The following is a 271210-nucleotide window of genomic DNA, read 5'->3' on the forward strand; positions in this document are numbered from 1 at the left end:
AGAAAGAAGTGTCTGCAGGGCAGCGGCCTTTCAGTGCACATCAGGGCCTGCCCACAAGAGAGAAACACCTCAGGCTATACAGCACATTCAAACTGTAGCCAAACAGATACATCAAGTTTAAACTGACTTTCTACACTAAGGCTGATACAATTAAGACATTTACTTACAAACTTTGCAGGATATCTACCTATCTATCTATCTATCTATCTATCTATCTTCTATCTATCTATCTATCTATCTATCTATCTATCTATCTATCTATCTATCTATCTTCTATCTATCTATCTATCTATCTATCTATCTATCTATCTATCTTCTATCTATCTACCTATAAAAGCAAGGGAGGTCCGTGTGTGTGTGTGTGTGTGTGTGTGTGTGTGTGTGTGTGTGTGTGTGTGTGTGTGTGTGTGGAGCAAATATCTCCCCGACGCCGTGCGAGTTCGACCTGAAACTCGGTCAACGGTTTCCAAATACCCCGAGTGTGTGTATCTGTTATTTTGGAGTAAAACACACAAAATTACTCCAAAAAACATACATTACAGAAAAATACACCAAACAACAAACATATGAAAATGACTCAAAATACACAAAACTAAATATTTATACAAAAATACAGAAAATAACAACAGAAATGCACAAAACTACACTAAAAAAGATACAAAAATACACAAAAATATTCCAGAATCACACTGCAATGGCAACAAAAAACAATTATACAAAAAGACAACAGAAAGATACAAAAATACACATAATGACTCCAAAAACATACATTACAGAAAAATACATAAAAAAAATATAAAAATGAGTAACAAAAACAATATTTATACAAAAAAATGTACAAAAACACAACAGAAAGATACAAAAATACGCAATTATACCCCTTATGCTCCCACATGAATGCATACTTCCGACGGGCACTGTACTAGTCTATACTATAATTCAAGGGAGGTCTGTGTGGATGTGTGTGTGTGTGTGTGTGTGTGTGTGTGTGTGTGTGTGTGTGTGTGTGTGTGTGTGTGTGTGTGTGTGTGTGTGGAGCAAATATCTCCCCGACGCGGTGCGAGTTCGACCTGAAACTCAGTCAACAGCTTCCAAATACCCCGAGTGTGTGTATCTGTTATTTTGGAGTAATTTGGTCATTTCAAAATGTTTATTTTATTTCACTTCTGGACGGCCCCAAAATGAAACCTATTCAACTTTTGACCTCAGGGTGTGAGGGGGCGCTAGCGCACCATCTATATCTATTTCACAGTACAGCTCACTTCCGGTGCGTGCGTGAGCTCCCGTGGACTTCTCTTTTTTCTTTTGAGAAAAAATACTTTTTTACTGTTTTTTATTTGGTGATGACATTTCGAAACGTTTATTTTCATGTTAGTTTGACCGTTCGCTATTTAGACCGGACGAACCTCACCCGGAGGTTATTGACGGCAATGGCTGCTACTTGAAAGCTGCACATTTCTCAGCAGTGCGTGTGTGAGAGAGAACCAACGGAGGAGATTTGTGTCCAAGGTAGAGTCTCACACACACACACACCGATCAGGTGCGCTTCACTATCGATCACCGTCTACGTGTGTAACGGACCACCATTTAGTCCGGTTATAGTCTGTGTCACGACACCCGTCCATTGGGTGGTCGTGACTGAAGTGTTGAGTCAGATCAGTAAACGGTGCTACATAGTGAAGCCCGCCTGATGATTACTGCAGCTTCACTCACAACACACCTGCCACTACACTAAACTACTGAAAATAGATAAGTTTAGTGAAAGTTAGGCACGCACACACACACTAAACAACAACAAAAAATATGAAAATGGCTCAAAATACACAAAACTAAATATTTATACAAAAATTACACAAAAGACAACAGAAATGCAAAGAACTACACTAAAAAAAGATACAAAATGACTCCAGAATCACACTACTTAAGGCAACAAAAAATAATTGTACAAAAAATGCACAAATGACGTAAAACAAAAAACTAAACAATATTTATACAGGAAGTACACAAAACGACAACAGAAATGCAGGAAAAATGTACAAAATGACTCCAAAAAACATATATTACAGAAAAATACACCAAACGACAACAAAAACATGAAAATTACTCAAAATACACTAAACTAAATACTTATAATCCCACATGAATGCATATTTTCGACGGGCACTGTACGTTACAGAAAAATACACCAAAGGAAAAAAATATACAAATGACACAAAATTACTCCTGAATCATACTACAATTGCAACAAAAACAATAATTATACAAAAATACACAACTCCAAAAAAACATACTTTACAAAAAAAATTAAAATAAAAAAACAGCAAACATTTATGCACAAAAAGACAACAGAAAGATACACAAATACACATGACTACAAAAAACATACGTTACAGAAAAATACACCATGCAAAAAAATGTGATGATGAAGTCATGCACATGTCTTATAGAATTAAAGCAGGAAAATTGCACCCACATTTTGCACCCGCAAATATACCCCTTATGCTCCCACATGAATACATACTTCCGACGGGCACTGCACTAGTTATTCTAAGTCAGAGATGGGCAACTTCTATCACAGTGGGGGCCACAATAATATGATTCTCTGATCCGAGGGCTAGATTATCAACATTCATGTCAGCATTTAGAAAAATGATCTATCTGGGCATTAATATGGGAAAGAACCAAGGGTTTGTCTGCTTTTGTTGTTGTTTGTTGGCTTTTTGGAGAAATGTTGTATATGCTTGTTTTTGTTTTGTATATTTTTTCTGTCATTCTGTATCTATTTGTTGTTTCATGTGTCTTTTTTGGTATTTTTTTGTTGTTATTTCTAATATATCTTTTAATTATTTATTTGTAGTCGTCTCGTGTTTAGAGTAACTTTGTGTATTGTTGCTGTCTTTGTGTATTTGTTCAGTTTTTTGTGTTTTTCTGTAATATTGTGTGCTTTTGGAGTCATTTTGTAAATTTAGTTTGGGGACTGCACGTAAAAATTGCTGTAATTTCAAGTATTATTGTTGTCCTTTTGATAGCCTAGGGTTAGGGTTGTTTGGCTAATGCTATCGCTAAGATAATGCTAAGTTGATTCTAAGGCTAGGTCAATGCTCTGGTATTCCTTTTGCTAGGCTAATGTTAATGCTAATGCTAGGTAATGTTAAATCTAGGCTAATAATAATGCAATTTTAATGTTAATGCTAATGTTATCTAATGTAATGTTAATTCTAGCTAATTTCAGCGAATGCTGATGTTATTAGGGTTAACCCTAACCCGAATCCAAGCACTTTTGTAAAACCGATGGGAGAAACAGTATTAAAGCGACAGACGTCTGTTTTCACACTCCTCTCCCATTGATGGGAACGACAAGCGGATTCTACATGCTACACCATTTTACATGCTTATAGCCCTATTTGGCAGCTTACCAACAGTGTTTGAATGGTTGAAATCGGACTAACGGTTGAATTTCTATGAATATTTTACTAAACATAAGTCCTCTGTGATCAATTCCTGTCTTCTTAAGCAGGGCTAACACGCATCTAATCTCCTCATTGGTTTGTTAAATTGATATGAATTCTTAAAATGTTAATTATAGGTACTAGAATCTAATATGGAAAAGTTTGGTCAAAATATTCCCAGCGGTTATGCTTTTATGCTATATACTTTCAAAGGTAATGCATGTGTGAGTGATCATTCACTCACCCAGAGTCCTGGGTGTGAGGTTACACACACAGAGCTACACAGAGACTTAAAGCTGCAGTATGTAGAATCATGAGACACTCCCCCCTCCTCCCCTCCCAATTTTGATTCCTATCGTCCCTTACCGCAACTTTTTTTTAATGGAGACTAGTGACAAATGTTGAGACTTATCTTGTATCATTGGAGAGTTTTCTGATGTTTTAAAGACATGAAAGCACGTATCACTTGCTGCCGTGAGAACAGTAAGAGGCTCAGAGCTCCTCCTCCGCCTTCTGATTCCAGCTGCAGACAGACAGACACTCCACATCCAGACTGTACATGAATTCCACCTTGGATTTGTTTCTCTTAGTTTACAAGCGATTCATCCCATCTGTTATCGCTCTCTCTCTCTCTAATTTTTTTAGTAATATTTTCATTTGGTTTTGAAACAAAATAACCAAAGAACAAACAGTACATGGATTGGTGTTGTATGTGGTCGTCCATCAAGTCATCATCTAGTATCATAGAGACTCCTTGGTCACTTGGTATCAGCAACAACTGCTGGTTCCCTGCAGTATGGCACAAGATTACAGATCGCATTTACCAAAAAGTGTGTGTTCCAAAAGTCCCGTGCACAGAGACAACCAATAGTGTGTCCCGGTTCAATGACACACGCAAACGGATGTTCATACAAATATAGTAACTCAAACTTAACGTCCCTGTGGAGCTCTAAGATACTTTTTTCTCAGTAGAGTGTAGTGGCGCTTCTGATGTTGGAGTAACGCGTGCTGTGGTTAGAGTGAATACTATTATAGAAGAAAAAGTGAAATACCAAAGGCTTTGAAGTCCGGTCAGATATGCCAATCCATTTAATGTAGATAAGCAGATAAATAAAATTAAATAGCACAATGTAGCATATATACATGTTTTTGGCCAGATTGATTTCCTAGTCTCAGGTACGAGACTATACAATAGCAAACTACTGCTGGCGTCTGCAAAATTATGAAGTTCAGCATTAATAGGAGGACCAAAGCTACGTGGTTTGATGATTCTACTTGCTTGAAATGCTGGTAAGTGTTTCAATACCACCAACCAGTTTAACCACTGTCGTTTTAATTAATCCGGAATTGCCTCGTCCCAACCATGACTTTTTCTGCAAAGTTCTTGTGAGATGAGCTTGTCAGGCAGTTTTGCATGTGCCAGATAACCAAGAGGATCGTAGACCAATGTGAGGGTTGATAGAATTCTACGTCGAGTAAATAGTTTAATTTTTGCTTTTTCTTTCATTGAGAATATTAACTTGTCTTTTACCAAACACCATTGTAGCCCAAGGGCCTTTTTTGTTGGGAGTTGGTCTTTGTCCAGATTCGATACCGTGGCATGTTTGGAGTGATCCTTTTTGGGAATTAATTGAAGAATTGTTCTATTATTGCTGATCCACTGTGTGAGATGGTATCTTCCTTTATGACATAAAGGAGTTCAATAGTTTCCGAGATCTTCAAGCAGTCATCATCGTAGAAATTTTTCTTTACGTTTCAACAATTTTATCAGAGTAATCTTGACCGTGATCCTCGCCAGTTTTTCTCAGAGCATAACACCAACAACTAGGAGATGAAACTGCAACAAACAGATGCACGGTTATTCTGTATTCAGTCTCTTCTTTAGATAAATCTCCCTTAGGCCACCATAGAAAACAGAGAAAGTCCTTGTGTTCTTCAGCAACCTTGACTTGTTAGAACATTGATTTTATGTCTGACATAAAAGAAAGTGGTTCTTGTCGGAATTTCAATAAAACAGCAATTAAGAACTTGTAAGGTTCGGACCTTGGAGAAGTTCGTCATTTAACAAAGTGCCTTAAAACTTTGTGCCGCAATCAAACACCACACGTAACTTGCCTTTACGAGGGTGATAAACTCATGATGTGGAATGTAGTAGACATTGTTTTTGGAAAGTTTGAGCTCATTTTTTGACACTGGTTCTGCAAATCCATTATCTAGTACATCTTTCATCAATGCCTTGTATTCCATCTGAGACTTTTCATACCTTTTCATTCTTCTTTTAAAACCAATTAGACGCTGTTATGCTACACATTTATTGTTCAGTAGATTCATGTTTGTGGTTTTAAATGGCAACTTAAGATTGTAGTGCTCATCTTCAAACTTTGCTGACTGCTCCATAATTTCCATGAACCTTTTGTCATTCTGAGACAGTTCCTCCTTGTCAGCAGGTGCTCCAGAGTATACACTGAAGTGTGATTGACACCCAGACAATTCACATCTGTTGTGTCCTGAATATTTTTGCCTTAGCTACTAACGACCCATCCCAGAAGAGTCTTTATGGCAAACGGCCCATCTCCCTTACTGTTCATTACCCTCCAGGGTTTGTGCAACTTTGCAACGTCTGTGCCTATCAGTAAAAAATAAGAAAATGGAACATTAGATTACCTGTCTAGAAGGAAAACAGCCACTTGCGCGTCCAAAGTTGGTTCAAGGCTGAAAACAAGTTTGCATCGTGCACGCGCTTCACTGTACAGGTATATCGCGGCAGCCAATGAGGAGGCTCTGTCATGGGCTTTGCGCACCCCTCCTTTCTCTAAATCTTGTGATTGGAGCTGGAGGGGTTGACCGCTAAGACTTTGTCTTCCCGGGATTTTATTGACTAAAATAATTCATTATAAGGCACTGACAGCACGCAGGCATACTATTTTTTTCAGAAATTATTACTTTTACGATATACTATATGACGCTAATAAGATTTTTTTTTTAATTAAAGAAAATAAATTGAGTGTCTCAGCTTTAATAAAGTTTCATTTTTTTTTCAGCTTGAGTTGTTGTTTGGATGTTGGCAGTAGCATTTCTGTTTTTACTTATGTCTTGTGTATTGGTGAGAGCAGCCGATTGTATGTTGGGAAATGTAGTTTGTATAGTTTTTGTATTTGTAGTAGAAACATTGTTTTTATCTTGAGGCCTTTGAGCTCGTTTTTGATGCTTTCAATACACACATCAACAGGCACATTACCATCTTCATTTACGCTACTCATTTTTTATTTCAAACACAAATCTTTCAGTTGAACGAAAATAGGACACCTTTAAACAATATTTGCAAACAAAAAATATCTACCTTTTCTTAAACTTTAAATTTTCTTTTTAATAAGATGTCTTTTCAGTTCATCTCTCCTCACCAATATTTTGGCCTTTATCTAGTCCTCGGCTTCTTTCAGCTTTTAGCTTTTAAGCTTAAATTGCACTTTAACTGTGTTATGCGTGCGTACCTTTAAGCTGGTTTTCTTATATGCATTTGGGCCAGACAAGCCCGCTGGTTCCTCGTGGCCACCCCAAGCACCCGCAAATTCCGGCCTCGGTCACGACCACTCTGGTTCGAGGGTGAGACGCAGTCTACCTGCCCCCGCTGCTGCTGTTCTGAAGGTGCAGGTGAAACCCAGTCTCCCAACCTCCACTTGCTGCTGCTGCTCCTGAAGGACCACTCCCTGCTGCTGCTCCTGAAGACCTGCTCGCTACTGTCACGCTGTGCTCTGGAGGACACAGTCGCTCCAAGCTTCCTGGCTGCTACTGCTCCAAACCTCCGTTTGCTGCTGCCGTTCTGAAGGCACAGGTGAGACCCAGGCTCCCAACCTCCATTTGCCTTTGTCACACTAAGCTCAGCCCGTCAGTCAGACCCAGTCTGTCCCAGTGCTTCTGCTGCGCCAATCCCGCCTCCGTCTTATACGCTCCGTGGCTCTGGTAAGACCCAGTCCACCTCCATTTCACAATAAACTCCTTACAAACATGCCTGGTCACTTCCGGGTTGTCACACCCAATGCGAATGATTGACAGGATACTGCCCTCAATCATAGCAGGTAGCAAGTGAGTCAAAGTCCGTACCTTTCCTCCAACAATGAGAGTGGGTTTTTACTTAATGTAATGGCACTTCTGATGTTGGAGTGAGTAACGCATGCTGTGGTTAGAGTGAATGCTATTGTGGAAAAATGTAAAAAGTGAAATTCCAAAGGCTTTGAAGTCCGGTCGGATATGCCAATTCATTTAATGTAGATGAGCAGATGAAAAATGACAAAAATAGCACAAAATAGTATATATTGCAGAAGTATGAAGACAGCAAACACTCCACCCGTTCAACACGGTAAAAACCGTTTGTCCTCAGCACCACAACTGAAGCTGATTAGAGCTTCCCCTTTTAACGGATTAGGCAGAGCCACTCCTAGAGCACCCTCTGCTGTAATATGGCACCACCAAGACACTAGTGTTATGGTCAATTATTATATTCATCATCATATCGTCAAATGTATGTTCATGTGTACAATTTGTCATGTTTTAATACATGACGACTCCATTACTCATTACACTTTTGAACATCTGATTAAACAGTACAGATCGTATTATTCTCAGTGCAGCACAGTCTCTGCCAAGGCCAGAATCTCTGCTCACATGCAGACATACACTGACGCACACACTTATCAAGACAGATAAAGACTGGAGCCAAACCTTCTCATAACATCTTCATCATCCTCCAACAATTCCACTATGGGCATCTGACTCCCTCCCTTTTGTCTCTCACTGTTGGGACCTTTTCTTATCTGTATAAAAAGCTTAAGCTTTGAAACTGTTGGAGCGGGGCGCGGCACTTCCTTCGGACGTCCGCCTGGACGGACGCTAATTTTGTTTCACTTTGTTCCATCTTGTACCTTTTTACTTAGCAATAGAATAAACTTTTTATATAAAATCATCAATGCTTCTCCTGGATTCCATCATTCAACCAGAGCAATGAATCATGTCACTAAATGAGGTCAACCGTAAATTCTGCCGTAACACTAGTAACAAATGTCTTTATCTGGTGTTATTGTACAGTTTTCTGGTGTTTTAGAAATTGTAACATGAATGCGCGTATCATTCTGTAGTTACTGCCCTGAACAGTGGCTGCTGCCACCATCTGCATCCAGACTGTAAATTCATTGTGTTCCTTCTCACCAGCTTTGGTAAGCTTCTCTAAGGTTTACAAACGATGTATCCCATTCCCATGTGCTCTCATTTTCTCTCTGACACTAGTACGTGGGGCAGACCCTGCACAGTCACGGCGATCCGCGAGGACGCAAAGCAGTCTGTTCTTCCCTAGTATATTTGTGCCTTTATTCTGTTGCTTTTACACATCAGTCTTCCTTTTTCCTCTTCATTTGCTGTGTAACTGTTTAGTTTAACGCTGCAATGGAGACTTCTGCTGGAAAGTCCGCCATTACACTTTCACTATTGATGGTACATTAATGCGGTTGACTTCATTCGAGAAGCCAATAGTAATGCCCAAAACAGCTCATGGAGCACACATTTTGTTCGTAGAAAGATCTCTGATTGGCTGAAATCCAGCTTCACGCTCGTAAATTTCTAAACAATATTGACAGGGCCAAGAGAAGAAGAAGAGATTCACTGTCTACTCAGAACACTTTGGATTACAGTATGCTCAAAGATGACTATATGTTTTTGACCAAATGATTCCAAAACTAACGTACATACTGCGGCTTTAAGCATTGTGTCTTTATAAGGGTAAAAACTACAATTTAATCAGGTGGAGAGAGAGGACCACAAGAAGGGAGTCACAACATCTGACCAGCAGCAGACATGTAGGGAGAGTTCCTTCTGCTCCCCAGTCGATGTTCATACCTTTGTTACCTTAGGTTGGGCTGGAATTTACTTTTAGTCCTGCTTTCGTAAAATAAATCTTTTAATCTTTGTTGATGTGTGGCGTCATTTAGGCTGTGGCCCCTCAAGCCTTTAGACAAGACATCCTAGAGGGGGCCGTAACAGTCCTGATTATAAAATTTTGACTCGAACCCAATCCATATTTGCTGCCTATGATGTTAGAAACTATTGAGTTAACTGCAAAAGAAGCAAAACTCAAATGACATGATGGCAAAACTGTGTCATTCTTTGAGTGTCTGCAAGGAAAAAAACAAAAACAAAGAAAACACCAGCATTCAGTGTATGAAAACTGGATAAAGTTGGTGTGATTGCATGTTGTGACCATAAAATGTCATCAGCCAGCAGCCTGAGTCCATATCAGGCAGTCTGCTGCACAGAGCACTCTCCTCTAGCCTGGGGCTGTGGCCACATGAGCAGGAGCCCTTCCCCCTATCGCCTGTCTCTCTTTCTCTCCTTCACAGACTGCAGTGACCCACCCTTCCCTTGCCATCCCTCCCACCCTCCCCTTGTCACCCCTAGGCGCTTTGCTTCCATAGTGTCAGTGCACAGGCCTCAGTGTTGACAAAGCAGCAGGCCTTCAGAAGAAACATCAAACCCGGCCCGTCCTCTGTGCTGTTAGGGAGTTCAGCGCACAACAAAAGGACAGAAACTCCTGTTTCAGTTTCAGGCCATTACTACTCTCAACACTATAGCTATAGACAGAAAAAAAAGAAAGGGCCCGGAGGAAGTTGTACATACATGGATTTACAAACAAGAGCCTTTGCAGCTCAAATACTTTGAGATAAACTTGTGTTTGGTTGTGAGTGATGACAATGTTGTGATGGATGATTGTAAATGTAAAGCAGAAGTCAAGGCTGTGGTTTGATGCCATCATGACACATGCAGTCTAATGAGGACTGTGGGTGCTCCGCAGTGCCAGGGACTTTTACCCAAGGCACATTGCGGCAAGGGAGAATTGTATGTGATGCATACCAGATGTGATTGGAGACGTCACACTGACTGTTCACGTTGTTACTGCTAAACAAACAGGGGCTGCAACAAAAGCATGGGATCGTTTTTCCTCTGTTCATAGATCCAAGGCGTAATATAATGTTTGTGTGTAAGCATTGTTTGAGCCAAAAGTGGAGGAACACTCTTCAGATGGCAGAACAGGATTTTCTCAGCTCACATTGAATAGAAGGCAAGAACAAATCTGTACAGGACCGATCTATCACAGGGCTAACATAAAGACAGGTTAATGTAATTATTACATCTAATCACTCTCTGTTGCAAACTGTTTTACCTATGTAAGCATTGGGGTAAATATGCAAACTCAACAGAGAAAGGTCCCAGGTTTCCATTCAAGGTCAGGGCCTTCTTTCTGCTCACCGTGCAGCTCCAGCCCAGGATCAAATTACTGATGATGAATATTGTCTGTGATTAGAGCCTCAGACCACATGATGGCAGCAAAAGAGATTCTTAAGCCAAACCTCAAACATTGTCTGCATATCTGACATTCCCTGAGACCAGGAATGGAAAGAAATGTCAACCAGATTGTTGGTTATGAGTGATTATTACATCTGAAGGAATTGGAGTTATATTTTTCAGCAGTAATAAGGCAAAGTAAAAGGAGACAAATGTCTTTACAATGAAACAAAGCAAACCCATTTTACTTTCACATATTTTATTTTACTTCCAAATACACATCACATTAACAACACCATAAATCACATTGTTTTTGAAAGTGTTTTATGTTTGCCTGAACACTCAGAATTTAAAGTTCATAGACCCTAAAGTGTGCATAAGTATAAATGTGTTTGATGTGTATTTTATCTGTCTCTGTATGTTAACCTGTAATGGACTCTTTGGATGAGTTTCAGAATGATCATTTTAGTGCCTAACCATATATGACATCATTGATATGATGGTGACTTTACTTGGCCTTCACTTGAACTTCTATTTGTAACTTTGCAGAATTTTTTTTAACTGTCAAGTCGGATGGATGGATGAATCAATGTTATGAAATACATATTTATTACAGTAAAACACTGCAATCTGTTGCATTACATTTTGTGGGCGCCACAAAAACATTTCTGATTTGAGGGGCCACATTATCAACATTTCTCATTTTGTATGCACTTATTATTGTTTTGTGTTTTTAGGGTCATTTTGTGATTTATTTATTACCTCTGCCAAGGAGGTCATAATTTAACTTGCGTTTATTTATTTGTTTGACTGTTACATCAAAAGAACTAAACAGATTTTGAGAACATTTGTAACCAAAGATGGACCTCAGGCCATGGAAGATTCCATTAAATTTTGGAGGATCAATATAATGATTCTGGATCAGTTTCCCTAGAAGAAAAAATTCTCAAAAACCTTACCTAGGTTTGTAACTGACCGATCTTATTGAAATTTAGGGTCGGTTTCTCAATTAACCCACCAAGTTTCATCCAGAGCAGATCTGGAATGTGCATTTCATCATGATTTTCTCCCAAAAATACGGCTGCCTGTACTCATACATTCAGACCTATACTGTATCATCATTCTCCCAAGCCTTTAAAGTGTGAATTATCCTGCTACCATGATCAGAACCACTGATCCAGATAACTGACAATATTTTACAAAGAGGATATTTGGTGTTTGGCAGAGATTTGCACTCCCAGAGTGCTCTTGTTTTGTCTGTTTTTGGAGTAATTTCAAACAAATTTCAACCATTTGTGTATTTTTTATGTAATTTTGTATATTTTTTTGTTGCTTCATATTTTTTCTGTCATTTTGCGTATTTTTGTAGTCCTGTGTGTTTGTGAGTAATTGTGTGCATTTTGTTGTCATATTGTGTTTATGAAGTCATTTATTTCTATTTTTGTAGATATGTATATATTTCTATCATTGTCTGTGAATGTATTTATCATAATGTGTGTAAATGGAGAAATATTGTGAATTTCTGTTGTCATTTTGTATATTTTAGATTTTTTTTGTTTATTTTTCAATTTTTTTATCTCAATTACACTTAGGGCCGCATGTGGCCCCAGAGCCGCTTTCCCAAGTCTGCTCTGCTGTATTTACAGTGGGTTTTTTTTCAGAGAGCTCTGCTTTCTTACTCTTTGTAATATTTACTGTCATGTCAGCATTGAGATTCTTTGTGAGATGACTTCAGAGCATTGGTGTCATTTGATTTTCACCTGAAAATGGGCTTTGACTCATAAAAGCCAAGCATTCACAGACAGCACGCCCTCCTTTTGTGCTCAGCATTTTCAGAAACTTAATTGCTGGCATTAGGCACTTGAGGGAATTCTGCACTGTGCTTGTTAGGTGTTTGTGTGCAACACAACCCCATCCATTCTAATAATAAACTGACACTCTTTCACTCCCTCTCTTCCTCTTTCTCTCTGAAATAATAAACAGTAAGTGTCGCTGCTGTGCCTCAGACACACATCAACATCAAGTAGAATGTCAAATGGCTGGAAGAACGAAGCGATTGACAGCAACCGGGTTCCACAAGGCATGCACTTCACTAAAAGCAAGTTCTGGATGTTCTTTTCAAACTTTCTCCACACACCCGAGGGGAAAGAAGGAGTGATAGGAAACACTTTGAAGAGAGTCTTGCAAATGTTCGCTTTTACAGGGGCTGACGTTGTAATAGCAACATTTGTCCACAAGCAATATTGTAAGCATTACAATTACAGTATGAGGCTCTTAGAACCTATGATGCTTACAGCTTCTTCCACCGAGTCTTTTCCACGAGCTGACGTCAGGTCACATGACTGCTGACTCCGCCCCTGCCTGCAATGAAAAACATGTGACAAATTGCCTTATTTCAAGATACAATGTGGCTTTAGAATTGTTTTGATGGCATTTCTAGTGAGAAATGTACCCTTAACTTACAAAGTATCCATTCAGTTTATGTATAGGATCTGTAGTTTGTTAGTTTCAATGTACATTCTGTTGCCATGCTATGGTTGCTAGCACGCTTAGAACGTACCGAAAGTAAAAAAAAAAAAATTTGTACCAGAAGTGATGTTAAATTACGTTAAGACCCTGAAATACGTGAATTAATAATTTTTTTACTATCATTATTATTATTACTTGCCCGTAGGAAGTATGTATAGCTATAGAAAAGATCTCTATAGCTAGTGGACAGAGCTATTGAGATCTGAGCCGCACCGAATCAAGTTCCTCATACAGTTGGTGTATGATGTACTTCCAAGTACGTCCACTCTCTTCAGCTGGAGCTTGGCCGAGACCCCACTTTGCCTTCTCTGCCAGAAAGCTGGATCGCTGGAGCACATTCTGAACTGCTGCCCGCAGGCACTTGGAGATGGACGTTACCGCTGGCGCCATGACCAAGTGCTACGGGTTATTGCAGAGGTCATCAGCCCAGGGATCTCCACCAGCAAACACCAACAACCAACAAGGCAATCCATCGCCTTTGTTAGGACTGGGGAGAAGCCATAACAGCATCAGAGTCAAGCAGGGGGGCTGCTGGCAACAGCTCGGGACTGGCAGCTAAAGGTCGACCTAGAGAAACAGCTCAAGTTCCCAGAGAAGATTGTGGTGACCACACTCAGGCCAGACATAATCCTGGTGTCTGAAACAACAAGCTGACTGTTCCCTGGGAAGACCGGATGGAAGAGAACTTCAAGAGGAAGAGGGCCAAGTATGAGGAGCTGGCAGGAGAATGCCGAAGCACGGGATGGAGGACCCGATGCAACCCCATTGGGGTCGGGTGCAGGGGTTTGTTGGCCAGTCTCTCATAAGGGCACTTAAAATGTTGGTAGTAAAGGGACTGCAGAACAGAAAAGCCATCAGATCCATCACTGATGTGGCAGAAAAGGCATCATGATGCCTGTGGATCATGCTGTAAGACCTAAAACACCCAATGAATGTGTTTGTTAGAACTAAGTTAAGACTACATTTCTCACTAGAAATGTCATCAAAACTATTCTAAAGCCACAATGTATCTTGAAATAGGCATATTGCCACATGGGTTTCATTGCAGGCAAGGGCGGAGTCAGCAGTCACGTGACCTGATGTCAGCCCGTTGAAAAGACTGGGTGGAAGAAACTGTAAGCATCTTACGTTCTAAGAGCCTCATACGTAAAATACTTACAATATTGCTTATAGACATACTGTATGTTGCTATTACACATTTTGCTGTGAGATATCGGCACCGATATTGCACCCTTGTGTATTGACCGATACTACTATCGATCTGCGACGATGTTAGCATAAATTATACATACTTTTATTATCTTATTTTTTAGTTGAATAGATATTACTCAAAGAACCATAGTCAGCAACAGTCGTTAAAAGAGAAACTGACCCATTTATTAACTAATAAATTACATTAATTGTATTCCTGAACATGAGAATATTCTACAATTGAATAAAATGTATAAACTATTAATTAAAAATAACCTCAATAAATCCAATGAAAATAATGTATCATATGAAAATTGTAGATGCAGGCTTATAAAATCCTATACTTGTTTTTTGTAGTTGTTTTGTTTGATTTTTTGCTGATATCGGACCAATGTCCGATTATAATATCGAATAGGGACACCCTTATTACATAATGTGGACTTTATTTTATTTTATTTTATTTTGTTTACAACTTATATGTGAGGCTCTCAGTCAATACAGTTATGGTAACTACATTAGATTTAACTTTTAGAAAAAACACCTTTTGGATTAAAGGGGAAACATCAAGCACATTTATAATAATAAAAAAGGCGAAAGCGTTATGATGTCCTCTCAGAGATATTCAGAGTCTACAGTATACATGATATTGTTACACAAATTCATAATGCAAGCCAATTCAACATTATGGATCACTTAAGATTCTATTTTCTTCTTCGTCTAATCCAGTGAACAGAAATAGCAAGCAGATACACCGCCTAACTAAAACTCAACCATTTGCTGAGTCATGATGGGCTTGCTGGGACTCTGTGTTTGTTATTTTAGAAAAGCAGCGTATGAGTGGACAATGATCATGTAGTCTTCTGTATCTTTAAAGAATCCATAGCTTTCTTCTCTAAATGTTACATGTTATTATTGTACTTGTGTAATACATCAGGAATTAAGCAAAATGTCAATCCGTTCACCATTTGAATAGATGGATACACTTCAACTTTAGTGTTTAGTTGTTCACTCCAACAATATAGCATAACAAATACTATGTAACACACCTTGTAGATTTTAGAAAATCCTGAAATACCTCAAATGAGCTTTGATATAATACTGAAGGGGCCTCAATACTGTGAAACCTATTGAAGACAGTAGTCAGGTCTCAGCTGCAAAGTCTGAATTTCATAAGTCTGTATTGTGGGTGGGTAAGTTTTATTGTTTTGACTGTATTTCACTGTAGTGTAGAAAGGCCTAACCAGCGATGGGAGTTGTAAACTATAGCATTAGCTACAAACTACATGTGCATCACATCAGCTGCAAACTTTTGTATCTATGTGGAAGTGCACTGTCCCTGTCAAATAAATACATAAATGAAATAGATACAACTCACATGACAGACAGTCCATTTACCGGTACCATAAGACATATTATTAGAGGTTTTGAAATAAACCCCCAACTATTAATTGGCCCAATTATAGCATATCAGTGATTAATCGTCATTGGCCAAGAAATGTTGTTTATGTACCGTATGTATCCCAATGTTTTTATTTCATATATAGGACATCGATTGTTTAGGCCCACCAGTATCGGTATCAACCAAGCTCTAGTTTGAAACAGGGAAATGTTTATTTGTATGAAAGTGCAATATAAGCAGATATTTGAAAGCAGTGGTGAACAGGGTAATTCAGAGGGGTGGGACTAAGTTCACATTATGATATTGATAATGGGCTAGTGATAATGATACAATATCATTTGTGGGGGGGCTAAAAAAATTAACTTTGACTCTTGACACTTACTCTGAGTGTGACCTTTTCAACTTAATAGAAATATAAAGAAATAACGCAAACCATAAAAATCTGGTGTGTAGTAGACTGTGTGGAACAAAAAATCAAACGCGCTCTCTCGCAATACCACTCGTGCCCTTGATGATGCATCTTGTGAGGTTTTAATTCCACAATGTGTTGTTGCACAATGTATCATTCCACCTTTAAAATTTACCATCATATTGTTCTTATTTCATTCACCAGCACTAACAGCATCATGATGAACCCTGGAGCCACAGTTATCATTATTATAGGGTCATCCATACCCCTAGTAATTAGGGATGCACCGAAATGAAAATTTGTGGCCAAAGCCGAAGCCAAATAAAATATAAATGCTTGGCCGAATATCGAATGCGGTTAAGTTTTTCACAATTTTTTTTTAATAGTGCATTAATAGCCTAGAGTACATGTTTTTTAAAGAAAGTAAATGTTGATTGACTATTCTGACATTTTTTAAATATTCCGGTAGCCTTTGCTTTTTTTTTTTAAAAAAAAAAAAAGTACAACAAAGTTTTTAATTTATATTAACCCTTCAATTAAAACAATTGCTTGTAACTCACTAAACCGAAGGTCGAATGTGGCTTTTTTTTTTTTTTGCAATATTCGGTGCATTCCTACTAGTAATAACAACACATGAAAACGGAAGCGGAACATTTAACCTCTGACATCTGAGTTCAGCAAATAAAACTATCAGACTGGATATATGTTACGGTAAACATTCAAATAAAGTAATTAGAATAAACAAATGTGTCATTATAAGCCTTAAAACAAACATACACAGTTAATATATTTGTGTTGCAGAATCTCTCAGATTAAACGTGAATAATCTAATCAATTTGTGGGGTTTTGGGGTCACATCAATGGTGTTTACTCTCAGAGAAATGAAATATGTGCCATTAATAGACATTTTAGCTGTTGGTATTAAAACCAAAATCTCTGACCTCTTTTGGCCAGATGTTTGAATTTGGTGTGACGTCTCAAAACTGGAATTCAAATTGATGACCTACTTCTTCCCCCATAGACACCAGTGATAAAATCCATAAATTAAGGAAATTAACTGATGGGGCCTGGGGCCACTTTGTAAGCTATTTAAATCTTTAAATTTACAACATCCCTGCATACTTCATGTAATTGAACTAACTCCGGGCTTGTTTCCTTTAATGAGAAAAAAAACTCTATTTTCCCCTCCAGTTTCATACCTCTGGAAACAACAAATCTGTGCCAGAGGGGGAAGAGAGGAGCGCTGAGAGGCGCACTGAGGTCTCTCTAATTATGAAGACTTGGCCTGCTTCAAGGAAAGACGCTTTTTCACACTCCCATCAGTCCCGCTGTCAAATACCACCAGCACAACTATCTGATTTTATATTTAAATACCTCTCATTAAAAAGGCCATTCTATGCAAAAAAGCAATACTGCCATCATGTAACCCAAGGCCAAAGAGGATGCTTTAGAAGTAGGAGTTTGTAATGATGAATTGAGCAGAAAAAGCTCAACTTGACATTAAATCTGCCAGGCGTCTTTTTTCAGGGCCGCAAACAGCTCAGCAAAAATACCTTATTTATCAAATACATTGTTTTCCACTTAATTAAAGGAATACATTTAGAAATACAGCTCATAAATACAAATAACGAATTATTTTCTTTTTAATGTAAAAGTTAAACTGAATGATTTTTATTGAGTTTATATAATATTTTTTGTTCAGAGAACAATATCAATATTAATAATGAAATAATTGTTATGTAATGTTATTTTGAAAGAGCTTTTAAAGGTGCTCAAATACACTTTACAAAGATGAAACATCAGAGACATCAAATATGAGACATGAGTAGAATAAACATAATAATAGATAAAAGAAAAATGTTAAAAGCAATTACAAACAACATTGGTTAATGAATAATTTTACAATAAATGATTTTAAATGTGGGGGCGTTTTTTGTTTGATTTTTTTTTCATGGAGGCATTCAGTTTTGTGATAACTGCCTTCTCTCTAATTTAGCTTTACATTGAAACATCAACCCCAACTCTAACAGGAGTTAGTCCTGCAGCTTCTTCACATTGTGCATCAGTAACACGTCTACACTGGTTGGCGCCAAATATCAAGAAACCAATGGCTTCTCTGCCAGCGAGTCTGAGCTCAAGGTTGCACCAATCATTCACAGTTATTTACCAACAAATAAACAAACATGCAACTAAATAAATAAATATCTGTCAGACTGAGCACCTGCCCGACCCCTCCCCCCTCCTCTCTGCTTGGTGCCAACACTTTGCGCTCTCTCGTTGCGCTTTTTCTTGGGTTGGAAATTAAATAAAAAAAAATCGGTTTGAATCTTATTTTCCAAAAAGTCTGGAGGCTATCCGCCTCCATTGGAGAGTTTGTTGGGGGAGGGGGGGTTGGGTGCTGAGGGCAGATATCTCCATCTAAACCGTGCGCTATAATTGAAATGGCGCATTTGGCTGCAGGCAGGTTGTGAGGGCGCTTTTCTGCAGCAGCGTGCATGCATATGTCCGTAAACGTCATTTGGTTTTAATGGCCTGAAGGAAAATGTGGCGTTCCAACTCCAGACATTAAGGAAGAAGAGAAAGGAGAGGGACGGGGGGAAATCACCGCATGAAAGATATTGGTTCATGGATATCTCTTCATTTTAACCCGATTTTTCTGGTGAGACTTTATCAACAAGTTCCTGTGTGTTGCCAAAGTGGAGGATTCTGGCAGCCCGCCTGGTTTTAAACTTTATATTCATGCTGGAGATGTGGATGGAGATGTATTCCTACTCGCAGGACTGCCTGGGGAGCTATTACATCAGACGGCATGACAATGATTAAAATCAGCTTTTTGCTGCTCTGAATCTCCTGAGCGACTGGCAGATGCCTGTTAGGTTTAAAACAAAACTTCACACCGCCACAGACTTAGCCAGAGAAAAAATAGATATCATATCTGGGTAGTCATAATTTCAGGAATAGGGGCTATCACGTTTTCTTCCTTGAGAAAATTGCCTGGGCGAGAGAGTGAAGTTGAGCTAATTGTAGCCTAATCCCTGGCCCAGAGGCACTCGGGCACCCGGAGCGAGATTTTTCTTTTTTAGCTCTGCTCTGTGATTTAGAGAAGGATTATTGGCTTTCTTCTTCTTCTTCTTCTCATAACAAACCACGGGGGCAGTTTGATTTAGGAGAAAAGGCAAACAAGAAGCTGAAATACGAAGTCGGAGTCCGTCAAGATATTTTACGCATTTTCAAATAAGAGCAGAGAAGAGGAAGGAGATCGGCTCATCTATGTACAAGGTAAGGACGCTTCCTGTGCGCTTTGCTACAAGGCTCGGTGAGGACAGGTCGAGGCAGCCTTTAAAGCCACACACACACTGAGTACAACAGTCGATCCGGGCTCAGCCTGCTCACTTCCACCTCACTGTTCACTGTGAGACCGGAGGAACCGAGCGGCTCCAGGACGGCTGTCGTCTGCGCTCTAACTCAGGGGCGCTTGGAGAGATAGCCGTGATCATTTTTTTTTTTTAAGTTTACGCGGACAGAAGCTCGGACTGAATTCCTCTGGACTCACTACAATGTTTGAAACGGTAGGGTGACATTTTATTCAGTCCGGAACCAGCTCGAGTGTGTTTTTACGCACAGGAGTGGAATGAGGAGGGGACACTTGGACCGTGTGTGTGTGTGTGTGAAAGGCTTGTTTCTCATCCACAGACTGCACGTTGCTTTACTCTGATGGGTCGAATATGATCAATATTCTAATCGTACAGCATGAATCTGACGCCATATTGAGAATTTGCCACATTAAAGAGAGCACAGCGGGCTGGTGGTCGAGTGGTAGATGGGCTTTTCCTTTGAATTTCCTTGTGATTCGAGGTGTGTGTGTGTGTGTGTGTGTGTGTGTGTGTGTGTGTGTGTGTGTGTGTGTGTGTGTGTGTGTGTGTGTGTGTGTGTGTGTGTGTGTGTGTGTGTGTGTGTGTGATTGGGGTCAGTGGAGGCAGGCTGGGACGCGGAGGATACAGGAAAATGAGGATGTCCTCAGAGCGGCTTTGATTTCATTTTAGTGGGAATTTCACAGTCAGTGTCTACATGGATGCGCGTCACTGCTTCTCTGTGTGGAATTGTCAGTGTGTGAGCATGGAGGATGATAGAAACCGTACAATTTGTAGGTATACCTTTCTTTTGTCTAATCTTACGCGCACGCCGCACTACGTCCAATAGGTAAAACAAATGGGTGGGAATCGGACTGGGACAGATGATGATGATGATGATGATGATGATGATGATGGGACAGTGACTTACATCAAGTTTTCCTATCTTTTCTTTGGATCTTAAATGTAATCCGTTCTTTCTTTAATCAAATTAGACAAACATGATATTGTTTTAAGTAGGAGAACACGTTTGGAGTTTAGGGAAACTAAACGTCGTTGGTAAATTATGACACATTTCTGTTAATGTTACAACCAATGGGATGCTTAAACAGTAATATGTATTATTGTTGTTTGCCTTGTTTAAATCTTCAACTATGGTATATGAACTTAATTCATCTATTTCAATCTACTTAAAGATATACTCCGTTACTAAACATGGTGACTTGATGGTGAGGCGCTAACATTACGCACCAGTAGCTCCAACACACGTCCTCCCATGCACGCCAGTATAATACCTTAGCAACATTTGACAGGTTTATCTAATAAAATCCTTCCTCTGCTCTGACCTTGGCGCGTTCTCCTGTTCCCACAATAAACAAGACACGTCTCTGCATTGTTAAAAAGATGGAACACTGTGAGTGTGATAATAAACAGTCATTTTTGGTGACTTCGTGGTGCTTTTCCTGATTTTACGTTTAACTTTGGTGCGTTTTTACGCACAGGTAGGAGGGAGACCACGTGACGTGACCGACAATCACCTGTACTTGTGTTTATGTGGCATTCTCTGTGTGCGTGTTTGTGTCCGATTAGTGCGTGTTACACAGGGCGACCTTTAATTAGAATATTGCGGCAGTTGATTTTCTCCCCCTGTAGGCTGACACCTGCCCCCCCCCCCTTATATCTTTTTTTTTTCTCCCCTAATAAGCACCCACACCACCACCCCCACCCCTTCCCATCCAACCCTGCGGTGCTGCATAAAAAAATGCAAACGTACTTAATAAGAGCCGTGGCAACAACATCCCATCCAGGCTGAATATGCGAGCAGACAGACATGGAGGTGTGATGGTCCACCAGTCAGAGATGCTAACCCTAAACCAGTAGGACCAGTGCGCTGTGTGTACAACTTGTGCTGGATTCCCATGGCTTTCCTCTACACTTGCTTTCAGGAGGGAAGAAGCATGTCACGGCTGTCTCTCACACGGTCCCCGGTCTCTCCTCTGGCCGCTCAGGGCATCCCTCTGCCGGCTCAGCTCACCAAGGCGAACGCCCCGGTGCACATCGATGTGGGGGGCCACATGTACACCAGCAGCCTGGCGACCCTCACCAAGTACCCGGATTCAAGGTAAAGCCTCCTCACCTATAACTAATATTCCAGTCATCGAAAGATTCAGTTTTATGTATAGCACTGATAGATGTTGAATTTGTTTTTATGATCATTTTATTGAAAACAACAGGTTTTTAATTTAACTTGACACTGCTCAATTTTTCCACAATACAGTATTACACATGCCTACAATATCTTCCCACATAAGGGAACTTGATCATTTAGTTTTTAGTGATTGAACTGACAGTCATTTGAAACAACCACGTGAACTATTTTTCTACGCTCCTTATTACCTCTAAACTTCCCTCAGCTTTAAAGTGTTAACTATGATAGTTTTATATGGTGATTATATTCATTGTTTATGAAATCCCTTCAGGCTTTTTTTCTTTTTAACTCAGCTATTTTAAAGAAACAGTTTATATGTTTAACTTCTGACCAAAACAATAGTGTTTGGGTGAGCGTGTCTCCTGCCTGCATTTTAAAATTTTGCATTACCTAATTATGTATATTTAGCCTCATGTCTCAAGCCCAAAAAGAGATTGCGTAGCAGTCAAACTTCACTCTGTGAATTTGTTTAGGGATCATGTAAATTATGTTTATTATTACTATCATCACATTTTGCATTCAATTTTTGTGTTGATCTTCACTCATGTCCATCTTACAGCTCATATTAATTCACATTATGCAAATGTTATATAGATTTTTTGAGCCTCCTAACATATAAGATTGAGTCATGATGATTCAGGTTGTGTAGTGTAATTCACCCTCCCACTGTATTCACATTTTTAGCTCCATCCATAAACAAAGGCTGTAGCAAAAACAAATGCTGATTTAAATATTTTTTTCAGCTCTGTTCAGGAGCCCTCTACCTTTTCCCTTCTAACGCAGCGTGGCATTCATTATTCTTCCCTACCTTTAAATTCATGCATCAGCTGAGTCCCATGTGGGCCAAGGTAAACATGCACCAGGTTGTTAGAGAATCTGCTAAATTGGCTACAGGAAACAACTCATGTAATCCCCTGATAATAAAGTCTTGATATTCATGGAGTCCGCTGACAAGAAATCCCAGAGAAAACTCTCCTTTTATCCCTTTTCCTACGTGTCACTGGAAACATAAAGCTAAACTCAGCACAGAGCGTTTATTTCGATACTGTTTTCTCTGCACTTTGTGTTTTATGTCAGATTTATGCAGGGAAGTTTATTTTCCTCTGTTGTGCCTCTTCTTTTTTTTCTACACATATTATGTAGCTTTACTCTTCACAAAGAAGTTTTTCTTTAGGAGGGCACACATAGGGCAGTGTGGAAATGTAGCACTCTCACGTCAAAGCATTGAAATGGTGTTGTTCTAATACGAATGTAGAGCGGATATCAGTGAGTGTTGGTTAGAGCGCTCCCTCCCCTTTCACACATGCTTCTTTGCTCCTTCTTTGTGACTCTCTCTCCCAATCTAACTCTCTCGTTCTCACTCTGACACACACACTCTGTGTCTCTCTACCAGCCTCCTCAGCATACACTTGGCCTCGGGCCTCAACTTTCCACTGGAGCCAGTTGAAGGAGGGGCCCTTTTGTGTGAATTAGGATAATAGCTGACAGCAGCAAGCTAAACAATTACACTGCATAACCCGTGTACGCGGCTATCAAGCTATGTCCAGTCGCACTGGAGCAAAAACTCCTTCTGAACCAGTGACTGCAAAAATGAGCCGAGGGTTAAAGAGTTTGAAGTTGCTGATTACTTTTAATAGATTGACCCTTAAATAATGCAGCGTGCCAAGGGAAAGTTAGTCTAGTAACTAATGTGAGGTTATACATCTTCCTCTGTGTGGGCCATATTAAGGGACAGGTCATGAAACATTGATGCTGCTCATATGAAAGACAGCCTCAGCAGTCACTTGAGCAGAAGCTGAGGAAATTAGGGGAAATGTTCCAGCGATGAGGAGACTATTTTGGAGGGACAAGTGGACATTTTTCTCAGTAATGATGAGTCTTCTGTGTCTAAAGATGATAAATTGACGCTGGTTTTATACTCAGCACTATATTCAGCTTAATATGTGTAAATATAACACACACGATGAAAAAGCCATCCAAATAGTTTAAAAATAAGTCATTTTGAAGTTTTTTTTTTTAAATGCATTTGGTTTAAAACTAGAGGTTATAGCTAAAAAATAGATTTATTCTGTAATGGGAATGTTTTCTAACCTGATTGTTATGGTATTGTTTTATTTCTCATAATACTTGTGCAATAGGAGACAAATATCTTGTTAAAGTGAAGCGGTGCAATGCACTCTATCTTATCTGAAGCTACAGATCGCTTATCTCAACTGGCCATTTGCCAATCTTGCATCTAAAATTTGAAAGTTGTTTCTATTTATTTATACCACAGTTGTATATATTTTTGAGTGCAGAAAATTGGCTCCTATTTTATTCAAGCCGTGGTTTGTTTTGATTTATATTTTTGCTACATTTATTAGTATTTGATGTGGCTAATTTTAATTCATGGCCATTGGAGGACTGGAAGTTTAAAAGAGCTTTTTTCCAAGCATCACATTATTCAGATCTAAAGAAAAACAAGTGACATTTTTACATTTTGTTAAAATGCTAAGACCTGCAGAGCAGTCTGGTATAGTGAAGTTTTGTAAACTAAAAATAAGTGTTCAATTAATAATATAAATTTGATTAGGCACATATATTTCTTTGAAACATTTAATAAATATACATACATTTATATTTTTTTTCTCTTGGCACAATTTATGAAGACATGTTAGAATCAGTTATTCAACACGATCTCACACAAAAATAATAATTTCACTTTTTGTGCACTTCCACATTTTCCACTTTTGGTTCATACATGACTTTCATACTCAGCGTGTTTCGATTGGAAGTTATTTTGTGCATTTGCGTGTTATAAGAACACTTCATTCAGGGTTTGGGTTATGTTTAGAGTTAAGATGATAAATTCCATTAAAACGTATTGCTTTGCATCCAAACCCAGGCAGCGGCACAACATTTTGTGATGCAAGCACGAATAAACAAAACAAATAAATATCATGCCCCGCAGCACATAAAATATGAGGATAATGTGTTGCCGTACAAAAAAATTAATCAAAGCCCATTTTGTGTCATTGTCACAAACTTCGTGGGACTGCGCTGCTTTATTACTCATCTAAACAGAGCTCAGCCAAACTTTAGGCCTGTGTCACAGAAATCCAACTATCTTGTGTTGAGTTGTTTTGTGGTGTTTGCATCCATATCTCCAGACAATGTTGTTTGTTTTGAATTTATCAGATCTTCCATCTGTTTTATTATAAGATAAGATAACCTTTATTCTTCCCACAAGGGGACATTTGCACAGTTCCAGCAGCAGATAAATAAAATAAAATAAATGAAGAAAAGAAAAAAGAAAAACAGCATAATATAAAATAGAATATACTGTATATACACACATGGGCCTGTACACAGTACAGAGAGAAAGAGGGGAAAAAAGGACATTGCCCAATAAAAAACAGAATATACACTAAACTAGGGGACTGTTATCATGAATGAAACCTGTGTCAGATCCCATTCCCCAAACTCATTGACACCTTTCAGGAAGTTGAGCCCAGCTCAGATGATCTCCTACATCCTCCACCACCCACATCTTCATCTTTATCTAAGTTTTCTACTTCTGTCAAACCACCTCCTCTCCATCTCTTCTTCTACTTCCACTTGTTTATGATTTTTTTTCCATTTATCTCTGTGTTATTTCTTTCTTTTTGGTTATCTTCTTTTTTAATTTCTCCCCACAAGTGCACACACACACACGCACGCACGCACGCACGCACACACACACACACACACACACACACAAGAGTTATTTTTTAACCTACCTGTGAAAAACACCACCCTCAAATTCTGGGATTGAATTGAAAAAGGAAAAATGAGAAGACCAACAGAGAAGAAATAGAGAGAGAAGGGAGAGAGGAGTGGGGGAAAGGGAGAAAGAAAAAGAAAAACAGGCAGCATTTTAATTGCTTTTTAAAAAAGTGGAGATGAAAAACAGAGTTAGCCTGGAGGCGTATGGTGAAATTCTAGCTGGAAGAATTGCAAGACCATATGAGAAAGGAACACCTCGGGCTAAACAGGGAGATGAGTATTGGTTTTTTATAAAGCATTTTGCATCGATTTCCAGAGAGAAAACGGGAGAGGGATGGAGACAGAGACAGAAAGAAAAGAAAGGGTTGGTAGCATGGTATGCGGCGGGAGCGAGAACTATCTTTACTTTGCACACAGTGAAATCAAAGAACAGAGACACAGATGAATTTCAATATATGTCTTTGGTGGTAGAGTCGCTGGGGTCAGAATGCACCTGATTTCATGTTGAATACAGTTCTTAACAAGGATTGTGAGTTCAGTCAAATTATTAAGTGTGTAGAGCCAGTCCTGCTGTTTGTTCATTGACATTGCTAACGCGTCTCAGAATTATGAAAGACAACATTTGCATCAAGCTACTGTATTAGTGTGTGTGTGTGCGCACGCGTGTGTGTTTACCAACCTAGAAGCCGTGGCTGTGATTAAAGTGCTTATTATTTCAAAAATGATGAGCAGCACTATCCTCTGCCAAGAGCTGTCTTCTAGTAAAACAATGTACTGTACAATATGCTGCTTTATGAGCAGCAGTTACTTACTTGTGTAAAAAAAATACTGCCGCATGATCCTTTTGCACAGGCACTCCAGGTTCCTCTGTGGATAGTTTCTCTCTAAAGATTGGCTAATATCATTGAATTTACACACAAGTGGCACATTTTTACAAACTCTATTATACATTTGATCAAGGCTAACAACTCATTTTAATGGATAAAGGAAGTATTCAGGTTAGAAACAGAAAGAGAAGTCATGGAATTATTTGGCTGATGGAGACCAGGACCTCGAAGTAAAAACCAGCAGAAATTGACATCTGTCAAAGGTTGTCTGAAGGTATGACAAATCAAAGTGTAAAAATAACAGCAATTTCAACTCTTTGCCTTGATGAGCGCCTGTAGCCAATGTAAAACCAAAGCCTTATTCTAGCAGGTTACACCAGCAGAAAGGGCTAACAGTGGAACGCAACAGGTTCCCTATTAGAGCGTTCCCAGAGTAGAGCAAATATTTAGTGAAAGCTTAAAAGCAGATTTCTAATTAAGGCCTTTTGGTAGATATTGCAGTTCCTAACACAAAAATCTCATTAATGCAATGAAAGGAGGCTAAGGTTGTATTCTTAAGTACAGTAAAGTACTTTGTGTGAGACAAGGCACTTTTATCAACAAATCTATAATGTACACATTCATTTCCCATTCATAAGCCATCTACACAACCTGTACACAAAGGATATTGTCATGTTTTTTTTCTAAAACACATCTATATCAACAATAGCGATGTCCCGATCCAACTTTTTTACTTCCGATACGATACCGATATTGCAGCTCTTGATATTAGCCGATACCAATATCAATCCAATCTGATATCAGCATGAATCATACATACTTTTATTTCTTATTTTATAGTGTGGAATGTTGGAAAAAGCTTGATCAATTGATGTTACTCAAACAGAAAACAATAGTCAGCAACAGTAGGTCTAAGAAAATGTCACCTATATATTAACAATGGGTGAGAAAAATAATGTGAAAAACAACATAAATAAATCCAATAATAACAAAAAATAATATTTTAAATGTGTAAAAAAACAAAAAAACACCCTGAGTAATAACATCAATAGATCCAATAATATCAAATAAATATATATATATATATATATAAGTTCCTTACAACAGGAATATTGTAAACTCAAATGTGGAGAAAATCTGAACATCTATCAATCAACGTAAGAGCAAACTGAAAGGGGACTGCACTGGCCAAATATAGCAAGATGTCTACATTAAATTCTATACATACATTATACTAACAACATATGACAGATAACTTGGGTACATGGTTGGTCAAACTACCTGCAGATCCTCTGATAAACTATTCAGCATCTTTGTTTTTGTCCTAAATGAGTTTGCACTATAAGACCCAGAAAAAAAATCCACAAATCCCTTCCATCTTCATTACACACAAACAGCATTTTTACTCGGAGTGCTGCTGCTAGCGTAACTCTTATGATGAACTGAAGCTACGTGAGCAAAATATCTTTTCCAACATGTTCTTCTCATATTACCATGTGACCGCTCACTGTTTCATTTCAACCCTGCTGACAGACGGAATAATAGAGCTGTAATGCTACATTCATGCCATTAATTTCTGTAAGTATAAGCAGCAAGAGTGTGTGTGTTTGTAATCTCTCTGCTGAAGGGACACTTCAAACAAGTCTGGAATGGAAGAACGGTGCCTTAAGCCCCTTGTTTCAACCTGGGCTGCTAATGCATTTCAAGCTTAGTGCTAATAAAATTGAAAAATAAATGGAGGGTAATTGTTTCATGCATCTGAAGGTAGCTGGCTCATTCCATTATGTGTTTTGTGTTCTTGTGTGTGTGGGTGTGTGTGTGTGCGTGTATTTCAATTTTCAGAATCAGTCGTCTGTTCAATGGCACCGAGCCCATCGTGTTGGACAGCTTGAAGCAGCACTACTTCATAGATCGTGACGGAGAGATATTCCGCTACATTCTCAGTTTCCTGAGGACCAGCAAATTACTCCTTCCAGAGGACTTTAAGGTACACACTTGCACTGCAGCACACTGTATCGTCTCAGTTGATTAAAAATGATAAATAACTTTAGAGTATGTCCCTCAAAGGTCCCCTTTTAAACACTTTTCTTATTTTGTTGCTAAAAACACCTCTAAAAAGCCAATATATTTGCATGTATCTGTCATTAACTGTCCTCTTTTAATTTGCTATGTTACTCCCTATTCATCATTTACGCAATAACGTTAGCTTCCTGTAAACAGTCATCAGGCGCATTTGGGGAGAGAAACAACACACACATCCTGAAGGTGTGTCTGAAAGCCCTTTAGTGAGCCAAGGTGAAACAGTGGCTTTGGTTCATTTAGGAACTTAAGTTGAATATAAGTATGGAGTAGCACCCATTTTCTATAAATTCCCGTCTTTCTGTACTGTTGTGTTTATATATTTTTATACTTAGAATTAGAGGACAGCCATACGTCCTGCTTTGAGCCGAACAGTAGAGTTTTTTGAAAGCCTGTTCGTCAGGCCTTATGCAGGACACTCATTTGTCCTCCTTTAGAGACAATCACATTTAATTGTATATAATGAATACACAAAAGGCAGTATTAAATAAACATATGTTAAAACCCCTTTAGGGAGGAAATAATGTCAGAAAAGGAGACAGGAGAATGAAGCGCTGCTTAAGGTGTGTTGCCAGGTTGGATTTAAAGTCTACGAAGGCTGTCGGCTACATTTTGGTGGTGTTTTGATGGTTTATGAGTAGAATTACTCATTTTATCTGGCAACGCAGATATAAAAGGAAACCATTGTTGAACTGGAAAGGTAAATAATCAGATGTCAGAAGCTGTTCATTCACAGATTTTTTTTTTGTACCCTGGTAAATGTTTGAAATGCTAAATGAGCTTTCTGTTTGGATAGCTTTAGTAGCACAGGCTACACACCTAAGCTAACGTGAGTAAATTATTCTAAAAACAATCTATACATAATGAGTGTTAATAGATGAAGATGTTACTTTAAGGCTTATCTGTCTGAAAAGTGCTGTTGGTTTAAAAAGTGAATGTGTGGAGAAAATTAGAAAATATTTTGTATGTATAAAGTATTAAATACTCTAAAAAAGATTATATTTTGCAGATCAATTTTTTCAGCAAAACTGATTATATTGTAACTTAAAGGATACCTCTCTTAGTGTGTATATAACACAAAATGTGTTTAATGTATTACCATAAGCAATATATGTGCACATTTATTTGAAAGAAAATAGATTTAATGTTCTTTTTTTGAGAGATTTTATACTTTGTATTCTTCAATGTGAAGTCAAGTCATTTATTTTTATTTAGGTTTTTCTAGTGCTTCTTTACACATTTTCTTTATTATAGTTGTATTTATTGGTAAGGACGACACAAGGATGTGGACGTGTCTGAAGCTGTTATTGTGAGCTCATGTGCATTGATGTTGGCTGTACTATTTACATACGAGACACAACAGAGATCGTGCTGCGTGATACGTGTGAGTAGGAGAGAGAATGGACTTTTTGAGAGGACATAGAAGCGATTTAGAAAAGTGTGCATTGGCAGAGATGTCGACAGCGCTAATGTAACGTAATAGTGTCACGACTGGCGTAGTTGAGCAAAATGGTGGTGATCGTGTTTCCCTAATGACCAGGTTTATTTCTACTCCTGGCTGCTTTACAAGGATTTTTATAGAAAGTTAAATGACTAAAACTTTAGTATAATATATGATGCTGTGACACAGCTTTGAGTTAACCTACTGAAAATAACTTTTACTACTTTTGAAAAATGTATACTTTGTTTTAGTATTTATTTTTGCCTTTTTTTGCAATTCAACTAATATTTACCTGACTTAGTAATAATTTATTTAAGAAAAAGCTGAAATTAAAGAATACAAGCATCCTTAGCATGAGCATTTATCTGAAGTTGTGTCTCTGGCCACCTGCCAAATATATTTAGTATACACTAAAACAAATGTCTTTAACTGCTAAATGCTTCAACATGTTCATCAGCTTGTAGCTAACTTAGCCTGCCTGCTGTTTGCTTCTGGCCAGATTGCAGTAAGTTGGTGTATCAGGGTTATTTACTGAAAATAGCAGCCTGCCACAGAAGATAAAGAAGGAAGTAAAGTCAACCAAGGAAAACTAAAATAAAGCACTAAACCAATCTTAAAGGCCTGATGGATCCCTGGGAACAGCAAACAATCATTACATTTCTTGTGGGATCATCACCCTTTACATCCCACTCAGCCTAGTTTGCAAAAGTATTGTTGCAAAAATGTAATTTTCACTCATCACAAGCACCTACACAAGCGTATGTGTAGCAACAGTTAACATTCTGTTCACAGCTGCGTCTTTCACAAGGTTTTAATTTAGTCACAGTGTTTCCTAGGAAAACGCTACTCTCCTCCTTCTCTCCATGCATGACCTTTTTTTCCCAGGCTGGCACTTGTTCTTCGTTCTTTACAAGAAAACAAGGCGAGGTCGACCTGCTCAGTGCCTCAGGCAATCATTCTGGGTCCCACGGATAGACGGACTAGAGCCAAACCCCAGACAACAGAACATGAAATAAAACCCCAACATAATTTGGCAAATGATGGCCTTAGTCACTCATTTGTTTTTTGGGTTTTTTTTTTTTTTTCAAACTTCCCATCCCTCCTTCCTTACTCATCCCTTCTTTTCTGGGAAGTCTTGAAAGTCCAATCAAGGTTGAAAAGATTTTATTGTTTCAGCTCATTGTGATCCCTTCACGTAAGCTTGTGTTGAGCTGCATAGCCTTCATTTTGCAAAATGCAAATATTGTGAGGCAGAATTGAGCATGTCCTTATCTGAACACAATCAGGCTTGCCGTCGCCCAAGGGCTGGGTCTGTTCTGCTGCTGGCAGCCATGGCGCTGTGTGTTTTGTTAAATCAATGTGAAAGTCTGAGCAGAAAGGGAAATAACATTTTCAGCCTACATCGCTGGAACAAAGTGCTCACTATTAATATCTTTCCTCATCTCATTATTCAAACTACAATTAATCACAGGAGTGTAAGCAATGCTCACTTGTATTTAGGGCACAGTTATCCCCTAGTAGGAGTTTCAAAGGTTTCTGATTGTCAGAATCTGCTGTTGTGTTTTGACATTTTGAATTACATATGTCTTCAGAATTAAGGGTTATTTAAGTTTACTTTGTCAACATGAGTATTACTCACCAACTTTTTTGATTTTAGATCAACAATCTGCACAACTCTACTTGTGTTTTTGTGTTTAGTCATTTTTGTCCGAGACGTGTTGTAACTCATTATCCTCCCTATGACTCTCTTAGTGGCATTTTGCTTCATTTGTTCTTCCTTCGTTTATCTGTTGCTGTCCTTCCATGAGATGTTGCCTTGCCAACGGGTTTTTAGGTCAGATCATTATTTTGAAGCTCAAACAGGCTGTCTGGACACAAGATCGGGGAATGAATTGTCTGGCAGGGCTTGCAGCAGCTGCAGCATCGGCAACCAGGACGAAGCCATTCGCCGTGTCTCATCTTATTCTCACCTCAGTGCTAAGGAGTATTCTGTTGTTTTTTGTGCTATACTCAGTATGACTAAATTGCCTTGGAGTCACACCCCTGTTAAAAACATATCCATCCATGGCTTCAGACCTGTGAAGGATGAGGAGCTACACTTTGATACAGAGAGTCGCCTGAAGGGGAGCGTCTCAGTATGAGTTTTGTCAGCTGCAGCAAGAAGGCCAAGAGAGAGGAGGAAAAGAGGAGGAATGGAGAGAAAAAGAAAGCAAAAGGACCTCCGTCGTCCCTTTCACATGCTGAAATCTTAAATATGAGAATTCCATCTTAAGATGTGTTGCGTCAACGCGGTGCCTCGATGTAGTTGTGTGTGGTGTGTCGTTCATACGCCTTGGATCAAGGCTTGGTTTAGATGTGAGGCTTAAACAGTCAGGGAGGTTTTTCAAGGCTAAGGACTCTGACTAAAGCAGTGGTGTTAATGAATATGCTGTTTGTTTCTCTGCCCAGCAGTGGTCTGTAGAAAGGAAAAGGGAAAGGCAGTCTTTAGATCAGGGGCTCCCTGGAAGCCCAAGCACTCCCAGTCACCAATGATACAGGCGATATGAAACATATGTTTTACCAGCGCTAAAATATACCATCTTTGTTTACAAAGGGATTGAGATGTTACTCACACTTACTATCGTCTCTCTGTATATTATAGAACTGAATAGAGAAATATGTTGCTTTAGTTTTACAGTGTCAAGCAGTACAACTATCCTAGCCTGGAGCTTAACATGTGCATTGTTTCAGTATTGTGACACTTTAGACAACAGAGGATAGATTAAGCTGTCATTCTCTCACACCGTGCTACACTAATCACCACACAGATTTATTAATATCTAATTGTTCAACTAAGGATTTGTAGCATTGGGGTTTAACCTGATTTAATATGGCTTAACACAAGGCTTCAAGCCTCATTAACATAAAACTCCTTCATATAAGGAATACATTAAAAAAAAAAAAGCTCCATGAGTGATGATTGTCCTCATGTTCACTTGCTCATATCTTTTTTTCAACCTCCCGCCATCCTCAAAAGCTAAAGCTCCCCCTTACCCTTGCTGTATTTTGTGTGGTAGTGGTGAATGATGGTGCCATCTGGTCTAGTGGGAAATTAGAGGCAAGAGCGTGGGGGCAAATGGCCTCCAGCAAGCCCTGCCCAGGAGAGAGAGGCAGGCAATCTGCTGCAGACTGTCTGCACACAGGAATGCACCATCCCACTTCACTGGAGCCCTACTGACGGCCTTTCTGCAGTCAGCTCGCTAAAACATGCTAAAGGCTAGTGCTGCTCTGCCAAAAGCAACTGTGGTGGAGAGCAACGCCGTAGCTGTTCTTTGTTATAAGTGTTTTCCTGCTGGTTGGAGGCTATCACTAAATTTAGCTTATTGTTCCTTATTGCAGAAAATGTGTTATATTGAAAGAAATTGTCGCAAGTACTAGATATTTGTTTTCCCAGGGCTTAACATTAAAAACGAATGTTTTAATACAGATTTAAATTGTCCATTTATACTATATACATTCATAAATTAAGTTAAAAACCACCAAGTAATTAGTGGTAGCATGTTAGAGTAAAGCCAACTTTATCTTTAAATAACAGTCAAACCAGGGAGCCTCATTTTTTACCCTTGAGGAAAAAGCAGGATTGATATCAGAAGGACATACAAGTGTTAACTTCAAAGGCACAGGCAAGGGTCATAGTTTAATATTTGTTCAATATTCATTAGCTTTCTATTGAGTCTTTGCACGCTGAAGGAGAAAAACCCTAAAATTCAGGCTTTTGTCTCTAGCGTGAGAATCCAAACAGAAACAAAATGACTGCAAGCATTTTTCCACAGTAGAGCATGAGATAGGAAGTCTAAAGCCATGTATAGTTAAGTGTTCATTAATTCAATTTCATTCATTAATTCAATGAATTGTGGTTTAAAACCTCTTTAACGCTACTACACACCTCACTACAAAAGACATGCTTAATTTAACCAATAGGATTTTTTTTAATGTATCCTCCCTTAGTCTAGAAAAGAAAAACCTTCTGGATCCATATTAATGGAGCGCTAACACAAACCCCCAAAAGGTCTACAGTTGTTGTTAACAGGTGCCTAACTGGGAGGAATGAAGAATAGAATAGACGTGTTTTTCAACATAAACCTCACAAAAAAAAAAACAGCTTTTCACAAATTATGAAATTACAAAGAAAGGTTTATTTTAACATTAAGCAGACATTGCTGTTGGTGGGTCAAAGAAAGGTAGAAAAGACACACACGTACACAATAAAGGATTGATAGTTAAGTCTCCTACTTCAGAGATTCTCAATTGGTGGGTCGGGACCCAAAAGTGGGTCGCGGACTTGTACTGGGTGAGTCACGGCCAGCTGGTCAAAAATGCATAAATAAATACCTGTCTTTTATTTTGAAAGAAACTGGCTCAGTGGTAGAGTGGGTCATCCAGTAACCGAAGGGCTGGGGGTTCGAATCCCGCTCTATCTAAGTCATTATCGTTGTGTCCTTGAGCAAGGCACTATATCCACATTGCCTCGTATAATTATGTATGATTTGTGCATGAATGACGGTGGTGGTCAGAGGGGGTGTAGGTGCGAAATGGCAGCCACGCTTCTATCAGTATTCCCCAGGGCAGCTGTGGCTACATTGTAGCTTACTGCTGCTGGTATGACTGATGTGAGTGACTGGTGTAAATGAATAATGGTTTCTGTGTGCGCTTTGAGTCTATATACAGTATATTCAAGCCATTATTATTATGTTGCACAGGATAATATATAGATTTATGTTTAAAAAAAGATTATTATTATTGTTATTATTATATATTATTATTATTTCAACCACTAAAAACTAAATTTGGTTGAAATTTTTTAAAAAGTGGGTCGCGATTTAATGACCGTAGCAAAATGTAGGTCCCAGGGTGAGACCAGTTGAGAACCTCTGTCCTACTTAATAAGGACATGTTCTCATTCTTTTCAGGACAGAAGCTGTCGGCTGCTACCTACGATCATTTTGATTAGATACATTTATAGTGTAGGGCCGATTGATCAATATATCCAACATCCTACATACTATACATACAGGAGGAGTGTAACTCACACACAAGATCTCTGCTCCTGTCTCCTTTTGCAGGACTTCCACCTTCTGTATGAAGAAGCACGCTACTACCAGCTGATGCCCATGATCAAGGAACTGGAGCGCTGGAAACAAGAGCGTGAGCAGCGGAGGATGGCACAACCCTGCGACTGCCTCGTAGTGCGGGTTACGCCTGACCTCGGTGAGAGGATCGCTCTCAGCGGAGAAAAGGTCCTCATAGAGGAGATCTTCCCTGAGACGGGGGATGTTATGTGCAACTCAGTCAACGCTGGCTGGAACCAGGACCCAACGCACGTCATCCGGTTTCCCCTGAATGGCTACTGCAGGCTCAACTCAGTCCAGGTAACACAACTGAACACTCATAATGACACATTGTGGTTGACTGACTCACTGCTAATGTGGTACTAATGTGAACATTAAGTTAGTTATTCTGTTTCATTCAAACTTTATAATTTGATAGACCAAAACTTTCCACAGAGTGGAAGAGGACAAAATGAATCATAGTCATCAGTCAAGTGTGATTGTTTTAGTTTTTTAACTGTAGATCAAACTTTAGGACAAAAGTAACATTTTGGCTTATTTGACTGAATAAACCCACATAGCTGATTCGTCCCTGAGCAGTGTCCTCCTGACTGTGTCTTTCAGTTTGTGCCATGATCTAGTGATTAATGGTGAATATCTGAATTCTCTCTGTAGTTTGAAGGTGGAAAGGACCAGTTCAACCCCAGGCACATGGACTTGTCCTGAGTGCAGAGATGAGATCATTTGAATAAAACTAAACTCAGAAAGGAGAAAATAGTTGGTTTATGAGCCACTAGCCCATGACCTTCTTTAGGAGTTTGTGTTTTCTTCCTGACAGTGCATGGGTGTTCAAAGTGAACGAAGGTGACCTAAAGAGGGATCATTTACATTTACACTGTTGTCTTACCAGGCACAGTGGTGTAGTGGTTAGCACATTCACCTCACAGCAAGAAGGTCCTGGGTCCAAGTGGACACCTGGGTCCTTTCTGTGTGGATTTTGCATGTTCTCCCCGTGATTTCATGGTGATTCTCCTTCCACAATCCAAAAACATGACTTTTAGGATGATTGGAGTCTTTACATTGCCTATAGGAATGAGTGGAAGTATGAGTGGTTGTGTAGTGCCTGATGACAGCTGGAGATAGACACCCAGTGACTCTGAGAAGGAGCAAGCAGGTTGGAAAGTGGACAGATGGTTGTTGTCTTACCTGAAGTAACATTTAAAACCAGAGCACTCAGAGATTGCATTCCTCAGCCTGCACCAAGGATCCTCTTTGCCAGATATTCACAGTTATCTGGATCACTGATCCTGATCATGGTACCATGAGCGATCATTAATACTTTAAAGGCTTGGAAGAAATGTCTATCCAGTAGGTTCATATGGGCACCACCATTTTTTTTGAAAAATCAAGACAAAATGCGCAATCCTGATATGATCCAGATGAAACTCAGTGGGGTTATTGAGGAACCAACCTGACATAACTGAGTCAAATTTCACTAACATCTGCAATTTACCAACAGATATGTGAATTGATGAGAGAGAGGTTTTTTTTTTTAATTTTTCAAACTGATCCACAATCAGTATATTTATCTAGATCCCCTCCAAAAATGTAATGGAATTTTCCCTTGCCTAGGATATATCTTTGGTTACACATTTGTGAAAATCACTTGAGTACTTTTGATGTAATCCTGCTAACAGTCAAACAAATTAAGATTAAGATAATCCCTGCATGCTTTGCAGAGGTAACAATATTCCATGTGCTACGACACACAAATCATTCCCTCATTGCAGGATTGTAGACATTGTATGCATCAACAAACTGTTTGGACTCTGATGTGTTGACACACACACATACACTGAAACACCTGCATTGCATTTTTTACATGTATAACTGACATGCAGCAGCTTTATCAGAGCACCTGGAGCTTGGTTATGTGTGAATCAGATATGTTTGCTGTGATAAATTGTGCATTATTGTACACTTGTGCTATGATTGTAAATATCAATGTTAACCCTCTGGGACATTATCAACTGTGGAACAACAGGACAGAGTGAGATTTCTGGTTAAAAATACACAGAACCTTTTTAAAACGAGTGATTTGTAGTGTTACCGTTTGATGATTAGGTACCTGTTTGAAACCTTGCCCAGTATCACAAAGCAGTGATGGTCACTTAAAAAAAAGGCATTAACACTTGTGTAAACCATTGAGGACTAAGAGAGACAGAATAGATGAGGGGCGGGTGAGTTGTGAAGAAACACAACTGTCTCACACCAAGGGCTCTATATAACACATACTCCAACGGCCATAAGCCATGAACAGACCAGCGCATAAAGGAGGGCATGTCTCCTCCAGCACCTGCACAAATCCTCTCCCAGGCAAGGTTTGCGTACTCTGACACTTCCACCTCCCTCCTGCCTGTGTGAGAGACCGACTCCATGGAGCGGAGCTCAGAGTGGGACAAAGCACGTGTATGTAGACTGCGGCCATGTTTTCTCGCAAAAAAAAAAAAAAAAGAGGAGAAATGGAAAGGGGGGTAAAATGATATGCATAATTTACACTTTACTCTTTTTTAAGACACAGCTCCTTTTTAAAAAAGACTCCAATATAACACTGCCCCAGGCAATTGAAATACACGTATTGCATTTTTTAATACCATACTTAGAATTTCTCAAACAGCCTAAACCAGTTTATACTTCTTTTATAGATTTTTAAATGACTTACAATATAATTAATTGGCCGCATCAACTAACACAACACTTTCTCCCTCTGTTTACCAGTGAGACGGGTTATGGGATGTGAACACATCTGACTGAAACAATGGGAAATGAGTTTTTATTGCTATGGTTTTAATAGTCTCTGCCTTGGAAGGCAGAGTGACTTTAAATCCTGCATTTATGAAAACTGCTAACAGTAAGAATTAGGACTGGGACGGTAATCATTTGCCCCGATTCGATTTTAATCCCGATTATTGGGTGCCCATTCAATTTAAATTGTGATTCTGATTGTACAAGTATTGCGATTCTACAGTGACGATTATCATGATTTTTTTTCCTTATCCAAACACATAAGTTGAATCCTAAACGTCTAGAAATATGTATCAGTTCCGAAAAACAATGCACATCACATTACATTCAGTCAATCACTGATTTATTATTATTTATTATTATTTAGACTGAAATAAATCAAATAAATCCTCCATCAGAAAAGAGGTAAACAACATGAAACAAAACAACAAAATTGTACCTAACTTTTAGTTAGTCAACTGAAACTTTTAATGTTCATCAACTTAGTGCTTTGGACTGTTTAGGTTTTAGTGGAGGAACAGGAGCTGGTCAACATGCTGGTAGTTAGGATGCTCCAAATGAAAAGTCACAATGTAATGCAGTGTGAGGATCAGCCTCATTTTTCTGTCTGAGCCACATTTAAAATCTCTCTTTCTCCCCTCATACTAACGACAGAATAACGTTTGTTTGTGAGGAAAGCCTGATTTTGTCCTGTTTAAAACTTTTAAATTTGAACTTATTAGAAATGCTGATGCTCAGTCTTTTGGTGTGCTTGTGTAGCTTGAAGGAGGTGTGCGTGTAGCGGTGCTATGATGGACAGGGTTGGATCCGCCTCATCTGACATAACGCACATAGCCACCTTGACTGGCTTCATTACCTGGATAAGTTTATTCAGTATCCCATCCAGGGTCCGTTGGTCTGCTGCTGGGTGTCTTATCTTGCTCTAGCTTTTTGTCCGGTTGGTGACGGACAAGATTAGCAGTGATGTTTGTTGTGTTACACAATGCGCTACTTGTCCGGAGCAGAGTTTTGGTCATGTCATGGAATTGATCAAAAGTATGTCCATACTTTTGATTTCAATCGTACAGCTGCAGGTTTAATCACGGTTGTTGGTTTGTCCGCCTTAGGGGAATCCTGCAAGTCTTCCTCGTGTTTGCAATCACTTGTTGGTGCATTACTGCCACCCAGTGGTCGGCCACAAAAACGTGCAAAATACAATTAAAAAAAGTCAATACTGGGAAGCAGAATCAATTATTAAAATTGGCACCCAAAAAAAACACAATAAATCGTAAAAATATTGACCCCCCCCCCCCCCCCCCCCCCCACACACACTCTTAGTAAGAATAGTGAAGTTTAGTCTAATTTCATATCAATGGCTGCTCTCTCCAGGTGAAGGCAGAGTTTCATACCCTGAAATAGGACAAAGCGGCTCTGAAGATGGATGGGTATATCAGGGTGTTGTTAAGTCGCGTACAGCACAACTCATTCAGTCAATGAAAAGATGAGAAGCAGAGGGAAAAGGTTTCAGTGAGATGTTTCCAAACAGCTTAGCTGTTCTGTCTTCTCATTGTTGTGTTAAAGTATGAGAAGGTTTGAGATGTAAGCTTCATGTTACCAAGCAGACAATGAGTCTGTGATCTGATTTCAGACCTGGACCCCAACCCAGGAAAACACACAGCCACACCCTTCCCTTAGAGGACCAGTGAACACTGGGATGAATACTGGGCATGTTTCTGAGATGTCAGTGCTGCAGAGTTTATCTATGTGATAGAAGTGCCCAATTTAAGGATTTAGATTTCATTTTGGTTTTAGAGAGGGAAATGTTGTCTCTAGTTCTTAAAAACAGAGGTCATTCATTCCTGGCCCAGTCCTGGACTACTGGACAGTTACACTAACAAACACACACAGTGAATAAGCCACACCTTCTTAATGATACTGTTGGCCTCAGTGTGTGGTGATGATCCCTGATGAGGCGTGTGCTTGGAGATAAGATGAGATGAAAGGCAGTTATTTGTCCTCAGTGGGGGAAATGTGGTGTTATGTTACAATAGAATAACATGACAATCATTCCTTCCATAATGCAGCATTTTATTTATTGTAATTTATAGTGTTCTAGTTTAAGATAATTGAGTACATTGTACTTAATGCTGATATGTATGTTATAAGCTAAAGGAGGAGATTTTATATGGTAATGAGCATTTCATATTTAAGTGTCACTAGCAAACTCCACCATGGCGAGTTATTCTCCATGACATCATACGCTGAATGTTTAGAATAACTCACACAATCTGCTTTGTGATGTAGATCCAAACTCAAAGGTCGAGAACAGACTGAAAAAATGTAGCCAAAGAGCCACTAAGGTGCGGGTTAAGGAAGCAAAAGGGTCACCGGTTCAAATCCACTGGGTCATCACTGTGGGATGTTGATCAGTCCCTTAACCCTGACTGCTCGTGTTGTACGTCGCATTGGATAAAAGCGTCTGATAAATGAAATTGTAGAATTGTTGTAGAATCGTGCACACGTGCACACACACACACACACACACACACACACACACACACACACACACAGTCCCAGTGCTGGTGCATGGCCTGCTGCTCCTCAATACATCACCATGATAAAGCACTCACATCAGACCCGGCCCAATCCGTCCTTCATCAATGTGACAAGCAGAGGCAGTGGCAGAGAAGGGCCTTGTGTCCTAAACTCGTTGCAACACTCTCTGTCACATGTCACACCACCACTCCATCAATTGTGCACTGTACTAAGACAGAGAAGCACAGCTCACCAGAGCAGACAAGGCCACACAAACACCTCCTCATTGCTGCTCTGTTGCATCTGCTGGGCTCAGGGCCGGAGTGGGACATCAACACCCAAATCCCCCCCTTGTGTGGCATTGTGGGTCCAACATGACAGGAAGCAGATTAATCTGCAGTGTGAGGAGGATAAACAGTGGACAAGTCGACCAGCTGACAGGTTCAGCAGAGAAACCCAGAAAAATCAGTCTCCTTTGGTCCCTGGTTGGTATATGCAGACTGACGGCAGTGGCTTACATAATGTTAAATAGGGGTGGGACGATTAACGGAGTCACAATATGATACGATAACGGGCTTGCAATACAGATACAATGTTTTTGTAAAGGAGAAAAAGGCAAATACCACTCATACCCTTGACGATGTGTATTTAAAATAATTTTGAGATCAGACACTTTGATGCTACAGACAACAGACTCTAAGAGAGACAAAACTGCATTAGGGAGACCCACCTACAAGCTGATCATATGACAATAATAGATTTTATGTTTCATAAAACAGAAAGTTTACATCTGACCTAATTATTTTATAGCACCTGACTTGGTTACGGAGAGTTGACATTGGCCACGTTTACATGGGAGTTTTAATTCCTCTTTAAAGCGGAATAAAAGTTAATTCCTTTTTAACCTGACCTTGTAAACACTTAATTCCTAATGCTAATTTAATTCTGAATTTAACTGAATTCCAAATTAGGTGGCTGGTTTATTCCGTTTTTAATTCTGAATTAAATAATTCCTCTTTCTTGTAAACAGTGAACAACACTTAAAGCCGTTCTAAGTTACTAACATAATCCAACACAGCCACACGGACTAGAGCCGACAGAATAATAATAAGAGCCTTAAAAGACATGGATCTATTGAAAAGAGTGGATGGACGGAGCTGGCTTCACCGGACGGTTGATACTAAAACCCGGTGACGGAGTAAATGCGTCCCCATACTGCTGCACAGGCTGTAATATCACCAAGTTTATCATTGTAATGGTTGTTAGAGCTGCTATCTTTACCAGAGAGCAAATATTTATTCCTGGTTATTGTTTTCCGGAGTTTTACTGGGTGATTAGTTCCTATCTCTTCCGTGTGTTATTGTTGAGCTGCCGCTTCAAAACTACAATCAAAATAAAGGTGAAAACAGTTCTCATGTGTGGTGTTCTGTGTTATAGCTGACAATAAAAGGTTTATTGCGTGTTTCTCTCGATCAACGTGATACGTCTGTCCAATCCAAGCCTTCCCAACTCCAGACCTAAAGCAGAATTAACTAAAGCTGAATTAACCGGTTTTTCGTGAATTGCTATTTCCATGTAAACACAAATCAGAACACTTTAATTCCAAATGACTTCATTTGGAACAACTAATTTCAAATTTAAAAACATAACGTAACTGTGGCCATTGACAGCATGATGTGCTAAACCGTGTCCAAGCTGCTCTGAAGTATCTCAGGTACTATCCAGTGAACCACAGCACCTTAAGGTATTTCAAAAGGCTCATTTGTAAGGTTTAGCTCAAAACAAATGATGTACTTTATGTACAATAAAGGCATACTGCTCCATCAAAGAGATTTTGTCAATTGTGACTTCAAAAACAAATGCTGGCAGATGGCTGTGAGATTTAGAAAGAGTCGAAGCATCACGGCTGTTTTATGCCAGATGCTTGTGATGAGCTGAGGATGCAATACAGAGACTCCTTGTCACATATTACAGACTGTGCATAGTTAAACAAAAGCGACCCCCTGTGTGTGGAGCCCATTGCATGCTCCATGGAGGGTGTGTCAATCATCCCCAAACCTGGGGTCCTACTGCTTCTCCTGAGAGGCGTTACAGAGCATGTGCACTCCGGTGACCATCAATATTGCATTGTGCTCCGTTTGCTTTGATTCACTGCCTCACCATCTTTGCTACGATGCTGGGAGGTTGGTGACAGTTTTAGCCCCTCCTCAACCCTTGGCGACCACAGATTGACTGGCAGCTGGTTTAAGTGATGCCTGATTGTGTTTGAAGTTTTAGATCCCCATGCAGCCACGTCGACCCAACTGTGAGAATGGTTTATTACGTTTCAAATGCTCTCAGATCACTTCAGAGACCAGAGGGAGCATCGATCACAGGGGTTCTGCAATAGACACAAACTTTTCTCTTCTATGTAATTCCTTCCCACTTCCAGTTTAGCTGTGTTAAAGGCTTGTAAAGTGTATAGTCATGTGAAGGGTGTCTGAGGTTGGATGTGGTACTAAAAACCAACTCCTGAATATATTGTTTCCCTCTTTTAGTGTCTCATATGAAACAAACACAGGTTTAGTTTAAGGTCTGTGTATCCTTCCACCTTCCTAAAAAACAGCTAAAGTAGCTCCTCTGTTGGATCAGCCAGTCATGTTTTACTTCTTGTTCTTTCCAGGCTGACTTTACTGGAAATAAAGTCAGCTGCACCTCATCACAGTTCAACCATTATTTGCTCATTTCTTCTTCATCTACAACACGTGTCAAACTCAAATCCAGCCCTTTAGAACATTCAACTGGGCCGCAGAAGAAAGTACAAATGAGAGCGAAAGCATCAATCACTGAAGTACAAAATAATCCAGTTGTACATATCCCAGTCTTGTCAAATGAATGAATTCATTGAAACTCTAGAATATTTACCAGTGCTTTCTATAACTCACAATTCTTCTAAAATCCTGCAATTCCCAGCCATGTTAGAAGTACACGTCCTTCTTCAGGAAATTAAATAAACTAAACTAAACTTAATTAACTAAATTGTTTTATTTGCATTGATCCAAGTTTGCAGATTTATTTTTCACATAAATTTATGTCATCAATAAAATAGCTCAGATTCTGAAGAATCAGCATTTCACACTCATTTTACAGATTAATTAATAAAAATTAGCCTTCTTACCCTGGATTAAACCACACAGAGTCCATTTTGAATAAAAGCAGCTACTTCACAAACAAACTGGTTGAAAGCTTCCAGTCCAACAAAACTTTTCACGTGGTCCATTGTGTATGAGCTAGATGTAAAGACGAGGTAGTTCACGATGTCAGGAGAAGTCACTCCTGGGAATTAAGAAACATCTTCATTCCATTTGTCAACAGGAACATTGTAGGGTCATTCCCGCTCATCAGACCCACTTTCTTCTTGTACCGGCTTCTCTCAGCTTCTAGTAGAGTGTCCACATAATCCGTGGCCTCCGACATATTGAGGCCAAACCTTCAACAATCGTTTTGCACATGGGCTGCTTTCAATAAGTCAAAAAAATAACACTGTTATTTAAGTAAACACACCTACGCATCCAAGATGGCGCTGCGTCAATGTGTCGTGACGTCAGTCGCAAGGGTTTATAATCAGTATTATTCACATCACAGTGTAATAAAAACAGTGTCTTTCTCCAAAGTGAGCATGTTCAGGGATTAAAGTGACTGTGTTACTCTTTGTCAGCAGGGATTGATCAGAGGACATTGTCCCGTGGACATTAAAGCCTTTTGTTTGGGTGTTTGCTAATTATTTATCATACTGTTTATTTCCCCATGGCCAGTCGCGATGTCAAATAAAATGTAATGTTTTTAGGCCTCCTAGTGATTACAGTATCCTTGAATCAGTTAAATCTATCTGTAATAATATCCTTAAGTGTTTTTTGTTGCAGTAGGTTACTGATAAAAGCTGTTTTCAGTCTATCTTTATTGATCAGACCATTCTCCTCTGTGACCAAATTCAGCGCTGAACATGACAGTCCCACATGCTTTCAGAGATGATAGGGGGGGGGGATGCAATGTGATGCAATGATCAAAGAAGGCAATGTAATATCATTTCCATAATCGTTAGGCTTCTCTTTCGTCTGTCATGGATTTGGGAGTGCTTGATGCTTCGGCAGGTCTCTTAATTAGCCATCCTCACCATCAGCTGTCTGCCGCCCCTTCTGTCTCACAAATTAGAGTTTTTGCTGTTGTATGGCCAGGGGACGAGTGGAGGGGGAGGTGTGTGTGTGTGTGTGTGTGTGTGTGTGTGTGGGGAGGGTACTTTAGTGGTCCCTTCAGCTTACAAGTAGTGTGTCGCTTCTCATTTGAGTTTTAATCAGGACATGGATGGGTTGGTGGGCGGGTGGGTTGGTTTTTGGGTTGCAATTTCAAGTGGATTAGTTCGGTTTTAAACTTGAAGTTTGCATCAAGATATATATATATATATATATATATACTGTATATATATATATATATACAGTATATATATATATATATATATACACACATACAGAAACCCCAGTATTAGTTAGGTTTAGCCTTATGCTACGTTCAGTCTGCAGGCAAAAGCGACGCAATTCCAATTTTCTGCCCATATAAGACCTGTATCCGATCTATTAGAAAAAACATTTTTAAATCCGACTCATGTTCTCCTAAATCCGATACATATCTGATAATTTGCAATGCGACTGCTGCCATTTACCCGACCTTTACATCATGAAATGTAATAAATGTTACAATTCTGTGTCACAGGCGGAGCGGCATGAGGATAACAGTGAACACCTTTTTAAACTAGTTGACTGTTATGGTGCTGATTTCATCTGTACAGAAGCTTTCTTAGTGCCACACATGCCGAGACGCCCACATACTTACTTTGGTGAACACAGCGCGAGCCTGTGTGGTCACGTATTAATTCATTTAGTACATGCAGGTCACTTTAGGATCACATTTAGTTTGACTGAAGTCACATTTAATGTTATATATGAACAAGCACACAAAATGTAAATTGTGCTATAAGAACTTTTCATTCCCAGTCTTCCACATTTCATTCCCAGCTGAAGGAAAATACCTAAAGATAAGTGCTCTTCCTCAGATTTAAATATAATTATCCAGTGATAAGTTATTATTATTATTTTTTAAGTAATGATTTAATAAGGGCAGTAATGTATTGTTGGAGTTCACTTGTTTGTGCCATAGCTTTTGAACCATATCCTCACCCTGAGGGCTAACATGGACCCCACATTCCATTCTTTTTTCCTCTCTTTATCGCCTTCTCAACACTTTGTCCACACACGGCTAGCCCGTACCATCCCATCATCCTCATTCCCCGCACGTCGCTCTCTCTTTTGCTCACGGACCTCACTTCTCCTCTCACCCTAGCCTCATTACTTAAATTAGGAGCTCAAGTAATCACCACGCTGAGCCGCTCTCAGCCCCTTTAACACACCTCACTCACACTCTGCTCTCTCCATCCCTTTGAGCTCATGCCCTCAGTTCAGTAGCCAATCCAGCACAAGCGGCATGAATATTGCAGAAGTGGTGTGATGTCGGGAGTGCCCTCTGGTTTGGTTCCATCACTGTGTGTGATGGAGGGGGGGGGATGGTTAATGACACATGGTGCATGTTGTGACTGCAAGAAGATCAGTGGTTGATGTTGGACGAATAGAGGCATTGATGTCAGAGAATCGTCTTTATTCAAATATCCTACATATGAAACATAACTGGAACAAAAAGACACGCAAGTTGACTACACAAGTAACACAACAACTTACAAAGCAACTACAAAAATACACAAAAGGAAAATATACACAAAAGTATTTCAATAAATACCAAAAACAACAATGTGACTCCAAAGACACTCTAGAGGACAACAAAGATACACAAAAAAAACACACAACGACTACAAAAATACAAAATTAACAACAAAAATACCTGTATTAATGCTCAGATTGGTCATTATTCTTAATGTTGACATAAATATTGATAATATGGTCCTTTGATGAGACAATTACATTTTTTGCCCCCGCTGTGATAAAAGTTGCCCATCTCTGCTTTAAAGTGCACAATGTTCTTACTCCTTATCACCTTATCACGGCCTACTAAAATATGATCCTTCCTGTGGTGGACTAACACCATCCACTGTGTGTCTGCCCTCTGCATAGGTTCTGGAGCGTCTTTTCCAAAAAGGCTTTAGCGTGGCAGCTTCATGTGGAGGTGGCGTGGACTCTTCTCAGTTCAGCGAGTACGTGATGTGTCGTGAGGACCGGCGAAGTCTCTCAATGAACACACCCATCAGGATAAAACAGGAGCCCCTGGACTAAGGCTGACAACACAAACAACCTCCCTCCACCTTATAGGTATTTGATTTTTCTAGCACCACCTCACCCCACCTTTCCTTCCACCTTTGTCTCCTCCTGGCATTATTGGGACCACAACCGCCCTTGCATAACAAAGCATTAAGCAGAACTTTGCAGCCTTTCCAGCTCTGCTGAACTTTTAGAGGAATGTACACCAAACTACAGAAAACAGGATCAGCAACAGAAGTTTGAATATTCTCCTATGAAGAAACCAGGACTTTGAGGAGCGGATGTGACACAGTTCATTATCTGAGCACATTGACAACATGGCATTGCCCTGCCCTCATCTTCTAAAAAATAATGTATGTATGAACCTTTTGGAGGGACAAAAGTTTCCTGTGAACTAAAGTTCACCTCCAAAGTGTTCCTCTTCTATCGGGGGGGCACATCATCGAGTCCCTGGTGTGCACGAGACCTGCACCTTTTCTGACTGGTGACAGGCAGCTCCAGCTTCGACAGTCGAGGCATTTTTGAGTGGCAAGAAAATAACATAAAGATGTTAGTTCATCAAAAAGACAACCCCCCCACCCCCACCCCCCAATCCAGACAGACACAGCATCATCTGCCAACCTGATTGTTTATTACAGATTTTCATTGTTGTTCCTAAAGTATCTTCTTACTCCATCTGCTGTTCTTATCATGACATGTTGTAAACAATTATTAATAGGATTATTTTTATTGTCTGTTTTCCTGTCTGCAATATGAAGGATGTATGAACATTGTATTCATTAGGCACAAGAGCTTGTGAGGGAGGCTTTCTTGGCAGTAACTGCAGAAACTCAGATGTCTGCAGGCTATGTGGCTAAAGTAATCCGACTGGCAGAAAAAGTCCCATTGTTTAAACGGGAATGGCTGAAAACCTGGATGTTTGACGATGCTAATAGTCAAATCTGTAGCACATGAAAACAGGAAAAAGAATGCTTATTAAATAAAAACATATCTAGTATTGGATTTTCTTTTAGATGACAAAACCATTTTTATTTACTATGCATTTGTTTATTATTGAAATCAACAATACGATTGCACAAGCTCTTGGTCTACTGTAGTTGTGGTGAGTAATAATATTAAAGACTTGAGGACCGATTGGAGCAAAACAGATGATTCCTTTGCACTGCCATGTTACCTGTTTCCTCCACATGTCCTTTGTTTTTCCAGAGTTGTGCAATTATGACACCGTTATAAGGAAAAAACAACAACAAGCACTCAAAGTACAAAAGCAGACGAAGATCTGTTGGTTTGATTGTACAAAACTGCAGCAGCTTCTCTTGCTGTCCATGGCAAATTATGACAATGCACTATTCAAAACAGCATGAAGGGAACAATTGTTGAACTCATCAAAGACATAGTTTGGCTAAGCATAGCTCCAATATTAAAAGTGTCTTTTGTGTTTCTTTGGTTTTTCACACGCATGCATGGCAGGTTCCAAAGTGAACTGTACGTCTGTGTGGTTCTTTAAACGAGTGGTCGGTATTTACTCTAGCCTGCTTTTTTCCTTTTGGTTCATCCTCAACATTTCTAGTTAACATTTCTAGTTCTTTATTTGTGTGTGACTTACTGATGCCACTTCTTTTATTCCAAAGGCTGAGAGAAACATAAGTCTCCGTCTGAACGTAGTGGGGGCAGGCAGCTCTTTCACTCAGTTGTCCATTATACCCTAACTGGTGCTTTACTTTGACTTTGCTGCTCTAATAGAGTATGAGATCTCCTGAGACACTGCTGATTAAACAAGGCCAATGAGTGGGTAAAAATGGGTGTGGTCTAAGTTTTGCTCAGTCTAGCATTCTCTTCCCCTCAGGACTGTTTCTCACAGTCAAGCCCATCTTTGTTCTGACCTGCGCCTTTGCATCCAGTCACCTCAAAGGGAATGGTCAACCAGGCTTTTCATGTGCCGAGGCATGTTGGGCTCTTCACAGCACTTCACACCCCCCTCTGCCTCCCTGAAGGCTTCCAGCTCAGTGGGGCCAGTAGAAACTTAAGGTTTCGCCCCCTGCTGCTGTGTCATCCCCACTCCTATGTCCTGTTTTATTTTCTTTCTACCAGTGCGCACTCCTACGCGTCAGCCCACCACACCACACACTCCAAACTGATGAGTCAAAACACAAGCAGAAAGCCCCCACCATTGACATTTTACAGTTAAGGTTGAAAACTAAATAGTTGTGTTACAAAAAAATAATACATTATTATTTGTGTGTCGTGAGATTTATGACACACAATAACAATGAACATCTATCAATTGGACAGCAACCATATAAAAAAGAAAACAGATATTTGTATCTGTGGCACAATAACTGAAACCTGAGACGCCATCTTTGATGACTCGGCAGAAAACAACAGGTGAAACACAGACCTCGACAAACCTAAAGGGCTGTGCACTTTTAGGACAGATGAAGTACTGGGCAGGGTTTCAAGCTTCACATTTCAATCACTACTCGTGAGTTGTACAGTTACTGTGTATAGATCTATCAAGACTTTTACAGAAACCTCATGTTTTTATCAAGAACCTCAAAATAAAAAATGAAAAGAATTCAAAGCGTTACATTGTGTAATTATAGATTAAGCATTTCAAAGGGTATAATAAGGTGCAAATGTATATTATTTAAAGTGTTTAAAACAGTTAGACTGTGGTATTAAAGGGCATGTGTTCATTTACAGTGTCTACATTTGACTTTTCTTGCATATTTGCAATAATAAAAGGATGTACTGTATATCTGATGTGTGCCTGATTGCTTTTATATCGTGTGTTTGAGGAGTTTCCATGCAACACTAAGTGTTTCAATCTGATTTTGATATCTGTTATCATCTGATATCAGTTTGATAACAGCGAAAAAGAAAGAAAAGAGTATCTCATTATACCAGCCTATAGTTTTCTTTGGATTTATTGAGGTTATTTTACAGGGTCTTCTCATTTTTTTGTTTATTTTATTCAACTGTAGAATATTCTTATGTGTAAGGTTAAAATTTCACGGCATGGTAAGGTCTATCTTTGGTTAGAATGTTGTAAAAATCCATCATTAATGAACGGCGGAAAAATTTTTACCTCCTTGGCAGTGGTGATAAAAGTATTTGTGATTCACGCTGACATTGTATCGGATCAATATTGCTATTGGCCAATAAGCAAGGATTCAAAATTGTTATCATATTAGAGGTGAAAAAGTTTTTATTGGGACACCCCTAGCCCTAACACATTTAAACCAAATAATATTCAAATGAAATCATTCGGCTCTGCAGACGGCCTGATAATGAACATTGGAGTGAATGAGCTTTGTTGATGCATTATGACAAACAACGTGAACTAGTTGGTGTAGTACGGTGAGCTCCTGATTGTAATAATGAAACCTGATGAATCTCACTAGCCTTCTGTAATACGTGTGTGTATGATAGCTGATTATGATAACTGTGCTTCATGCTAAACCCAGATGGGCTGGATTTAGGGCTGAAGAGAGAGCGAGACAGAAGGAAGAAGAGAGAAAACACAATATGTTCCCAAACTCCAATATTTTGCACATAGTTAAATGGTTTGGTCTTTTCAAAAATGCTTTAGCTTAATTAGCAGCAGAAACCTAAGGGGCCTTTTCATAGCTGAGCAGCAGCACTTGTCTCAGTTAGTACTTAACATGTGCAACGTTAGAAATGGAAATGAAGCGGGTGGAATGAGAAGTTGACTTTGTTTTTTTTTAAGTCTTGCAAAAACATACCACGGCATAATTCCCTCTTTAAGAAGGAACAAGGAAAGCACCCTGCTTTCTTTTCCAATGAACATATATTACGTTCCTGCTTCAGACTCATTAATGCTGTTAGGAAGATAAAGTCTGCATTGGTTTAGTAAACATTTCATTTATTCCTTTACAAAATAGGTACAAATACATAAGTATCAGGGTTTTTTGTTTCACACAAACAGGAGATTTTCAAGATATATACAAGAGTTTACCAAAAATAAGGTGGTTCTAATAAACACATAGTCTTGTAAACAATATTTACAAATCACTCATACATTGAAATGTTATTTCTCCATCTGTTTACATTTGTTATATTGTCCTAAAAAGCTGGAGTGATAGTAGTAGAAATGTCCTCCTGTGAAACCACCATAAAATTAAAAGAAATTGTATAAAAATCATTGAGAATAACCACAATAGTTCATTTTTTGTTGTGCTTGCTATTAAAACATAGTCTTTTAAGGATAAAATTTACCAAAATTGTGTCCAGCATAAAAGCCTATACCAAGTAAAACAAAAGGGAAAATTCATAAAATATAATAAACAAGTATTTTAACCTGTATTGACAAACCCTACTCAAAAGTCCATACAGTGACAGCTGAGAGTTGTCAGAGAAAATAGTCGTAAAAAGTGCGGTCGCAAAAAATGCACAACTTTTCTTTCTCCAAAGGTCACCCATTGTTAAATAAACATCAGTATGAGAGGAAAAGCTGCATAGAGACCAATATATTTTGTTAAATAGTAAAAAAATATAAAACAAAAATTGAAAAAAATTTAAATAAACACTGAATAAAATATTGTGGAGTACAAGAAGTGGAAGAAAAAGCAAGACAACATGCAACAAGCAGGTGTTTTGTTCCGTCTTCAGTCAGTAATGTAATGAAAGCTTTAAAAATGTGGACAGTGAAAATAATACTCAAGTTTTAGGCTGGAAACATTTAACCATTTTTTTTTCCTTTTCTTCCAAACAACGTTACCCTACAGCTGTGATGGCTGCTGAAGTGCCAAGCATTAAAATGTGGCGTGATTTGCTTTTGTCTTTCAGTCATTATCAAAGTGTGGCTGGGGTTCCCCCCCGAGGAGCTGTTTTTCAAACACCAGGGATGTGCAGAGACAAAAAAACGTCAATGACTCTTTCAGTTCTACATCACAGTGTTGGACACTGCTTTGAATAAATGTTTACATTACACACAGTTTAAATAAAATCCAGACTTGGTTTGAACCAGGAAGTGAGGTAAACTGTGCACGTGGAGGTTGTGGTAAAACGAGGGTTAGGGGAATTCAGCCTTACAACAACACTCACTAGAATATGAAGCCACGCTTTCAAAGCACATGGCTTCACAAAAACATCAGCTTTTATAATATTGACTTTTACAAAGATTACATGTGATGAAAATATACATGCTGTAAAACAATTCAAAAATAATTATTTACACAAAAGTTGGAGACAATGCTGTTATTTGGAATCTGAATGGTTTAAAAGTGATGTCTAAAAATCTGTTTAATTCACTTATTTCCTTTAGGCTACATTCATTTTACTAGGTAAGAGAATTAGCTCATGGAGATGCTGTAGGCTGTATCGAAGCATGGACATTAAATATTGTCACTTTCACAGGCTCCTTCAAACTTCTGCCCAAAATGCCAAAAAAGGCTCCAGATCACTGACCAGGGTTAATGATGACTTCTTAATATAAACACAGCCTCAACTCTAAGATCCTGATATGCTCCTTAAACTGAATGATCTGACCACACACGTTGAAGCTAAACAGAAAACACACCAAACAAGTGTTTTATTTTTGGACATTTTCTCTTTCTTGTTATCAGGAGCTACATTAAATATCACTACAGTACATATGGAAACACAGAGCTCAAACATTAGACCTGATCTGAAGGCACGTGGCTGAAGAGGAGGAAGAGGTGGAGGCTGAGGATCTGAGCGGAGCAGAGGCTACTTTAGCAGGGCACGGTAAAGTACAAGGGAGTGGGCGGCCTCTCTTTCCTGCTCCATGTAGAAAATTAAGTCCCTGAGGTTGACGCGGGTAATGCGATGCCGCGTGTACTGGCGCGACGAGGTGGACGGGGACGAGGAGCTGGCTTGGGAGCCCATCGTGCTGCTGGAAACCTGAAGAGAAAGAACACGTCAGTATTACCGAAGAGGTGTATCACAAATACAAATTACAAAGATGGAGGAAAATATTATAAAAACAAGAACAGTTTACAATATTGAAGTATTATAGCATTTTAGGGTGAGTCATTTTGCAAAACTCACATGAAACTACATGAAGAATCAACCATCACAGAATCCATTGGAAATACTGACTTTATTCCACATACCACATATGGACAGCATTCTCCATCCTGGACAGCCCTGTCCAGGATGGAGAATGCTGTCCATATGTGTCAGCGAATCACAAAGCAAACACATTTTCCCAACTTCAATAAACCCATGTTTTTGTACTCACCCAGAACAGTTAAGGATTTGTAATTGTCATTCATGGTCGTGAACATGAACAGAACAAAATTATTTACCCAAGTCCCTCCTTAAGCTCTTTCAAAAATATATGAATACAGAAGAAAAATACCTGTATATAAAAGCAAGTATTACAGCAGCAGAATGAAAACATGCTAACTCTATAAACCATAGTCTTCCTGTTATAGGCCAGAGACACAAAAAGGAGCATCAATGACTAAATTTGAAGAAACGTTGTGGAGAATGTGGGCAAAAGTGATAGGAATGTACGACTGATTTACTCTCTGCGTTTGAGGCTCATGAATGTAACAGAAGGTGTTTTATCAACAGAACACACCTATTAATAACTACTGGGACCAATTGACACACGCACACGCACACGCCTTTTGTTTTCTATGTATATATTATTATAAAACTGTATAGCTAATCTGCATTCATCCTATCCTGTTTCCCTAAACAATTGCAGTGACTTTCTGGCTGAACCATGTACGTTATTTTCACATTCACCAGATACATAAAGTGACTATATTTCAGCTTGTGATCCACTTTTCAAATTGCATATGAAGATCAACAGGATTAAGAGCAGTGGCAGTGCTATCTTTGACCTTTGACAGCATGTGCAGAAAAGGTAAAAAAAAAAATATATATATATACAATATAAGGATGAGATGCATGACTGCAGTGATGTTTGGTTGACTAGGATACATATTTACCTTTATAGTTGGTGTTAAATAAATCAAATATATGAAATAATAAAAAAAATGTGTCAGCTTTCCAGGCAGACAAACCTAAAATCTGCCACAGGACTTTATGTAAACTCCCATCTTGTCACAGATTGCTTTGGATTCCCAGTTTGCTTATTTGGTGGCGTTACTACGACATGCTATCAAGCTTAAGTGTAGAAAGAAGATGCTATATAAACGTCTCTATCCTAGTTAATAATAAGCTACAGCCTTACAGAGAAAAAAGTGGAGATAACTTGTCTTTCTAATGTCTGCTTCCAAAGCTCCTGCAGTTATGGAGACGATCAAACTGACTTTCCATACTTTTCCAAAGCCTGTGTAGGAATCCTACACTAACGAGAGACAGAACGGTTCACTTTCCTCTGCTTTCAGTTGGCAATAATGCTTGATTAAATCAACAGTGGTTATCAATCATTTTTAATCGACCTTGCAGCATCTTACCCACTTCTTTTTGTCCTCAGGCCTTTGATGGAAAACCAAGTTTGACTTAATTCTATTTGCAATAATGTGTTTATATGTAATTTGTGGTTTTATGCATATAAACTGTTCTTTGGATCTTTCTGGAAATGTGTTCTTTTTTGGTGTCATAGTTGAAAATGACTGGGTGTAGAACAAAACTAACACCTCGTTTCTCTTTCACTGAGTGACCTAACTTGTAACCAGTGATAGTAAGTATAATCAAGAAGGCAAACTAATATAACCCAGAAGTTCCGCAGCAGACAAGCTTTTTGAAAACTTATGAAATCAAAGGTCAACAGGAACAATTACAGTTTGCCTTTTCTCAGTCACCGATAGCATTGTTTTCACTGTGATGTCTTTCAGAACTCATTACACTGTGGAATATGGAGTATTTCTCGCCAAAACAAATGCGCTGCTGACATCGATCTGAGTTGACGTCCCTTTCTGAAATGAAGCCGTTGCTGGTTGTATTTGATCCAGGAAAAATGAGAATGATCAAACGAGGGAGTGTGTACAGAGGCTGAGACAAATCACGGAATGCATTTATATTTGGAAATGAGAAACTCTGTGAAACAGATCCAGCAATTGCTCACTTGAACCCAAGCAGAGAGAAATAAGGCAGACATTTTAGTCAGGAACACCCTCCCACAATTACATTGATTGCACCACTGTGTAAACACAGTACAGACAGAGCTAAATTGCAAACATATGGTGGGTATGAATTTAAAAAAAGTCCCCAAAGCGCCTGCTCCCTATGCTGTGGGTTAGAGTGCTCGGTATGTTGATGCCTGTCTCAAATTTTCCTCCGTACACTCTTTGACCCGCAGGATGACGAGTGAAGCTTTCCAGGCCACTCTTCCTGCCAACTTACCTCAGCCGAATCTATCGTCATCTGGCCTCTGGGTTGAAGGCCGAGTGGGCAGAGCCAGCTACTCAAAGCCCTCAGGCATGCCAGACCCTCACTTTGTGGAGCAACCTCCTCCTATCAGGTCAATCAAACCTGACCACATGTGAAAGATGGGCCTGCCTACTGCCATGCCAATTAGTGCCACTCAAGAGCAAGGCTGGTGACAGGGCCACAGATTTTACCAATCAAATCTATCCATCCACCTGGACGGATGGGCAGAAGTCGCCACAGGCCAACAGTTGGCTGCAAGGTGGTGCCATGACCACTGTGGCTGATAGTGGAAAGGGGGAAAAAAGCAGCAGCAGACAAAACAAATATTTCATTTTGCCCCTTCAGGCAACAAGGTGCTGCCTAAAGTCATTGAAAAACAGGTATAAAGGTCAGAGCTTGTCGAGGCATCCGTATATCTCATCCATGCCAGAGATTGATTCCCATTGCTTGTGCACACTTAGGAAATATCGTTGTTGAGGAAAGAAAGGCATCAGGCAGGGAACCTCTAACACTAAAACAAGCAGATTGCTGAATGCTATTTAAATAGGAAAGTAAGACTTACAACCATGCTTTTCTTTTCCTAAGCAATTACACAGTAATTATACTTAACATTTTGGCATCTCGGGTCATCGTAGAGGAAAAGAAAGCAAAGAAAAAGCAGGAAGACACAAAAGGAGGGATGGGGCAAAGCAAGAGGGAATGTCTCAAAATCAGCACGGCCAAGAAAGATACACGAGGCAAAAAACTGCATCTGTCATTTTATCTGTGATGGGCGCTCCGAGGCATTATGTCATTTGACATATCCATCGTACAGAACAGGCACAGATACTTTGATACATCTCTTTAGACATTTGACTTGTTTGGTGCTGGGAACAAAGACAAAAACAGAAAGTAGTGGATACATTTTGAGGAGAGTAAAAAGGAGCAAAAGGTATTGAAAGCTCAGGCCTCTATGCTGACTTGGACAATGACATTAATGTGGCCATGCATGGTTATGCAACAGTAGGTTGAACACAACATTTCAATCCTTACACTTTCTGATTGATGACTGTGTGACAGCAAAATTGTGTAAGTTTCTGTACGACTAAAAACAATTCATTTTAGGATGAACATTTAGTTAGGTTGTTTGAGAATGAGATCTGGATTAGGACAGTCTTGAACAAATGGTGGCCCAAAGCCACAAACTGCCCTTGTCTTCCAAGTTTTGTTGTTCCCAAAATTTTAAAAATAAATACACAATTAAAGGTTAGTTACTTCCAGGAATTAAGCAAAGTTGAGCTTGCTCAAATTCAGGCAAATGAAATGAGATCTCTGGGGTTTTTCCACCATCCTCAAATTGTAATGTCTGACTCTTCTCAAGCATGTCACCAGGGTCACTTTTTTCATCTGGTAGCGCAAAGGGTGCAGCTTTAATAAGAAATATGTGGCAAAAAAGTGACTAAGCAAGGATGTTTCTTCTGTAAAAAGGATTAATAGTAGGACTAGCAATGGAGCGACACTAAGGCCTCACATTAAAACGAGAGCTAAAAACATTCTTTACTCCACTGAGGAGGTTGAAGCTCTAAACTCCATCGGTGCAAAAACCCTTTCAAGGAGAAATTTCTACCTTTAAAATCAGTTTGTGAGTAAATCTCAATCAGAGGCATTATGAAAACAACTTTGGGCTGACAAAAAGGGAACATTTTTCTAAAATGTCAGTTATGTGGTTATGCCACTTTTTTCAAGTTTTTTTTTCTTCTATCGTGGTTGTTTTAATGTTAAAATGATTTCAAATTATTTTGAGCTAAAATATGATTATGACGACACAATTACTAACTTGCAATAGTGAGTTTTGGATATTTTATTGTGAACAGTGCAGCATCTGTTCTGAACTTGTTTTAGCATTTAATTGTAACTAGCACAATAGATGATTGTTTATTATAATTTATATAGTTTTGCTAATTGAGAAATACCTCAAATTTGTGCCGTAAATAAAAAAAAAAAACAAACTTTGTTATACACACTACATTCTTTGGGGTAAGTTTTTACAAAAAAAGAATGACTCATTAGCCATTTTCTATGATGATTTTGAGACAATGGAAACGCATTTTAAAAAATTAAATTTGACACATCTTGTCATGTCAGTTAAATGTTGAATGACCTCATTTCAATCAAACTGAATTTACATTTCCACTCCTTCTGTCCTTGAGTTTTACAAACTTTTTTCTCCATCATTGAACGTTTGTGCACTGGCAGTAGCCATGCCTGAATTCACATTCAGTCTTTTATTGTTTAAAAAGGAGGGGGAAAGGTGGGGTAGCAGCGCTGGTGGGTCTTTTGCTGATCTGTGGCTTTGAACCCTGAGTGGCACCTGTGCCTTGATGCTGGAGCCAATATTGGATTTAGCCCAGGTCATACCTCAGGGCGGTGGGTTAATGGCCCACTTTGCCAGGCACACAGAGCTGCTCAGGCCTGCACAGTCCAAGCTGCTGTCTCAGCACTCCTTAAAGAACAAGTTAAAGAAAAGGGCTGTACAGTGAGCGAGGCTCTGCTGCATGTGTCTGTATGTGACAATACAACACTTGACATACTGTGTAAAATCAAACTGAAACACGAGAGGGAGAACTGTGCCTTGCGCTCACCTCGAAGGACTCAAAATAATTATTACTCTGTCGGAATGAAACACGTTTATAATGCAACATTATTCAAATGTGCTAGAAAAAATATTGAAATGGTTGTAGGTAAAATGTCAACATATCAAAGATTCAGCCTCTCTGAGGTTGTAGAGCAGAATGGGGATAGTATTATATGTTGAAATTCAAAGTTCTTATAAATTCTCTTTTTTTTTAATTCAAGTAATCAAAACTGTCCGTGATGGCGCCCTGTCCAGAGTGCACCCCTTGCCTAGCGCCTTTTGAGAGCTGTAGATAGATCCATGTGACCCTGAACAGGAAGAAACTGGTCAGAAGATGAAGGAATGAATCAATAAAAACTGTACTATAGCACTAACTCATAAGATGTCACAGTCATTCCTAACATTTGAAGGCAAGCTTCATAATTATTTTCTGCTACTGTAACTTATAGAGGTGGAACAATACAATAATTTGACAATACAATACGGTACACAATAATGTGTTCCCAGTAACGATATGATATTTTTAGAAAGCAAAAAAGACAAAACAAGTTTATGTTGGAAAAATAGCCAACTCTGGACATACATTTTTTAACTCAATAGGAATATAAAAAGTATCAACGAACCATAATAATCTGGTGTGCAGCAGATCATGTGGAATTTTTTTAATCTGGCTTCCCTACCAATATCACTCATACCCATGATGAAACTTCTTATGACGTGTTTATGTTGGATTTTGGAAGCAGACCAGTCTGGGATTCAGAGGTTTTAGTGTGTGTGAGTCTGCTGTTGTTCTGTGCTCTCAGGGTTTTGTATGTTGCTGATAGTGGTAGTCATAACAATGACAGAGTCTCCGAGAAGAGACCTTGGTAAATGCTATCAGTGTACGATGGTATCTGGCCTGCTTAGGGCAGTCTGGCCAGAACTGACCAGGAAAGGTTCTGTAATCACATAGTTTATATCATGGAATTTGTCACATGATATACTGTATCATCATAGTAACTTAGCAACCTGCTCACGCTCAAATATCTTCCACTTAGCACATTTCACAAACTCTTTATGTCCCAATTTCCCCCTTCGCCAGATAATTTTTATCATCTTGTAAGAATATACAAATAAATGCATCCTATAAGACCAAAACTCCTCGTGTGTAGTGAAAGCAGATGACTCCTGACTCATGACCCCGTGTTTTATTGTGATGTGAAACCCAATGTAGCTAATCAAGCATTATGTGTTTCTCAGACTGAGAAACACATAATGCTGTGTTCAGGGCAACTCGGAACTCATCCGAGTTCAGCGGTAGCATGTCAAAGTGTCTCAAACATGGCTGACCAGTATAAATGATTTTTGTTCCGAACTTTACTGAGTAGGAGCTCCTACTTAAGGTAGTGTTTCAGCTCACATTTTCACTTGAGTTGAAACTCACTTGAAAATGAGTTTTCAAGTGAAAACTTAAAAACTAATTTTCAAGATCAGGTGAGATCTCACCTGATTTCAAGGGATCAGGTGAGATCAAATGGGATATCACCTATCACCGTTTGATCAGGTGAGATTTCTGGCTTGGTGGAAGATCGGTGGTGGGACAGAATTGTTATGTGTGTGTTGTGGTGTGTTGAGGTTATAGAAGCAAATCGCATACAGTACGATCAAAACCTTTCTAAGCTTAACTTTTTTATTTGTAACAGATGAAAAAAACCTCTTCAGATTTAAAAAATTCTTATGAGTGAATCCCACTTAAAGTAAGATTTATCAAAGCCTATCAAAAACCATTAATACTTCTATTGGCATAACCATACATAAAACTGTGTGTAATGAACACATGACCTAAAACGGTGAAAGAATCGCCTTTTGGAATGAAGGCATTTATAAATCGAAAACCATCTACAGCTGTTGCTGTCCTAGTTTACATGTTAACATAAAGTTAGTAGTTTGCAGGTTTTTCCGATGCCATTTATTTTTAGAACAAACCCACATGACTGAAGAATTGATGGACTTTCTGACTGTCAGTGGAACTAAGGAAATGTCTGGTTTGGGTGGCTGGCTGGCCAAAGTACGGACTGACTTAAGCCCTGACTGACTGACAGACTGCCTGGTTGACTGGCTTCATCCCAGCAAGCAAAACTTTCCCACATGTTCTCCATGCTGCATTTCAGTCAGGGAATGCTGCCTTGTTCCTTCTAAGTGTTTACAGTATGTAGCCCAGGCGTGGGAGTGCAGCCCTGCTTCATCTCCACACTCGCCCTGAAACGCCTCTTCTACGGCCCTCTCTCTTCTCTTGCTCCTCTACGCCCACAGACATGCTGGATGAAGCCATTTTGAAAGAGTTAACAGATGTCGGCTGATTTGCCCCAGGCTCTCTCACATAGCCTGAGTGATGTATTTGATGTGGAGTTTATTCAGCTCTAATAAACGTATAAAGAATTAGAATAATAATTCGCAGATGTACATCGCCAGATTATAAGACGGGGTCCTTCTTTGAAGCCCATAAGGCACTGAAAATGAACAGTACGAGAAAGAGGATGAAAAGAAGAGTTGGGCTTGGTCCATCTTTAATTAAAGGGGTCAGGATGGACTAATGCTGCATCTTCTGTGCACACATTCACAATAATATAGATGCCCTTTGTTCATTTCACAACCCTGCTTACTGTAAAAAATCCTAAAACAGTGGATGTGTTGGGTATTTTCTTGCTTCATGTAACCTTTAGTCTGTGATGCTGTGTGCAGCATATAGGAAAAACTAAAAGAATAGGAGAAAAGTAAAGAATAAAGGGAGTGAGATTCAGAATTCTGATCATAGTGGGAAAAAATTGAAAAAGGTTACTCCTAAAACATACAGCTTCCATTTGCTCCACAACTAAACCACAACAAATCTCAAAAATGGCCAGTTGCAGAGCATCTTAATACCCACATAAACCATAAAAACAGCTACACAGCTCCATGGCGATGCATAGCAACCGTGCAGAATTTCAGTCAAGGAGAAAGAAGGCAAAAAAACACCTTATTACTTCTAACTCCTGCAAGCCATTTTGGTCTCCAAAGGTTTTAGAGCGCCGCAGGCCATGTGTCTGCAGTGTTTCGGGAAATGACTTGCCTTCGCACGAACACTGCTATGTTCTGCAGCGCTGCTGCCCCCAGCATCCCCGCTCAATTTCTGTTTAACCCCTTCCTGCCATCCCTCGCACTGACTCACTGCAACATAGAGCTCACACCCAGTTTAATACTGTGACATTGTTCAGCCTTCCACAAACCAAGGCAAATCAGACCAGCTTTTACACGAGCTAACACATTAACTCCACGTCTAATTTGGCTAGTTAGGCATGTGACGACTCCTAGCAAACCCAGCACACAAAAAAAGAAGAAAAAATGAAGGAAAAAAAGGCCCTACTCCATTCCACTTGATCTAATACAATGTGCAACAACGTTTGCACACTTGAGTGTGTATCAACGGTGGATTAAATCTGCAAACTCGTTGACACAACACATAATTAAAACATCTTGCTCGAGGTCAGGAATTTTCTAATTAGTAGTGTACTGACAAAGCTGCAATTCCATCGCCCTGAGTTTCAAAGTCCACAGGTTACTGCTAAGATGAAAGCTGACCCTGGAGCACTCTTCTGCAGGGCTGCTCATACAATTCCTCAGAAGACAGTCACAGGGTCACTGAGCTAAACAGTCGGCTGCACCCGGAACCACGCTTCCAAACAAAGGACTTCAAACTTTCCTGCCTGGAAACACAAGCTTGCTTTTGTTTTCCCAGCTCTTTCTCATTTGTTCTTTCCAACCTGAGAGAAACTAAAGCCTATTTGAGGTCGATGAGAAAAAGAAACCCTAACATTGTTTTTAATCAGTTTAATTAAAACGCTCTAAGTCTGGCTAGCTCAACAACTTGTTAAATACTACAAAGGAATTATTAGGTAGGTCATTGTAACTGGTGCTGGTAATATCATTTAGCAGGGAATGCAGGAATAATTTGTTCATGCTTAGTATAAATATACATTTTATGAATAGAAAGCCATTTTGTTCTCAAACAAACCAATAGAAAACCTAGAATCACAGCTATATAGTTGATAATGTGTTGCCATGATCGGAAAGTCATCTTTATATGTCTATTATCCTTTTCAAAATGTTAAATGTTTTCCCTCTCTTAGAAAACTGATTGTTTTCTTCACATTGTACCCTAAGATCTAGAAGATAGACCAAGTATCTTGGCCACATAAAGTATCAGAAGTAGAACTTTTTCCACATTAAATATTCAAGGCGTTTCATATATAAAATGAACCCAATTAGAGTTAAAATAGGAGAAGTGTAATGAGTCTCTAGTCAGAATGCTTGTCTTCAGAACTACTCACTAATGAGCCCTTGTTGGTTTTACACACTTTACTTTCAATGGTGTGGCAGTGTCATTTCTGCCGCTTTTTAATTTTTAATTCAAGTTGAATGAGAGGGTGGTGACTAAGTTAATAATCAAGGCACCAGGGTGTTTTGCCGCCAATGGATCGCTGGGAGAAGTTGCCAAATGAGGCTGGCGGTGCGCCCTTTGAAGTATTTTGCAAATCGTTGTAAATAGGAACAACCAGTTCATAAAAGCGTATTAGTTCAGTGTGGGTATCAAACATAAATGACCACACTAAAGAGAATGCATCCAGCAAATGGCATCATTACGGAAGGGAGTAGGACAGCAAAACGGCACAAGCAGTAACTAACTGACGTGACACCAAAAGGAACAGATATAAGCTGCAAGCCGAAGTCAGTTCTCACATAAATACTCATATGAGCAGTGACACATTTCTCTTACAAGAAGGGGCACACACCAAGGGGGCCCACTGTGGATCTGCAGATGGAAGAGATTAGGAAGCTCATTTATCGTAGAGCCCAGCACTCTCAAAATTGCGCCTTGATCATAAATTGACACTAATGGGGCCATTTTTGACATCATTTAGCCATCATAGGCTTCGTTCAAGTGCTGCTGACACTGGTCCCCTTGCACCTGATGTGGAGCTGCTAAAGTGTGAGAGACGGGAATAAAAGGCTGTAAGAGTAAGTCTGATTAGAAACCACGCTCTTCTGGGGAAAGAAAGTAAGGAGTTTCATGTTTAATATAGACGCCCCAGAAAAATGAACCAAAACTTGAATAGATTGTCTCTGAACATTCATGACCCCCTGTGTCATTGTTTTTTCTCCTTGATGCAGCATTGGAAAGTGGAGTTTTAGAGCTTTCACAAAGTTAATCCACCATTTTAGACATTCAAACCTTCACCAAGGCTGCTTCAAGGCTGCTGTCATATCTGAATTCACTAGGCAAATGGGATGAATGCTGAAAATAAAATCATGAATTCAACTGTCAAATAGAATTTTTAATTGGCTCGGACAGGAATTAAAATCTCAGTCAGTATTGACAAAAGTAATTCAGGTAAAAGGAGTTCTTTTTACAGTAATGCTGGCACTTTCCTGGAAGCCCAGGCCCAGAAGGCTTCCTTCTTACCTGCACAGTATTTTGGTAAACTCTTTTATTATTCCACACACAACAGCATCATTTTCCAAGCAGCTGTCTCCATGAGTGTGTGTACAGAGCTTATCTACATATTGACTTGCTTTAAATCCACACTCTTGTCTGCCATAATAATTACACATCTTCTAAAAGGAAGTGCTCAATTCTTCCTGCACCTGAGGCGGGCGGCTGCAGGAGTTGCCCACTGGCGCCCAGCAAACACACCTCCGGCACAGCCTCGTATCCAAACAGCTTCAGCACACACCTAGGGCCATTGCCTTCCATGGCATAATGGCTGCTTTCTATTCAACTTTAACCGAGTAAGCAACCATTGGTAAATGTGTGTCTATGTAGCAGACGTACAAAGTAGTAGGGCAATGGTCAGAGAGGTTAGTTCAAAAGTTGTCAAAGATTCAGACCACAGACGTGTACATCTTTGCAAATAATCCATTAGTAAATAGAGCAGCAAATCTGTTTGCATTCTGTGGTTTTAAAAAGCTTGTATGAACCTGACATACTGTAGCTGTTTTTGAACTGGGAGAGAACCAGTAAAAACTCCGAGAAGCAAGAAGACTCGATGCTAAACAGTGCTGGGCAAGTTACTTTCAAAATGTAATACATTACATATTAGTAGTTACTGTCACTTAAAAGTAACTAGTTACATTACAATATTACTGTCTCTGAATTGTAATGCGTTACACTACTTTTGAGTTACTTTCACCAAGATAACCGCAGAAGTATGACTAGCATTCTAAAATGCTAAAATATAGTTTATTGTAGGTGATTATATATCCAGTGGAGCGTGATGTGGTATAGCATAATGACTGTCTAGGCTACTAACAACTTAATATAATAGGCACAGTGAACTCGGCTGTGCCTATTATAACAATGTAACAATGCAAGTCAGAATCAGAAAAGCAGACCAAGTTAAAGTCTGATAAGTTATGATAAAGATATCATAAATATTTAAAGCCTAGGCCTATTCATATGAAACACAATAGAGCTAAAAACAACTATAATGTAACCTATAGCCTTATGACATGACAAGACGCACAATCACTTTCTTTTTGTTTCTATTCTTATATTCTCTTTTAATTAAAGCTCACAGCACAAAGCTAGCATGCACTGGGATTAGTAACCTTTAAAATGTCACATGTTAATTTACAACATCTGTTGGCTTTTTTAGTGCACTTTTTTACTGCTGCTAGCATGGTGAACAGTAAAATGTAACAGTGTTTTCTATGAGCGTGCCCAATACAAACCAGTTATGAGATGACATGACCACCAGTCAAAATGTAACACTATTTTATGAGCCCTCAATACAAACCACTCATGAAGTCTATGAATAGAAACAATAACTAAGAAGACAAGAAAACAATCCAGGGAATCATGTATCATTTTCAAGTGTCAGCTCTGCTTTTGTTTTTCGCTGCCAGACAGCGGCATTTCTACTGTAAATGTCTCTACAATAAACACTTCTAAACCAAAAACTTCTACACTGCACATTTAAGAGCAGGAATCTGATCTGTATAAGCCTCAGTCTCAGCCATACGCTGGTGTCTTGTACTGAGTTTGTGTCGCTGTATACTGTATGGTAGTGTTGTGTTCAAGACCACACTACCGAGACCAAGACTTGCCCGAGACCAGAATGCACCGAGACCAAGACAAGACCAAGACTTCTGGGAGCCGAGACCGAGTCAAGACCAAGACCGAGACAAGCCGAGACCAAGACCAAGACCAAGACCAAGACCAAGACCATAAACATTTTTTCTCTTTTTAGTTTTAGTTTCTTTTAAATACATTTGACGGAGAAAAAAGGTGCCTGCAAAAAATTTACTAAAATATTAAAACTACTACTGCTACTGATAAATTCACAATTATTCCACATAATATTTGAAAACAAGATTTTTATGTCAGCTGAATGTACAGCAAGTGTTTAAAAGTATTTATGCCAAGAAATAACATGGCTGGTCACCTACACACCGCAGAGTGTTTCCTCTTTGCTGTGCTTTTACAAATGTATTCTTTGTGATTGTTGAAACCGAATTTCACAACCAACAAGTTAACGGACATGTTTAGCTCCCCTTGGTTCAAGTAGCACGGCAGACAGTGAGAAACTTCATTTCTGTTGCTTTGTCTGATTTTTTTCCGCACTTTGGTCATCTGCTCTCTTTCACTTCACCACGCCTGCATCTCTTTCTGTCAACTGGTGCTGTTTTTCACATCTCAGGTTAAAATGCATTGCAATGCGCATTACTGAGATTTGTAATAGGTATAATACCACCAAAATTGTATTAGTAATGAGTTTCATTGCTGCGTTATAGCTAAAAGGAATACATTAGTGTAATTGCGTTACTTTTGTAACAAAATATGTGCTTCAAAACAGAAAAATAATCATGACTCGTCAACTATACAAAAAAATTATTAATAGCTTAGTCTACTACAAAAATAAGCGTTGGTTGCTAGGGTTGGGCATTGTTTGGATTTTAACGATTCCAATTCTGAATTTCAATTCATTTTCTAAACGATTCGCAATTCAGATTCTTTGAGTTGTGCAGGTCAACAGGTCACAGGAAATTTTATTCATTTGAAAAAGCATTTAAACAGGCCATTTTTATTAATTCACTTAGTTGATATAGTTTAATTTGGTTGCTGTACTGTAACCAAGGTATTAAATTACAAGGATCGCCAACTGTAACTGTAAAACTGAAAAAACAAAGAGCTGCAGCTCAGGTAGATGTACAGTATATAAAACAAACTCAAACCCTGGAGCAGTCATGTGGAAAATCAATCAACAGTTCTTGTTGAGAAAAATTATTATTATTCTGGCAACTAGGTCCTGCGCAACCTAGTTGCTCAAAGTTGAAAATGTTGAACTTTTTAAGCAACAACTCCCCCGGCCGTCACTGTCTGTAGAGCCGAGGCAGTAGCCCCTCCCTCCCGCTACAGTGAGATGGCTACAGTGGAGGTCTGCAGCCTGGACTTCTTGAATTTACCGGAGCACGATGAAAGCGGTTAACTTCTTAAATAAGCCTACATTCTGGGTGAACTGATCCTTTAGTAATCCTGTAAGTTGATCATTTAAACCGTAAAAGTGGCGCTGTCTATGTTAAGTGCTATAAACGTATGTCCGGAGAAGAAGTGATCAGCCCTTTCTCTTCCCTGTCACCGGCAGACACACACACACACACACACACACACACACACACACACACTGTTCCCTGTTCATTACATCACTGGAGCGATGAAGTGATAGAGTGACCATCAGGACTCATCATGGGTGATTGAAGTGACCGCAGTTGCGTCAGTCGCGTTTGGTGTGAACGCACCTTTATACAGGGTGGAGTAATACAAACCGCGAAAACAAACTAGTGTGGGCATTTAGGAACCAAAAAAAAAATCAGAATTCAAACATCTTTGTAACGGTTCCGGAACCGGACTTTGGAACCAGTTCCTATTTGTAACCGGATCTCGGCGCCCCAACCCTATTGGGTGCAGCTCTAAACCACACCGCTGCTCCTTTAAAATGCATGCTACTGTTGTGCAATGCATTTATGGGCTGTTTTTTGATGACCAAACAAAGTGCAGATCTGCTAATGCTTCTGAATAAGTAGTATGTGAGTATTAGTAGAAACAAAAACCACTAATTAATTTAATACAATTGCCCATGTCCAAATATACTTAATAAAGATGCTGCCTTTCAGTAAAGCATCAATGAATTTCCCAGCAACACCAGTCTTTTTCTTCTGAATTCATGACCCGGAGAATCCAGGAGTAGAGCAGTGCCTGGAATTTGCTGAGATTATTTGTCAAAAATGCCTGAATTTCACAGTTAATTGGCCTCCCTAATTAGCACAAGATGTCTAATTCCCATTGCAGTCAGTGTGCTAAATGGTAGAGCTTTACCAGGCGGATGCCATGCCTTTTTATTTTAGCAGAGAGACTCCCTGTACAAGCCTGGCTACACTGTACATTACACACTCAATGATCGATTCTACATCTTAATTAGGGAAACAACAAACAAGCATAGAGAGCTAATGAACTGCATACCTTGTCAAACAGCTGGCTGACTGTGTTTATTAAAATATACAATAAATTCAATGATTTGGGCAATTAACTGTAATCTCAGAGGGACACAAAAAGGCCATGGAGCCCAGCACCAGGGCCACAGTCCTAATGGAAGGCAGCTGACAAATATTTGTCATCCCCAGAGTGCTGAGACAGCACACCAGAGGCTCAGAGAACCTTGTGCTCAAAAATAAAGATGTCAGACAAGTTTTACTCCCATGAGAGCTTCAATCCCAGTCAGCAGGGCTCATGGTGAATACAGCTCTCTTGGTGTAATAATGTGCTCTCAGCTTTGATGGGGGCTAATTTCATTTAATGATCTGAGATGTTCTGCAAAAACAATACAGAATCATAACAAAGGATATCTAAAAGTGAGCACAGTCTCTATAATCAGTGTCTTTCTTTTCTTGGCCGTTCATTTCTAACTTCTTTTTTCTAAATTGGTCAAATGGAAAGCAGTGAAAAGCGAGGGGGGAAAAAAATTAAGCTGCGCTGAAAAGTGCGACTTGGATTTAATATTTTATAATTGCCAAGGGACATTCTAAGATCAATGAATTTTTGCCCGGGACGCACATCAGAAAGAGATGTACTTCAGTCTTTTTAGGGAACATTGGTCTATTTAATTCCAGTGTCTGATGCATGTGAAATACGCCTTCCACGGCCTCCTTCTTTTTCCTCAGGCAGTGCTGCAGGCAGACATTACCACTTTTAATGGGCCGCCATGAGAAGAGGCAAGCCAGCCAATAACCCATCCATGCTAATGGATCGCCTTGTTTGTTCTCTTTCACAATTTTCTGAAGCTATTTTTAGATGTTCTGTTTTTCCCAATAAAAGACAACTCAGAGGATACTGTACCAGAACTATGTTTTAACAAAAGCAACGAGATTACCCTCAGAATTAGGGCTGGAAGGGGAACTCTAATGGAAGTGGTACTTTTACTTTTCTATGCGGTGCTCTGATGTAAAGTAGCCGTTGGTTGGTTCTGGTTAAGAAGGATCTTATACGTAATTGGAAGCCAAAATCAGAAGTGAATCTCTAGGGACTCGGGAGACAAGGTGTGTCTGCCCTGAAGTAAAAACCTAGTTGAATAATTGGGTTTGCTTACAGCTCTAGCTTTTTTGTAGTGGCAATGATCAAATCTTTGATTGAATTATCAACAGTCAGCAGTCTATAAAGTACAGTACTCACTTATTATTCTCTCGACTCTAGCATAAAAAGAGTTTGTTGTGGTTTGAGTTGGCTGCAGGACAAACCAAGGATGAAGGCTCGGTCACAGGAGGACCTTAAACCTTCCATGTGACATTTATATTCCTAAATGAACTCATTTTTAGAGAATATTCTAGGTTTCTTAAACTAAAAATCGCTAAAACAACTGCTTGCATCGTAGGAAGTTTTTCACATATACTGGTACACTGTAAATTACCCACATGATACATTTGTATATCACAAACCACAAACTGAATTTAATGACTAAGATATTGTACAATTAATTAAAAAGAACAATTTGAATGAACCGTACAATTCAATAAGTCCTATTTTAAAAATATTCACTTACCATTTATCTAATATATACAACTATTACTAATTACTGTCTGTATCATTGCAACAATAAATATTTTTTGTACATAAAGACTAAACATACTAACCAGAGAGATTCTGATACTAAATAATTTAACAGTGACTTTTAAGATGGGACAGTTGCTTCCAGGATTTCCAGTAAAACTCATTTTGGGTCACTCAAATGCTTCCTTATGCCTTTCATTGGCATTTCGTCTACTCCATACAGAACATACTTGACTGCTCCGCCCTCTCATGAAAAGCCTTTTCCAGCATTTTCTTTCTTCCTTCAGGATCAAACCTTGAAAGCTGACAATGGAGCTTGCATCAAATTCATTTAAAGGAAGAAAACCCTAAAAACAAACAAAGACAACAACATCTACAGTTTATTTTGTTATGCCATTTATGTGCTGCACAGAGCAATCAGGTTTGACTCTAACAGCTCTGCAGGAGGTCCTACAAAAATGGCACACAAAGGCACAGGAGTTTCTTAAGTGAGCCATTACAAAAAGAAATCTGGGGTCTCTCCAGGGCTGTACAATGTGAGTTTCAAAGATGCAGTATTGACAAATTCATTAACAGCGCCTGCAGTTTAGGTTTTTTTTTTTTGTTTTATTGCACACAACAAATTAGAAACTAGAGGCCATGAGTGTCCATCTCCTCTAGGAAGAAGAAGGCAAAGGCACTCACAGAATGGCAACTGATTGAGGGGGTTTCACTGTCTAGTCCTCGGAGTGGTGAAGGCGTAGGATGAGTAGAGTGGGTCTGCACAAAGCTACATATCACAGCATGGGCCCATGACGGGAGACTGTCTCCACGTCCCTGACCAGCAGACTAGCTAGAGAGCCAACCATTGATAGTTCGTCTCCAGAGCAGCAAAGCATAAGAGGAGGGAAAAAATAGAGCAATTTTCAATCTCCAGAAATTTAATTATATCAAGATTAACAAGGGAGGTAATTAATTTCTTTAAGATTGTTATCTTTCAAGTGCCCAGGGCTCCACTTTGTTGTCAAAACTGTATATTTAAACATTTCAGGGCAAAGTTTTAAAGGCAGCAAAGAGGGGCATACACTACTTTGGCGTAAACGTTGGTGCCGTGAGTTTAACTGTGTGGACTCTTTTAAAAAGCATTTGAAGACTTTGCTTCTCAGAAAAGCTTTCTGTTAATGGATGTTTAACTTCTGTTATCCTTGTTATGATGTTGCTGCTGTTGTTTTAAATTCACCCTTGTTTTGTACAGCACTTTGTGATTTTTATCTGAACATCTACTTACTACATACAAATATATTACAGTGTTAACATTACATTGCATGACATTTATTATTTAGCATTTATGTTAAAATGCAATTACTGAATTAAAAATATTTTTGAGATTACAAAATGGTAGTACAACTAACCCTGAAAAAAGCAGCAAGCAGGTCTGAAAATGAATGGATGGATAGTATTACTAATCAAATGACTGTTTTTACCTTTGAATGAATGGCTTTTGTTCAATAAAACTGAATGAATGAAACAGGTATAAACCACAAGTTGAATGAACATTATAAATGTGACCGAGACATTTGTTCATTTATGTTCTATTTTGGGGTAATATACAAAATGGGACTTAAAACAATTTTAAAGATTAAAACTAAAGAATTCAAAAAACCCACCCACTCACTCAGTTAATATTCTTTAGAGGCGAAAAACTTTAAACCAACGGAACACTAACTGTAATTTGACTGTATACTGCACATAAAGAGGCGGATTCAGTAAGATCTGAAATAAAGGGTGGTGAATCAGGTGCGTCCTTATATCTTTTGGTGGCGCTGTTTGCTCACCTGCTGTGGGGAATTCACTAACATTGCTGCACTTACAGGTGCGTGTATAGATGTGGTTGAGACCGCCCTAAATAAATGAACATTTTGCTTGTTTAACGTGGAGAGGTGAGTGCACAGAGGCACAAAATGACATTTGAAGAACTTCAATTGGAGGCAGGTGGACTTCTCTGTCTGCTGCACAAGCATTTAATACTGTAGAAAACAAATAAAAATGTTTTTTAAAAAACTAAAAACAAAAAAACAACAACTTTAAAACCTAATTTCCCCCCTAATTGAACGTAGGTGCTCCGTCAGGTCCTGTAACTTTGCTCTTATCAGTCCATGAAAAACAGGTAGATTTGGACAGAAACCATCCTATTGATCTGTTGATGCTATTGATCTGAGTTAATGCAGCAACAGTCTGTCAATCAGTCGATCAGCACCATTTGAAGATGATCTACTGACCATCATCCAGCAGGTCTGAGCTCCTGAGTAGTGCTTGTCATGCATATGTGACCATTGTTCCATTGCTGCGTAAATTACACAGCTGCTCTGCTGATTCTGGCCTGACGCTCCTGCCATCAATGCGACACGAAAGCTTTACAGTAAAAACATGGAGAGAAAGACACAGGAGCTTCTTGGAGCGGTGCGTCCGCAGCGACATCCATGGAGGTCCGCGCACAGCGACTCTCTGCACCGCAGCCATACCAGACTCCACATGCTCCATCTCGGGTGTCCAGTTTTTTCTCTCCCTCACACACTTTACTCTGCATTTTCTTATTTAGTGGCTGTTAATATTGACTATTGTTTTATTGAAATTATTTTCTTATACTAGAAAGGTTAACTGGATTTTTTTCCATCTCTGCTATGTTTTATGTCAACATTCAGAGCAGCGATGATCTGTGTGTTTGCACACCATTTTCAGCGCATAAAAAAATAACCGCAAATGGTGCCTGGTTTGATGAATTGCATTGCGTCTGCACTGCATTCATTCATTTGCATTCCCCCTCTCAGTTTTTTGCCCCCCTTACTTTATATATTCATCAGAGGTAAACGCACTAAATGGATTGTGGGCGCATTGTGAAACGCAGAAGACGAACAGTCGTGATTCCCTGGAGTTTGTACCCCTTATTAGTGTGTGGAGTGACATTTGCACACATTTTAATACCCCTAAACCTTTAGTGAATCTGCCCCAAAAACTGAAAAACTCATAGTCTATTTATTCAATATATGATACAGACCTCCTGACCCAGTGAGGGGCATGCATTCTTTATTTGAATTTCTAAAAATTTAGACAGTAGCATTGTTTGAGAATCCAGCTTCAAATCCGCATGCTAACATTAGCATTCCACGTATATTTTTACTCTATAGCAGGGGTCACCGACCTTTCTAAAATGTGAGCTACTTCATAGGTACTGCATAGTCCAAAAGGCTACCAGTTAGAAGAGCACTTCTTAAATACTAAATGTTCACAGTTAAATTAATACTAAAACTTTATTGTACCGTACATTTGTCATCTGTATTTATCTTTGTGAGTTTGAATACTGAAAAGTAAATCAGATTTTAGATGGAACTCATTGCTGACTAGAACTCCTGAGGGCACCTCACGAGGTCCACAAGGGCTACCTGGTGCCTGCGGGCACCGTGTTGGTGACCCCTGATCTAGATCCACAATTTTCTTAAAACTATCACTCAACCTATTCAGAGATAACTTGATCTGTATACAGTTTGCTTTTGAGTTAGAAACCGTTCGATGGGAGAGAGATGAGGCTTGTTGATGTTTTAAACCTGCTTACAATATTTAGATGGAATGTAATACATAATTTGACCATATTGCAAACGTCATCTTAAAATAAAACAACCTATTTAAAACATGTTTTAATGATACTGTTTTTTTGCAATCCACATAATTGAAATAAAAAACCATACAGGTTTTGTTAGTAATTCAATGGCCTCATTTAAAATCCCTAACCCATATGTACAAAGAACAAAAGGTCTTAGTGGGTATTTCAGTGCTCAGCGTTGTGAAGGGGAGGGAAAAGTTGGCTAAGTGCATTGTCTTAATGCTCTACCAACACATGGATTCTGGCCAAAAAACCACTGTAACCATTGTGAAGACTAAACTCTGTCTCCTTTGTGTCTTCACTCGAGATACTAGGTTGCCTTTAAATGTGAAGTCAACATTACAATCTCCTTGACATTATGAAACCAAAGTGCCCTCTTTAATCATATTTACGTACTACGCTGAGAAAGAGAATCCACACTGGAATTCCTATGCTTCATGTCATCCTGATTTCAGGTTGAACAGCTGTAAGTCAGAGCTCACCCTGAAAAATGTTAATAGTGAAAAATAAATAAATGCAACAGCTAATCAGGGGGTTAATGTCAATGCACTCAGAGGCTTTAACAGAAGCCTCACAGCAGTTGAGGGCAAAAGACAAGATCCACATGTTTGAGGAAAATATGAAAAGGTTAAACTGCTCTCCTAAAATAACCACTGTGCTTGGTTTGTAAAGCAACAGTGTTGTGCTCGTGTTTCGCTAAAATAGTCTGCAGTGAACACTAACTTGCTCATTATTCCGCCACCACCAAGCATATATGACTTTTAACCAAATACTAACCCAAGGAAACTTTAAGAAGCTAAAGGGGAAATATGGAGGAGGAGCAAGTTTTAGAGCACTACTGGTCTGTCTTCTCCTTAACCAAACAGCCTGGTTGGTCTTAGTCCTTTGAGTCCTCACACCCCCCTCCAGCTCCGGAAGCCGTGTACTCTTCGAGTTTCCTGTTTGTCTGGTTGAAAACCTGGCTGTTTCACTCCCAGGCGGCACGTTGGGAGGGACGTAAGAGAAGGAGGAGTCGGAAAAAAGCACAAGAGAGGACAGAGGGGAGGTTGGCGGGGAGAAAGCAAGAGGAGAGACATTGAACACTCCGAGTTGGGATTGATTTACTTCATTAACCGAGATTACAAGTTTAACTTACAAACCAGAGGTCAAAATTTCTCATTAACAAGGGGACCGTGGAGAACCTCAGGGCGTGGAGACCACTCTTATTACTGACTACACATTTCAATCTGTCTTTGATGTTCCATGTCTGCCTTTTTACCCCTTCTATCCCCCCCTCCTATTTTTTGGCAGCGAGGTTGATTTTAATTGTAGCTATAGAACAGAGCATAGTTTGCCTGTAAGCCAGCCTCCACATCTGTAGTGAGTGCAGCTTTAGTGATATTGGGTGCAGTCCATAGCTCGAGGCTAATTTTAATGGTCCCCCTCCTCTCCCTCCTTCATTGGAGACTCAGATTGTTTTCCACGTGATTCCTGTTAATTTCGCTGGAGGAAAGGGCATCACTTTTCCTTGTGCTTTTCCCCCCTTTCTTTCAATGCCTCTCACTCTATTGCCTCACTCCTTTTTTCTGATCTACAGCAACAAAGGAAGGAAGTGAAATGAATTAAAATAGAAAAATAGACTGTGCTCACTATTTAAACCGATTGCCTACCTTTTGTCCCTCATACTGCGTCCAGTTCGAGGCAGAATCGAAGGAGCCATGTGGCTGAACAAACAGGATACAGTTCATCTGCTGTTGTCACTTTTCCCATTAACAAACAAATGCTTAAATGTAACAAATAACCTATGTGCTTGGAAATTGTGACAAGGATATTCCAGAGCCGAGAGCATGTTTGACACGGCAGGATGTTGTGCATCCAGGCGCGGTTTTACACCACAGATCCTTTAATGTAAACCATGGACATACTGATGCTCTCATCTTAGCAGTGAAGTCACAACAAACAAAGTCAATGAAGGTATTGGAAACTGTAAAAATAATTTTGAATGTGTGAAATAATAAACTGTAGAATCTGTGATAGAACTGACTCTAGTAATCTTCCATAACAATGTACAAATTTATTTCAGAACTATCCATCTCATTTCTGGGGTCACTACTTCCTAAATATGGGTGCAACATTTTGCAGGATAAATACATGATCATTAAAGTAAACTTTAAATAAAGTGTCTATTTGTACATTTGCCGTACGGACAACACCCAGTACTATTGGTATGGTTAACGAAATACACGTACATAGCATCTTAGGGTTAGGGTTAGGTTATAACCCAATATCGCAACAATTTTTAGAGTTAGGGTTAGGTTTAGTCCTAGTCACGCAACCTAAGCTGACCAATGACTGACCTATTACGTGACTTAAACTTTCCAAATAGGGGCGCTGCATACGGATAGAATGTCAGAATATTGAAATGGCAACCGTACGGATAGCCACTGCCAATTTTATTTATAGCCTCACACAAAAAAGTGCAGCAAATACAGAACACAAAATTCCTAACAAAAGATGATGTAACTAAATTCCTGTTTACAATAAATATTAATATGCTTCAATTTGTTTGAAAAAAGAAGGCATTTCCAGCAAAACATTGATCTATAATGATCCTTGTTATCAGTTAGCCATAAACTTGTTCTCCTATCACACAGCTAATTGTGCCTAAAATCATTTCATTTACAGGAACAAGGTGAATGGGAAAAACCATGACATGTCTATTTAATACTCTATAATGATCCAAATATCTGATAATTTCCACTTAATACTTTTGGGTTCCTATAGCATTCCATATATCTGTGCAGTACATGTCAACCAAAAGCAGTTCACATTTTTAATTAAATGTACTTTATTCATACTCCTCTTTTATCCTTTGATTTTACAAACCCAACAAAATAGTTCCTTTCAGAAATTTAGGCATTCATTTTAAGGAGAAAACAAGTCATATTCTGTGTGCCTGTGCGGCTCGTACCTGTGTCTCAGTGGACCCTCTTCTAGTGAGCCAACCAGCAGCCACTGCCATTGGCTCCTCAGACATGATCCACCCCGAGGAGTCCTGTAAGACCTCCTTTGTTTCCTCCTGCAGACTAGATCAGGCTGGAGACAGGCACTCCAGTCTTGACTGGCTATCAGTTTCACAGCCTGTGGCAAGTCACATCATGGCATAGGCCCAAGTGTGGCCAAGAAATCCTCAAAATAAAGGTATCTGTGTATAGTGGCCTGGGGTTGGAACTCCAACTTCATGTCACCTGCATTCGCTAACAGTTGCAAGAAAGTTGAAAGCTGGTCGGATGTGGAAAGGAACCGGCAGGTGAGATGTAATATTGAAGAGAAGCATTTCAACAGGAGCCATGGCTCGAAAAGAACAGGATCTCAACAAGGCCATTATCTGGCTCCTAATTTCAGCTCTGGCACAGCACTGAAGGGCTGCCTTTGTCTGGGATTAATGCGGAAAGCTCAGGATGCGATGTCAGAGGGAAATAATCAGCGTGGGCCCTTCATAACGTTGGCTGCTTGTGCTCCTGGCCAAGGCCTGCGGCTCATTTCTGTGGAGATGAAATCTATGACAAGCCCCTCAGTGAAGCTAAGAGCAGGCAACAGTCCAGTAACACCCACAGGCCTCCAGGCATCCTGTGACCCCCTTAGAAAAGTCACATTCACTTTGCTCTGGAGAAGGGAAAGAGAACGCCGCCGGCGCTTGCAGCCCATGTGAAATGAAGAAATGTGAGGAGGTGAAAACGAAGTGAAAATAAGTTAAGAATTCTTCTACACCCTCTTCTAGACTCACACTAAAGGAGGGATGTACTGTGACTTCACTAATGCCTTGTAATTAAACATATACACAACATTACAAGGAAAGAAAAAAGACAGAAAACAGGCAACCACTCCGACATAATGTAAATTCATGTTTATGTTGTGTAACTGCATTTGGGAGAGCAGCTTGAGACTGTAGCTTTTTCTAGTGCAGCAGAAGGTCGCAGGCTAATACCCATCAGGGTAAAACATTCTGAAAGAGGTTGGCACTGTACTCAAGGACCAGAAGTAATGCTTTTATTTTGTTATTTATGCTTTTTTACCGGGTGCATAACTATGCTCCTCTGCAGCATACTGCTGCTAAGCCAAGGATGTGAAGATGCAACTCGATAAGCAGGTCACTAAAATGACCAATTGACATTCAAAATTCAGCCTTTTTTTAGATTCATCATACTTACAGAAAAATATGTGAAATTTAAATGTGGCCTCTCCTGCCTAAAGGGAAACATGACTCGTTACAGCACTGTGCATGACTTCACGTAGAACGCTTTGTTGGAGAAATGTGATACTGGAGTCTCTTCCTATGAAAAACTTGGTTAGATATTATTTCCTTATAACAGAATAGCCTAGTTAATCTAAAACCAGTGATATTTCACATCACTGGTATGATGATGTCTAATCCCAGCTCATGTTCTATGTTAGTGAAAGAACAACCCAACGCTTGGTCAAATCTGCTTATAAGGATAGAATTAGCCAACACATTTGCAGACTTAAAAAGTCAAATTGGGACTAGCTAAAGCAAAACTAAACGCTAAAAGCTACACACTATTTTGGCTCCCGTAAGAAGTATGATGGGTGATATGGACCAAAATTCATATCAGTATTTTTTTTCAAAACTGTGATTTACGATATAAACCACAACATATTTTTTTCAATAAAGTCCTTCCAGTGGATGAATTTCCCTTGTACAAAATGCACTTATCATAATAACAGCATGTTGTGCCACTATTGGCTTTTTCTCTCATAATAGTAAAACATGTGTGAGTAAGTTCTGTAGTGTGGCTTGTTTCAGAGTAAGTCTGTGTTGTTAAATACAATTCTGAGAGCGCACTTAACAATCCATTAAACTGTGCTTCTCATGATGTTGTAAGAGTATGTGGCCTAAATCATGCTACTGCATCACAAGCTACGGCGTGACGCAGTGGTTGACCAACAAGAGTTTTGCGTTGAGGGAACGCGTCACTATGTAATTTACTGCCATGCCGTTGGAGAGTTGTGGCTGTGTGTGTCTGTGTGTGCGTGCGCGTATGTGTAATTGTGTGTGTGCGTACATGTGCGTGTATGTGTAATTGTGTGTGCTTACATGTGCATGTATGTGTAATTGTGTGTGTGCGTACGCTTGCGTGTATGTGTAATTGTGTGTGTGCGTACGTGTGCGTGTATGTGTAATTGTGTGTGCTTACATGTGCATGTATGTGTAATTGTGTGTGTGAGTACGCTTGCGTGTATGTGTAATTGTGTGTGTGCGTACGTGTGCGTGTATGTGTAATTGTGTGTGTGCGTACATGTGCGTGTATGTGTAATTGTGTGTGTGCGTACGTGTACGTGTGCGTGTATGTGTAATCGTGTGTGTGCGTACATGTGCGTGTATGTGTAATTGTGTGTGTGCGTACATGTGCGTGTATGTGTAATTGTGTGTGTGCGTACATGTGCGTGTATGTGTAATTGTGTGTTGTCCATCTTGGTTCTCATTGTAGAAAAAACACCGCTCTGCAAAAAGTTGAAAATGGTGGTGGTGTCGACCGGAAAAGGAAATGACCATGAGGTTTGGTGTGGACCAATAACAGCGCTTGCTGTCTGCATCGCTTGTCAGGAATTTAGGGAGGCGCGCGTCAGGTTACAATGTAGGGGTCTGCATTGACACAGAGGGCTACGCAACGCTGTCAACGTGACGCAGTAGTATGATTTAGACTTGAGAGGAGGAGCCACCCTACCATGTGAGTGAGAAAGAGCGAGAGAGATAGAGCTGTTTGTGTATGTTGGTAACACAATTCCAGAAACTGTATAAATGTTATCAATGTGTGTCTGTGTGGCTCAAAAGGTTCATTCAGAAATAGTAAAGACCAGGCATTATAGGCTGGGAAACATTGACATTTTAAGTGAAATAAAAGATTGTGTATCACCCAACTCTGCTAATGTCATTCTCAAAATGTGTTACAAGTATAACATTTTAGGATTGCTGTAATCCTTGTACTGTGGAAAGTGAACAGGCTGCATAAATAAGTGGTTTTTGCAAACATGAAAAGAAAAAAAAAATTGCACACATTCAAATAATCATATTTGCTAATTAGCAAATGGCCAATTATGAAACCTAACCACAGTCAGGAATGACATACCCATGAATGTTTACAATAAAAGCTACCTACACAGCATTATGAGTTTGAAAATATATATATATTTTTTTTTTACAGTTTTTTGTACTGATGTAAAAAGCTTCAGCTGGTAAGTTGTCATAGTTACCTCCTTGTCTATCATCAGCAGAGAAAAGCGGGAGGGAATAATGATAAATGAATCCTGCTTTAATTGTTCTCTCACCTATCTAAATATGCTAGTATATAGAGCAATGTTTTTAAGCATCATTTTATGAAGTCGCCACACACCATATATGCAAATTTCCTTCAGCAAACTGAGTCTTGTTGTGCCATGTACTGCCAGCTATTGGCTTAGAAATTTTTTTAAAATACTGTAAATTAAAAAAATTTAAAATAAATAAACTTTCATTACCTCGGCTCCTGATGACGTGGCCCCCGGCGAATCCACTTTACGCTTTTTTCTAGGTCCGATGGCAGCTAATGCAGTCAGGTTTGCATCTCGCTGCCTCATCTGGGCTAACTCCTGTTGTTGCATCTGTTAAAAAAAAAATACAAGGATTAAAAAAATATTTCTTTAAGTATCAGTGAAGTTTTACACATATTGGCGTACATATGTAGTTTGTTTAGAAAAATGGTCCCAATACAAACATGATTTTTCTCTTACATACAGGCCTTTTATTGGTGAAACAATGCTAACAACCCAACTAAACAAACTGTATTGTTTATCTAAAGCCAAAGAGTTCACTCCATATCATCAAGATTCATTATTATAAAAATGCCAACTTCAAATAGTCTTGATACAAATGATCAAATGGTAAGAAAGGCATCACATGAGCAAAAGATAATCTCATAAATATATACCCATTAACTTGAAAACTCTTTGTGGCATAAACAAAATGGAAGGCGCCTGACAGCCATTAGTTGATCTTAAAAAAAAACTGCTAGTTTGTGTGTATGTGTGTGTGGTCACATGTTCCTGTTGTGATTTTAGCCGTTTGTGGTGTATGAGGGGAGGGAGGGGATGTGCACAGCCTACAGTAATGTCATGTCAGGCCGCAGGGCTGTGGGGGAATCAAGCGTTGCTAGGAGCTGCCCTTTCTACTGGGTGGAGGTGTGATGGCCTGGGGCCATGGCACAGAGGGTGTCAGCACTCCCTCCAACACGCAAACGCAATGCACATACATGCACGCGCGCACACACGTGTGTCTATCAATCTTGGCCACAGCAGAGGGAATGGCAACCCACCAGCTTGTCTGTGTGCATGCCCGCTGGGGGGAAGAGAGGCCTGGGTTGCAGCGAACAGGGACAATCAATGTGCGCCTTGATGTCTTTCATGTTCTTTTATGTTATCTCTCAGCATGTGCTCGGTGGGCCCTGGTGTTTGTGTGAGGCATGTATGTTGTCTGATCAGGGGAAAATTCCATGTTACTTTCAGACAGCACTGTGTAAAAGGTTGCTTTGGTGTACTCTGCCTGATCTAAAATGCGCATGCAGTTTTCTCTGATATTTTTTTCTACCTAAAATCCCGCTGGCAAGGCATGCCCTTTAGGGTGTTGCCACTTCACATTTAGCATGGAGGAACTGCTGAAAGACTCAAAACACACTGACAAACACAAAGTAGAGGAAATAATGGCAGTGGTACAGCAGTCTGAACACATACTCTATATTTACCTCTTTTTGACAATGAAAGCAAGTGTAAACACAATAATGTAGCATCAACAATCATTTAGGAGAAGAATGGTGACATATAAGTAAAGTAAGGGACTTAGGGGTTGCTTAATGCCAGCCTTAGTAGAAGTCATACAGAAAACAGTGAGAAGACAATGAATGTTGCTGTCTAGTGTCCACATGGAAAAATAGCATTAAGCTATCAATGCTAACCATGCTACACTTTGCCATGAACAACCCAACAGATCACTGCGACCTGACCTCAAAGAATCCCACTCCAACTGCACTGTGGTGGAACGATAGAGGAGCACGGGGAGTAGGGGTTCAGCTATCTCTCTGATGGCACCAGGATGCCGGCATATCTGCTGCCTGGCAGTTGGCACCAGGCATGGGCTGAAAATGCCCACAGCAACTGCCTGCATTTTCAGATTTACGACTGTACAGCAAATGAAGACTTCATTTTGCCATCTGCAACCCTCCAGTCTGCTTTCCCTATCAGGGAAGTGGTCGCAATGACACTGGGAGACTGACTCCTGATTTCAATCTGGTGCTTCTACATTTATTCGGCTTTGGCTGTTGATTACTGCTACAAGACACAAGTAAGGTTTTAGCCAATCTTTACCATTTTCTTTGTTTATGAAACTTTGCATGTTTAGGTAGTTGGTCATGGCTGTAGCAGCCAAGAATTAAACATCCACTCTGATCTGGAAGTTTGTTGTTCAGTTCGAGCAGCATCGACACAAAAAGCTTATATCCAGAGTTTCTGAAAAATCTGTGTTTGTGTATCATTCTTTTGAAATGCGTAAAAATACCTAACTAGTCTTTTACTATGGTCTACTGCCGGTGGTCATTCATATACATTCATGTATATAAGTCCTGCATTCATCCATAGACCCTTATACAAATGCAAGAAAGCACCGACTTTGCCCAGCCAATAGGCTTCGACTTCCTGGAGCGAGCCACTGTCAATCAAATTGAATGCGCATGCAGCGTCACAACAGCAAATAGGTATCACTCTGAGCAGTATGGCATCATGGAGGAGCGCTCCGAAACTCGTTACCCATTCCACGATTGCCAACGTATAAAGCTTTTACTAAAAAAGAAAAGAAAAGTCCGGGTATAAAGCTTGTGGATAAACGTCTTTGTGACCACAACAGGAGTTATCTCGGAGCTGCTTTTCAAAGGTGGACAGACTTGCTGCTTTTAAAAGGATTCCAAACGGACCTGGATTTGGCGACATTTCAGGTAAAACATGTTTTAATCAAAAGTTATGGCACTTTAACAATAAATGTGTTGTTATTGTAGTTAAGCGACTTTGTTATGTTTTGCAATGCGTGTGCACAAACGTAGAGGTGTAACTTCTGGTAGATTGGCAGAGGCAGGGGAGGAAATAGAGCTGTTGAGGGCTGGACATTGAGACGTTCTCTCAAAAACTCTGAATAGCAACTTTAAGGATCAAACATACTCGTAAGTGCAAAGCTCAGCTTTTACAACCGTGCAGACTTGTCCGCGTATCTGGTGTCGCACAAAATATTGCTAGGCTTTGTATCAACCCACATTAAATCTAACACTGACCTGTATTTCACCGCCTGGTAAAACAGGGCAGGAGAGATAAACACGTCCCAGGATTTTACTGGAAACCACTATGCAGCGGTGCGCTTGAGTACGTAAGCTCTGAGGAGAGCAGACAGTCCGCCATGAGTCCGCTGTGCAGATGTCCGCCTGAATATGTTTGAGCATTTAAGTCCCTTGAGGATGTTAATCCAGACCAGGGGCCTCATTTATAAAAGTGTGCCTAGGTAAGCACACTTCAGCTGGCGTACGCTAAAAACCAGGAAGTGCGTACAAATCTTTTTTTTTACGATTTATAAACGAGGGGGCACGTACGTCCCACGCCTGTTTCCGTTTATAAATCACAATCAACGCAAAGGTTGGCGCACGTGAAGAAACACCTTGCTCTACCCATTTGGTGCCCATAAAAGGTCAGGTGAACGCCCAGAATGAATATTCAATAATACAAATTTCAAGGCGGACTGAGAGGGAAAACGTTCACTCAATGTGAGGTGGAGAGCATATTTTGAGCATATTTTGGTGACAGTGCGCATTACGAATGAAAAAAAAAAGTCAGATCAGGTTGCGTTGCCTCATCGACTGTGACAGGTGAAAAATAAACGATCACACATAAAAGTGGAGGAAGAAATGTGGATCACTCTCAGCATCTGTTCAACAGGTGGAGGAAAGAGCACCGGACTTCAGCCTGACAAAAAGCTGGAGGATTAGTGGGGATCCCCTCTGTGTAACGGAGGTGAGGGACACACAGATGCACTATATATGCGTCAAAAACATGGAATTAAACTCTGCAGCAGCTCGATCGTCTTCCTCCCACTTCAGTCTCTTCCTCCCTCCCGCAGCACCTTGTCCTCAAGGGGGGTCCTGCCGACAGATCTCGCTGGTCTTTGAAGATTCTCTCCCTCCGGTGTATCCCGTGCACCTCGTCCTCAAGCAGTGCCAGATAAGCCACTGTGCGTCTTTACGCATTAGAGTGTGTTCCTTTTTATAACATCTACAAGTGTTGCAGCCAATTGATCGGCAGTTTTGCGCAATGATCATGTGATTTTGGTTACTATTATTATTATTACTATTTTTATTATTGTTAATATAAATTTGTATTTGTAGGTGCGCGTACGTCACTCACTCCCTGGGGCGTCAGTATAATTTTTTCCTTCTCCGTTTTTGCATATGCATCCTTCAAATAATATGTGTTGTGAAATGTTCAATGTGTTTGATTATTTCGCACAAATTCTATTAATTTCACAGAGCTGTCTTTAATTTAATCCTTCTCCTGTTGGCGTCAGAGTTTTCCGTTTCTCATGATTTTGTGGTCAGAGCTGCATTGGAGGTGCGCACATTATCTCGTCAGGTTTTTTTTTTATAAATCCCAAACTTTACTTTCTTTTGTACGTACGCAGCGTTTATAAACGAGGCTCCTGGGGTCCTCAACAACAACTATATAGTTTCTTGGAAACACAAATTTGTCATGTTCTGTTTAGTTTAGTTATTCTGTGTCTTTGTTTTATTCTGAGTCTTGTCTGTGTTTCAGGTGTTCCTGTTTGTGGCTCCACCTCCCAGTGATGTCTGTGTGCTTGGTGGGTGATTGAGTAGCTCCCTCGTGTTTTCACCCAGGTGTGGCCCATTCCCAATCAGGCCTCCTCCACTATTTAGCTGAGTGTTTGGACACAGTATGACTGCTGGATCATTGTTTGTGTGTCTGTGTGATGTCAGGGTTGTTATCTGCTTCCTCGTGTCTGGTCTTGCTCCCTGTTCCAACTCCCCTAAGTTGGATTTGAGTTTTGATTTTGGATTTTGGATTTTTGAATTAAACATGGACTGGTTCCGAGAACGCTATTCCTGCATCCTGCCTCCTTCTTCCCCTGCATTTGGGTCCACACCAACACCCAATCATGACAGAATGATCCAGCCACAAGTGGATCCAGCGGAGATAGATTTGGCAGAGATGGACCTGGCTGAAAGGACTGCCTACTGGCAGAGCTACCTACTGGAGGCCAGGGAAGATCTTTGGTATGGATGGGAGAACGAGCCTGTTAGGGATCCCTACAGGGGAACTCGACTGGCTTTGGGAGGACCCCGGAGCCTACAACGAGGTAAAGGTCGGTCGAGAAGGAAGGGTCAGCCCCGCCAGTCTCCTAGCTCCCAGGCTAGCGTCCCTGTCTTACCTAGCTCCCAGGCTAGCGTCCCTGTTTTACCTAGCTCTCAGGCTAGCGTCCCTGTTTCACCTAGCTCTCAGGCTAGCGTCCCTGTTTCACTTAGCTCTCAGGCTAGCGTCCCTGTTTCTCCTAGCTCTCAGGCTAGCGTCCCTGTTTCTCCTAGCTCTCAGGCTAGCGTCCCTGTTTCTCCTAGCTCTCAGGCTAGCGTCCCTGTTTCTCCTAGCTCTCAGGCTAGCGTCCCTGTTTCTCCTAGCTCTCATGCTAGCGTCCCTGTTTCTCCTAGCTCTCATGCTAGGGTCCCTGTTTCTCCTAGCTCTCATGCTAGCGTCCCTGTTTCTCCTAGCTCTCATGCTAGCGTCCCTGTTTCTCCTAGCTCTCAGGCTAGCGTCCCTGTTTCTCCTAGCTCTCAGGCTAGCGTCCCTGTTTCTCCTAGCTCTCAGGCTAGCGTCCCTGTTTCTCGTAGCTCTCAGGCTAGCGTCCCTGTTTCTCCTAGCTCTCAGGCTAGCGTCCCTGTTTCTCCTAGCTCTCAGGCTAGCGTCCCTGTTTCTCCTAGCTCTCAGGCTAGCGTCCCTGTTTCTCCTAGCTCTCAGGCTAGCGTTCCTGTGTCTCCTAGCTCCCAGGCTAGCGTTCCTGTGTCCCCTAGCTGTCAGGCTAGCGTTCCTGTGTCCCCTAGCTGTCAGGCTAGCGGCCCAGTGCCGGCTCCCCGCACCAGGCCGCCAGTGCCGGCTCCCCGCGCCCTGCCGCCAGTCCCGGCTCCACGCACCCGGCCGCCGCCTGCCCTGCCGCCAGTCCCGGCTCCACGCACCCGGCCGCCGCCTGCCCTGCCGCCAGTCCCGGCTCCACGCACCCGGCCGCCGCCTGCCCTGCCGCCAGTCCCGGCTCCACGCACCCGGCCGCCGCCTGCCCTGCCGCCAGTCCCGGCTCCACGCACCCGGCCGCCGCCTGCCCTGCCGCCAGTCCCGGCTCCACGCACCCGGCCGCCGCCTGCCCTGCCGCCAGTCCCGGCTCCACGCACCCGGCCGCCGCCTGCCCTGCCGCCAGTCCCGGCTCCACGCACCCGGCCGCCGCCTGCCCTGCCGCCAGTCCCGGCTCCACGCACCCGGCCGCCGCCTGCCCTGCCGCCAGTCCCGGCTCCACGCACCCGGCCGCCGCCTGCCCTGCCGCCAGTCCCGGCTCCACGCACCCGGCCGCCGCCTGCCCGCACCAGGCCGCCAACGTCGCCGCCAGTGCCGCCTGCCCGCACCAGGCCGCCAACGTCGCCGCCAGTGCCGCCTGCCCGCACCAGGCCGCCAACGTCGCCGCCAGTGCCGCCTGCCCGCACCAGGCCGCCAACGTCGCCGCCAGTGCCGGCTCCCCGCACCAGGCCGCCAACGTCGCCGCCAGTGCCGGCTCCCCGCACCAGGCCGCCAACGTCGCCGCCAGTGCCGGCTCCCCGCACCAGGCCGCCAACGTCGCCGCCAGTGCCGGCTCCCCGCACCAGGCCGCCAACGTCGCCGCCAGTGCCGGCTCCCCGCACCCCTGTCCCGTCTGAGCCCGGCCCGCCGGAGGTCTTCCCGCCTGTCCCGTCTGAGCCCGGCCCGCCGGAGGTCTTCCCGTCTGAGCCCGGCCCGCCGGAGGTCTTCCCGTCTGAGCCCGGCCCGCCGGAGGTCTTCCCGTCTGAGCCCGGCCCGCCGGAGGTCTCCCCGCCCGGCCCGTCTGAGCCCTCTTCGCCCGGCCCGCCGGAGGTCTCCCCGCCCGTCCCGTCTGAGCCCTCTTCGCCCGGCCCGCCGGAGGTCTCCCCGCCCGTCCCGTCTGAGCCCTCTTCGCCCGGCCCGCCGGAGGTCTCCCCGCCTGCCTCGTCTGAGCCCTCTTCGCCCGGCCCGCCGGAGGTCTCCCCGCCTGCCTCGTCTGAGCCCTCTTCGCCCGGCCCGCCGGAGGTCTCCCCGCCTGCCTCGTCTGAGCCCTCTTCGCCCGGCCCGCCGGAGGTCTCCCCGCCTGCCTCGTCGGCTCCGCCTCATGGGAGGCCGCCGGACTCTTGGTCCCCTGCTTCGCCGGCTCCGCCTCATGGGAGGCCGCCGGACTCTTGGTCCCCTGCTTCGCCGGCTCCGCCTCATGGGAGGCCGCCGGACTCTTGGTCCCCTGCTTCGCCGGCTCCGCCTCATGGGAGGCCGCCGGACTCTTGGTCCCCTGCTTCGCCGGCTCCGCCTCATGGGAGGCCGCCGGACTCTTGGTCCCCTGCTTCGCCGGCTCCGCCTCATGGGAGGCCGCCGGACTCTTGGTCCCCTGCTTCGCCGGCTCCGCCTCATGGGAGGCCGCCGGACTCTTGGTCCCCTGCTGCGCCGGCTCCGCCTCATGGGAGGCCGCCGGACTCCTGGTCCCCTGCTTCGCCGGCTCCGCCTCATGGGAGGCTGCCTAACTTGGTTTCGTCCCTCCTCCGGGCCCCCGTCCACCCACCCTGGTTTGGTGTTTGGGTGGATAGATTTTTGTTTTGAGCGTTTGGAACCCGCTCCTTAAAGGGGGGGTTCTGTCATGTTCTGTTTAGTTTAGTTATTCTGTGTCTTTGTTTTATTCTGAGTCTTGTCTGTGTTTCAGGTGTTCCTGTTTGTGGCTCCACCTCCCAGTGATGTCTGTGTGCTTGGTGGGTGATTGAGTAGCTCCCTCGTGTTTTCACCCAGGTGTGGCCCATTCCCAATCAGGCCTCCTCCACTATTTAGCTGAGTGTTTGGACACAGTATGACTGCTGGATCATTGTTTGTGTGTCTGTGTGATGTCAGGGTTGTTATCTGCTTCCTCGTGTCTGGTCTTGCTCCCTGTTCCAACTCCCCTAAGTTGGATTTGAGTTTTGATTTTGGATTTTGGATTTTTGAATTAAACATGGACTGGTTCCGAGAACGCTATTCCTGCATCCTGCCTCCTTCTTCCCCTGCATTTGGGTCCACACCAACACCCAATCATGACAAAATTACAGTATGAGACAATCAGTAAACTAAGAAAACATTTAAAACATGAAAATTACAGATTCATAATAAAGTGAGTGCGCAGATGACATAAAAATCAAACTCAAATAAACATTAATAAACATTTTTATTGTACACTTTTACAATGTCAAGAATATTGTAGGATTATAGTGTGCTGTCCGATCGAACATTTATACCAAACGGGTGCTAGCGATGATTAATTTCATATGTACGTTAAACAATCAAAAACCAGTGTAAGAAGCTCCAAAATAACTGAGGAACTAACAAGGTCTGGGTGCAAGTCCAGATATTCCCAGAAAAAAAATACAAAGCTAAGATTCTAACTGCACCTCAAGCGCTTTCGCAAAAACATAAGGAAATGATCAACTTTGAGGACCACAGACACACTGGTCAGCCAAGAAAACTTCAGTGCAGCAGTCGACCAACATATCAAGCTAACGCAACCGACTCAGAACTCAGTAACCAGTAGAACAAAGACACCTATATACTATTTGGTTTGGTCAAAAGTGGTCTTCATGAATATTTGCAGCCAAAGGCCTTGACCACTACTTGGTAACAGCAGGTGCTCTGGACATACAAGTCTTACAATGATTGTTTACAGCAAACGAAAGGAGGATAGAGAAGGTAGAAGCAAGTAGAAGCTGCATTTCTGCAAACAGAATGGAAGAATGGGAGGTTTAAATTTGTTTTCAGCACTGATACAAACAAGCTAATACTTTATATTGATCATCTCTTCATCAACTGTATTTTGTCAATTGATTAACATGAACAATACTTAAAATCATTTATTTTACACCTGCATGAAAACATTTTGTCTGCGCTAAACGTATGTATGTTAATAACTTTTCTGTTAGATGTTAGCATTCTGTTTTAGATTCCTATATCATCCTTGTCAAACAAACAAAAATATTTTTATCATTTTAAAAATTTCATTTTTAAGTTAACTTTCATCTTGAAAGACTAATTATTTGTGATTTAACATATGACAGTATTTCATTTGCACTGAAACCGCAAACAAGACATGCGTGTGCCAAATTCAAGACCTTAAACAAACGTGAAAAACAGAAACCTTCGACTCATGAAGTCATTAGCTGTACCTAATAGTTACAATATTTACCACAAAATTCTACAAAGGTCACAACTAGGTTCTTTCTAAGACTGAGAAAATAACCAGGCAGGAGAATGAATACAATTGCCAGATCCGATCAATAACACTGAATAAATATGTGCCATTCCGTCACTTAAATACCAGAGATTTCAGTCTGGCTGTTTGCCCTTTGGAGGAAGAAAACAGGATCTTGTAATGTCAAATTATATTTGCAAAGGTCAGAGGATGTAGAACAATTTCTGAGTTACCAACAAAACCAATCCATAGCTTTAATATTAGTATAAGTGATTTAGGGTACTATTGTGGGTGACATTTTTAGTGTGTCCTTCTAAGATAGACACAATATGTAAGTCTAGCCAGATGGTTAATACCATGTTAACCTGGTTAGAGTAAAGAATAAAACATCCGCCAGGGAAATTTATCAAAGAGACTGTAAAACTGTTTTCAACAAACCTATGCATGTCATATGTCCACTAAAATTCAACAAAAGACTTGAGTGAAAAAAATAGTTTTTAATGTAAATTTGAAAGTACTTTTAAAGATGCGTTTCAATGAAAGATTGGACATATCTAATATCCCACAGAGGAAAAGGATTCTTCTAAAAACAAATATTTTCAAATATGTAAATAGTTTTGTTCAGTTCAACAGTTGAATATGGCCCATACATAATAGCCATGATGCGGCAGGTGCTCTTAGTTATAAAAGTTTAACATTCCTTATAACAGATGACATTAAAATGCTTGTATCTGAATGAGGCTAAAAACACTATTTTGGGAGAATGTGATGTTCACATTGGTAGACTGTCACACAGTTTGATCGTGATGACATTGTCCTGCTGGTGAAAAAGTAAAGCTAATATTACAAGCTAAACAATAGCAGTGTATCTATTACATTACAACAATGTTGACTTTGAGCAAATGTTAATGACATGCTTAGCTAAATCTGATTTACAATTGGAATGACCCATCAGAAAAGTCTAAACTAGTGTTGAATCACTTAAAAGCTGCTGCATAGAGAGGGATGATCACTTCTTCTACGACTGGACGTTTACAGCACTAATCATAGACGGCGTCGCTTGTACATACGGTTGAAATGATTAACTTACAAAGTTACCAAAGGATAAGTTCACTCAAAATATAATTAGAATTTAAAAGGCTTATTCAAGGTGTAGCATTTGGCCCCAGTAAGTACAGCCCTGCAGAGCTGGGGGAATTGTCGCTTGAAAAATTTTTCAACTTTGAGCCACTTTGCGTTGCTTGAAGGAAGGTCGCTTGACGTTGCGTCATTTACATTGATTTTGAATGTAATCTAGTCGCCAGAGTCGCTTCAGTCGGGTTGGGTGTCAACGCACCTTAACAAATAGAATTTGAATAAACAACAACCAAAAAATACCTAAAAACTACATCAAATATCTTCTTAATTTACTACGACCTACTTGGCTTTCTAATAGATTTTGTTTTGCTGTTCTTATTCTAAACACTTTACTTTTAACTAAACTTTCTTTTTTCTAGCTTTAAACACATTTTCACTACTGGAGTGGAAAAAAAACATTTATTTGAACCTTTTTTATGAACTGTAAAATTAATGAATTGCTATCAAAAACTGAAAAAAGATATTTGTCCAAAAAAAAAAAAAAAAAAAAAAACTATTTTGCCTGACGGTGCTAAAATGCCTCTAATCCTTAAAAGGCTTGAAGTGTTCTGATAGGTTTAAAGTGGAGGGGGGTTAGCTGCAGGTTCCTTGATGCCTTTATAACCCAACCTGCCAATCTCTATCTCTGCTGTTTTCAACAAAAGCTCCCCTCCCCACCCCTCTCCTTCTGGCCTGAGGTGCTGCTTGCGGCCCTCCAGACGCTTACAGACAGATGTCCTTGGTGCAGCACAGCACTTTCTGCATGACGTCATAAGCAGCTATGGGGCAGTGGAGAAAGCGAAAGGGCTGATTGCCCTGCTAAGATCCCACTGGAGCACGTTGGACCCTGGGTTTTAGAATTGTCAGCTTTCATGAGTGAAGATCAGGTCCAGCAGTTCATAGCATGAAGGACTTGAGCTCATAGCGCATATGCAGAATGCTTTCTTTTTGCTCAGAAACTCAATAGACCGTATCCATTTTGTTTGCAGGGGGATCGCTCTAACTTATATTTTGCTCTCCTACAAGCAACGCCTCTGGATTTATTGATAAAGTGAAATAGACTCAATTGAATTATAACAGAGGTTATTGCACACATGCACATAATTGTCTACAACTGTAGCAACAAAAATCTAAAAGTTTGAGTGTGAAGAAGGACTAATGTTTTAACCGGAGTGGGGTTTTTTTTCTGGGAGGAATTTGCTGAAGGCTCATTGGATTCTTTAAATAGACCGTCCGTAAGAGCAAATGGGTGAGCCCTGCGGACAATACATACGGACATATGCCTAAAGTCATTCTTAAAATCAAGTAACAATAGATTCATGCCACAAGTAGCATTGAATTGAAAGTAAAATCCTACAATGTAGTCATTTTTATTTTGATAGATCACCATCTTCTTTATTCCATTGTGACTTTGTCTTGTACAGGGTGTGGGGTAAACTAAACCTATCACAGCTAACACATGATACAAAGCTGGATGAAACCTAGATGACGTCATTAATTACTAGTTAGTTTTATGCTACTGATATTGTGTTTTTGCAATCTATCCATCTATCTATCTATCTATCTATCTATCTATCTATCTATCTATCTATCTATCTATCTATCTATCTATCTATCTACCTATTTATCTATAACAAACTGCATGTTACATCATTTTGTTATCATTTATTTGATTGTGACTAGGGCTGGGCGTTTTTGCCTTTAAAAAAAAATCTCAGCTTTTTTCAAAGAAATATTTGAGTTTCCATTCGAGTTTCGATTTTTTTTCAATGCACTTAAAAATGACTGCAGACATCAGATATATTGCCGAAAGTGCACATTTATTGCTGTGTTTGTCTTTAAGAGTTAAAATGCATAGAACAATCCCCCCAAAAAGTAAATGAGGCTCTTTCTAGCTTTAAACCAGGTTTAATTAAAAGTGCAACAGCAACTTCACAGTAGCTTCAATTTTCTGATTAAGAAATCAGATTACAGATTTTATAACATATAACATTACAATTTAAAAAAAATAAAATAAACTCTTTCCTTAGCATTTCAGCATAGTGCGAATAAAAAATTAAACATGCCTGTGGCACACATATAGCCTACTCAAAGGGTAAACAAAGAGGGGGCTGGCGCACATCGCGCTACGGTAACCCACAAGGACGGAACGTGAAAAAGTCCAGAAAACTGTAATGGGGAAAAAAAATAACAAACAAAAAAAATAATGAAAACATTTTAAAAAAAAAGCTAAAATTTTTTGATAAATCAATAAATTTCTTTTTTTGCCCAGCCCAAATTGTGACTGCAAACCCAGTATTTAAGGAATCCAAATACGAGTGCGTCACTAAATAATAAGATACCCCATCCATGTTCCTTTATGTACACTTCCCTCTACTTAACACCCTGTGTGTGTGTGTGTGTGTGTGTGTGTGTGTGTGTGTGTGTGTGTGTGTGCGTGTGTGTGTGTGTGTGTGTGTGTGTGTGTGTGCGCGTGTGTGTGTGTGTGTGTTTTAATTTTATGTATGTTTTATGTGCGTCTCTAATCCATGCATCTCATTCACCTGACACCCACATGGCCGACATTACGCGAACATCTGTGAGCTGCATCTTGAGGCCTTTCTTCATGTGAAGTGCCTGGCAGTTAGTTTGCTGCAGGCAGAGACGCCATTTGCAGTAACCAATCAACTTTCACTTCTCCATCTGCACACATAGACTACAAAGAGAGGAGATGAGCACGGACCCAGGGAAAGATGGTTCGCAAAAAACTAGATGTAGAAGTCCATGCTTGATCATTGAACCCTGTGCTTGCAGGAATAATGTTAAACTACACTGTGTGCACTTCTAACCATCTGCTTAAAACTCCCTATTTGGAGTTTGAATTTGATACTGTTTACTTGTTATAAGACTATATTGTCAACAACACTAGTAATTAGTATAAGAGATGAAAACCCTTAACATATACTTATATTATCACCTAAAGTTTTACATTTTGGAATAAAAAATACAAAAGTATGCTGGTAATTTACTTTAGGAATATTGTAATTTCACCTATGGAGATTAATTTAAAATACATGCATGGGCTAGTAGCCTCAGCACAGCATGTTCCAGTTCCTCTGAAGCTGAGTATGTCAGGAGTGCTTCCAGGGCCAGGCCCCAATTACAAAAATCCCTCAGTCGTCCCTGAAGCTAATGTCATTATGCAACTGTCACTGTCAGGAGTCAGGACCCATTGGTTTTCCTTCTTCTGCAACTTTTTTTTGGAAGAAATAATCATCGTAAAAGGTTCCAAGGTAAAACTAACTTGAGCTTGGTGTCTTTACTTCTGTGCAAATATAACATTTATAAATAAAGAAAATTTGCACTTAAACAGTTCTGCCATAAAACATGTCTTTAATAAAAGAGTCAGAAATCAGTGTTAAACAGATTCTGACGGTGTTACACTGGAGCAACTGGGGTAGAGAGGTGATCATTAAAAATACTGCTTGTCTCAGGGAAAATTTCCTACTTTAAATGTTCTCTTGCTTTGTCTCATTCCATGCTGTCGTGCTTCGTCTAGCAGTCTTCTCACTCCCTCTTTCTTCTCACCTTCTTTTTTTTAACATTTAGATTTGCAGCTCGTCACCTTCTATTGATCACGCCAAATTTGCATCCAGGAAAAAGATGAGAACTAAGATATTCACACTCCGAAGAGAGGACGATCTCAATGATTTATTCATTTCCAAATCAAAAAAGGAGTGAAAGAAAGGTAGATGAGAAGGGGAATCTTCACAGGCAGGAGGCAACTAGCTGGCTCTAAGGCTGGGCTCTTCTTCTCCACACAGCCCGCAGGCACATGGTGTGCAAGTCCTCCTAATTAACAAGGTGAATCATGCTGCCGCTCTCTAATTAGCCAACATGACAATCTAATGGAAACATGCAGGCCGAGCTGGCACACTTAGCATCACCTCACAAAGACCTCCACTATTGTCCTTCCCAGAAGAATTCCACAATAATGACACCTTCCACTTTTGATGAACAGGTAGGAGAATACGTGGCTTGCATTGATTCAGGGAATTATTTTTTTATTTTTTTTGTAAAGGTCAGATTGGACATGTTGTCTAAGGTAAGGTGTTTTTTATTCCTACTGTCTTTTATGATCTTCTGTGCAGGCTGTTTGTTGCCAAACTCAAACATGTCCTGCTTCCCTCTCACTTAAATCCCAGGCTCAGGCGGCGGGTGCCTCGCCACCAGCATAGCTCAGCATGCCCAATTCCCTTGTCGCTCGAGTCCCAAGGAGTGCAACGGCGCACAAAGAGAAAAGTGAACCTACAGGCTTGTAAAGCAAGAAGACGAGTGTGCCATCTTCCTCTGAGGCAAAAAAACCTCCTTTTTGTTGTTTTCCTTCTCATTACAGCACTATGTAATATTAGAAAACACACTGGAACACCAAAGGTACTTTAAACGCCTGCTTCTGTTTTTTCCCTTGTAATATGACTTGAGGTAAAGAAAAAAGTTGAGACTACAGACAACAAAGCAACAAATAAAAATAGGGTTCCTGTGTACCCTTCATATCTTGAGGACCTATAAAACCAACTTCTTTTTTGTGATAATTAGATTAAACACCTCAAACCTGTTATGACATGCCCAAAAAATCTCCAACTCTCTCCAACTTTAAAAAGAAAGTAAAAACTTTTTAAAGTTTTAATTTCTTATAACATGTATATGTTCTTCAGCTAAAGCATATCCATCATGCTGAAGCCTAAGTCAGATGACTATATGATGTATCAAAAAGGCCAGAGGGCAGCCTATAACAAATATGAATTGGGACACGCAGAACAGCAGGATTTCTCTTTGAAAACCAGCACACAGAGGGGGGGAATGTGGAGGAGGGGAGCAGGCTTTTGCCCTCAGGCCTACCCAACAGGGGAGAGCGACTCTTTGAGCTTAGCAGTTTGAGTACGGCCAGAGTCTGAAAGCCTATGAACTCACAGATATAGCTGGCCTAATAAAGAAAAAAGACAAGGGGGGCGAGATTGTCCTCTTACATGACTGGGTCTTCTCTCTGGAGGTGGGTAAGACAGGATGTGGCTTACAAGTGTGGGTGGATTTCAATTTCTCCATGACCTGGTCAATTGTGGAGGATGCCGGATCAAATAAAATGTGTGTGAACACGATGAGTTCTTGTGCATACATGTCAAATGAAGGCACGAGATCATAATACATGAATGTGAATTTATCATTGTGTGGGCAACAAGGATAACGTGATTATTATGCAGAAAGGTTTGAATGTGTAAAATAACAGGAAAGCCAAATTGAATCCAGACATTATGACAAATATGTTTGCACAGATGACTGAAAGGGTTTTTTGGAGCCGTGAAAAGTTCGAAGTTAAACCAGGGCAGAATTAATTCAGAAAAAGTTCAATACATTTCAAGCTATTCTCTGGGTAAAAAAAAATCTCTCAATGGCCAAAGAAGAAAACTGTTTGAGGCAAATTATTCTAACAAAAACCTTTGAGATTTCTAATGGAAAGCTCTCACTTTCACCTAACTCTTGTGGAATCACTCTAAGCTAGAAGTGGAGTGTTGCTGCAAGGGCATAGTAATGTTAAGGAATTGGAAAAAGTAGAGGAGAAGAAAGGAGAGGAGAGATCATCCTTCCACCAACGTGATTTTAAAGGCCTACCAAAGATTGGGCTGTCAGAGAGAGACGTACCGGTACTTGATTCACACTGGTAAGCTTGACCAAGCTCTGTGCAGCTTTCATTGAACGACCGGTTACAATTACACACACCACCAGGGTCTGCAGTGAAACAAGCTGATAGAATTTGCATGTTCATGTCACGGTCACTTTCTGTATAATAGCTGTCACTATGGGCTCTCTTTTGAAGAATAAGGCCAAGAGAGTCAAAGCAGAGGGCACAAACCAATGTTCAACACTTCAATGTGTGGGGAGATCCAGCCTTTCTATTATGACATGAAGGGAAAAATACAGCTTTGTGTTCTTCACCAAGCATGAATGATGTGCTTCCCACTGCATGGTGTGCTAATCATTTGAATAATCTATTAATGTGTTTTGGGTAAATATGGGACAATATAAAATAAACCAATTAGAATCAAAGCTTGCAATCTTTTTTGGAAAGTTGTTAAAGCAGTTCTTGGTGTGTGCTGCTTGGTATGCTCGAAGTTGAGCATTATCTACCTGAAGAAAAACTGGTAGTAAAGCTAAGAAAATGACACAACACACTAACACTGACCCAATATGACAAATGATCAGCTGTTTCTTATGTGTGTCTGTTTTCTATTAATGTAATATTTGGTGACACTTTACATGAAGTTTAATCCATAAGGCTGACATTATGCTGTCATTATTATGACATGACAGCTATCATTAGCATGAATAAGGTGTCATGAAGGCTGTCATTAAGTGTTGTCTATCTATCTAACCCCACTGGATCCCTCCACCAAAAAAACCCAAAAAAAGCCAACATAGCTCCAAAGGTGTCATCATTTAGCAAACAACATTAAATGACAGCCTTCATTAAACCTTTTTTGTGCTAATGACAGACAATGAGAGCGAAATGTCAGCCTTATGTATAAAACTTCTACCAAAGTGTTTGATAAAGCTCCTTCTAAGTGATGGCATTGTTATGACTAAAGCTTTGGCCTTTTTTTTTTTTTTTTTTTTTTTTTACAGGCATTTATTATTGTTATGTTATTCGTTAAAATAAATAAAATGCAAAACCAATCCCAGCTAAACCAGTCCCATTCCACAAATTTTGCTCAATTGACAACAAACTTGCTACAACATCTCCAGCCAAAAATTTTATCTCAAAAACAGAATTTTTGACAGCATTTAGAATTTTTCTCTCAAGCTAACAATTGGAATTCATGCAAAAATAGTATTTTAAAAGATCACTTATTTACTTATGGAGCCTATAAATTATTGTTAAGAATAAATCACCAACATCCCCATGCTGTGTAGAAGCAATTTGTGCATTTTCAGATTATTGTCTTGATAACTGAATTTCTGACAGCTGTTTGGAATCTACCTTTTTTTTATCGTTCCACATTCTGTTTTTTGCTCAGAATTGCCTAATTTTGTCTAAAATGGCCTGGCCCAGTTATTGCTGTGCAGCAGCTATAATGTAGGCTTTGGTCTTAAATCCTCCCTTGAAATCCTTTGAATTTCTGATCTCTCTCTTGACAATAACTAATTAAAATAACATTTGAGTTTTTTCCCAATGTATCAACTAATGGTTGTGTATTATACTTAATCAGAATCAGAATTAAACTTATTTGGCCATGTAATGTATGTTATACACACGAGGAATTTGACTTGGTGAACTGTGCTCTCTCTAATAATGTAAACATTAAATAATAACAATCAACTAGATAAGATAATAATAATAATAATAATAATAATAATAATAATAATAATGCGAATAGTGCAGTGATGAGTAGTGCAGGTGAACATTTAAATTAAATAGACTAATACAAAACTAAACACAAAAGTTGTTGGTCATTTAAAATATTTAGTGAAATCATATCATCGAGATGAGGGTCAAAACAATAACTGTTTGTTTATCATTTTTTGTCTTGAGTTTCAGTAAATCTGAAGGTTTATAAGTTTTAGCGATTGCCATGTACCATATTGCTGCAGAAATGGCTGCTACGTGGGGCTCGAGCAACAGTTTGTGAATGTAGCTCACACAGAGCCGAAATATAAAAGCTCCTGTCAAGACACTGTTCTCCCTGTTTGCACATGAGCTTTTGCCAGACTTTGGCCAGCTGTAGTGGCCAATTTCTCTTTCTCCTCTTTCATCATTTCTCTTCTCTTGTCCTTTATAAACTCCTCTTCCAGACTTCACCTGTTTCCTGCATCCAGTTGTGCCTGCAGACGTGGCTACAATGATGAATCTGTGGCTGCAGTGCGTCTGTGTGTCTGACATGGTGATGTATCTCTACTGGCCTTAACACCATCTCTATCTCTCCCTGCCTCCCCCTCTAACCCTTACCCCCATACTCCTCTTCCGTCCATCTCTTTGTCTCTGTCTCCCTGTCGTCTGCCCTCCTTCTTCCTTTTTCATTTTCTAACTCTCTATGATTAGGCATTGCCCGTTCCCCCATCCCCGCCACAGTGATGGAACAGACACACCACACAGACCCAACAACAACAAACGGGAACTGAGCTCCACAATTTGCCCATTGATTTTCACTGGGGGCATTTCTGAAATAGCCCATCTGACCTTTCGGCCAATTGGTGGTGAATGAAAGAAACGAGAGGCGCTAGACCGCTCGACCTATCTCTCACGTAAAGTGTCTGCCAGCAGCGATCTGACCATCCCGCCGAGGCTGGTGACAAGTTGTGTTACAGGTGGCGATGCAAAGGCTGCAAATGAGTGAGACAATAGATCAAAAACAAAAAATAATCAAGATCTGATTAAGATTCCTAGTGTCACTCTTATTAATTTGATTCTAATTCTCAAGTTTATTTTGAACATGTACAATTAGCACAATAAAGTAAACAAACAAACAACAAATCAACAAGAATAGTCAAATTAACAATATTGATAAGACCCAACATGTCTGAAAAGGAGTAGGATGAAACATAAGCTTATTTAAACCTACCCCTTCTCAACTACTTAATTAAAAACTCCTGTATACATATTTACATATACAAAAAAAAAGGGAAATAAATAGAGTAAATAAACAAATATAAATAATTTATGAAAACACCTCATTGTTAAAGACCCTCTTCCTTCCTGTACCTCGTGAAAACCATGTGTTTGTACAGCTTTTTAAACTGGGTCATGCTTGGACGTTGCTTGAGCTCCACACCCAAACGGTTCCACAACCTCACTCCACAAACAGAAACAAAAACTCCTTAACGTTGTTCGTGCTCGCTGGTGTTTTAAGTTTAACTACCCCCTCAGCCTATAACCTCAATCTCTGTTAAAAAATATATTTTTTTTTTAATATTTCTAGGAAGTAAATTGTTATTGCTTTGTACATAATTTGTGCTGTTTGCAAAATAACCAGGTCAATGAATTTAAATGTTTTTGATTTTAAGAATAGTGAATTTGTGTGTAACTTGTGTCTATAACCAGTAATATGAATTATTCTTATGGCTCTTTTCTGCAGTATGGATAGTGATTGTATTGTACATTTGTAAGTATTGCCCCAAACCTCTGCACAGTAGTGTAAATATAATGAAATCAGTGAACAGTGAAGAATTTGCAGTGATTTATGGTCCAGATAGAACAGGGCTCTACACTAACTTTTCCAGTGGTGGCACTGGTGCAACTAACTTTCTCAGTTGGTCGCACCAGCACATAATTTGGTCGCACCTTTTTTTGCTCTTTTTTGAGCGTGGGTGGGGGGTGAACAGCATATCCATGCATGCTAAATGAATAAAATTGACTTAACTGGCATACCGTAGTTTTGTATGAAGTAAAGATTGACAATGACTTGAGATATATTTGCTAAATGTTTTAATGTTTTAGTGTCAATATTAAATTTTTCTGCAACAATCAGTGGCTGAAATAACAGGTCATTTCTTTTATATAATTTTAAAAGAAGACGTAACTAATACATTTTAAATAACAGTAAAGCATCACAACAGGTTACATGTATTCTGCTTTTTTATTTTGCAGAAATGCTGTACTTGATTAACTTAACAGTAGCATAACCAACTTAGCATCTGCATTGCTTCACCTCATGGAATTAAATTCAGAGGGTCCAGCTCTGATAGTGGGGTCTCCTAACCCTCTTCCCCTGGTCAGGGGTCTGCAACCTTTACTTTATAAGGAACCATTTAACCTCATCTCACCTGGATTAAAGTCCTCCTGGAGCCAAAAAAAACCTTCTCAATGAAGACAATACAGTGTATTAAATTATATACAGTTAAAATTATATAGAATAATGTTTGATTTAATTTGATGTTATTTATATTGATCATGTAAATGAAAACTTAAAAACAGTTTAAAATAAAATAAATTGACATAAGAAATAAAACAGTATCTTGCATCTTCAAATTCTTAAGTATCTTAGTTTACATGAACACAATGTTATATAGAAGATTTTTAGTTAATGTATTTGAAAGGCTACATAAAGTAACTTGAATTTGAATCATGTGATCAACACATGCTAATTACTCATTTCTTGCCACACATAAAACATGCATATTTAACCTGCACATTGGTGGTTAAATTAATCTGTTCCCACACAATTAAAATCTCGTTTTCTTCCAGAATAGTGTTTTTGTTGGTTTAGTTATTTTACCAGGGATTTAAAACTTAAGGTTAGCCACAGGTGTAAGAAAAGTTGATGGTCTGTAGATGTTGCAGGAGGTGAAGTAGGAAGGTGCTGAGTCAGTTATTTATTTTAGGTTAACAAATTGTTATATCTTGATTTTATTTGTCATTAATCATTAATAGCCTCTGTAAAAAAAAAAAAAAAAACTATTATTTCAATATTTTTTTCAAAGCTATAGGGAGCCATTGCATGAGAGTCAAAGGACCAAATTAGGCCCCAGAGCCGCAGGTTGCAGACCCCTGCCCTAGGAGAACCACAGCTGAACATCTGTGCTGGCATCATAGTCCATCAGTTCTGGTCCCTCCATGCTGGTTCTGATGAGTGTGTACATTGTATCACTGAGCTCTGCACGATCTTCCTTTTCACTGCTGTCCTCAATGTGAGCGTGCTCTCAGTGAAGAACTCATTATGTCTGGCTCTGTTCACGGACCGTGCGCACTCCAAAGGAGCACATTGGTGTTTATACTCAGCACATTTACCGTTGCATCACCCGCAGCACTGCGGTCAAGCCAGCCTCCACTCCAAAATCCTCGGTCAACCAAGCCACCAGCCAATTTGCAGTGCCTGTTTATAGACGGTTTTACGGTAATCCAGCAACGCGGAGAAATAGAGAGAGAGAAAGAGAAGAGCACCCTGTGGGACGTGACAAAGCGCTCAGCCGCTCTGTATAAAAAAAAACGTCACCCTATCGCACGGATGCAACCAGATCATATTTTCACTCGCACACACTGAAAATATACTCGCATATGCGACCATTTTGGTCGCAGTCTCGAGCCCTGTAGAATATGTTTTGCTTTGCTCAGAACTGAAATGCTTATTGACAGTTTGCTTTGTACATGTTTTACATGAGACTTCCAGTTTATTTTATCATCAATTATTACCCCAAGAAACTTGTTCTCATATACTCACTATCCACCCCATCTACTTGTATCTGTACTTGTGTATTCTGATTGCTGTTGCCGAATAATATGAATTTGGTTTTACTTAGGTTTAATGATAATTTGTTTCTGCCAGAGTCCAGTGATATCAACAGCTGCCAACAACTTCCGGTAACTATTTGAAACTTCCGGGAACTCTTCCGTTGTCACAACTCTCTCTCTAAACAGCTCTGTGTGCGTTCAGCATTTACATCTAAGGTGCGCATTTGGATTTATAGCACGTGGTGAAAATATCAGTGGTTTCCGGTCGAACAAACACCGCGTCGGGAAGAAATTTGCTCCACAAACACACACGCAGACCTTTCTTGCATTATAGATAGAAAGTATGAACAGTTTTGACCTAATACTGACCCCTGGAGGACGCCACAAGCAATGTACAAGCATGACGATGAATATTCCCCCAATTTCACAATTGTTTTCTGTTCCTTAAATAACTTCTCACCCAGTGCAACACTATCCCATTTATCCCATACCGTTCAAGTTTATTGATTAATATGTTACAATTGATTGATTGATTGACTGATGATTGCCTGTGATCTTTAGCGTTTGTGATCTCCTCAATTGATTCTGTTAATGCCCGAGAAAAAAAACTCATCGAGATAATTAATTAATCCTTAAATTGTGTTGTCTTAAAATATGTTGACTATAAAATTAAAATAACAGAGGAAACAAGAGCACTCCGCCAACCTCCGCCAAGCACCAAATATCCTCTTTGCCAGATATTCTCAGTTATCTGGATCAAAACTTTCATAGTAATACAGTAGAAGAAGTACTATGTTTTTGAAAAATCGCAATAGAATGCACAATCCGGATCTGATCCGGATTAAATTCAGAGGGGTAATTGAAAAACCAACCCAACATAACAGTGTAATTTCATATTTCATCAGTCAATTACAAACTAAGATATTAATTTTTGTAATTTCGCCTGGACCCCCTGTAGTTCACCTACAGATCCAACAGGTCTGTAGACGATGCTGTAAACCTGGCTCTCCACTTCATCCTCCAGCACCTGGACTCCCCAGGCTCCTACGCCAGGATCCTGTTTGTGGACTTCAGCTCTGCTTTTAACACAATAACCCCAGCTCTCCTTCAGGACAAGCTTTCCCAGCTGAACGTGCCAGACTCCACCTGCAGTTGGATCACAGACTTCCTGTCTGACAGGAAGCAGCACGTGAAGCTGGGAAAAACCATCTCTGCTCCCCGGACCATCAGCACTGGATCTCCTCAGGGCTGTGTTCTTTCTCCTCTGCTCTTCTCCCTGTACACCAACAGCTGCACCTCCTCTCACCAGTCGGTCAAACTCCTGAAGTTTGCAGACGACACGACCATCATCGGTCTCATCTCTGATGGAGACGAGTCTGACTACAGGTGGGAGACAGACCGTCTGGTGTCCTGGTGTAGCCAGAACAACCTGGAGCTCAACGCTTTAAAGACAGTGGAGATGATAGCAGACTTCAGGAAGAACCCAGCCCCCCTCACCCTGGGAGACTCTACAGTGAGCTCTGTGGAGTACTTCTGCTTCCTGGGGACCATCATCACCCAGGACCTCAAGTGGGAGCTGAACATCAGCTCCCTCATCAAAAAAGCTCAGCAGAGGATGTACTTCCTGCGGCAGCTGAAGAAGTTCAGTCTGCCAACAAAGATGATGGTGAACTTCTACAGCTCCATCATCCAGTCCATCCTCTGCTCCTCCATCACCATCTGGTACACTGCAGCTACTGCCAAGGACAAGGCCAGACTGCAGCGTATCATCCACTCTGCAGAGAAGGTCATCGGCTGCAATCTGCCCTCCCTCCAGGAACTATACGCCTCCAGGATTTTGAGGCGTGCAGGAAAGATTGTGGTCGACCCCTCCCACCCCGGTCATAAACTGTTTCAATCTCTCCCTTCTGGAAGGAGGTTTCAGTCCATCAGGACCAGAACCTCCAGACACAAAAACAGCTTCTTTCCCTCTGCCACCATCCACATGAACACATGGGTTGTTTCTTTGTTTTGTGCACCAACTACCAAGACAAATTCCTTATACTGTCCTAAAAACTGTACTTGGCAATTAAAACATTTCTGATTCTGATGAGTGATAGGAGTTTTTCAAACTGATCCAGAATATTTATATGGATCTGGATCCTCTGCAAAATTTAATGGAATCTTCCATGGTGTAACATTGATCCTTATTTAATTTTTTTTTGTACATAATCCTGCCGACAGTGAATATGCCCAATACAAAAATGCCATTTTTTTGTGTTTTGTTAAAAAAAAAAAGACATTTATTTCTTAGGCCACGAGGATCTGTGGTGATAACACTTTGAAAATAAAAACATTTTGGTTTCGTCTTTTTGCAATAAAAAAAAAACCGTAGAGGGAGTAGCTAAAACGTTATTTGCCCTTTGAAGTTAACATGTTGCTGCTACAGTTTAAGCAGCTTTTTTTTCTTTTTCAAAGCTTTTCTTTTCATTGTCTGTAGGCAAAATGTGTTTGCAGGTGAGTCATTAATTACTTCAACTCAATCAAACTACATGTATTTGAATGACTGCAGCTAAGGTCATGTTAAGGTCTGGTTTCGTTCTCACACATTTGCAGATCTGTGTCTTTAACCTAGTCTTTGCTGAGGAATTTAGAATAAATCAGGCAAAAAGTGCTGTACTGTGTCCTCAGCTTAAGGCCAAAAAGGCATGAGTAACCACAATTGACCATTTGGGCATTTCAATAGCTGTTTATTGGGGACACAGCTGCTGTTGTGCCCTCAGACCCAACTTGTGTCTCCGATAGCCATTTCATACCCCACTGTACCAGGCTCTTTAAAAACAAATCATGGACTAGCTCTTTTTTCAAAGCCAGCACTTGGTTTAGTGTATAACTTAGCATAATTCACTTTCTCAAAAATGAAAATTGTTTTGTTGGTGGCTTTTATGCGTGAGAGTGCATGATCAGGACGAGTGGCTTAAAGAGAGGAGGGCTTCTCTGCCCGTCGCCAAGAAGTGTAGCTCGTGCTCATTATCCTGATGAAATTTGCGCAGATGTGTGAGCTGCCGACAGACTCTGCAGTGACACAAACAGCCAGCAATGTCCCCTGGGGCCAGTCAGGTGATGAAAACTGGAGAGGCACGGGGGCTGAGAAACGACGGCCATTAAGCAAAAAAGGAAGAGGTGAGAGGATGGAAAAGAGATGTTGTGGTTAAACGTGTGAGTGTGTGTGTGTGTGTGTGTGTGTGTGTGTGTGTGTGTGTGTGTGTGCGTGCGTGCGTGCGTGCGTGCGTGTGTGTGTGCGTCTCTACCTAGCAAGAGAGAGCATTACATGAAGAATTTTCAAACCACCTTCTTAAAATTCCAGACGAAAATGAAAACGCTGCATCTCCTCACGAGGCACTAATCTGGCCGTATCCAGATGACGAGCGGACTGCCACTTAACAAGGAGGAGATCCACTTTGATCACATGGCCCCTGGGGCAAACCTATCGCACTGCCTATTACGCTGCTGCATTTGCATATGTGGGGCTTATGGGTAGGCAGAAATCTAGTGTGAATGTTCTAAATGGCAGCAGGGCTTGCGTTGCTGTAAAGAAATGTCCAGGATAGACACAAGGATGAAACGACAGTAGCCAGAAGAGAGCCTTGTTGGCTTTTCAATGCAAGGTTAACAGTTCAATGGCACAAACTGGTTGAGAAAATCATCCATTGTCCAATTGTAACAACACTCGGAAGTCGCCGTTGAGCAATTGATTTACAGCTACCTCCACATACAGTATTTAGGGGGTGACTTAAAAAAAAAACCACGAGAAATTAAGTGGAAAAGTACAAACCCTGTGAGTCTGACTGAGAAAAGTTTTTACACACAAGAATAAACTTTAGCTGTATGGGAAAACAGGTTTTTAAAAGATAACCAACTTAGTGGAAAAGCAAACCTCGTCATAAAGTTCCACATGAACAACAACAACAACAGGTGAATGCAACTTCTTTTATCCTCCTGCCTATTTCGATAACATCTCGGAAGTGCCTCTTGATCCCCGTTCGCAAGCGCAGCAGTAAAAGCACCAAGTAAACTTGTAATGGTGCAAACTAAAGAACAAACAAACGGCAGCACATGCTACAAAAGACCTATTTTGTTTGAACAAACAACAATAACTATCCACTTACAAACAAGGTAGTCTATTTTTTGCGACCCAATGGGAATTAGTGCTGCACAAGACAAGAAAAAGGATCTCGCACTGTGCACGTGAAAAGAAGCGCAGTTCAACACTTCAAATGGTTTGCGATGCGTGTTTCACATCAATCTTGGTTTTCTTCCAGTGGTAAAAATGCAAGGCATTCTTCTGAACTGCTCATTCACTACACTACTATTGCTTTTAGTACGCACAGCCAAGACTCATTTTTCATGGAAAAAGAATTAAACTCAATGTTGTTGCATAAATATTGGACCAAATTAGAACTTCAACTTCTTAACAATCCTGACAAAGTTAAAATTGATAAAGTACTGATAAGGTAACTAAATATACAATAATTACCTCACCCTACTCATTATATAATTCTCTTTCCACAGCTCCTCCAACCGCCCCCTCACCAGAAGCAGCAAGATTTTGTGAACAGAAGTTAGTCAAAATTCCAACTGGTGGAAAATGATGAGGTTGATGCAGATGAAGAGATGGGAAATGAGGAGGGGTGGAAGGAGAAAGGCTTCTTTTGATTCACCAAAAAAAATACATTTTCACACACAGGCATCAATCGCCTTGAATAATTTCTCAAACTTTTTTAAGTCCGACTTTAAATGGCATTACATATGTAGCGAGGAATGAAAAATTAATACACCAGAGTCAGGAAAATGTCAAGGGTAATGATCTCTGTGGCAGCTCACCTCCTTAGCTTTCTGTTTTAGCCGAGCTTGCTCTGGGTCCTCTTGCCTGGAGCGACTCTGTGGAATAGTGAAAAAAGGGGGATGGGGGGGTAACACAGGTTAACAGCTGGATTAAATAGACCCCCGCCCAAACTTTACCCCCCACACACAGACACACACACATACACGCACACTTTTGCGACTCATCTGTTGCTGCTGCAGCAAAAAAAAGTGCAAAAAGGAACAGGATACAGAGGTGTCAAGGACATTGTATATGAATTCAGAGAAGTGCAATGCAGTGCCCCCCGGGGGCTAGTGGCCTTTAAACCCACTCCAAATCCAGTTCTAAATAAGATGCTGGAGGGGGTTTCTAATCAAAAGAGGTTATTAAAAATTCTGCAGGAGCCAGCACACACGCACACAGGGAAAGGATGTTAGAAACTATCATTGGCAATAAGCTGTCCCTGTGCCAATGTGAGCCTATTATGTGTTTATGTGAGCGCGTGCATTCGTGTGTCTGGTGTGGTGTGTGTGTGTGTGTGTGTGTGTGTGTGTGTGTGTGTGTGTGTGTGTGTGTGTGTGTGTGTGTGTGTGTGTGTGTGTGTGTGTGCATAACAACACTGCACTTCTATTTTAATCAGCGGGCAAGATCTGCTCCAGTATGTTATTGTGCCTGGGAATCCTTACCCATACAACCAAATTCACACATACTGCTGACCACTGGAGGCCATGCAGCCATATTATGATAAGACACATGAAACACATTTCCTGCACTACGTTTTTAACCCTTGTTTGTTTAAAAAATTATGCGTTTTAGATTTTAACCAATAAGCATTCTAACAAATATTAAGCATTTTATGGGGGCATTGATTCTTCATTTGTTTCCATCTTTCAGTATTTCTTAATCTAGGCAGAATGTTTCTCAGTGTTTCATCTACCGTAAAATAGGTAAATGCTCATCCCAGGCTTGTTACTAACTGGCCTTAAATATATCAGGCAGTTCACGACCGGGTTTGGTATCTTAACTAACACTAATGCATTTGCCCTCCAGACTGTGAAAGCATTCTTCAAGACTTGAGTCATATTTCAAATGACCGGCACAAGATGTAGAGAGTACAGAGGTTGGAGCATGTCATCAAAGAGGGAAGACTGCATTTGAAGGGATTACTTGGTGTGGTTTCTCATTAACAGGAGGCAAATTAGCAGGAACATAAATAGGAAAAACCATCAGCAAAGAATCGCTGAAGGTAGCAGGGAGAAAGAGGAGAGAGGGGAAGGGAGGGGTGTTGAAAATGGCAGTGCAGATGGACTGTTTACAAAGGGCAGCAGTGCCACTGGCATGCTATACATCTCCTTGGTCAGCTGGCCTGCTTTTCTCACTTACAGGAGAGAGCAGGAAGGGGAGAGGAAGAGAAGAGCAATGTACCAAGACCTTACAAGCTTTGTTGGGTAAGGTGTAACAGAGTGTGTGCTTAAATCCCACTGTCTCATACGGTCTATTCTCAAATTGTGATGTCAATAACGTAAAAGATTGTGTAGATTTTTCACATTACAAGGCTCCAACTGCTAGCTCAATTATCCATTCAAGAAAATCCAAAAACTCTCCTTGTTTCATTAGAGTTGGTGTGCAATGGCTAACTATGATTCCATATAGTGTTACAATTGGGATAGACAAGACCAGTAACCTGTGGCAGGTGTATGCTGCTTTGCTACTAAGGATGACTTTACCTTTGGATACTATACCAATATTGCATTCTTGAGTATTTGCAAACAACTTGATTGATCCGATACGATATCAGCACAAATAGTGTGTAGAGTGAGATGTTAGAAAGGCTTGATCAAGAGACATTACTCAGGAAACAATATCTGGAAACAATAGGTATGAAAAAAACTGACCCCTTTATTTTTAACCAATTGGTTACATACATACATACATACATACATACATACATAATAGTATGCTACAACTGAATAAAACAAATTAGCGAAGACCCCAAAAAATAACCTCAACAAATCCAATAAAAGCATTTTACAGTAACACTTTACTTGAAGTTTTATACATAAGGCTGACATCACACTGTCATTATTATGACATGACACCTGTCATTAGCATTAATAAGGTGTCATGAAGGGTGTCATTAAGTGTTGTTTGTTACCCTAACCCCCAACCTTAACCCAAAAAATGCCAACATAGCTCCAAAGGTGTCATAATTTAGCAAATGAAACTTAATGACAGCCTTGTTGCTCTATAAATAAAGAAAACTATAACACTCTGGTCTGTTTACAATGAACCAAAAATGGTTTGGCTAAAATAGCACTAATCTAATCTCCTCTCAGAAGGGTGAGGCCCTGTAAGCAGTCTGCCAGCAAAGAAAACTCACTTTCTGTCTCACACAAACAAAAGATTTTAGTCATTGTTCAAAGTTTAAGACCACAGGGGAAGGTATAAAACACACAAAACTAAAACAGAACAAAATGCTGATTGAATGTCATTGAATTGACAAGGTTACTTGTAATATTAAGCAGCAGTGTCTCAAAGATAATAACATGTTAAATCTAATTTCCTTGATGTAAACTTAGTTTTTCACAAGATTCCAACATACATGGCCTAATGGTAATACAAGCCAGGATAATGTCAGGCATTGTTTGTGTAATGTTTTCAAATCATTAGGCAAAGATCTGCTTTCCAAACTTCTCCTTGAACTGAAATGCCATGGCAACGAGAGCCAAAAAGCCACAGACATGGCTCTGAGGTGAAGTCAAACTTTCCTCACAGAGGCTCATACCATCCAAATAGCCCCTGGAGTGAGGCCTCCCAACAACAACTTGGCTACATCTGCAAAAGTTCTTCACTAATCCTGGTAGTAAAAACAACTTTCCACTGCACAAAAATAAGTTAAACATTACTGGAGTTTACAGCTGTAAAACTGGGCACTGGGAACAAGGATCCTAAAGCTGCACTTCATTTTTTTCTTAGCAGATACTCTTTGGAGTTATCTTTCCTACAAGGGCAAAACTTGTTTACAACCAACCTCCAAAAAGCAAGCTCTCTGTTCATCAGCTTGAAAACTTTCTAATGACCTTCATGTCAGAACGCTGGTCCAAAACTCCACCGAGGCAGTGGCTTGTAAGTGAAATTGACCTATATTTACAATTCATTCACTTGGAGTAAATTCTAACTATGACAACAGTGTATTATCATTGGGAACTGAGAACATTTCCTTTACATGGATAACCAGGCTGCTCATAGTAAAGATTAATACAGTGGACAGTGGACAATACTATCGCATTCACGTCACCCTCTAAAACATCCCAAGTATACATATTTTAGGGATAAATAAATTCATTTTTAAACTGTCATAAAAACAACTTTTTTTTTCATCTTTTTATGTCTTGAAATATTTGATCTGATAAAACTCATTATCATTTGTCCTTGAAAAAAAAGTTGTTCTGTAATAATGCAATTCTTGTAATTTTCCATTACATATTAAACTCAGAAACTGTAGTAAACAGAATATAATTATTTTACAAAAATTGTGTTCATTCAAATAGTTCTAGATATTTTTTTCTCATGGCTTTATCCTTTTTTTTCTATTTCATTGTTGAATTTGTTTGTAGCTCCAGTTTTTTTTAAAAACAACTGTGATAATATCAATATGTTTCAATAAGTTAGTTTTTTAGTACTTGAATAACAATCCCTTCATTTGATACTTTGATCACATTAGTCCATTAATTGAACTACAGTAACATTGCAACTTAAACAAAAAAAGGATTTTACAGGACAAAATCTAATTCACAGATTGAATACATTTAGAGCATTTTTTTCTTTAAGCGTTTCTAATTAATGACAGAAACAATTACTTTAGTTATTTTCAAACGTGCAAATGTTTTTGAGAGGATAAGAATAAAAAAATATTCATTTTAATAACTTTTCACCCACAAACTTGTGTCTGTAAACATGTACAGTATGGTTGTTTTTTGAGGAAAGCAATGACTGGATTCAAACTGGAGTTTCTTTCTCACAGCACAAGCCACACTAAATCAAATATGCTTTTATTTTTTTAGGCGAACAAGAGTACAGAATAGAACTCATCATTGTAAGGGGTCGGAAACAGCATTTTCCCTGATTTTGAGTCTAAATCAATGAACAGGTGTGTCTTACTTACCTGTTCTTTGATTTAGACTCAAAATCAGGAAAAAACACATTAATGCTTGAGCACAATTGAAAGTAAGAGAAAATAACTCTAGAGTGTCCTGACACGTAGTCCTTTTCCTCTAACCTGTTTACTTCACTTTAAATATCAATACAATCTATTTTATTGATATCTATAATTTCATCTCAGGGGCAGAGCCAAACATGAGATTTTGACCTTGAAAATTGATTTCGTTTTAAATCACAAAGAAGCCAAACCAATCCGTTGTTCATGCACCGTTTGCTGATTCACACTTGTTAACAAAGTGTGTGTGGAATGTGTCTCTATCAATAGATCCAGGAGTTCTTCACCTGCTCTTTTTCTTCTTCACCTGAGCTGCCATCACTTGCTTTTGAGGCATGTGCTGTGGGTGAGGAGATGTATGTGTTTGTGGAGTATGTGGGTTGTGAAGTGTACAGTTCAGCCCCTCCTACCTCCCAGCCTCCTCACTGTGTCTGGGGAGAAAGAGCCAGGACGGAGGAGCCCTGGAGCCAGGAGCCTGGGAGGACACCAGGAGGTCACTACATCCTCTGGTGTCACACTCTAATTCGTCCGTGGAGGTTGGCCTCTGAGCATCCTCACACTCGCACACATCCGTACACAAGCCCACACTGTAGCATGCGGACATGACACTTTTCACCAGCACCCACACATCACAGGAGAATAACTTACTTTAGCAGCTCTCAGAAGGATCTCTCTCTCCTGCTCGTCCTTCCTCTGCTTCTCCATTCTCTCCAGCTGCTCGAAGAAGCGAAGCTGAGAGCGAACGTCTGCCGACTGCTCGTAGCACTCGTCGTCCTGAAAGGCAGATGGTGAGAAAATGTTAACAAAGGTTAACCATGGAATGAAGCTCTGAGGCCCCGTTTAGTGACTTCTGAATGTTTGTACATACAGTTCAGATGTTTACAGGCAAACTGAAACAGCTATATAATTGTTGAAGAGTTTTTGTCGTATAAAAGAGAAACCCTTAGTGCATCAGCTCCAACTTTTAATAGATATTCTTTTCTGCTTTTGGAACTGATCCTCCTCCCTGCTTATTTGTCATTCCATGACAGTAGGACTGGGCAAAAAATCGATTTAATCAATTAATCAAATTTGTAGATAAAAACCATTTTTATTTTGCAAATTCGAGTTTAATTATTTTTTTTTATGTGAGCCAGCGTTTACATGTGTTTACCCTTTGAGTATAGGCTATATGTGTGCAACAGGATGTTTAATTTCTTATTCGCACAATGCTGAGATGCTAAGGGAAGAGTTTATTATTTTTTAATTTTAATGTTATATGTTATAAAATATGTAGTTAACTGATTTCTTAATCAGAAAATTTAAGCTACTGTGAAGTTGCTGTTGCACTTTTACTTAAACGTGTGTTAAAGCTTGAATTTGTTGAATGACAGAGTCTCATTTACTTTTTTATTTTTGGGATTGTTTTATGCATTTTAACTCTTGAGGACAATCACAGCAATGAAGTTGCACTTCTGTCAATATATCAGATGTCTACAGTCATTTTAAGAGCATTAAAAAAAAAATATTAAAAACGAATCAAAACTCGAAATGTTTCTTTAAAAAAATCAGAGATTTGTTTTTAGGCTAAATCGCCCAGCCCTACATGACGGTCATATGGATATTTTACTTTTAGACTCTTCTATAATCTATTTTGTCACATTTTATTTTTATGCTTCACATGAAATGGTAATTGTTTGTTTTATAAAAACTGTTGTAACATTGCATGTAATAATTAGTGATGGCATTTATCAGGAAAGGTGAATATTTCAAATTAACCTTTTTTAATTTCTTTAATGTATAATTGCTCAAAAAGTTTTGTTCAGGTTGCTTATTTGAAACACATTTCTCTGTCTGTCAAGGGGGGCAAAAACATGTCTATTAAAAGTGATTTACATGTATGATACTTATTTATGTTGACTTTCATTTATAATAAAAGCAACAATTTGAAAGAGCAAGCAGATGGTGTTTGAATTATGGAAAAACCAAACAGATGTTTAAACAGGAAGCTGAAACAATTTATCAAGATTTTTAATTCAAAGAAATATATGGGATTTAGAACATATCAAAAAAGAAGAAATGAAAAGAATAATAATAAAAAACTTTTTTTTTTATTAAAAAGCTAACGAGGCTACAGAAGTTGAAATGTACTTTTTATTTATATATAATGTTAAACTACAATAATATGTAAATCCTCAACATGATGTTGTTGATGTTTATGAAAAGGTAAAGCTTTTTGTTTGTTTCTTATTTTTAACAGAGAAAGTCTAAGGAAGAATGTCATGTTTTATGTTTGAGAAAGGAAACAGCCTTAGATTGTATAGAGGTCATATGTTGAGATGTTTAAAAAATAAAAATAAAAATGACCGTGAAGATAAGATGAGATAAAACTTTATTGATCAATGGGGAGAATTTAGGTGTTGCAGCAGCTCCAAAAAAACAGGGAAACAGGAAATATAACAGCATCAAACAATAATTAAATAAAGGAAGAAAAAAATACAATAGAATTAAATAATACAAGGCATAAGCACAATACACTTTCACTAGTGGATCACACACATACTAGACATAAACATAAATACTATGTACACGTTGTACAGTTTCACTTACAGAAGATTAAAATAAAATAAAATAAATAAAAGTGCTTTATAAAGCATGAAAATCATCGATGGCAGTCGCCACACATTGGGTTTATCCAACTTTGAGACACAGTTGAACTGGAGCATCACCAGTCTGAACAAATGAACAGACCTCAACACTGAAACTTTTACTATTTACAGACGTCGCCTCCCCCTCACATACGCCACAGCACTTCTCACTTGGGAACAGGAACCAGCAGGCGTGGAAACAACTTTAGTAGGTCATCAAAAGTTAATAGGATAATTGCTTATTTCTTGTGTTTGTGTGACTGTGAGTCTGTCACATCTCATGTTGCACTTGATTTCTCTGTCACTCTCCTTTCTGAGTGACTGTGTGTGTGTGTGTGTGTGTGTGTGTGTGTGTGTGTGTGTGTGTGTGTGTGTGTGTGTGTGTGTGTGTGTGTGTGTGTGTGTGTGTGTGTGTGTGTGTGTGTGTGTGCGTGTGTGGATAAGAGGAGCCGAGTGGCACCGAGCACAAAGACACATCAGAGACGGCTCCTCACCAGCACCCCGTCACCCTCCCCTCCCCCCCACGTTCCTCTTCCCCTATCTCTCGCTCTCTCATCCAGCCTCGCTCCTCTTTGTTACAGCGCTGAGCCGGCACTCCTCCCGTAGCCGGAGCCACCGCTGCCGCTCCTGCAGAGGCCCGGCTGCTCTTAAAGGCCGCTTTGTCTTTTGGTGTTTTCCTTCTTCGTCTCTCTGTCTTCCTTTTTTCCGCTGATGTCAACAGAGTGGCTTCACAGAATTTTGTGCCTCACACACACACCCACACACACACACACCTCATTTAGAAAACCACAAAAAAGGGAGAAGGAGCACTGGAAAGAAGTGCAAAACAAGATGAGGACAGCTGCACATTGCTCTTCCTCGCTCCTCCTCCTCCTCCTCACTTTCCCGTCTCGGCATCAAGAGACAATTTTCAAAGTTATCCTCAGTATTCATAACTGTGCAAAGATTTGGCCTTACAGTGGAGGTGGCTTTATGCTTTAATGTGCACCAATTAAATGTGGTTACATGCTTGTTGTTTTTTTTTAGGTATTTAGAGGCTACGAGAGTTAAAATCACCAGAGATGAGAAAAACAGGTATGGTGTACACAAATGCAAACTTAAAAGTCATTCAAACCACACAGTCATTGTTGCCTTTCTTTCATAGCCTTTTTACGCGTTAGTTTTACTTTTAGTTTGTGAAGTAATGTGTATGAGAGCCACCGTTTGTGCACAAAGTTTTGTAACTAACTTCAGTCCTTTACTGTAAATGCGGTCAGACTGATTCATCTCAATATTTATTGCACTTTCCATCCATAAAGTTGTACTTTTTTTATGCAAACACATTTCTGGAGACATGGAAAACTTTACATTTCCAAAAATTTTAGTTTGTAGAAAGTTTATTCTTGTCAATTTCATATAGACACTGTAATAGTGTACCTGTATATGAAAGGCCCAACCAGGTACAAGAGCTGTGAACTAGCATTAGCTAAACAACTTTTGTATCTATGTTGAAATGCACTATCCCTGTCAAACAGAAAAATTAATAAAATAAATAATGTTACATTTACTAAATTATTTTCCTAATTGTGCAGTTATGATGTATTTTATTACAAGAAAATCTATGATTACACTTTTTTTAATACAGTTTCCTTTAGTTTTGAGAATAGACAAATGTAGCCAGCTCCCCTGAATGACTCACGTGCACCGTCAGATGATGACTCAGAGTCAGCAGACGTGTTCAGAAAGTTTAGTGCAGCATTAAGATGCGCTGCAATCATTTCAGTGGCTCTTCTCTTCTACATGTGGGCAACCATATGGTGGTACTTCAGCAACGCAGCACGCACGGCGCACCGAGAGGAGGAATTTTTTAATTATTCAAGCCAGGTGTTGTCAATTCAGCTGGTTCAAACTCCCTCATTATTCAGGGGCATGGTTCAATAAGATAAAAATTGACCTGAACTTTCACTGTCTTATTTTTATTTTTTATTTTGCCAACATTATCATTTCAGCGCTGATTGAGGCAGAGGATGTAACGATGTCATAGCTCACTGAAGTCCTCGCGGGAATGTGTTGGGTGAAGGAAACGGTCTGTACAGGGTTAGACACTGTTAAAGTCCACCTTGCAATAATTCCCTCAAACCAGCAGCGCTGCACAGTTTTAGAGCTCAGGGTAAAAATCAGGGGTGCACACACACTTTTTTGGCTCGCGAGCTACTTCTACCACGGACAGCTCTTCACGATCTACTGTGTTTGGGGGTTATAATTATAAATAATTAGATTTTAATATTTACACTATTACACTTATTATTATTATTATTATTATTATTATAACTATCACAATTGTTCAATAATTATTCAATATTTGGATAATATTAAGGCAAGGCAGGCAAGGCAAATTAATTTGTACTGTATAGCGTATTTCATACACAAGGCAATTCAATGTGCTTTACATGATTAAAAAGTGCATCAGAAAACATTCAACAGTTTAAAAATAAATTAGGACATTAAATCAGCAGTAAAAACATTTACAATCTCCCTCTCAATCATATGCAGTAGAAAAAAAAAAAATGCTTTTAACTTGGATTTAAAAATGTTAACATGTGATGTTGACTTCAGCTCTGCTGCGGTTTGTTCCACTTCTTTGCATTAAAATACAAAAGTATTATTCAAACAGAAACATTTAAAAACTGAGTTTGATTAAAATATATATATTAAAAAATACAATGAAGAAAAATATGTAGAAAATGCAAAGCACCAAACACAGCTGCTCACGTCATCAAAAACCAGCAATAAAAAGCACAATTAGCAGTGCCAGTCAGTAGCTTCATAGCTTCCACACACATAGGTTTTCTGATGATGCTGATAATAAATGTATCTGGTTGAGTTGGTGTGAGCGGGTTTGGGACTGGAGGAGGGTCTTCTTCTACTGATTATTAGAGGTTATAAATGAACGATTGGTACACTAGCGCCCCCTCAAATTGAGGTCAGAAGCTGAATTGTTAGGTTTCATTTCTGGTATATGTGACTATGACGTTTTCATTCATTTATGGGGTCTGGAGGCTCTTATGCGCGATAGACCGGTAGATCGCGATCAACGTGTTGTGTACCCCTGGTATAAATGATGATGGTGAATGATGTGTTTATCATTTCTGAATGTAGGAAGTTCCTTCAGTAGCTTAATAAAATCAGGCTTTCCACACAAACAAACGTAAATGTGTCGTTAGTATGAGGAAAGAAGAGAGATTTTTACTGTGGCTCAGACAGATACATGTGGCCGATAAGCACACTGCAATAATCTGATCAAATAAACCTGACACATTGTTTCTGAACGAATAATGCCCTTCAAAATAAACATGTGCTTTATCATTTTCACAGTGATATGTACAATTGTTAAGAAAAGTCTGTGTTCCATCACATCATGGCCCAGTCCTCCTCTTTGTAAATGAACCACATCAGACCACTTTCATTCACAGCCTTACACGCATTGGGTATATTTAGGTGCGGTGGGCGTGTCAGGTGTCTGGATGGGAGAAGAGATAAGCGCGTAAAAAAAAAACACTTACGCGCAAACTTGTGAATAGGGCCCATAGTGCGTCGTGTCTTCAGCTATACTCCTGATCTCTAGGGACACGCCTGCAACAGTGCAGGGGTCAAAAAGCTCATTTGAGCACATAAGCTCTGATGACGGACATAGCCCCCCATAGTCTATCTTCCACATTGGTCTCTATTTATCTTCTCCTACAAAAAGGAACCCACATTTAAGAGGCAGATGCAGCTGATTTAGAGACCTGACTCATGGGATAAAAAGTGCATTATTCCTACCTTACAGGAGTCCAGTCGGTGCTGTGCAATAGTGGAAACCTTCTCTATCACTGTCCGAAGTCGGGACTGTGTTGCATGAGAGATGAATGTGACTGCTTCCATTGGAACCTCCATAACTCCAAATTTCTTTGCTGTAAAAGACATAAGTAATCAATATAAATACAAAAGTAAAATGTATTCCAAAATTAACATACATTACTAACATACGGGATTTTAGGGTTGTAAGTACAAACTGATCTTGGGTACTATGCAACTGATTTATGATGATTTTGTGTCCTGACAACAGGGAAAAAAAGACAAACCAAAAAATAATTAACAACATTAATACACAACTTTCCTCAAGCTCCAATTTGCACATTGGTCCACATTTACTGTACTCTATCACACACACATTAACACAGAAATACACTCTGATTTAATCAGGGCAATATAATCCTGAAAAAAAGTTTTCACATGAAAAATATCATTTGTTTCACAGTCATAAAGCAAATCCCAAAGCTACATGAAGTGTAAACGACATTGACCATCTCTTTCAGTACAGGGATAATTTAGCTTTCTTGGAGCAAAAACCATCTTAAATCCTAACAAAAGAGAGCGGGACAGACTTTGGTAGGGTTACTATCGGTTTCCAACTTTCTTTTAAATCATACCATTAACATAATTTTCTCTATGGCACCCTTTTAAGTAAACCACACCAATTATTTAAATCAGCTGAACAATACATACATTCCTCCACAGCTCTGGATTTGAAACTTATGGAGAGAACAACTAGCATTAAAATTACAGAGAAAATGCATGCAGCGGTGTCACGAGGTCAGAGAAAAACCTTAATAGGCCTCAGCTACTCTAAAATACCATCTTTCATTGATGTTAATAATTCAGAGGAAGTTAGAGAAACTCGGCCTCAGAGAGTAAAAACATGTTCTCCACTTTGTACTGATAAAAGCCATTATTGTTCACATGGGAAAAGCAGCAAGAAAAAGACAAATAGCAGATTTTCGTATTTTACATAAACCCCATTAGACGAGCAAAATAAAAAAATAATGTATACCACAGCATCAAACAAATCAATTTACATTGTCATTTAAGCTATCTAGCTCTACTGGCCTATATTTACCTCTTTACAGTAACATCATGTATTAAAGTTATGAGATTTTAACACATTTGCCCTCTTGTTACTTATGCCTCGTCACTATTAACTCATAATACAGGACAAAATGCATTTCCTTGTGGAGGCTCCGCTATGGTCAATTATAATTGTAATCACGTAATTGATCATTTGTTACAATTATGGCATAAACATAAAAATATTAAAATCTATATTTTCATTGATTAGGAAGCCTAACAAGATAACTAATAGATAGGAAAGACATTAGATGATAGATTTTGTTTTTAGTGTATTTTACAGCTGATTTAGGGCCCATTATCATAAGAGATGCTAACAGAAAGCTAACACTTCATCTTTATGAGATTATTTATTTCAGGCTCTGTAATTGTGATTCATTTTAATTGAATTTTAGTAATTGTAACTGACTTTTTGGCAATAAAAAAAATAATTGCAATTTAATTGTAAATGTGATTGACCCCAACCCTGGTGCGCACACATCAATAACTGTTTGTAAATAAAACTGTAAGTATTTAGACCAAATACAGACACAAATTCTTGTGTTATTTCATTATAATTACTTACTATACAATGCATAGAGAGCATTTGCTCTCTATGCATTGTATAGTGCAAAGAGAGCAAATCTAAAAGATTTAAAAGACAAATCTAAAAGAAAACTATATTTAAAATTGCTTGTTAACCAGGGAAAAAGCTGCTTCTACACTATAGCAGCATACATTTGTTACATTTTATTCAGGGGTGTGATCAGCCAATTACACCAAACAGGTGCTAAAGATTATCGTTTCAAGTCTAGGTTGTACCACAGTCATTAAATTAAACTGAAGCAGCTGCTGCATTTTAGTTTAACGTAGGAACAGAATAAGGAAAGGCTGGAGATGGAGAAGACAATGTTATGTCTAAGGGTGTTGAAAAAATCGTTTTGGCGATATTACGTGGCGCTATTCTCTGATGGATTCAACATGCAATAACAATTTGTTTACTTAAATATAAATCACGTTGTGCAATGACTCAGCACCTTCCTACTTCACCTCCTGCAACATCTACAGACTATCAACTTTTCTTACACCTGTGTCTGTGTTTGAAATCACTTATAAAACACTATTCTGGAAGAAAATAGAGATTTTAATTGTGTGGGAACAGATTAATTTAACCACCAATGTGCAGGTTAAATATGCATGTTTTATATGTGGCAAGAAATGAGTAATTAGCATGTGTTGATCACATGATCATGTGTTATCAAATTCAAGTTACTTTTTGTAGCCTTTCAAATACATTAACTAAAAATATCTTCTTCATATAACATTGTGTTCATGTAAACTGATGCGAGACACTGTTTTATTTCTTGATGTCAATTTATTTTATTTTATTATAAACAGTTTCTAAGTTTCCATTTACATAATCAATAAAAATCAAGGCAATTTAAATCAAACATTATTCTATATAATTTTAACTGTAATGAATTTAATACACTATTGTCTTCATTGAGAAGGTATTTTTTGGGCTCTAGGAGGACTTTACTCCAGGTGAGATGAGGTTTTAAAGCCACAGGCAGATGGTATGTTTTTTTTTTTTTATTATTTATTTTAAGTTGTTGGCACATGGCATGTTAAAGCCAATGTTTTGAGTGTAAAATATGCCAATAAAATATATTTCATAAACAATGTTCTCATGAAGGTATACAAATTAACAAATCAGTTGTTTTTTAAGTCATATATTAAAAATAAAATCACAATAATCACATAATACTTTAGTATCGGAATATTCCATATCGTATCGTATCGTGACCTATGTATCGGGATACAAATTGTATCACCAGATGCCAGGCAATACACACCCCATGTAATGTCACAGATCATTCTTCACCACTGCAAAACAACAGTGCCCGTATTCATAAAGCATCCTAAGGCTAAAAGTAGCTCTTGGTGATCTTAAAATTCCCAGAATTTTAGAATTTTTCTTAGAATTTTCCCTTCGTAAGATAAAAATAATTCACAAACCATCTTAGCCCTTAAGAGAGCTGCTAAGATGAAAAGCTGTTAGGAGGAGTGAGGAGGTCTTTTAAGAAGCCTCAAAGTGTCTTAAACAGACAGAAAGACAGAAACGACAGTGATTTAATAAGACACTACCGGCTTGATCGTGCAGAGATAATGTTTGTGGCTGACTTTATCAGGGATGAGTACGCGTGCTTTTCTGCGTAATGTAATAACAGAGTGCTCAGTCAGTCTATTACAGTGCTTTCATAGCCTTGTATTGTAATGCGATACGTTTGCTCACAGAGACACTGAAAAGGAGCAAGCTGGTCAGAAAATGGATGGATGGATTTGTTCGCTTCCCGCTGGATTCTCACTTGTTTCATGCCAACAAACGTACATCCATGGGCATAGTGGGTTTCCCTGGGGTTGTTGGTGTTATTGTGCTTACAGAACTGCATCATCACAAGATGAGGCCTTTATGTTAAACAGAAAGCTGGGGATCCACCCCCTAAACAGTTGAGCATATATAATTCTAAAACATTCATACAATTATTATCAGAGTAACCAATGTCAGCAGCCATAGCCCTAGTATAATACAACATTCATCTGTTGGAGAAGAACTTTGCTTGAGGGCTACAATTTCCGCTCTGGTTTGCCACACGTAGCTTCTCACACTCGTATCGTGTGCACACAGAGGGACAACGACGCATTGATTTGTTGGGCAATGATCTCCTAGATCTGCTGATTCCTTTGTGCAGTGATCCCACGACCCAGTTTTCCTCTTAATACTCTTTTAATTTGCTTTTTAAAAGAGCTCCAGCAATCACAGAAATCACTGGCAGCTGTGTCTGCTCCACCACTAATATCAAATAAATAGGGATGTAACGATTCACTCAACTCCCGATACGATTCGATTCAAGATACTGGGTTCACGATACGATTCTCTCGCGATTTATTTTACAAAATGGGACTGTAGACAAATAATGATTGAAAAATATTCCTTTATTTTTTTGGGGAAAAAAACTAGAAAATACTGTACTATTTTCCTTTTATTTTCATTGTCAAAAGAATCCCTTGATAAACTATTCAAAACAATGCAATTTAACTAAAAAAAACTGCATAATAGTCCTTTTTCTTTTTAAAAGTGCAACTGAAAATGTATTTTGTGCCTTAACAATTGGACTTTAGAAAAACGTGACTTTTACAGATATTCACGTAATAATACATATATTCTTCCGGTGCTAAAGGGGTAAGGAATCATTTATGAACATATTCAAGAGTAGAAGGCGGCCAGAAAGGAAAGTAGTAGCAGATTCCGCCCGCCGCTAACACCTCTGGACAAAAGAAGGATATATAGCGCCATCTGCTATTTAAAAAAAGTACTGCGATTCAATGTCCACAGTATCGATGTGAACCGTGATGCCTATGAATCGATTTTTAACTGCCTTACGATTAATCGTTACATCCCTACAAATAAATAAAACGGCAAAATTACCAGCGTGGATAGTTAACAACAAGTAAATCAATATAATAATCGGCATGTAAACGAGTGAAAATATATTAATTTTTGCTGAATTAAAATAATGTCATGATTACACAATTGTTACTGCAGTCCAAGTATGATCAGTTGATTTTACTGTCCATTCATTATGAGGAGCACATAGCGCTTTCCCCCCTTTCTATAACAACCAATCACAGCTCTTATAAGACTGCGTCATACCCAGCAACAGGGTCAATTACACCTCCTCAGTAACATACAAGTTTCTGTCCCTCCTTGCTCAGAGTTGATCTCAGAAACTTTGTGAATCACTTTTAAGATGAGATTCCTTGCTAGGAATTTTTAGGCTTAGTTAGGAACTCTCTGATAGGACTCTGAGAAGCTTTGTATATACAGGCACATGTAGCTATACTGCATCTACAAGGTCTCTCTCAGAAAAGATTAAAAGAAAACATTAATTAATTTAAAAGAAACTGGCCTTTAAGCTAGTCTGCACAGAAGTTAGGTTAATGGAATAGTAGTGATCTAAAAAAAACTGTCATACCTCCAACATGCAAAACAAAGCGCACCAACTCAAATGTTCATGTAATCAAAAAAACAGAGGTGCAGAAAAATGGTGGCTTTTACCTGATGAGTCAAATGGTGAAATATTTGTGTCTACAGACCAAAGTGAGGCATTGTTAAAGTGTAAGTACATCCTAAAACCACTTTATTCTGTTAAATACAATACATATATGATTATGAAACAATGTAGTTTATTGATACTAGCACTAGTGCTGTCAAGAGATTAAAAAAACTGTGCGATTAATTAATCATGCTCTGCAGTTAATTAATGCAATGCAGGGCTCGAGACTGCGACCAAATTGGTCGCATATGCGAGTATTTTTTCAGCCTGTGCGAGTGAAAATTTTATCTGGTCGCATCCGTGCGCGTTCATATAGGGTGACGTTATTTCATACGGAGCGGCTGAACGCTTTGTCACATCCCACAGAGTGCACTTCTCTCTCTCTCTCTCTCACCGCGGGATTACCGCAAAACTGTCTATAAACAGGCACTGCAAATTGGCTGGCGGCTAGGTTGACCGAGGATTTCGGAGTGGAGGCTGTCTTAACCGCAGTGCTGCGGGTGAAGAGACGATGCACATTTTTTTTTTTTTTACAGAGGCTATTAATGATTTAATGACGAATAAAATCAAGATATAACAATTTGTTAACCTAAAATAAATCACGTTGTGCATTGACTCAGCACCTTCCTCCTTCACCTCCTGCAACATCTACAGACTATCAACTTTGTTTAAAGTTTAAATCCCTGGTAAAATAACTAAACCAACAAAAACAATATTCTGGAAGAAAATAGAGATTTTAATTGTGTGGGAACAGATTCATTTAACACTAAAACTTTAAAACATTTAGCAAATATATCTCAAGTCATTGTCAATCTTTACTTCATACAAAACTATGGTACGCCAGTTAAGTGAATTATTCATCAGCATGCATGGATATGCTTACACTCCCCACCCCCGCTCAAAAAAAGGGTGCGACCAAATTCTGTGCTGGTGCGACCAGCTGAAAAAGTTAGTTGCACCAGTGCCACCACTGGAAAAGTTAGTGTAGAGCCCTGCAATTAATCACTTTTTTAATCGCACCTAAAAATTGCTGAGAAACGACCTCAACTTGAGGTATTGTTAATTAAATTACATGATTGTGTTTTCCATCCGGTGTTCTCAAAAGCCAAAATTAACACACACGAAGCTGAGCAGCTCAGCAGTCTCCTGTCTTGTATTGCAGACTGTCCATCAGCATTATGGGTATACCAGGAACTCCTAAAATAGGAAAGGTTCCGCGCTGTTTGGAGTTCCTGGAATAAATTAATCGCAATTAATGCGTTAAAGTGACAGCCCTACCTAGCACCACTCTTCAGATTTTTGACAAACTATTTAAATTTAGTGTTTTTAGTTGTAAAATGTCAGAGATTAGATCAGTGACGTCTTTTTGGATCAATGACGTCACTAAACATCACTGTTGGCCCCGCCCCTCCTATAAAAGCTGGGAGGAGGGACTAGTTTCCTCCCATCACAGCCTTCAGTGAGCATTGATTGACATTGATGTTTGTGACTCTGTGTTTCTATAAAGATCAGATTCTGGTCTAATCAGAGGGTTCATAAAGTGTATCTTCACCTATCGCTGCGTGTGCTCAGACATGGGTGTACTTCTTGTCATTATCTGTCTTCCTAAATTGTGTGTGTGCGTGTACATGTGTGTGTAGTACTAGTAGCTCAGCTGTTGGCTGTGCAGCGCTGTGGGGGCGGGGCTGCTGTGACTGGGAGTGACAGGTCAGCAAACCTGGGAGTGTACTTACACTTTAAAGTCCCTTCAAACCATCAGAGTTCTTTTTTGCACTTGTGATAATACTGATAAACTCTTAATCACACTATCTGAAGTGTATGTTAGACAGCAAGTAAACCTTTTTGTCTTCTTTATATGAATGAATTTATTATGGATATGTTTTAAAGGTCATGTTCAAATACTGATGGTTAGATTTTACAGGTGCTAAATAAACACAGCTCAGTATTTAGACAAAACCTAATTTAATTTTACAATGACTTTAAAAATTTCTTATTTTTATTTCTCTTTTTAGTGTTATTATTACCTTGTCACTGGAACATGTTTTTTTTTTTTACTTTTCTTGTATCTTGGATATAGGAGTCCTCCTTTGTATTGCATTTATTCTTAGGGTTGTCCCAATCCGATACTGATATTGATATTGGTCCAATATCAGCCAAAAAAAAATTATTTTATCAGACTACATCTAAAATCTCCGATATACGTAAGCGCGCCGATAAGTTTTTGTTGTTTTTGTCCCCGCCCTCAGTTGTTCGTGCTTATATCGTATCGGATCAATATCGGTATCGGTCAATACCCAAAGCTGCAATAACGGTATCATATATGGGAGTTAAAAAATTGAATCAAGACATCCCTATTTATTCTCCCTGTACATTTATGTAAAAAGGCCAAACAAACAAATGTTTGTGCATGTGTGCCTTCAATGGACTATCTTAACTTTGAGGCGCTTTTCTGGAGAACTCCAGCTGTGTCTGTGTTCTGTTGGGCTCTGTAAGATTGGGGTGGCTGCAACACCCCCACTTTAAAAAGCTCACCCTAAAGCTGCAGCCTGGAGAGAAATGTAGGGAGGGAGAGCAGCAAAATAGAACTGAAAAAAAGCAGACCCTGAAGAAAATAGGGTTGAGAAAATTTTGAAAAGTGTTATTAAGAATGAAAAATATATGATGAAGAAACAAAGAACAATTGCGCAGCATGTGATTGAAGTTGCTAAAAAAAAATCTTTGGTTTTAGAAAGGGCTACCACAGGTTAAGAAAGGTTGCACAGAACGTAAAGGGGGAAATGATTAAGAGTAAAGTAGATTTGAAGTGGGAGCATGGAGTAAAGAGGAGCAGAGGAGGCTCTGATTGAGTGGAGCTGGCAGGCCAGAGGAGCCTCCCTCGGACTGCTGTCAGCTGGAAGTCCTGAGAGGCCAATCACTGACACAACAAAGCTGCGCAAGTGCCACTTGCCCAACAGGGGGCGTTTTAGCCTCTGCCCTACATCATGCTGTTTGCCCCCCCTCCCCTTAGGAAAAATTTGTATTTTTAAGCAAACCATCTTCCCCAAGGTGACGGCATAACAACCCCACCATGAGTCCACGTAGTCAAACATGGCCTACAGGCCTTTGCGCTACACTAAGATACTTTAATTGAGATCAAAAGAGATAAGGGCGCTAGACTCCCCGTCACGTGGAATTACGTTCTGTGTTTTATGATCTGATACACACGCGCAAGATGCTCGGCACAGATTTATTTTGAGGAATAGCGCTCATTACACAACTTCACAGGTTTCAGTGGGAAGCAAGACGCTGTAAGCATATTTCAAGCAATGAAATACATGTCCACAAGCTAAAAGAGGTACAGTAATAAAAAACACATTCATTCTCATGTGATACTGCAAACAAACCCTTACCTCACTGCTGCTATTGATTAGCACGTGCAAAACAATGAGCTATCACAGTGTACAGGACCTCTAAAAGGAGAGAAAGTATCTTAATTTTACTGCCATGTTTTATTCTTCTAAACTAAACCTTTAGTCCAGAGGACAATCTGACAGCCAGCCTTCAAAAGACAAACCCATAAAGTATTTATGTTTGTGCCTGAGGTCCAGTGAGTTCAGACAGCCACTGAAGAATTCATTAAAGGAGGTGAAAGAATTGTTAAGTGTATCAAATTTAAACCAAGGCCAAACAAGAAGGGAGTCCGTCTGAAGCAAAGAAGAAAAGAAAATCCAAACTATTTTTAGTGATGACACAATAAAAACACAAACAAGTTGCTGCAGACACAAAATAAAACAAAAAAGTGATTTCGTCATCACTGTAACTCAGTTTTTTACACATAGCTTGAAGAAAAAAATACATAATGTAACAATAAAATAGTTTCAGCTTCACTAGAAAAAGCCATGAAAGGCTGGGTGGACATTGCTATCCAAACGTACCAGTTTCCAGAATCCGTCGGTGGAGTAACCCTGGGTGGAGAAAGGCCTCGTCTTTACACGATCTGATTTGCGTTCCCACCAGGTCAGAATTGGTGGCGAGTATTCTTGCGCTCTCCTCATTCAGATTCACCCCGGCCATGGAGGCAACATCATTGATGTCATCATCGTCCCTGGAACACAAAAGATATAGAGCACATTAGCCAGTATTTAAAGGTAGGAATTCAATTGATGACTGATCCAGTGAAAATATAACACTGATCAATATAATGGGTGCAAACACAGCAATCTTACATGTATTTATTACAATATTACAAATATTACTATTGTTGTAACTTCAAACTTCCACAGCAATCATGCAGTCAAAAGTTTCTCTAAAAACTGCTGACGACAGCTAAGGTCAAAGAACGTCTCACCTGTGGGATATTGCAAAGGAAAAAAGTACACAGACGATATAAATACTGTGAGTCTCAGACAACTACAGACATTATAACATGTCTATATTGTTACCTGATGTTAAAGACTAAGCACACAGCAGAAAATAAAGACATGTCATTATTTGTTTCATTTAGTACAACTAATCACGGAATGTTGCTACACATGTTTTGTTGATTGGTAATACATTAAACACATTTTTTGTTGTATACATTTTCACTACAGGTACCATTGAAGACTAGATGGTTGTATAGACAACTAAATCTGACTGTTTGCTTTTTCTCTGGCTGTGAAGGGAACGTTCGTACTGTTATGGTGTCTAACTAAAGGAGAACATGGACACCTGAGTAAAAACTTTTTACCACCACTGCAAATTACAATTTTTTGTCTCCTTCAGTGAGTTCATCTTGTTTTAATCACACTTTAATAATCCTAATTAAACTTTCAGGTTTCATTGTAATTCTAATTAAATGAATACAATTGAAGAAAAGAATAACAAACAGAAAAACTAAATTGTTCAATATTTCCTTTGCAGATATAGTTGACTCGAATTAGTTCTAGTTAAATTTAATATTGATTAAAAACCTCTTTAATCAGGAAGACCTGCCCTGAATGGTTGCACCAATTCAAAAACACAGATACAATAACACATAAAAATCAACACACACGTTTGATCATTAGAGATATGAACATAATCAGTGTCTAAGAGCTAAAACTAAATGATAATAAACTATGTACTAAAATCTGACATATTCTCCTTTTGTCTTTTAAAAGCCTCAGTAAGGTAAGCTGTAGGTTTCCAGTCATTCTAAAATGTATTCTATGGAGAAGGTGCAGAATGAACAAAAGCTAAATACTGCTATTGGTATGGCTTTACTTACCATACCGATATTGTTTATGGTTAATATTGGGCCCCACCCATTCACCGACATCTTCCCCTTCTTTAAAATTAGCAGCTCATTCTCACACTTGTAGTTCGTAATTGACCGATCTTTATGAAATTTTACTTGGTTATGTCGATTTGGTTCCTCAATTACTCCATCAACTTTCACCTGGATCAGACCTGGATTTCGCATTTCATTGAGATTTTTCCCAAAAAATAGGGGTGCCCAGTCACTTGGACAACTGTATCATTATTATTGGGGAAAGACATTTCTTCCGAGTGTGAATGATCATAGTACCAATGATCAGGATCACTGATTCAGATAACTGCCATTATCTGGAAAAGACAATATTTGTTGCTTTTGGTGGAGGTTTATGCTCTCTGAGTGCTGTTGTTTGAGAACGTTTTTATTTTTTGGCACAAATGTCACATGTTTTAGTCATGCATTGTTAACCTTTAGCCCTACAGTGTAGTTTTACTGTAAAAAGTCAAATCTCAAAAGGATGAAATATAAATTAAGGAATGATAAGAAAAATTCTGAATAGAAAATCAAAAAAGTTAAATCATGGAAATTAAAAAAAGCTAAATTATCTGATAAAAAGAACAGGAAGTATGGTTTACCAAAATGTTTTAAAACAAGTAAAAAGATCATGAAATCACCTTACACAAAAACTAACTGGTAAGAAGAAATGTAAGAAGAATAGATAATGTCTTATCAAGCAAATATTTCCTTAATTTAAAGATTCTTCGTTTTGCTGCAGTTGAAAACCATAAAGAAAATTATTAAGTCAATAATTGATGAGTCCAGCCTTTTGTGAAAAATGTTGTTCTTGCATGTATGAATGACAATAAAACTATTTAACTATCTATTTATCTATCTATCTATCTATCAATGAGTCGACAGTACAGTGAATGGCATTCCTGAAGTATAAAGTAATTTGAATCCAATTAGTTTGAATCAAACCAAACTTTTAATCTACTTCTAAAAGTATTAGTAACACTTTAGTTGCTTATTAGCAAGCAAATTGCATATTTGAGTTTTCCCTCAATAACCTCAGAATTATTACTTATGAGTAGTAAATCAGGAAGTTGTTGTATATGAATTACGATCTCAACATGCTAGGCTCGGGTTAGGGTTAGGGTTAGGGTTATCCCTAATCCTAACCCTAATCCTAACCCTAACCCAGTTTGGACTGTGAGACTGCCATTAAGTGTATAACAAGGCATTAATAATGACTTAATGATGACTAATTAAGAGCCAATATGCTACTAATGCTAATAAGCAACTAATTAATGATTCATAGGCGTTCCCTAAACTTAAGTGTCACCAATGTATTTACTAAACCTCTTCTCTTCCTGTCAGTATTGGCATCTTAATCCTAACAACATATACAGTTTGTCTAAAATATTATTTGGTCATTTCTGTTAACAAACAAACAGGGCATTTGAGCCTTGGTTGTACTGTAACAGCAGAGAAATATAATTCCAAGGTCTGTTCTTTTTTTTTTTGGGGGGGGGAGAGCCAGGGAGATGAAGAGGGTGTATGAGGGGCTTTACTAAGATGCTCCTGAGGATTGGCACAGAGCTCTGATGAAAATGGCTGCACACTAATGTCACTAAAGTCCATTGACATTGTGCATTACAAAACATTATATTGTATTCACTTGTACATCGGTCCCTTCTCAAGGGCATAAAACTGTGTCTACATGTTAATACATATGGCATATTAGCAAGGAAAGGAAAACATTCAAGAATGTATGTTTGGGCCATGGCATCTAAGCTTCACACTGTGTGAGGGCACTGAGTTTCTTTGTGAGTTACAACTTTAAAAAGTTCCTCTACAATCATTGTACTTGGCAAGTAATGATTGTGATTGTGGCCAAAACGAGCTGTGCAGTGACATGTTGTGCTTACAGGACTGGCCCAGAGCAAGCAGTGGATTTGCTGAGTGGCTTTGACAGAGAGAACAAAGAAGCACAGAACACACCCAGGGTGGCCACTCACCGGCTCACCTCCATAGTCATTTACATCCTTTGCCTCTGTTGTCGGTTGCGACACAGTGCGCGTTTGTTATATATGTATGTGGCATGTTGGTTTTTTTCAGCAAGCTACACCCCACAGTGGCCTTCCTGTGACTCAGCGTGGCCGCAATGAGCCGATATGAAACTTGACACCATAGCAGGAGGTTGACAAAGACAATTAGAAATATCACACAACGCTAGCTCTACTCGACTAACACTGGAGTCTAACCATACCTTCATAGAGAGAATCAACACAACACATGGATGGAAACATGGGATAATACCATGTGCTGCGCCTCAGGGTACCAACCTTTCTTCCATGTCGTCACGGCCACAAAATCAAAGGTTTTGGCTCTTGTGAATTTCCATTGAACAAAACAAAGACATGCTAATTAGCTTACTACATCTTATGGTTTTTAATACATGTAATGTGCCTAATGCTCATTTAAAAACACAGCTAACTAAAAGTTTTGAGCCCAAAAGAGCCACGCCAACTAATCTGTCTGATTTTAGCTATCACCGATTAATCAACATTGGTCAATAGACTGACCGATTAATCAGTCAGGCTTTACTATGTAACTGATGTGTTAACTTTTTAGCTGCTGGGAGATTCTGTTGCTCTGTGCATTCTATGTTAAAGCTGCCACTTTTAAATCAGCAGTAATTACAACACTGGGAAAAGTACACTTGTGTAAAACTAACCTACATTGTTTTTTTTTTTTGTATTTGCATTTTATTGTGTTTTCAAAAAAAGTACAACAAATATTCCCTTACAATACAAGCACATTTCTTCCAAACTCAGTGTCCTTTATAATGTCCATACTTGTATACAAAAGAATACGTACAAAAAAAGGAAAAGAAAATCATCAGACAAGAAAAAACAGAAAAAGAAAACAAAGCAAAAAAAGGGTTGTAGCTCAGAACCAGTGGTGTAATTGAGAAAATTTAAAAATGAGGGGATTTTTTTTTGGCCTCTGTAGAGTGGAGATCCGTTCTCAAACCTGAGGGACACAGATAGACATAATCCACACAATCATACATACATTTCAGTAGGTCCTACACAAAGTCAGGTCTATGTTGTCAAACATATAGTTTGTGACGCTGTCAATTTCTTTTATTTATGTATCCATGTTTACTGTTTGCAATTTGAGCAACTATTTATGAATATTAATTTACATGGTATTCTGAAAATTTTGAACAAATTCACCTTTTCCTATTCATCAGTGGCTTTATAGCCCTTATGTTGACGCTAGTGTTACTAATTAAAGTTCTTTATTTTAACTTAAGATAAAGATAACTTTTACTATTTCCACAAAGGGGAAATGTGTAGCGTTCCAGCAGCAGATAAATAAAACAGCGAAATAAAAATGGAAAATGAAATATACTGTATATACACATGGGCCTGTACACAGTACAGAGACAAAGAGGGAAGACCTGTATACAGTGTATATTAATATATTGTTACCATGTTTTTGTAAACAGACCTGACTAAGAAAGTTCATCTAATAAAAAAATAAAAATAGAGTGAATCAAATCATACAACCTCTATTTCATATTAACACAATGTGGAAAAGTCTTTATTATCTTTACCACCACTAATATTTTAAAAGGCTTATCATTTTTTACACATTTATTCTGAATCTGTTGTACATACATACATTTTATAGTTTGTCAATCTGCCTTTATTCACTATGAATATACAATATATAAACATATATACACCAAAGCAGTGAACACTACAAGGGAATGCCACAGTTGGAACCTAATATGATGTCCAATCAAGTATTCCTAGCCCAGGGGAATCCCCAATAAATATACTGTAGATGTACTGAGTGAAAGAAGAACTGCCAGCATGAAAGGTGAACTATAAATTTTGTCCCATGCAAATTTCAAAAACATCAGTCATTACTTCAAAGCACTCGTGTTGTCATATGGTAATATCAAGTCAAACAGGAATGCCGAAGACAAGCCTGACATTAAAAGGAGGGAATGAGATATATGAAATGCTAAATCTTCCTGAGTATACCTTTGCAGCACTAATAAAGCAGGGATGTAATTAGGTTTTGCAGACGCAAAGTGCTGCCTCTCAGTTATTGGCTTGGGTTGGCTCAGGGATAAAAAGCCCACGGCCTTGAAAATATATCTGCATGCTGACTCCATATCAAGCTTGTGTTTCTGTAAGGGCATGCCACGGGTGGTGGAGAAGATTGCACTTGCCATTTAAAGCTTTGTTCTTTGTGTGTGTGTGCATGAGTTCCTGTGCACGAGTGTGCGAGTTAACCTCCAACAATCCACCTTAGCACCAATTCACTCTCTCTCCTTTTACACATCTCTATGGATGAAGGGCCTGGTGCCCAGGCAGGGGGTCCTGATTGATTTCTGTGACTAACTCAGAGGCCTTGTGAGTTGTTCGCCCACACTGAGGGGGAAGCAGCACTGGAAAAAGCAGCCTGAGGTTAACTGGACAGCTGATGACCCAAATGTGGTTCAACAAAGTGGCTCAAGAACTAAAAAAGTAAAAACACAAAAAAAAAGCCAAGTATCAGTAAATATACCAGAAAACTAATAAATTTTATTCACAAATAAATTATTATATTTATTTTATTTCCATTTTCTTTTAAATAAAATACTTGTTTAGGTACAGCAACCAAGCCTAAACATAATTTAATAATGGTTTGCTAATTCCAACAATTATTTTCAACAATCAATAGTTTTATATTATTAGTCATCTACAGTATATGTCTCCTTTTATTTATTTTAAAGCCTTTAAAGATAAAAATCCAACAGCAAATTTAAAACCACAAATACATACTGTAAGCTGGTAAATGATGGAGCAGAAGAAAACTAACTGTCCACTCCCACTTGTTTCCTTCATATGTGCACGTACAGGTTTTACTACACACTTACACCATGTGTGAGCCTGTTAGAAGGTTGAAGGTTTTGGGGTTGGGGCTGAGTTTGGAGGTTGGCAGAGGACTGAGGCCGACTCGCCAGTGATTACAGCGGATGTGGAGTGTTTACAGAGAGATGGGGAGGGGGGAGGAGGGGGAGACAGCTGCTTTTACTCTGAACAGCAAACTACACACACACACACACTTCATCGAGTGCAATATTGGAAACCCCACAAGCCATCCAGTTTGTATGTTTGTGCTGCAGCTGGCCCGCTGGGACCGGCTATTTAGTGTGACAGTCCTAACACACATCAGTCCCAGTCTGGTGCAAGCAGAGTGGGCTGAAGCAGAATGAACAACAGATATAACTCATAATAGTCAACATGTAGCTGCGTTTACAACTGTATTATAGAGCCGCTAACACTGCTTGTGCACCTGTGGTTCCCCTATCAATATGCTTTGGGGGATTGGAGTCCTTCCCTGATACATGTGTTAGCGCCATTTATAAGAGCCACTTATGCCACAGATCAATCAGGATTAATTAATAATAAAACACACCAAGAACATACACACACAATGGCCCTCATTTATCAACTTTGCGTGAAAACAGGTGCAAATCTGAGTGCACATTTAGTCAAACGACAGGACCAACGTGTGATTTATGAAACATTTGTATTTGATCAATCCCAACGTAACAATGATCGGGTGTTGATAAATGCGGCGGCTGAATTTGATCGTCATTAACATGTTATGCCTTTAAATCTTCTTGGTACAGAGGCCCCACCCCCTGTGCGCGCTGCGTACAACTTCACAGCAGAGATCCAGGAGACACACGGAAGTATACCATTTATATGGACCTCAGTTGTCCGCACACTTTAGGCAATAAATAACATGTTAAAAGGAATTAACGAAACCCTTTAAAGAAAGCCACCATTGAACCGATCCTGCTTGGACAATAACAGAGTTTACCTGCGTGGTTATACAGTATTCCGTGGAAGGAAAACCAACAAAGTCGCATCAGTAATAAAATAAATAAATAAAATAAAAAATAAAATTAATTTTATTAGGGTCCGAAGGCCAGAAGGACTCTATTGTAATTGCTATTATTATTATTATTATTATTATTATTATTATTATTATTATTATTATTATTATTATTATACCATGATGCGTTTGATCGCAAATTTGACCCCCTGACCATGCCCAAAGTCTCATCAAAATCTGCATACACCTCAGGCCTGGTGAAAAATTAGATAATTTGGCGCAATGAAAAAAATCTGTAAAAAATGCGTGCACAGGGCACATCACTAACGCAAAAACTGCGATGGAACCGCACAACTGGCAGGTCTGTGCGAATCATACAAAATTCGGCCAGAACACTTAGGACCCCACTGAAGATTCAAATTCTTCAAAGGAATTTGTGTATTTCTAACGGTTTGGTCGTGGCGCTGCCACAAAGTTGCAACCCCTATAACTCTGACACACAAAGGTCAATTAGCCACAACTTTCACACAAACTTTCACACAAATGACACTTGCTCAAGCCTATTCATGACTGCCTTGAAACATTTTCCATCAAGCTTTGCATTTTCGACTGGCGCCATTTACGGTCATGTTCACTGTTCACTAATATACAAAGTAGGGATGTTCCAATAGAACTTTTTTAATTTCCAATATCGATATTGCAGCCTTGCGTATCGGCCGATACCGATATTGATCAGATATCAGCATGAATCATACAATCATAATTTTTTTCCCTTTTTTCCCTTAAATAAAATAATAATTACTTATTTTGTAGTGTGGAATGTTCGAAAAGGGTTGATCAAGTGATGTCACTCAAACAGGGAACGATAGTCAGCAACAGTAGGTATGAGAAAAACTGACCCATTTATTATTAACTAATTGGTTGCATACATTCTAACCTTCAACATAATATCTACAGTATTCTACAATTGAATAAAATAAATAAAAAATGAATTATGTTTTTTTTTTTTTTTTTTTTAATTTAAAGAAAATCAGAGAATCCGAAAATTTCAATCCAATATCCGATATTTGTTTTCAGGCTAATATCGGACCGATATCCGATATCAATATCGGATCGAGAGACCCTAATACAAAGTTCAAACTGATTCATATTTGATACACATGATGACTGTCCAGTCCTAAACAAGACTCAATGTGAAAATTACCCATCATGCCTTGTGTTCTCGACCGGCGCCATTTAGCACGCCATAATAAATAAACCACTATAATTCTCATATACAAAGTTCAAACTGCATCATATTTGTTACACACGATGACTGTCCAGCCCTAAACAAGAATCAATGTGAAAATTACCCATCATGCTTTGCATTCTCAGATAGCGCCACTTTTAGTGGCGTCCGACGCTAACCCCTTTAGCAAAAAAAGTCGATATGTCGTGTTGACCTCAAAAAAACGTTAGATGAACCTAGACAGATGGGAGCAGGTCGCTGATGAAGAAAAAACAGACTGCGATCAGTGGGAGGGGCCTATAATGTCACCAGAAAATCCTTCGCTATTTTCCTTGCCTTCACATTCAAAATACTGTATCTAGTATCTTTCAATGGATTCACATCAAATTCACTCAGATTGATTTTTAGCTGGTTATACTAGTTTTCCCTTTATACTGGGTTTTCAACACATACCGCTATGGAAATCGGCCTTCAAACTGGTTTTACTGGTTTTTCCTTTCATACTTGTTTTTTTTTTTATCAAATACTACTATGGAAATTGGCCTTCTAACAGGTTTTACTGGTTTTACTGCTTTTTCATGTTCTACTGCAATATAATTGATGTTGTGAGGTTAATGGTAGGTTATTGTTATGTTAATGCTATTGCTAGGTTAATGCTAATATTTGCCTGATGCTAATGCTAGGTAAGTGCTATTGCTAGGTTAAAGCTAATGCTAGGTTAATGCTATTACTAGGCTAATGTTAATGCTAATGCCAGGTTATTGCTAATGTTAGGCGAATGCTAATATTAACCCAATGCTAATGCTAGGATGTTATTGTTAGGCTCATGTAAATGCTGCATTAAGGTTTATGCTGATGGTAATGCCAGGTTATTGCTAATGTTTGGCGAATGCTAATATCAACCCAATGCTAATGCTAGGATGTTATTGTTAGGCTAATGTTACATAAATGGTGGTTTAGTGGTTAGCACGTCCGCCCCACAGCAAGAAGGTCCTGGGTTCAAGCCCTGGGGTGGACTTGGGTCCTTTCTGTGTGGAGTTTGCATGTTCTCCCCGTGCTGCATGGGTTTCCTCCGGGTCCTCCGGCTTCCTCCCACAATCCAAAAACATGACTGTAAGGTTTATTGGAGTCTCTAAATTGCCCATAGGAGTGAATGAGAGAGTGAATGGTTGTCTGTGTCTGTGTTGCCCTGTGATGGACTGGCGCACTGTCCAGGGTGTACCCCCGCCCAGCGCCCTATGAGAGCCGGAGATTGGCACCGGCAGACCCCCGCGACCCTGTTAAACGGGAATAAGCGGGTATGAAAATGGATGGATGGATGCTAATGCCAGGTTATCGCTAATGCTAAGCTAATGCTAATGTTAGCCCAATGCTAATGCTAGGTTAGTGTTAATGCTAGGCTAATGCTAATGCTACACTAATATTAATGCTAGGTTTGTGTTAATGCTAAGCTATTGCTAGCTAATGCTAATATCAGGTTAATGCTATTGTTAAGTTGTGGCTTTCATTTTGTTTTGTTTTAATAATCAGTTTTGATCTGTTCTGAATGTGTGTCTGCTTATTGCTTAAATAACAGCGGAGGTTACTTTATTAATTTACTTTTAATCTCAGTCACATTTTGCTGTGCTACACCACAAATCCACACACTCTGATTTGCGTACATAAAGTCAGACCAAACTTGAGATCTGATCGTAGGGTACGCACATGTCAAAATTGATAAATACAGAAGTTTGCGTGAATATGGTCCAACGCACGTCGTACATTTAGATCTGAGCGTATGAATAAATCCTTCAATGTGTGAGCGTCTATATGTCAGCGCAAAAGGCTCCAATTATTTTAATAATATTTTACATTAAAGGATATGAACCAGTTTGGAATTGGTGGACAAAATTTGATGTAAAACACAAAGAACTAAGAAACTGGTCTCCTTTCTAACTAATGACTGCTGGGCACAACTGTTGACCCAGGCTGGTCTCAGACCACCAATGTCCCATTTCTGGAGTGACCGAGAAGTGTCTGAACATGCAACTTTTTATTGGACATAACAGGGAGTTCAAGGTTGGCTTCAGCAACAAGCACGATACGGAACACTGGGTAGATGGGTGGAAGGACAGTGGGTGCCCTGGTAAATTGAGATTATTATATTCTATTTCATTTTATATTCTATCAGGCAAAACTACAACAGAAGATACCTAAATTTGCTTTAGCCTTTAACTTGTCATTTTAATGATTATACTAATAGATTTGTTTTGAAGATGACAAGTTAAACTAATTTCTGTCTTGCACTGCTACACATTTACAATTGTACCTTCTCAATGGAAAACATGCTTTTGAAGCGTATATGCTGGGTAGTATACAGAATATTACCCATGTTTATGTTATTCACCTTAGTATTCCTGGAGCAGTTACTTCCAAGTTATTAGTGCAGATTTCTGTGTGATAAATAGATAAAAATGGACAACCTCAATCCTTCAAAGTGCTAATGTTAAAGGTCATTGCTCATGCATGTCAAATCAATATAAATGAATATATATATATATACAGTATATATATATATATATATATATATATATATATATATATATATATATATATATATATATATATATATATAATCAATATAAACAATATAAAGTCTAATTTCATCATAAAGAAAAGGCAATGTATTAGTTAAATACCTTCATGTTGGAATAATTATTTTTAGAAGAAAGACCGAGATAAGACTCACTAATCTTTCACGTTGGAAAAGTTCAACACAGTTATGGAATCAATTGGAGGTAAGTGATGCTCTAAAGTAAAGCTAACCACAAGACAACATGGTTATGGTAACTTCTTCTAACACTCAAAAAACTGTCTCTAAGGCCTTGAGGTGTTTTGGGGATTTTTGTTTCTATTTAGCCCATCTCTAAATTAAGAAATGCCTCACTAGCCTTTCTAAACTTTCAGCAATGCTCCCAAGCAACCACAGCAAGTGTGTTTCCAGTGGTTTTCCCAGCATCACAGGTGATGACAGAAGAAAGAAGAAAAGGAAACAATCTTTGCTGGCTTTTTTTCAACCTCTTGGAGTCTGGGAGTCACGTTTCCTATCTTCATGTATTTGGCCTGTAGGGCCTCTGTTTGTCTCTTTTTGAGCAATGCCTGAAAATGTTTGCTTTTTTTGGCACAAGAGCATCAGAAAGGGGTCAGGAGCTGTTTTTTTTTTTTCTTTTCTTTGGGTGATCATTCAAGTTTGGGCATACTTTTTTGATGTGTGATCTACTTTGGAAATTACATGATTATCATTAAATGTTAAATAATAAATAATACAATTATTATTCAGCCAATACAATGGTTCCTACAGGGTGATTAGAGACCCATCTAGTGAATGAGTAGTAATGCTCCAATTGCTGTCCATACTTGTAGTCAATTTACTGGCCCAAAATTTGTCTAATAACAAAGCTGAGCAGATTAAAGAAAATAACACAGAGTATCAACAGCATTGCATCTATTGCACATAATTCAGATTTCCTACCATTCATTATGAAAATAAATCCCAGCTAGAAATAGAGCAGGCAGCTGCTAAACTCAGCAAAATAGGAATCAGCTGCATCTTTGTTTGTGCTGTCTGATGGTACCTAAGGAGTTCCAAATACATAAGAGCTGTGCATGTGCAGACACAAAACATTCATTACCAATGCTCATATATATTACTATACTGTGTATACCATGGGAACCGCCAATACTACTCAGTCCTACAGCAATCAGTAAATTAATTACATATTTACCCATATATTATTATACATTCTTTTTTCTCTTTGGTAACAATCTGAAAACGTGGTCTCGTCTAATCTCTGGGTTCTAAACTCTTTACTTTGATAAACATTCCCAACAGCAGGTGGAAGATGTAAAAAGCATCATCAATCCTGGTGACTCCTGATCACAAAGTGATTATCTCTAACAAAGTGGCATTAAAGTTTGAGTAGTTGAAAGCCACAACATAGAGACATTTTAGGCAGATGTACATATCCACAACATAAGATAAATACTGTAAATAACAGGGGTAGACTTTGTTTGTCCTCTCACTCAAATGACAGACTAAGATTGAACCAAGAGACACATACAAGCAGAGGTTTAAAGAGTACTGATATATTCTACTCAAGGAGAAGTACTGATACATGCCTGAAATTGTACTCAAGTACACATACATAAAATACTTAAGTACAAGTAAATGTCAATTAAATAGTACTCAAAATAGAAGTTACTAGTTACTTTCACCCCCCCACATTTATTTTTGGTAATAAATCTTTCCATGGTTCCCTTGCATACAGTAAACATCTCATGTATAAACGTAAAAAGGAATAGACCAAATCGTGCACAACTGGAACTTCATTTATTTTCCACAAATGCATCTGTATAAAATAATAGGTTTGTCAGTCATGTATAATTATTTTTTAAAAACAATAATACCAATGAATTCAATATAATTAAAAATGATCAGGCTCCAAGTATAGATGCATTAATGAACTCTGACATGGTGCCATGTCATAGCCCGATCTCGTAAGATCTCAGAAACTAAGCAGGTCTGGTAGGATGGGAGACCACTGAGAATTCCAGGTGCCACAGTGGGGGACAGTCGATCCAGTGGTATCTGTCATTGTGTCCTTGGGCAAGGCACTTCACCCACATTGCGTAGTATGAATGTAGTGTGTTGGTGGTGGTCAGAGGGGCCGATGGCGCACTATGGCAGCCTTGCTTCTGTCAGTCTGCCCCAGGGCAGCTACAATAGTAGCTTACCACCACTAAGTGTGGAGTGAAAGAATAATGCCTTAATTCTGTAAAGTGCTTTGAGTGTCTATGATAAATTGCTATATAAAATCCAATGCATTATTATTTATTATTATGTGGGTAACAACATAATAGGTAGAAACCCCAACCTGAACCATAGAAAGTGGATGAGCGTTGATCAGAAATGGCATAACTAAGAACATATGAAACGAAAATAAAAAAAAATAATAATCACAAAAATAACTAGAACTGCAAGCAGTTAAGAAAGGGGGCCAAGCCTTCCCGCGCGACTCGACCCACAGGTTTTGCAGAACCCGTGGAAGTACGTCACGAAGGATGACGAGCTCGTGGCGAGCGTCAGGACACAGGCCAACGTGCTATTTGCTGTGAACAGGTGGATATGAAGTTTTGGAAGATGTGATTTAAAGTGTGAAAGTTACAGGCCATAATGCGTTTGTACCCATTATAGTGCACTTTTTGGTATGGGTGATCTCTGTGCTCTTCTATAGTTACCCTGTAAATTTCACAGCCATCAACATAATACTTCAGCTGAAATAAAGGTTTGTTTATATATATATTATGTAGTAATAAGCTACGCCCACTTTGACCAATCGCGATTAACTTTGAGATACGGTCCCAGGAGCGACCCAAGGTCATACCCACCTAATTTAGTAAAAATTGGTCTTGCCATTCATGAGATATACATTTCCCATATTTGCAGCGCCCCCTAGTGGTGTAATTTATTAAAATTTTGCTTATACCCTTACAGTCACATGCCAACCAAAGATCTCAGATTTGGTGTTGTTAGCATTTATTTTGACCGAGATATGCAACAGTTATGCATTTTTATAGCTGGCTAGAAAAATTTACTCAGTAATTATTCACGCATATTTTGAGCCAATAAATGTATTTTATCAACTTTAGATCAGGTCCAACTGAAGACTCTACGTGCCAAGTTTCATGCCGATTAGACAAAACCCCAAGGAGGAATTTGAAAAAGATAGTTTTTTAAATGTAATGACTTACAAAAAGCAAAATGCCATGAGAGTGGGCGTGGCCTATGTCAGAAGATGCGACTTTATATCGGGAACTATGGGATATGAAGTTTTTGAAGATGTGAATTAAAATGTGAATGTTAGAGGCCAAAATGTGTTTTCAATTATAACGCCACCTAGTGGTGCAATTTTTGGTATGGGTGGTCTGTGTTGTCTTCTATATCTACCCTGTAAATTTTACAGCCCTCAACATAATAATTCAGCTGAAATAAATGTTTGTTTATTTATATGTTATGATGTAATAAGCCACGCCCACAGTCACATGCCAACAAAGGATCTCAGATTTGGTGTTGTTAGCATTTATTTTGACCGAGATATGCGCCAGTTCGCGTTTTTATAGCTCGCTAGAAAATTTTACTCAATAATTTGCGCAAATTATACCCGAACAAAATTATTTTGTCAACTTTAGATCAAGTCCAACTGAAGACTCTACGTGCCAAGTTTCATGCTGATTGGACAAAACCCCAAGGAGGAGTTCGAAAAAGTAGGTTTTCCAGTTTTTGCAATTTTGCTCCGAGAAAAGTTTACGTGGAAATGGGCATGGCCTAGCCTGGGTGATTCAGTGCTATTCAAGGAATCTGTGGATATGAAGTTTTTGAATGTGCAACAAACAATGTGGGAGTTATTGGCCAAAACGTGTTGACTATGGTTTTAGCGCCACCTGTTGACGGAGATATGTGAATTTTTGCGTCCAAGGTACGTGGGGTGGTCTGGACCCAACCCCCAAAGGGCATCCCAGGAGAGACCCAAGGTCATACCCACCAAATTTGGTAAAAATGGTCGTGCCATTTAGGAGATAAAAACTTCTCATAATTGCAGTGCCCCCTAGAGGCCTAATTTCTTCAAATCTGGCTCATACCCCCAGAGTCACACGCCAACCAAGGATCTCAGATTTGGTGTTGTTAGCAATTATTTTGACAGAGATATGCAACAGTTTGCGTTGCTAAAAAACTTTACTCGTTATTTTTTGCGCATATTTTGCCCGAACAAATTTTTTTGCTGAACTTTAGATCAGGTCCAAATAAAGACTCTACGTGCCAAGTTTCACACTGATTGGACAAAACCCCAAAGATGAATTTGAAAAAGTAGGTTTTTGATATGTAGTGACTTACAAAGAGCAATGTGCTGTGGGAGTGGGCGTGGCCTATGTCAGAAGATGCGAATCTATGTAGGAAACACCTAGTGGTGCAATTTTTGGTATGGGTGGTCTGTGTGGTCTTCTATATCTACCCTGTAAATTTCACTGCCCTCAACATAATTCAGCAGAAATAAATGTTTATTTATTTATGTGATATGATGTAACATGCCACACCCACTTTGACCAATCGCGAATACCTTTGAGATATCGCCTCAGGAGGGACCCAAGATCATACCCTCCAAATTTGGTAAATATTGCCATTTAAGAGATATAAATATTCATTATTTGTAGCGCCTCCTAGTGGCCTATATTATTCAAATTTGGCGCATACCCTCACAGTAACATGCCAACTAAGGATCTCAGATTTGGTGTTGTTAGCTTTTAATTTGACTGAGATATACGCCAGTTCGCATTTTTATTGCTTGCCAGAAAACTTTACTCGTTAATAATTTGCGCATATTTTACCCGACCACATTTTTTTCGTCAACTTTAGATCAAGTCCAACTGAAGACTCTACGTGCCAAGTTTTAGCGCCACCTGCTGGCGAACATATGTGAATTTTTGCATCCAAGGTCCCCTGGGTTTTGGACCCAACCACCAAAGGGCACCGCCCTACCTTACACGGTTTATTCTGCTGCACCACTTTTACCCAAGGAAAAATAAAAGTTAACAATTATAATCGGAACAATTACAATAGGGTTCCTAGCACCGCTGGTCCTAGGGCTTGGCCCCCTAATAATGAGTTACTCAGTAAGGTTTGGGTGTAGAAATGTAATGAATTACTTTACTTCTTTTAAAATGTACTTAAGTACAAGTAAAATTACTGATTTATAAATGTACTCAAGAAAGTACCCATAAAAGCAACTCAATTACAGTAATGTGAGTATTTGTAATCAGTTACTTTCACCTCTGTATACAACACACTGAATTATAAAGACTAACTTGTGAAAATTTGAATAAGCTCAGCAAACTTCCATGTAGCCTAAGTACAAAACTGATATGAAAACTATATTAACTAAATGCTGAGAGTGACCTGATCAGATATCGGATACCGTTCTGATATCAGATATTGGTCTGATATCAGGAAAAAATTAATATCAGATTATATTGGCCTACATCTAAAATCTCCAATATAAGCAGTGTATTTGTTAGGTTTATTGTGCTTATTTTTCAGGGTCTTCTAATTTATCTTTTATTTATTTCATTCACTTGTAGAATATTATTACGTTTAAGGTTAAAATGTTTGTAACCCATTGATTAATAATTTCTTCTACCTACTGTTGCTGACTATTGTTCACTGTTTGATCAAGCCGAGTAATAAAAGTATGTATCCATGCTGATATCGATTGGATTCATATCAGTATCGGACAACACTAAAGGATGTAATATCGGTATCGTATCAGAAGTGAAAAGGTCGTATCGGGACAACCCTTATAAATGCATATTGTTGATAAAATACAAATCAATTTACAGTACATATGGTAAATTATTACAACAGGAATAGTATTGAGAAGCAGTTCATTGAATAGTTTATCAAACATGCAAACCAGACAAACTCCCCCTATTCATTTTGGTCATAATGAAATTAAAATGTGTTAGAAAATGTCAGTGTTGTGCTTCTTATGTGACAGCCTTGTCGGCCTTACTGTTGAAAGCAGTGCATTTGTGCATGGTGAGCCACTGCCATCACCGCAGGGTGGAAAGGTTGTCAGTAACAAGCGAGCCTGACAACTTAATTATCAACGCAGCTAAAGATTTATTGGTTTATCAATCAGAGCCCCCGGCCCTGCCTTTCCCCTCAGGAGATAGGGAGCCATTACCATGAACCCGTTGGCCCATGTGACCCAGACTCCTCTGTCCCTGGTTGCGGTCAGGTCGGGGCAATGCTAAACCCTTTACTCTTCTGCGTATGCAGCCAAATATTTGTGGGGTCCTTGGATATACACATATGTTCATGTGCAACCCAGCATAGAAACAAACAAAGAGATAAAACACAGGAATCTATGCAAACATATGTGCACACCATTGCATGTAAAGGCTGCACACAGACATGCACAAATACGCTAAGACTTACGCAAAACATGGACCACAAAGGCCAGCATGTGGGCGATGTACCTTTTATGTTTTAAGACAAAAGCCCAGCTGAAGCTGAGACAAGACCAGGGTGAGAGAGAAGAAAGAGAGAGAAAAGCTGCAGGGTAAAAACTGCATGTTGGACTTAACCAAAAGGTATTTTTGGAACCACATCTAGAATTTCCAACCATCTGGAGACAATTATGTTATTTCTCAAATTAAGAATTCGCTCATTTGCAACCCTGTAGATGAGTTGTGACACTGACACAAGAGGGGCAATGATGAGGAAGATCTATTTGGCTGTGTGTGTGCATGTGTTTGTGTGCGTGTGTGTGTTTTACATTGGAGTGGGCATGAGGAAAGACATATCAAAGGACCACTGATCAACCAGCCGGAGCAGGCAGCCAGGCACAGGGCCAGGTGGCTCGGCATGGAGCTCAAGTAAACACTGATAGCCTTAGCTAGGAGTGTAGCCTGTAGTCATGCAGGAGATTCCTAAGAGAGATGCTGCCCCCATGTGATAGCAGCCATGTATGACATGTTTTTGACAGGGTCGTCCTGTAGCAAGACAAGATGTACCTGAAAGAGCCTCCTCCAGGGTCATTGAGCTTGTTTTTCTGATTCCCAGGGATCTGAACAGGCATGCCCATTGGACTTTTGCCTGCTTGGATGATGGCTCCCTTTCCCATTGTGCCTGTTAGAGAAAAATATATCTTTTTATATTTTTGAACACAAGAAAAAGCAAAGTAGCGTCAGCATTGAAGTGTCCTCTTGTATCTGCGTCAAACATCCTTGTGTCTAAGGACCACCTTCAGCAGTCTTTGACATCTTCACGGGGGCAAAATGGGTAGAGGGGTAGGAGTGGGGGTGGAAGTTCAGAGTATTGTCACTCTCCGCAGGTTGCTACAGAGAGGGTCGCTCTGTCAATATCACTGCTCTTCACGGGCTTTCCTTACACTCATAAACCGCATCCTGCTTCGAGACACACTTTTTTTTCTCCCAGCGAGGCACAAGGACTGCCAGAGTGAATTTAAACTTGATTTTAACAGGCATGTTCCTCGCCAAGAGGCACAGAAAAGTATTTTTAGAACTATCCCCGCATTCCAATTTATGGGCATAAAACAACCTACAGATCTTTCACTGCAGGCAATCCTGGGAAAGGGGGCAGATCAAATTTGTATGCACCTCTGATCACGCGCTCAACACACTCACACACACTGGCACAAACAGGTGCAAACACATACACACAAAAGAACACCACTTGAGAGTGCACTGCTCTCTTTGGGGAGCATTACACTCCGATGGTGTTGGGGCGATATTTGTGGGCTTCTGTGGGTAGAGTGTTTGTGAATCAGTGTGAGTAAGCAGTAGCACAAATGTTTGGGAAGGCTTCATAAGCAGAGGGAGAGAAAACCTGTTCTCTCTATGGCTCCTGTCTGTTTACACATCTCACAGCCTACAGAGATAACCTTCAGACTAATGCTCGTCTTTGGCAGAACAGATAAAGCTTCCATCTTTGGTGGGAAAAGTTAGTCAATAAGAGCGACTTGGGTCAACCCACCTTTATCTGTAATGTCTATTGAACGATGACGATTATGATTATTAATTACACTCTGAATAACACGAGGAACTGAAGAAAAAAAGCAAGAGTCCTGAGAGAGTGCAAACACCAAGCACCTAATATCCTCTTTGCCAGATAATGACAGTTATCTTGACCATTGATCCTGATCATTCACACTTTAAAGTAGGGCTGGGCAAAAAAAAAAATGTAATCAGTTTATCAAATTTGTACAAAAAAGTCATTTTTATTTTGCAAATTTGAGTTTAAAAAAAATACAAAATTATTATTTTTTATTTTATTTTCTCCCACCACAGTTTTTTCGGAATTTTTTGTGTTCTGTCCTTGTGGGTTACCATAGTGCGATATGAGCCAGCCCCCTCTTTGTTTACGTGTGTTTACCCTTTGAGTAAACACATGTTTGATTGTTTGATACCATGATACCAAAATCTTGCCAATAATGAGAGACAGGGATAGTGATTTTTCTATTTTTTGAAACTGATCCAGAATCAGTATATTGATCTGGATTCACTCCAAAATTGTAACAGAATCCTCTATGGCCAAAGGTCTATCTTTGGTTAAAAACTGTGTCAGAATCCGTAAAGTACTTTTGAAGTAATCCTACTAACAGGCAAAAAAATAAAATGAAAAGAAAAGAAACAGTGAAAATATGAACTTGGCAAATGTAATACATGGAAACTTGCTTACTTATGCTAGAGGCACACAGGAAAGTCTAAAAAATTACTGAGTCCTTACCTTGTGTTCTGATGGATTGTGTGATCACAACAGGCATCCGAACCTGGCTGCCCATGACACCTCCTGTCTTCATACCCTAAAAAGTAAAGCTTTCATTAAATAATGTAATAATGACAATAACAATAATGTAAAGACACATGAAACAATGCCCATCAACCATACAACCTCTTTAAAGTGTAACTAATGAAAATCTGGATTTTAACGGACTGTGAATGTTATTTCAGAGACAAATCAGCAAAGCTATTGCACAGTATGTTGTTGTAAACATGCAGCCTGTTGCGACTGTGGAGTCACCGCTAACAGCAGCTCATTAGCCTGATACCATGTCATATGCATTGTATTGTGTAGCTGAGAAAAATGATATGGATTTGTTTTTCCACATTTATTATTATAAGCATTTTCAACAGCAGAATGTGCACTTGGAATACGTACATCTTACTTTACATTACTGTGCTAAAGTTGAAAAACTGCAGTTTTAATTTTGGAGCAGCTGTTTTGTGCTTTATATGTCATATAATTTATGGTTGTTTTATAGGTTTTGTAAAGCAGAGTTGGTCAAAATTTATTCCGAATGTTATTCAGATTGCTTTCATTTATTTATTTTAGAAGGTTTTTGTGTTGATTTTGTACATTATTGCTAGTTTTTGTACATACGCTGTAAGGGAACATTCTAAAGCTAAACACAAGCATTTTTATGATGCTGAAGCCACTTTAATTTTTGATCTTTGATTCTGAATAATATTCAGGTTATTTTGTGTTTTATTTATTTCACAATTCCTTGTAACATTTTCAGTTTCTGCTGGTCTCTGGTAAATAAACTGGTATTAAAAGAATACTAAGTGTTTCAGTCAGATTGGTGTTTGTAAAGATTAATATTGAGCAATGTTTAGTACAGTGAATGTAAATAATTAGAAACTGTAGAGTTGGACACATTAACATTACATTTAGCAGAGGCTTTTATTCAAAGCAATGTTAATACAGGAGCAGTAGGGGTAGGAGGGATTCAAACCACTGACCCTGATTACAAGCCAGCTTCCTTAACCACTATTCCTCCACCACAGAGTTGATCAACAGCGGATTATTTTCTGATACAACACTGATATGAAGCTGTACGGACACAAATGACCAAAAAAAATAATACTACATTCTTTAATTCTAAGTAACTCAAAACTTTCTTTTACCAGTAACACATTACATTTTGGTGTAAGTAATCAAAATAGTAACTGAGTTACTTTGTGAATGAAGTAACTAGTAACGGTAACTAATTCCATTTTTTTCAGTAACTAGCACAACACTGGTTAAAAGGGATGGTTCATGATATAAGAAGCCACCAAAATGTCATCGGCCTCCATCTCAGCCATTCGCAAAATCCAACAGTAATAGCCACTTTGCCACCCATAAAGGGCAGTCACTTTTACATTTTTACAACAAAATATGCTGAATTGAAATACAGTACTTTAACTAAAATGTCAAGAATTGGACAGCAATCAAAAACCAACACTACTTCATACCCAAATACATTTGTTTTCAGCAGAAAAAAGTGTTTTGGGGGTTTAGCGACAACTCAATATTAACATTTTTGACAATTCCAAAGCAAATCATTATCTCCTCTATTGGACAGTCACAGTTTGATTGCTGAGACAACGCTGAGAAAACCAAAGTTGGTAGATTGGAGTTTGGTCTTTTATATATGTGTATTGTATTGAAAATTAGCCTGAGGTTAAGATAAAGTAATTATGTCAGAACATATGAGTGCTGTAGATTACCCTACAGCACTAAGAAAGAGCGATCAAAAACGAGTGATGGGTTTCTGCCTCTGTTTGTGACCCACATTTTCTTGCATTTGGAGATAAGACAAAGGCAATAAGAAGTCAAGACTGTGGGAAAAAAAACACATCAGAGAAAAGAGTAGAAGAAAAAGAAAAAAGCAGAGGGGGTGGAAGACTATGCTGGGCTATTAGAGTCCCTTCCTTCCTTGGAAGCGGCTATGGGCCGGGCCTCAGGCTCAGCCATCCATTCCAACCAGTTTGCTTCTTGCTGCATATTTTTTAGCCTTGTTTTCCATTCCCTGACACATGCTATATTACTGCTCAAGCTAGTGAAAAAGAGACAGAGGCCATTTTTCCCAGAGATTCACTGCAGGGGTCTGTAAAAGTAGGTGGGAGGGAGAAATGCACTCGGAACAAGCACAAAGCATTAGCACCTCTGGCCAAGTGGCAACACAGTTAGCAGAGGTGGGGAAAAAATCAGGTAGAAAGTTTGGAAATCCTGAGTAAAGTGGTGAAAAATACTGATTTACAAGCTTTAAATATCTAGTGAAATATAAAATGAATGTAAAATTACATCCACCCTTATTAGGGTGAATGTAATGGATGTAAAGAAGTCCCATTATTATAGAAAATCCTTTCTGCTCATTTAATTATCTTAGGATGAACTTGTGTAAAATGGTTCTTAGAATGCATTTGGGGGCTTCTGCAGTTAATGCGTTTCCTTTAATTATTCATATTAAAAGTTTTGATGTATAAAATACATTGCAACCTCAAAGAACAATGAATGAAATCCTATCTAGTCTATTCTGTACCATCTGTTTTCTAACAGTAAGCAATGAATCATCATTCTAATCATTCCACATGACCGTCAATGATCAATCTGTGTATTTACCTGAACTACAGCACAACATTATCAGACTTATGAAGATGAATTGTTTGCATTACTGTGTTCCCATTATAAGTACAGTATCTGTTTATTAGTTTCAACACTTTCAACTAATTCTGAGGGATATCTGGAACAGCTACAGACTGTTATAATGTGAGAATGAATGATTTATCTATGCATTTCATGCTAAAACATGGTTTATTAAATTACTGCTCGAGGAATTGAGATACTTGGGAAAGCATCCCTGTGTGTCATATTTAGATGTGCCACATTATCAAGACACAAAGTATTTAAATAAAAAAAAAGTTTTGAAGAAATGTAAAGCTAAAAAATATTGAATCCAGAATTTAGGGATGGCAATATTTCCTTGTTTGAATCAGTTACTTATTTCAAAATGTGTCACTAGTTTGTGTACTTAGAAGACATCAAAACAAGGAAACTAAGAGTGTATACTTTCTTTAGTGTCAAAAGTCACAACTGACATATTGAGCAACATAATAGAAACCAAATTAGTTTATGCCTCATTTCATCTCAGAAATGAGGCATAAACATATTTTTAAACCTGCTGTTGCCTAATAAACCAACACCATGACTTGTATCAAGGTCACACAGCTGTAAATCAGCACACATTGTTCCAGTAGAAGAATAAACTGTTACAGTATGCAGTGATGTGGCCTACATACATCTGCTCTTCTATTCATGATATCATCGAGTCCATTCATCTCGCATATCATTTGCCCCGAGGAAGTTTCAGGTCCAGTTCCCGCTTAGCGAGTCAGCGATGATTTTAAAAAAAAACTTACTCTTACTCTTAATTTAAATATATTTTCTACTTTAATTTAGCTATTTTTTGTATTTATGAATAATATAACCGAGACTCAATCCATACATCCATTCACTAACTATACATACATTTTGACACTTTAGAAGCTATGATTTTGCATTCTTATATGTTTAATGTGATTAAAATAAATACTTAAATAAAATAAAAAAATATTATACTTCCACCTCTGTATTTTAGCTACCTGCTCCAAAAACTCTGTAACAGCAGCAGATTTTCTAAGCCTAATACCACTTGCTGTCTGAGTTCAGACTGTTGCTATGCCACTGGTGTTCATTTACCAATGTTTTGTATGATAGCTAATGTGGTGTGTGCGTGTGTGTGTGTGTGTGTGTGTGTGTGTGTGTGTGTGTGTGTGTGTGTGTGTGTGTGTGTGTGTGTGAGAGAGAAAGAAAGAAAAAGATGGAGAGAGAGTGAGCGAGACCAGAGGCATGTTCTGGACATAGACTGCGGCCGCCACATTGCTTTAAAATTGACCCGTGGCTGACCTAGTTACCTCGCCTCACCCTTCAACAGTTAACGGGTAGAGGGACGGCAAGATGGAGGGAGATGAGAGCGGGCGATGCGGGGGCAGATACAGTCAGAGAGGCAGGGGCAGGGAGACGTGGAAGATGAGTTACAGGGAAAGCAAGAGGGAAGGCAGAGGAGTAAGGAAGGCATGAGGATTGATGGAGCGATGTCACCAACTTTAGTCTGACCTCACTTGATCCACAACAGACGCTCTCAGAGGCTTTCTTGACTTATATAGCTTTACTCACAAAATATCAAACTTAAAGCAGAACTCAGTAACTTGCGCTTAGCGCTCCCCCTAAAGGTCCCTTGTGGTTATGTCACTGTTGTAAACACTCCACACACCCCGCCGCCTGCCCCACCCCACAGCTAAATGCGCACCTTTGCTCTCCCAAGACAGTAGCAACCGATCACTGAAAAATCCTAATACAACAGTGACACTAAGGGTGCTTTAACACATATAGTCCCATGTGACCATGTGAACAGTATGAGGAAGAGAGACAAGTAAAATAAATGAATGATGTGGGAGTAATACGGAAGGGAGTGTGGAAATGTGTTTGTTTGTGTGCTGACAGATAGATAGATAGATAGATAGATAGATAGATAGATAGATAGATAGATAGATAGATAGATAGATAGATAGATATTTGTGTGTGTGCTGCCCGATGGAGCTCTAGGTTGTGTGTGTGTGCGTGCCTGTTGCGCAACCACATACACTGTCGTTGCAGCGCCGCAACAACAGTGTATGTGGTTTGCTGTCTGCTGCTGCTGAGCTGTCACTGCATGGAGTTGCTCCGTTCCTCAGACAATGGTCTTCTCTGCCTTTTTTTTGCTGGCTCCGTCATGATATAAGTTTGAAAAAAGTGAATTTGTAGACAACTGTGTGCAGCCACGGGGCTGGTCATAATCTAGCATTAGTTTGTATTGGGCTTCCGTAAAGCAGTACGTCTTGCCACCGGGTTGGAGGCAGGGAAAGTTGCAAGTGCTGTTTTTCTGGCCAGAGCAGGGGGAGATGAAAGACCCCCCTATCACCCCATAAACACTTGTCTTACCCTCACAGGGACTATGAGAAGGATTTATAAAGGTGAAAAAGTTACTTAGTTCTGTTTTAACCACACTTAAATTAATATCAAAAACCCTATCAAAAGGATTGGGTACTTCATTATCACTGCAGTTCTATTCATACAAGGAATGGAGACGCTAATCTCTGATCGAAACCCAATTAACCTTTCGCAAAAGCCCTGCCCCCCTTATTTACTTTTGTGCTGTCCGTCATGTTCCTGAGTTGGTCTCGTCTGTAAAGGTTGGGAGAAGTCTACCGGTGAGTGTTAGTGACTCTTTTTGGAGCAATACCTGCACAATATCATCCAGATCCAGGCAAAAGGGGTTAAAATATGCTGTGGAGGGATATATTCAAAATATTGAAATAAACAATGAAGGGGACATTACAACTATTGAAGCAAAAGCATACCGGACCTGTCATGCTCCTGCACTGCTGGGAAAGTTTTCTCATATTATATTGTTTGTATCCTCCTTGCTATAAGAGCATTACCACAGCTAATGGGGATCTTAACAAAAACAAACTGTTACATTAGCTAGCTAGCTGAACCTACAGGTGACCCAAGGCTAATAAGATAGCAGCTATTAATGCTGGTGAGTGGTAACAAAGCCTCTTAATCTACAGGTACATTTAAAAAAAATGTGAATATCATGAAAATGTTCAATATCTTTTGTCACTCATTTCAGAAAGTCAACCCCATATATGATGATATAGACTCATGACATAGTGACATATTTCAAACCCAAAATGCAGTGTCTCTGAAAATTAGAATACTACATTAGATGAATTAAAAAAGGATATTTTAAACAAAAATGTAAGGCTTCTGAAAAGTATGCTCATTTCTATGCACTCAATACTTGGTTGAGCCTCCTTTTGCATGATTTACTGCATCAGTGAGTTGTGGCATGGAGGTGATCAACCTGTGGCACTGCTCAGGTGTAATGGAAGCCCAGGTTGCTTTGATTAGCAGCCTTCAGGTCATCTGCATTGTTTGATCTAGTGTCTCTCACCTTCCTCTTGACAATATCCCATAGCTTCTCTATGGGGTTCAGGTCAGGTGAGTTTACTGCCCAATCAAACACAGTAACACCATGGTCATTGAACCAGCCTTTGGTACCTTTAGCAGTGTGGGCAGGTGCCAAGTCCTGCTGGAAAATGAAATCAGCATCTCCATAAAGCTTGTCAGCAGAAGGAAGCATGAAGTGCTCTAAAATGTCCTGGTAGACGGCTGCGTTGACTGTGGACTTCAGAAAACACAGTGGACAGTCTGTTGCTCAGCGGTCCAAAGTCATTTTTTCAGATGAATGTTAAAGCTAGAGTTGGCAATTTACTCCAGATACACTTTTTAAGTTTTTGGTTGAAATTTTCTTAATGTCCTGATAGGAATTAGGATCTTATGTGCTCTGAAAAAGGAACGAAGAAAATCTGTCAACTGTAGCAGCTGTAAACCTGTAATAACTTCGACCAATGGAAAAAAAAAGTTTTTTTAACCAATCATGTCTCCCTGTCTCCCTACTCGTTCTCAACACCTCGCGTGCACGAGCCCACATTCAAAGCGCGTCACTTGTGACGGACTTAAAACAGAGTTTTTAGTCACGTTTTATAACATATATAATGAGAAAGTTTAGTGTTTACTTACTGCTGAATGAGACATGAGACGACAAAGTTCCTACACAATACAAGCGAATACAGCAGCAGCCCTGCTCATGCACGTGAGTGAAGGACAGAGCACAGAGGGGAGGCGGGAGGAGGATGAAGGCGAAGCCAACCGGAGAGCTACATTCAAAATCATGCTAGCTTTCGAAAATCCCCTACCCTACCTTTAATTTTGCATATCATTTGGAAATCAAGGTCTCAGAGTCTGGAATAAGAGTGGAGAGGCTCAGAATCCACCTTGCTTGAAGTCCAGTGTGAAGTTTCCACAGTCTGTGATGATTTGGGCTGCCATGTCAACTGCTGGTGTTGGTCCACTGTGTTTTCTAAAGTCCACAGTCAACGCAGCTATCTACCAGGAAATTTTAGAGCATTTCTTGCTTCCTTCTGCTGACAAGCTTTATGGAGATACTGATTTCATTTTCCAGCAGGACTTGGCACCTGCCCACACTGCTAAAGGTACCAAAAGCTGGTTCAATGACCATGTTGTTACTGTGCTTGATTGGCCAGCAAACTCACCTGACCTGAACCCCATAGAGAAGCTATGGGATATTGTCAAGAGGAAGGTGAGAGACACTAGATCAAACAATGCAGATGACCTGAAGTCTGCTATCAAAGCAACCTGGGCTTCCATTACACTTGAGCAGTGCCACAGTTTGATCACCTCCATGCTGCGCTGCATTGATGCAGTAAATCATGCAAAAGGAGGCCCAACCAAGTATTGAGTGCATAGAAATGAACATACTTTTCAGAAGCTTTACATTTTTGTTTAAAATATACTTTTCTAAATTGATCTTATGTAATATTTAAATTTTCCGAGACACTAAATTTTGGGTTTTCATTATCTGTAAGCCATAATCATCAAAGTTTCAAGAAATAAAGGCTTGAAATATGTCACTTTATGTGTCATGAGCCTATATCATATATGGGTTTCACTTTCTAAAATGAGTGACAAAAAATATTGAACTTTTTCATGATATCTAATTTTTTTAGATGTACCTGTAGATTGGGAGACTTTTAGGGTTCAGGAGGATGTCGACAAGAAATGGGCACACCGCTTCACCATTGTGCCTGCTCTGAGCATGTCGGACCTTGTTTACATAGTAACGATTGCTCGGACGTATGATTGGAAAATGACTGTTTGTGGGTGGGCTTTTGCAAAAGGTCAATTGACTGCTCGAACATTAGGGAATTTTGGTGCCAAACAGAAACTTAGTAGTTCCATCTGATGCATAAAAACAGAAAGAGAGAGAGAGAGAGAGAGAGAGAGAGAAAGTGAAAAAGGCAGTGAATAATGAAGGGGAGGAGATTTTTAAGATGATATGGTTACTGACACTCCCTCACATGTAGCTGATCTCTGTGAAGTCTACAAGTTCTCTCTAAGCAGACATGGATTTTTAAAAAAATGGAGTATAAAAAATGAGTGTTCCTATGACTGTATAGCAAAACGTGCAAAGGCCAACTTGTCCTAAACATAAAAGACGGACATGTACAAAGTCTTGTCTGTACTCACTGTCTGTATTTCTGCAAGGACCATAGTCATCATTTTGCAGACCAAATGGAACAGCACCACCAGGGGGCAGTAACCCTTACACAGAGTGGCTCACGCTATTTGAAGGTCTTTGCTTAACATCCATGTTAATGCAAGGAACTAAAGATGGGATGATATATCGGGTGGCAAGATAGTATGATATTAAAACATCACAATCTTGTCAGATTCCGGAAGCTAAGCAAGGCTGAGCCTGGTTAGTAATTGGATGGGGGACCACTGAGAATGCCAGGGGGGGTAGCTGCTCTAGTGCAGGAGTCACCAACACAGAGCTTGTGGGCCCCAGGTAGCCCGCATGGACCATTAGAGGTGCCTGCTTTAGGCCTGTTCTAACATCTAAATCTAATTTTACCAGGCCTCAAACTCACAGATATTGATTCAGATAACAGATATAGTTAGAGCCTTATTAGCGTTAGATACAGTTGAAGCTGATAAGTTTATCTGTTTTTTTACTAACCATCTTTAAATGTTTATTTTCAACTAACCAAATGTGTTTAAGTGTCGCAGATAGGATTTTATTAAATATGCTGCAGATTTGGTGTTTAGATTGTGATGTTTGGTTTTAAAGAGAAAAAAGTATAATAAAATCTTACATAATTGTTAAATTCTAAGAGAACATGTATTGGTTAGTAAGAGAGTAGTTAGTGGCTAGTAAAATAGGAACACAATGATTCCCTATGAAATGTTCCAGAAATGGGAATTAAATAAAAAATAAAACAATGGCATAAATTAAGAAAAATAAAGTGTTGCATGTTGAAACTTTGTATTTCTTAACTTTTTAAGTAGATACGAAGTCTTCCTTCATTAACTTTCCCTATAACTAAAATTGTAGTAGTATTTCAGTGTATATCAAACTGGTAGCCCTTTGGATTATTCAGTAACTAGGAAGTAGCTCATGGTTTCAGAAAGGTTGGTGACCCCTGCTCTAGTGGTATCTGTCATTGAGTCCTTAGGCAAAGCACTTCACCCACATTGCCGAGTATGAATGTGGCATGTGAGTGAGTTTTGGTGGTGGGCAGAGGGACCAATGGTTCACTATGGCAGTCTTGCTTCTGTCAGTCTTCCCCAGGGCGGCTGTGGCTACAATAGTAGCTTACCACCACTGGGTGTGGAGTGAAAGAATAATGCAGTGTCTATGAAGTATGCAGCGCAGGAGCTGAGTCCTTTAAAGACACATTTACTACATCAAAGACAAACTCAAGCTGTCCCATCCCAAAGATGCCCTGAAATGTGGCCCAATAGTATACCCTCTAGAGAAAAGAAAAGTGCAACATTCACACCTAAAACCAGACATGTGCAGAAGAGGTTAATGCTTTTCAAAAACAAGTGATTCAAAGGATTTACTTTAATCAGATCTCAAGCTATAAAATCAATTAAACTGAAGTTCATTAGCAATTCCTTGCTATATCACAAGCTTGATTTCTTTCCTAATGTGTGCTACTGCTGCTAATAAGGTTGCTAGGCAACAAGATTGTCATGATGACATAGGCAGCGTCTCCTAATGCAATCAGTTATAGTCATAAAGGACTTCTTAAATGCCTACCCAACACCTGTCTTTATGTGTGGAGCTCAAGGTATTCTGGCTTTCAGTCCCACACTTCAAAAATGTGTGTTTCCAAATTAACTATTGGAATGAATGAATCTGTGCTTGTCCCTGTATCTGTGGGTTAACCTTACATTAGACTGATGACCTGTCACACTAGTGTACACTACACTGTAACCTGAGTAAAGCACACCACACACAAAGTGGACTCTGTCAGACTGGACATGACTAGAAATCCTACAAATCCTACAAATCACTCGTCACATGTTCCTTAAACTCCACAGGTCCTGGACCAGGTTGTCACACACATAGAGGACCAGACGGTTTAGGGTTTACTTCAGCTGGTATGCCAGTGATTTTTTTGAGCTGTTGTCCAGTACCACTCCTGTTTTCATGCAGTCTTTGGTAGTTTCAGCTTGTGAAACGCCTAGTTACATAAGATTTGTTTTGCGTTGTTATGGTCCAAGTAGTATCCAAATAAACTGGTGGATGACTATCAACTGTGTTGCTGGTGGGAGGCAAATTTACGATTATGGACTTATACAAAAAATAATTACACAGCTATTGTGAAGGCAACAAAAAAAAAAAAAAACTGGTGCTACCAAAGACAGCTGTCACACACAGAAGCTGATTACAAGAAACAAGGTGCACCAGTAGACACATAACACCAACTCTGGTTCCATCAATCAGATATTTTCAAGTGTTTATGTAATCTCCATTTTAATTTCATTTACTGTATTTATGTATTCATAACATTTAATTTCACCAGTACACCAGTCATGTGACTTTATGCATTTCTCCTATTGGCCAGTGAGCTATTCTACAACATGAAACCATCCAGAATGGCTCAGGACTTGATCCTGGAATAATAAAACCTTTCCTCTGACATCACAAACAGAGTGGACCGAGACAGAGTTTCCCAGTCTTCTCTGTGTGTGCCGTACCTGAGTATCTAAGTATCAATTGACTTATTCTTATGCACTAACATGAGCAGCCCTCCTCTTGTTCCATTCATGTAATTATACCTTAGATGTTTAGACATTTTCAGTCATTTTTTGACTGCACAGTGACAAATCTATATACTGTATGTGTAAGGAGTCTTCAGTCTTGATTAAAGGCTAAATAACAATCAAACCAAATCCAAAAGGTAGACATGGACTAATTTCACAGGCTACTGTCTGTGGTGTAGAGGGACTTAACAACTGGAGCGGATGTGAGTTCTCGTGGGCTTCATGTGGGAGCTATAAAAACTGTGTCTACGGGTTGTTCCAAATGGAACAATCAATACATACCATGGCAGCTGCATGTCCTAGTGTCCCGGCAGGCAGCACACTGGCACACGTAGTGTTGCTGACGCTGTTGGGGTGCCGTATGCGGACAGCTGGCCCAGTCACGATGGCAGGGGGGCTGCCAGCGGGTACTGGTTTGACTCCCTGCTGTGGCGGCTGGGTCAGGGACTGCTGACTGTTCAGCAGAGACAGCCTGAGGGCGGGAAGGCTTTTCTGTTGACCAGCAGAGGAAGGTCAGAGTTTACAGACATGCATGACAACACACTATGCACAGCTGTAAACACAGCTTTGGTCAGGAGATGATTTGGCATGATGTAATTACAAAAGACTGGCTATAGGCAGCAGAGATCTGTCGCTCTGTCTGCTTGTGATTTTGGTCACAATGTGGACAATATCAATCTCATTTAAAATATTAGTCTCTATATTGACTGTTTTTTTTTTTTCTAATATTTAACCAACAGCACATTTAAGTGAATAGTGAATACAGCATAACTTTTAGCCAATATTGATATCTAACTGCAACAGTCGATCTACATCTACAGATAGTTTCAGGCTGATCTTTTTTCTTTTCTTATCTTTTTTTTTTGTTGATGTAACGACCGAACATTGCATGACAACATGTGTTTGTGGCTGAGCTGGGACGATCAAGCGCCTTTATGTGACGTTCATTGCGGCTGGCTGGAGAAACCTGTAGGCTACAGGCAGGGACGGCTGAAGGGCCCACTGTCACACACTGTCATGACTCAGGCCAGAGGGGTGTGTGTGTGTGTGTGTGTGTGTGTGTGTGTGTGTGTGTGTGTGTGTGCACAGTCCCACTGTCAGACCTTGCCATCTCTAGGTTCATAGCCAGAGAGGCAAACGGCTTTGATGGGGGTCGAATTCTTAAATCCCAAAACAGAGGCAGCTTAAGGAGGCCGGCTGGGGAAGATCTCAGGGCTGAGTTAAGAAACCAGTTCAGAGAAGCATTTTAGGGGTCAATTTTAGATGTAGCTTTGAGGCTCAAAGAATTGTCATTTAAGGTTCCCATTCATGAATATTACTTTGAAAAAAAAGTGATAAAAATTTGAAGAATTTGTTACATGAGCCATCAATCACTACAACTACAAATAAGTACATATTTAAAATGTTTTTATTCTTTTTATTTTATCAACATTTAATGTAGCCACCTAAAATTCTTCGACCCATTACACTATAAAGCTTTAACAATGTTAAAAGGGTCAACATCGTGAAGTTTTAAAAAAACAAACTTGAACATCTAATGAAATCCACCATAAAGAACTGAATTATCATACGTAACTAAGCAAATGCTGACATTAAACTGATTTGCAGCAAAAAGGTTTTTGTTTTACAAATCAGACTTTGATTGAAAATGTTTTTTCCAACAAAAATGTACGGACACAAGACCAAAGAAGAAGTACTAATGTAACAATCGATACAAGGTTGGGCACAACCACTGCAGTAGAGCAGTTTAAAGCCCACCTTGAGAAAGGGAACCAGGTACGGCTGTGGAGACGACTTGAGCTCAGTTTGCAGCCGACTGGTGAACTCCTCTGGTTCAATCTTAGCATCCTGTTAGCGGGAAGAGAAACAACCTCACGTTACCACAGAGTAGAGACAGTATGTCAAGTACATCACAGTGGAGTGAGCAGAGCAAGATGGAATCCCATCACCAGAGGTGATAATCAACACCTGGATTTGCATCCTGGCACCTCAGGGTATGGCTTAATGTGAGTGAAAATAAACTGAAAATCCATGACAGGAAGATATTGTTAAAGAGGGTTTTATGTTGCCACCTACAGGTTGGAGATATTCAGTACAACAAGCAATCACAAATGCCAACCTCCCTTTTTGGAAGTTTAGAAAACGGCATTAAAAATGCTATTCTATTGGAGTTATTCCATTAATCCCACCAATCAGACCCATAATGTATGGTTTTTTTAATAAACCCCAAACAAAGTTTTCATGCTTGATTTATTTGAACTCACCAGCAAGTCTTGAACCAAAGCTTTGACGTTCTTGGATGTCTCAGGGGATGGAGAGTTGTGAGACGCCAGCTTGATGAGAGTGGCCAGGAAGTTCTTGCATTTTTTCACATTCTCCTGCATCTCCTATCAAACAAAATATGGTGGTAAATTTCATATATTCTATTCCATCAACAAAAGCTCTGAGGATCCAGCTGCTGGTAGCCTGATTATTTCAGTGCTGATTTAACAGTAAAACATGTTAAACGATGAAGACTAAAAATGAGAGTTTGGATTTTTGAATTGTTGAACCCAAATATTTCTATAAACTATGAACACTGACAAGTGGATAAAAGTAAAACATCTATCAAAAAACCCTATATATGTGGAGTGTATTTGTGGTATTTCTCAAAAAGAGTCTGAGCTATGTGTGTTCATGATGACTGTGTAGCCTAACGTCTGCATCTGCTCGTCCTTAAGTTGCTCTGGACTTGTGTGAATGCATGAGTGTGGATCTGTATGAGCATGTGAGAGACTCTCCGTACCCCACCAGCTGTGTGGTGTGGTGTGGTGAGGCTGTGGGTTTAGGCCTCAGCCTGTGACACAAGCAGCCCCCTGGCAGCTGTGACAGTGCGGCTGCCCTTGAGGTTGAAGTGTGGGTCATGGTGGAGAGGATTGGAGAAATGAAAGCGAGGATGGCAGAGAAAACGGACCTGGGACACGACAGGACCTCCAGCGGCCCCGGCGATGCCCGTCTGCGGAGGCTGGGAGGCTGGCTGAGCTGGGGCCTGAGGGGCCATAACTACGGGGGTCTGCTGAGGAGCCGTCACTGCAATGGGGTCCTTCTACAAGAGCAGAGAAAGAGACAGAGAGATAAACAGGACGTGACGCCTCGCTGGCAGCAAGGCCACAGAGAACAGGAGACAGGCGCAGCAGAACTACTGTCACATCTGCTGTGTTGACTACAGCCGACATCATGAACCAGACCAGAAGGAAGAAGTGAAGAAGGTGAGTAGCTGCAGGCTGGGAAACAGGGTACCACGCCAGCTTCTCCTGAGAACCAACTAACCTGAAGGTATTTCCAAACCATGGTCTGATTTCTCAATATTTTACAGGTGGTTCCACAGGAAAGTGTCATTTTAAACAAAAAACACAGATTTCAAAGAAAACATTTTTGCATTAGACGAGGTGCCATCAGCTGTTGATATCTCCCCATCTGGATACAGTAGACTTAAATCGCATTTCATACTAAATAAATTATCTCATCACATATGTACTGTATTATTGCCTCTGCCAAGGAGGTAACATCTTTATTTTAGGGGTGTCCCGATCCGATATTGATATTGGATATCATTGTCCGATATCAGCCAAAAAACGAATATTGGCTTTTATTGGACTGCATCCAAAATCTCTGATTTAAGATATAAATCTCATTTTCCGCTCCAGCACTATCCATAGGTGACTCTGGTTAACTAATCAACCTGTCCATCTTGTGCACTTCCTTCAAATTTGTAAATTGAAATAAAATAATCATGGATCTGGTTAGTAAATGTACCTTTTCAAAATGAGAACTCATGTCATTTTCACACTGAATTATTTGCACTTTAAAGGTATGATTTGTTTTTAATGGATTTATTTAGGGTATTTTTCAGGATCTTATAATTTATTATTTATTTATTTTATTCAATTGTAGAATACTGTAGATATTATGTTGAATGTTAAAATGTATGTAACCAATAGGTTAATAATTAATAGGTCAGTTTTTCTCATACCTAGTGTTGCTATTGATCTCTGTTTAAGTAACATCACTTGATCAAGCCTTTTCTAACATTCTACACTACAAAATGAGTAATAAAAGTATGTATGATTCGTGCTGATATTGTATCGGATCGATATTGTCATCAGTCAATACTCTGAAATATCGGTATCGTATCAGAAGTGAAAAAGTTGTATCAGGACATGCCTACTTCATTTAGTTTTGCGTATCTGTTCTCAGAATTCAGAGGTACTGAATTTGAATACTGAATACTTTGTTACTGTACTTACGGTAGGTAGTTTTTTCTGGTATCTGTATTTAATTTTTTTGTGACTTTTTACTTTTTTAAACAAATATTTGTACTTTCTACTCCTTACATTTTTTAAGAAATGAGCTTGTTACTTTTAAGACCTTGTCACTCAAACTAAACACACTTTTCAGCTCAGCAGTCTCCATTCCAGAAACCTGGAAAACATGGTTCTCTTGAGGCTAAATGAAAAATGTAGGTAGTTTTAGCTTTTTTCTGTTAGGCATATTGCTTTGTTCTATAGTTGACATTTTCTAGTTTTTAAAAATGTTAAACTCAAACGTGCTCTGGGTTTATTTGAGCATTTGCATTTTTTATTTTTTTTTACATTTTATCTACAAATTATATTTATTAAGAGTGCTAAATTCTCCAGGTGTTCAAAGGTAAGATATTTAACTTCTTTCCATGTACCAGTTTTCTACAAGTTCTTAAAAAGTACAAGATATGGAATTTCTGTCTTATTATTGAAGGAACATTTGTTTTACTTTTTTACTTAAGTATATTTAGTGGCATGTACTTTTTTTTACTTTTACTCAAGTAAGGGAGCAAATTCAATACTTTTACTTTTACCAGAGTCATTTTTATTCAAGTATCTACACTTTTGCCTGAGTACTGAAGACTAGTATTTTTGTAGTTTTTACGTAAAATAGATGTTACACCTTGGAAGATTCCATTAATCTTAGGAGCTAATCTGGATTACAGCTGTAATCAAGACTCGAAGGTTAGACCCGACACGGCCCAAGCCAGACAGGATAAAAGCCAAAACCGAATGAAGCACTATTCACATCTGTGTACATACACAGCTCAAGAACAAGACTAGAATGAGTCATTTATATGTTTTTTCAACATATATTTTTTTATTTTACAAAGGCCAGTCTTCAATTCACCTGTTCAGCATCCATTTGTGCGTTTTTCTCGTGCTAATCAAAATGCATCGCCAATTGATTTACGGCGCAGCAATTGAGCCCATCTAAAATGATAGAAATTAGTTTTAATCTGGATCAACTCGGAGTGTGACAATATCTCAATACGCCATATATCGCGATATTTTTTCGCTCGATCGATTATCAATATGCTCGCACTAAGCATCGATTAAAATTTCTTTTTTTTTTTTTTGATTTAAGCTTTATTTCATTGTTTTCAAAACCTTTTCTGCTTTTTCACTGAAATGTGCAGGTACGTCTTCACAGAAATTTCACTTTTTGTTGAAGGAACCAATATATTGTTTACTGGAATATTGCACTATAATGATGTCACTGGTAAGAAAGACCCTATTTTTTGTTTACAGAAAGCACTATTGGAGATACTTATTCATTTACACTGGTATGTTGACACTTTATTACTGAAATGTTGCACTAAAATAGTGTCACTGTTCATAGGACACTTTATTGTCTTTCAGATATAAAATAAAAATTGTATTTTTTTCACTTAATCTTTTTTTTTTCTTGTGTCAGATAATCATAAATTGATTTCTGACCAATATATCAATAATCGCAGTATTCTGTTTTTTTATTTTTCAACTTAGCATCTGCATTGCTTCACGTCATGGAATTAAATTCAGAGGGTCCAGCTCTGATAGTGGGGTCTCCTAACCCTCTTCCCCTGGTCAGGGGTCTGCAACCTTTACTCTACAAGGAACCATTTAACCTCATCTCACCTGGATTAAAGTCCTCCTGGAGCCAAAAAAAACCTTCTCAATGAAGACAATACAGTGTATTAAATTATATACAGTTAAAATTATATAGAATAATGTTTGATTTAGGGCTGGGCGATATGGCCTTTTATAAATACCGCAATATTTTTAGGCCATGTCACGATACACGATATATATCTCGATATTTTGCATTACCCTTGAATTAACACTTTGATGCACAAAATCACACCAGTATGATGATTCTATATATATAAAACATTCTTGATCATACTGCATTAATATATGCCAATTTTAAACTTTCATGCAAAAAAGGGGATATCACAACTAAGTCAAAGTTGACATAACTGTATTTATTAAACAGTGAGTGGCTCAAACATAAAATTGTCAACAGAAAGTGCACGTTCTGTGCAAAATTGTCACAGAGACATTTCAAAACAAGACATTAGTGCAGGATGCAACTCACATGGCATTTCAAAACACAAAATTAAACTGCACTTTTTGTACATAATGCCACTACAATATTTTAAAACAAATAGTGCCCTTTTGTGCATGTTGTCATTAAGATGACATTTCAAAACAACACTAAATTTAAGTGCACCTTTTGTGCATAATGCCACTAAGATATTTAAAAAAAAAAAAAAAAAAAAAAAGTCCGCGAGTTTAACGGTATGGTCATTTTCAACACCGCACAGACTACAAGCTGCGATATATCGAGTATATTCGATATATCGCCCAGCCCTAGTTTGATCTAATTTGATGTGATTTATATTGATCATGTAAATGAAAACTTAAAAACAGTTCAAAATAAAATAAATTGACATAAGAATAAAACAGTATCTTGCATCTTCAAATTCTTAAGTATCTCAGTTTACATGAACACAATGTTATATAGAAAATTTTTAGTTAATGTATTTGAAAGGCTACATAAAGTAACTTGAATTTGATAAAACATGATCATGTGATCAACACATGCTAATTACTCATTTCTTGCCACACATAAAACATGCATATTTAACCTGCACATTGGTGGTTAAATTAATCTGTTCCCACACAATTAAAATCTCTATTTTCTTCCAGAATAGTGTTTGTGTTGGTTTAGTTATTTTACCAGGGATTTAAAACTTAAGGTTAGTCACAGGTGTAAGAAAAGTGTAGATGTTGCAGGAGGTGAAGCAGGAAAGTGCTGAGTCATTGCACAACGTGATTTATTTTAGGTTAACAAATTGTTATATCTTGATTTTATTTGTCATTAATCATTAATAGCCCCTGTAAAAATTAACTTTATTTCAATATTTTTTTTTAAAGCTACAGGGAGCCATTGCAAAAAAGTCAAAGGTCCAAATTAGGCCCCAGAGCTGCAGGTTGCAGACCCCTGCCCTGGGAGAACCACAGCTGAACATCTGTGCTGGCATCATAGTCCATCAGTTCTGGTCCCTCCATGCTGGTTCTGATGAGCGTGTACGCTCTATCACTGAGCTCTGCACGATCTTCCTTTCTACTGCTGCCCTCAATGTGAGCGTGCTCTCAGTGAAGAACTTGTTGCAGTGCCTGTTTATAGACGGTTTTACGGTAATCCAGCAGCGCGGAGAGAGAGAGAAATAGAGAGAAGTCCACTCTGTGGGACGTGACAAAGCCAGAGGTTCCCACCCCTAGGATCAATATACTGATTCTGGATCAGTTTGAAAAATTGATGAATCCCAATTTTCAGATAGCTAGAAAATGTTACTAGTGTTAAGTTGCATGAAAAGATTGCAGCCGTTTAACGGACTGGAAAGTTTGCTGGGACATTCTCGTCAATCCATCAATTCTCCTCCAATGTGTGGCACATTAAAGGGTTTAAATTCATTTTTCTATTGATATAGCACAACCTACAGTATGGAAAACTCTACCGACACCATCAACTGCCACATTTTATTCCTTTTAGCCTCAAGCAGGTTTTCTTATACAGTTGTTGGACAACCATCATGTTACTGAGCTATTCTTTGAGGAAAGGTTTTTAAATGCTGAGAAGAAAGAACATGAAGCAGAACACTCAAAATCGGCAAGAAAGGAGGGTTATCTCACAGGGCGAAGTGCGGGGTAGGAAGAGCAGGAGGAAGATGGGGAAGAGGTGGTCTGAAGTGCAGTACTGGAAGGAGTGGGAGAAGGAGGTGGTGCCATCTTGGCTGTATTCAAAGTACACTGCCTGGTGGTCTGAGAGGTCACAGAAGACTGCTGGAAGAGAGACGGCAACACAGAAAGATGGTAGAAAGGAAACAGAGAGCAAGAGGGTATCAAAGAATATAGATACGGAGCACATGCACAAAAAAATGCACAAAGTAAGAAACACAGCAAGAGTTAGGAGGATTGGGATGAGTGGGAGAGAGCAAATAGAGACAGCAGGTGAGAGAGAGGAAAAAAGAGCAGCAGTGAGCCAGGCTGACAGGTGAAGAAAGATCCTGACATGTGGAGGACAGGAAAGGTAGAACCAACAACACATTGGTGAGGGTGGAGGGAAACACACTCCACACATACAGTACAAACCAATACAAAACATTAAGTAAACATTATTGTACACGAGCAACAAAAAATGGTTTAATATGTATATTCAACTAGTTAGTTTAAATGGAACTAGAGATGTCCTGATCAGGTTTTAAAAAGATAAAGAAGAGCAAAAAAAAAAAAAAACAGATTCAGGATGTCCCTTATTTATTTTATTCACCTTATTTTAACATTCAACCCAAAACAGAACACTTCTGTGACGTAGCTTGATCAATCAAGCAATAAATTAAAAGAGAATCCACTTTAGACTTCAGTGCAAGATTAAATATTAAATAAAAAAGTCTAATATAAAAACGAATAGTGCCTCATCTTAAAATACCCAACAGGCATGTTAACAAATAAGAAAATAAAAGTGCCACAGTGCTGTAAATTAAGGCCAGTAATGTGCACCCAAGGAACTGCACTCTTAATGCTTACTCTCCACATTTAATTCCACAGAAATGTATGTTTTTCTTGATGAAAAGTATGACAACATAATTTTGTTGGCATTGCAGGTGCAGAGCATGTAAAGTATTAGCTGCTTATTAGTGATGTAACGATTAATCGTAAGGCAGTTAAAAATTGATTCATAGGTATCACGGTTGATATCGATTTTCTAAAAATTGAATCGCAGTACCTTTTTTTATTCGCTATTCACAAGTGTAGGCGGCGGGCAGATTCTGCTAATACTTTCTTTCTGGCCGCCTTCTACTCTTAAATATGTTAATAAATGATTCATTACCCCTTCAGCACCGAAAGAAAATCTGTAATATTACTTGAATATCTGTAAAAGTCACGTTTTTCTATTAGCTCTGTCTGCTAGCATAGCTTCTCTTCTTCACTGCAAGATATCTGCATGCCAACCGACCACTGTATTACCAGCGCCCTCTGCTGGTCCAAACAAATATGACATAAATTAGTGCAATCACTTTTTTTTTTTTTTTAAAGTCCAATTGTTAAGGCACAAAATACATTTTCAGTTGCACTTTTAAAAAGAAAAATAACTATTATGCAGTTTTGCATTGTTTATTATAGAACCAGAATTTAAATTAATAGGCTTCATTTTCATTTGTATTATTCCTTTATTTATTTAATTCAAGATTTATTTTTAGTTAAATTGCATTGTTTTGAATAGTTTATCAAGAAATTCTTTTGACAATGAAAAATAAAAGGAAAATAGTACCAAATTTTCTAGTTTTTTTCCCAAAAAAAAAATTTGTCTACAGTCCAATTTTGTAAAGTAAATCGTGAGAGAATCGTATCGTGAACCCAGTATCGTGAATCGAATCGTATCGGGAGTTGAGTGAATCGTTACATCCCTACTGCTTATTAAATAAAGTGTGTGAGGCCTGCAGATAGAGGTTGATTTAGAACAGGGGTTCTTGTCTGGTCTCATCCTGGGACCCACATTTTGTTATTGGGTCCCATTTTTTTTTAGAATTCAACCAACCAAATTTAGTTTTACAAAAAAGCTGTTGAAAACACACATATAATATTTTTTAAAACATAAATCTATATATTTTTCCTGTGCACCATGCATTTCACAGCATGCCTGTCAAAAGAAAAGTTTCTTTCAAAATAAGAGATAAGTCCAACATGAGACATTAAGTATTTATTTATTTTTGACCAGCTGTCTGCGACCCACCAAGTACAGGTCCGCGACCCATCGGTTGAGAATCACTGATTTAGAACACACTTGCACGTCCTGTTGTAGGCACTTGATGTAGGAAATACTGCAGTAGATTGACTTAGAATCAGAGTCGTTGCAACAGGGGAGGCAACACAGGCAATTGTCTAGGGCCCCGAGCTGAAGGGGCCCCCCAAGGGATGGCTGACGGTCAATTTCAATGACAAAATAATGAAACTGCTTTGAGACGCTGCAGCGACAGCGCATCAAAAGTCCCCTGCACGGGGCCCTCTCTGAGTGGTCACTGGCTAGTTGCCAGTAGGTGGCCCCGACAGACGACAGATATCAGTGACACAACTTGAAACCCCCCGGACACACTACAGTGTTACATCGGGAACCTCCCTTATGGGGCCCCACTACTACCGGTCCCTGCATCAACGTGCTGATCAAACACACACCGAAAAATGAAGCGGACATATCCCACAGGGCTCATGAAAAGAAGAAAAAACCAGAATAGGATGAAAAGAAAAAACGTGATAGTGGTAAGTGAGAATGTGTAAACTATGTGTGTTACATTCTAAAAACGTTTGTCCCAGTTAGTCCCAGGCACTTTGTCCCAAACTCCCAGTCATCCACCCAGCACCAGAAAAGTTAACTGTACCTTTAAGTCTGTGTGAAGTGAATTCAACCATTTACTTCTAAACACATTCATAAAGTGTGTTAATATATATATTTTTTTTAATCATTCAAATTTGACAGTGTGGTTAACAACAAACTTCTGTGGTATGACAAACTTAAAGCACATATTTATTCTTACTTTACACCAGTTTTAAGAACTTTATGTTAAGAAATAGTCCAGCTTTGCTTACACATTATAAGTATTGTTGCCAATGGCTGTGTACACACTGTACATTCATAGCCACACAAAAAGTTAGTCTTTGCTGCCAATGATATTTTCTTCCAGAATAAAGTGTTTGTTGTCAAATGGTAAAACTGATACAGCCACAAATGTTCTGCTATAGCCTAAATGTTACATTAAATAAAATGTTAACATGAAGCATTAAAGTTGTTACTGCAAATTAATGTTCATTAATTATTTCATACATATCTCAAATGTTTAGTGTATGTGTAGCATGCACATTTCTTTACTTTACTTTATGTAAGCCAACCAAATACATTGTGCTCTTTTGAAAGTAGGAACTTATTGAGTTTAACTTTTAAAATATATTTTAAAGTTTAAAATATATCATGGGAGCTATCTGATTCAATATGACAACAGAAATATTTGTCTTAAACATTTGCTTCCTATACTATTTTCTTTCTAGCAATATCAACCTCAGATCATGAGGGGGGTCTTGAAGAAGAAGAGTAGGACATGATGGCACCTTCATGCACCAACAACAGCATGGCAGCACAGCATTCCATCACCACCTCCTCCCCACCCCATGACACAACATCACCAGAAGAGAAGGTACTCAAATAATAGCAAATCAAATAATATCAGATGATCCTGCACTGTGGCCAAAAGCTATCGATGACATTGCTCGGTGTCAAATTGTGAGAAAAGAACCACTCCCATTAACACACATGGACTTCCCCAAAGTTCAAAAAATCCACTTCGGGAGATTCACCAAAGAAAATTACAAAATAACAATGAGAATTTGTTAGAAAATCCAATGTTCATGGTTAGTGTACTCTTACTTTCCACTTCTATTCCTTGTTTTTTTGTTGTTTTTTTGCTTGGTAGTCTTTTTATCATACTTAAAATTTTGAACATTTCAGTTGTGTTTGTTTTTCTGGCATTTACCGTATATAGTGTGTGTAGTGTGTGTGAAGTTTGCATTTAGTTTAAATAGCTATGTTATTTATTTTATATGTTAATTATTTATTAAAATATTTATTTACTGATCCATCATCCTGGACTTCATTCATCATCATTGTGGGCCCGGGAGGCCCCATACAGTAGTCCTTGCCTAGGGCCCCCAGGGATTCTAGAAACACCCCTGCTTAGGATGGTCTGAACATACACGCAAATCACACAAACACTGGCGCAAGCGCATGCGCACAAAAACACGCATGCACGCGCACAAAAACACGCATGCACGCGCATACAAACACTTGTGCGGAGCAGACAAACACGCCCTCAAACATCTGTGTGCAGTGCACACACACCCTAGCATCAGGCTAGTTACCAGAGAGGCTAACAATACGTTTGGTCTCTTCCAAACAGAACAAATGTGGTAGGGATTTACCTGCTGTTGAACTCCTTTATTCACAAACATCTGAAAACTTGGGTCTAACTCTCCACCTCCACTCTGCATCCAAGTTGTTCTGCATCCAAACAACAAACAGGGCTTCTCTTGTTGACAAAACTTCTTCTGTGTCATCATGTTCTACTAGTTCTGCAGCTTCAGAGCTTTCTTATCCATTTACAGTACACCGTAACCAGAGCGCTACTGTATACCTTCACAGTGCAGCACTGAAAAGGCTCCAGCATAGCGTTCTGAACGTAGTGTTATCAATATACGGTACGGCGGTATATTAAAAATGTATATCATAACAAAAATATATACCGGTATTTAGTATGAACCACCCACCTATATAATGATAATAGATATACATAAATATCCACGTCCTGATCGGGAGATAATGTCCGATTCTGATTGAGTCTGAAACCACGTGATCGGGCCCGATTTCCGATCACATGATCGGATCGGAACATCATTAAATGGAACATGTATTTAATCGATTTGTGTAATCTACATTTTAATATTTTAAAAGTCACAAAACTTCACGATTCTGGGTCCTTATTCTGATTGTTTTTGTTTTCTTGCTCCAACACACCTGAATATAACTGTGTAATAATCCATCCTGGGCTGCTCCGTTATATAAGCAATACTGTATAGGCAAATGCTAAGGGCACCATATGTCCAGGAGGCGCAAAATTGGCAGAATAAAACAACCAAAACGCTGATATTATTAGGATACTAAGCTTGATAGTTTTAGTAATAATTAATTTTAATGACAATAAAAAAGAGGTTAACTTCTTTTGGATCTTTTCACACAATGTGAATGTTAATAAGAAAGCATTTCAGTCATAAGTCTTTGTCAAAAGTAATTTTGGTTATGTTTTCTCGTTATTTAAAGCATCTTTGTGTGTATGGTGAAGACCACAATGCAAGTGTTAGAAATTATTCTGATAACATTATAACAATAATGTAAATATCAATTACTTGGTATAAGAAAACGCCATATAACAGGGCGCCAAAAGAAAATCTCGCCTAGGGCGCCAAAGAGGCTAGGCCGGCACTGAATCCAGCATCGCAAAAGGTTTGATAATAAGCCACACATCAAAACAAAGAAGCAGGGAATGCCAAAAATATAAGAAATAATTAAATAAAGGCATATACCTTCACACCAAATGGTACTGACAGAATGAAAGAAAAAGATTCATATGCAGGTGGGAGATCAGGTTAGTCATCACTCTGATTTGTTTACTTGCATATCATTAAGAAGATACTTAGTGTGAAGGATAGGATAGCAAATGCCACACGCGCACACACACACACACACACACACCTGGCTGCCTCACTGCCACCCTGTTGATTAGCCAACAGCCCAGGAGGGCCTGCGCCCCGACCTCTGGCACTCAGCCTTCTAATCCCAAACAAGCCAAATGCACACTTACACACAAACACACACACCATCAAGCACCAAGCATTATGCTGAACTTCACTTGACTAGCACACAAATGAAAACAAGCACAAAACCCTGCTGAGGACATAAGAAAGAGGCAGCAAGTAAAAGAAAAGGGGGGGGGTTATCTCCCTAAAAGTTTGCTTGTATTCAAATGTGTGCTGCTGAAGAGTTGGAGGAAGTGTGTGCGTGTGGGGGGGTGATGATGAGGTAAAGGGAAGGCGGGGTGGGGGAGAGCCATGGGGTGCATCTCACCGCCAGCTACGCCATTCTGCGCTCTCTGTCTCAGCCTCAGACGCACACAAACACAAACCAAAGCCTTGTTAGCTTTTTAAAATAATCAGGCAGTTGGATGATGAATGATTTAACAGGTATGGAAGGAAGGAAGCTCAGGATGCCTTCCGTTTCTCCCCTCGGGGTCATGGGAAGAGTGACAGGCCGACAGAGGGTTGAGCTCTGGGAATAAACACCATTCCCTTTCATTTCATTGCAACTGCTTTTCCTGTCGAGGCGGCATTGCCGCGGCCCACTAATTTGTCACCAGAGTGAGTGTGAGAGGCGATGACAATCTGTGACTGTGATGAGACGGCGATGTATCAGGATGGATGAAGGTTGGAGATGGTGCAGGGTATTTTTGGACTTTGGTCTACGAAGTCATGCAGCGCACGAAACCTGACCAAAAACAACACGTGATAAGAGCCAAAAATATTTGACATTTCTGAGTGACAGGTCTATTTTTTTTTTACACTGGTTGATATTATGTAAAATCAACACCATTTGTTTTCTATAACAGTTTTTAACATATCATTTGATTTATTTATGTACATATAAAACTCCTCAGAAAACCATTTTCCCTATTGAATCAGAAATTACATTTTGATTTTTTTTTTTTTAAAGTAACCAATTGTGCAGCTGAGAACATTACCACATTTTCCCCACACTGATCAATGTGGATTTCAATACTGGGTAAAAATAAAAATAAAAAAGGGGGGGGGGCATAGGCATCATCATCGCAAGCACAGAAAGAACAGGCAAACCCAACACCAAAAGGTTTAAAATACAGAGTGCTAACCACTAAAGCAGCATGCTGCCTCACACATACCATATGTATAAACTGGTGCCAGATATGTTCTAGCAAAGATCACCCAACCCCAGGCTGGAGATCATTTGGTGCCCAGCCGCTCAGAAAGAAAAAAAAAAAAACTCATTTTCTATATGAAAAATCCCTCATGTATAAAATAGTATGATGTAAATAAGACTGGGTAAAATCAAAAATACTGTAAGAGGACGATAAAAGTACAGGCAAGGAGGTGAAACAATGGCGCCCTCAAGTGTCAGTCCTTTGTCCTTGTTGTAGTTGGGAAACAAAAAAGATGCAAAACAGTCCCCAGGCCTCCCTCGTCCTACCAACCCACAGAGAACAAGACAAAAACTTTGCTGATAAATTATTTGCACATAATAATAGGTAATTACTTACACAGACAACACTGCATTGTTGGCCCTATCATAAGAATATCATCAATAACTTGTGGAAGATGAAACGCTGACAAACACTGCCGTAATAGCTATACATTTTATCATTTATTAATTTAATAGAAACTCTTGCAAAGTTTAAAAAAATGATCAAAAGCAGGATTTTTCTAAAAGTAGAGCTAAAGAAAAAACAAAATGTTGAAACAATAGGATCTAAAATGACATTTTTTTTTGGGGGGGGGGGGGTTTTCTCACACGAATATGGAGGCTCCAGATATTGCTAAAAATTAACTGGTGTTCATATAATTTATAGCACAGTATAGAGTATAACTTTAAAAAATATATGACATCCCAAAACCTTAAAAAATAAAAATACAAAATACCCCCAGCCTGTGAGCCAGATAGAAAAATAATAGGTGACATGTTGGAGGTAGCAGCGCACCTTTGGATGAGAGATCATCCATGCTCAGCAGAGCTAAGAGGGAGAGGAGGAAAGGCATTTACGAGACAGAAAATGGCGCTACGTACGAGAGTTGAGGTTCCCAGCAGCGGACAGCAGCGCACACTCAACCAGAGCATGTGTGGAACTCATGGATAGTGTGGCGATGGTGAGATAAAACGATATAAAAAACGGGGAGCGCAGTGACATTGTGCATGTCGGGGAGGAAGAGGAAGTTGTGTGTGTGCAGACTGACGGGAGAGAAAGTTGGAGGAACACCAAAATACAGTAAGAAATCCATTCAACTCTGACCCAGATAGATAAATAATAATCATTTTCTCATCAAAAGCCCTGTCTCAGTGTTTTTTTTGTTTTATATAAGGAAACAATGTTCAGATGTTAGAGTTGTCACTAAAGCAACAAAAAAATAGCTTTAAAGTCACTGACGGTTTTTTTTTTTTACAAAAAGGCTGTTTTCTCAGCTTTTTGCTCTGACACTGAAGATTTGTGTAAAACTTGCTCTATTCAATGGCTGATTACAAAAGAACAAAACGAGCCAGAAACAAATTATTTTTTTGATGAAAGTAGAGGCTTCAATCTTTCAGAATCTGGTGTCAGATTTCAGATAGTCATAGTAGAAAATATTCTGTGGGTCTTTATAATCAGTCAAAATGCTCAAAAACGGCTGGCACTGAGGGGCGTAGAAAATCCCCCGCAGTGGGGGAATGTTCCAATTTAAATTGATATAGATGAGAAGCATATTGTTTCTAAAGTGTTCATTTAATTTCTCTCTGTTTGGGGCCCTTGTTTTAACACAGTGGGCCCTGATTTGGGGACCTGAACCACAGAGCACATTAGACACAGAGAGGCCAATTTTTTATTATTATTATTCAATGTGTGGCCAGAAAGCGTGTTCTACTTGAAGAAGCGCACTAAGGATTGTGCCTCATACTGAATCAAACTCCCTCATTATTAATGAGTATCTTTTTCATCTCCTCTTTCCACTATATTTTGCATGATCAGGCCAGATTGCATATTTCTTAATGTGTTAATCAGATTGCTTGTATTATTTTCGGAGGTCGACCGATATATCGGTCAGCCATCGGCCAATTTAAAAAAAAAAAAAAAGTATTTTCATTTTTCTAATTTATTTAGCACTTTAGAGCACCCATTAAAGGAACAAAGAAAAAATCATTGTTTCGGATAATAATAGCATGTGCATGACAGAGGTAGAAGCCAATACGCTTACAAATAAAAAGCCGATATACAGTAATAGGATATAATATAATAGTGCCTGATCAAATATCCTTATCCTAATATATCCTTAATAGGATAAGGATATAATAGGATAAGAATATTTGATCAGGCACCCATGTGGGCAGCTGCAGCCACCGCTTGACTGACAGAAAGACCCCGCATTTATATCGCACAAGTCTTTCAATTGTCTTTGATAATCAATGTGTTTTACAAAAAAAATTATTGGTCTCAAATATCAGATTCCAAAATCGGCTTTAGATATCGGCCATCGGCTGATATTTAGAAAAAAAACGGTATCTGCATCGGCCTTTGAAAATCCCATATCGGTCAACCTGTAGTTATTTTGCGGTTCTAACAGATGCAATCCTGATTAAGTGGGCCAAGTAGATCAACTCAGTTTGCTCATCTGGAATCTTTGTCTGCTGTACCTGTTAGATCAAGTAGATCAACTGCAATGTCCAGTCAGGTTTGTACAAGTTTTTACTGATTTACTAATGCAAACTGTTAGTTTTGCTACTAATGGTTTACTAACGCAAACCGTTCATCAATCAGCTCCTGAGATGGATCAGGTTGTGTATATTTGATTAATGCTAATTAAGTACACCAAGGCCTCTGCCGCTAAACCACGGGTGGGATTACTGCGCCGCACGCTGCCACCAGCCCTCTGTGAGGTAAAAATGCAGATGAACGTGTCTGCAATCTGTGTTCTACCCAGTCTCCAATATAGAACACCATCCTATCTGGAGCAAAATATGTCTAATCTTGCGCCATGCGTCATCCAACTAGCCATGCACCATGAAATCTTCAGGGTTGGGGTCAATTACATTTTTCAATTACATTTACGTTTTTATCTATCTATGTTCAATTACTATTACGGCGACCGGATTTTTTCCTTATTACAATTACATTACAATTGTATTTCCCCTCAAAGTCAATTACAATTACGCTATCAATTAACAAAGTTCACATAACTAAAGTTTATCTATCATCTAATTTGTTTCTCATCTTTTGGTTACCTTGTTAGGCTTCCATATCCATGGAAATATTGGTTTTGATATTTTTACTGTGGTCTTTTTGTGTCTGTATACTCCTTTAATAGAAAAATCACCCTCATGAGAATCATATACATCGGGGGTCACCAACACGTTGCCTGCGGGCACCAGGTTGCCCGCATGCACCTTGTTAGGGGCCCTCTGGAGCTCTATTCAACAATGAGCTCCATCTAAAATCTGATACATAAATAAAGGTTTGTTGTGTTACCTGACTACAGGTGTTGTGCACTATGGCACCTGAGCAATTCACATGTATAGAATATAACCCTTATTAACATGATAATATTTAACCCACCTTTTAACAGATACAGCAGACAAGGATTCCAGACGAGCAAACTGAGATGTTAATGATATTCCTGGTTGATGTTGTTGGCTGTTAATCACATATGTGTATGCTATTGAACTGTACCATGGTTACCCAGTTTTACGTTTAATGCAATTGTAATTGACCATTTTTATAGAATTCCCATGTCAGTTACAAATACACAGTCAATTATCTGAACTGATTTACTACAGCAACAGATTTTTACAATTACAATTATATTTACACTATTATTTAATTATATATCAAATTGACTCCAATCCTTCCTTACACCATGGCTACTTTTTAAAGACACATCTGCAACAGTGGAGAAAGTAAAGTGCTAATTGGAGCACGAAGGCGCTGAAGGCAAAGCAAAAAAAATACAAATGAGATCATTCTCAACTTCCTGCTTGGTTATATTGTTATATTGTGAAGCTGTGCTTTAAGTTGAGAATGCCCTAAAGTTTCCCTGAGCGGTTATCAAATTTCAACCTCACTATATTAACTGTCAGTGCTGTTCATGACTTCCAGAATAGGCCAATCAAAGAAAGAAAGACATTTAAAGAGGTTGCCCCTTAAAGTGACAGATGTTAAACCGCTTGGTCAGTGAAATAGCTCACTAAAGAAGGGAAAAATGTAACCATGTTCATTAATAAAGTTTAACCTGGTACCTAAAAACACCCTTACCCTCATGGCTGGTCCAGTCTATACGCAGACTAAGCGGCAGCTTAGGGCCCCCTGGCCACGAGAGGGCCCCCAACCTGGCAACCCCACTTGCATGTTACTGGTACTGCTGCAAAGCTGCCAAGCCTCACACTTTGAGTGTGACAGTCCCGTAATTTGACACATTCTCACACCACACTTGACATTTCTCTCGCTTATATTTCCCCATTCAATACTCTATTTATTTTTTTCTTGATAATGAACTTTGGTCCTCGTGGCTTGCCGTAGCTCGAGTAACTCTGATTGACTGACCGAGATAACCAAATCCCAGACCAATCCATGTCTCCTTGTGCCTAAATCTAACCAATCACGACAGGCATCATACAATAATAAACCAATCAGAAGCAACGTAAGGCGGGTCTTGACGAGCCGTCTCTAGACACCTCGTCGACATACTTTCAGAAAGAAAGTGTTTCTAGTGGACAGACACCATCTGAGATGGTATGTAACTCCCCAATTTTGTTCCTCCCCCCATGCACGGACACACACAGTAGAGTTTAGGTTGGGCCCAAAAAATCCAGCCCGACCCGACCCGGGCCCGCTGGCATAAAGCCAAAAATAAACAATCAAACACACATACAACCGTCTTACACCGTCATACACTCACACTACTGTGGGAACAGAATTGTTCACTAGTCTTTTCACCCTTTCCCCAGCCTCCCCAGCCAAAAAACACTCAGAACACATGTAAACAAAGACACACATTGGCAGAGAAAGCCCCACATAACCATGATACCTTCTCGGCCATGGGAAATCTCAGCATCAGTTAACCACTGAATACACACAAGTGGAACATAACCAGAACATAGAACCCAGTCCGTTACAGCATTGCAGACCAGACCGAGTGGCCCATGCGTGGAGCAAGTGAGGAAATCGGGTTGGGCTCGGGCCAAGAATCTAAACTCAACACACAGTCAGCTATGTTAGCGACTGTCTGTCAGAGGCTTAGTGCAGATGTCCGTCCTGTAAAACTCTATCAGTTCTGAGTGTTGAAGCACTGAGAGATGTTTGAGGAAACATTGGATGTGTTTCCCTTCTCTAGAGATCTGCTGCTGAAGCTAACGGGCTGTTTCCACACTCTTAAAGAGACAGTGTCCTGATTGTGATTTAATTTAAAAACGACTTTCAGCAACTCAGAGCTGCCCTGAAAAACGCAACACTACATAATTTAATCACATTTCAGCCTTAATGAAGGAAAAAGCCAAAAATGACACAAAATGTTGTTATTGTGCTGCTAGTGATTAATAAAAGAGTCTTTGTGGCTCCACTGACTTTAACCAATTATTGTTTTTCTTATAAAACTATTGATAAAAAAATAAATGGTTTATATCGCCTATTGCCATTTTGAGGAAAAATATAAAGATATGAATATTGGTCCATATAACCCAGGCCTAATGTAACCAAAGCAGTAATGTTTTATCTAGGATATAATTGTCTAAACTGTGTGAAATGAGCCGTTCAAACACTGCTTAAAGTAGGATTTTATTAATATGAGTGAGTGTGTTACCTCAATAACAAATGGAAAATCACTAGACTGATATGGTGCCTTGTTATGTAGCAAGTGTTGCTCATGCTGATGCTACCCTAGTTTAGTTAAACAAAGAAAAAAAGACTGTGTGTGACTATAAGAACATGTCAGCCCTTTTGTTTGATGTTAATTGTACTTGGAACCAGTTTGATAAATTTCTTACATACAATTTTATGTAATTTTATTTTTTAGGGCTATGATTTTAAGTAAGTGAGTTGGTTTGTTTGATTCGTAAATAACTTTAAAATAGTATAAATGATTTGAATGAAAAATTTTGTCTTGTGATCGTGATTTTACAAAGAAAGAATTGTGATGCGATTTTTTTCTCCATATTGCCCACTCCTAAGTGTGTGTGTGTCTGTGCTAGACATTAACTTAAATTAATTAAAACTCTTATTCAGCTACTAGCAGTGTTATGAACACTGCTAGTAGCTGAATTGCACTTGTAGGTTATATCAGCATAAATACATACTGTAGTAAATGAAATAAATGCCTTGTCTGATCTAATGTTCATTTGAACTGTTCTTATGATTATTTTTGTATGTAATAGCGTATTTCTATGAACATTGAGTCTGCTGCAAAGACATTCATTCAATCAAAAATTACTTGATGTTTTAATGTTTTTTACATGATTTGCTTTTTAATGACCTCCTTTCTGTTACAGACAAGGAGAGCTGAGGTAAAGGTAGCACTGCCTTGGGCCACAGTGTTTTAAGTGGGAGCCCCCTGCCTCTGTTATCAAGGCACCAAAATCTGAGAAAAACACCTACAACATGAGACATGTCCCCAGCTAAATGATGGAGAGTTAGTTGAAATGAAATATTGACAAATAAACGTATTTTGTCAAAATTCTTGTTAGTTTTCATTTCTAATTTTTGGTTGATTAAAACTAGCATTAGGAGGCCACAGTGCAAATCAACGTAAAACAGGCCAAAGCCATGTTAAAAAAGTCCACCTTTTTTTTGCCAAAACGCATCATGTCACTAAAGTCTCACTCTTGTCATTTTCTGAAACTTGGCAGCCCTGCTGCTGTGCATTGCACATATCAAAACAGGAATCACCTACTACTCTTAAACATGTTCATAAATGATTCCTTACCCCTTTAGCACCAAAAGAATATCTGTAATATTATGTGAATATCTGTAAAAGTTACGTTTTTCTATTAGCTCTGTCTGCTAGCATAGCATATCTTCTTCACTGCTAGAATTGCTGCATGCCAACCAACCACTGGGTTACCAGCGCCCTCTGCTGGTCGAAAAACAAATATCAGATGTAAATACAGTACACTGACTAAAATGAAATATCTTTTATGAAATAACTTATGGCTATCACGTTTTTCATGTTATAGGCTTGTCAATCACTAAAGCTTCTGAGTTTGCAGTGTTTTATTTCTATTAATTTATTTTACTTTTAAATGTGACCAGCAATTACTTGTTTTAAGATTCACTAGGATTTAACTTAATTGAAAACAATTTATATTATTTGTTTTTATAACCCTGTTAAAACCGTATTTCCCCCCACGACCCTGAACAGGATTAAGTGGGTCTGAAAATGAAAGAATGAATGAAAACCATATTTCAAGATTGTGCCTTTTGGTAAGACTACGTTTAAGTATAGTTAATAAACGGCTTATAATAACACATAATAGTCATAATTTCAAAATTCCTGTCAACTTTTAATTTTTTTTTGATAAAAACACAGTGGGCCACCAGTTTCTCTACTACCACTGGTGTTTGACTTTGTATGCACAAAACATACATTGTGTTTGTTTATTAATTTACTCGGGTGTGTTTGGTCTGCAGTGAGATTGAAATATGTCAGTTAACTTTTTTGTTCAATACTTACATTTGGAGTGTTTACCTGTGTTCTCTGTTTGCTTTACTTGAATTTAAAAGCACTTTACTATTTTACATGACTTTTGACACGTAATGATTGCTTGCTACAAAAAATAAAAGCAGGAACTGGAGAATTTCTTTCAACAGGGATGACAAATAAAATATAGGTGTATACACATCAAAAATTCGCACTTTGCCCTGCTTCCCCTTCATAATGTCACAGCTGTCTTGAGTAAATCTGTTACATCCAAAACATGGAGTACTGTGCACTGAGCAGGTTTATTATTGCACTGACATCACTGTCGTTTCAAGCTGTCACACTTGATTTACTCGGTGGGGGACTAACCTGCTACTAACCTCGTTATTAAAAACAATTCATTTCCAGAGGTGCGCACCCGTGGCCTCAAGTATTCCAGTGAATGATGTAACCACAGGTGATAATAAGCAAATTCAAATGAATGATTCAGCAGGTTGTTAAACTTTGATGAGAGATCCCCATGGAGTCATTAGGAGGCCTTGAGACATTATTCCACCTATTAATCTCTGTTTAATCTATGGCTAAAATAATGAATAATATTAATTTGTTATAATTACCAAATTTACCTTGTTAATCACATACCAATTAGTGCAGATAATTTGATCAAAGGGTTCCCAAATGATTTACTAAAATTTAGCTGTAATCAAATCAATCCTATCTCAAACAACCTCATTTGGCCATCCATAAAAAAGCTATTTACCCTTCCACTTTTCTATAGCAATGCATACGTCCTATGGGCACTGCACTAGTTTATATAAACCACCTGAAATGAATCCAGTGCAACAAAGTGCTGCATATAGTGACATAACATGAAAAATATATGACACATTCAACACACATAGCACTAAAAACACTAATATAAAAAAAACAAGTTACTAAAAACACAATACAAATAACTATTAAATAACTATCCAGGTGGTAAAACCATGCAGGGGATGCAGATGATAAAGTCAGAGGGTTGTGGGCTCAGATTCCAACCTAGCAGTCGGTATGTGTCCTCCTCAAAAAGATATACCACATTGGATAAGTTACTTGGTGCATATTATCCAACTTGAACCATTCAAATTATGCTGCCAGGCTTTTTCAACTCTTTTTTTATTTAGATTTTTCAGAAAGGCTTGTCATGTCTATTTAATGAATAAAATTGTAAACAACTAGCGGTGCATCTCTTTTCTGCCCATATGTTTTTTCATTTGTAAAACATTGCAATTTCACTGGACAATTTTGATGCCTACTCATTTCTTATGCAAATATTGGAATGACTTGCTGCTTCAACATAATTTAAAAAATACAGTGCAGTCTGATGTGCATGTTGTGTTGTATAGTAGTTAATGATAAACACAAATTTTAAATAATTACCAACTTGCGCCGAAACATTTTTGCTTTCATGGACACTGAAGTGCAAAAAACAGGATACATTTAATGACATGAAATAAAATTAACCTAGAAATTACATTTCTGCATTAGTTTAAAAAATACTTAGTTTTCATCATTATAAAGTAGTTAAAAAAAAACACTACACAGCATTTTAGCATTTTGAGATGTAAAGGGTTTTTTTGTTTAATTATACTCCAGAAACCACTGGTTTTATGAAATATAGCCTTTCACTTTTGGGTTAATCTGACTTTATAAAACCGGATTTCAGCACGGGGGGAGCTTTCCACAGTCTGATAGGATCTCTGTAATCAAACTTACGGTTTGTCTTTCCTCCAAGCTCATATAAAAAAGACAATGCAGAGAACATTTCAGAGGAGCCTCTTTGGAAAAGCGTTCAAAGTCCTTCATTCTGCTGTCCTTCACTTATGACTTCAGACAAATTCACCTGCATTGCTTGAATATATTTTAATAATCAAGCTCATGACTCTTAACTAAACATTTCAACTTGATAAAATTAAGTCAGAAAACAAACTCATACTTTGCATATTAGCTAATGTCAGTCTTGATCTTTTCAACTACTGCAAACATTACTTTATATAATAATTATTCTGGTCGGAGTGTAAACCGGAAGTGAGGTTTCTGCGCAGGTCATGGTGCAGCTCGGTGAAAACAAACACACACACGTGCTTCTGTCATGTGTTAAAAGTCGTCTGCTGCATTCAGTCAGTGAGTTGCTCAAAGCTACAGGACTTTACTGTTGACCTTTAATGATCATTCTGATGTTCTATCCCTCCATCCTGTTCTGTTCTCCTCTTTCTGTGCACCAACCCCAACCAGTCAAAGCAGTCTGCCACCTGTTAAAAGGAAGTTTTTTCACCCAACTGTAGCTGATGCATGTTCATTTGTTGTTTTTCTCTTTACTGTTTAGTTTTTCCATACTGTAAGGGCTGTGATATTACACTATCATCCACAACCTCCCCTTGGCCTCTTAAACAGCTGTTTCTGCTTTCACTTAATTATTGTGTTGTATACAACAGTTAGTTCCGACAAAGTAATTTGATTGAACAACAGACATTCCATGAGTGCTGATATACTGTAGAATAACAACAGCAATGGGACTTCTTACGGATCATCACTCCACTGTACAGTAGGCTTGGGCGTTAATATGGTAATATCGTTTACCACGGTGTCATGAAATAGCAACGGTATCAGTTTCAATACTGTTAAAAAAAAAAATGCAATGCATTTACTGTATATACTATAGGGGATAAAGATTAAAGGTAAAGTCCAAATAAACTTTTTAAGTTTTTGGTTGAAATTCTCTTTATGTGCTGAAAGAATTTAAGATTTTATGTGTTCTGAAAAAGGAACGAAGAAAATCTGTCATCTGTAGCAGCTGTAAACCTGTAAAAACCTCGACCAATGAAAAAAGACGGTGAATTTTTTTTAACCAATCACGTCTCCCTGCTTGTTCTCGACCCACACTCAAAGCGCGTCACCGGTGACGGACTTAAAACTGAGTTTTTAGTCACGTTTTTTTAACACAAATCATGATAAAGTTTAGTGTTTACTTACTGCTGAATGACACATGAGCTGAGGTAGTTTCTACACAATACAAGCGATGAGCTGAGGTCCGCTTCTTTAGCAGTGGTGCTCGTGCATGTGAGTGAGATGGAGCACAGAGGGGAGGGGGGTAAAGGCGGAGCCATCAGGGAAGCTACATTCTACATTCAAAATCATGCTAGCTTTCGAAAATCACCTACCCTGCTTTTCAATTACAAATATAATTTATTTAATGCCTAAACATGATTATATGTCCAGCAACAGCTGTGTAAGTGAGTATTGGCTGCAAAAAAAAAAGTCTTGCATCAATCTTTTTTATGCACAAGAACATGGATTATCCTTATATTTGATACGTGGATTATGTAAATAGAGCCACCGCTGTCTCTGGCGCCGCGGGCACAATGTGCACCTGTGTGTTTGACGTGTGATTGTTTCCCCATGCGCTGATGTTGACATTAACAGTTGTTTGTTAATAAAAGCAGGCTTACCACTAAACCAAAATGTAAATATCTCATTTGCATGAGGAAAAAAATAGGTTTTAATTGTCGGTTTCGGGACGGGCTCTGATATAAACACCTAATGTCTGTCTGACCTGTAAACTTCACTTATGCTTTGTCCGGTTCTGGTCAAAGCTTGAATAAGGTTAATATCATAAATGGTCTGTGTTTGCAAGCAAATCAGCACCACAAAACACCAAAACAAAATATTTGTCTCTTTTTCTTTCTCCTCGTCCTCCTCCACCTGCTCATTCATTCTCCAGGTCCGCTGCACAAAAACTTTGAGACAAATGCAACAATGCATTCACACTGGAGTCAGATACAGGTCAGATAAATGGTGATGTGAACGAACAAACAAAAAATCGCATCTGTGTTTGGCCTTCAGTTACTGAACAAGTCAAAAGTTTAGTGACGCTGTCTGAGCCTTACGTCATTATTTTTAATTAGTCACAATAATACTGTATACCGCAATAAAATAGGGAAGAGGTTTGACGGTATCAAAATTTGGATACCGCCCAGCCTATTGTACAGCTGATCTAAATACTGTTAATTACCGTCAAAGCCGGTCCTAACACTAGGCGGATTAAGCGGCTGCTTAGGGCCACGCGGCCACCAGGGGGCCCCCACACAATGGCTGTCCGTCACACTTCTTTAACCTGTTATTTACAGCAAACTGCTACCTACTTAACACCCCCCATCCTTCAAAAAACACTGTCAACGTCACTATCAGTATCAACCATGAGGTTGGAAGGCACATTTCCTATGACATTATAAAAGAGTTTACTTTTCAAAAAACAAGAAAAACAAACATATAGGCATTAGTAAGAACAAAGAAAAATATAGCCGCAAGCGGCGATAAACGGCCCTCGCCACGCCGCCTTCGCTGCGCCGCCTCCTTCGCTGCCGCCTTTGCCGCGATGTCTTTTCCTGCACCGCTTTTACCGTTCTGCCTTCGCCACTTCGTCTTCGTCGTGCCGCTTTGCCGCGCTGCCTTCATTTCTTTTGAGGTTCCTTTTTTATAGACAATTATAATTGCCACTTTATAAATACTATACAAATTTATTTTGCTGCAGTGAGTGTTTTTATTTTTTTCTATTCATATTTGTATTCATGTTTAACTTTATTTGTTTTTTTGTTTTAGAGAAAAATGTCTTTTTGCATGTATTACCTTTTTCATCGTGTTTCTGCTAAGTAGATTAGTTCAGAGTTAGAAGTGTATTTGAAGGAATCCCTTATGCAAATACATGATTATTGGCTTATTGAAAATTATCTTCCATTAGAGTGGCTTTACATATATTTTATTTTACCCTCAAGGTTAAGGTGGTTCATCAGAGTTAATGTCATTTAAAATGTTTGACACTTAGCAGTTAGTAAACTATGGCCATCATGTTCATAGAGGGGAAAAATATAATCAATTTGGTTGATAATATAAAACAGTATCTACTTTTGTGTTCCTCAACTGTCCATAATTGGCTGTGTTGGGCCCCAAAAGGTATCCCGCTTAGGGCCCCAAGATGTCAAGAGCCGGCCCTGATTACCGTTAGATCTTGGGCAAACTACACCGCAGTACGCTGTCACCACGTTCACACTGCAAGTCTTAAAGCACAATTCGGATTTTTTTAGAAACTCTGATTTTTTTTGTATAAGGTCGTTCATATTACATATTAAATGCGTCTTCAATCAGTTTGGAGTAGGAACGGAATGTGTCATTGAAGTAACGTGCATGTGCAGAAGAGGTCCTGAGGTGACACATGACCCCACGGTGTTTACGGAAGCAAACATGGAGGCATCCAGTGTAGGGCTGTGGCTGTGTCCCAATCTCCTTTCCTATCTACTTTTCCTTAACTCTGCGGATGAGGTCACAGCGTTAAGGAAAGGTGCCTTTCCTCTCCTAAAGGAGTTAGGGAAAGACAATCACGTTGCTTTGACAATCAGACGCACTTCCACTTGGTGATGTAATAATCCAACGGCGGTGAAGGTTAGTGACGTCTGCCGTGGTGAAAAAACTACACATTTTCCAAAAATGGACTTAAGGCACATTTATAACACTTTCCACTGACATAATCTCAAATATCACAAGGTTTGAATGTAAATCACAGGAAAAGAGGCTATTAGGCTACGAAGAACAGAAATTAAAAGAACGTCACATTGAGAATGGTTGCTCATACTCACCTTCCACTCACTGATCAACATGAATCCAAAATAAATATGATTTTATGTAACTATGCTACACTACACTAGGATAAGCGGCTCCCCCAAATGTTGTCACCACAAGGAATTTATAAAGGAAGCATTGAGCCTCCTTACCTTAGCTTATAGAGAATTCTAACGTTCCATATCATGGCCGCCACATAAACATTTCCAGGGTTAAGGAAAAGTGGATAGGAAAGAAGATAGGAGGGACTATTTGGACGGAGCCATTGTGTCGCGCTGAGAAATATTCTTTCCAACATTTGCTGTGATGCTGCTACATCTTTACAGTAGACCCTTTGGATGTGGAGTCGGAGTCAACAGTGGTGGGATAGGAATGTCAGTGACTTCAATGATGCGGCGTTGATTAAAATTGGAATTGTGTTGTTCAGACTGCCTTTAACAGATCGGATACACGTCGCATATGGGCAAAAAGGTTGGATTTGGGTCACATTTGCCTGCAGTGTGAACGTAGCCTGTGTGGTCTCCACTTCAGAATCAGAATCATTTTGAATCCTTAATTAACAATGTTGTCTTCATAGACTATAACCCTACTAACTCCCTGAATTGGTGCAAGCGTAGCAAAAGGAATCGCATTGGTATTAAAAACAAATAGTAAAATGTATATGATTTACATTTTATTTTTTATTCACTTTTGTATACACAAGAAAACTGTAGATCACAACAGTTTAGGATTTGCATCTCTGTATAGTGTGATTATCTTCATTATTTAAACTTGTGTCTAACTTACACTAAAAAGAAACAAGCTCAGCTGAAAGTAAGTGCGGGCCACAGATCATTGGAATTTATTTTATTTTTTTCATTCATTAAAAGATGTTAAAAAACTAAAAATGAGTTGTTTTCACAAGTTAAATTAAAAAATTAAGACTGAACTTAGTTTTCCTTTATCAGGGTCGAGAAGGGATAAACAAAAGTTTAAGAACTGGTTGATTTTCATTTTCTGTTTCTAAAAACAAAAAACACAAGGTTTTTCATATGGTGCGACCGGTGTCATGGTCTGAGTTTACCTTGTACTGAGATCAATTATGAGCACGTGGAAAATGAATTTTTGCTAATTCCGCTGTGAGTTTTGCTACTTCGCTACGCTGAGATTGAAAATTAAATTTTAAAGCAATGTGTTTGTATAAAAAATGTTTTACACTTTCTTCTATGCAGTTTTTCATTATTACATGTATTCTGTTTGGTTAAAAATAAAGCACATGTTGAAATATACTTTTAAGAACTTATTCTTCCTTTCACTAATTTCCCATGGCAAGCTCAGTATGGCAATCTGAGTGACAATCTCAGTCAAAAACTTGAGTAAAGTAATAGTGTCTCATGCAGCAATCTCAATACGAATAGGAATAGTTTATTCTCCAAAAATAAAACTCAATACAAAAAGGAATAATTCATTTTTCAAAAAAACATATGATTATAATATACATTGCAAAAAAAAACAGTTGACCTACTGCAACTTTACAATAATAAACTGTTGTATTCATAGAAATCATTGGCAATCATATTTTTTTTTATCTTTGGTCGATTTTTTATGAATGGTTGACTGATGTGATGTTTTAAGCATTTTCTAAAATCAGCACAGCAATCTCTGTGCACGGCTAATCCAGCACGGATACATCTCAGTACGTAGCAGTCACATACTGAGATTGTAAGAAAATCTCAGTACGAAGGTAAACTCAGACCGTGACACCGGGATTTGCCGTTTTCAAAGTAAGAGCGCGTATGTACAATACTGTGTTTCTGTGAAAAGCACCACAATATGACTTTCTACCAGTGGTTACCCTAGCCCAGGCTAAATAATCTTTGGAACTCTACTCTGATGTGATTTTTGACATGGTAAAACGAGGCTTGTCATCTGCAGAAACTTTGAAAACGGAAACGTACGGTTGCACAATATGAAAAAAAACATTTTGTTTTGTTTTTTAAACACAGAAAATTAAAATCAACCAGTTTTTTAGGTTTTGTTTATCCTTCCTTGACCCTGATAAAGATAAATTCCTTCAATTTCATTCCTAAATGACATGTAAATAACCACTATTTTTTGTTTTTTTTAGTATCTCTTTCTGAACGGAAAATCCAACAACCAAAACATACACTGACCTATTACACTATAAGGTTTTATAAATATCTTTTTAAACATAAAACAAATATTCTGTATGTTAAGGTTTCATTTCTTCAAACAATTGGTTGACAGTCGAAACATGTCAGGAGATCAAACTACTGTATATTCCCTAAGTAACAGTTGTCTGAATAAATAAAACCTTAACATACTATTCAAATAGAAGACAAAAAGAATCTTGCTTAATTACAAATATTCTGTAGTTGTAGTTCAATGTTTAATCAAATAGTTTTTCAGTAATTTGTCATTTCATCTCAGGTCACATCCTCTTAACTGTAGTTACTATAGTTGAAGATAATGGATGTCAGTCGCCTTTCTGCCTGGAAGTCGTTGATTCATTCACGATAGATTTTTTTAAATTCCACTTTACGTCAAAAGGAATTTAGGAAGAAATCAATGACAATAAAATGTCAGGCGACACATGGCACTAACACTTAGAACATAAATAACCCAAAGGATTGAGAGTTTTGTGTGTGGGAAGTTTATGACAAAGCCTGCTAATCTATCTATAAAAGCAAGGAAGTTCTGCGTGCGTGTGTGTGTTTGTGGAGCTAATTTCTCCCCGACGCAGTGTCTGTTTGACCTGAAACTACAAAAATATACAAAAAGGCTCCAAAAACACACAAAAAACATACATTACACAAAAATACACCAAATGACAACAAAAATATGAAAATGACTCAAAATACACAAAACTAAATATTTACACAAAAAACATAAAATGTCAACAGAAATGCACAAAACTACACTATAAAAGATACAAAAATACATAAAATGACTCCAGAATCACACTACAATGGCAACAAAAAACTATAATTATACAAAAAATGCCCAAAAACACAACAGAAAGATACAAAAATACACATAATGACTCCAAAAAACATACATTACAGAAAAATACACCAAACAATTTTTTTTTATTTTTTTTTAAACACATTTATCATGCGCATGTCCCATAGAATTAAATCAGGGAAATCACACACGCTATTTTACTTTGCACCTGCAAATAAACCCCTTCATAACACTACAGAGTATAGCGTATGTACACCTCTTTGTACATCCAACCTTCAAACACATACTCATTTGGCCATAATTTGATAACTCTACTTAAGCTCCTCCCACTATATGAATACATACTTCCGACAGGCACTGTACTAGTATGTCTAATACTCATTAATCAAAACAGATTGACACTCAAAATAACCATTATGTGACACACAAAAAATGAGTAAACACAAAAATAGCTGATGACATTACAAACCAACATGTGCTTATGATTGCATGCTGTTGGATAGTGTCAGCAGAGGAATCTCACCTGTGGAGCTGTTACTCTGAAGGATGTTGCTGTGGTAGGGGTAGTAGGCCGCGGGGCGATGCTGTTCTGAGCCTGAGCCTGAGCCTGAGCTTGAGCCAAAGCCTGCTGAGGAACCATGACCAGCTGGCCTAACTCCGTCCGTACCAACACCATCCCTGGAAAGGAACGGGGAACAGGAAATAAAATGAAATGAATGCCTAAATTCTTTAACATTATAAAAATTCAAAATGTGATTATGTTGTACACATTGATGAATAATAATGTACAACCTATATTTTTATAGGCAGAATTATTTCATATAGCTAAAAAAAAAAAAAAAAAACTAGATGAGCAAAAGTACTGAATTGTGATCATGCTCCGTTCTAATTTACCGACATCTATTTTTCATATATGTATGTAACCCTGATGTTGCACAACATGTTCTGAACGACTCCAGGAAGAATAAGTGTTGCTTAGGCTGCAGCTAATGGAGATGTGAATAAATGACTGAATGTACATCCAACGTGTACAACTATCCACAGGTAATGCAGATTTTAAAAAGAAGATATCAAGCACAGTCACTTTAAACATATACCATATTTTCTAAGTATATCGATATGTTTAGAGCAATTTGTAGCCTGAAAATAAGCATTTCAATATTTCAAACACAATTATATCATTATTATTATTTGGCCTGAAGGAACCCCTCCTCACACTAAGGGAGCACAGTTTGGTCCTGTATACTATGGAGGGATGAGCCAAAGACAAAAACTGCTTAAGTGTATTTAAAGGGTTGCTTGGTGCGTAAACATGAAAATTTAATGCATCACTGACCTTTTACATAGGTGTAAAACTTATATTACAACTTCCACATACTTCACATACTGCAGCAAAAGTGTAATTTATTATTAAGTATTAACCCAAGGAGCTGTGTGCTTCACATCTTTTGTATTCATATTGTTCACTGAGGGTCTGGTGTCTCTCCTGTGTATTTGTGCCTTGTTTAACTGAATGCCAGAACAATATGTTATGTTACTGGATACTAGGGATGTGCCGATACAACTTTTTCACTTCTAATGCGATACCGATATTGCAGCCTTGAGTATTGGCCCATACCAATGTCGATACGATACCAGTACGAATCATACATACTTTTGTTACTTTATAGTGTGGAATGTTAGAAAAAACTTGATTATTAAAAAGAAACAGATCAATTTATTATAAACCAATTAATTACATATAATTAACCTTTTAGAAAAAGAATATTCTATGATTGAATAAAAGAAATTAAAAAACAAAATAGAAGACAGAATAAATAAATCCAAAAAAACAATATCTATTATATCGGAGATAAAATCCAATATTCGTTTTCTGGCTGATATCGGACCGATATCCGATATCAATATCGGATCGGGACACCCCTTCTGAATAGTCCAAAAACATGTATTTAATGTTCGTTGGAGGGGTGTGTGTATGTACGTCAACGATATACAGCCCCCTCCATGCAAGTGAAAATGGATAGTTTTCAGTGTACTTTTTTTTCTTAAATGACTTTTTCATAATTAAGTGGCATTTGACTGTGTTTAACACTGTACACCTAACACTGTAATGGTACATTTGTAATAGACAGCACAGGAAGAGAAGAACAGAGTCTTTAGGATCGACACCTATATGTCCCTCATAGTGAGGGGGGAGTCCAACAAACATCACACCACACTGACAACCCAACACAGGACCCCAACACCTTCCTGATGCTCTCCACCCTTTTCCTTCTTACCAGATGGAATGGTAAACCCAGGGGGCAGCTGAATTGTCGTCTGCTGCTGGGGTGGTCTAACTATAAGCTGGGGGGCAACCATCCTCTGAGGTGCTGGTAGTCCAGGACGGGGTTGGCACTGTGTGGTTGTGACCATGGTGGGTGACGGAGAGGGAGCTGCTGGTCTGATGGTGCTTACAGTGGTGGTCACTGATGTGGACTGAGCCGTTCCACACCCAGATGTAGTTGACACAGCCGAGGCAGCAGCAGCAGCAGTAGTGGTGGAGGTGGAGGTGGTGGTGGTGGTAATGGTGGTGATGGTTGTAGTGGTAGAGCTTTGAGGATGTGTGACTTTTGTGGTTGTTGTAGCTGAAGTAGAAGTAGTAACTGCGCTGACAGAAGTAGGACCAGAGGACACAGTGTTTATTACAGAGCTGGAACTGGTTGATGGGACACTTTTAGACTGACAGTCTGTGGTGGGGGTCCCAGTGCCTGGTGGAGGTGTTTTGCTGATGCTCTCTGGGGAAGATGAATGTGAGGCAGCTTCAGCAGGTGCATTGTGTTGGGCGATGGCTGACACACTGGTTCCACTGCCGTTCTGGGCTATACTGGCCACTATGTGACTGGGGAGTCTTTGTAGAGAAATGGTGGGGGTACCTCTGTCCAGAGCAATGGATGACTGCCCCACAGGCAGGGTGGTGACAGAGAAAGAGGAGGATGTGGAGGTGGAGGTGGGTGTAGCTGCAGCTGGCTCTACGTTGGTGCTACTCCGCCTGGTTGTCAGCGCGGCTCCGTTCAAACTCCTGATCCGAGCCGAGGCGCTCCTCCGCACCGCTGTTAACCGTCTCTTCGGTGCGTTGGACTCCGCCGACGCCTCGCCTGAGTCCGAGCTGTCCTTAGAGCTCCGGGAGGCTGCAGACACGGTGGATGTGCTGCTGATGCTGGCCAAAGTTGACACAGTAGATGCAGACGGGGTTGTGATGGATGCTCCATGTGTAGTGGCGCTCACACAGCCAGCCGAGGTGGTGGAGGGCTCCCCGGGAGCACACGAGCAGTCCACCGGTGCAGCTGTGACACTAGTATCCGGGATAACTTCCTTGGAGTTGATTTCCTGGCGCATTTCGGCTTTAGTCCTCCGTCCTTGTTGTTGTTGTTGTTCTGCTGTTGTGTTCACTGGAGCTGGAGCTGGTAGCGTTTTCCCTAAGTGATGGTTAGCGGGGGCCACGGAGCCCGAGCCCCCGTTTTCCCCCGCCGTACCCGTTGGGTTGCTTTGCCCTGCAAGCTGTGACTCCAACGAGCCCACCAGGTCGCTCACAGCTTTCTCATCCACCTCTGAAAACAGCATATCTTCCAGGGGGTCAGAGGCGCCCGCCATCTCTGATCTCAGATAGCTGTCTTATGTTCGTACAGTGCGCATGCGTGTTACTATGCATTGTGGGAATGGATCTGACGTCATTAAGCGAAGGGACGTTTGTGTTTTGACAAAAAAATAATAATAATTGAATAATAAAAGTCGTTACACGGTAATTACTGCACAGTTATGTAACAACAGCACGCGCACTGATGTATGTGGTGCCTGGGCCTAATGACCTGCTTACGCGACAGACATTTACATTGCTGCTCTGAGCAAGCATTATAAATGAGCAAGTTGTTCATTAAAACCAGGTCATGTGCTCGTATTAAATGCCTTTACAAATATGTATTGCATTGTTTAAACGATTGTGGCAGTGTGAAAGACTTGTGTAAAATAAGATAGTGTATATTTAAACGGTGCTTCTTTGCTGAACCATAGACTAAAGCGGCTTTGCCTCTTCCGGTGTTATGATAAAAACTGATCAGCAGCCAAAAGTGGACTGTTAGAGAGCGCGCGCAAGTTTTCCGAATCGACTACTTCCTTAATCATCTTTGTTTAAAAACAAATGTAGCAATTATCAGCCAACAATTTTACTAGTCAATAAGAAATCCACCAATCTTTTAATTAAAGAATCAATGTATTGCATGCAAAATACATCAAATATGTAATATTGGTGGAAAGGGCTAAGACTCATCTTCTTTATTTCATGAAAATCGTCACGATGAGTAGTGGTGGGATAATGGAAGCGGGCTTGAAATGGGAGGGTCACCTGTGGAAATCCATCCTGGGTCATCACTGTGGAATGTTGAGCAAATCTTTTAACCCTAACTGCTTGTGTTGTACATTGCTTTGTATAAAAGCTAAATTAAATTGAAGCTGTAAGGAATTACTGTCTGAGTGTCTTCTGGATTGGTTTATCACAGATAATGGCTGTGTTTTGTTAGGAAAAAAAGTTCAACTCGAGTGAAACAGTGCAATGGACAAAAATATGTATGTGTGTACATCAAACGTGTAAATTACCTATTAGCTTTATCAATACAAACAGTTACTTTGTTGACTGTTTCTTAAGAATGAATCCACCATGACATGGTTACAAATAGGTATTTTATCAAACCTGGTGAATACAGAATGGCATTAGTATATTTAATCAGACAATACATGTGAAAAAATAACTGATCAATTTCCGTGTGTCCATATTTAGTTTTCACTACTACTTACAACTTGTGCAAAAAAGAAAAAGGGGACAATTTAAAAAAAGCAGGAAAACGGAAGTGAGCTAATTTAACAGGATTGGGGGACGCAGCCTTTTTCCCAGCATCCTTAGCGCCAGGGTAAGGAAGATGAAGTCGGCCATGTCGTGGTGGTAACCAGTCTCACACCGACAGATTCACTCCGCTCTCTGGCTCTTCGTGTTATGCCGTCTGGAAATTAACCCTATAAGACATTACCGCCGACTATTTGTTCGACTAGAAGTCACTTGTGTTTAACCAACCTAGTTTTTACAACCTAAACGCAAACATGAGCGGCGGAGGAACGCCTTACATCGGAAGCAAGATCAGCCTCATCTCGAAGGCCGAGATCCGCTACGAAGGAATTTTATACACCATAGACACTGAGAACTCCACCGTAGCTTTGGCCAAAGGTGAGCAAAGGCCTTTGATACGTTTTACTGTGGTGTTTTAAATGTTAGTGCAAAGCTTTGTGTCACAAAATAAAGGGATGCTGAAGGTTCTGTTAGCGCAGGTAGCTACGTTAGCCACCTCGGAGCTAACTGCTTGGCAGCGTCCTTTGTTTACGTCGTGTTTGTTCAAACGTCAGCCACGGCTTCTCTGTGCGAGTATCTTTGCAGTCAATGACCTGACACCTGATGGCTGTTAGCTACCCGTTGATTAATCACCTGAGATTATTTCTAAGAATTACTACACGTGCAGCATTATGTATTTACTGTGGCTTAGTATGACGTTTATACTTTTTAAACTACAGCCAGTTCCTGTTACTTTACATGTAAGGGTGACTAAAAGGTCAAAGTTTGAAAACTAAATCACTAACAGATTTCAAATAAATAAAAACTATGTAGTGAGTTTCGACAACAAATTTCAACATATTCTCAGTCAATGTTTCTTGATAAAGGTTGTAGTCTGTTGTTTTCCCCCTAAACAGTTGTTAATTCCTTTAGTGTAGTAGATTTTTATTTATTGATTAATAACTATTCTGCCACCAGAGATAATCCACCCTGGACCAATGTCTGAATTCCTACACAGATATTTGAGATTATTATTTGCTGACTCATGTCCAGTTTTTTTTTTTTTGCCTGCTTTAAACATTTGCAACATTTTTTTTCAATGAAACATTTTAATCTAGTTTACCTTTATCCTTAAACATGTCTTTTAGTGTTTTTTTTTTTTTTCTGTTTTGTTTTTTTAAATAAGAAATCTAATAACCTTGTTAATCGATACTCGCTGCGCCCACACAATCAGAATAATTGTTTTCAGGTGGGTGTTTCTTTAATGACCACATGTGTATTAAAGTAAGTTTTTGGATGCTTTGAAGATCCTTCGTTAGCTTAATTCAGTAGCTATATCCATTAAGCAGATTACAATAACTTTTATATATTTTTTGTTCCCTAAATACTTTAAATTCATTAAGTTTTTTGTACAGTTTATTTTAGTACCACAATTTATTTATTGTAATCAGCTACCTTAAAGTTTGCATTTTTATTTTTTTTCCCCACTTCTGTACAAACTTGTGATGTTGGCCTTTTAGGAGCACAAGAGCTCTGCTTAAACCTTTGTGAGCTCATACATGCCATAAATGCAGTAAAAGTAATTTTGTGTAACACTTTTACATTAATTAAGACATTACAGGAAAATGCATACTTCAAAAGAAACTGTGCCACCATCAACATGGAAAAGAGGTTCTGTTTGGAGGATTGAACCTATATAGAAGTTTAAATACATTCAAGAAAAAAAAAAATCTCAAACACTTTGTGAAAAACCTTCCAAGAAGGCTTCCAGCTGTAATAGTTGCAAAAGATAGATCAAATCTATATCAAACCTTTTAATTAGAAGTAGAAAGTTTTATTCTGGTATTTGTACGTAAATGCATGACTCTTTAATACATTTTGCAATAAAGGAACTTCTACTGGTACCATATTCTCTGTGCTCCTGCTTGCTTGTTTGGTCAGTCTCATGCAGCTGTAATTATTGTGTGAATCTTGCCAACAGTTCGATCCTTTGGCACTGAGGACCGGCCCACAGACAGGCCCATTCCACCCCGGGAGGAAGTGTTTGAGTATATTATCTTTCGAGGGAGTGATATTAAAGACCTAACAGTCTGTGAGCCACCTAAAGCCACAAGCTCACTGCCCCAGGACCCTGCTATAGTTCAGGTGAGTGCGTTGCTATGCTTTCACTTATACTGCCTAAATACTAAAATATGCCTTGTTGCCCTACATGTTTCCTCCTCAATTCTAATATATAGCCCAGTTAAAGAATCATTTCTGCACTGCTAATCACACTGGCTTTTTTCACTGGTGGTTTATGTTTATGAGAGGAGAAAAAGGAGCACAGCTCTGCTTCAGCAAGCAGTGAAACTCAGAGTTGGATGTGTCACTGGTGGGCGGTGCTTCACTTCAGACGAGCATTTGAAACGAATGGGGACATTTTTTGATCCTGTGACACATGCGGAATGTTTCGTGCGGCAGATGCGTCCGGTGCCGCAGAAGACGCATTCGGTGTGAACGCAGCATAAAGCCTCAGCCAAAAGCTCTCTAAGAAAACTACATTTTAATGTGGATAGTGTAGCATGTGTATATTTATGGAGCCAAGCAGGGTTACGGTAATTAATTCAAAGTGTAACTTCCTGGCAAAAACATTTATCAAGTCAATATAGTGAGAGGTTATTGCAGCTAATTCTTATTACTGTTTGCAGTGCCTATGATAAGTGTATACTAATGTATATTTCATATTTAGGTTTTGTTTACAGTATATATAATAAAGGAGTTCAGGGTTCTCACCAGGAATTTTTCACAGCATAGGGGGATTGCGTGGCACTCGAGTGAGCACCATCGGTGTGAAAAATCTAACTCTGAGGGGCCAAATTTAGTAAAGCTAAACTTTGTATGATTTTGTTGTTTTTTTTATCTTTCTTCTAGGGCTGCCAAGTTTGGTCGTTAAGTCGACGAATTGGTCGAGGCCGTCGTGGTCAACCAATATTTTCATTGGCAATGTCATCAGTTTCAATACCATAAAAAAAAATGCAATGCATAACATAGGTGATATGGATTAAATATCAATATACAGTATTTAATGCCTAAATATGATTCTATGTCCAGCAAAAGTGTTGCGCTTCAGTTGTCACTGTGCAGTGTGCTGTCCTCAGAGCAGAGAGGGAACAAATTAAGACAGGCTTGAAACAAGCATTCACTGTTAAATCAGTGCTTTTTCTGCGCGAGAACATGGATTATCCTTATATTTGATACGTGAATTATGTAAATAGATCCACTGCTGTCTCTGGCGCAGCAGGGCACACTGCGCACCTGTTTGACGTGTTTGTTTCCCCATGCGCTGATCTGATGTTGACATTAACAGTTTTTTTAATCGAAGCAGGCTTACCACTAAAAACACAAATATGTCATTTGTATGAGAGGAAAATGTGTTTTAATTGTCGGTTTCAGGTCAGGCTCTGATATAAATACCTATTGTCTGTCTGACCTGAGGTTTCACTTTTGCTTTGTCGGGTTTTGATCAAAGTTTGAATGAGGTTCATATCAAATGGTTTGTCCTGAAACCATTTCCTTGGCTGACTACAGCCCTACTTTGTGCCAGCCTCACTTTAAAGCTAAAAGCTATTTGTGTAATTGGTGATGATGAATGTAGTTAATTACTCGTGTGTGTGTGTGTGTGTGTGTGTGTGTGTGTGTGTGTGTGTGTGTGTGTGTGTGTGTGTGTGTGTGTGTGTGTGTGTGTGTGTGTGTGTGTGTGTGTGTGTGTGTGTGTGTGTGTGTGTGTGTGTGTGTGTGTGTGTGTGTGTGTGTGTGTGTGTGTGTCCTCCACTAATAAATACTCAGACACTGTATAGACAAGAAATAACATTTTATTCAAAAGACTGATTTCAAGACGTGCTTTTCAAATTTAAATAAGGTTTTATGTGGGACCTGCAGTAATATTGGAACACACACGCACAGAGTAGAGCTTCAATCAGGCCAACAGAAGAAGACCTGGCCCAAACCCGTCCGACCAGAATGAAGCCGATGTCTCTTTAAGCCCGAACGCGTTTCAACTCGACGGTGTTCACATCCGTGTGCGTGAATGTAGAATTATCCGTTGCGAGTTATAAACATGACTAGCATCTTCATGTGTGCTACATCTGGTTGAAGCTTCACTGTTTATATTGGATGGTGCACACAGGCAGCATCGGGGGCAGCTAAAGGGCTGCAGGGGTCCTCAGGTAAAAACGGGAGTATCCAAGCAAATTGTCTCTATTAAATAGGCGGTGTGGCTGAGGTATGTGTTTCTGGATTATTCATATTAAAGAGTTAAAACAACCCGTGCACACCTGGAAGTTCCTTTTGTCTCCAAGTGTGCAACAATTATTACGATGGTACCGATTTAAAAAAGGGGAAAAAAACAGGAGAAAAGCTCCCATACGTTTCTGAAAACTGAAAGTAGGGGGCTCCGTAGGGGCGATAAATTACAACATCGGGGGGCCCCCACGCTCATCAGCATTATACATTTAGTTCATTTGAGCTTTTGTGTTTGCACAGGTGAGTCTAATCATACTAATGACTGCACCAGTGACCAGTTCCAACACAAGCCAGTGGTGTTAATCAGCATTACATTTACAGTGCTCATGTTGATGTTGGTGTGATGGGGAATCCGCGTTTTTCATAGTTGTTTTGCAGTGCACTGCTTGTGGGCACAATTGTTTTAATCTTCCTCTTTTTGGTAATATCTGCAGGCAAGAATATTTTCACACATGAGATCAAAACACAAGATCAATCAAATTTCACCAAAAAGGCATTTTTAAATTTATTTTTTCACTTTATTTGTCCTAATGAAGTGGAAAGAAACCTAAGAGCAACTTGTTTGCTACATAAAAATCCACATTATAAAATAAGTGATCATTCCTGTCAAGTATCCCGTTTTGTCCGGGAAACTCCTGTATTTTACCCCTCTTTCCCGCCAGCTTCCCGTATTAGTATTTTCCCGTAAATATCCCGTGTTTTACTGTAGTAATAATTTAAAAATGCCTTACTAAACTGAACGGCGTCACTAGCTTCGCGAGAACTGCCACCTGAAATGGCCTGGCTTGGTGGCAGTTCTCGCGAGATTAGTGCAGACGGCGCCAAACAAACCCGGAAACAACTCAGAAACAGAGATGAATGAAGACGTTCTGGCAAAGAAAAACAAAGAACTGGTGTAAATACGTTGTGACAGAGAGTTTACCTTCCTAAAGAGCAGCAGATGGGACACAGTTACATGTTCTGTTAGATTAATAACAGATTATAACGTTTACCACAGCGGAAGGAACCACGTAAGTCACCATGAAAAATCAGCCAATCACAAGCGTCACAAATATACACTGCTTTCAAAAAGTGTTAAAGAATGTAAAGTCTGCAATAAATATGTCTAATAAGTCATTACTGAATGCCAGAGAACCACATGAGTGAGCATGAGAAACTATAAGAAAATATGTAATGAAAATAAAATGTCAATGTCTAACTTGAAGACATGCAATGTGAAATTAACAGTAAATATTAGGGATGTAACGTTTCACTCAACTCCCGATACGATTCGATTCACGATACTGGGTTCACGATACGATTCTCTCGCGATTTATTTTACAAAATGGGACTGTATATAAATGACTGAAAAATATTCCTTTATTTTTTTGGGGAAAATACTATACTATTTTTCATTGTCAAAAGAATCCCTTGATAAACTATTCAAAACAATGCAATTTAACTAAAAATAAATCTTGAATGAAATAAATAAAGGAATAATACAAATGAAGAAGAAGCTTATTTAAATTCTGGTTCTATAGTAAACAATACAAAACTGCATAATAGTTATTTTTCTTTTTAAAAGTGCAACTGAAAATGTATTTTGTGCCTTAACAATTGGACTAAAAAAACAAAACAAAAAAAAGTCATTTTACTGTATTTAGGTCAGATATTTGTTTGAACCAGCAGAGGGCGCTGGTAACCCAGTGGTCGGTTGGCATGCAGATATTTTGCAGTGAAGAAGAGATGCTATGCTAGCAGACAGAGCTAATAGAAAAACGTGACTTTTACAGATATTCACGTAATATTACAGATATTCTTTCGGTGCTAAAAGGGTAATGAATCATTTATGAATATGTTTAAGAGTAGAAGGCGGCCAGAAAGAAAGCATTAGCAGATTTCGCTCGCCGCCAACACTTTTGGGTAGCGCCCTCTGCTGGTTAAAGAAGTATTGCGATTCAATTTTCACAGCATCGATGTGAATCGTTATACCTATGAATCGATTTTTAACTGCCTTACGATTAATCATTACATCCCTAGTAAATATGCAACATGTTGACTTGTATATAAACTGTACGCAAATTAGATACACACATGTGCTTCATATACCCATTTATGTTTTTATTTAGGCTGTTTTATAATTTAGGCATTAGGGCTGGGCGATATCGAGATTCAAGATGTATCGAGTTTTCTATTTTGGCGATATAGAAAACTATAATATTTCATATATATATATATATATATATATATATATATAAATAATAGCTTATTATTCATCGGCTCGGCTCGTAGTGGGCGCCAGAAAATTTCCATCCAAAACTTGACAGGTATGGGTGTGATGCCTTTTTAACTGATCTGAGTTAATTTGTAGCGTTAATGCCGTTGCTGTAATGTTCCTGACTTTTTGTTGGCAGTCATTGGTTGATACAGGCCACGTGTTTCAACCTCACTGTGAAGGACTACAAACGTGCTCCAACACAGGGGTTCTCAAACTTTTTTGGCTCAAGTACCCCCCTTTTTTGTATTTGAATCCAAGTACTCTCTTTCCCTGATGACAACATTTTGCTCAAAAAACGATTTAAAAACCACTATAGAGCATAATGATGGAACGAACGAGTGATTACACACACACTTTTTTTTAAAGAATAATAATGAAAACATTTCCAAAAATCTTATTTTAATTATTCAAAAATTTCAGGCAACCTTTTTTAAACTCCAGGCATCCACACATGGGGTCCCAACCCAAAGATTGAAAAACATTGATTTAGTGGCTCCTGAATTAATTTTTCTATAGTTTGTATCAATCATCTCTTGCCTGTTGTGGGACCAACACTGACACTTTATTTGTTGATTTTCCTCTCTTTCTCTCAAGTACCCCCTGTAGTGTCATCACGTACCCCCATTTGAGAAACACTGTTTAACACATTCAGTGGGTTCATTGATTATTAAGACCACTGAAGAGCTGTCTTCACATCTGTTGTTTTGAAGTGTTTGAGCAGCAGGGCTTTGAAACTCTGTAGGACAGGGGTGCCGGACTCCAGTCCTCGAGGGCCGAATTCCTGAGACTTTTAGATGTGTCCCTGCTCCAACACAACTCGATGAAACCAATGTGTTGTCATCAAGCTCTGCAGAAGCATGATAACGAGCCATTCAGTTGATTCAGGTGTTTTGGGGCAGGGAGACATCTGAAAGTCTCAGGAAAACGGCCCTCGAGGACTGGAGTCTGGCACCCCTGCTGTAGAACTTACTGACTTTCTACAAACATTTTGGAGATTTGCTCCACAAGTGAAGTTTTAATGTGACGTAAAGTTGCAGACGACCAGATAGAAAGTCATAACTTGAATAGCTTTATTAATGCTGTTTGACTTAAATATCCCTGACACATGCCGTTAAAATGGTTTCTGCACAATTGTCTAAAGAGTTTTGTATTTTTTGTTTTGTCCCCAGTCATCAATTGGATCCTCAAGTGCTGCAGCACCACCATCTTTCCAGGCTCCAGGGAGTTATGCTCCATTCAGCAGGGCTCCTATTCCATCATACAGCCAGTTTGGAGGTGCTTCCCTTGGAGCTCCACCATTTGGCTCTGCTGGAGCTACAGGCAAGGAACATTATTGGTTTAAAACGTGTAAAGGACAAAATTATGCATCAGGACCCAGCTGTGCTCTGAGAATAATTGAAAGGCACTGTGTGGGAGACTAAATGTCTCTGTCCATTGCAGGGCGTACCAGTCCTCAGCTGAACTTGACAAAGACCTCCAGCTTGGAACAGCCTGCTCAGGCCTCGGCCTCTGCTGCCCCAGCTCCACCTGCACCAGTAGGACAAAGAAGTCAGGCAGCTGCTGCTCGACCAATCAGCAGCCAGAAGCCCCCAGACTTGCTGGACCAGAGAAAAGGTAGAACACACAGGCTGGAGCTGCAGGAGCAGAATTAACAACAGTTCATCTCTCTGCTCAGCTCCTGAGGTCCAAAAGGTTTCTCAGCCAGATCATGAGCACAATGCAAGTGAGAACAGAGATCCTAACAAGCGCCAATTTGGTAAGTTTCTCACACTAGAAAAGGTTTACACATCATAAATCTCCCTGAGATTAGTTTAATAACTTCCATATTTCAGATCTTAGCTTACAGACAAAGCCAGTGTTGCGGTCAATTGCATTTCATATAAACTATGTAAAAGCACATTGAATTACATTTCTTTGTATGATGAACGCTTTTTATAAATAGATTGAATTAAAATTACAATTACGTCTTCAATTATCCATGTTCAGTTACAACTATTTTATGATAACAGTACGTTGACTGGCATTTTTTCACAGTTTTTACAGTTAAAGTTACAAATTATTTTCCTTCTGAAAGTCAATTACAATTACATTCTCAATTACTAAAGCTCAAATGCAATTAACTCATTCAGTGTCAGTCATTTTAAGATTTTCTACCCCCCTCAGTGCCAGCCGTTTCTGAGCATTTTGATTGATTTTTAAAGACCCATATAATATTTTCTACTATGACTGAAATCTGACACTAGATTCTGACAGATTGAAGCCTCTACTTTCATTAAAAAAAAAAAGAATTTTTCTGGTTTGTTTCGTTCTTTTGTAATCAGCCGTTGAATAGAGCAGGTTTTACACAAATCTTCAGTTTCAGAGCAAAAAGCTGAGAAAACAGCCTTTTTCTTAAAAAAAAAAAAGAAAAAAACCCTGTCAGTGACTTGAAAGCTATTTTTTTCTTCCTTTATTGACAACTCTGACATCTGAACATTGTTTCCTTATCTAAAACAAAAAAAACACTGAGATCGGGCTTTTGATGGCAAAATTATTATTATTTATCTATCTGGGTCAGAGTTGAATGGATTTGTTACTGTGTTTTGGCGTTCCTCCAAGTTTCTCTCCCATCAGTTTGTACACACGCAACTTCCTCTTCCTCCCAGACATGCAGAGTGTCACTGCGTTCCCCATCGCCACACTATCCATGAGTTTCACACATGCTCTGGTCGAGTGTGCGCTGCTGGGAACGTCAACTCTCGTACGTAGCGCCATTTTCTGTCTCATAAACGCCTTTCCTCCTCTCCCTCTTAGCTCTGCTGAGCATGGATGATCTCTCATCCAAAGGTGCGCTGCTACCTCCTACATGTCACCTGTTATTTTTCAATCTGGCTCACAGGCTGGGGGTATTTTGTACCCCTCCTCCTGACATGCAGCGACACGTTTGGCCTTGTTAGTTGATGGTTTTATCTCACCATCGCAACATTATCAATAATCTACACACGTGTTCTGTTAGTATGTGGAGCTGCTCACAATATCACTCTGTAGCGCCATAATCTCACTCGTTCCTGTTTCTTCCTCCTTTGCTGGGTAGAATCAGTGGCTAATCTCTCATCTAAAGGTGTACTGCTGCTATCTTCAGGGCACAGTTGGTCACTACATCACCCCACAGCTTAGATATTGATGAGGGTCCTCCGCCGGGGTGTTTTCTAGTAATCCCCGTGAAAAAACGCAAATGACGAGTTGTCTCGTCAATGGCACTGAGTGAGTTTTGAGCCTTTATTAAATAAGCCAGTAAAATGTAACATTCCTCTTGTGTTAGCTTTCTGTTAGCATCTCTTACGGTAACGGGTCAGTTATGACTCATGTTTTAAAATACACAAGAAAAAAATTGAATTATAGATATTTTTATAATCTCTTGGTTACATTGTTGTGATTTTTCATCCAGAAAATATTGGTTTTTAATAATAAACTATGTATATGTAAGCCATAGAACTGTAACGTGGTTCCCCGGTTTTGCATTTAATTAAATTGTGAATGACAGTTTTGATTACGACTGCAACAGATGTTTCCAGTTACAATTACGTCATAATTGTAATTATCAATTACACGATTACAATTGTAATTGACCCCAACCCTGGACAAAGCTAATGATCACATCACTTAATGACTGCATTAAAGAGTTGTTTTTTTTGTCCTAGCTGGTGTTCAAGCTCACCGCCGTGGTCGAGGAAGAGGAAACCGCAGCAGAGGAAAGCTGAATATGCGTCGTGATGGGACAATGAAGTTTGATGAAGACTTTGACTTTGAGACAGCAAACGCCCAATTTCACAAGGACGACATCGACAAAGAGCTCCAAAATAAGCTCAAACTAAAAGGTGCGTTCTGAAAAATGAACTCCAAGTTGCACAGTTCTATGTCTTAGCTTAATATCATTGAGTGAATTTGAAATCCATCCTCAAAATGCAGATGATAAGAGTGAAAAGGCACTGAATGGAGCGGAGACTGCTGACTCTGAACATCCAACCACTGAAGGAGCTGCAGAGGACGAGGAGGCCGCCAACACCTGTTACTACGACAAGTCCAAGTCTTTCTTTGACAACCTGTCCTGTGATGACCCAAAGTAATTTAATCACACTAAAGATCACTGTTTATCTAGTGGATGTTGGACTTCAACCAGCAGAATATTTGTTTTAATGAAAAGGTGGAGTTTTCATGTACTGAAACACTGTTTTTATCTTTTTCAGCAAATTGGGAGACAGAGGATTTTCTAGGTGAGCTGCATGTTTAGACTGCTCTTGGACTGGGTGCAAAAGGTTCACAAGTTTACAATGACCAAAATTAGCTCTCAATAGTTCCTTGTATTATAGTAAGTACGTGGTGTATTTTGCCTGCTTTAGACTGGAGGAGTATTGTCCTGCTCAGTTTTTTATTGAGAGCCAAAATGAAATTGGTGATTTGTAACCATGCAGACTTGTGAGATGACAAGCAATATGGCAGTGGCGTCATAATTGAAAGTGGCAATTTAATTTTTGTATCTGGGGTCTAAAAAAGAAAATTGTAACATTCTATATTTACAGTAATTTCAAGACTGTAAAGCGCACCGCTATATTGGCTGCATTCCAAGCTCCGTCTGTCAGTTCTCCTTGTGTAAGCGTCTCCATTAGCCTCAGAGTCCAGAGCACCAATCGTACCAGATCAAACTTAACGCAGGATTTTAACAACTTAATGCTCTTTATTTTTTTTAATGTAAACTGGCTGATTTTTGCTTTATCCAGGCTGCAGCGCTGTCTCTCTCTCTCTCTGACAACTTAAAGCTGCATCCCATGCATGTTTCTTGAATTGAGTGCACTCCCACTGAATCACTCTAATGTAAACAGTTTCATTGGTCCATCTAATTCTAAAATTAGCCTCGTCATTGTTTAAGCCACAGGGTTCAAACCCTTGGAAAAAAGTAGCGGCTTACAGTCTTGAAATGATGATACTGCATTTTAACAATGCCACCTGTCACTCCGTGTTAGAATGTGCCATTGGTGTGATTGATGCTGGATGATGGCACTGAACACTGTTCATAGCCCACCATCAATAGACTGAGGACCAGGTTCTGTAACTCAGGGACCACTCATAACAGATCTGAAAGAGGACACGTAACCCTACGTAATCGGCGTCGCTGTATTTGCCGTTTTCTCTCAGGCCGTCTGTGGTAGTGCCTTATCCTGATGGCAAACACTGTAGATGAACTCTGATGCTCTGTGAATTTCCACAACAAATAATTTGTGATTTAGTGGGTTTGATGTGCAGCACATGGAGGTCACACCAGTTATTGACCGTCACCTCATCCAAAATGCAAAGTTTCTGCTAATTAATGTAAATAAATAATAATGAATAAACAATTTAAATCTTATTTTATTTTGTGTGTGCGTCAGGGACCGACGGCCCACCTGGGCAGAGGAGAGGCGCATGAACGCAGAAACGTTTGGCATTCCTCTGAGGCACAATCGAGGGAGAGGTGGTTACCGAGGCCGAGGCTTCATGGGGCCCCGCGGTGGCCGGGGACGCCCGATGAGTAGAGGTTCCTTTGGCCCACCCCGCGGTGCCCCCCCCGGCTTCAGAGGTGGATACAGAGGTGGCCAAGGGGGACGAGACTTCTCTGATTTTGAATACAGGGTAAAAATATATTTTTTACTAAAGAACCCATCAGGATGAAAAATGTGTAAATCCTAAGAGTGTTTGTTTTTGTTCACAGAAGGAGAACAAAGTGGCTGCGTAGTGCTGCGGCCATGGATCCACACACAATTGTAGCCACTCATCATGAAATAATTTCCTTTTAGTTTTGTTTTTCTGTTTTGGTCTGAGCATTTGACAGAATGAAGACATGTTTTCAGTCACCAGCAGCTCAGTGGACTGTTTGACATCAGAGAGCCACTCACACTGTCACTGGGTTCATTTGGTTTGCTAAGCAGTCGGCCTCAATGTGTATGACATGTTTCTACAGCAGTCGAGTTAATTCCCTCCAGTCTTTAATGGAACGTTACATAGAGCACCGTCACTGAGCCAGTGGTCTCACTATTTGCGCTGGCACCAATCACTAGAACATCCCTGTTCTGTGCTATATTAGCTTTGGTTACTCATTGTTCAGTATTTTATGCTCCACTAGTCTATACACGTACTTAAGTTTGAACAACAGTTCTGCCGTTAATCTAAATCATTATGGATTGAATGTATGCTGAGCAGATTTTTGTACTGCCCTCTCCCGCTCAGTTAATTATTGCCAAACAGACGCACTTGGATTGTTCAGAGGTTCATAAAGGATTTGTTTCTGTCACATTTGCTGCAGGACTTTCTGGCCTGTTAGTAATTGTTCCAAACATGAAGTAAACTATTGTGTGACCTGCAACAGGTTTTTTTTTTTTTTTTTAGCTAAACTAAAAAGTGTCTGCTGTTGTATCACTGACGGTGCGTTCATTGTGGATATATATTTTTTAGAATACCTGTAAACTCATCATTTGTGGACTGGATGCGTGCGCTTGCTGTGGCTACAGTGTTGGCTTATTTCAGAACCTCCTAAACCTATTGAGCCCTCATTTCTTAGCAGCAACGATCCCTAGCTGGTACCGTATATTCTTCATACTTTTCATGATATCGGTGTCTCCCACAGTACTGCAGGTACATGCGTAGTTCCTACTAAGCTGCCATGATTGTTTTCTGACAGTCGTGTTAATGGGTTGAATGGTGAATCTCACAGATTGCAGCTCTTTGACTTGTTTCCTTATTGCATTGTTTTTGATGTGACCACTCAATAAACACATATTTTCTGGATTTGTTGTCACAGGAATAAGAACTGGGTGTGTTGTAGGACAAATGTGAGGTGGTTGTTTTTGGTTTTTCTTTTAAATTTGGCATCTTGTATAACAACGTAGGGATTCCATCAGAGTGGTGAGATTATTCCAGGCCTCCCTTTAACTTTAAAGTTCCAACAGTCGAGCTCTGCTTTAAATCAGCTTGGACGTTGCACCATCAGCCAATCACTGCATGATAGCTGTAGCAGCGTCGCTTTACATCCAATACTTTGGCAATAGATTAAATTTGAGAAACTATTCCAAACTGACATGTTTTCATATGTTTGCTACTCCTTCCAGTCACTGGAACTGTAAACCAGAACTAGTTTTCTTGAATATCAGCAAAATGGAGTTTTTAAGTAAAAAATAAAAAATAAAGAGTTGTACAATTTCAACAGCATGTGTGGTCTTTGTTGTTCTGGATTTTTGATATCCTTTAATCAAGACTATTTGTTTTTGTTTGAATTTTTTTTTTTTTTTTTTTAATTATTTTGAAGTTTCTTGTTTTTTTTTTTTTTTTAAGTTGTGGTTTAAATGATACAAAGATTTTGACATGATTCTGACAAAAGCTCACATTAGATATATATTGTATTGTGTATGGGTGACATTAATCCTAGTCTTTTGTATATGTTCAAAGAAAAATCAAGGATTATAATCAGGAAATGACTCGTGAGGATTTATCACAGCTACTTAAAGTTTACATGCCCACAAGCATCTGTATTTTACCAACTTAGCATTTCACAGATGTGGCTTATACAAATAGAGGGAAAGTAAACTCAGAGTTGATTTGGTTCAGTCGGTAAACTCTGAAAGATTACTGGTTTTACAGAGCACATGTTAAAAACTGTTCAGACAAAAAAAGGGAATCTGAGACAATTGTTTAATGAATGCAGTTACTGAAAGTAGGAAACTATTAGATTTATATGAAATGCCAAAAAGTATATTTTATACACAACAGATGACCTGATAAAACTATTTAAAGATGCATACGGTGCTTTTTAAATTACTAATGTCTATTGAATTGTTATGAAATGTCACCATATTCTTTTGTGGGTTTCTCTGGCAGGTTGTTCTCAGTGAGGGCCATCATGCTGAGAAATCACATCTTTTTGGTATATTACTAAGTGATCTGTGTCAGAACTGTGAGGGTTCTAAAAAATGTTCTCTCGTGAGAAAGTGAAGGACTTAAGAATCCTGGGAAATTGCCTTAAAATCACCCCTGAAAGTAATATGTATTTATTGAGGAAAAGTCAACGACAATTTATTAAATACATTTTCACCTTAACTAAAAATATCAATTCGTGCGTTATCTTTCATCACTGTAACAACTCCACTACTAGTGCAGGAACACGATACTTCCAGCAGGTGGCGGTAAAACCTCGTAGCGTCACCAAGTCGAACATTACTACGTGTTAAACTTTGCTATTACACGGGATAATCTTTCAGTGATAAACTGCTGTGGAACCATACACTCACGTACACCTTAACAAACAAATATAGAAATTAGACTTAACGTGCCCTCACTATCTCTCATTCTGCCGGTAGAAGGTGCTGTTGAGTACATTCAGGCTGCTGGTAAAACCACAGAAGAAGAAATGGCCGCTAGACAACAAACATGTCAATTGTTTTTGTGCCAAAGAGACTACGAGGGAAGGCAAAAATCAACCAAGAAACCATTCAAAGGGTAAAATACTCATTACATACACACACACACACACATATATATGCGAAAGGCCTTGTGTTTTGATGGTTTTGAACCTTTATCTTTTTGAAAATGCCGTCTGTGCGCGCGCATGTGTGTAAATGTCAATTATTACATAATGGTGTGTGTTTGTGTTGTTTCAGCTGCTGGACGAAAACGATCAGTTAGTCCGATGTATCGCTGACTACATGAAGAAAGGCCGAGCAGTGGAGTGTGTGCAGTAAGTCAACACGTACGAATAGCCTTTAACTGAGGATTATTTTAGCTAATAATCGACTTCCGGTTTAGTATGTTAAGGTTTCATTTATTTAAGACAACTGATACTTAGGACATCCACATTGATCTCCTGACATGTTTCGACTGTCAACTGCCAGTCTTCGTCAGAAGCGTCCGAATAGTGCCTCCTATCTCCTTTCCTATCCACTGTTCCTTTACCCCCGTAAGTGTTTAAGTGGTGGCCATGATAAAGAGCGTTCGAGTTCTTTAAAAGCTCAGGAAAGGAGACTCAATGCTTCCTTTATAACCTCATTTAGCCTAGGATGCATCCTTTACCGAAGGAGACGAGATAATGCTGACCCACAATTCATTGCGGCAACAACATTTAAAGGGAAACGCGCACACACGATTACCGACAAGTACAGAGCATGTACAGTAAGTTACCAATACAATAAAATGTCTTGAACAACTTTAAATTAATATTATAAAACCAATATCTTATTATATGAGACACATTTTCAGATTATAACTTACATAAAACAGTAGATTAAGAAATCAGAGACATTTTTAGCCACATTATGTTTTATTCAATATAATTCATATTACTTTTAGAGCTCCCCCTGCTGACTGACTACAGTATAGGCCATAAACCCCGTCTCCTCAATAGTAACGGATGGGACGTTGGTCAAAATGTAAAATTAAAAACTCGTCACATAATTTTTTTTCACACCTAAACTCTGTGTGATCATTAGTTATTATCACCCTACATTGTGTTGAAGTGCTCATTTTTCTGTGGTTTGTCTTAAATAAGTTATTTGAGGTTGGAAAATGGGATTTGACGTCATATGACAGTGATTTCATCTTTTTTGAGCTACTAGTGCTAGTGCTAACCTCTGTGATCTGATCATCTGAACAAGACGTTGGTAGAATTTCCAGTGAGAAAATACTTAAGTTCTTGACGTAGCTGGGCTGCGTAAGTTATCAGCTACCACCCACCGGACCCTACTGCGCAGACTCTGGCTCCAAATTTGCAAGATGGAAGCGCCCCTAAGCGCTGTATTTTAGCTTTAAGAACATTGAGTGGGAACAGCTACAGTGCACGCCCACTGGTATTTACCCCTTAATGGCACACGTCACGAGTGACGTCACAACTCTAGCTGGAGGCCAAAACAGGAAATGCCGCTGGCTACAGACTGTGGAGGCTAGTAATGTTCCAGCTTTAGAATGTCGTCTTGTTGTGTGTTTGGGTGCCAGAATAGGTGGAATAACGTTAGTGGATGCAAATTAAAGTTTTATAGGATTCCAGCGGACACACGTGCTCAGAAAAACGAAGAAAATTGTGGTTTTTCCTCCAGGCTAAGCCCCGCCCAACAAAATATGTCAAAGTTTACAAACAATCAAAGGGTCTATAGTAATTCTAGCAAGATTCTTGCTGGAAATAAAAAATAATCTTGCTGAGACATCTGGTTTAATCTAGCTACTGTTTGCTATTAACTCATAAATAGTTTTATTAGTGCCAAATAAACTTTTGAATTGCCATTTGTTTTAATGCCTTAAATTTATGTAATATAGTTTGGTAAACATTGCTAAAAAACCACATCTCCGCATGTTAATATGCACTTTTTAAGAAGACCAACAGAAAATAAGACATTATGTGGGTGTCCAAGCCTTGTTTTCTAGTTTTTCCCATTTGAAAACATGATGTAGTGTGGGAGGGATCACCAGTTTAAATGTGTTTCCTCTTTGAATGTGATGTTGGTGCTTCTCCATCAGGTATCAGCAGATCCTGCAACGTAACATCGTGTACCTGGCCAGCATAGCTGACGCTAGCCCAGACACCACACCTCCCTCTGCAAATGTAACGACAAACACCTGATGGAAGCTTTATAGTCAGCTGTGTTAAACTAATGAAGCTCTTTTTCTTCTTCACTAGCAGCCTAGTGACTCATCAGCTCCATCATCATCATCTGTGGACAAGCCTTGATGACCAGTCGCTGTTTCCAGGACCGTTACCCAGTACAAGCTGCTGTGGTGGCATGGATGGAGCCTTTCTATCATTTAAATGTGTTTTATTTTGTAAGCCTGATATGAATGAATAAACAGAATGTGTTTTTATAACAACTTTGTCAGTTTTAGGTTTTTTTGGTGCTCTTTTAAACCAGCACGATTGACCAATCCAAACCAGTGTCAGTGTATTTCCAACGGAACATTAGAAGAACAGTGGTTCTAACTGAGTCCACACTGAGTTTCTAACTGACAACAGTAATTAATTTTGAAAGTGAAAAACTTAAATTCCAAACAAACACATGAGGAAGAAGTGCTTTATTTCTGTTTATTCATACCTAAATGAAAGAAGTTTAGAATTCAAGTAAAAAAAAATTAGAAGGCGGAATCGTGAACGTGATACAAGTCAAGAACTCTAATGAATAGAAAAGAAAAGTAGAAACGAGTGCATTCATTGGGCACAGAATGATAACTAAAAGCTAACAAATGTTGTTTTTCATAAAGATTTGAACATCACTGCTGAGATTTGAGGATATTCTCAGCTTGCTTGTATGAAGTCAATTCTATAACAGTGTTTCTCAAATGGGGCACAAAATACTGTTTATTTCCACTTAATTACAATGGGATTATTTAAAATACAATATGTGGTATCGCTTGTTCAGTCAGTCAAGTAGTTGTTTTTGTATTCTGAGAAAAACATAGTCAGGAAAAGGGGATACTTGGATTCAGAAATAGAAGAAAGGAGGTACTAGAGCAAAAAAAAAGTTTGAACCACTACTATAACTCATGAGCCATTGGAAAATCCTTGTCACACATTGTTGAAAGCTTCAAACAAATTTAGCTTCATTTAGGAAAATAAAACCCAAAGAGCCCCAGAGTCAACTTAGAAATTAAAAGTATTTACAAAGAAATGCATGAAAACAGCTTTCTATCTAAAATTGTTTTTCTAAAGCAGGGATGTCACTCCAGGGGCCACATACTGTATGTACTAGTTTAATCTCAAGTCATGCTACAACTGTATAATGCAGATTTTTTTTTTTTAGGAATTTTAAATTTTTTTTTTTTTTTTTTTGGAGTTTATTTTTTCATGTATAAAAAAAAGTCTGTACTTAAAGGTCCAGTATTATGCTATTTTTCACCCATCTCCATTTGTTCTAAAAACCCCAACAACATAGTATTTGAGGTTTATTTTCCCAAACTCACCTGTTTTCTGGAGTTTTAAACTCTGAAAAATCCCTTTAATGACGCTTCTATAAACAGGCTGTTTTGGAGCCTTCATGCATATGCATGAGTAGGCGTGTCTATAGATCCTGATTTCACGCCACAGTTGATCACTAGTGATTTTCTTTTTCTATCCAAGAGGCTATTGTGATTGTGAGTCTGACAAACGCTGCTTAGGGTGTGTTTTTATCACCACAGCAGTCTGTGAGCTGAGTCAGCTGTTTCAAACACTCACCAGAGCGGCTACGTCACTTCCTTGTCCTCCTCACCACTACCAACCACAGGAAAAGTTCATTTAAGACAATAGTCTACAGTTTTGTCCAACTGCTGCGTTGCATTGGGTCACAAACACATCAGATCATGTCAAAGACGATATTAGGCGGTATAACGGCAACTAAAAATGGAACTGATTGTGAGCGCTCACACTGTGCTTTGGATAATCTATTTATTGGATAATCTACATACTGGATAATCTATTTACTGGATAATCTACATACTGGATAATCTATATACTGAATGTAAATATATTATCTGTGGATAAAGGGACTAGTGGTCAAGGGAGCAGGTTTGTAATCGTAGGCTCACTGGTTCTAATCTCCCTGGTTCATCACTGTGGCTGCCTACTGTTCCTCAGGGAGGGGTTAAATACAGAGAATACATTTCTGACAATAAAGTATAATATATATTCTATATTAAACTGCAGTGTTTGTTTTAGTTGTGAGGTAGTTTGAGAAGGAGGCTCACATTCTTATATAGGGTAGGAGGAGCCAGGATTTTCAGGAGGAGGAGTTTCTGCAATGTGACATCACGAAGTGAGAAAAATCCAACTGGCCCATTGAGAGCTGACTTTTTACAAAATGTCAAATAACAAGGGAGGGAAGAAACTGTACTTTTTCAACTTTGGTCCTCTGAATGAGGCTAAAGGGATGTATATCACTGTAGCATTTTTTTTTTCACAATACTGCCTATTTAATTAAGAAAATCCTCAGGTGGTAGAGGGGCTGTCTTCTGATCGAGAAGTTGGGGGTTTGATCCCAGTCTATACCTGCCTATGCGTTGAAGTGTGCTTGGGCAAGACACTGGAACCAAAGTTGCTCCCAGTGGTCGACGGGCGCCTTGTATGTGAATGGATGAATGAGCTGATATTGTAATGCACTTTGGGACTACGTCAGTGTAGGGATAAAGCTCTATATAAATTAAGTCCATTTACTATTTAAGTGTTAAATCCTAGATATGAGTAATATGTACCTCAGAAGTCCTAGAATTCTGGCAGTTTGATTAAAAGTGACAGAAATCAAGTAACTACGGTAATTGAGTAGAGAGAAACAAGTCTCAGTAAATATTGGGAAGTGATAGTTTTTTTGAATTTGGAGGGACTGGGAAATCTTAGACTTTATGGTGATTAAGATGATTCATGTTATAATTATTTTTAAAATAATTATAACATGAAAAAACAAAAAGAAAATCCTACTGTAAGCTAAAGTGCAGGATTTGGCCCATAGATCAGAGTTTGACACCAGTAGGCTTAGCACATGATAGAATGTTCAGCCACGCCTTCCACTAGTGGGGGTCATGGTGAGGAGCAAAAAAAAAAACAGAGGTCACTGTGAATTGCTAGTCATTTTTATTCATTTTTTGCATTGCTGGTACACTTGGAAAGATTCAGTTGCCAGCTCAATGGAACAATAAGCAACGTAAGCCAAGCAATCCCCCTTCATGTTTTAATCAGGGCAAATGTTTGTTATTACTTTTTAAATGTTTTGTAGAAGCCACTCTTAAACCATTTGACGCAGCTGAGAAGCCAACAGTTACAGTTCGAGGTTCTGTAATGGAGTCTTTAAAAAGGCTGCAACCATCAGGGATAGAACACAGACAAAAAGCAACAAACTATATCTTGATTGTGCAAAGCACAGTAACTATAAAAAGATATATATATTTATGTATGTATGTATATACAGCAAACATTTCTCTGTAAACATGTTAGGTATGTTAGTTTTCTGAAAATATGGTGTCATTTCATAAATACAGGCAACATTGGCATCGGCAAACATCACAAAAAAGAGAAACATTCTGGGCTTTTAAATACAGCCCGTTGCCATAGAAACCAAAGAAACAAGGGCTCAGAAGAAAAAGACCCTCACCACACAATATTTTAGTGTTTAGCACGGCGTATTTGGTAACGTCTCATGTGGGGAAGTTCAACTGTAGGAAACAAATGTGCTTTATTTCACATATTAGGAGGTGGAAAATGGTTTCATGTCTGCAAGAATACTAACTTACAGTTATGGTATACATGTAAGAAAATACAAAAATAAGATTAATACTGTCCATAAATTGTACACAAAAATATTGTGTTATTTAACAGAATTAACACTCTCCTTGGAGTTAGTGTCAGAATCTGGAGCGAAACAACTGCCAAACGGAGCGGACTGAGAAAAGGTGTCCCCTGGTCAGCCTCCTCAGCACCATTCGTCTTCTGAACGACGCTTTGGTTGGAACTAATATTCTGCAAGTGCTATCAATACCAACATGGCACATAGTTTACTACTGTGGTCAGTTGTTTGAAAAAGTAGTGTATTTCTCTCTGCAGTGACTTACTATATTTATGCTGAGCCTGCTCAAAGCCTATTCATAAAAAGAACTAAATATTTAGATTTCCACTTCAGTATTTTACAAGCTATGAAACAGTAGATGCTAGCTGTAGTCTGACTCATCTGATGTGAGATTAGGCAGTTGCAGCTATGGAGACACAGTATATTTAATGTGGGCTTGGCTGAGAGCACTTCAAGCCCCGCCTCTTTGAATCCTGAACCCCACCCCTATAAGCGTGCACTGAGCAGAAAGACACTGCAGCAGTGGCACCTTTTGTTTTCTTTTTTATCCATAAACTATGGCTGTTCACAAACTCAAAATACATCTAATTCATTCCCAAATGGATACCTTTGACATGGAAAAATATATGTAAAAAGATGCTGAGCCAGTGTGTGTACTTCATGGACATGTGGGGCTTTCCTGGGGTTGGAACTGCAGCAGGTTCTTCTGGAGCTTCACGGGGCGTCAGTACTGGTGGAGGTAGGAGGGCCGGTGCTCAGGTTTGACAGGGAACGATTTGAAGCCCTTGGTCATGGGTTTGTGTTGCTGCTGTTGTTGTGACTGTTGCTGCTGCTGTTGCTGCTGGGTGAAGGGGAAACCAGAGGAGATGCCTGTGGAGGGGGGGCAGTCGCTGGCCGTGGACCACACAGGAGACTGCAGCATCTGCATGGAGTCGCTCCACTGTGAGGAAGGAGGGATGTTCATCTGGTACAAGGAAGAGCTGGGATTGGGCATGGTGTTGGTGTGGGTGGAGTGCTGCCACGGCGCTTTGGGAGGCCAGGTTTTAGTCTTGCTGTCCTGTGGAGCACAGAGCATAGGGATCAGAAACACTACGTAACTGCAGCGCAATCTGCAGACCGTCAATCCCCATCAACTCCTGTTTTGCTGCGTATCTGTTTCAGCAAAGACTCAGAAGTTCCCGCTAATTCACGTGTGATCGCTTATATATATATACATATATATATATATATATATATATATATATATATATATATATATACACAGTTGTGTGCGAAAGTCAGGGCACCCCTTTAAAAACAGCATATTTTATATATTTAAAAAGTTATATTCATATTTACTGTCTCTCTGGTATATGGGAAAAAAAGACAATATTGTCAGGAAACATTAATGCATAGTTACATTTTATTTTATAAATTGAACAAAATTACAAAAATGAAAAACATAATTTTGGCATGTGCAAAAGTCGGGGCACCCTACAGCATCAGTACCTTCAGTACTTAGTAACACCCCCTCTGGCAGATATCACAGCTTGTAAACGCTTCTTATAGCCAACAACAAGTCTCTGGATTCTATTATTTGGGATTTTTGCCCATTCTTCCTTGCAAAAGGCTTCCAGTTCTGCAATATTCCTAGGACGTCTTGCATGCACAGCTCTTTTAAGATCTACCCACAGATTTTCGATAATGTTTAAGTCGGGAGACTGTGAAGGCCATTCCAAGACCTTCAGCTTGCGTTTCTTGAAGTAGTCCATGGTGGATTTGGAGGTATGTTTAGGATCATTATCCTGTTGTAGAAGCCATCCTCTTTTCAGCTTTAGCTTTTTTACAGATGCTGTGATATTTGCCTCCTGAATTTGCTGGTATTTAATTGAATCCATTCTTCCCTCCACCTGAGCAATGTTTCCTGTCCCACTGGCTGCAACACAACCCCAAAGCATGATGGATCCACCCCCATATTTAACAGTTGGCAAGGTGTTCTTTTCATGAAATGCTGCTCCTTTTTTTTCTCCAAACATACCTTTGCTTATTGTGGCCAAAGAGTTCTATTTTAACTTCATCAGTCCACAGCACTTGTTTCCAAAAGTCATCAGGCTTCTGTAGATGTTCTGTTGCATATTTTTGACGTTGTATTTTATGATGAGGTCGTAGATAAGGTTTTTTTCTACAGACTCTTCCATGAAGGTCTTGTTTGTGCAAGTATCGGCGCACAGTGGAAGGGTGCACCACCACTCCTGAGTCTGCTAAATCTTCCTGGAGGTCTTTTGAAGTCAAATGTGGGTTTTGGTTTACCTTTCTGACCAGACTACGAGCTGTTCTCTCCGAGAGTTTCCTTGGTCTTCCAGATCTCTTCTTGACCTCCACAGTTCCCCTCACCTGCCATCTCTTAATTATGCCTCGCACTGTGGAAACTGCAAGCTGAAAACGCTTTGCTATCTTCTTGTAGCCCTCCCTGGCATTGTGGGCATCAATTAATTTCATTTTTTCTGTCTTACACAGCTTCTTAGAGGAACCCATGGTTGCTGAGTGTTTGTACAAGGTTTGTGGAGTCGCCGTATTTAAGAAACCCTCAAATTGGCACCAGCTGGCACTCCCTAATGACAATTGTTGACACATGCTTCAGGACCAATGAGCTGGTAGAGGTCTGAGCTTGTAAAAAGAATCTGACACTTTGAAACTCTCAGGGTGCCCCGACTTTTGCACATGTCAAAATTATGTTTTTCATTTTTGTAATTTTGTTAAATTTATAAAATAAATGTAACTATGCATTAATGTTCCTGACAATATTGTCTTTTTTTCACATATACCAGAGAGACAGTAAATATGAATATAACTTTTTAAATATATAAAATATGCTGTTTTTAAAGGGGTGCCCTGACTTTCGCACACAACTGTATATATACATATATGTGTGTATGTGATTAGACCATACATAAGGTCAATATTAATAAGTGAATAACATTTTTTAAGGTGCTCGGATCGGGCAAACCATGGTATCAACGGAAAAGTCTAATATGCCTTTGGTTTTTGGGTAGAGTCCGAATTGCGCCCGCTAGAGCCAAAACATACACATTTTGGGCCGGAAAACATTTTTTTTTCAAAAACGTGGTATCAGTGGACAGGTTTTGTTCTCTTGAGTCCGAATATGTGCTCGGTATTCGAATAAAATCCGAAATGGGCCCACAGGAGGCCCCAGAATGTTGGTGTTTTCTTCTACCAGCGGTAACCTCAATAAATGGAATTATGATCCACATTGAACATGGAGTATTTTGTTTTGAAAATAATCCACATATTTTGTTCTGTATCTATGTACTACTTTTTGTCCCGCACGGGCTTATTTTTGCTAAATTGCTGCTGCACAGCTCGAGCGTCTGATAAAAATAGGAGGTCTGCGTTTTTGCTGCAGAGGGTTCCAGCATGATGGAGCAGATACGGATCTGGTGGAAATGACCACATTGACTTTAATGGAAACCTATCAGCTGCGTTGCGGTTTGGGAGCAGTTACAAACACAGCGGAACTTGTGGGTGAGTGAAATAAGAGCAGCTCTTCTGCAGCAGCGATAAACTCACCTGGTTATCATCAGTGATGTGATGGAGAGGTGGAGAGGGGAGTGTGCTCATCTCTGGCTCTCCACAGCTATGTTTCCTGAGGAACCAGAAACAATAGGACTTCAAATCATTGTCTATTGTATGCACTAATCGCCTCATGCTAAACATGTTAAAATAAAACAAAATATCCTTGAACAAATATATCATTGATTTCAAGAAGTCACATTGATGTTTAAAGAAACTACAGTGCTGTATAAAGAGAGGAAGGGCATCTTGTGTCTGTGGCTTTTTCCCATTGCAGGTCACCGTCTAACACGGTCTAATAATCCAAGTTCTGGACCAACACTATACAGGAAAACCGGCTGGGATAGGTCCACACTCAGATTGGGATGTGTCCAGTCAACTCAGACTTTCAATATATCACAATCTCCATCAGTGGAGCCTGGTCTGCTGTAACCACAGTCAGAGGATGAACCACTGAGATATCCCATAGTAAATAAATAAGGAAGGTACCGTTGACGCTGCAGCAGCGTCGTTGCCATGGAGATTGCAGTGCATGAAATATTGAGGACATTGAACACGGAGCGGAGAAAAGAGATTTTTAAAAAATATAAAAAAATTAAATCCATTCAAAATAAGTACAACATATGAATTTGGGTGTGCAATCCTTTTTTAACTGACTAATTGTTTGTACCTGCATTTAAATAGTTTTAAGTTAATGCACAATTTTGTGTCTTCATGTAGAATATTCTACAGCAGTATTTTTCAACCTTTTTTGAGCCAAGGCACATTTTTTTCATTGAAAAATTCACGAGGCACACCACCAGCCAAACATGTTAAAAAATGATACTCTGTAGCCTATATTAACAATATAGCCATTCTCATCAAAGTGTCTTGAATAGGAATCAAATAAACACAAAGAATAAAGGACTTTATCATCATTTGTATTTCTTCTTTCAAATAAAAAGTGCACTTAACATGTCCACTTCAAAAATGTTGGATAGCTTCTCGCCACACACCAAGCACAACGGGATCGGTGTCGTTGCATCCCCGGTGGAAGTAAATCCAAATGAAACATAACTCTCGCTGTATTGCCTCGAGCTCACCGTCTTTGCTTTCTTTCCTCCACTCATACTAGGGCCTTCTTCTGGGTCCGAATTTTGTCCAGGGCCCAGTTCGGAATTGGTATTTTTCCTCTTCAAAAACTTCACCGTAGTTTCGCTTACCCACAATGCTTTTACCGCCAGCTGTCACTTTCATGCCTCACTAATTCTCTTGTCTCAACGGACAATGAAATTCGCTACCTGCTGCCACCTAGTGTTATGGAAGAGTTTTACATGATTACGCTCTCAAGGTGGGTTCACACCGAACGCGACTGAAGTGACTGAAGCGATGCGATTACATTAAAAATCAATGTAAATGACGCAACGTCAATTTATCCTCCCCTCAGCGACGCGACTTGCATGATCAAAGTTGAAAAATTTTAACTTTTTAAGCGACGTGAAGCGATATCTCCCGTCCTCCACTGTCTGTAGAGCGGAGGCAGCAGCCCCTCCCTCCCTCCCTCCCTCCCTCCCGCTTCAGTGCTGACGGCTGCAGCGGAGGCTGTTCTACTTCCTCAAAGTATCAGGTTCAATAATTAAAGCGGTAATATTTCTTTAAAACCACAGTAACTACTGATCAACACATTCTGAGTGAAGTCATCCTTTAATATCTCCGTTAAGTTGATCATGTTAACCTTAGAAGCGGAGCAGAAGGAAAAAAAAAGACTGCATCACACTCTCTCTCTCTCTCTCTCTCTCTGTCTCTACCCTGTTACCGGGGGCCGCCACGCACGCACGCACGCACCGCACAGCACGCACGCCCACGCACGCACGCACGCGCACGCACGCACGCACTCAGCGCACGCACGCCACAGCCGGTGGGGGGCAAACACACAAAACACACACACACACACACACACACACACACACACACACACACACACACCACACACACACACACACACACACACACACACACACACACACACACACACACACACACACACACACACACACACACACACACACCACACACACACACACCACACACACACACACACACACACACACACACACACACACACACACCTCCCTAGTGATCGCGTCGCTGGAGCGATGAAATGATGGACTGACAAAAAAGCACCACTATGTGCAAACTACCGATCAGGGACGATTTAAGGCAACGGCATCGCTTCCGTCGCGTTCGGTGTGCACGCACCTTTAGTCACTACTGCAGCACGGACACTCGACAATGGTATATTATTTGCAGATAATAATTAATATGTTTTCAAAATTTTTTTTAGACCAATTAGGTGAAATTGGATAATTTCCCACGGCACCACCTGACGATCTCTCGCGGCACACTAGTGTGCCGCGGCACAGTGGTTGAAAAACACTGTTCTACAGGACGACACGAAAACTCTTATTATTATTATTATTATTATTATTATTATTATGTATTAAAACAGCTAATCAATGTATTATAGTGAACACTGCCTTAATTCCAGAGATATGTAGACCTCCAGCTAAGTAGAATGTTTGAGACTTAATAAACACAGCACAGAAGGAACACAACAGTGTGAATCAAGCAATGCCTAAAGCTCAGAGTGGTGCTGGGAAAAAGAAAAAACCAAAAGATGGGCTTACCTCCTCTGTTTAACTGCAGCTACGAGATCCGGTCCAGAAAACATAGAGAAAAGGCTGTCACCATTGGCTGAGGACGTCTCATCACTGGAGCTGGCAGAGTCACCCTGATTGGCTGACCAGCTGCTGTTCACAGTCTCCCTGAGGACACGACCAAGGCAAGCATTAGCCTGTTAGCTTGTTCACTATAAACCCCATTGTTCAAAGTAATTAAATAGATGAAGTAGTTTATACTCAAAGTTATAGAAAAAGTTCTACTAACTTGATTATGTCACGTTGGTGTAACATGTTCTTCCTTTTTCAGTAACTTGAACTAATCATTTTTGTACAATGGAATTATATATAAGTACAACTTAATAGAATGAAGTAAGTACAAGCTAAAAAAGGAAACAATGTGGATATGATAATATTGGGGTTTTATGACAAATCAAAGGGAATGCAGCAGATGAAGTGTTTGTGTGAATACACACCCCTCGCTGTAGTACTCTGGGTGGGGCCAGGTCCTGTGCTGCTCTTCAGGCATTGGCCAGTTGCTGCGTGTGTTGCTGGGCCGACGAATGTGCTGCACCTGGCGTTTCTGCTGCATGGCCTGACTGACACCGGCCACATAACGTGCAAACTCTGGGTCGGAGCCAACTGCCAGGGGAAGGATAAACACAAGAATGAGGAGTTTTGACACCATCAGCTTTTCTCTTTGGCTCCCTGGAGCACAATCTGTTTAGCTGACTGCAGAAAAAAAACACACACGCACAATAGCCGTAAGTCGGCTCTAAACAATAGGCCTGAACTACAATCAAAAAAGTGTGGTGTCCTGTGAAAATAGAGCCCGACATTAGCGTCCATCAGCACAACTCTGCTCTCTGCCATCACATCAATATTTACAGTTTGCTCTTACACACAAACCTATAACCTGTAACATATATACTGTATATAAAATGACTTCTAGTGCGTTTCATTCATTACCTATACTTCTGAAGAACTACAGCAGGGAATGTGAACTTTTATCCTACTGATGATGTATTGTTGCATTACTGATTCTTCCTGACATTGTGAACCAAGCGTTTGATAAGAAAGAATAAGAAAGAATAGCAAAGGTCAAAAGGAGAGCATAATTTTCATCCTTTTTATTTAAACATTAAAGAGTAACTAAACTCCAAACCCACGTTTTTCTGCTGAGTACGTAATACCCAAATATGTATTTGGATATTAAGTAGTGCTGTTGATTGATCCTAGTCCAACTTTAAACATTTTTAGTAAAAGCATTTTCATTTTGCGTATTTAGCTGTATTTAGCGGTGATGTTTTTGACTCTGTGCTTCTATAAAGAGCAGATTTTGCTCTAATCAGAGGGTTCTTCATGCAATGTGTGTATGTACACATCGTGTGTGTATCCACATCTGTCTCTGCATGTGCGCGAACATGCATTTACTTCTCATTGCCTTGTGTGTCTTTATGTGAGAGTGTGTGTGTGAGGCCGTGGGGTTCTGAGGCTCATGGTGATAGTAGAGTGTGATGTACGCTTCTGTTTGTGGCCTGTGTATTATATATAGTTGTTGAGAAGGCAGCGGTCTGTTACTGCCAACACTGACCTGGATGTCTGAGTGGGCGTGTCTTACTTGAAGTCAGGAGTAACGCCCATAATCAAGGCATTTTTTTTTAAATTTACCCCCTAGTGGCAGGTCAGCCGAAAGCCGGGATTTAGTTACTCTTTAACTGTATCAGATGTGACCGATAACGGTGAATGAGCACAGGTCAAAACCCTGAGGTGCATCTGTGTTAAACTGAAATAAAAACGATAGGGTAAGCTGTATGACTGTTGTTGGGATTTAGTACGAGTTAAATTTGTGGGAAAGTTGCGCCCATACAAAGCCTGGGTAGAACTCACCTGCTGGGTCAAAGGGTAGCGTGTCTCCCAGGACCCCAAACACCCCCTCACTCTGGTCCCTGTTGGGCCACGTGTTGTTTCGAGGCCCCGTTGGCTTCTGCCCCAGCATCTCTGACATCACACTGTCCATGTAGGTGCTGACAAGGCCCAGGCTGTACAGGTCTGAGCTTAGATCAGGCAGTCCTGGGGACCCCCACTGTCCGATGGGACCAAGAGGGGACAGCCCTCCTGGGGGGCCCTGAGGAGGTGGGGGCTGCTGCTGCTGCCCAGAGGTGTCGAGCCACTTGCTGGTCACTCTCTGCTGGGGCAGAACCTGTGGTGGTGTCTGCTGGGGAGGAGGTGCCTGCTGCTGGGTGATGGGCTGCAGGAGGTGCTGGTAGAACTGCAGGGCCTGTGGGGAGGGCTGCTGCTGAGGGGGGGGGCGGTGGCTGCTGCTGGGGTAGTGCAGGGGGCAGTTGTTGGGAAGGCTGCTTCGGCACTGATGCTGAAGGCTGAGGCTGGCTCTGGGCAGGGGGCTGCAGTGAACTGTGGCTCAGGGACTGGGGGGTGGGTGGCTGACCACTAGAGGACTTTATCTCTGCTGGGTTTGCAGAGGCAACCGAGTTCCTTCTTTTGACCAGCGGTGAGGCCTGCTGGGACTTGCCCATGTTGAATCCTGAGAGAAAGTCGATGACATCCTGCATCTCTTGGTCTGTGGGCAGGTTCATGCCTTGGTCTTCAGACACTGCACCGTTGGCCAGCTGGATTTGTTGGGCGGAGTCTGCACTGGTCGACAGCCCCCCCATCTGCAGAACACTGTGTGTCCGCCCGTCGCTCTTTGCCTTCTGCTCTGAGCTACTTGTGGACAGCATGCTGCGAGACGGAGTGCTCGGGATCGAGTAGCTGCCCCCGCTGTTGCAGCTGGATGAGACTTTTTTGGTGAACTTAGAAGTGAGTTTGGATATAGTTTTGGGCAATCCGCTGGAGGCCTTGGAGCTGGTACCTAGAGGCAGGTCTGCTTGGGTGCTGTAGTCTGGAGTCTCGCGCTGCAGCTGGATCTGAATGGTGGGCAATGCTTGATCTCTGGCACACACAGAAACAAACGCCCCCACTAATTTAAACGACATCTTTGAAGCCATAAGTATGTTAACTAGGTGAGAGAAACATGTTTTAAAATGCTATAATACACTAGTAAACGGATACTCACTTCCTCTCCTTCCACCTGTTGATGTCAAACACTGCCGTGTAAAGCACATCAACCAAACCAAGCATCTTTTCAGGGTCTAAGCTGCGCTGGAGCAGGGACATGGTTGCTGGATCCTCCTTCAAACACCTGAGCAAGTAAAGTCAAAAAAACAAACCTAAATGCCAAACAAAACAATATCGTTTTGATGATTCTGCACATTGTCACTGATTTACATTCTTTAACCATGTTCTACGGTGTTATTTTACACCTTCCCCTGATGCTGGAATCAGAAACGATCAAATCAACAAGCATCCCACACCTTATGTGAGATAACCTTCACTTAATCTACAGATATCTGTTGTAGAAAGCTTGTAGAAATATCAAGTGCATTTCTAAGGCTGCGGGACTGTTTAGAGTTTTCACTACTCTTCTGGTACTCACCATGTAGATGGAACCTGGACCACCAACTTGGATCCTTCGAGTGTGATCTGGGGTGCATACGCCTCCTTATTCTCTATCTGTGCTGTATCTACCACCACCTGTTGGGACGCACACATGGTTACCACCATTAGCTCTGGCATTTCTTCTTTCACCATTAAATGTAAATCTTTTGGAATCCGTTAACATTTTCAGAAGTGTGTATTTGCATGGTAGTGAACTACAGACTTTTATGGATCGTTGGCTTGTGTCTGATGCCCATCATTCTCTCTCCAATCATTGAAAGGCATTTCATAATGAGGAAGGTAAAATGCTTAATGCAAACAACAAACAGGCAGAGAATGTCCTGCTTTGGAAGTTCTTTGAAAGTGGCCTCCACTACTCATACAGTACAGAATGGGAGGGAAGGAAAGTGGGAGGAGTGGATTTCCGGTATTGCAGGAAATGACACTATTGTTTTTAAAAAAGCAGGTGTATCCTTAGAAAACCTGAGCTGTCTGTGGGAGAGAGCTGCACAGGCACAGAGAGAAAGGCTCAGTTGTGTTGGAACACACAAGATGAGGTCAGAGGGGGCAGAGTGAGGCAGGAGAAACTGCAAAACACACGAGGTCATCGTCCTCCCTCTTCTCCATGACGGTATTAGTGTTGGAACCAATGGGAGTAACAGCGAGCGAATGGACTCGCTCACTGTGGTTGCTCACTGTGGTCACCATGTGAGTGCCAGAGTAACACATTTGAGGAAGATGAGAAGTATGTTTGATTCATGACAGTGAAGATATGATTAAGTCCAGGTGTTTTTGGAAAAGCTTTTGATCTTTTCCAAACTGAGCAGCAATGGGCTCAGATATGGTGCTAATGCAGAGATTGTTTTACAGTGGGTACAGGACAGACAGGGTACAGCCCTCTCACATTCTGACACACAAAACAGGGCAGACCACACAGAGGAAATAAACACTGGAACATAAACACAATGGTGTTACTCTGTGGAGAGTCCTGCTGCTAGAGCCTCCCTTCCCCTCACGCTCTTATTCAAACTGGGGGAGAGCCTTGTTTGCAGGCTCGTCCAAGGAATGCTTATTCCCTTTTGTCTTTCTCTGGTGTTTATTTACACCTCTCAGCAGGCTCAAAGGAAAAGGACAGAGCAACTCATCTCTACTACAAGTCAAAATAAAACCTGCATTGAAGTGAGATGCTGACCCAGGCAAAAAGTGCGAGGTCACCGTTAGTACAGTACAACCTACTTATCAGTTTTGAAAGAAACACCTACTGCATCGTTTACACTAGAATGATCATCATTTTATAACATATGAAACAAAGATAGGCATATTTCAAATACTTATTATAAAGTCAATTACTCTAAAAAAAGGTGTTCCCTTTAAAGGTTTTTGAAATTAATTTTTTTAACAATTCTTTAAGCAACATGTGAAAATAATCAAAATCACAAAAAAGTGATCTTTTATAATAGAATCAAACGTGTAAAAAACGATGCAATTTATAAGGTTGAACAAAACAGGTTTGCATAGATAAAGTGTAAAGGATTATTTTTCCTCAATCATTTGAAAGCGTGAGTTTAAAAAGCACCATCACAGTGTTGATCCATTAAAACTGGTACAATCTCTGCTCACCAGACCAGCCTGTGCAAACAGCAGCTGGACCGCTGTCTTACAGGCTCCTCTCCAACTTGAAGGACACACTTGGTTGAGGACCTCTGTGACAGACGACTCGTCCCTGGCGGTCACTCCGTTCTGGCCCAGTGCCTCCTTAATAAGCTGCAGCATTGTGTGCTGAAAAATCAAAACACAATAAGCTGTCTAGACAACAGCAACATGGGACATTCTAGGAACAGGAAGAAAGTAGCCTTTCATTTCCTGCATCAATGTAAAGCACATGCTATTTTAACCACACTACTTCTCAGCTCGTCATCCACTTGTGGAATAACTTGTGATTTCTCCAACAATGTGAACAGAAACCATTTTGTAGTCCAGTGATTCTCAAACTTATCTGGTCAAGTACACATTTTTCTCTTATTGCTGAATCCAAGTACAGTACTCACTTTGTCAAACTACAATATTGGTTAGAAAACTATCTAAAAATAATTTTAAGAACCTCATTTTGTAAATAAGTGGAAAGAAACAGTATTTAGTGCAGTGGTTCCCAACCTTTTTTGAACAGTGACTCCATTTTGATATATATAATTTCTGGCAACCCTGTTTTCTAGAATTAGTTTTTGATCATGTTTAAGCTCAGATTTATAATTTTTTTTTACTGCATTTTAGCAGAACTAGATTTATATTTCACAAAGTGTAAGCAAAGAAATACAGTTGTTTAAGATTGTGTGCTGTTTTAATAAAATAAAAAAAAGAATAATTTTAAATGACATTTTTCAGAAATTTCAGGCAACCTCACGTGGAGTCCCGACCCCAAGATTGAAAAACGCTGATTTAGTGGCTCCTGAATAGTTTGTATCATTTCCAGTCATCTCACGCCTTGGGTGGGACCAACACTGACACTTTATTTGTTCATTTTCCACTCTCTCTCTCTCTCTCTCTCTCTCTCTCTCTCTCTCTCTCTCTCTCTCTCTCTCTCTCGAGTACCCCCTGTAGCACCATCGTGTAATCCTAGGACTACACGTACCCCCATTTGAGAAACACTGCCGTAGAGCATTACACAGTTGACACAGATAAGACAGTGAGCAATTAATAGACGTACTGATTTCAGCTTAAGGTTCTCCGCCGCTGACTCGTTGAAGGAAACTCCTTTGAGGAAGTGTGAGCCGATCTGTAAGGGGATGGTGGGCAGCTCACACTGGATAGGCTGAGTGGCTGTCTGCATCCTGCCTGCCTGCTGGGCTTCCGCATCGCTACAGCAACCCTGGAAACACACAACGACAAGTAAACACACAACAGCCCTCGCTCACTTAATAAGACTGACAAACAATTGATCAGAAAACAAAGTATCGACTACTCATAAACAGCACACATCCACACGTTCCAAGAGGAGATGATCTGCAAGTGTTTTTAGGAACAATAATTCTTACTTCTTTTGCTTTTACTTTGAAAGGCCAGAAGAAACTTGAGCGTCATTCAACTTTCTGGTTTTAGCTTTTTGGACATTTTAATCAACGATGCTAAAGAGAAGATGCATCACTTAACAAGAGCCCAAATAGTCTTCCCCTTACATGACTGATAAAATAATCATTAGCCATGCAGTTTCTTAAAGGGCACATGTCACCATATTTACATCTTGTGTTTTATCACCATCTTATTCCATTAAAAAATCATACTGATAACCAGTGATAAACCATATTATCTATCTTATGTGCAGCTCATTTTTCTGCACACGTCTACATGCAGTGATAGCAGCTGTTGGGAGGCAGAATATTACCGACCATCACATCTGGCATAGCCACTTTTAAAAACGGTTTTGGAAATTGTGGGAAAATGATGCATGCTCAATTTTTGTCGCACAGAATGAATGCAACGTGCCTCGTATGCAGGACGGTGTCCGAGTGGAGGAAAGATGCGTGGGAGCAAATGACTGCAGAAGTCATACATCTGTTTGCTTGTTTTCATTCTCTATGCCTAAAATAAGGTGTTTGCTTAGATTAAAAAAAAAAATAAATACTGGGAATAAATTGGAGTGAGCATAAAAAGCTGTAAATGGACTGATATGCAGACGTGGAGCAGTGTGGAGTTGAGCTCATGTGCAGATGAAAACTCATCAGTTGAAACTTGTAAAAAAAACAGTGGCCAATACAGTGATGCGCTATATACCCTGGAAAATAAGCTAAGTTCCAAACAATGCTTGTTTTTGTTTGTCATCTTTAATTACACGTCATAACTCTCACTTCCGCCCAGCATCACGTTTAGGGTGTGCTGGAATCATAGTGGTCTGCCTGTAATGTCAGCAGGTGACACAAGTGATCTGACAGAAACACACAAACAAACCCACCTTCAACGCTGTCTCCACAGCTTTGGGGTTGAGATGGAAGCCAGCCTTCACTGCGTACTCACTATGACCCAGGCTCTCCAAAGCTCCTTTATAAGCCTGCGTGGGGACAAATGTTTGACCAGATACATTAGTACATTTATTTAAAGCAGAAACCTCTATTGAAATTATTATTTTAAATGACTGTACTCTTTAAGTTTAAAGTACCACAGTTTTAGTAGCTGTTCCATGAGTGCGAATTGTACCTGTAAAGCACTGTCAATCTTTATGTTGAGCTCCTTCAGCTGGTGCTCAGGGATGGTGGTGTTGTTGGAGCAAAAAAGCTGCTGAACCTGGATGCCTGCCAGGCAGCCGTCGCGGCCTCTCTCTCTCAGCCTCGCTGTAGCCTGAGGACACAGCAGCGTATTAGAGTCCAGTCACTGCCAACAAACAACAATGACAGTAAAACAGCAATCATCCTAAATTTGATTTCTCATAGCTGTTAATGAAATAAGATGAACAAAACAGAGGGTTCAGATTTTTCTTTGTCTTCTTTTCTTCCATCTCTTTCTTAGGCCTATCACCATGACAATCTGCATGCCTTTGTTAAACAGATCAATCATCTGGTCATTGTCCTCTGTGCCTCCATTTATATGACTAAGCTCCAAATACACTGAGGGACTGATTAGCTGAGGGATTACTTTGCTCCACTTGCCAAACAGCCTCCCTTACATGGAGAGTGCTTTAAAGGGATACAGAGCACATCAAGGCGAGTTTACAGACAAGCTTAAGACCAAAAAAAGGAAATTGTGCTGGATGTAATAAATGGATGGCATTTCTCTGGAATGTGGAACAAGCTGGTTTTCCACCTCACACAGACAACACCCCTCATTTCCCGGACCTGGAAGCGTCCTGGGGGCTGTGGCTGCATACCTCGGCTGCACCTTTCCATGAGCGAGAGGCTTCCTCCAGCTCTGTGAGGGGCCCGATGTCAGCATTTTGGGAGCGGGCATTGGCACAGCGCTCCTGGGCCAACGCCAGGGCTTCAGCAAGACAAGACTGGGCTACGGGCTGGACCTTCTGCAAAGCCTGTGATAGGAACTGGAAATGGACCTGCATCACCGTGAGGAAGCACCGACCCAGTACCTGAAAGAAGAGAAAAGGGGATCAGTGCTCCAACATACCAGTAGGGACATCCATCATTAGTAGCAGAGGGTAGCTCTCATCAGGAAATGTGAGACACCAAACCTAAGGCAAGGAAACAAGCGTTTATGTCTACATGCCTCTGTGCCTGGTTAACACCTCAAATGTGTGCAATCATAAACCAAGTTTACCTCCCAAAGAAAACCAATAAAAGACTTGCTGTCTTATCCACAATAGCTTGTTTGCTTATCTTAAATTATGCAAGCCCCACACATTCCAGGTAATAGAACTTCACTGAATTTGAATTAAATAATGAGTTTGCCATAATTATTCAATGCATTTGCATTAATAATACAAAGTGTTAAAACTTTAGTCTACATCAACATCTCTGTTGCTATGAATGTGTTGACCAACCAGCCTCAGATCAAATCACCTATTTCAACACATGCCAAAGGAGTTTTTTTTTTTTAACAAAAGCTTTATTGCTAAGTTTTAGTTAGCCTGTGCAAACTGTAGCCTCAGTCTGTTCTTATCGGACAGCACTCAGCGGTTATTGTGAGGTACTGTTGATCTTATATCATCAAGAACCAACACAGTCTGTTGTTGACTGTTCTCAGCAAAACAAATTCACCTAAAAACTGTCACTGAAAATTTTACATAGTGGATTATATTAAATAACATGGTTTTTATCCAAACATTTCTAAATGCACTTTCCTGTTTATTGGGTTTCATTACAGATGGCAGAGCAATTATCTCATCAGAAAAACCTGGGTGTTGGATAATAACGCAACAGCTCAGAAAGTAAAACATTTTGTCAGGAACAAGATATCAGCTGACCAGATATGAATGGCTGTGTTGGAGTTCATATGAAATACGACATTTCAAACACATTTAATCTGGTTTGACTAGGTGTAGACATTTTAGGTAAAACTAAATAGTCAAACTGCAGCAATGAATATTATGATGGTAATTATATTTACATATATCTGTCCACAATTGATTTAACCAAAGTGTAAGAAATGAAGATAATTCACCGTCAGACTTTAGGCATACTGGGATTTTAAACTGGTTTCCTATGTGTCCCTGTGTATATGAATGTGTCAGCCTATGAGTGATGAGAATAGTTCAGGCTTTAGGGGCCATTTGTCGTCCAGTTAGCGAAAAAGGAGAAACCGGACACCACATGGTCTGTCATAGTCACAGGGGTTTTCTTTTTCAGCTACCTGCTGAAAATATCTCCAGGGATGGGCAGAGCAGTGGAGAGACAGAAATATGCAGTCAGCTCTACTGATGGCAGACGAGAACAACAGGACCCAGCTACTTTTATACCTTGTTGTCACGCTTTATAGAAACCAAAACCCAGCTTTGGGAGTGGCTGTGGGCATTTCTTTTTCTCCAAATAAAACAATGTAACTGTGTGAAAGAGTAAATCATGAGTCTGCCTTTGTTGACCGGATATGTCCAAAGATGGCATTTAAACAGATTGGTTGAGCCAGTACACCCAGCGTATGAAATACCAGCTAAAAATTGAGAGTAATGCAAAAAAATGTTGTATGTTTGTAACATGCAAAACAAAATGTATTAGAAAGAAAACGTATAAAGAAAATGTATATAATAGCCATAAATGAATATATTTGTGTGTAATCAAGTATAACTAAGCTTGTATGAATGTATGAAACAAGATAACAAGTTTAATTAACAGATGCTTTTATCGACGGTGAGGGCTAAGGTACTTGCTCAACATCTCAGTGATGACCCAGGTTGGTGACCCTCCCATTACAAGCCTGCTTCCTGAACCGTTACGCCACCACTGCTCAAGAGTGATTGATTTAAATGATCAACAAGCCAACTAATGTAAAACATTTTAACATTTAAGGAGCTTTAAAAAAAAAAAAAAAACAAAGAAGAAATTGCATGTATTTTTAAGGGTGTTACATTTGTATCTTTCACTTAGCATCAAATTCCGCTAGTCATGATTCAAGTGCTTCATTTAGACCAGTGCTTCCCAAACATTTTGTGCCCAAGGTCTTTACAACACGTGTTATTACTGATATCATGTAGAATATCTGTAAATGTGCTTAATTATTTACTAATGCCAAATAAAATGTGACAAAGACAACTATATTACTCATGAAATATTTATTAACAAAATATTTCAAAGAGATTTTAGCTTCAGAGTTTGCCTATGTATTATGAAATGAGTGCATACAAAGTAGTAAATTAAAAAATTATTAGTTTTGTGTGCCGCGTCACACCACTTCAGTGAAATAAATACCTGTAGCTCAATTTTCTTTACTTTATTGTATCAACAGTAAAAATATATATAAATAAATAAATAAATAAACTGCTGAAAGCAGAAAGTTATCCTTGGAAAACATGTCTTTAGGAATTATTCCAAGTTGAGATCACAAACAGTGATCAGATTAAAATATTGAAGGATCATTAAAACCATGTAAAAAGCATTTAAAAAAAAACCCCAATCAAAAGCCAAACAAAATGAATCATACAAACAGTGGCGCTGGCTCACAGACAACACATTATCCACAAGTACAAATCCACTACATTAAACATTCCCACCACTGGTGATGATGTTGAGCATCTAAACAGAACTTCACTTTTAGATTAGGGTTTAAAATATATACAGCAATCAACACAGGCTCACAGTGAGATCAACCCACTATTTAATAATAATATGTACTGTACACTACAACATTGAAACAAGAAAAAGCAGGGACAAATTATGCACAGGATAATGGATACCACATGTGATCGGCTGAACTGTATCCCTAGCATTGATGGAAAATATGACTATAACATAGTCAAACCCATGCTGGCCCCTCTCAGAGCCAAACAAGGTGACTCATGAATCAATCAACAACATTTCTATTTGTATTGTCTGAGAACACCTGCACTATCAGTGTCCCAAATCTGAACAAGCTGTGTGGCTGAAATCCAGAACTCATCTGGGGAAAGGGAGTGTGAGGCTGTTATATTAACCAGATGGTTGCACGGTGGGGTTTCACCACCGTCTGATCTCTGTGTGCATTTATTAAAACAAAAACAAGGAAAACGTGCAGCCTTTTATTGGCCTGGCTATTATCAACCTCAAACATCATTTGTTACTGGCTCTCATTATTCATTTATTTTTCTTGGGTTTTTTTATGCAATGATTTAAGCCAAAAAAGAAGTTCATGGTGTAACATGTGAAACTACAAAACATGATAGCATTGACTTCATTGGCCACTAAGTTCTTCTTCTTTTTGTTTCAATCAACCTGTTGAGAAAATTTCAACCAATAAGTTGACCAGGTAATAAAGAGCTGCTCATAAACCCTCTGAACAGATTTGAAAACAACATGAGACAGCCACTGCAGACTGCTAAGCCAGAAAAAAAGATTTTTTTCTTGCAGTTCTCATCTTTAAACAGTCTCATTTGGAAGTATTGGCCGAGTGTCGAGCCCCCATGAATAAGGAAATTGATCGGAGTGTGAAAAGACACTGCTTATTGACAAATATACAGTTTATACATTGTATACTGCTTAAACTGTGGTAGTCCAACAGAGCTTGTAAAGGGAGGTCAAACTAACAGCTTTTTCAATCATTTTGCTTTAACTTGTAATTATTGTAAAATCCTGCATCATATAACCCAGGGATGTCAAACTTATTTTTATGTTCAGGGGCCAAACTCATAACAGTTTGATTTCAAGTGGGTCCCAGATTATAGGCGAGGAAAATCAGAAATTAAAACATGTGTGTCCTAGTTTGTACTTCCACGTATAAATGATATGTAAAGTATGTAAAGCACCAAAGCAATAATTGACAGGTATCAGTCTCTGCAGGATCTAACAAGTTTTATTTAATTTGGGTAATAATTTGTGGTAATTGCAGGATTTTGCAAAGATTTTGAGTTATTTTAATAATTTGAGATTAAAAATGGCTGCCATCATGAGACATAAGCATGGGAAAACTGTGAGCCCAGCAAATATAATGAGTTTTAAAGAATTTGTGTATTTGGGGTAGCTGAGATATCTACAACTGAATTTGTCATTTACACAATTCACCTTTTCTCTGTCAATTTGCTTCTCCTGCGGGACGGATTGGATGCTCTAATGGGCCGGATTTGGCTCCCAGGCCAAAAAAATTAATCATCCAAATCACAATATCAAAGCTGGGTTGAGTGGCTTTACAATGTGAAGTAGGGATGTAACGATTAATCGTAAGGCAGTTAAAAATCGATTCATAGGTATCACGGTTGATATCGATTTTCTGAAAATTGAATCGCAGTACTTTTTTTAACCAGCAAAGGGCGCTATCCACAAGAATATCTGTAATATTACTTGAATATCTTACTTGAATATCTGTAAAAGTCACGTTTTTCTATTAGCTCTGTCTGCTAGCATAGCTTCTCTTCTTCACTGCAAGATATCTGCAGGCCAACCGACCACTGGGTTACCAGCGCCTCTGCTGGTTCAAACAAATATGACGTAAATCAGTGCAATCACGGTTTTTTTTTTTAAAGTCCAATTGTTAAGGCACAAAATACATTTTCAGTTGCACTTTTAAAAGAAAAATAACTATTATGCAGTTTTGCATTGTTTATTATAGAACCAGAATTTAAATTAATAGGCTTCATTTTCATTTGTATTATTCCTTTATTTATTTCATTCAAGATTTATTTTTAGTTAAATTGCATTGTTTTGAATAGTTTATCAAAGAATTCTTTTGACAATGAAAAATAAAAGGAAAATAATACAGTATTTTCTAGTTTTTTCCCCAAAAAAAATATTTGTCCACAGTCCCATTTTGTAAAATAAATCGTGAGAGAATCGTATCGTGAACCCAGTATCGTGAATCGAATCGTATCAGGAGTTGAGTGAATCGTTACATCCCTAATGTGAAGGTTTAAAAGCTGACTTTCAAAAACGGTCATGGATAGTTTCATGGCAATTTGGTGGCTTTTCAACACTTAATAGCCAGATAATCTTTTGTACTAACCAAGTTAGTATTATGCGAGCATTTTAAAGAGTTTGAGCCATTTACACAGAAAAGCCGCTATTCAGATTTTCCTACTTCAGGAACCCATTCTCAAGAAAAAAATCATTTGGGGGGGGGTCCTAAAAACATAACCTGTGTGGTCTGACTACAATATTTGCTTTAAACATGCACGATTGGAAAGAAAGCTCTAAACAAACTGACATTTGTTAATGTATTTGCCAGTGGAGTCCATCTGAATGACCAGGAAGCTAATTTAGGTCAAATAATGATGTGTTTTGTAACCTTTGGGACTCCAAACACTGAAAAGAGTAAGATCAGAAAGAGAGAAGAGGATGACATGATGGGTGCAAAGAAAGAAAGAGGGGTAATTTTCACATTCCACAAATCCTCAAACACAAGAGTTGCATTACCTTCTTTCTCTTCGGAGGCCTCATAACACATGTAGCTGCCAAACAACATTCCTTGATTCATGCAGACGAAAAGGAAAATCCTCTTTACAGTCACAACCACATTGCGTCGTAGGAGACGGGCTGAATCAGCTGCAATTATCCAGAGCTGTGTCCAAACAAGTTTAGCATTTCCACAGGTTTTTTTTTAAATTTTTTTAACCAAATTAAAAATGTGAGAAAGTTTTTTTAAAAAAACAAAAATAACAAAAGGACATGACTCAAATAAATTCAAACAGCAGCCACAAATGACTCATCACAAAAATATTAATGGTCAGACTTGGTGTGTGTCCACTCCTATTCTATAAACTTGATAGTACAATAACAGAAACATGGAGGAAAAAATTGAACAAGCACTGCCAAACTTGACAAATTTTACTCTTTTCAATCTGGATGATGTGGACCATTGATGAAACGATCATTAGTCTGTTTCTATTTTAACAATACAAATGAACCCTTAATGTCAAGAGGCATACAGTAAGTTTCAAACTTTCTCAAACTTGGGCTTTTGCTTATATTCATATATTCAAAATGTCAGCTTTAGGAAAAGTGTGATTTACTGACAGCAGTGCTAAAGTATTTCCTGTTTTGGCTTCTCCCACATTCATTAGGTTTCGGTGATCTTTCAAGTACCTTTGCCTGCTTCAGGGCACCTGCTATTTCTAGTCCATGTTGTTACTTCTCAGCTCAGTGGTAACAGTTGTGGTACACTGCTACAGCTTAGTCACAGGTGCAATATTGTGACAGAGGGATAGGAATAGAAAAGGGAATCAACAAAACAGCAGCAAGTCATCTAAAAAACTAGATAAACCTCAAACATGTTGAGAGTATAAGTGGCCTTCAGTTAGGTGGCCGTGCTTTATTAACAAAACAAGAAGACATAGTAATCAACATCCCCCATAAAAAAAAACCAGAACAAAGGCAATAACTTCGGAAAACTTGCGTGCTTCTGATTTTCGAACTCCATCAAGGTATTGATGACTAATAGCAGCTTAACACTCCGGTGAGTGTTTGAAACAGCTGACTGACTCCGGTGCTGCTGATGTGATAAACACACCCCGATGCAGCGCTGAAACGGACCCACAATCACAATAGTCTCTTAAATAGCCATGTGTTTTACTGTAATGTGCAGTTTTTTAGGTAAAAAATAAAAATAACAACATTATGTAGATATCAAAAGAAAATCGCGTTGGTGATCACTGATCTCCCTCTCTAAGAGCAAGGCATGAAGTCAGCGTCTATGAACATGCCCACTCATGCATATGCATGAAGGCCCCAAACCAGCCTGTTTTTAGAAGCGTTATTAAAGTGACTATTCAGAGAGCTAAAACTCCAGAAAACAGGCAAGTTTGGGAAAATAAACCTCAAATACTATGTTGTTGGGTTCTTAGAACAAATGGAGATTGGTGAAAAATAGCATAATACTGGACCTTCAAGTGAAAGTACTAGTATTAGGTGTTTGCATAGTAAAAATATAAGGAATAAGAAATCCTAAACATTATTTTCAACATTATAAATGCAATTAAGAAAACACTGACACACAATGTGTTATGTATATAGTAATAACTAAATAACACTGTATTTCAATAACTACAATGTTTGGGTTCGCACTTAGAAACTACATTAAATCAAGCAAATCACCTGATTCATGGAATGAAAAAAGAGGCGTTCAATAGGCTTAACATCTCACAAATAAAAACAAAAAGCCTTGGTAAAATAACTGTATATTACCAAGAAAACCAATCTAACCAACAACTGTAATATCAAAATCTAAATAACTTACAATGTTTAGCTAACCAGATTTTATCTTGCCAGCATGAAATCACTGCTTGTTTCTAAAACCTCGAACATGGCCTAAGACAGACATGGGCAACTGGTGGCCCGGGGACCAAATGTGGTCCTCCGTCTTATTTTGTGCAGCCCCCAAAACAGATTCCCTAAAAATTATAATTCAAAAAGTTGGAAAGACTATGAAGCCCTACATAATACACACAATTCTGTAACAAAACAAGAGCGCAAAATGTCAACAAAAGTAATCATAATTTTTTTTTTTTAAAAAAAACAAAAAAACAACACAAAATGCCAACGAAAACCAAAAAAATTACAACAAAATTGTACAAAATGACAGAGATACAGATGACTCTAAGGCCCTGTAATATGAAGCTGGATTTCCTCTTATCATAAAATGACTTATTCTGTGTGCTGTACAACAAATTCTAACCAGGGAAAATCCTAATGGTAACTTAAGCTAAATGGCTGACCTGGTTGGGATCAGGCTACATTCTGGATAAGATCTGAGTGAGTATAAAAGTCCTGCCTCCTATGCAATCCTTTCCACTTATCCAATGACATCCTATAGGAAAGATATTGATTTTTATCTGATGGACTGACCAACAGTCAGTTGATGAAGCCTGTGTCAGGCGCTCTCTGTATCTGCGGACCAATGAATTAATGCATTCATTCATGCATGCTGTTGGCAGTGGCCACAGCCTCAGCAGGAACATACAGTAGTTGTGTTGCACACACAAAGTTGTGAGTGCCCTGTAACATAATAAAGGCTATATAAAATACAAACAATCTCAATCTTATGATGTAGACTGCCTGTGGATTCTACAGGTTCAGTAGAACCATCGGAGCAAACTTTGCACCCTTTTCTCCATCTGTGGGAGTAGGCTATATAAGAAATTGAGGTGGACTACATAAATATAAACACGTCTGTGCTCTAATAAAGTGAAAGTGACTGATCAGAGCGCTGTCTATTTATTGTCCAATTAGTCCATATTGTACGATTTTAGACATTAACGATCTGCAAGTATTCCTCCCTTCCTGCTTTTGCTGCTGCAACAATGTTGCTTTTGGCTTGGATTATGAATTTTATTTCTTTATCTTTTAAACAATAATTGTCTGTTCCTCCATGGTACATAACACAGGCTGCTTTGTGGTTGGTCGGACGCTGCAAACAACGCCCCTTTTAGGTGAGCGAGCACATAGCCAGGCTTAAGTTAACATGCTGATAACCAGCTTCGTAGTACAGCTGCTCTGGGATTGTGAATATTTGGTTAAGTGAAGTAAGCTAACTATGAGATATCACAGATATATTTATCCAGCTTTGTAGTATAGGCCCTATAAATGCACAAATGAAAACAAAAATTAAGAACATTACAAACAATTACACAAAATGACAAGAAGAACGCAAAGTAATAAGAAAAACATAAAATGACTTGAAAAACTAAAAATTACCAAAAAAACAACCAATCAAAATGACAAAAAATAGACAAAATGGCAGCGGTGGCATAGCGGTTCAGGAAGCGGGATTGTAATCAGAGAATCACAGTTTCAAATCCCTCCTGGGCCATCACTGTGGACCAGGTTCTGCTAGTGTTGTACGTCGCTTTAGATAAAAGTGTCTGCTAAATGAAATTGTAGAAAATGACTAAAAACTCACAAAATAAATGACAAAATCACAAAAACGGCAACAAAGATGAAACCCTTTGTTCTATCGTGTATTAATGCTTATTTTGTGATTATTCTAAATGTGGATCTTGTATCAGATAATCACACATTTGTGACCAACGCTGTCATAGAAGTTACCCACCCCTGGCCTAGAATGTGACGATGGATGCACAAGTGGAGTATCTTAGGGTGTACTCACACTGGCAACCAGGGCCGTTCCTAACCAGCTCTGTGCATGTGTGAAACCATGGGGGGCCATTGTCTGGCCTGCGTAGGTGTGAACTGCACCACAGGGGGGTTAACGGCCCGATGGTCCTGCTGGAAGAGGTGGTCCAAACAGCGTGCCAGACTGGCACGGTTTGCTGCGCATGCGCACGCACAACTCGACTCGCGCGCAAAATGTGATGACGTTGGTACCGCGCGACGCTTTACGGCACATAAACATCGCAATGATAGCGGTGTCAGAAGTGCTCGTCAGCTGATGAAAAGTTCAGAGTTGGCGTTACCTGATATATATGAAAAACACCACAGAGAACTCATGGAGGAAGAGGACAACATGACCGTCAGGACTTCTCTTTGTTCAGCCGACAGCGGGACAGTAACGGAGTGCAGCAGCTCATCATCAGGTCCGGGTATTTCCGAGGGTATAAATATACATATAAACACATATTACTGGTATATTAACCCATATAAACCAGAAAATATGGAAATGGGACATTTTACTGCTGCAAATGTGTAACATATTACTGGTATTTTGTGGACAGGACACATGTGGTTGGCTATTATATAACCCAGAAAAAAATGGAAATTGGACATTGTACTGCTGCTAATGTATAAATAATATATATATATATATATATATATATATATATATATATATATATATGTGTGTGTTCTGGGACACATACTCACAAACACTGTAGAATGAAAACAGACACAGTGTCTTGGGGAGCAAAGTGTAGTGTATTCATTTATTCATCTAAATGTAACCAAAAACAGAACATCACAAATACAAGCCCAAATAAATGAAATGTCTGAAAGAAAGGGTAATAATTTTCCAAACAAAAATCAATAAGCCAGAAATAAAGTGCAACCTTTTGCAAAATGTAACATGAACCTTAAAAACAAAACATTTAAACATTGGAAGTACAAGGATGGGAATATTATGACAGCAGAACCTGTAACATGACTGCAAATTGTTGCAACTATTTATTTATTTTTAATCTTATTTTAGTTCTCTTCTTAGGTCGTGTCGTGTTAGTGCACTTGTGGCAATACCAATTTTAAGTATGTGGAGTTCCTGTTAGTCCTGCATAACTATAATGAATTGCTCAGAAATCTACATGTGTCCTGTTCTCAAAATACCAGTAATATGTTACACATTTGCAGCCGTAAAAAATGTCCCATTTCTATATTTTTTGGTTTATTTGGGTTAATATACCAGTAATGTGTTTATATACATGTTTATACCCTCAAAATTACCTTGGAATTTTGGGTTTTACTCAGACCCCTCATCATCACGTCTCTACAGAAGAAGACCCTCCGCTGCACCTCAGCACTTTAACAACTCACTAATTTCATAATTTAAATACACTATTTCTACCTTTGTTTTTCTGTTTGCATGTCGTTTGCTTTGTATTTAATAAAATGGTTTCTCTAACAGTTGGTTAAATCTACACATTTATACTGTATATAATGCACATGCAGGATGATGTGTAACAATAATTAGTAAAATTAGCTGTAAACACATTTTGTAGAACTAAATATAAAGTTATGCTGTGAACAGAAAGGAAGACGAGCCAGATAATTCTAAACTTTAGAATATAATACAATCATAACTTTTAATCATAAATATGACTCTTCCCAAAACAACAAACTTTGATATCTTTGTCACACAATATCTTAGCTTCCAGTGAATAATTTACAAAAAAAAAAAAAAAAAGTTCACTGATGGTGACACTGAGATCTCAATGACCCCATCAGTGAACTTTTTTTTAATTTGTAAATTATTCACTGGAAGCTTCTCTGGTGGTGTGGGCAGTGGTTATTATTATTATTATTATTGTATGAAGCCAACATTACTGCAGCTCTGCACATCATTGTTGTCCTGTTAAAGTATTTTTATACAAAGACTTAAAAACAATATGAAATAAGTGATGACTCAAGTAAATCACCTTTATTATGCATTATAACAATCTGTTCCTTAAGTCTCTAAATTATTGAAACAATTAAAATCATCTAAAAAATTAAATTACAGAAAATGAAATAATCATTTAATATACATTTCAATAAATAAGTGCTTCCCATGTTGACTCTGAGCTTTATTCTGTCTGTTGTCTGTGGAAGTGATGGGTCTTGACCAGATGATGGAAACTAGGATCAGCTCATGGTTTTAATGTCCAGGGAGGGGCGTGTCCACTCTGCATGGACTTAAAGAAGAAGAAATAAAAGAAGAGTTTGATAATGTCATGTTCATCAAAAGGAAAACTGAAAGTGATGGAGATAAATATGCTCAGATGGACACAGACATACAAAGTTTAAACAAACACACAAATACTCTGTCCTAAACTGTCTCACACATTAAAAGCATCTATTTACACTTACATTAATGTACACAAAGACTAGCTCCACAAAATCAGAACGACATTTATTGATCCAGAAATTAAACTGATCTTACCTTTATAGGCTCAGTTTCCTCCTTTGTTTTCAAATCCATTTGAACCTCCATTCATGGTGGTTTTTCTCGTCAGAGAGTCTTTCATTTTCAATAAATCCACCGTTATTTGGTCTGTTTTAATCTCTTTCTTTCTCACTTACTTGGTTCTTTATGTTCCTTGTGTCGATTTCGTCAAAACAAAGCGGCATCTTTAATGTTTTTGTTACGTGTGAGTAAAATTACCGCAATGTACCGACACTGGCTGTAAAGAGCAACTTATTATCTTTCATAAACTGGTGGAATTTCTCCGATAGAACAAATATGAGCAGAGTTACGGTCATTTAAATTAACGTGATGCGTTCGGGCCCTGGGAAACCCAGTCCGTGAAAAGAGCACGTGTCTGGGTAAATCTTGGTTTATAGTTACCCTACGCAACAGAAAATATGAAATTAACAGAATGTACTGTCAACAACAAACCCAGAGTTGCTTAATGGTGACGTAACGCCATACGTGTGTCATAAATTAACGTGATGATGTGTTTCTCTGTGGGAACCGAGTTGAGCTGGTGATCACGTCCGTTCTACCGTGTCAGAAAAGGGACAGGGAGGGGGGGATTCCTGCTGTGAGCTTGGAACGGCCCCAGTTGCCAGTGTGAGTACACCCTTAGTCCTTCACAGGGTCTATCTCTGTTAAATGTATCTAGTTCGTGTCCACCACTGAACCTGATGGTGTGGTGACCTTGGAAAAAGAGTGTCTCACATGAGGTGAAGCAGTGCCTTTGCATAGTCCCATTTGAAGCCAATGAGCTGAAGCTATTCACATTCTGCACATCAGCAAAAATCAGAGGTATTTAGCGAGACAAAGGATGTCTACTCTTCTCACATCCTCAGTGTTTTTCACACCTCACACATAAATGTTGACCCCAGCTCAAAAATGGGCGTGAGATTGTTGTTTGAGCCAGGAAACACTGAGTCATCAAGTCTGTTTTCTAACAGAAAGCAGCCAAGCTTCTTAGGACCACTTCAACAAAACAGTACCCGAATGGACAAGCTGCTTGACTACAGCACCAATAATTATAGAGGTCCCTGTAGACAAGCCAGTAAGAGGAAACAACAGGATTGTGTGTGAGTTTGTTTCACCTACCTCAACATCCTGTAGGCTGAAGTCGTTCTGGTCTTTAAAGTTGGCAGCCCCAGCGCTCAGCTCCATGAGCATCTTGGCAATCTCAGGCTTTATTGCTGCAGTCAGCCTGCTGGCTGCCTCCATGACATGTTCCTGCACGTCCTTCAGTTGCATAGCTGCTTTGGAATAGTGAGAGTTCCTGAACACACTGCTGAACAGGTCCGTAAGGAAGGCGCTGGCCCGGCAGAACACATTGAGAGCGTCCAAGTATTTGGAGATGCCTTGCTGGATATCGGCAACGGCAGTGGTGGTACCAGACTGAGGTGGGTGACAGTTGCCAGGCATTCCCACCCCAGAGCCTATAGGTGAAGAGGCTGAGCAGGAGGAGGCCAGAGAGGCGCTCAGGGTCCGGCTTAACTCAGGCATCTGGTACTGCTGGTGCTGTTGCACTTTCTGCTTGGACCCGCCGAGCAAAAAGCGACGCTTATAGTCCATTTTACTTTCCTGTGCACTACAACAATACATAGGTGGTGCACCAGCACCGGAAGCTCCTGTTTGACTGTAATATTTTAGTCTTTAAAAAATCTAGCAATTCCAAATGAAACTGTGTTGAAGGTCTTAAGTTAAGGAGAAAGACACCTTAAGGATTCCACCTGCCAGAGGTTCTTGTCACTGTGCCTTTAGAGAGGCTGTAAGAAGTGTGTGAGCCACAAAAGATATCAAAAACTGTAGACAGAGAACAATGCTAACATGCAGCCCTGCTGCAGTTATACCAGACCCATCTTACACAGAGACAAGAGCCCCTTGATTCTCTGTTCAGTTTGAAACACTAAGTTCATAATAGTGTTGGGATGTTACTACAGTCTTGCTAAAATTGCATTACCTTCCTCCAAAAAAAGAATCCTCGCTCTACAGTGTACAAAGTTCTGTATATCTACATGTAGGTAAATCTATAAACCTTTACCAGGCTAGTAAAAGTAGAAAAACTTTTTAAAAGCTGAAAGCAAAAATGAATCTAAGAAAACTGACACTGTTCAACAGCACAAATGAACGATGACACAGAAACAAGCAGGTAAATGCTGAAGTCAGAGACTTGGTTTTCTTCTTCCGCATTGGCTTGCAGGGGAGCAGTGGGATGAGGGGCCGACAGATCCAGTCCGTCTCAGATCCTCTTCACAGAGCAGGCAGTGAAGCCTCCTGGCCTCTCCCCGCTCTGCTGGCTGAGGTAGATAATGCTCACTGCACTAACAAGTGTGCTTCTAGACCTCGCTGCACTCTGCAGATGCAGATTAGAGCGACAAAAGCACAAATGTATGTGTAAGGCCTCTAGGTCATTTCCTAAGGGAGGAAAGAGGAGAGAGACACAGAGTTACTATCAAGTCATGGCACTTCATCTCAGCACTTTTAACTTCAAGTCAAACATGATAAATGCACCTGAGTTATTTCAAGTGATGAATTGATAAAAATGGTTTGTCTTGAAAATGTGTTTTGTTAGTTTTGTCCGAAACTCCTTTCATACACTGTTTTTGTTTACACGGCAACTGTGGCTCAGGTTAAAAAAAATAAATAAAAATTCTGATAAACTTGGGGGGAAGTTTAGTTTTAAATTCCCTGATTAGTAAAGCTGTGTTGTTTAGTTTAAGCAATTGCAGCTTATAATACTTATAAGATTTTGTTGTCAATTACTGTATGTTTAATTGTTTAGTGAAATTAAAAGACCCCAACAGGACTTTTGTGTCACATAAACCTGTTAGTTATTGGAAAAGATCATGAAGCATAAAAATGATTAACAATTTGTTTACTGCAGCTTTACATTATACTGAGGTGATAAATAGCTAAACTTTCAATTTGAGTGACAGTGTAGTTATTATTTTTTGGGATCAGAAAAGAATCAACAGCTTCTCTTGTTCTCACCAGCTCACTTCAACAAAAACGTGTTCAGTTTGACTGTAAATGTAGTAATTCCAGTTACGATGACCTCTACAAAGGAGGGTCAAAACAGACTAAGTCTGGGTCCAGGCAACATTAGCCAAAAGGTAGTTTATAATAGGAATGTTTATGACACATTCATGACCGATATGCACTATAGGTTGATTCAGGTCTATATATATATATATATATATATTCCATCTGTTTTAATGACGAAAAAAGCATAGTCCAGCAGACTTTTGTTCAGTTATACAAAAAGCCTGGCACTGACCACAAACTGTAACCTTTACATTACTGAAGCCAAAGTATTAACCGCTGTTGCACCATATAAAATCTCCTTCCTTCCAGTTCTGGTTAGAACCGGGAACATTCTGCCACTGCTCTCCAAACCTGGTGGTGTTACGTTATTACTGTTTGGCAAAGAGCTGTGGTTTCAAGCCGTACATTTCCAGACGGTTACTAAGACCATACCTCGCACAGCGTCTCTGAAAAGGATCTTTGGCTGCGTCTGCTTCCGCAGCTGCAGAAAAATTCCAGCAACAGGCCATTGTTGGAAGACACTGCAGGGTCTGTTACGCTTCACACACTACGAGTCACAATGTGCTCATTCAGTGCCACTTGTCTGCCTAACTTTAGCCTTTCAATTGATTTGGACTCCAGTGTTTTAAGATGACCAAGTTTAAATAGCTCTAAATGAATTTTTTCTTAACTACTCGGACTAATGTAACTTGGAAAACATTTTTTGTAAATATTCCTGGATTACAGAAAAAAGAAAAATGATAGAAAAGTACAAAACCAGTGGCTTAATGAATCTAAGAAACATAAAAACAAAAAGAACCATAAAGATGCACTGAAGGGTGCTCACAGTGTTGATGACAGATGATGATGTGATGACTGATATGCTCATCATTTTTAAATGCAGGGATGTAAGAAGTTAATTAAATTGCACTTTCCACTCAAACAAACATTCATGTGTCATTAGTATGAAGGGAAAAAAAACATTTTAACAGTGGTTCAGACACAAAAACGCAGTTGGGTCATTCTCATTAAACCATTAAAATACCATATCCGTAATGATTGTAAATATAAAACGTGAAATTTAGTTAAATATCTAATTATTATAGTAAAGACAGCAATTTTCTCCATCTTGCACAAAATCAAAATAAGACCGAATTATTTTTGTATTTTCTTGCATTTTCTGCTTAAATTCTCATTACCGCAACTCATCCAGTTCTACTGACTGAATGTATGTTATGTTGTAATTATATATAAGTAAAATAAAAATACTGGAAAAAAATTATATAATCCATACTAGATGTTTTCAAATGACAGAAAATGATTAACTGAATATTCATGTATATTAATATTTTAAATATTATGGAAAATTTAAGTGTCTGTCTCTGACTGATGTTGTCATCCTCCGCAACATTTTTGAAGGACTGTTTACACATAGACAGAAATAATTTTAATAAAGTTTGATTATGAATCAAGCAACATCTTCTAGTACGTTCAAGATGGCTACCAAGTAAATAGAACTCTTTATATTTCTCTAGTTAAAAGTTAAACAATCTGTTATCAGAATGCAAACACCACAGTATTAACTCTCATTACAGATATTGTTTTCTACAATAAAAAAAAAGTTGGTTTTAAAATTGAAATTGAAAATATACTAAGTTAATGTCTAATTATGTTAACTGACTAAACATTTAAATAGTCATTATGGCTTTGCTATTCTGAGCAAAATGTGTTATGGCTCTTCATCCTCCGAAACACCATTTTCACTGATTTACCACTACAATTTAAGTCCAGATGCAGTAGAGAGAACTTGTGTTTCGGTAATGAGAATTGAATCATACAAACTATCTTTTTAACTAGCCTTTAATTAACTTTAATATTATACACTAATGATATTTTTTTAACTCAGAAATTACTTTTCAGTTAGTTAGTAATATGTTGTTGAGAATCTTTAGGTACTTTCAGTGACTTAGAAAAATAGTGTGTTCTAATGCTGTTTTTTGTGTGTGTAATATATTTTGTCCATGTACAGTATGTCATGTAATTGATTATACCTGTATCCAATCTGTTAAACTACAAATGATTAACCATACATCAGTCTTAGTATTTAGTATATAGTATACTTATTTATCAACACCGAATTTTTCAACCTCATTTCCAAAACCCATGTATCATTATCGCAACAGGTGTTGATTTAATGTCAATTTAATGAATACAAATCTAGTAGGAGCTTTAAAATGTGTGTGCATAATATATACTTTATGCCTTTCAGGTTTGTCAAATCATTTTGAAAATATCTATAGGTTTCATTGAAATAACATTAAGCGTTAATGAGAGAAATCAGTCTAAATCACATAAAAGTCTTCATTTAAATATATGTCATTTCAGAGTTTCAAGTAACTGTGCATCAGTAATCAGATTTTTTTTCTAATAATCTTGACGTTTTTAGGCCATTGCGATAGAGATTTTTAGGGACTTATTTTGGAAAATGTTCTAAAAGGTGCTAAATTGTCAGTAAATATTTCAAAAGTAATGCCAGAAACACTTTCATGAGAATCACCCGGCCGATCCTCACACTGTAATCTTATTTATTTTATTTTATTTATTTATTTTATTTTTTAACCTGTTACATTGCTCAACAACAAATGCCTGTCAAATTCAAAGTGTGACGGATTTCAATGACAATTACAAGCATTTGGAAATCACAGAACATGAAGTTTTCCTGAAAAAATGACATCACAGCCCAGTCTGCCACCTTGTAAATCAGACCACCTTCACTGAAAGACCTACACTCGCTGGGTCTATATGTCAGGAGTCTGAATGGGAGAATATGCAGGTGCATAAAAAATACAATTAAGCACAGAGCGGAGAATAGCCCTGAATGGATACCAGTGTAAGTCTGTAACTGGACCCCCATAGAATATAGACCCCCGGGTCCATTTTCCACTGTAGAATATTGACCCTGTGACATCTATAGAATATGGTTCTCATCTATACAATGTGGACCCTATCTATAGAATATCACCCACACACATTTTTTGGCATGGATCAATATATAGACCCTACCATTTTACCCTGTGAAATATGGACCCTCTCGATAGGATATGATGACTTGACAGTATCAGCTCTGGATACAAGCAAATTACTTTTAAATCAGTAAATACCTTCTACTCAAGTCTATTAACAAAAGATGAAAATCAGTAGTATACATCCCAGTTGACTGCTCACAACTCCATCGTACCGTCACTTAAAATCTGTTTTTACATTCCACCATCTCAGAACTATTGCAATTAAACTACTGCATGTACTGTATATGTTATTAGTTATTGCAGTTTCTTCCTCCTCCTGCATCAATAGAACATTAAAGCTGTCAAGGCAACTGTAGCTCCTCCCTTTAGAATCGCCGCCACTCTTTACATTTTCACGGTATGACGTTTTGTTCACATGGTCCCACAAGTGAGTGGATGGGGGGAAAGTGTGTCCCAATGTGTGCACTCACTGTGCACACTTTCCCAAATACTGTACACACATTCAGACCCCAGAGCAGTGGACTGAGCATACTTGTGTCAAACAGCTGAAATCACGAGTGTTCTCATGCACTCCCAGCAAACATGCTTGATAAGATAAGCAGACATGTTGTCATTAATCTGTTAAAGGGTTCTGTTGATATATATTACTCTGCTCTAGACTAGAGTGTTAAGAAAGTAACATTTACACCACAGATAGAACCAGTCAGTTTCACTATGGACTAAGGACTGTGTGGCCGCTCTGTGTGCATAGTAACTTCCATTACGCATCTCCGCCAACATTCTCTTGACCTTAAAACCTCACTTCCTTTCAAAAATAGAGGGGGGACGCCCAGCAAAAAAAAGGGGGAAAACAATCCGTCTATCCTTATCTGTCCTCTTGCGCCACTGAGCCAAAACAGAGCCAATGGAAACTGCTGACCTCCATATGAAGGGATGTGAGGGATGTGCGTGCCTTTTTAAAACTATTACATTGTGTGTTATTGGTTTCAGTTATTACTTTCTCTACTTGAGTGAAGTTTCTCTGAGGACAAATGAATTACAGATAAAAGCAAGCCGTTGCCAGTGAGGTTTTATGCAACAACACCTTTGCTAATGTTGCATATTTACGTCTTTAAAAAAAGGAGCTTTTGAGAGACTTTGAGAGTCACAATATTTGGAAACAAAACATTATGATTTGATGGAAATTCTGAGGCAAAAATTAAAATTTAGTGATAAATCATAACTGATCTTGGTAAAACAGAAAAAATGTTTCAGAATTCAACTTAGTCCAAGAGCTTATTTTTTATTATTCAAAGCACAAATTGTAGCACCTTGTAAGTTACACTGTGTTTCTTTTAATAAAAAAAATGGCATCTAATTGTTCCTTCCTAATACACATTATCTTTAATCAAATATCTGTCTAAATCATATTGTAATACATACTTGTCTTTAACAGTTTTATTTCAAGCAGAATTTGTTGAGGTAACAGCTGATCTAAATGCCAATCGTTTTTAGTGTTTAAGGACAGCTAGCTAATACAATCTCAGGGATTACAGGCCCAGAAGAAACCTGCCCGACCTAATGATTATAAACTGACTAAGTACGTGCACCATGATGTTAACTTGGTGACCTCAGTGTAGCGGGTATAAGGGAAACTAATCCAGATTTCACTTCCTCAAATCAGAAAATAAAATCCTGACTTGATGGGTTTGATGACACTCAAACACGTTGTATGTCCTACAACAGGGAGATAGCTTGCACTTTAGTGAAAGTTAAAAAAAAAAAAAAAAGTATGAAAACAACCATGAACAGTAGTGAGGAAGGTTTTACAGGAGGAAGATGGATTTTAAAAGCAGAGAAAAGTCCTACGTAATTTCTGGGGAAAATATTTAATTTTATAGAAATATGATTTTGAAAAAATGAACACCTGTTTTTCACTTGACTGCATTTTAATTAGTCTCAGTCCCAAAGCAAAGATGCACAAATGACACCACAGAGCATCTTTGGAACCAAGAAATGGCAAGATTTGTGCTCGATATGGGCTTGTCATTGATTCTATCCTTACAAATGGACTTCCTTAAACTCAATAACAAAAAGACAGTCATCAACATCCCCTGCCAGATTGGTTCTCATGACTCACAACCTTTTCCTAAATGTCCTAAATCTAACTTAAATGTATACACAAGAAAACATTATCACATCAGAATATAAAATAACTAATTATCTTAAATGTTTTCTAAGAAATGCTGTCCAGAGTAAAAAAAACGCCGGAAGAAAAAATTGCGCACTTCTCATTTTCGAACCCCATCAATGTACTGATACACTGAAACCACACACCAAATTTGGTTATGCTATCTTATACCTCGAACAGAGTAAATAAAAACGGAACAAGGACAATAACTGCAGGAAAAATAATTGCACGCTTCTCATTTTCGAACTCCATCAAGGTATTGAAACTCTGAAGCCACACACCAAATTTTCTGAGAAAAACTGTCCCCTTTAACTCGGACGGATGGACGGAGCTCAAACCTATATCCTCCTTCCACATTTGTGGTGGGGGATAATAAAACAGCAGCATTGTATGATGGGTTAACAAGGCAAGGGTAAGAGCTAAGGCATGTGAGATGCTTAATCAGACTAAACTTCCAAGTGTGAACAAACCTTTGTACAGGGCATTCGTCAAAAACTTAATGTTTCAATAATGAACTTATTAACATATTAATTAGGTTACATGTTATTACTGCGAGTAGAGGCTCAAGAGTGAAACAAAATTCTTACTTTTAATGACAAATAGTGACTAAGATTTCAGAAGCTAATGAGATTCTAAATAAAATCTAATAAAATCTTAGTTCAAGTAACTCTTTCTGCACACAGAAAACAACAAAGGGACTTGGGTCAGTCTTTGGTCCTGGCAGGCACAATTATTTGTGCTACACAATTAGAGTGTTTGTGATCTGTATTTCTTTCCAGGCTGAAAACATCTGTGAGCAGTAGTTATCCCTGGAGAAGCAGACATGTCTTTGTAAATAATGAAGCCTGTTGGCTCCTGGAGGATGGCTCTGTGGGCTGTCTGCCTCCTGTTTGCTGCCAGTGCTGTTGCACCCAAACAAACACATGTGATTGGAGTGTCCCTCAGGACGCTCTGGATTTGTGCCAGCTTACTGGATAGTCCATCCTCAAGCATAGGGGGCAGCTCACAACTAATGATAGCGCTTACTTCCCTGCTCACTGTACGTGTCAGCTGCTGGGCTTCAACAGGAAAGGGAGGTTAGGTTTCCTGGAGCAAGCTCTCTGTCGCCAGTAACAAAAAAGCCAGTCGAAGCACTCAAGTGGGTGGGTACGTGTAGGTACTAAATCATTGGAACAAGTGTGATTTACCTGTGTACTATTCTACCACCCTAAATAAAAGCATGTCCTCCTTTTTTAAAAGCCTCAACTCAACAGTCTAAAAACAGCAGCAAATTTCTATGATTCAATAGCTCAATGGCCCTCATTTATCAGTCGTTCATACGTTCAGATCTGTGCGTATGATAGGCGTATGACCATATTTACGCAAGCTTCAGTATTTTATCAATTTTGACGTGAGTGTATGCTACAATCAGATCTCAAGTCAGGTCTGACCTTGTGTATGCAAATCTGAGTGTATGTATTTGTGGTGCAGCACAGCAAATCTGACTGAGTCTGATAAGTAATAAACAAACCTCAGCAGTCACACAACAGAACAGATCAAAAGGGATTATTAAAACATATTAAATTAAATAAAACAAAATTTGTTATTACTAATATCACTTTTATTTGCTTTTCTTCCTCGAACAACTTCACACACAATATACACACGTGAGTGCAGTGCTGCTTCTACTCTGTCCTGGACTAGGAATGTGTGACATTTTTCACTAGGGATGTAACGATTCACTTAACTCCTGATACGATTCGATTCACGATACTGGGTTCACGATACAATTCTCTAACGATTTATTTTACAAAATGGGACTGTAGACAAATGATGATTGAAAAATATTTTTTTGGGAAAAAAACTAGAAAATACGGTAGTATTTTCCTTTTATTTTTTATTGTCAAAAGAATTCCTTGATAAACTATTCAAAACAATGCAATTCAACTAAAAATAAATCTTGAATGAAATAAATAAAGGAATAATACAAATGAAGAAGCCAATTAATTTAAATTCTGGTTCTATAATAAACAATGCAAAACTGCATAATAGTTCTTTTTCTTTTTAAAAGTGCAACTGAAAATGTATTTTGTGCCTTAACAATTGGACTTAAAAAAAAAAAAAAACATAATTGCACTGATTTACGTCATATTTGTTTGGACCAGCAGAGGGCGCTGGTAACACAGTGGTCGGTTGGCATGCAGATATTCTAGCAGTGAAGAAGAGATGCTATGCTAGCAGACAGAGCTAATAGAAAAACGTGACTTTTACAGATATTCAAGTAATATTATAGATATTCTAAATGGGCAATGAATCATTTATTAACATATTTAAGAGTAGAAGGCGGCCAGAAAGAAAGTAGCAGCAGAATCCGCCCGCCGCCTACACTTCTGGATAGCGCCCTCTGCTGGTTAAAAAAGTACTGCGATTCAATTTTCAGAAAATCGATAACCGTGATACCTATGAATCGATTTTTAACTGCCTTACGATTAATCGTTACATCTCTATTTTTCACCTGATAAGTTTTTCCACATCGCATTGGTAAACTGAACATCTTTTACGGATGGAGCCAAAGTGCAGGAACCAGTCTTCACTGGGAGCTGGGTTGCTTTTCAATGTAAAGTGGATGTTAAACTTTTAGAAATGCGCTGCAGTATTTAATCATTAATAAGGCTGGGACAATACCCTTTTGTCCTGATTTGATTTTAATCCCGACTCTTGGGTGCTGACGATTTGATGTAAATTTCGATTCTGATTTTACAAGTATAGCGATTCTACAGTGACATTAATCACCAGAATGTGATGCGAGAGCTTGTAGAATGTGATGCGAGAGATTGTAGAATGTGATGCAAGAGACTGTAGAATGTGATGCAAGAGATTGTAGAATGTGATGCAAGAGCTTGTAGAATGTGATGCAAGAGCTTGTAGAATGTGATGCAAAAGCTTGTAGAATGTGATGCAAGAGCTTGTAGAATGTGATGCAAGGGACTGTAGAATGTGATGCGAGCTTGTAGAATGTGATGCGAGCTTGTAGAATGTGATGCAAGAGCTTGTAGAATGTGATGCAAGAGCTTGTAGAATGTGATGCAAGAGCTTGTAGAATGCGATGCGAGGTTGTAGAATGCGATGCGAGGTTGTAGAATGCGATGCGAGGTTGTGGAATGTGATATGAGGTTGTGGAATGTGATATGAGGTTGTGGAATGTGATATGAGGTTGTGGAATGTGATGCAAGGTTGTAGAATGTGATGCAAGGTTGTAGAATGAGAGCTTGTAGAATGTGATGTGAGGTTTTAAAATGTGATGCGAGGTTGTAGAATGTGATGTGAGAGCTTGAAAAATGTGATGCGAGGTTGTAGAATGAGAGCTTGTAGAATGTGATGTGAGGTTGTACAATGTGATGTGAGGGCTTGTAGAACGTGATGTGAGGGCTTGTAGAATGTGATCGCGAGGTTGCAGAATGTGATGCGAGGTTGCAGAATGTGATGCGAGGTCGTAGAATGAGAGCTTGTAGAATGTGATGCGAGGTTGTAGAATGTGACGTGAGAGCTTGCAGAATGTGACGTGAGAGCTTTCAGAATGTGATGCAAGGTTGCAGAATATGATGCGAGGTTGCAGAATGTGATGTGAGGTTGCAGAATGTGATGCGAGGTTGCAGAATGAGAGCTTGTAGAATGTGATGCGAGGTTGTAGAATGTGATGTGAGGTTACAGAATGTGATATTTTTTAATTACTTGCATCAAATATCGTTTACAACCACAACTCTCCGGTAATAACTTTTAGACACTGCCGCTACAAAAAAAAACACAAACTACTGTTCTCGTGTGAATCCGCGCTGCTTGAGTTTTGCAACACATTTTGCAAGACGTCTATAGCAAAACAGATTTGTAGCAAAACAGATTTGTGCTTGGAAATGTTTCTTTTCTTGTTTGACATCAGTGGGCAGGGCCTCCAAACCAGGGATATTTAAGGGTGTAACATGTTAATGACAATCAAATTCAGCCACTGGATTTATCAACACCCTATCGCCGGTATTGGTCAGGTACGAATGTTTCATAAATCACACTCGAGTCCTGTCATAAGACTAAATGTGCACTCAAATTTGCACCCGTTTTCACGCAAGGTTGACAAATGAAGACCAATTGTTTGGGTACAGCAAACAAAAAGTAAATCCTTCTAAAAGAACAACTTAAATGTTTCTAGACTGAATTCTCAAACACATTTCAGTTCCAGTTCAAATGGTTTGATTTTGGCCATCTTGTAGGATAACAAAATAAGCCCTTAATCTATTATTTTGTTTTACATATCACAATGATAGGGCAGTGTTGTGCTAGTTACTGAAAAATAGTAACTAGTTACCGTTACTAGTTACTTCATTCACAAAGTAACTCAGTTACTATTTTGATTACTTACAACAAAAAGTAATGAGTTACTGGACAAAGTAACTTTTTAGTTACTTAGAATTACAGAATGTATTATTTATTTTGGGTCATTTGTGTCCATACAGCTTCAAATCAGTGCTGTAATAATATAATAATCCACTGTTGATCAACTGCTATAAAACAACCATAAATGATGTGCATATAAAGCACAAAACAGCTGCTCAAAAATAAAACAGTAATTTTTCAGCCTTAGCACAGTAACGTAAAGTAAGCTGTGCATATTCCAAGTGCACATTCTGCTGTTGAAATGCTTATAAAAATATATGTGGAAAAACTAATTCACAGCATTTTTCTCAGCTACACAATGCTAAACATATCAGGCTAATGAGCTGCTGTTAGCAGTGACTCACCATACTCAGGCTGCATATTTACAACAACATACCGTGCAATAGTTTGGCTGATCTGTCCCTGGATAGCAGTCACTGTCCGTTAAAATCCAGCCGAAATTAGCTTAGCTTCACTGATGCATCTTTTGGAGACAAAAATAATGCGCTTATTTCCACTCTGAAAAGCTCGTCCTGTTCTCGCATTGACTCGCCATGATTGGCGCACGTGATGTAAACAGAAACACACTGACAATGCTGCTTCTTCTACTGTTTTACCGTGTTTGGCACGGCGTCCCACAAAAATATGTAGCGCCACTGTAAACAGGAAGTACACTGCAGCTAGCAACGTAACAGACAAACGCATCATATTGTAACGGTATTGTATTTCTTTAGAAAAATATTGCATTACAGTACTAGTTACTGTCAAAAGTGATGTTACAAGTAACGTGTTACCGCCCAACACTGTGATGGGGTTATAATCCAGGCAGGTGACCAAAGAAAGCATGCATTACCCCCAATTTCCACTGGATGCGACTCCGCTGCGTTACGTCACCGCCGCGATACCGGAGCTGAAAGGTTTCCACTTTAGTCTATGTGTTAATTTCCACCGGGTCCGCTGCGGTGCGTGTCTGCTCCTTTCCAGATGCGGTAGTCTGGTGCCCTCCGCCAGATATACGCAGGGCTTCTATTTCTGGCGGACACCGGAGCATGACGCATCAATCAGCAGAGAGCAAATGAAGCTAACAGGAAATTAAGCACGTATTCCGCAGTAAAATATCGTGTTACTTTTCAAAATAAAACACTTCAGATTATATTTCAAGTAAATACATCACCAAGACGTCATAAAGTGTAAAAACAAAATCATATTCACTATATTGATTCCTCTCATAACTGCACTGATATATATATATATATATATATATATATATATATATATATAGATATAGATTTAGTTCATGATTTACTGGTGGAGTTTTATCTCTTCTCTGTTGGCTGTTGTAAAAAATGTGTCTATGACAAATTCAGAGTCCAACCTTCTTATTCTTCTTCATTAGAAACACTGACCTGTTTAACTTTGTATTGTTGCGTTTATAACACATACCTTTAACTGCGTTCTCACACGATTATATAACTATCGTGAGAACTGCTCTGTCTCATGACGTCACGGTCGTTCAACCGGAGTGCACCGCGGCGCACTCAAAATGCAACCGGTGTGAATTACCGGACGGCGGACAGGGGGGAAAAACCGTATTGGTGCCATGGCGCAGCGGAGACATATCCAGTGGAAACCCCGGGTTAGACTTCCAACCCTATCTGAAGTATAATAATGGTACTAATAACCCTCTTTCTTGCCTAAAGCAATGATACACCAGTTAATCAGATTGGCACAAAAAAGTGAATACACCAATAGTGAGATCAGGAAGATAGGGTTTCATTTTTACTAAACAGTTAAAATGCCACATGGACAGGTGCTGGATTCATCCTTAGCCATTTTTAATTATTGAGGCATTGCCCAACAACTATTGCAATCAAAGACCTATCTTTAATATGTTGGTGCTTGGTGGGGAGTCAAGGCATGTTGTTCAAAAAATTATGAGGCACCGTCATAATAATGTGCAGTCTACATAAGACATTACAACTCAATGCATCCACTGAGGTTAACTGAGTAGCTCTATATCCATGTTTACCTATTTTAATAATATTCTTTAGCACAAAGTAGAAAACACATTTAGACAAATTAACTTGTCGAATGTTTATATGCCAGCACAAGTGCAATACTTGAGATTCTACTATTTATGATATTTACAGAAGTTCCTCCTGTGGAGTGAGGTAAATTTGTAAAACAGTCACATTCTAATAGTTAGGTGGCCCAATAGCAGACAGCTGTTGCCCATGTTGACAGCTCCTTATCCATCTGCCGCTGTGAGGCAAACACAAATCCTCTGATGCTCTGTTCACAAACCGACATCAGCTTTCTCATGTAGTCTATTTTGGCCTTCATGGGCAAAACAGCTGCCCTTCAGTCCACATTGCACTGCTTTTAGACACTCCAAAAGGTTCTGCTCAAAGTTTAAAAAAAAGTCCTCCTCTACATCTGTTGCCAATGAAGGAGAGGAATGCATACCCAGAACCCTCCTTAGCTTAGGACAAGCGCAGAAAGCAGGTCAGAAAATAATATTCTTCTACTCAACATCTAAAACAAAAACCCTCTTGACCTACACAATTTTAAAACCTCCAAACCTCTTTAGGTAAGAGCAAATTTAGCTTTACAGATTTAGGACGTGCAAAATCTATGCATTTGGGAGGAGAAGCATCACTGAAGACATTCCAGAGGGAGATAAGTCACAGTGAAGTCTGAGGATCAGCAGACGGGTCGAGGAGGTCAGTCCAAATGACAGGACAAGTGCTGGGAGCAACTGTGTGACAGGAGCTGAGCCAGGCTATACATGCCCACATGACACAAGGACAGCATTGTAGCAGGCCTGGTCTCCTCATACCAGTGCACAGAAGAAAAAAAAAGAAAAAAGAAAAAAAGTGCATCATTACACATGCAGCTGCATGACTTTGCAAACATCAGAATTCCAAAATAAAGGCTTGTCTTGAAAGACAAAGAATGTTTTTAATACTTCAGGTTTCTTGTTGATTTTACAGACTAAACAATGGCTGTGAAACAACAGATGGGAACAATCATCAGATCAATACTACATGTCATCTAAAAACCAGTGGTTTGCATTTCATTTCATTCTAAAAGGAGTTCTTGTGTTAGACACTGAATAATATTGGTGGGGGTCAAATAGGTTGTGCCAGGGTAGCTATGTCTACAGACCTAGCTTACATCCACTAGTATGACTGTGCTGTAAATAAAATATAGCTGCACATCTTGGAAAAGAATCGTAACATCATGTGAAGAAAAGTGTCTTCACAGTACTCGTGTTTCAGGAAATCAAAGAAAAGAAAGCAGATGTCTTGTGTAACTTTTAAGGGTTTAACCATTCATCCATTGGATCGATTTATATTCCTAAAATCTAACTACATCAATCTGTGCTAGACAAGTTTGATGTAGTTAGATTGTCGGAATCTACAATGCTCAACAAGATCGATGTGTGTCTTCCTTCCAGATGACGACATTTTAAAAGGTAAGCATCGATATAAACGTTATATCGATGCGTTTTAAAAGCACTTTTAATATTAAAGAGTGAATACATTACGGCCGACTGTCAGTGTCGTCATTGCCACGCGCCAGCAGACAACAAAACATAGTATGGTGGAGAAGATGGTGAAAGAGAAATTGATCAATCCACCTTTGGGGTCCAGTGTGTGGAAACACTGACCTTTGAACTGCAGAAAAGATCATTGGTGTTGATCTGCCCTCCATCCAAGACTTATACCTGTCCAGGGTCAGGAAACGGGCAGGTAGCATCACTGCAGACCCCTCACACCCTGCACACAATCTGTTTAAACTCCTCCCCTCCGGCAGACGCTACAGATCACTGTACGCCAAAACTACCCGCCATAAGAACAGTTTCTTCCCCCAGGCTGTCATTCTGATCAACTCTAAACAGTCATAGAGTGTCAGACCTGTTTCTGTTACTGTGAAATAACCTGGAACTAAACATAACAACCCTGGAACAACCTGTCACTGCGAAATGTTCATGGACATAATTTTTTCATTTAAATGTTCACCTGCACTACTCATCAATGCACTACTGCACTATTATCTTATTATTATTATTATTATTGTATTTTTATTTTATTTCATTATTATTATTATTATTATTATTATTATTATTACTATTATTATTATCTTGTTATTTTTCATTTAGTTTGCACATATTAGTCTAACTACTCTTATATTTATGTTTATACTTCTTTTTTATTTATTTTTCTTTATTTTATTTATTTTTCTTTATTCTAGTTGATTGTTATTATTTAATGTTACACTACCTGAGAGAGCACAGGTCACCAAAAGAAATTCCTCATGTGTATTCATACACCCTTGGCCAATAAAGTTGATTCTGATTCTGATTCTTTGAGATGTTCTAAAAGAGTCCCTCACTGTGTCGACCACCAGGCCTGTCTGGCAGCTTTTCTGCTTCAGTAGAAGTGCATGTTACCAATAGCTCTGCAGACACCTCAAGGTTCTGCCATCATGTTAAAATGAAAAGTATCGTTTAACCTGAACAGATGTTGGCTGCACTTCATTTTTTATATTATATTGCATTATTTTTATGTATAATAAACAAGCAGAAGAGTCAGGTAAACCTAATATACATTTTTATTGAAATCTTATTGAGTATTGAAAAAGAGAGTTTAAATCCTGTTAATTTAAACTGAAGTGCTGGTTGGACTTTTTAAAATAAAACGTAAATATGTTTACCATTAAATGATGTTTACTTGTTTATGTCCATAATTAATTTATAGATGATTCCCTTACAACAAACAGAAATCTAGGAAAGCTCACCTGCACTGTCCAGTAATCAGGTGTTTATTTCATAATCACACTGGTTGAATTATTATTTTTGACTAAAAAGTTACTGAATCAATTTTAAGTCACTGAATCGTTTTGGATCGAATAGTTCTAAACTAACCAATATCATCCAAGATGAAATCGGCAACAACAAAGTGTGATTTGGATCGAATGGTTATTCATGCATAATGTCCTAGTGCATTTAATTAGTGAGTTTGTGTTGGCTGCAGCAGCTGTCAAACACTAAGATATAGAAACATTTACATTTTCTTACTGTCAGAAAGTTATCTCAGACTGATTACTATGAAATAACCTACATTACATTAGGATTCAACATTCACATTAAGATTCACAACATGACATTTACAGTTATGTTTTATTTTGTCTATCTGAGACAACCAAAATAGCACAGTAAAATCTATTATGAATCTCTTTACAGGAATTTGTAGGTTTTGGTAACTCTTGGCAAGGTTAAATCTTCATAGTCTAACAAAAATATTTGTTTTTCGTTTTGTAGACCAATAATTTGAAAGTAAACAATCCATGCATTCATTTTTGGATCCCCATTTTGTCAAGCACTTTTAAACTTCTCCAAACCCATGAAGCCCTCCATGCAACACTTTCATAGTTTCTGTGCATTTAATGACAAAAATGTTCAAGTGTTTAGAGCTCAGGTGCGGCTCAGGTGGTAGAGGGTCGTCTTCTGATCGAGAGGTTGAGGGTTCGATCCCAGTACCTGACTATGTGTCGAAGTGTCCTTGGGCAAGACACTGAACCCTAAGTTGCTCCCAGTGGTCGACTAGCGCCTTGCATGGCAGTCCTGTTCCACTGGTGTGTGAATGTGAGAGTGATTGGGTGAATGAGCTGATATGTAAAGTGCTTTGAGACTGCTTCAGTGTGGTGATAAGGCGCTATATAAATCAAGTCCATTTAGTTCATTTTAGTGGCTGTGTGCTCATTTTTATTCCCAAAATGACTTTGAAACCACCATGACATACTCCAGTTGACTTAAAGACATACTACTTCTATTATTCAAGAGGTTACTTCATTTCACTAAATAAACAAAAGTTATCCTGCACTAGCATAACTGTGCAGGTAGCTTAAAGTTAAAAGAAAGAAAAGAAGGTTAGTCACTTCTACTAAAGATATACAGGTCTGTGTCACCAGGTTTAACACAGGTCTCCATTATGATAAATATAGTACCTTACAACATCCTAATGTTCATCCATCACTGTGTCAACTGACTGGGAGATCTGGCAACCAAACATCCTAACAAGGGATGCTCCAGAATCAAAATTATTGACCAAAACCAAAAATGGGAAACCAAGGCCGAAAACCAACACATCGAAATAAATTATTGTGCCAATTATTACTACTATTACATTCATGTGTAATAACCTCACGAAAACCAAGGTATCGTGAATGCATAAATTAATATTAATGCTTCAAAGAATAAATATTAATTTAGCATCAACATTCCAACAATGTACAATATAAAATAAATCACAAATTAAAATGTTTAACTTGACCCAACTTATGAATACATTAAATAATAATGTGCAGACCTATAATTGACTGGAATGCTGAAAGATAGTCAAAATAAATATGCGCTCTCATAAAAACACAAAGTGCTTCTACGTTCTTCATGAAAGAATCTAATATGTTGCATCACTACATTGCTGCTTTATTCCAGTAATGATCCTTATAATGCTGATCAAGTACAGTGGCAATAAAGGGCCTGACAGACTAAAACTTAATTAATGCTTCTGACACACAGGTTGTTGCAATGCAGAAACATTACACTTATGTGTACTTTTCATTGTTTTCACTCCTTCTCAAGATATACTGCTTAATAAAGCTATACTGCTCAGATATACTGAAATACATCAACCATACTGCAGACACGTTCGCCCATATGCAAACAAGCACATGCTTGCTGCACTGTTTGCTCACGTCATCACAACATCCTGTTTTAGCTGGGTTGTTTTGATAATAAAAGTACACTTTGGTGGCCAAATTTTCAGTGCATCACGAATCCTAATATTCAAATTATAGGTTTGATTACAATATGGTGTTTTGTTTTTTTGATCGCAAATGGAAACTATCCAATTGAATGCACAAGCCAAAAATTATTTCATTTTTAAACTTTAACACAATCGGATCAGATATGCTCTCTTAACCCTCGGGCACCTTTGGGGACAAACATGTCCCTTCTGCTTATTCAGTGTTTTAAACTCTCACTATCTCATTCAGTTTAAAGCTTAATTGTATGAAGTTTGGACAGGAGTTTTATTTAATCGTCATGTTCTGATTCTATGATCACATTATTGGTAGATGTATAGAACAGGAAATATAAAATGTACTGACACTCTTTGAGTTCGGGACCGATTTGGTCCTATTGATTCCCATTATAACCACATATTTTGGATAAACTGTTATCCTGACATATGAAAACACCTAATAAATGTAAGCCTCTACCTTCAAAATAAAGGGAAAACAGGTTTTAGGTGGAATGACCCCCGCCAAAATAAACTTTGTTTATGTTTTATCTCGATCAAGAGCCTCCTCTTTCTTATAACAAATAACAGTGGTTTTCCCATTAATACCAAATAAATCTAAGCCACTACCTTCAAAATAGAGGTTAAAACAGGTTTTAGGTGGGATGACGGAATTGTTGAGGAAAAAGTGGGGAAAAATATTTATTCATGACATTTCGAAGACACTTTATGAAGGGTACCATTTTGGTACCTAAGCTCAAAGAGTGTTGTTTTTTTCAATAAATGCTCATAGCTCTAAGAGTAATAATTAGAGAAAAACTGATACATCAGCCAATTTTTGTATTTTTTACGTGTATCAGCATCGGTCGATGTGGGCTGCTGTGTTCACCGATCAGCATTATGTACAGAGAGCAGAAATATTTTTACTTGTTCTTGTTCTACATCACCTGTTTTTATTGTTTGTTAAATATTTTTTACTTGGTGTCATTCTACCTCACCTTTGTTAATTTCAATAAATGTTCCTTTTTTAAAAATTGAGACTTGTATCATTTGTTATCATCAACATCAACATTGTGTAATTTTGTAAATTGAGGGAGCAAAAGTAGTATCGGCTCAAGAAAATCAGCAGTCCGTATCGGTCATCGGCTAAGGCTGATGGTGAAAAAAAAAAAAAATCGGTATCGGCAATAAAAAACCCAGTAATAATGCCTCAAAATGTTCCTATCAATTATTGACCGAGTCAAGTCTGTAATAACTTCATAACAAATGTTCCACTTTGTACATTATTTTTGAAAAAAAGGCCTATTTTGTGTTTTTGTCATTGAAAAAAAATTCATCATTTTTTTTTCTTAAAATACAGAAATACAATGAAAATGTTATATTTATGGTTAGGGTTACTGTTTTGGTACCTAAGCTCAAAGAGTGTAACTTTTTTAAAGGTGCCCCAAGGGTTAATATCATATTGTATGAAGGCGTATGTTTATTGTGCCAGTCGGTGGAGTTCTACAAGTGAGAGATGAAAAGCTGACGTCAGATGCCTTCATACGAGGTTTGTGGCAACCTGTGGGGATGAAAATGCTTCCCTTAGCCTATATTGAGAGCGCTGTACATACTGAGGTTTGCAGGTTGTGTTGCATGCCAGGCACCAGAGAGGCTGCTGTATTTATAGCTGGGACAAAAGTAAGAGGTTATTCTCTCTCTTCAGGCCAAATGACACAACATGAAGAGGGGCCACAGACCCTAAAAATGTAGTCACACAAATAGCCAAAGTAGACTGGGATCAAGTGTGAGCAGAAAGGGAAAAATCTCTCAATGACTTCCAATAGTGTGGGCAAGAAACATGTTGCAGAGCTCACCATTCACAAATAACTAGTGCAGGCTTTAAGTAAATGACTATAGTGAAACTGGAAACACAATGAAAGGTTCTTTGTGAGGAGATAGAGAACTCCGAAAGAAAAGAAACTGCTGCAATGGTCATAAAAATATAACAACTCAATGCTGGAAATAAATAAATAAATGTATTTATCATAAATAAAGACACTCATACATTAACATATTAAAAGGAACATGAGGTTTTGCCTAAGAGGTACAAACCTGCAAGCACAGTAAAACAAATTGAGTCATCAACACATTGGTTTGTTTTGTCATGTAAGACTTTAAATAGGTAAATAAAAAGACTACGTTACACAATGTAAAAGTAGAGCTGTCATTTACTAAAAGACACTGTATATCTGCATTACATAGCACAAGTATGGACACATGACACTTAGAAGTATTTCAACTTACAAATCACAATAGAACTAAATCACATCATACACCTTTTCAATATTATTCATAGAGTGCAAACAGTGTCCCTACAATTTTAACATATTTCTGCGATATATATTTTCATAGCTTATTTTGTATTAGAATACTTGTTTTGGGAGTCGCTGCTTTTGTTACTTCTCAGAACAGCAGATAAGCACATTGAGATTGATCACTGAGTGTGTTCTAACCCAGGCCTTCCCCTAAACAAGCCACACTACAGAACTCACTCACACATGCTGTCCCCTAGAGGAGAAAAACTGACCCATGTATTATTAACCAAGTGGTTACATACATTTTAACCTTCAACATAATATCTACAGTATTTTACAATTGAATAAAATAAATAAAAAAATGAATTGCAAAAAGAAATAAATGGGAAATTTGAATCCGATATTCATTTTCAGGTTGATATCGGACCGATATCGAATCGGGAAACCCCTACTAGTTCATTGTTTACAGTTACATTTTGCCTTTTCTTAAAAAAAATTATTCATGTTTACTGTTTGCGATTTGAGCAACTTCGTTTTTGAATATTATTTTACATTATATTCTGGAAATACAGTTTGCCGCTTGTTATTTATCAATAGCGTATTTGTTTTGCATAGTGGCAGCCCATTCAAGACACTGTTAAAATACCAGTCTGCAACAAACGTCAACTTTTATAGCTCCAGCATTTCCTTGTTAGTTCTCTAAACTCAGACTTGTAGACAATTAGAATATTTTCAGCAGGGATAAATAATTTAAAGAAATAAACAAGAATATTAGTTTACATGGGAGTTTCATGTCTAACCCTATTTCTTGTAATATTACATTAAACCTGGTGCACAGGCAGCCATGCATCTTGCTGGAAACATTTGACAGAGGGGCAAATAGCTGGCCACAAACTAAGACTAAGCTGGTTTCCAGGAGACCAGGGTGAGAGTTCCCATGCCATGAGCTCTTCCCCCTCCTCTGTAAAACCACTAGCTGGTGCACTATGTGAAAGAGCATCTTTTTCCCTACTTTGCCTCAAAATAACCTTCTTTGTTAAAATGTATTGTTGGAGGTGCAGAAATACGCCTCAGCCTCCGGACACACGTCACAGCAAACACTAGAGCTTGTTTTGTGCATCTAAAGGATTATCTGGTCACATAATGCAAATTAAAAACACAGGCGGCGTTTGTGTGACAAATGAATTGGCAAAATATGTTATAGACAGTTGGAAATGATTACCTAACACAAGCAAGAAGGAAATTTATCCAAACCAGCTTTTGATAATGAGGTCATTGGTGGGAAACAGCCAATGCTTCTCAGAAAGCAGACATTTTGAAGAACTGGTTGAAAACAATAACAAATTCATTAGACATTGAATTTCACAAGACTTTGTTTGGTGGTTTCTAAGAGTTTTGATGAATATTGTCGGTTTATAATAAAAATGAACTTTTGATGTTTCTGTGAACCATGTTGTTCCTTAAAAATCAAAAATGATTTGGTCAAGTCTTACAACAAAGCAACCATTGCAAACTTCAATAAATCTAGTCCAAACTGACAGTGTATCATAAGAGAGGAAAATATAAACAATAACTAATAATACAGAGTTATTACCACCCAAAAGCACAAGCTCATCGCAAACAGTCACATGTTTCATCTAGAAATGTGCAGGAACCCGAGAAACACTGGAGAGCTCCTTTGTTTGAGGAAAACATCACTCATGTCTGTGAAGCACCTAACTCCACCCGAGGCAAGCGCAAACAGTAATCTTGTGACTTTATCTCCACTTCCTCACACATGTATCCGGATTCAGTGTTGGTCTAAGGAAAACTGACACCTCTGGTCATAAGCAATGGTAAAAAGAACTGATAGATAACACGCAAAGAAACAGCAAAACAGCTCCAGTCTCAGACCACTGAAACTGGATCTTTTAGGCAAATGACTGAATAAGCTTTTAAAGTGAATCTGTTGCAGTCTCAGTATTTGCTGAGTAAAACATTTATTTTTCTTACCATCACATCTTTGACATATGTTAACCTGCAACATGGTTTGTTTTACCAAACAGAAAGTAACCTTGCATATAAAGAAGGGAAAAGATGACATTTCAGCCATCTGAGAGAAAAGACGATATAATGTGGTAATGAAATATTGCATCATAGATAGAAGTGTTTCATATCAGCTTTTGCCGATATCCGATTATGTCAAACACTTCATTTCCAATATTAACCGATAGGGATGTAACGATTCACTCAACTCTCGATACGATTCGATTCACGATACTGGATTCACGATACGATTCTCTCCCGATTTATTTTACAAAATGGGACTGTAGACATTTTTTTTTTGGGGGAAAAAAACTAGAAAATACGGTACTATTTTCCTTTTATTTTTCATTGTCAAAAGAATTCCTTGATAAACTATTCAAAACAATGCAATTTAACTAAAAATAAATCTTGAATGAAATAAATAAAGGAATAATACAAATGAAAATGAAGCCTATTAATTTAAATTCTGGTTCAATAATAAACAATGCAAAACTGCATAATAGTTATTTTTCTTTTTAAAAGTGCAACTGAAAATGTATTTTGACAATTGGACTTTAAAAAAAAAAACCGTGATTGCAATGATTTACGTCATATTTGTTTGAACCAGCAGAGGGCGCTGGTAACACAGTGGTCGGTTGGCATGCAGATATTCTAGCAGTGAAGAAGAGAAGCTATGCTAGCAGACAGAGCTAATAGAAAAACGTGACTTTTACAGATATTCAAGTAATATTACAGATATTCTTTCGGTGCTAAAGGGGTAATGAATCATTTATTAACATATTTAAGAGTAGAAGGTGGACAGAAAGAAAGTATTAGCAGACTCCGCCCGCCGCCAACACTTCCGGATGCTGGTTAAAAAAAGTACTGCGATTCAATTTTCAGAAAATCGATATCAACCGTGATACCTATGAATCGATTTTTAACTGCCTTACGATTAATCGTTACATCCCTATTAACCGATGACAATAGAACATCATCCCCCAACCTTGTTTTTGGTTGCATTATATACACACACACATATATATATATATATATATACAGTATATATATTCATGGAATTACCATATCTTGTTTGCAGTACTTTTAATGTGATGCCCCAATGGCTGAATTACACATTAAAAATCATCTGTGCAAAATAACAAAATAAATTCGGTTTATATTTATTTTTTACATTTCTTAAACTATAGCACATATCAGTAGGGCTGTATATGAACATATCCTAAAATGGCAAAAAAATTATGCAAATAAGAAGGTATTAAAATCAATACAGCACAATATTTGATTTGAAAATCGGTAGTTTAAACAACATGGGGTGCTGGGACTGTTTTAAAGCCGCTTGTTTTGACGTCTTGACCTCTCTTGGTGCAGCCCGCACACTTGGGGGTGCACCACTGCGGTCATGGTCGCAGGGGATGAAGACTCGTGGTGGATACCCCATTTAGTTTGAAGTCAGAGCAGGTGTGGCAGCATTTTGTCTTTCTGAAGTTAAAAAATTAAACAGGTACGAAGAAAATAATAAGGACAAAGATTGTATGCAAGCATCGCAAGAAAATACAGAGCTACACACACAGCGCAACCAACATGATTACTTAAGAAAATTCAGTAAATTCCAAGCCAGGAACATAAGCTGCACTTTAAAAAAAAAAAAGGTCACCTATTTTTCCACTGTATTTATGATTTGAAAACTTCTTATGTTTTTATATAATAGGTTTTTAAAAGTATATATTTTTGTTTAACTTTTCTGGGTGATAAATGAAGAAATACACAGTATATATATAACGATACTGATGGCAAATATCGGCCAATAACATCGCCAAATCTCTAATCATGGCTCTGATTTTTGTTGCCTTAACTTTCTCGAGAGATAACTTGTATGAGTTTTTGGAAAGAGCCAGACCTTTTGAATGATCACTGAAGGCTGGGATACACTATGCGATTTTTTCAATGGTTGTACTCAGCTCCAGCTCAAATTGTGTGACTCATGTGCAGCTCACGATTCATGTTCTCACACTATATGAACCGACACTGACAAGATCTGACTGCTCACACTGTACGTTCATACACGACACATTGGGGTCTTGTTTCCGGAAATGCAACGTACAAATTAGAAGAAGAACTCTGAAGCGTCGCCATTAAAACAGACGAAGAAGAACCCGGAAGTGGAGAGCAAAAAGAGCTTCAAAAAAAAAAAAGGCGTGAGAGTTTAATGTAAGCTGGTCCTTGGCACTGCTTCAACTGTGAGATACCCTCATGAGATTTTCTTACGACCTTACTATTGCTGATGGGGGGCTGGTATACTACCCCATGTATACTACAAAGGGAGGTAACGATTCACTCAACTCCCGATACGATTCACTATACTGAGTTCACGATACAATTCTCTCACGATTTATTTTACAAAATATGACTGTAGACATATGATGACTAAAATATTCCTTTATTTTTTTTGGGTTCAAAACTATAAAAAACTGTACTGTTTTTCTTTTATTTTTCATTGTCAAAAGAATCCCTTGATAAACTATTCAAAACAATGCAATTTAACTAAAAACAAATCTTGAATGAAATAAATAAAGGAATAATACAAATGAAGAAGAAGCCTATTAATTTAAATTCTGGTGCTATAGTAAACAATGCAAAACTGCATAATAGTTATTTTTCTTTTTAAAAGAGCAAATGAAAATGTATTTGAGCCTTAATCAATTGGACTTAAAAAAAACGAAGTCATTGCACTGTATTTAGGTCACATATTTGTTTGGACCAGCAGAGGGCGCTGGTAACCCAGTGGTCGGTTGGCATGCAGATATCTTGCAGTGAAGAAGAGATGCTATGCTAGCAGACAGAGCTAACAGAAAAACGTGACTTTCACAGATAAAGGGGTAAGGAATCATTTATGAACATGTTTAAGAGTAGAAGGCGGCCAGAAAAAAAATAGGAGATTCCGCCTGCCGCCAACACTTCTGGATAAAAAAGTACTGCGATTCAATTTTCACAGTATCGATGTGAAAAGTCATACCTATGAATTAATTTTTAACTGCCTTATGATTAATCGTTACATCCCTAATACTACACACGACACACGATTTAGCAGAGACTCGGCCGGATCCCAAAAATAGACGCACGAGTCAAAAATCAGCTCAAAATAGGGCAAAAATCACACAGTGTATGCCTGCTTTAACAGAATCTCACGATCTGACAACTGGTCTGCTACACGTCCACTCATTAACTGATTGAAATTAATCAAAGACGTGCTTTTCTCATCTTACTATTTTCCAGCTGTTGTAGCTGTGATACGTGCAACGCTAGCGTAGTACACTTAAAAGATCAGTTTTGAAAATGTAATGCCATGAACCTTACAGTCCACAAGAAGCATGAGAAAATTGGTATGCCAGTCTAAACCATTATCTGCTCTCACAAAACAATCTTGACTACAGTGGCTTGCTAAAGTACACATGACCCTTAAACATTAAACTACAACTGGAAATGTTTTTTATTGGGATCTTGTGTGATAGACCAGGGGTCTGTAACCTGCCGTTCTGGAGCCTCATATGGCTCTTTGACTCTTTTGCAATGCTCCCTATAGCTTTCAAAAAAATATTGAAATAAAGAATTGTTATTTTAATACAGAGGGTATCAAGAAATGAGCAATTAGCATGTGTTGACTGCCATGACTATGTCTTATCAAATTCAAGTTATTTTTTGTAGCCTTTCAAATACATTAACGAAAAAAAAACTTCTTTACATAACATTATTTGATACAATTTCAACTGTATAAAATTTTATACACTATATTGTCTTCATTGAGAAAGTATTTAAGGACTTTAATCCAGGTGAGATAAGGCAAAATGGCTCCTTTGAGAGTAAAGGTTGCAGACCGCTGTGATAGACCAACACAATTTTCTGTATTATCATTAAGTAGAAGGAAAATGTACCAGTAAATAGGGTCCACCCATGTGTAATCACCCTAACCTCAGTAATATAGCTGTTCTGTGAAGGCCTCAGACATCCATTAGAGCATCATTTATCAACAAACGGGATCATGAAGACTCAGTAACACACCAGACAAAACTTTAAAAATCTCACAAAAAAAAGCACTGTGCAATTTATCATCCAAAAATGGAAAGTGTATGTCACAACTGCAAACCTACCAAGACAAGGCCACCCACCTAAAGCTGGGTACACACAAAGACAATTTTACCCTTTCCAACGAATGACACCATACACCAGTCTATCTTATGTTTTATGAGGTTATCCTGTGGTCTGAGGTGTGTAAAGAGTTCATTTATTCTGACTATCGGCTATGAAACGAGTTGGGGCCGACAATCGTAAATATTAAACCGGTTTGATATTTACGACCAAAACTCTTCGTGTGTGGGAAAAATGTGTGTGGCATGCTGTGTTGAGATTATGGGAGCACACCACAGACATACAATAGGATCAATCCCTGATTTTTCATCTTCGGGTATAGGGTCTGTTCATTTTTTTAAAAAATTGTAAAAATCTCTTCAGATTCAGAGTAGGCCCGGGCCGATAATCAATAAATCAATTAAATGAAATAAATGAAAAAGAACTCGGTAAGTTTGCCGGCCTCTGTATATTGCCATATGCATGCGTATTTGGCAGCGTGCCTGTTGGCTGCAGAGGCTAGTGTTAGCAACAGATATTAAGCAGCAGATAACTCAGTCAGTTCTGATAATTTCTCAGTGAACCTGCAGCTTAATTACTCAAAAATAGTTTACCACCACCAAGCAATCTTAGATTTAGATAAATCAAACAGTTATAATCAGGTAGATGCAGCAACTCTGGACCTACTGTACTACGTAGCTTTGGATTGCTACGCCGGGCCGCCGGCTACACCCAGCGGCCTGTGAAGCAGGGGAGACTCTTACCCGCGGTGTCCGCCAGCGGAGGAGACGTAAGAGGTGTGATAGGAAACAAGAGCGGGGATGCCGAGCAGGGCTAGCAACCAAGCTATGTTGAAGTGTTTAGTTTTTCACCTCCAAACAGGCTGAATGACAAGGGGGTTCACCCCCAGCACTTGCATATTTGTTCCATAGCGGAATGAACGGAGTAAGCTACAAACTATTTGGTCAATTCTGTATGGTTTAAGACTGAATAAAAATGAAACAGAATGAAACATTTTTGTTTACAAAAGTTCTAACTGGTTTGGAAGTGTTACCTGTTAAGAAATGTACAACTATATAAATATATATAGCTCTATATACCTCTATTGCAATTGAAATTTTGTTTTGATCAAGCATTGATCAGATCAGCAACCAACAACCTTCTGGTAACTCTGGGAGGGGGCATGTGAGCCAACATTACAATGCACATCACCCTGAAAACACCAAATCAAACAAATCAAAATCATACTGTTGAGTTCCTTTTTTTTCACATGGGCAGATGCTACTCAGAATTGGTATGAAGGTGGACGGAGCTGAAAATACATTGCAATCTTGGAGGAAAACCTGTGTTTGAGTCTGTGATTGGTTTAACTGGGGCAAAGGTTCACCTTCCAACAGGACAATGACCCTAGAAATACAGACATAGCTACAAAGGTATGATTTAGAATAGATCAAAGCTGTTTTAAAATATATTATTACTTCAGAAAAAAATGCTGATAAAAATCATTTTCAACCTGCGCTCTTACTCTAATAAACTGTGTGACCTGTATATGCATTTCCACAACATACATGACAGCAGCTGTTTGTGCACAGCCCCTGTTTTGTGTCATTTGCCATTAAAAATAAATTGCCTTATTGTGATATATGATTTTCTACAGTATTGTGAATCACTTAAGTGCAACACAAATGCTGGATATGGTTGATGGCCTCTATAGTAAGTAATGTGTCAGTGTTGATTTCCTGTGCTTTATGTCTGTTTTTCTGGATAAAAAAAAACAACTGCTTATATCAAAGCAACTATTTTAAACAGTATAGGAGCCTGAGTCATGATGTTGTGCAATGTATTGTGAATGCATGAGAAATGACGTAGTGACAGCAACATCATTGGATTACAGCAGTGTTTTTCCCCCAACCACTATGTGCACAAGTTTGGCATGGCTTGTAAATTGAAGTACAGCTGACTTCTCCCCAAGGTTTACTCTGCATCACATAAAATTGGAAAACATTGAATTAGCAACATTTTTGGTAATCCTACTACCTGTTTTTCTTTGTAAAACCCTGTGTATGACCATAAAGTAGAATAGAGAGTGGAATCAAGCCTGTAAAGTAACTGCTAATGCACCATACGTCGATACCATCAAACAATGTAGTGACTGCTTTTGTCAAACCTACCATTCATTAAGGATTCTTTCTTTCACCACTCACTGATCACAGGCTGCCCTTAGTTTCATCTCTTGATAGATGTTAGGTGCTGTTTAACACACCCCTCTGGTGTGTCAACAGGGACTTCTGGCTAGACTGTAATACTGAAGTGGTGCCACGTGATTAATCCATGCCAAAGCCCATGCTTTGAGCTGCAGAGGGTTAACCAACATCCCATTGATTACGTCACATAAAAGGTCAATCTATATAGAACAGTGCGTGAAGAAACTGGATACTGTTGTTTCTGTGAGTCGGTGCAGACACAGCGTCCACTGAACACAGCTGCTCAAGCAACAGTTCAACACTGTTTGCAGCTAACCTGTGAACGCTAATAGGCAGAAAACATGCTAGTATGCTAGAGCATGGGAATGTAGATGTCTGGCGTCTGTGGTTGGTGATTTAGCAGGGCAGTGTAACCGAATCCCTGCCTGAAGCTCACCGGTTTCATCGAAACTCTCCAGGACGGCACGGCCTCCGACGTGTCGCAGCTATTAATACGGCCTCCTAACGCCTTAACTGCGGTGTCAGCGGACCGACATCAGCGTCATCGCCGTATTTACACAATGAACGCAAAACCAACGAGTAACATGCAAATACCTCCGTGTACACTTTAGGTTGAGACCCGGTTCTCAGTGCAGGCTGCAGACCGAGCTTTGAGGCTCCAACCACGGCCAAACAAGACCAACAACCCCCAGTTAGCTAGCGGGGTACAACACGGCTCACAAAGACACCACCACATAAGATGATGCCATTAAATATAACATGGTTATCACGATGTCATACATGTTATATTGTAGTGTAATGGGTCACCACCGACCCCAGGGTGTCACTTGAAGCACAGCACGCCCTGCACCGAGCCCTCAACCCGGGGTGGTGTCAGGGGCTCTAAGGGAGACACTTCCCCGGTTCTCACCTGCAGCACCGCCACTAAACGGTGTAAAAACGCCGGTGTCCAGCAAAGCATGGCCCCGGACAGGACAGCGAACACAGGCGGTGACAACAAGAACAACCGATAGCTCCAATCGCCGCTCCTTCGCTAGCCTGAACCGCAGCGCTGTTCGAGTGGGATATCAGCTCGACTTATACGGTCTAAACATCCCAGTAAGCTCAAAGTCTTAAAGTCACATGTGTTTGCATCTGTAATTAGGGACATTTACCTCACCAATGTTTGGGTTGTAAAGGTCAATTGGGCGTGAAATAAAGATCTCCGCCTGGCAGAACAGGGTGTGTCCGATAATGGAAACATGAGCGATGCATCGGCGCTAAGCGTTGTAGCTACATAGCTAAGCAGGCTAGCATTAGCTTCCTGCGGCACGGTAAGAACTGTTAGGAAGCACCGACTGTCCGTGGTGTGAACCGACCACAACCAAGCTGGAGAACTGCAGCAACGTACATAGAAATTACAAGTTAGCGTCAAAGTAATCAAACCATCGCTCACCAGCTCTGGGCATCCACCCTCCTGACAGCAGCGGACTCCCTGTGTGAGTGAGAGAGAGAGACGTCACCACACACACACACACACACACACACACACACACACACACACACACACACACACACACACACACACACACACACACACACACACACACACACACACACACACACACACACACACACACACACACACACACACACACACACACACACAATTTCATTTTTAACGTTATTATAAAATGTATATTGTTAAAAAAAAAACACACATTATCATTTTTGACATTGTTAAGATTAAATAATTTAGTTAATAATTTTAAAAACATGTATGTCAAGTTTCAAACAAGTACAAAACACAAATTTACAACTTAATGGGTTTCTTAATTTGTGTTTTAAATATAAACAGTATATGCTAAAGGTGGGACAAGATATTGCGATATTAAAAAACGTCACAAGATATATCGTAGATGGGAGGTAAGAGTAGTAAAAATCTATCACACACCATTATGGGGTTTTCTTTGTTTACTTTTTATATTCCTTTTGATTTGAAAAGGTTATACCCAAAGTGAATATGTAAGTATGTCCTGAGTTAAAGTAAAAAAAAAAAAAGCTTAGTTGTTTTTCCCTTTTTTCACTTTCCAAAAATAACTAATGTGAGAAATGATACAAAACCCGGAAGTTGTTCTAAAAGCAAAACTTCTTGTTCACTGACTGACATTATATAAATACATCATAGCCAGTCTTGTTGATCTGACTTAGAGCTGGGCAATATATCGAGATTCACGATATATCAAGCTTTATACAGTGGTATGCAAAAGTTTGGGCACCCTTGTAAATGTTCATGATTTTCCTTAATAAATAATTGGTTGTTTGGATAACAAATTCCAGTTAAATTTATCATATAGGAGACAAACACAGTGATATTTGAGAAGTGAAATAAAGTTTATTCGATTTACAGAAAGTGTGCTAGAATTATTTAAACAGAATTAGGCATGTGCATAAGTTTAGGCACCCTTGCATCTTATTGATTTTAATACTCTTAGCACTAATTATTGGAACTCAAAATTGTTTTGGTAACCTCAGTGATCCTTGATCTTAGGGTCTGGATTCTGGTGGGAGGTATTTTGGACCATTCTTCTCTGCAGAT

General features: G+C 39.1%; 5 protein-coding genes across 12 annotated transcripts; 3 read left to right on the forward strand and 2 right to left on the reverse strand.

The window, feature by feature from the left end:
- The first annotated feature begins 18768 nt into the window (after positions 1 to 18768).
- On the forward strand, positions 18769 to 49362 carry kctd15b (potassium channel tetramerization domain containing 15b). Of its 5 annotated transcripts, none has more exons than XM_028440349.1 (5): positions 18769 to 18965; positions 21603 to 21778; positions 28279 to 28423; positions 35059 to 35364; positions 46518 to 49362. In XM_028440349.1, exons 1-5 carry the CDS (start codon positions 18915 to 18917, stop codon positions 46674 to 46676), a joined length of 837 nt encoding a protein of 278 aa, XP_028296150.1. In that variant the 5' UTR covers positions 18769 to 18914; the 3' UTR covers positions 46677 to 49362. The 5 variants fall into 5 exon arrangements, with proteins under 5 accessions (XP_028296150.1, XP_028296174.1, XP_028296166.1 ...); XM_028440373.1 differs by having other exon boundaries at positions 18826 to 19585; XM_028440365.1 differs by lacking the exon at positions 18769 to 18965 and adding an exon at positions 19622 to 19875.
- Positions 49363 to 51291: 1929 nt separating this feature from the next.
- On the reverse strand, positions 51292 to 190136 carry LOC114459542 (transcription initiation factor TFIID subunit 4). 3 transcript variants are annotated; one of them, XM_028441759.1, is made up of 15 exons: positions 188763 to 190136; positions 187007 to 187161; positions 163501 to 163647; positions 158433 to 158564; positions 157744 to 157866; positions 157238 to 157327; positions 155762 to 155971; positions 144659 to 144734; positions 142924 to 143038; positions 124876 to 125045; positions 115740 to 115870; positions 109960 to 110085; positions 105116 to 105172; positions 78879 to 79001; positions 51292 to 52547 (listed from the first exon to the last, which is right to left on the reverse strand). In XM_028441759.1, the coding sequence occupies exons 1-15, from the start codon at positions 190114 to 190116 to the stop codon at positions 52374 to 52376; spliced, it is 3183 nt and encodes a 1060-aa protein (XP_028297560.1). In that variant the 5' UTR covers positions 190117 to 190136; the 3' UTR covers positions 51292 to 52373. The 3 variants fall into 3 exon arrangements, with proteins under 3 accessions (XP_028297560.1, XP_028297558.1, XP_028297567.1); XM_028441757.1 differs by having other exon boundaries at positions 163501 to 163650; XM_028441766.1 differs by lacking the exon at positions 163501 to 163647.
- A 1477-nt stretch (positions 190137 to 191613) lies between these two features.
- Positions 191614 to 203835, forward strand: lsm14ab (LSM14A mRNA processing body assembly factor b). Its single transcript, XM_028443036.1, has 10 exons — positions 191614 to 191737; positions 193320 to 193483; positions 199046 to 199196; positions 199317 to 199490; positions 199552 to 199632; positions 201557 to 201733; positions 201825 to 201978; positions 202103 to 202129; positions 203282 to 203522; positions 203602 to 203835. The coding sequence occupies exons 1-10, from the start codon at positions 191614 to 191616 to the stop codon at positions 203623 to 203625; spliced, it is 1317 nt and encodes a 438-aa protein (XP_028298837.1). The 3' UTR covers positions 203626 to 203835.
- A 2336-nt stretch (positions 203836 to 206171) lies between these two features.
- On the forward strand, positions 206172 to 208733 carry ss18l2 (ss18, like 2). Of its 2 annotated transcripts, none has more exons than XM_028440235.1 (4): positions 206172 to 206378; positions 206540 to 206616; positions 208386 to 208470; positions 208549 to 208733. In XM_028440235.1, exons 1-4 carry the CDS (start codon positions 206310 to 206312, stop codon positions 208594 to 208596), a joined length of 279 nt encoding a protein of 92 aa, XP_028296036.1. In that variant the 5' UTR covers positions 206172 to 206309; the 3' UTR covers positions 208597 to 208733. The 2 variants fall into 2 exon arrangements, with proteins under 2 accessions (XP_028296036.1, XP_028296026.1); XM_028440225.1 differs by having other exon boundaries at positions 206191 to 206378; positions 208546 to 208733.
- Positions 208734 to 212894: 4161 nt separating this feature from the next.
- Positions 212895 to 240156, reverse strand: garre1 (granule associated Rac and RHOG effector 1). Its single transcript, XM_028472894.1, is given in 14 exon segments — positions 212895 to 213227; positions 215738 to 215813; positions 218407 to 218544; positions 218874 to 219039; positions 220288 to 220708; positions 220710 to 221349; positions 221474 to 221599; positions 221894 to 221991; positions 223516 to 223674; positions 224600 to 224761; positions 225842 to 225937; positions 226084 to 226224; positions 226751 to 226963; positions 239653 to 240156. Coding segments are annotated over 14 exon segments (3273 nt in total).
- Between the last annotated feature and the right edge of the window lie 31054 nt (positions 240157 to 271210).

This window comes from Gouania willdenowi, chromosome 3 (genome assembly GCF_900634775.1).
Source record: "Gouania willdenowi chromosome 3, fGouWil2.1, whole genome shotgun sequence".
NCBI lineage: Eukaryota > Metazoa > Chordata > Actinopteri > Blenniiformes > Gobiesocidae > Gouania > Gouania willdenowi.

Bases quoted from the DNA above. Each gene is read 5' to 3' on its own strand.
- ss18l2 (XM_028440225.1), top strand. From the start codon at position 206,310: ATGTCAATTGTTTTTGTGCCAAAGAGACTACGAGGGAAGGCAAAAATC. The intron at 206,617-208,385 runs GTAAGTCAACAC...CTTCTCCATCAG, and splicing joins CGAGCAGTGGAGTGTGTGCA to GTATCAGCAGATCCTGCAAC. The intron at 208,471-208,545 runs GTAACGACAAAC...CTTCTTCACTAG, and splicing joins CCACACCTCCCTCTGCAAAT to CAGCCTAGTGACTCATCAGC.
- LOC114459542 (XM_028441757.1), bottom strand. From the start codon at position 190,116: ATGGCGGGCGCCTCTGACCCCCTGGAAGATATGCTGTTTTCAGAGGTG. The intron at 155,972-157,237 runs GTGGGCTTTAAA...GCTGGTCAACAG, and splicing joins ACCTGGTTCCCTTTCTCAAG to AAAAGCCTTCCCGCCCTCAG. The intron at 52,548-78,878 runs GTAATGAAAGTT...CTTTCTCTTCAG, and splicing joins CCACGTCATCAGGAGCCGAG to GTTTCCAGCAGCACGATGGG.
- kctd15b (XM_028440349.1), top strand. From the start codon at position 18,915: ATGAAAGATATTGGTTCATGGATATCTCTTCATTTTAACCCGATTTTT. The intron at 18,966-21,602 runs GTGAGACTTTAT...ACTTGCTTTCAG, and splicing joins ATTTTAACCCGATTTTTCTG to GAGGGAAGAAGCATGTCACG. The intron at 35,365-46,517 runs GTAACACAACTG...CCCTCTGCATAG, and splicing joins GCAGGCTCAACTCAGTCCAG to GTTCTGGAGCGTCTTTTCCA.
- lsm14ab (XM_028443036.1), top strand. From the start codon at position 191,614: ATGAGCGGCGGAGGAACGCCTTACATCGGAAGCAAGATCAGCCTCATC. The intron at 191,738-193,319 runs GTGAGCAAAGGC...TCTTGCCAACAG, and splicing joins CACCGTAGCTTTGGCCAAAG to TTCGATCCTTTGGCACTGAG. The intron at 201,979-202,102 runs GTAATTTAATCA...TATCTTTTTCAG, and splicing joins CTGTCCTGTGATGACCCAAA to CAAATTGGGAGACAGAGGAT.